General features: G+C 57.0%; 3 protein-coding genes across 7 annotated transcripts; 2 read left to right on the forward strand and 1 right to left on the reverse strand.

Annotated features, from left to right (window-relative positions):
- Positions 1-17,082: 17,082 nt before the first annotated feature.
- On the forward strand, positions 17,083-171,472 carry COL5A1 (collagen type V alpha 1 chain). Of its 5 annotated transcripts, none has more exons than XM_030838405.2 (66): positions 17,083-17,587; positions 57,081-57,248; positions 63,243-63,456; positions 64,389-64,551; positions 83,312-83,443; positions 84,635-84,772; positions 85,451-85,702; positions 86,698-86,865; positions 86,998-87,051; positions 91,880-91,921; positions 92,114-92,176; positions 96,740-96,814; positions 97,663-97,755; positions 99,258-99,314; positions 100,163-100,216; positions 100,553-100,606; positions 102,997-103,050; positions 104,446-104,499; positions 105,712-105,765; positions 107,438-107,482; positions 108,856-108,909; positions 109,476-109,520; positions 110,109-110,162; positions 110,395-110,439; positions 111,265-111,318; positions 115,409-115,453; positions 115,791-115,844; positions 119,096-119,140; positions 119,840-119,893; positions 122,063-122,170; positions 122,841-122,894; positions 125,002-125,055; positions 129,304-129,348; positions 129,483-129,536; positions 130,833-130,877; positions 131,395-131,448; positions 132,481-132,534; positions 135,139-135,192; positions 135,961-136,068; positions 137,353-137,442; positions 137,539-137,592; positions 138,864-138,971; positions 141,135-141,242; positions 142,431-142,484; positions 143,543-143,596; positions 143,678-143,785; positions 144,625-144,678; positions 144,779-144,886; positions 146,105-146,158; positions 147,079-147,186; positions 147,793-147,846; positions 148,089-148,142; positions 149,002-149,055; positions 149,600-149,653; positions 150,427-150,534; positions 150,652-150,705; positions 150,797-150,850; positions 150,982-151,089; positions 152,239-152,292; positions 153,112-153,147; positions 153,523-153,576; positions 153,975-154,230; positions 155,139-155,251; positions 158,331-158,399; positions 161,951-162,184; positions 169,124-171,472. In XM_030838405.2, exons 1-66 carry the CDS (start codon positions 17,473-17,475, stop codon positions 169,268-169,270), a joined length of 5,532 nt encoding a protein of 1,843 aa, XP_030694265.1. In that variant the 5' UTR covers positions 17,083-17,472; the 3' UTR covers positions 169,271-171,472. The 5 variants fall into 5 exon arrangements, 3 of the variants coding, with proteins under 3 accessions (XP_030694265.1, XP_030694266.1, XP_030694267.1); XM_030838406.2 differs by lacking the exon at positions 158,331-158,399 and adding an exon at positions 158,461-158,529; XM_030838407.2 differs by having other exon boundaries at positions 84,635-84,763.
- A 13,619-nt stretch (positions 171,473-185,091) lies between these two features.
- LOC115850779 (ficolin-1-like) lies at positions 185,092-191,636 on the forward strand. Its single transcript, XM_060299913.1, has 9 exons — positions 185,092-185,185; positions 185,669-185,782; positions 187,247-187,300; positions 187,773-187,808; positions 188,584-188,616; positions 189,055-189,182; positions 189,688-189,817; positions 190,694-190,828; positions 191,389-191,636. Exons 1-9 carry the CDS (start codon positions 185,092-185,094, stop codon positions 191,634-191,636), a joined length of 972 nt encoding a protein of 323 aa, XP_060155896.1.
- Positions 191,637-205,720: 14,084 nt separating this feature from the next.
- LOC115842944 (ficolin-1) lies at positions 205,721-213,858 on the reverse strand. The gene is given in 11 exon segments (XM_070045627.1): positions 205,721-206,138; positions 207,233-207,367; positions 208,244-208,373; positions 208,879-209,006; positions 209,439-209,471; positions 209,726-209,762; positions 209,764-209,952; positions 210,248-210,282; positions 210,746-210,808; positions 212,290-212,403; positions 213,756-213,858. Coding segments are annotated over 11 exon segments (1,215 nt in total). The 3' UTR covers positions 205,721-205,890.
- Between the last annotated feature and the right edge of the window lie 66,779 nt (positions 213,859-280,637).

The raw sequence follows: 280,637 nt of genomic DNA on the forward strand, positions 1-280,637 counted from the left end.
GGCCTGGAGATGCTGTTTTCACTGCAGATGGGGGGATGCTACCGGCATTTGCGAGTTGAGGCCAGGCATCATGCTAAACCTCCTACAGCGCACAGGATGGCTACAGCAGAGAATTGTCTGGCCCCAAATGTTGACAAGGCTGAAGCTGTGAACTCTGCCGTAAAGAAGCCTGATTCCAGCCGCTGCGTGCGTCATCGGGCCAGGCCTGCATCAGTGGGGAGGGGTCAGATGGGACTGGAAGAGGCAGAAACTGAGAAAACCCAGCAGAGCAGGAGTCTGACCCCGCTCGCTGAGTCAGGAGCGCTCAGGGTGGGATGTGATGGGCTGCACCCGCCGGGCCCTCTGCTGTGGTCGGGCAGCCCTGAGCCTTCCACGGTGGCTCTCCGCACCCGTGTGCCAGCCCCGTGGTCCGCCCTGAGGAATGGGGTGCAAAAGAAAGCGGGCTTGTGCTTTTGGTTCATCTCACTGAAGGTGGGGGACAGAAACCACATCACTGATGGCAGACAAGGCCCTTTGTGGTTCACAGCCCCGCACCCTCTCCATCCTCGCCTCACGGGAGTCCCTGGAAGGCCCTCTGCGTTTCGCCTGCAACTGGAACCTTCTGGAAGCCGCCCTCCCTCCGTCTTCCTTCCCACCCAGAATCACACACACTCCGCGCTTACACACCACTTTGTACAAGCTTCTAACATGGAGCTCTTGGGGTGCGCCGTAGGGAGGTGCTGACGGAGCCCCTACAGGCAGGGCCTGTGCTCGGTCTGTCCCACTTTGTAGTCAGGGCTTCAAGCCAAACCCGCCCCAGGCCGCCGAGCCTCAGCTCTCTGATGACGGAATGAGGGCCCGGAGCCATCTGACATCACGTGGAATCAGCCAGCAGTCACATGAGAGAGGCTGGCTTTGGACGAGAGGCCTCCGGGGGCTCCAGGTAACGGAGGACAGTTCCTTGGTGACGGCTGGCAGAAGGTGGAGGGGAGGAAGGGCAGGGCTGCCCCGGCTGAAGAGGCAGCAATGGACATTCAGAACCCTCCTCTGGGTCACGCTGATGAATTTCCCAGAACGCGAATGAATCCAGAGCAGAGTTTACGAACTCTGAAGAGACAGAAATCAGCATCGGTTGTGGGGAGACCAAGGGCCGGGCTCAGGCCAGCACCGTATGAATCATTTTCAAGAAACTAGTTCTCGGCTTGCTGGCCTGTTCTCTCTCCTTTGGAAAGCTGTTTCCATTAAAACGTTCTGGAGGGTGGAGGATACTTTTTCAGTGGATTGGGTTCACACACGAGCTCTACGACAATTATAGGGTTTTTGAGCCACTGGTTTTAACGATGAGATGAGTAGCTCTATCACTGTGTGCCCGGAGCGCGGCAGACCGCAATCTGGAGAGGCCAGGGGAGCCGAGGGTGTGAGTCCCTTTCACCTGCAGACATGGAGGCCTTGGAGATGCAGATGGAGGATGGACTGAGGCTTTGGGGCCAACCGGACCACTCAGCTGATGAGGGACACACATGATAGAGCCCCTGGAGCAAAAGTCCCAAGGTTGGGTAGCCCTTTCGCTAGCTATGGGGTTTTGTCAAGATGCTGAGCCTCAGCGGCCTCGTGGGTACGAAGGGATGCTACTGGTTTAGTAGGGTGCCTAGCAGAATCACCCGACAGCTTCTTACACGTGCAAATCCTGGGCTCCTCTGAGCAGCTTCTCCAGGCGTGGAGTAGATCAGAGTTTTTAACCCATGTCCTGGCTGATGGTGGGCCTGTTGAGGTTCTGGACCAGCGCTGTCCGAAGTCCAAAAGGATTCGGTGCCCTGACGGGAACGTTCTATATCTGCAATTTGGGATCGCGAGTTACCTGTGGCCGTCGGACGCTTGCGATGTGTCTAGTGCCACTGAGGAGCTGACTCTTCCATTTTATTCGATGTTAATGGATTTTAAGTTGATATTTAAATGGTCCTGTGTGGCTAGCGGCTAGGACGATGTACAGCACGGTTCTGGAACCGTCGAGCTGGTTAGGCCCACAGCCGTGCAGCACCAGACAAAGGTCAGGTATGAATTGTACAGCCGAGACCTGCAGAGAGCATGCTCTGTGCTCGGTAGCAGCAGAGGAGCTTATCGTGTACATTATCCCTTTTCATCACCAGAACCCAGGAGGCAGAAGCTTAGTTCAGAGGGGCCCATAAATCGCTCAGCGGTGTGAGACTGGCCAGGATTTCCAGGCAGGAGTTTGTCAGTCTGTCTCTCAAACCGTTCGAAGATTTTCACTGTGACGTAGGAATAAAAGAGTCAGCTCTTTTACGTTTGGGCCTTCCAATTCTCTCAGAGAGAGCCTTCAGAACTTTGGGGAAAAAAAAGAACAAAAGAAAAAAGAAAAGGAAAGGAATCTCTAAACCCCATGGGAAAGAATGAAACCGAAGCATCATCGGGACATCTGGTCTACCTCGTGCAGCATCTACGCACAAAGGAACTGTGAACTTCCCAGAAGCCTCCATGGTATTCCAGAAGCCCTATTGCAACCACTACATGGGCTCAGAAAGGCCAATGCCAGGCTTGCTTTCTGGCCTTCTGCTCAACTTGACTCTGTATCCTGCATCCTACAGCACCCTGAACCAGGCTCTCCCAGCTCAGGGTCCACCTACCTTACGATCTGCATGACCCCGAGCTCGTTAGTCACCAGCTGGCCTGCCCGTGGGGCTGGGGCGTGAGACGTGTCTGTGGACGTCCCCATACTCTGCAGAGGATGGGTGCCGTCTCGGTGCCTCCAATACCACCTCCCCACCCACACATCCTCTCCCACCCCAGCACAACTGCTCATCACTGAGGGTGACTGACGCCTTCCTGCCAATGGACTCACTCGGCCTGTGTGCTGCGGTGGGTGGTTCAGTCTTTCTGGAGCCGTGAGGCTCATTCCGGAGAAGAGGATGAAGAGCAGGCCAGCTCTTTAGATCAGGCAGTGGGTCAACCCCACACACCCTCCTGCCTTTAAAGCCAACACTTTCTCAGACAGACCCAGCAGCCTCTCACACACTGCCGTGGGCATTGGCACAGAAGCCTACATCTTCCTTCTGATCAAACAGCACGGTTTCCCCTGGCCCCGGCTCAGGCCAACAAGTCATCTCAGCAGAGGAGGGAACTAGTGGGGTCCTAAGCGATGAGGGCATTGGGGTGTGAGGACGGAGCCTCGAAGCACAGCTGTGGCGCTGGAGAGACTCGGCCCAAATTCCAGCCCGGATGTTCCTTTCCCTTCTCTAAGCCTCAGGTTTTATCTACGAAGCAAAGGTACAGCATCCGTGTTCTGGGATTTGCTGCAAGGATAAAATATGGTTTTGTGTCTCAAGTACCCCCAGAGTGCCTGTCAGGCACCAGGCACTCAGTTCTTGGGACCTATTCTTTGGACAACGCTGTCATTTTTGTATCTTGGATGTAGCCATTCCACATGGGAACAAAGGCTGAACCGGTGGCCAGGGGCCCAGAGCTCTCACCTGGGCTTTGCCACACACAGTGCTATGATTTGAGGCAAGACTTGGCTTCCACAGTTTCCTTATACTTCTCGTGAGCTTCTCGTGAGCTTCTCGTGGGGGACAAAAGAAAGGATGTGTTTGAAAGCATGGCCTAAAGTGTAAACGACAAGCAAATGGAAGGAAATACTTATCATTCATTGGATAATACCCATCCTTTTCCCGTGACACTAACTTAAGATTGATGTGAGGAAAATGCAATCACTCCCTTCCCGGCCCCCCAAAGACCATTAGTCAACCCAATTTTAAATCTACTGTGGGGACTTCCATGGTGGTCCCACGGTTAAGACTCCGCACTTCCACTGCGGGGGGCACAGGTTCGATCTCTGGTCGGGGAACGAAGATCCTGCATATGCCGCATGGCATGGCCAAAAAAAAAAAAAAAAGAAGGAATAAATATAAAAAAAAACATAAAAATCTATTGTGATCAATTATATTTGTTTAAAAAGGAAACAAAACAAGACAGCATACTTTGTATCTGGGGTGTCCAGCTGATGGTCTGAAAGAAAGCCAGCCATTCAGCTGCTGGGAGATGCAGCCCCAGCCCCCACCAGGGCGGGGGACCGGGAACTCATTGTTCCAGGGCACCTGCTTCAGGGTCTATGATGGAGACATTGTCCTCCTTGGGTGTTTGCGGAGTGACAGTGTTGGCACTTAGCCCACCTCCGAGAGCCCACCCAGCTTTGACGTTCCGTGATTTGATGCAAATAAGGGGCCTCTTGGTCACCATGCAGTGAATTCTTGCTACAGGCCAGGCCTGTGCAAAAAGCTGTGTGTGTGTCACCATTTCCTGGGAAGACATCCAGGTCATACCAACGGGAGGAGTTAGGTACACCTACTAAGTGGGCATGGGAGGGATTCATTTACAATGAAAGCATCTCCTCGCTCTGGAAATGAGCTGAGTTTTGAGGGGCCCTCAGACAAGATAAACCCTGGGAAGGCTCCCTGTGGCTCTAAGGTACATCTGGAGCGAAAGGAAAACCATTCTCCCAAGTATCTGCTCTGTGGTGTTTCTGCTGTCCTCAGGGCCCATATGGAATGACTCCTTTTCCACATGACAGCCCTTCAAATATCTGAGGACAGCTGTTTAGAAAAGACAGCTTCTTAGGAAAGCAGGTGGCTACCCCACAGGAAATCTGAGTTTTACAAATGGAATAGGGGAAGATCCGCCTTCCCATTCTCCCCTGAAGCCCTGAGACACCACCGAAAGTGTTCAGGGGAAGATGCTGGCCCCCACCTGGGACTCCAGGAAATAGATCAGGGTCAGAGGGCCACTTAGGGTGAAACCAGTGGAGTGCTGGTAAACGTTTAATGACCGAGTCTTTAAGGAAAAGGCCTAGCTTTGTAGCGTTTGCCAATTTCTGCGGTGTAAATACTCCCACCATGGCTGATTTTAAGAAGTACACGACTGGAAGTACACGACCATGGCTGATTTTAAGAAGTACACGACTGGCTGTTGTGAGCTGGTACCAGCCAGCTCCAGGCCCACCTCTGGACCTCTGCTAACATCTGACAAGTGGACAGGCCTCAGGGGAAACAGTCAGGGTGAAGATGAGATCTTCCAGGGTCTGCAGAGGTAAAGGAGAGGGGCAGTCTGTGCGGCCTGGTCCCCGGGACGGTGGGGCAGAGGCTCCTACCATCCCGGGAATTATTCTAATGTCTACACCTTGGAGTGTCTGAAGTTTGCACGCTGGCCAGTTTAGAAACATGTGTACCACCAAGGTCTCGCCAGTTTGACTCTCCCCAATCCAGACCAAAGTCTGATTGACATTAGTAGACGTGGACCAAGCACTTCTGCCGCCTGGCCAGGAGGGCGTGTTTCATCCCGCTGAATCCTCATGAAAGCCTGTGAGGTTCCCATTGTACAGATGAGGAAACTGAAGCACAGAGAGGCTGGGTATCTTGACCAAGACGTGCGGTCCGCTCGCTCGGAGCACGTCTGTTCCTGGTGCCTCCCTGTCACGAGCCGGGGACAAAAGTCAGCATCTGTCCCTGTGGTCAGTGCAGTGAGGGGGCAGCAGCCTGGGGGTGGCATTGGGAGCCCGCCGCAGGGAGCGAGGGACAGAGTGGAGCTGAGGTCCCTTCTCTCCAGGATGCCGTCCTCCCCCTCCCCCTCTGCCCACAGAATTCGCAGCTGTCCTGCCTGGGGTGGGAAGCCAGGCCACTGCTGTTCAGACCTGCAGGAGTGGAAAATCTGCAGCTTCGGTGCTCCTGGATCCCATTAAAACAAATCTCCTTGTTGACAAAAATAAAAAGAACTCAGTCGACGCCAGTATTTGCCGTCGGCGTGCCGCGTTTGCTCTCCCACAAGAAGCTGGATCCCGAGTTCCCAACTGGCACAGGCCCACGGGCTTCAAAGGGGAAATTCCAAAGCGGGCAGGGGCCTTGGCGGGGTGCGCTGGAGAATGGAAGTGCCCCACGGGGGGGCGCGGCCCGGAGATGTCCAAGCCCAGGGTCTCATTAGCGCCTAACACATTCTGTCTCATTTTCCTTGGCACCATGTCTGCATTTTCCTGGGCTGCGAGGTGGGACGTGAGTGCGGAGCGGATGCTGCTGGCAAGCTCAGCTGCAGAGCCAGCGTTTTCCGAGCTCGGGCAGCTTGGTGAGACTGAGGTACCACCGATGGGCCGCGCACCCGGGCGGGGGGGGGCCCCACGGCCCCCGGGTCGGGTGGGAACCAGCTGGTCTCCCACATCTTTGAGCGTTGGGTCTCTGACGAGGACATATGGGGAGCCTGGCTTGCCCAGTTTATTCGCTTCTTGCAGCTGCTATAACAAGGCACCAGAGGCGGGGGACGTGGAGGGGAGCTTCGAAATACAGAGCTTTATCATCTCCCGGTTCTGGAGGTCAGAAGTCTGAAACCAAGGTGTGGCAGGGGCAGGAGTCTCTAGGGGAGGGGGCTTCCTGCCTCTTCCAGCTGCTGGTGGCTCCAGGCGGCCCCGGGCTGGTGGCCACATCGCCCTTGTCTCTGCGTCTGGGGTCACGTGGCCTCTCCTCTTCTCCTCGTATCTCCCCTCCTTGCATCTCTTATAAGGACGCTTGTCACTGGAGTTAGGCCCACCCCCGCCTCTTGGAACCCAGCCCGGAGCGGCAGCCCCCTCAGCCCATCTAGGGCTGCCCCAGGCCCGACGCCTTTTCCCAGACCCACCCCATTGGCCCAGCGAGGGGACAGGTGCCACTGGGCCATGTCAGCTAAGGGGTCTGGGCTCAAGACGGACCTGTCTCCTGATATGTCTCACCTCCCTCCGGGTCCCCCTCCAGGTGCCCCACCCTCTGGAGGTCTCAGAAGAACAGCGTATTAGTGTTCGGTGGCTCTTATAGCAAACGACCACAAGCCAGGCGGCTAACACACAGAGCTTCACCCTCTCCCTGTTCTGGAGCCCAGAAGTCCAGGACCAAGGGGTCTGCAGGGCCACTCCTTCTGGAGGTTCCAGGGCAGGGACCTCCCTTGTCTCTTCCAGCTCTGGTGGGTCACTCCAGACCCAGCCTCGTCTTCCCATCTCTCCTCTTCTGTGCGTCTGTTTTTAACCTCCCTCTGTCTTCCTCTTCTAAGGACAGTTTCGATGGGCTTTGGGGTAAACCAAGATGATCTCCTTATCTCAAGGTCCTTAACTTAAGCACATCTGCACGGATTCTTTTGCCAAATAAGGTCACAGTTGCAGGTTCTGGTGATCAGAGTATGGGCGTGTCTTTGGGAGCCGTTGTCAGTATCCCACAGCCAGACCTGTCCGGGGTCCCCAGTGTCAGCTCTGCACACCCTCCTTCTCGGTGCCCTGGTCCCCGCATCGGGCCCTGAGAGTCAGGGTGGGTCTGCTTGGCACTGTTTCTGCTGGAGGGCAGCAGGGAAAGGGCGTGTGCCCTGGGGTGGATGGGTGGGATCCTGGCTTCTCCACCTGGAGACTTGACAGCGCTGGCCCCCATTTCTAAATGCTCTGAGTCTGAATCCTTACCTGCGAATCGCAGATGCTCTTTGTGTCACGGCAGGAGTGAGGGTTAAAGGTCACGCAGCTGCCATGTCCCTTCCAGCCAACATTGCCACCCTCGTCCTCCTCCCCCTCTGCAGGAACCCGGAGTCACTTGCAGCTCCACAGCTGCTCAGCTCAGGGACTGAGCTCAAAGATCCGGAGGAATGAATGAACTCGGTGTCTGGATTGAACTCCACTTTGGGACACTCATTTTAAATTCTATATTCTCTTCTATTTCCTCTTATGGAAGAAAATCTAATCTGGGAGCTATTTCCATTCAAAATATTGGTTTCATACTAAAAATGAAAACAAATAAAACTAACCCCTACTGGAAAAAACAACAACCCCAGGCGGTGTTTGGCACCCCTGGGCACCGTGCCACCGCAGGCACGGCTCCACTGAGATGCATGTCCTCTCACCAGCTGCCTTGTCCCTGGCCTTGTCCCCTGCCGTTGGGGACCTTACCCTCGGGACGCAGGGAATGTAGTGGGTTCTCTGCTCTTGCACCACTGGCCCGGCATTCCAACCCATGCTGGCTGCAGTGTCTTCTCAGTCTCCGAGCTGGGGAGTACCTGAAACTCCAGGCACGGAGGCCTCTTTTATTGTGTTCGGGACGGCGGAGGGTGGAATGGTGGCCCCTGTGAATGTGACCTTACTTGCAAAAAAAGTCTTTGCAGATGTAATGAAGTTAAGAATCTTGAGAGCAGGAGAGCATTCTGGATTACCCAGGTGGGACCTAAACGCCATCACGAGGATCCTTATAAGAGAGGGAGGCTGAGGGAGATTAAAGAACAGACACACAGGAGGAGCCACGTGAAGATGACGGCCAAAACTGGAGTGATGTGGCCACAAGCCAAGGAATGCTGGAAGCCCCGAGATGCTGGAAGAGGCCAGCAGGAGACCCTTCCCTGGAGCCTCCAGAGGGAGGGCAGCTCTGGCACCTGGCTTTCAGAGAATACACTTCTGTTGTTTTAATCACCCGGTTTGTGGTCATTTGTTACAGCAGCCCTGGGACACTAATATGAGGACCAGGGTGAAGATGATGACCACAGGGCAGGAGCTTCTTAAAAATTAAGCACGGTTGGGCTTCCCTGGTGGCGCAGTGGTTGAGAGTCCGCCTGCCGATGCAGGGGACGCGGGTTCGTGCCCCGGTCCGGGAAGACCCCACATGCCGCGGAGCGGCTGGGCCCGTGAGCCATGGCCGCTGAGCCTGCGCGTCCGGAGCCTGTGCTCCGCAACGGGAGAGGCCACAACAGTGAGAGGCCCGCGTACCGCAAAAAATAAATGAATAAAAATTAAGCATGACTGTTTCAAGGAACGGGCGTGGTGTATTTGCCCTGCTTGGATGCTGTCTCACCCAGACCCACGCCACTGCTCTGAGAGGTGAAGAAAACAGATCTGAAGGTTTCTGCCCTAAAATAACATCTGGTTTACTTTTCAGGAATACTAATAAGCATAAAAATAGGCATCCCGCCACGAAGCCTGTGCGAATTTAGGGCCCACCTTCTCCTTCCACTGCTGTTAAGTTCCTCTCATTTATTTATTTTTTAGTTTTATTTTTTAAGAGGTTAATTCATGTATTTATTCACAAGGCTAAGACACATTCCCTATAATTAGTGACAGATTTTTGTTTTCACTTCGTGAATTCTTCTGTGACTTCCTTCTTATAAATTGAGGTATAGTTGATTTATCTTCTTGTTTATTTGTTAAGCGGCAGATTTTTGTGGTCCTCCACGTGCAGCTGTCCTCGGGGCCAGGCGGAGAGGGGTTTAGGACCACCCAGGTTCCAGTCCCCACGCACCACATCCTCCTGGTGTCGCCCTCAGTTTCTGTATGTGGCGTGGGTGAGAGGATGGGGCCCTGTGGACGTGTCCCGTGGCCAGGACTTTTGAAAGAGCAGCAGCCCTACTTCTCGGGGGCAGAGTGTGTTCGCATCTGATCCCTTAGTGGTGGTGGGTGCCGTGCGGGGAGGACCAGTCGGGAGAGACTCTGTAGGGAGATGCAGGGGTCTGCGCCCCCCTCTCAGGGCCTTGGTGCTCTCACCTGTGAAACGGGGGCACTGGCCTTTGACTCCTCACAGGACACAGCTGATGAAATGCCAAGGGCCAGGCAAATGGGGACCGGGAGGTGGCTGTGTAGGAGGATGTGAGAAGGGGGTGCTTGTGTGGAGAACAGAATATAGACCCACCCTGGGTGGGTCGAGGACCCCCGCGGTGGGGAACCTCGCTCTCCCATCTGTGGACAGGAGGGGAGACAGCACTTCCCCCCCTGGCTGCTGGGGGCCCCGCGAGGTGCCGGGCCCCAGACTCACATCGTGCAGTGGACAGCGTCCGTGACGAGGGTGCATAACGGGCGGGTCGGCTTCCTGGCTGGGCCCTGGGCTCCTGGCAAGTCCAGGCTGACCCCAGCCCCTGCCTCCCCATTCCCACCTCCATCCCCATTCTGGTCTCTTCGTTCCCCACACCTGCTCTTGCTCTCTGAGCAATTCTCCACCCTGCAGTCAGAGAACTTTCCAGAACACAACTCTGATGTAGCCTTTTCCTCTTAAAACCCTCTACGCGGCCCCGTTCTCCTTGGCAAGAGTCCACACTCCCTGCCTGGGCCAGCAGAGGCCCCCAGGCTCCCGGCCTCCTCCACTCTCTGCTCCATCACGGCCCGAGGTGCAGCCCCAAGAGTCTTCCGCTGGGCCTGGGTGCGTGTGTTCCCTCTGCTGGTGGGGACCATCCAGGGAGGACATCCCTGAGAGGTGGCACCAGGCCCTGAGCGACTCCTCTGCGACTTTGGGGTCTGAGTTTCAGGGTCACCTCCTTGGGGAGCCCCCAGCCCCCCAGAGGTCGGAGCCCTCGGATGCTAGCACACAGCCGTCTCTGCTTTCCCCACCAGGGCACCTGCCCTGCCCTGAGCCCCCAGCCCCAGGCTCTGAGCTCCTGCTGCCAGCGGGGAGAACTGCCTCGGAGATGGTGTCTGACCAGGCTCCTGGCTCTGAGCCCGGGGCCCACACACAGGGCCTTACAGGGAGGGCGAGGGCGGCAGGCCCAGGCAGGGGTCCACGCAGCTATGGCAAAGGCCCTTCTGAGCGGCTTTGAATCCACGCAAGGCAAAAGGGCCGGGAGCCCACCCACCAACCAGGTGCGGGAGTGAGCTTACCCCGCAGGGAGGGGCTCGGGGGACTCAGCTAGGGCCTCGGCAGGCGTCACTCCCTGCAGGGCCACAGGAGGGCGGATCTCTGAGGGCACCTCGGCCCCTGCGGCAGCTGAAAGCGGGAACCTCTCACGGTGTGCAAAGCACCTCTGCCTGAGCCCACAGACCCGAGAGGCAAACAGAGCACTGCGGCCAGGGAGTGGCCAGAGCTCGGACGTGGGGCTGGGCCCCCCTTGCCTCCACTCACCGGTCAGTGCCTTAACCCCTCTGAGGTTCTGTTCCCTGATCGTGAGCACGTGCTCTGTGCCTGGAACAGTCCCTGCCTCATCCCCCCAAAGCAATCACACAGCCTGCAAAGGGGTCTCTCCTGGCCCATTTTGCAGACCAGGAAGCTGGGGTCCGAGTCAGCTCCGTGCACACAGAGGGCCGTTTGCTCCAGGCTCTGCGGACACCTGTGCCTTCCCCGCCCAAGATGGGGTCCCGTGTGGGCCGGCGGGGAAGATGGGATGAGATCCCCATGTTCAGCAGACGCTGTCCTGGGCAGTCTAGAAACGCCCTTTACGTCTGGGGAACGGAGCCCTTTACCTCTGGGCAGCTCTCACTTACACAGACTGCTCTTACCGAGAGTCCACAGGGATTTTTCCAACTGACGTTTTTCTGGGCTGCAAACTCAACATTTGTCTAGGAAACATCTCCAGGAGAGTAACCTGCCCAGTGAGTCTGAGGCCGGGAGAGGTAGGTCCACATCCTGTTGTCTGAACGATCGTAAACTCGCTCTATGCGTCCAAAGTCCGACTGGTGCCCATCACGGGCCGTTTTGTCTGGAAATGCCATTATTTTGTGAAGTTTACTTGGCCCCCGATAGAAACATCGAGGGCATGACATGGAAAGAGCCGTGCCGCATGGAGCAGGGAGAGGGCCGTGCAGTGAGGGGCTGACAGGCCTGATTCACCCATCACGTCTCAGCCGGTCCTGGGCGCACCTGTTGTGGGCGGCTCCAGCAGTTATGCTGTCCTGTCCCTGCCCTCGATGGGGGGCGGCTCCCTGGCCGTTGAGAACCATGCTGCCTGGCCTTGGGCCGGCGCTGTGCAGCCACGAAGAACTCCAGCCTCAGGTGGACCTGAGTGTCGGGTCTGCGTGATGCCAGCTGAGCGTTGAGTGGTTTGCTTGTACAGGGCTGCTGGTCCTGGACGTGAGCTCTGGGAGGGAAATAGCTCCTTTGCTGGACTCTGGGTTGGCTGGGTGAAGAGGCCTTCACTTCTTGGAGCTGTGTGGAAATTTTGACACAGTGGAGGGGGGCTTCATGGGTAAACCATTAGAGAAAACCCATAGAATTTTAGGTGCAATCACGGGGCCTTGGAGTGCAGTGTGACAGCCAGGACCAGAGCACAGGCTCCTGATTCCCTGTGCCAACTCTTCCCAGCTCAGCCCCACTCACTCTCTGGTTCACCCAGCAAATGCAGCACAGGCTGGGGGCCGGCCCGGGATGCTGACCGAGATCAGGTCCCTGGAGGGAGGGACCACGTGGCATGACCACGTGGCCTTCTGAGGCCCGGCTCCACCCACGGTACTGGGCTGCATCTGCCCACACTTGTCACGGGGACTGTGGTGCATTTCCCTGCAGCCCTGGGTCTCTCCCCGGGAAGGGCAAGGCGCTGTGGTTAGGGATGGACAGAGGAGACCCCGGCACGGAGCCTCTGCAGGAGGTGGCTCTGTCTTAGCCGCATTCTGCCTCCTCACGCCGCCCGCCGCCGCACTCCCTTGCCCGGTGTGGACAGCATCACAGATAAGACACTTAGCTCCACGTGCAGAAGGGGCGAGATTGTCGGCAGGTCAGGGTGAGCCGCCATCCAGGTCCCTCCCGCTGGGCAAGGTCCTGCCCCCACCCTCACGGGCATCAGAATGTCCCTGTTGTTCTGGAGAACAGAGAGCCCCATCCCTGGGTGTCTCCAAAAGGCCCACAGACTAGGATTGCCAAGGTGTCGTGGGCTGAATTATGTGCCCCCCTTCCAGATTCACCTATTGAACCCGGACCCCCAGCACCTCAGGATGCGACTGTCTTTGGTGAAAGGGCCTTTAAAGAAGAGACAGAGGTAATATGAAGCCATCTTCATTTTAAGGTGAGCTCGTCCAATGTGACTGGTTGTCCTTATAGAAGAGATGAGGACAAGTCTGCAGAGGGAAGGTGCGGGGAGAAGAGGGTCGTCTTCAAGCCCAGGGGCTGCCTCAGGAGAACCAGCCCTGTCCACACCCTGAGCTCCACCTCCAGCCTCCGGGATGACACGGTACATTTCTGTTGTTCAAGCCACAACACAATAGTGGCCCTGGGAAACTGATCCCCTGAGAAGCCTGGCATCTTGGGAGCTGCCCTTGGCCGTTGGCCGGCCTGGCTAGGCTCTCTCCCCGGCTCCTCCACTGTGTCAAAGTGGAGGCCTTAAAGCGGTGGGTTTCCCCTAGTAGCTGTGGAGCGTCCCCTGGGATAAACAGCCACCCCACCCCAGCATGGAGGGAGAGCCCTGCTGACTGGGTGGGCGGGGCAGCAGCCCCTGGTGTGCTGAAGCCCCAGCACTGCAGGGCGCAGTGGGCAGGGCCCAGGGCTGGTAGGTGAGTCAGGGGCAGCGCAGGCAGAGGAGGGGGACCCTGGAGCCAGCCTGGCGGCCCTCTGACCGACAGCCCCCCTCGTCCTGGAGAGCAGGCTCACACAGGGTTGGGGGCCCTGGCAGGAGCTCTGGGCTCAGGCTTGGCCACCCCCCCCCCACTTTTGCATCTGGAGCAGGTCTCCACGTCCTCCTGCGCCCAAGGGAGCGATTTTACTCTATTGAGCCAGTGGTGCAGGTGAATGGAGCGAAGGCCTGAAGGCTCCAGCAGGAGGCTCAGAGGGGTCGCAGGAAGACCACCCAGCTGCAGGATGCAGGGGGAAGGAGGGGGCACCGGGACCTCCCAATGCCCAGCAGGGCTTTTTAGGCCTTCCTGCCTGGCTTCTCCTCCAAGCTCCACAGGGATCCCCGGAGGCCGGCTTCTCACCCCACTTCCCAGGAAGCAGCACTGGGGAGCAGAGGTGAGGACTCACTGGCCCAAGGTCCCCCGGCCGGCGGTTCCTGATGCTGGAGTTGCAGCTGAGTCGGGAACTCTGGAGTTGGCCTGGCCCCAGACACCCCCCTGCAGGATGCAGCTGCGGCCACGGGTGCGGGGTGCAGGTTTGGAGCATCCTCCTCGGGCAGCCTGGGGGAACCTCGAGGCCACTTCCACTGCTGTGAGTAACTGGGGGCAGCTCTAGCCCCTCAGTCCACCAGGCAGCAGCTCCCCAGTCCCTCCTGGGCCCAGCGGGCCATGACCTCTTGTAGGGCAAGCAGGTCACTGGGTTCCTCCACCTGCTCTGTGGGTCTGTGAGCACCCGCCTGTGAGAGGGGGAAGGAGAGAAGGAGCCCAGTTGTCCCGGAGGGCTTCCCCAGGCTTTCCCCAGCCAGGCGATGACCCTGGGAGGCTGGGTGGCCCCTTAAGGTGGGAGGGTGGGAAATGAAACAACCCGCAAGAGGGTAACACTTGGGGCTTGTCATGGACGCTGAGAGCCACGACTCTGCCGCTTGAGAAAAATCAATGAGAGGGGACTTCTCTGGCGGTCCAGTGGTTAAGAATCTCCTTCCGGTGCAGGGGACTCGGGTTCGATCCCTGGTCTGGGAACTAAGATCCCAAACGCCGCAGGGCAACTAAGCCTGCGCGCCACAGCTACAGAGCCCATGTGCTCTGGAGCCCATGAGCCACAACTAGAGAGAAGCCCATGCGCCCCAACAAAGAGCCCCCACGCCGCAATGAAAAGATCCCGCGTGCCACAACTAAGACCCGACACAGCCAAGAAAAAAAGAAAAGAAAAGAAAAAAAATCATTGAGAAGAACTTGCAGCAGGGGAAGGAGAAGGTGGGCAGCAGGTCCCAGGTGCAAAGCTGGGGGCACACCCGGCCTGCCAGGCACTGTGGGAGATACACAGCCATGGGCGACCAGGGGTGTGCAGAGCCCTGGATGGCGGTGCGTCCCTCCCATGCTGGAGTACCATGAGTAGAAGTCCACGCACAGGGAGGGACCGGGTGGGAACGTGGCAGTAGTTTCAGGAGGGGAGGGAGGCACACAGGCAAGCGGGTTCTGCTCACCGTACAGGAGTTGAGGGGAAGAGACTGGGTTGGCGGCTGGCCGGGGGCTGGGTGCCTTTGCTCACTGCAGACATCCTAGAGCCCAGAGTGAAAGAAACAGTTTTCAAAGGACTCCCCAATTTAATCAGTTATGGGAGGGCCAAGGGATGCTCCTTGGGTTCAACCACCACCGGGCATTGTTGCAAGGATTTGGGCGAGGCGATCTGCATCTTTCCCGCCCGAAGGTAAATCTGGTTTCAAATTCAGGCTCGGCCACGGATGGATGGGCTGGTACTTTGGGTAAGTCCTTTACCTTCTCTGATCCCCAATTCCCTTGTCTGTAGAGGGGAGAAATGACAGTATTCCCTACTGCTGTGTGTGACCTGATGCAAGAGTAGCTTTAAAGTGGGAACACATGTGGCTGGCTGGTACTTCTGCTGTTCCCACTGGAATAACAATTGTGACCAGGCGTCACGGTTACTCTCCTACAGTCCTGGGCAGACAGGCCAGGCTGCTCAGTTTGGGGATTTTTTTTGAGTTTTCCAGTGGGATAGAAACTTACTTCCTCACCCAAGTCTAGGTGTGGATGAGCCCACCTTTGTCTCAAGCTTTCTCTTTACTGTGAGCTCAGCTCTCTGGGGGACCCTGGGTGTCCCTTGACTATCAGCTCTTGAGGGACCAGATGACCGCCCTGAGTTCCAGGTGTTGGGAGGGCTGGCTGGCCAACACAGAGGCACCCGTAACTGTCACAGAAGGAGCACCCTGTGTCCTTGGGGGAAACTGGAGCCCTGAGTCTGCACTATCTTCTGATAACTAGACCACTGACCTATGGTAGCATCCCAAGTCTTTGGGAGAAGCTGGCCTTCCCCTGGTGGGGGGGTCGTTCCAGGGGCCAGGTGGAGCTGGGGGCTCAGGGAGTGTCTGATGGAATTTCTCTCTCATTAAGGCACACAAAGGACCAGCTCCAACGGAACCAACATACACAACTTACACACACAGACACACACGCACACACACGTTTCCCCGATCATATATGTGATTTATACAGGTTGTAAAACAACAACAAAGGACTGTAAAAAGCCAGAAAGACCGTTTAGCTTTACTTTGTGAGTCTCATCCTTTTCCCGAGCAACATTTAGTGCCGCCGCGAAGGGTACGTGGGGCAGATGTGGACCATCAGGGTAGCACCAGTGAACCACCACCTGGCTCAAGAGGCAGTATGTGGCCATCCCAGCAAACCTAACCTCTACCCACCTCCCCTCCCTTCCTGTTTCCAGAATGATGGGAATGAAAGGGCATCTGGGGAGTTTCACGCCCAGTCTGGAGATGTAACTGGAGCATCACTGCTGAACTGTTTGTTCAAAGGGGATGCGGATGGCTTAGGGTTTGAAAAGCCCCGACTCACCTTCCCTCCTCTTTAAAAACCAGCTCTGTTGCTCTTCGAGGAAGGGGTGTGAGCGGGGTTTCAGCAGGTTATGTGGGGAGCCAGGTGGGAGGGGCTGCTACCGGCCACCGGAGCCTGGCAGGCGTCCTGCTCCAGGGAGACCTCACCAAGGCTTAAAGAAGCGGAGGGAGAGAGGCAGTGCCCAGTGTCAGTGCCAGGGCAGCAGCGCCCCAACCCCTCACCCCTCTGCCTGCTGTCACCTCCCCAAGGGGTGTCTTCTTTGCTTTCCTTTTTGTGGCAGAGGGGTCTCCACGCAGTAGGAGGGAGTGAGTGGGGAGCGGGTGCTGGCCAAGTTCGCCTGATTAATATCCAGGATGTGTGGCATCCGAGCTCCCTCGGAGAACTCTTGGGAGCCTCGATCCCAGCCTGGGCACGGATGCCCAATCTGCAGTGGGGGAAGGTGGAGGGCGGGTCGTCTCTCTCGGGGTGGACATGTCTGCCACAGTCTTGGGCGCCCCGATCTGGCTGGATTGGAAGTTCAGTCTCCACCCAGAAGAGGAGCTCTGAACTCCAAGTAAACGAAAAAGGCGGGGTGAGCTGCAACGTCCTTTTTAAACCCCAAATGATCGAACTCGGGGCCCCTCCACACTGGTTCTGGGGCTCGGCCAGGTGCGGGCACCTGCGGGGGGGGAAAGCGGGGTGCAGCGTGGGCCGCCGGGCCCCGTCCGCCCGCGCTCGCCGGCAGAGCTGGGGGCGCCGGGCCCTCGCCGAGTCCCCGCCCGCCCCGGGCCAGCCCCTTCCTCGCTGCCGCTCGCCCGCTGGCCCCACCCTCTCGCCCGCTGCGCCCAGTGGGAGGCGGGGGCCGGCCCGGCCGAGCCGAGCGCCGGCTCTGATTTGCTGCGGGCGCGGGGGAGCCACGGCCTCCTCGGTGCCGTCCCCGAGAGAGGGAGGGAGGGAAAGGGGGAAAAGTGCTCGGCGCCCGAGGCGAGGTCCGCACTCCTCGTTCGTCCCCGCGGCCGGCGCAGGACCTCACTCGAGCGCAGCGCCCACGGGGAGCGAGTCGTGGGGCGGCGGCGGCGGCGGCGGCGGCGGCGAGGAGGAGGCCAGAAGGAGTCGGAGGAGGCGGGGGAGGTCAGGGCGAGCGAGCCGAGCGCGGGTCCCGGCCGCCCCGCGGGCCAAGGTCGAGCCCTCCCGCCCGTGGGCGAGCGCGCCAGCCGACCCTCCAGAGAGCCACCGCCACAAAGAGAACGGGTCGGCGGCTGCTCCCATGATTCCCTAAAGTTGTGCCGGCCCCGCTGAGTTGTGCCCCGCGCCCCGTGCGTCCCCGCGCGCCCAACCCGCGCCCGCGCCCCGCCGGCATGGACGTCCACACCCGCTGGAAAGCGCGCAGCCCGCTCCTCCCGGGCGCCCCGCTGCTGTCCCCGCCGTTGCTGCTGCTGCTGCTGCTGTGGGCGCCGCCTCCGAGCCGCGCAGGTAAGGGCTGGGCGCTCGGGCGCGGGGGGCCGGGGGCCAGGGGGCCGGGGCCGGCGCGGCTGTCATCCCCGGACGCCCGGCCTCTTCCGCGCGTGCACGACCTTCCCCCACTGGGCTGTGGAATGCACGGGCCGGGACTCCGAATGCCATTCGTCGGGGGCCCCGGAGAGGGAAACGCGCCGGCACAATACTCCCCACGTCAAACGGGCCGGCGGGTGGGGCTGTCGGGGAGCCGAGGAAGGGCTCTGCGTTGGATCAGCCGGAGGGCTTGTCCACCAGGCAGGCAAACTTTTGTCCCGAAACTTTGCGTTCTCTGTCCCACATCACAAGCGCGCAGCTCTGGCCCACACAGCCCCGCTGCAGAACTTCCTTTCCTGAAACCCGGGAAGGGTCGCCCCCTAGAGTCGCAGCGGACCAGTTCCGGCCGGGCCTCCTGGGATGGGGGGCTGCTGGGGAGAATCCCAGCAGCTGAGCCCCCCAGCCCAGGACTTCTCCAAGCACCCTCTTCCTCTGCCTCCGGACCTGGCTGCCTCTCCCTTTCCCAGGGAACAGAGCTTCCTGTGGTCCCCACCATCTAAGTACTCAGTGAGTGCTACTGGGGAGCCCCGGGGAGGGGTGGTGGAGAAGCCCTGCTCTAATCCCACCTCTCGACCTCCTGGAAGGCAGTTTTTCTTGGGTTAGCTGCCCAGAGACGGGATTCTTGGAGCAAAGGCGGGAGATGCTCTCGGAGTCTTGGCTGTGAGGGGTTCAGATGACACACAGATGTGGGACTCCTTCTGCCAGAGGTCTGCCCTTAGAAGGAGCTGTCTCCAGTGGATGGCGTCCGCCAGGCCAGCACTGACGATGTGCCTGCCTAGATGCCTGCAGCTCCAGCTCTCTCCCACACAGCTTCCTGACAGGACAGTGGTTTTTCTAAGCATCACCTTTTGTGGTTACCTGTGGGATGGGACCTCACAAGCCTCGGTCGTCGGAGCCCGAGGCCCCGAAAGTCCTCTGGGGCCCCATTAACAAACGCGGAGACGAGGTTCAGAGGCGCTATTGCAGGGTCAAGGGAAGTGCGGGCAGAGGGATGGGACGGTGGCTCAGTGGACAGCAGGACCAGCCGGGGTCCCCTGTGAGAAGACACCGCTTTACTGCCTTCGCTCTTCTCTCCGCTTTGTCATTTGAAGACATGTGGGAAGAATCACTTCCGTGTTCCACTTGCCAGTTAAGACATTCTGTCCCTCTTTCCTGGTACAGTGAGTGCTTGGTGGGCCAGAGGGGGTGAGCAGGAATCAGGGTGTCCAGCCAGTCAGGGGCTGGGGGAGCGGAGGGGAGCCTGGCCTGGCTCTGGGGACCTGGGGTCTTAGCCCTGGGCTACCACCTACATGCCCTGGATCCCAGGCTAACTGGCTTTGTGTTTCCCCCGGGGTCACTGGAGATGGGAGACAGTGGCGGCCTCCAGAAAAGTGGCACGGAGCAGGGTGGGGATGTGGTCATGGGACCCCTGTAGGCCCAGGGCCATAGCCCTGTCCCAGCTCCTCTGCCGGGCTTTCCTCTAGGAAGTCAGGTGGGAATCCTTCAGGGGAGTCGCCACCCCCAAAAGCCGGGGCTGGGCACTGGCTGGGGAGCACACAGAGCATGCGTTCGCCTGGGTTTGGGGTCGGCTGTCTGTACCACTCCCCATCTCTGCCCCCCGCCCGTCTCCGGTTTCCCTTCCTGAGTGTGGCGTGAGGTGGATGCCTGGACCGTGGCCGTAGAGCTGGACATTTTGCTCTTGTCGAAAAGACGCTGAGAGCCTGTGAAGAAGCCACCTCTCTGGGTGGGTTTCACAGACCTCCCCTCACCGCCACGAGGGTGGGACCCTTTTGGAAGTCATCGTCAGTGCGTGGCCAGCGGGAACGGCTGTCCACTGACATGCGGGGGCGGGCGGGGGGGCAGGAGAGGCCATCCGCAGGCAGCTCTTCTCTTCTCCATTTTGAGATCCACCAGATGTTTTTTGAGTTCCCTCTGAACATGGCTCTTTTTCCTACCTTCTTCTTGGCCAAGCGTGTGAAGGAATGAAAAGTCAGATTGCATTTGGGGCCGTTTAACATTGTAACGGGCAAAGGAGAGTAAGTGAAATGAAACATGACCCCAATATTTGGAAATTGAGGTCATCTCCTCGGCACATCATTGGTTGACGCCAGTCACGTGATCGCTGTTGGCAATAATTTGGTGGGAAGAGTTGTCCAAATTTTGTGGGACTTGACAGACATCGAATGGTTAAATTTCCTCTGACTCAATCAAGTTGGCTGAAAAGACAGCCTTTTCCATCTTCCCCTCCCCTTCCCCCTCCTCCCCATAAAAGAGCAGTCAGTGGGAGGAGTTCAGAAGCCAAGCTGATTCCCCGAAGCCCTCTATCTCCTCTGGTCCAGATTTTAGTGGCTGCAGGGCTTGGAGCTCGGGTCGCTGCCCAGCGCTGTGACCACCCGGCAGTGGCCACGGGCAGGAGTTTCTTCCTTGGGAGGAAGCACAAAGTTCCCTTGTCCCGTGATGTCGCTCCCTGGCTGTTCCTGGGGTGCTGGCCAGAGCCTGCCCCGTTACCCCACCCTTCAGATATCTCTGGACTCTCCCGCAGCCACGCCCTTAGCCGAGCACAGCTGATGCCCGTCTGCCCCGCCCCTGCCCTCTGGCTGTCTGGCCCCCGTCTCCCACTCCTGCCTGTTCCCTGGGCCACGGACATTGTTGGGTGGAGCAGAGGGGTGTGGGGAACCGACACCCACTGCCCCCTGCCCCGCACTGAATAACGGTGACAGTGAGCACAGACTCGCTCTGAGCCCCCGAGGGTCGAGGATGAGTCACGCGCACCCCGAGGCCCCGTTGCTGTGCCCACGGTGGAGCCTGGGATTTGCAGCGCGGAGCCGGGCAGGGTCGCTGGCCCCTGGGACGCCCGCGCCCGTGGTACCGATTGGAATGAATTTGCTGGCATTTGCCTGGTCTGCTCTTAGCCCTGTGCCCACATCATCTCCTTGGACCCTCATCCCGGCCTGCAAGGTGAGGGGGGGTGCTGGCACTCTGAGAGGCCCAGGGAACAGGGGGCTGGGACTGCACGCTCTGGGTCAGTCTGGTCTCTGCACCTGGGCACTGAGTGAGCTTCTCCATGGGGGGGGCCCAGTGCCTGGAGCTGCTGTCAGCCTGGGGCTCAGCCCAGACACGGCCCTGGGACCAGGGAGGGGTTCCATTGGGCCCCAGCAGACTGTTTCGGTTCCTTCCTGCCCCCTACACCCCTGCTTTTTATCCGAATGCTATCAAGGGGCACCTGGGGCCTGCAGTCTCCACTCCGCTTTCACCAGGCCCTTCACTCACTGGCGTGACCCGATGACCCCTGGAGGCTTTGCCTGCGCCGGGCCTGCTTGTGGGAAGGCTGAGGTGACAGAGCGCCCAGCTCCAGGGCCCACAGGCTGCCGCGAGGCACGCATGTGGACACCGTTGGTTGTACTGTTCGTTCTCCTGCCGAGCGTGTCTGGAGGGTTGGCCCCTTGGGGAGATCTGGGGCAGCTTCCTGGAGGAGGTGATGCTAAACTTGGCCTTTCCTTTCTTCCCCTTCCTTTTGTTCCGAAGGGCCTGCTTCGCAGGTGCCCTCCTCCACCTCTGGCTTTTGTCTCCTCCGTGCCTCTTCCCCGCAGACATCCCACCCCGCCGCTTCACTGTTCTCCCGGAGCTGCTTCCCTTGGCTGGAAAGCCCCTCATTAACTTGGTTGGCAGGGCGCCTCCAGCACCGCCTGCCCCGGCAGTGCTGTGCCAGCAGAAGTGGCCGCTGTGAGATAGAGGGGGCCTCTGAGGGGACAGGAGGGAGGCCGGGGCCTTCCTTAACCCTCTCTGGGTTAAGAGGTGATCTGAGGGATGCCGCCTGCCCTGGCCTGGGCGGGTCCTGCGCACTTTGGGTCCCCTGTTTGGGGAGGCAGGGGCGTGGGGGGACAGTCCTTGGCAGTCAGATTGTTGAACCCAGGGCAGCGTGGACGGTTCCTCTGCCTCTAAGGGGTTGGCTGGGCGGGGGCCAGCCACCGTGCCTCAGCTTTCCTCTCTGGGAAACGGGGAGAAACGGCTTTCTCGCTTTGAGGGTGGTTACGGAGACTGAGGCGATCTACAGAGACCGCGTGTGGAATGTCGAGGCACAGGAAGCCCCTGATGAGCGGAGGGTCTTATTATAGCTACTGTTTTGGGTGGTGTTTCTGCAGAAGGAAAAAGCGCAGGGTTGCCACGATCCTCTCTAAATGCGAGTGTTCCAGCGGGAGCCCAGCTGAGGGAGGCATGTCTGTCCAAGGAGGCTCTGGGAGCTGGTGAGACCCCCAGTCCTCTGCCATCCACAAGTGACTCAGCCCGGGCCCCCCCTCGCTCTCCTCAGCACCCCCATATGCTCCGTGGGTCCATTTCCCACGACACCTCGTGGGGTCGCGGTAAAGGTCACCCCAGGCAGCATATGTGAAAATGCTTTACTAGCCCATTGGAGGGTTGTACGCCCGTGTGTGCGTTTGTGTGTATGTGTCCAAGCGTGTGTGTGCATGTGATGTGAGCGTTCCTTTGGATGCATGTGTGTGACGTGTCCGTGTGTGTCTGTGGGTGTCCACGTGTCCACGAGTATGCACGCCCACCTCCACGCACAGGTCCATGTGTTTTCAGGGTCTGCTCAGGCGGGGCCTGGTGTGTTTGAGGTGCTCACGGCAAGGCCGCGTCTCTCTCCTTATCGTGCCCCAGCCCTGCGGGATTGGAGACGAGGAGATGACCCGTGGCCACGGAGCCCCCTGGGCAGCCACGAGGCGTTGGGTCCAGCCCCGGCACAGACTCAGTCCAGCTGGGTCTGATAATCTGAGTCTCCTTTTGCTCACAGGAGGGCGATGTTATATTATAGCTTCTGCTTCTCCCTCTGTTTATTTCTCCCTTGTAATCGACTCATCTGGTGTCAGCCCTTGGCCAAATGTTAGTTTTAAGCTTTCTGGCCTGGCTCGTGGAGACATTGAGGTCCTGAAGGTGGAGCCTGCGTTGGCCCTTCTCCCAGGCAGAGCCGCCCCTGCCACAGGACACGGCATGGAGACCCGGTGTGGGGGACGGCTCGGGGCCGGCGGCCTGGGCCCACGTCCCGCCCCACCCCCGCCAGCGGTGCACTTTGCCTCAGTTTCCCTATCTGCAGGAAGCGGTGATGGCTGTGACTCCTGCAGGATTTTCGAGAGGGTTCAGCGCATCGCGTGTCCAAAGCGCAGAGCAAGCCCCTGTCACCATTGTCACTATTACGTCCTCCCTGGGCCCCCAGGCAGCAGCAGGTCTGGGGTCCAGGGTGAGTTCTTGGCTCTGCTCACTGGCTGGCTGTATGAGTCACCCCCTCTGTCCTGGGAACCGTCACCCTGGTGCCCCCTCGCGAGTGAGCATGAAAAGGGGTTACACAGCCCCTGGTGAGCTTACTGGAGCCCTCGCTGCCACTTTTGCGGTCTGTGCCCCAGCATGGAGGCGCCTGCATCCCGGAGCAGTCGTGGGGCGGGTCACGTGCAGCACGCCCCTCCCCTTCTTCCTCAGGCCACCCCCACTGTACAAGGAGGAATGGGGGCCTCAGGGATGGGAATGGACCTGCCCATGTCCCGCCTCAAAGACTCTGGTCTTCTGCCCCAGAGACATGACGGTGGGTGATGGCTGGTGATCTGGAAGGACATCTGGGGCGGGTGCGTTGGGGGTTTTGCTAACTCAGACGTTGTTCCTGCACCCGCGCGGCCCCAGCGTCTGGGGCAAAGCCCGTAGAATGAATGAGTGAATGCTCCGTTGGATGCGTGGGGATTCGTGGTGGGGTGATGGGGGGGTCGCTCTGTGTTACATGTCATGCTGTCTGAGCCGTCATCCCATCAGCTTAGACTCACCCGCTAGTTTTTCTGGCAGGTTCCCAACCTATGTCATAACCCACAGTAGGAGTAAATGTCGCCACTCTTTGGTGACTCAGACCTAAGAAATGGTACCACAGTCTGACCCACTTTTCTCCACGTCTCATTACACAGAGCTCCAGGGGCCCGTTTCCTGCGATGTCTCTGTGCATGAAATGGGGGATTCCTTTATTTCCTGTCTCCTAGACCTGTGTTCTTTTGGGGGAAATTCACTCTTCTGTCCTGTTCTTTTCTGCCAGCACCTTGGCAATAGGGATTTTATTGGTCTCTTTATTAATTTTTTAATAAATGCTATAAAATGACATCAAAATGTGCGTGTGTGACGGGAGTGATTTAACTAAAAACTCTGACTCTTGCATTGGAAGACTAGTGACCTAACAATGAAAAAGAGTGAGCATTTTAATCTGAATGGAAGGTGGGAAGCCATAGTCTTCCACTCTGCTGGCAGGGTAACCCAGAGCGCCGTGGGTGAGGCTTTAGTGGAATCCTTTCCTGTGTGGGTGCAGAGGAAATGCAGGAGAGGCTGGTCCTTTGTGGAGAAACTCCGGAGTGACAGTGGCTGTGCTTGAAGCATTTGCAGACCTCTAATGGGAGGCAGACCTGTGCCGGGCACCAGGCAGCAGGTGCACAGGTGAGCGGTAGGTAGGTGAGCATCCCAGCCCTGCAGGAGTTTCCGGTGCAGTGAAGGAATCAGACCTGTGAAGAGGCGATTGTATCCAGTGAAGTGCAAAGTGGGAGGTAGTGAAACATTCATCAGCTAGTAGAGTGGTGCCACCGGACAATCGGGGGAGGCACCCGCCAGCCCTTAGGCCACTGGCCAATCAGAGGGAGGTACCTGCCAGTCCCAGTGGGGCTCTGGCCAATCAAAGGGAGGCACTTGCCAGCCCCTGGGCCACTGGCCAGTCAAAGGGAGGCACCCGCCAGCCCCTGGGCCACTGGCCAATCAGAGGGAGGCACCTGCCAGCCCCTGGGTCACTGGCCAATCAGAGGGAGGTAGCTGCCAGCCCCAGTGGGGCTCTGGCCACTCAGAGAGAGGTACCTGCCAGCCTCAGTGGGCCACTGGCCAATCAGAGGGAGGTACCTGCCAGCCCCAGTGGGGCGCTGGCCAATCAGAGACCAGCCCGTTTTGCCAGGGCCTGCGGCTTTTGGTGTCCCACCCGATGAGTTTGAAGGGAGGAGTCCCTCGGTGGAGGCAAGTGCCACTTTCCCATGTGTGTCTGTCCTCTGACTCCGGTTCATATTTAACCAAACCCTGCTCTGGGGTGTTACCTGGACCAGGTGGGGTTGGCCCCATCCTGCAGATGTGCAAGGGGAGGCCCTGTGGGCCCAGCTGGCACAAAGGAGTGATGGTTGCCCTCTGTATCCCAGTGAAAATCACACCCCGCCTTGGTGTAGGTCATTACCGGCATATAAACTGATACTAGGTGCCAGGTGAGGGGGGCTCCAGCAGCTTCCAGCTCTTCTTTGCCGTGGGACGGTCCCTTGGTGGCCGGGTCCTTGTGCTTCCGGAAGAGGTCCACGGCCTCCACCAACTGTGAGTAGCCTCTGCACCTCGGCCTCAATTCCTCCTTCATTTCTGATGCATAAAACTGGGTGTGCGTACAGTCCTGTCTTGCTAAATGTCAAGGTCTTCTTCTTTGGGGGGATAGTGGGCAGCTGTGCACCAGTGGGACCTGGGGCCCTGGCTCACGGGGGTCCGTTAGGGGACCCTGTTGGGTGGCAGGTGAGGGGAGAGCTGGCCGGGGCCCAGAGCCCTGCACAGGGGAGGGTGCAGCTGAGAAGGAAAGATGGGCCATTTCTGGCCCTGGGCCCCCAGGTTTAGTTTGCAAGGGCCCTGCCTGGGGAGATAGTGTCCTCATGTCCGCTGGGGTGAAGTCTCTGGGACCCGCCTTACCGTTACTTCTCTTCTTTTGTGCTTTTTTTCTTTGGGGAGAATCTGAAATGCTGACGGGCAGCTCTGGCTTCCTCCTTCGAGGCAGTTCTGTGTTCCCCTGGGATGCAGGTGGAGTAGACAGCCTCTGGCGTCAGTGTCCTGTGTAGACCTTGCTCTTCTAGGGAGAGGCGGTCCCGGCTGGTTTTGAGCAGTGGGGGAGGAAGGGGCGCTGCACCTTCCGTGCATTTTAGACCAGAAAATGCTCACATCGAGAAGGCAGGGCAAATAGCTCATTCTTGGATAGAAGTGCAGCGAACAGGGCTTCTGAATGTAATTCTTTTCCAGGGAATTATTACTAATGTTATTTAGGTGCATAGTTTCAATTGTGGCCGTTTAGCTCAGAAAGCACTGCTTGGGCGATGGCTACGTGTCACTTAACTCTGGTATCCCGGGGAGCACCCTGGGGTCCTCGGTGTGATGACTCTGGCGCTCGGGAGGGCCTGGGGTGGGGATGCAGGGCTCACACCCGGGCAGGGCGATGGGGCGGCTCTGCCCAGCGATGCCAGGATCTCCGGGGGAGGAGTTGGAGCCGACCGAGAGGAGGGGGCATGGGTGGGCGGCCAGTGGTCTCTCAGGACCTCCTCCCTCACCTGAAACAGGGGGACTGCAGGTGTCAGCATACATGATGGGGGTGGGCACCTCCGAGGGGAGGCGTGCCAGGAAGGAAGAGAGGAGGAGGCAGATGCTCCCCACCCCCCGTGTCCTCCCCGCTTTCTTCACGGTGGCCCCACTTTCTGGAAGGAGCAGTGATGCTTTGCTCTCCTTCCCTGCCTGGGGGCAAGCTTGCTCTTCTCCTAAGGAAAGACTCTTATTCTGCAAGAGCGCAGTACGGAGCCTCAAGTGGGAAGGTTTACTCGGGCTCAGCTCTGAGAGTGTTGTCATTATTATTGCCGTCGTTGTTGTTCGGGGAGGTTTCAAACACAGCACAGCAGATCGAGATCCTCCTGGGCTCGATGATCAGCCCCAGGACACTCTCGTGGTCCAGCCGCCACCCACTCCCGTCTACCCAGTTACTTTGAAGCCAATCCCTGACGTCAGGTCTCGCGCAACTATTCCTCTGTGTTCACCGCACATCAAGAGTGAGTACTTCTGTCTCAGTGGGTGAGGGACGGTGGGCATCCCCACCCGAGGGACACAGAGAAGGAGCTCAGCCAGGTGCAGTGCCCTAAGTGGGAGGGTGGGAGCCGCCGACCCCCGGGCTCTCAGCTCCCTGGTGAGCTGAGCGGGCAGGCCCCTTGCTTCCTGCCTGTCCCGGTGTGCCTGGGCTCAGCACAGGAGCTGCGGCACCTGGGAAAGCCTCTCTGAGCCTCAGTACCCCATCTGTGAAATGGGCATAAACTAGTACCTGTCTCAGAGGCCTGCTGGGAGGGCTAAAGGCTCTTGTCATTATGTTGCCACGTGTTAAAGCCACGACGTCAGCATTCGGAACCCCCAGGAATGTTCCAGCCGGAGGCCTGGGCCCCAGACAGCAGCTTCGCTGGTATTTTGCAGAGGGTGGAGTCCTCTGGGCGTGGGGCGCCGGCTTGGGGTTGCCTGGGAGCACAGGAGGCTGGTGAGGAGGTCCAGTTTCCTGCGAGGTGGGCTTTGACGGGCTTCAGCAAGGGGTCCGGTGAGACCAGAGCTTCCGCAGCCATGGGGCCCCGCCTCACAGCTCCGGGCTCCAAGGGTCTGGGGTGGAGCCTGGGGCCTGCCGCTCGAGTTCTGATGCCAGTGACCAGTCGAGGGCACTTTGGGAAATGTGGAGTGTGCCAGATGGGAAGGTCTGAGCCTCCTCCTGGCCCTCCCTCTCCCTGTGTGGGTCCAGCCCCTGTGGCCAGCTGACAGTCAGCCTCTCCTCTGACTTTCGAAAGGAAAGTTCAGGAGATGAGGCTGGGAAGCAGAGATGCATCAGTGCACGGAGAATAGGACCCCCGGCTGTGTGACCTCGAATGCTTAACCTCTCTGATCCAAGTTAGCTCATCTCCAAACCAGAGGTACTGGCACCACCTGGAAGGAGGTGACCTGCGTGTGGACATAGGGCCCTTCCTGGGGTGTCCTGCATCCCGTTTTCAATGCAGGACAGCAAATGCTAGATCATACTGATAACAGTAACTGCCTTTGTTAATTATTCTATATCGTTGTTATTTTGTATTGTTATTATGACTAGTGGAGCTCACAGAGGCAGTAATTGTATAAAGTTTCTATAAAGTGCTTCAAAGTAGGAATAAAGCTGCCACTCACAGGTTTGGGGCTACAGCTGGGCCTCAGAGGAGGCTGAACTGTCAGTGCAAAGGGCCCAGTTAGGGCCCCGGGCGGGGAGTGAGTCCAGGTGGGGCAGGGGGTGCAGTTTGCAGTTAATACTTGGGGTGGGGGCTCTGTGGAACCTTCCGCTGCGTTTATTTATTTACTTATTTTTGTAAATTTATTTACTTATTTATTTATTTATTTTTGGCTGCGTTGGGTCTTCGTTGCTGCGCGCGGGCTTTCTTTAGTTGCGGTGAGCGGGGGCTACTCTTGGTTGTGGTGCGTGGGCTTCTCATTGCGGTGGCTTCTCTTGTTGCAGAGCACGGGCTGTAGACGCCCAGGCTTCAGTAGTTGTGGCACGTGCGCTCAGTAGTTGTGGCTCGCGGGCTCAGTTGCTCCGTGGCATATGGGATCTTCCCGGACCAGGGCTCGAACCTGTGTCCCCTGCATTGGCAGGGGGATTCTTAACCACTACACCACCAGGGAAGTCCCTTCCACTGCATTTAATGTGGGAGCTACCTCCGGCTCGTTTCCTTTGCCAGGAGTGTGGGGCTCTGATGGTGCACAGGCCCAGCCCCCCTGGGAAGGAGTTGGCTGTTTTACCGGGAGGGCTCACAGAGTCAGTGATCCGGCCTCTGGCCTTGGGGTCGTTTTGCAGACGAATAAACTCAGACCTAGAGGACTTGGGGGTCTCCAGGGTCACAGGCTGCTGAAAGCAGGGCGGCAGGGGGAGCAGGCCCCAGCGTCTGGCTCCGTCACCCACTGGGGGGCTGTGCTCAGCTCCCGAGGCTGGGGGAACCCGGTGGTCTCGGAGCTCTGCCATCAGGGAACGGTGTCTGAGCCTCGAAGACTTGTTCTGAGATTCCGAGGCTGCAAGGGAACTCAGGCGTCCAGTCCCAGGGTCCCTTCTGTCTAGGGCAGACCTGATGACGGTTGTTTGCCAGGCATCCCCGTCGGGGAGCTCACCCCGTGCAGGCAGATGGTACCCAGACGGAATGTGCCTGAGCCTGGCCTCCAGAGCCCATGGTTTCAACCTTTATGTCACCAGACCTGGGGCTTGTGAGCCTCTTGAAGCTTCCTTGCTCGCAGAACTAAAACAAAAGCTGCTCCCAAGTGCAGACGCTCACTCTTCTTTCATTTCACGCCTTCCCCGCTGTGGTATTCCCGCCAGGAGGCAGCCTGTCCTCACACACCCTGCAGCGCCTTGGGCCCCTCGGTGTGGACAGGCTCCCACCTCCCCTTCCTGGCCAGGGCCTGTCCGATTACAAACAGCTGCCTGGCCCGCAAGCAGGACTTACGAACCCGGGGCAGGGCTGTTGTCGAGGGCTGGGAGGCACGGGAGGGGGTCCGCTCCTTAGAGAGCTGCCTCCCACCCCTCTGTGAGCCAGTGGGGATCAGCTGAGGGCTGGTCAGCCTCTGGGACTGGAGGATGAGGAACAGCTGGTCCCATCTGGCCCTGGAGTCACCGCCCCTTCAGGGCCTTTCCTTAACCCAGCAACTGAAATGTGAATTATGTTCAAAGAGCATATGATACAAGAAAGAGGAGTGTCTGCTTGAGAATTTTCTCGGAAGGTGAAGAGTCAGAGAGATCTCTCCCTCCCTCCCTCCTTCTCTCTCCCTCCCTCCTTCTCTCTCCCTCCCTCCTTCTCTCTCCCTCCGTCCCTCCCTTCCTTTCTTATCCTAAGTGCTTTCACACGTTGTTTCCTGTCATCAGGAAAGATGTCCTGGTGACATGTTTCCTAGGTAAGAGGTATCCCCATTTTACAGGCAAGAAAACTGAGGCTCACAGGAGCTCCACAGCCAGTAAGTGGCAGATTTGGAGCCTTTTTTTTTTTTTTTTTTGGAACCTTTAAAATAGCCTTTGAGTTGTGGAAATTGGGTTTCGTCCAGCCTCCTGGGAACAGGGCCTTCCGAGAGCAGATATCACTGTGAGGTGGGGTTTCAGCCCCATCTTTTTCTCTGGGGTCTTCATCCCGGCAGAGAGGGGGAGGTGGGTGAAACCTGGTGGCTGCCCTCCCCCTGTCTCCGGGGCCCAGGCTGGGGGTGGGCGCCTGCCTGGTGTCAGGAGGAAGCAGTGCTGTATGCAGCACCCACTTTCCAAAGCCCCCTTGAGTCCTGGGCTGCTCTGGGTCCTCCTCATGCTTCTTGGTTCAGATCTGCAGGATTAGATCTTGAGCCCAGCGTTCAGCTGTGTTTGTATACAGGGGTGAGCTGCCCTGGATGAGTCATTTTTTCCATTTTAGTGGGGAGGAAGGAGTGATAGGAGAGGATTATAGCCAGGGAGGTCCTGCCTGTTTAATATCGGTTCACACACGCTGAGAGAGACACGTGGGGCTCGGTGCCCACAAGCCACATGGTGCACAGGATGAGGGTAGGGCACGCTTCAAGCCGCTGCCCCTCTGAAGGCGAGGTGGGGACTGAGCCACCCATGAGATGTTCCAGGAGTGAAGCTGGTGCAGCTAAGCCGTCACCGCTGCTGGGTCAGGGCAGACTCTACATCTTTAAACCATCAGCATTTCAGAAAAGAAAAGTAAAAAACCCTGAGAGAAGCAATGCCCAGAGGTCTGATTTCTGAGCCCGCCCTTTATCTTAGGAGAGTCAACAGGCTTGCCAAGGACTGGGCTCAAGAATTCTGCTCTTGGGGCTTCCCTGGTGGCGCAGTGGTTGAGAGTCCGCCTGCCGATGCAGGGGACGCGGGTTCGTGCCCCGGTCCGGGAAGATCCCACAGGCTGCGGAGTGGCTGGGCCCGTGAGCCATGGCCGCTGAGCCTGTGCTCTGCAACGGAAAAGGCCACAACAGTGAGAGGCCCGCGTACCACAAAAAAAAAAAAAAAAGAAATCTGCTCTTGGTTTTCCCTGAGGATGGATCATGAGTCCTAGAGAATTGTCAGAGCCCTCCGAAATTTTGCTCCTTGGGTGGCCCACCTACCCCACTGACTGGGCCAGGCAGGTTCTACTGGGAAAAGTTAGGGAGTTGCAGCTTATTTGAAACCACGGGAATACACTTATCCTGCACTTGTGGCCCCAGGCGTTTCTAGATGAAGGTCATGTCATTGGGCAGAAGTCACGGTAGACAGTGGGGGAAGCGAGTCCCCAGTTCACCGTCATGACATCCAAGCCTCAAGACCAGGTGTGGGCGTGGTCACCTAGAGGCCAAGGGAGGTACTGCAGCCCAGCTCTACCTGCCGTGGAAACCCGGGCGAGGCTGGGGGGCTGGGGCTGCCTCGCTCTTGAGCTGTGACCTCAGAAACGTCATGTCTCCTCCATGTCTCTTGTTCCTTCACGTGCAAAATAGAGCTGGGGATGTCTTCCTCGTAGAGAGTTTAAGGAGGCGCAGTTTGGATCTCCACACACACAGGGTCTCTGGGTGTGTCACATCCCACCGTGTCTGCAGGAGCTGTGGGGTGGAGCTGAAGATGCTTGGGGAGCCTGGAGGGTGTCGGCCGACGTGCTTTGAGCAGGCTCTCCAAAGCGGGGTGGGCGGACGTGAGGGGGCCTGGGCTGTTCCGGGCGGAGGGTGGAGGCCCCTCACCGTCTGGCAGAGGCGGGTACTCTGGGCCTGATGCCCCTGGAGAGGCCAGAGGAGAGAGGAAGCAGGAGGTCTGCCAGGGTCCCTCTGGAGTTCAGTCAGGCGACTGTGGGAGAACAGCCCAGGGAGTGTGCAGGATGGAATCTGTGGGCTCAGGGCTGTGCTGGATTGTCACACACTGACAGTGCCCAGCACGCTTCACAGAGCCATCTGAGCCACCCCAGGTCTTTCACGGGATCCCCAAGCAAATGGCCCGTTTGCAGCAGGGTGTGTGTGTGTGAGTGTGTGTGGTGTGTGTGTGTGCCTGCGCTCGTGCACGTCATGTGCACCTAAGCAGGCGTGAGCACCGTCCTCCCGGTGTCCCCTGCCCCGTGAGCACGGATGCGCTGTGTCCTGGTGCCTTACTAAACTCACGATTTCTTACTCCACCCAGCAAACCCGTGAGGTCAGTCGTGTGAGGATTTGTCCGGGCGGGTCAGCCAACAGGGAAGAGACCGGGGATTAGAACGCGGTTCCTGCGGGACCCCAGGCTACCTCCTCTGCGAAGACCCACTCCTCCGTCTTCTGGCTCATTTCCCCAGCTGTCGCCCTGCTTCTTGTCTTTAATCCGTCCAGGCCCTTCCGCCTCAGGCCCCTTTCGTTCCAGAATCAATGATCTTACCCTATAAATAATGTCCAGAAACCCTTTCGGCTGTGATTTGGAATTCTTTAAATACGGTCAGCTTCTGCCTGCCCTTCTTCGCTTCCGAGCCCTGACCCTGACCTGCTTCTGTCCTCCAGGACTTCTGGGCAGGTGGCGGGGTCGCTCACGTTGTCCCAGGACGCCGCCTCCTGCGCCCCGCCCCCCCAGCATGGATTCCGAGCATGACGTGCTCAAAGCTGCCCTCCCCGGGACGGCTGCTCTTGCCAAGCCTGGGCTGCCTCTGGGTTTCCATGATCTGCCCTCCTGTGCTGAATTTAAGCCCCAATAAAAGCGCTGGGCTCCAGGCATGTGCCTTTCCCCATAAACTTTGATGCCTGGTCAATATCTTGGACAAAAAAAAAAACAAAAAACTCCTCTGAAGAGGGGTAGTCTGGTCTCTTTCTAGTCACTTATTAAAGTGTTTTCTGGTCTGATGTCTGTCGTAGTGGAAGCAGCCATGAAAATCTGCCCCCAGGAGAAGCCCTGACATCTGTGCTGTTCTGAGCACCCACCCATCTCTGGGGTTCGTCAGCTGCACGCTTGGCGCATTTTTCTCTGACGACTCACTGCTTTCTCTCCTCTCGCAGCCCAGATTCTTCCTTCCACTTTGACTTCCCAGTGCCCTGGGAAGCTCCGTGCTGGTGTTGTCACCCAGCCGGTGCCAAGGGGCCAGATCCGGCCTGATGCTGGCCAGGTGTGCAGCGCTTTCTGTCGCGGCTGTCCCAGCCTCCCTGACGGAGCGTGGGGCAGGGCGGCCTGGCTGGGGCGCTCTCTTGGCCTGGGAAACGGTGCCCTGGGTCTGGTGTTCATCGTGTCTGGGCCCAAGCCTGTAACCCGAAACTCCGGAGCTGTTGGCAATGGGAGGAATCGTTGTCTGGGGAACCTGTGTCTGCACATCTCCCTGTGCCCTGCTGCCAGTTAGGCGCATGGTGGGAAGCTCTCTAGAAACACTGCTTCTGGATTAAACCTGCCCAGTGTCTTTGTGGGCGCCCACAGCGTGGGAGGCGTGCGTGGCTGTGCCAAGGGGCTGGTTGAAGAGACCGCTTTCCTGAAATGCAGTTCAGCATTTAAGGGGCACCTACAGTCTGCACACTGCTGTGCCAGGGCAGCCGGATGCAGCCCTGTGTGAGGGGCTCACAGCCGGGCCCTGGGGGGTGCAGGGGGAAGCCCCTGCCCGACATGGGCTGACCCTGAGGCCTTGGAAACTGGGGCTCCCCGTCCTGGAATCAGGGCCCCTGGCTTTTCCCGGTCCAAGCAAGTGTCACTTTCCTTGTGCTGCCCCGTTCTTACAACAGTACCCCGAAGGAGGAAGAGCATTTCTGGACCCTGGGGGTCAGAGGTCAGTTGAAGACACGTGCTGATGGCGTGGGTGGAGCCAGGGCAAGGCCGGCCCCTGACTGTCCAGCTGTGTCCCTCTCCTGGAGTGTTTTCCCCCTACTTCTCTTCCCTCTTTAGTTATATATGTTTTTTTAAAATTAAAAACGATACATGTTCATTATAGGCATTTTGGAAAATAAGAAAAAGCATAAAGAAGAAAATAAAAATCACCCATAACCCCCAGGCTCAAACTCCACTGGGTCTGAGTACAAACAGTAAGGAACGGAAGGAAATACCTCATGGTGGCTGGTCTGGAAATTCTTGGCGCGGGTGGGGGGCGGCCCTACTCAGGGGCCTTGTCCCCCACGGGGCATCCCCCCCGAAGGGGAAGGCCTCCGACCCCAGCACAGTTGGCTTGGACGTTCTCATTTCACTTGGAAAGGAAGGCGTTCTGTTCACATCCATGACGGCCTGTAAAAAGCCTAATTTACTTGAAGAGTCTCCTTGTGTTGGGTGTTGGGCTGTTTCCCACTTTTTGGACATTGTCAGTATCTGTGTGTCAGTGAAGCATGCTGACTTGGATTTGCCCTGAGCCGCATCCGCTGTGGAGGCTCACGCTTACCCTCTTGGGCAGCACTTGGGGGAGGAGAGCATCCTTGGGGGGGGGGGTCTGGCTGAGGAGCAGAACCTCCCCTCCATGTGGGGCATGAAGGGGGTGCGTAGGCATCGCTCTGTGGCTTTTAAGGCCTGGCACCCGCAGGAATTTAGGGTTTGATAAAGGCAGCCTTTCAAGTTGGCTGGGAAAGGAAGGATTGATTAGTCATTGAAATGGGCTGGGTTAGGGAAGAAGCCATCTGGGAAAAAGAACTTGGATCCTGCCTCAGTCCTGCCCCAAAATGCATTCCAGATGGACCAGTGATGTGAACTTGAAAAACGAAACCATAAAACTACTAGAAGAAAATACGGGAGACTGGGTTTTATGATCTTGGGATGAGAAGGCCTTTCTCTGTATGACAGAGAAATCCTAGAAGTTATGAAAGAAAAAAAATTGACCCCATAAAAGTCAAGATTTTCTCGCTGGCCAAAACAAACCCCCCAGACAGCCCATCACTATAGAAAAAGAATATGAAAATACGTGTATCACAGAAAAGGGATTGACCTTTATAATGTGTTGTTGGATTCGGTTTGCTAGTATTTTGTTGAGGATTTTTGTGTCTATGTTCATCAGTGATATTGGCCTGTAATTTTCTTCTTTTGTGATATCTTTGCCTGGTTTTGGTATCAGGGTGACGGTGGCCTCGTAGAATGAGTTTGGGAGTGTTCCTCCCTCTGCAATTTTTTGGGAAGAGTTTGAGAAGGATGGGTGTTAGCTCTTCTCTAAATGTTTGATAGAATTTGCCTGTGAAGCCATCTGGTCCTGGACTTTTGTTTGTTGGAAGATTTTTTTTTTGTTTTCTTCTGGACTGGGGCACGAACCCGTGTCCCCTGCATCGGCAGGAGGACTCTCAACCACTGCGCCGCCAGGGAAGCCCTGTTGGAAGATTTTTAATCACAGTTTCGATTTCATCACTTGTGATTGGTCTGTTCATATTTTCTGTTTCTTCCTGGTTCAGTCTTGGAAGGTTGTACTTTTCTAAGAATTTGTCCATTTCTTCCAGGTTGTCCATTTTATTGGCATAGAGTTGTTTGTAGTAGTCTCTTATGATCCTTTGTGTTTCTGTGGTGTCAGTTGTAACTTCTTTTTCATTTCTAATTTTATTGATTTGAGTCCTCTTCCTTTAATAAAAACAAAAATAAACAAATGGGACCTAATTAAACTTAAAAGCATTTGCACAGCTTAGGAAACCATAAACAAGACGAAAAGACAACCCTCAGAGTGGGAGAAAATATTTGCAAATGAAGCAACTGACAAAGGATTGATCTCCAAAATATACAAACAGCTCACGCAGCTCGATATCAAAAAAACAAACAACCCAGTCAAAAAACGGGTGGAAGACCTAAGTAGACATTTCTCCAAAGAAAGCATACAGATTCCCAACAAACACATGAAAAGACGCTCAGCATCACTAATCATTAGAGAAATGCAAGTCAAAACTACAGTGAGGTGTCACCTCACATGGGTCAGAATGGCCATCATCAACAATATCTACAAACAGTAAATGCTGGAGGGGGTGTGGAGAAAAGGGAACCCTCTTGCACTGTTGGTGGGAATGTAAATTGATACAGCCACTGTGGAGAACAGTATGGAGGTTCCTTAAAAACTAAAAATAGAACTACCATAGGACCCAGCAATCCCACTACTGGGCATATACGCAGAGAAAACCCTCATTCAAAAAGACACATACACCCCAATGTTCACTGCAGCACTATTTACAGTAGCCAGGACGTGGAAGCAACCTAAGTGTCCATCAACAGAGGAATGGATAAAGAAGATGTGGTACATACATACAGTGGAATATTAGCCATAAAAAGGAACAAAATTGGGTCATTTGTAGAGACATGGATGGACCTAGAGACTGTCACACAGAGTGAAGTAAGTCAGAAAGAGAAAAACAAATATCGCATATTAACGCATAGATGTGGAATCTGAAGAAACTGGTCCAGACGATCTTATTTACAAAGCAGAAATAGAGACACAGACGTAGAGAACAAATGTATGGATACCAAGGGGGGAAGGGGGGTGGGATGAATGGGGAGATTGGGACTGACATATATACACTATTGTACATGAAATAGGTAACTAATAGATGTTGTGTATAAAATAGATAACTAATGAGAACCTGCTGTGTAGCACAGGGAACTCTACTCAGTGTTCTGTGGTGACCTAAATGGGAAGGAAATCCAAAAAAGAGGGGATACGTGTCTGCGTATTGCTGATTCATTTTGCTGTACAGCAGAAACTAACACAATATTGTAAAGCAACTATAGTCTAATAAAAAGGGATTGATATGCTGTAATATTCAAAGAACTCCTACTAATCAATAAGAAAGGGCCAAGAATCAAACCAAAAAAAATGGACAAAAGACATGAATAATTCTTAGAAAAGAAAACACCGGTAGCTTTTACACGGGTGGGAAGATGTTTGACCTTACAAGAAGGGAATGCAGGTGAACCCCAGGGAGACACAGCTTCTCACCTGGCCAGGTAGACAAAGAACCCTGAGAACAGGCACTGTTGGCTCCGGCGAGGGAAGTGGGTGTGCTCACAGATCGTTCTCCCAGGAAAGGCTTTTGTGACATCTGTCGAAGTATTAAAATGCACATACTCTTGGAGCTGATGACTCTGCTTCTTGGAATGTCTCCTGTGGATACGTGCGCACGTGTGTATAGACGCCTGTGATGACAACAGGCATGAAGCGCTATCTGCAAGAGCAGAGGGTCGAAACAACCAGTTCAGATAAGTCACTGAGCAGTTGTGGGGGAGTCAGTGAAGCAGCTGCGGGAGTGGGGTCTACATGCTTCTACATTTCCTGAAGTGGATCAGTCTCCAAGGTATGTAAGTAAAGAAAAGCGAGGTAAAGAATGCTCCTCTTGGTATGAATCCGTCTCTAGTAAAAATCCCCACAGATATCTAGGCTTGCATATGCGTAGATGTCAAGGAAGGACACACAAAAATTGGGACCCATGGTTTTCTCTAGAGGGGACATCTGGGTGCATAGGGGTGCAGTTCTCTCGGCGTCTTTGTTTTTTTAACATCTTTATTGGCGTATAATCGCTTTACAATGGTGTGTTAGTTTCTGCTTTATAACAAAGTGAATCAGTTATCCATATACATATGTTCCCATATCTCTTCCCTCTTGCGTCTCCCTGCCTCCCACCCTCCCTATCCCACCCCTCCAGGCGGTCACAAAGTCTCGGTGTCTTTTGAATTGGGTGAATGTGTTGTTAAAAACGGGTGGGCTGGTTGGAAGGTGGGCAGGTGTGTAGGTAACAGAGACACGAGACAGGGGAGTGTGGGCTGGCTGCCTTGGGAGCTGCGTGCCTTTCCTGCTGACAGGCAGATGCGCTTGGCTGGAATGACTTGGTCAGTTAAAAAAGTTTATGGTCAAAAAACAAGTAAAGAAAAGAAATAAGACCAATAGACCAATTCAGGAAGGGACGGACTGGACTGATTGAGCACGCGTCATGCAGTGATCCTTTGAAAATAGGAACGTGCACCTGTCAATTTGCAGAACTGAATTGGTCCTTGTCACCCCCCGTCCACGCCTTCTATAGGTGGGAGACTGAGGCTGGTACGCACATCACCTGGTGTCGCGTAGCAGACAGGGGGCAGAGGCCTGCAGACTTCGTCTGTTTTAACCCTCAGAAGTAGGTTCTGATAATGTGTTCACTTTATAAAAAGGGACATGAAGGATGTCGCCCAGAACCGCAGGGCAGGGAGTGGGTCTCAGGTTCAGCCCAGGCTGCATGATTTCCCCAGCACTGCACACTCTGAGGGCGGCACCCTGCCCGGTACCTGGCGTCCACCTGTGGACTGAACACTCACGCACTGTACCTTCTGCTCAGGTAACAGCCTCTCAGGTACCAGGCACTCCCAGGACCAGGGGCCACAGAAACGTTTGCAGCCGGGGCCCTCGGGGTGTCAGTGGCAAAGCCTGAGAGGGTCGTAGACATGACAGCTTTTCGTGGGACAGGTTCTGTGCCGGGAGGCTGGGGCTCAGCTCAGCATGTGGTAGCGGGTGGTGGGTGTGGCCCTGTGACCTCTGACCCTGTGAGCACCACCCTGGCTCTGTGGTCACTCATGACCCTGCATCATGGCCCTGCACTCCCTCACCAGCTGTCATGAGGCTTGTCCCTTTCCACGGTTGCGAGGCACAGGATCCTTCCAGCCTCTCTTGCCAGCTGAGAGGTGCCCTGCCTCCTGGAAAGCCAGCACAGACGAGAGGCCTTGGGGGTCCCGCACCTGGAGGACCTTAGGTGTTGACCCTCAGGGGAGGGGGCTTTGTGGGGTCATGGGACGATGGAGACTGAAGTCCCCACTTGTTTCCCAGGGCCCTCCATGTCGTCTTTCCCTGAGCTCTCCCCCAGTTTCAGTCACTATTATTCCCACCAGGGTGCTGCTCTGTCCTGTTGGAACACAGAGCTGTGGGGGTGGGGGAGGGGCTGAGAGCCCTTGGTTCACCCGTTCATCTGATGGGGCCATGGGTGTGCCAGGTGCGTTGGGTTGATCATGACACCCGTGCTGGTAACTAAAGGATGGACAGGCTCCCTGCCCTCGACTCTCACGTTCTGGTGGGATGGACAGCCTTAGCCTGGTGATGGGTGTGTCTGGTTGAATCACGTGGAGTTGCCATTTTAAGGGCTGAAATAGTCAAGTGGTCACCTTACATGGTTCAATCTCATTCCATGAGGGCGGGCACTGAGGACGACCACTGATCCAGCAGGGGGGCTCGGGGAAGTCCTTCCCGGAGGCAGTAATGCCTGAGCTGAGGCCTTCAAGGTGAAAGGATTCACCAGGCGTAGAGGGCAGGGGAACAGGATTCCAAGTGCTGGGAGTGAAATGTGCAAGGGCCTTGACACTCTGTGATCCTGGTCTTTGAATGCAGGCTTTCGCTTGACTAGAGCATAGCGTGAGTAGGATGGTGGCGGAGGGTGGGGCTTTATAAGAGATGAGGCTTTGGGTCCCTAAATTCAGTTTAAACTGGTGAAGGTGTATTGCTGTCTTCGTACATCCATCCAACCATCCATCCATCCATCTGTCCATCCATCCGTCCATCCATCCATCCGTCCATCCATCCATCCACCCATCCATCCACCCACCCATCCATCCATCCACCCATCCATCCATCTACCCACCCATCCATCCACCCATCCATCCATCCACCCATCCATCCACCCATCCATCCATCCACCCATCCACCCATCCATCCATCCACCCATCCATCCACCCATCCATCTATCCATCCACCCATCCATCCACCCATCCATCCATCCATCCATCCAACCAAGCATCCGTTCACTGATCCATCCATCCATTCACCCACCCACCCATGACCCAGACCTTAAACCCACCCACTGATCCAGATCAAATCTGCCCACCCACTGATCCGTCCATTCTTCCATCACACTTCTGGGTTGCCCCCTCCACCAAACCACTTTTCCTTTTTGCATCAGGGTGTATATGCCCACCCCAGACTCCCACCCTCCACCTAGGGCTCCTTGAGGGCCAGGAATGGCTGACTCCCTTCAGCTTCTGCAGTGCCGAGCGTAGTACCAGGCACCACGAGATTCTCCTCACGTTTGTTGGCCTGAACTCAGAGACAGGATAAGTACAGTTGCAGCAGCAGAGGGCAGTGCAGTCAGGCTAGCAGTGAGGTGCTGGCAGCTTTTTAGGAGTTTAGGAGAGAAGGGAAGCCTGTGGCTCTGGAGCAGCTGGGGATGTGGGAGGTGACCTGGAGCTCTCAGCAGAGGTGGGGCGTGGACAGGTGGAGAGCAGCACGGGAAGCCTTCCAGTTGGCAGTAACGTAAGATAAACTCCGTCCTGGGAACCCGGAGGTGGAGTGTTCACGTTTCAGGATATTTGGTTGTCCATTCAGAGATTCTACTAATTCTCCAAAACACCTCTGTTAACTTTTCTTGACTATAAAAATAAAGCACACTTATTAGCAAATTTGGGAAATAGGAAACTATAAAAATGCCTTTTTCTTTCCTTTCTTAGTCTGTTTGGGCTGCTATAATAAAGTACCGCCACCTGGGTGGCTTATGAACAACAGAAATTGATTTCTCATAGCCCTGGAGGGTGGGAAGTCCAAGATCAAGATGCCAGCATGGTCGGGGGGAGGACCCTCTTCCTGGTTCATAGCTGGTGCCTCCTCGCTGTGTCCTCCCATGGTGGAAGGGGCAAGGGAGTTCTCTGGAGCCGTCGTCTTTGGGGGTCAGGATTTCACTCTCTGGATTTTGGGGGGGACACAGACTTTCCTCACATTTTCCCCTTTTCATGGCTGAGCTCATGTACGGAAACAGTGTTGCGTGTGCCTTCCTCGTGGACGCTTCCCGTGTCATTCATTACAGACTCTTTGTAAGTATCTTCGTGGCTTCTGACATTCCATCAGAGGCTTGCCTTGGAGTTCACTTAACTGTGCCTCTCATGTTGGATTTGGGTCGTTTGTTGTTTGTGTTATAAATAACACTTGGATGAACATCTTCTGGTGAATCCTCTCTGATTATTTCCTTAGGGGGGATTCCTAGACATTGACTCACTGCATCTGAGCACAAGAATGTTGTAAAGCCCTTTTATTGCAGAATTACATTCCAGCCAAGGGTGGGCAGTTACTGCCCCAGCTACTGTGCCCTGAGCACTGTCAATCCTCAGGTGCTGAACCCAGGTGGACCCCATGTGATAGAACTGGGGTTACCCACCCCCACGTAAGCCAGTCAGTCCCCCGTTTCTCCTCCTGGGAAGCAGCAGGAAGCTGTCGTTTAATGCCTGGGGCCTGGTGTGACCGTTGCTGGGCCTGTGGCTCATCCAGGTCGCTTGGGCCTCCAGGCACTACGGTTTCCTCGTCTGGAGAATGGAGTAGCACTTCCTACTCTACGGGGTCGTTGGTAGAAGTTGGACGATTAATAACAGTTATAATTCATGTACGTGCCTAGCTTTAGGCACCTCCTCTCATGTAGTCAGAAAACCTAAGGGCATCTTCTAGAACCTACTAGATAGTCAATAGATGCTAATTGTCTCCCCTCCCCTTCTCTCCCTCTCTTGGGCCCTCTGTGCATCTGCTGAGTGCCTGCTGTGGCTGGTTGAGTGAACAGTGATATCGGGGTCCAGCTTGGTAGGATCTTCTCCCCACCAAGGAGGTCACATCGAATGAGTGTGCTTGGCGTCTACACTGGAGGACGAGGGAAGAGTGGGCTAGGGTGGGGCTCGCATCTGGGGGTGCTACAGAGATGGGTGCAAGATTGGGCTGGCCTGGGCTGGGGTGGGGCAGGTGTGGAGGAAAGGGCAGCGTCTCCTCACCTGGTCTGGGGCAGAGGATGTGTTCCTGTCCGTGGATCTTCCAGGAGTGGAAATGGGCTCCGTGTAGCTCAGCACTCGTGCCCTTCACCCACTTCCGGAAGGTGGATGGAGCTCTCTGAGACGGTGACCGTGACTCCTGGAGAGCCTGCAGCTGTCCACCCGGTGGAGGGGAGGGGGGGACCCTGAAATCTGGCTTCGTCACCCCACTGAGTGTGGGGCCCAGGAAATTCAGCCGGGACTGGTGGTACGGACTCGTGGGTAGTGACTGTGGAAGTCAGGGCTCGGTCCCGCTCCCTGTATGTGGTGCCTCCCAGGGGAGTTGATGGAGTCCATGCGCAGTTCATTTTGTGTCCACGTGGCTGGTTTTGAGGCCTAGTTAGAGTGTTTTGAAGGCTTTCGTAGCTCTAGTGATTGAAAGATGCCTTCTGGTCCCGGGGGAAGCACTGTGACATATTTCTCTAAAGGTCAGAGTGACCCAGTGCAATGTTCTTTTCCTTGAATCGCGTAATTGAATAAAGTCATTTCAGCGCTGAATACATAGAACCGCCTAGACACCAGGATGGTTCTGCAGCGTGTGCTCTGAAAGCAGCTCTGTCTGGGGCTGTGTGAGGAACCGCACATTTGGATGAGTGTGTGAAGGCATTGATGGTCCAGACAGTGCCTTCAATCTGGAGCAGGAAATATTGCTACATTTAATAGCTGTTAGACCATCTTCTATTTCCAAAGCTGGCTTTTCCAATGAGAATTTCAAGGCAAAGCCCAGCTGATGCCAGTGAAGGAGAGTGAAGGAGCCCAACAGACGCGCTTGCCTCTTGTCCACACGTCAGTGCAAGAGGGCAGGGGCGAGCTGGCCAGGCCTGACGAAGGGGGCCCTGTGAGGACTCCTGGTGTGGGGTGGCCCACTTCAAATGTCAGACTCTGGGAAGCATAGACAGTCCAGAGAAGTGCAAACGCGGTTCTGTCTTATAAAGACCAGACGTTGTCCATTATCAAGGCAAAGAACAAGAGATCTGTGACTGTCTTGCATTTTTAGGTAGACATGGAGAGAGGACAGTTATTTAATCATCTAATGCCATTTCCTGCTGGACGTCGACTGGCATTTAGGATGCCATTAATTTGTTATACCAATACACGTCCATCATAGAATTAAGATAAAAATCCATCCTCATCATCCCTTACTTGTTTAAACCGTGGTGCTCATGATGCTGACGCCATGGTGGTTTCTGTTAAGTGCAGCCAAATAAATTACTAATTGAACATTTTGATGTATTTATTTTCCAGTATTTTTTCTACACCCGCTTTTACAAAACTGGGAGTACATACTCCTTTGTAATAGTTTTAAATGAAAAATATGATGAGTAGGTCTGTGTGAATGGGGAGTAAAAGGGAGCTTCTTCCATCTGATAAAGGATATTCATGTAAAATCCACATACTGAATGCTTTCCCCACTAAGATCAGGAAAGAAGCAAGGATGTCTGCTCTCAGCACACCTATTCAATATTATATGGCAATCCTAGCCAGTGCAATAAGGCAAGAAAAGGAAATAAAAGGCATGTAGATTGTAAAGGAAGAACTAAAACTGTCTTTATTTGAAGACCACATGATTGTCTGTGTTAAAAATTCTACGGAATTTACTCAAAAGCCTCTACGGTTAATGAGTAAGTTTAGCATGGTCACAGGAATCAAAATCAGTATACCCAAAGCAGTCCTGTGTCTAGATAGTAGAAACGGACACTTAGAAATAGAAACTTAAACAGTGGCATCAAAAATATGAAATACTTAGAGATATATATGATAAAATACCTGAAAATTATAAAACATCACTTAGAGATACTAAACGAGATCTGAAGCATTGGGTAGATATACCATTCTTATGGACAAAAACACTTAATATTGTCAAGGTATCATTTTCCCCTGCAATTGATCCACAGAGTCAGTGTAATGCCAATTAAAATCCCAGCAAGCATTTTTAAAATGGATATTGACAAGATGATTCTGAAATTTATATGGAAATGCAAAGGACCTAAAATAACCAAAACAGTTTTGAAAAAGACGAATACTGGGGACTCATGCTATGTGATTTTAGAAACTTTCATACATTATTGGTGGGAATACAAACTGGTACAGCCCCTTTGGGAAACAGTCTGGCAGGTTTTTTTTTTTTTTTTTTTTTGCAGTACGCGGGCCTCTCACTGTTGTGGCCTCTCCCGTTGCGGAGCACAGGCTCCGGACACGCAGGCTCAGTGGCCGTGGCTCACGGGCCCAGCCGCTCCGCAGCATGTGGGATCTACCCGGCCCTGGGCACAAACCCATGTCCCCTGCATCGGCAGGCGGACTCCCAACCACTGCGCCACCAGGGAAGCCCTCTAGCAGGTTTTTATAAAGTTAGTGGTACACCTGCCAGAGGGACCCAGCAATTCCACTCCTAGGTATTTACCCAAGAGAAGTGAAAACATATGTCCATACAAAGACATGTATGTGAATGTTCATATGCCATTTATCACCCCAAACTGGGGATTACCCATGTGTCCGTCCACTGGTAGATGGATAAACAAATTGTGACACATCCATACAATGGAATACTACTGGGCTGTAAGAAAAATGAATGCATGAAACAATACGGATACAGAAGCATTATGTCAAGTCAAAGAAGCAGGCACAGAAGACTGTATAGGACATGATACTATTTATATGACACTGGAGAAAGGCAAAACTATAGAAACAGAAAAAAATTGGTGGTTGCCAGTGGCCAGCGGGTGAAAAGAAGGACGTAAGTTTTGACAAATGTATAGTCCGGTAGCCACCAGCGTAGTCGGGACGCAGAACATTTCCCTTACCTCGAAAAGTCTCCCATGTTCCGCTCCCCACCCCCTGGCTAGTTGGATGGGAGACAGAGGAGTCTTGATTGATTTAGATTTATTTAACTTCTAGTGACATTGAATATTATTTATTTGTTTGCCCCGTCTTTCTTTTAGCCACAGGAGTTTCATACATACATAAATTGTATTTCTGTTACAAGTATCTCCTCTTCTTTGTTGCTTGCCGTTGTTGTGGTTGCCTGTTCCTGCATAACAGCCACCCCAAAATGTAGTGTCTAAAGTCGACAGCAATCTTAGTTTGCTTGTGAGTCTGCACCTGGGGCAGAACCTGGCAGAGACGGTTTGTCTGCTCCCATGACGTCAGGTAGAGGGGCTGGGCTGGGGCCGGATGGTCCATTTCTAAGATGATTTTCCCACACGGCTGGCGAGTCGGCCCTGGTTGTTGGCTGGGAGCTTGGCTGGGGCTGTTGTCTGGGGGCCTGGGTTTCTCTTCCTATGGGAGCCTCCAAGGGGCTGCTTGGGCTTCCTCACAGCATGGTGTCTGGTTCTAAAGAAGAGTATTCCAGACACAGGAAGTAGAGAGTGTCAGTTTCTTAAAGCCTCGGTCCATACGCTAGCAAGCACGCATCACTTCCACCACATCCTGTGGGTCCCATAGTCACGGAGCCCACCTTCGTTAAAGGGGGGCGGCACAGATACCACCTCTTCACGGGCACTTGTGCTGAAGACGTTGTGGCCATTTTTAAACTGCCACACTTAAAACATATGCTTTAGCGGTTTTTTTTGTTGTTGTTAATAGAATGGTGCACATTTTAGGTGGATGTAGACTTACAACATTTTTCGGGAGGAGAGGCACACAGAGAGGACCCTCCCATTCCCCGTTCTACCCGTTCTCAGCCCCTTCCCAGGTGTACGCCCTTCACTGTTTGGCTGGTACCGTTCTGGGCATTTTCGTGTGTGCGTTTACCTGGTGTGTTTTCAGGTTACAACAGACGCCTCTTATTTTAACATCCGAGGGATGTGGTGCTCTGGGAGGGTCCGGTGACGCGCTCTTTTCCCGTAATGACACGTCTCGGCTGTCTCTCTGTGTCGGGCCATCTAGATCACCCCCCTCCTGCGGCCTCGGCAGAGTATTTCACAGATGAACCTCCTGACTGATGGGCAGTTACCTTGTTTCCAGTTCTATGACAGACGACACCGCCTTGGATGTCCTTGCATGTATACAGGCCTTTGTGCAGGATTTCCCCTCAAAGCGGGGGATACCAGGTCCATCTATGTGTACAGCCTAATTGGAATGCTGCATAATTGCCACCCCGCCCAAAAGGTTTCTCTCTCACTGGCGTTTATCTTGGGTCCCCAGAAGGCACCTTTGGACGTTGGTTGGTTTCATAATGGCGGGTTGGTTGGGCGTTCCTTCATTCAGTATGCTGAGTGTCTGCCCCAGGCTAAGTTCTCTCCTCCGCTGTGATGAAGGATACTACTGTCGCTTCTCTCAGGGAGCTCACAGGTGGGGAAGTGGCAGGGCTGCAGGAACACCTACTGCCGTCCAGGGCAGACTGTGGTGGGGAGCTGGGGTGACACGGAGGAGGCAGAGGCCCGCCCCGGTGTACGGTGGCCTCTTGTTCTCCTGGGTCTTCATGAAGCAAAGGGGTCTCCTGTGGCCACCACTTTGACTTGTCATTGTAACTCTCGAGGGAGGGAAGGAGTCTGGAGGTCCAGCGTTTCCGGTGCTGTTAATTCCAGCGGCCTTTCACGGCTTCCCAAGAGAGGCAGGAGGCCCGGGGGGGTGATGGAGCCGCTGTTGGTTGGGGTGTGCTCGCACTTGTTCCATCGTGGGTGTCACTGCCTCTAGTCCCGGGTCCTGAGGACTCCACTAACACGTGCAGGAAGCCCAGTCTCCTCCTGGGGACCCACTGGCAGCAAATGCACAGGTCAGCACAGCCAGGGCCCGGCCTGGCCTCTGCAGTGATGGGAGGGTGAGTCCAGAAACGGCCTGGACCTTCCCTACATGCCAAAGCGCAGATGCTCATAGAGCATCGCTGAGTGAACGAAGCCCGCGTGGCAGCTCAGGCCAGCCTCAGGGACAGGTCCTGCTGGTCCCTTTCAAGATGCTGTCTGGGGTGGGGTGGTCTGGTCCACAGCTGGTGCGGTTCTGTAATTGGCCCGTACCCGTGTCCCTCCTTAGCACGGCTCCCCGGGTGCCCCGCCTGGGCGAGGCCCTGGATGCAGAGGGGCCTCTGCCAGTGTGACCCCAGCTGGCCCGATGGCAGCCAGCCCTCCCTCTGGGCCTCCTGGAAGCGGGTGGGGCTGTGCAGAGCCTGCCCGAGCAAACCCGGCCAACCCCAGCGTGTGGAATCTGGCGCTGGGCGCCATCTGCACCCCTTTCCTCCAGAACAAGGAGATAAATTACCTCTGAGGAAACGGAGATTAATCGTCTGCTTCTGCATCACGCCTGTGGGCTCCGCTCCTGGACCAGCCCCTGCTGGCAGCGCCGGCCCTCGCTGCCTTGCACCATCGTTGGCAATCAGATGCAGGATTGATGTCCGTGGCCGTGTCTGTTCTGTTCATAGCCTTTGAGGGTTGACAGGGGAGAGGGACGTATATGCTCACACGTTTTTAAAAAGGCAGGTGAAAAGCAGGGATGACCGATGAGAGGAAGAGGTGCGGAGTAAACGCAGGGAGAAGCTGCACATGCCCGTACTTCTCAGGGCTCCTGCCCCTCGGCTGTGACGTTTCCTCCCAGTTCGCAGTGGGGTCTAAGTCTGGTTGCAGCACCCGCAGCCGTCAGGATGGTGGGAACGAGCCTGCTCTGTGTGGCCCGGCTCCATCCTGCCTGGATGTCCCCATGCTGCCCTGCTGGGTGAGGGAGCATCTGAGCCTGGAACATTCCTTGCGTGGCCCCAGACTAGCCGAGAGGCCCCTGCCGGCTCCCGGCAGCCCGGTCTTCCTCTCTCCTCCTGCTGCAGGACTCCTTCCCGAGGGCTCTGCAGGTCACCTGGCGCTCGAGTGAGTCCTCGTGGGCAACATGACTGACTTCTGAGTAGCCGCGTGTATGCTGAGGGGTGGCCAGGCTGGACTGTGGGTGCCCTCAGGCTGGGTGGTGGCACCTGCATCCTTTAGAAACCTGCAGAGGCACCGCCAGCATCTGGGCTTAGTGTGGGATGATGTGGAGGTGCCAGGTGTCCAGACACTCGGGTCAGCCTCCACGAGAAGTGGAGGGCGGCCATCACACCCCGGGGGAAGCAAGGTTCAGACGCGCCCCGTCTCTGAACGCGGGGATGGGGGGTTGCCTCCCCACCGTGGCCGCCCCCTGGTGACATTGTGTTTATAAGCAGGGCGATGCCCTCGCCAGCTGACATTTCACCATAAAGTCTCCCAACCACCTGTCAAAAGCTTCTCAGAGCTCTTGAGTTTCTGGCCAGGAGAGGAGAGCCGTGGAGCTGGGAGAGGGCCAGGAGCTGGGTGATCAACAACGTGCTCCAATTGCCAGGTCTGGCACCTTACGCCAGGCCCTGCTGGTGATGGGGGCTGGGCGGCAAGTCCCCTCTGTGGTCCGTTCTGCACTGCCTCACTCCCTGGAGGACCTAGAGCCCTGAGCACATACCACACGTTACCCCCAGGCAGGCCCTTCTCAAGGGTGCTGAGCCAGGGTGCAGCCTTTGCCTCTGCTCGGGGAGGAGGTTGCCACGGAATAAGATACCCACATAACACGGGACTTCACCTCCGGCCCAGAGGGAGAGTGAGGCCACTAGGGCAGGGAGTGGCCAGGTGAATGGCTGGTAGCTAAAATCTTTGAGAAGTGAAAGTTTATCAGCTGAATCTTCAAGATGACGGCATTCCTTCCTTCATTCACTCACTCATCCATCCATTTATCCATGCATCCATCCGTCTGCTCAGTCATCTGTGAAGTCATGCTTCATCCATCCTTCCTTTTTGTCATCTTTCCATTAATCATCTGTCCTTCTATCCTTTCTTCCATCTGTCCGTCCATCCATCCATCATCCATCCATCCATCCCTCCATCCTTCCATCCATCCTTCCTTCCATCCATCATCCATCCATCCTTCCATCCATCATCCATCCTCCATCCTTCCATCCATTCTTCCATCCATCCTTCCATCCATCCATCCTTCCATCCATCCATCCATCCATCCATCCATCCTTCCATCCTTCCATCCATCCATCCTTCCATCCTTCCATCCATCCTTCCATCCATCCTTCCATCCATCCATCCTTCCATCCATCCATCCTTCCATCCATCCATCCTCCATCCTTCCATTCACTTCATCCCTGTGCCCATGTGTCCATCCTTCCATCCATCCATCATCCATCCTTCCATCCATCCTTCCATCCTTCCATCCATCATCCATCCTTCCATCCTTCCATCCATCCATCATCCTTCCATCCATCCTTCCATCCTTCCATGCATCCATCCTCCATCCTTCCATTCACTTCATCCCTGTGCCCATGTGTCCATCCTTCAGTGAGGGTTTACTGAGCATCCCATGTGGCACTTTGAAGAGACAAAGGAGAGGACCGTGTCTCTGAGATGCTTTCTCAGTTGATGTTCCGACCAGTATTTTGATGAGGTAGAAAGTAAAACAGGAGAGGCATCCTCTGACCTGTCATTCTTCTCTTAGCCCGGGGTTTTGAGCTTCTCCGCCATCCCTTGATGGGGGAGGTTGAGGATCTTCTCTCCATCCCAGGCTTTCCCAGGGTCCTGAACCTCTAGAAGGAGCAGGTTCTCGCTGCCTTGGAGCGACCTTGCTCCACCCCGTCACTGCTGCCGTGCTGTCTGCTGTTCCCTCCCTGGAAGGAGAGTGAGCTCGGCAGTGGTTTCTCTGGAGGTGTCACGGGAGCACCTGCCCTCTCTCCTCCCCGAAGTGTCGGGGGAGACGGGAGACTTTGCCGCCAGACAGCTGTTTGCATCCCAGTAGGACCTGGGATGACTCACCTGACGTCTCCCAGCCTGAGATTCCTCATCTGCAGAGGCAGGTGCCTACTTGGTGAGCTGTCTTGATGACTAAGGGAGCGGAGAGCTCAGGGCCCAGCTGCCCCTCCCCCAGGCTGGGTGCCACCGCCCATCAGCCCTGCCCCAGACCCCTGCAGCCATTGTCCTGGTGCTGCCTCCTTGCCAAGTGACCCCTCCCTGTCACCAGGGCCACGTGGCCCACAAGGGGGTTGGGTCAGCGTCACGTCCACTGCACCCTAACCCGGGTGTTCTGTGTCACCCCTGGGGGTGCGGGGGAGGCCAAGTCAGGCGGATCTGCAGGGATGATGACACACAATGGCGCTGTCTCCTTCGGTAAAAATCCTCCCAGAAGCCCTGCTGGTGGGTCCTCAAAATGGACCAGAGGCAAGGGGCAAGCGCACTGTCACCGGCCCCCGTGGGCCCGAGCTGGGCTCATTGGCGGCCGTTCCTTGTCCCCAGGAAGTGACAGAGATGGACAGGAGGTCAGAGCTGGTGTGAGGCAGGCGGGGTTTAAGCAGGGGATGGAGGGGCTCCCCTGCCCGGCGGGCAGGCCCCTGACGTCCATTCCCGCTGGGCACCCTGGCACAGGGCGGGCAGAGCTGGGCTCGAGCCTGGCCCTTCCGTCCTCCAATCCGCCACTCTCTGCTCTGCCGAGCCTCAGAGGCCCTCAGGCGGCCCCCCCGCCTGAGCAGGGCGGGCGCTGGGCACTGCACCCCCCGGGATGCCGCTCATGGGCACCGTGTAACGTGTGGCCTGGGTGAGGAGTGTGGGCCCCTGGGAAGGGCTGGGGTCAGAGGGCTGAGCGCCCTCGAGGCCGGGTGGAGGAGAGGGAGGTTCTAGGGGACCCGCCGAGGAGAGCTGAGGGCGGTGGTCTTTGTCAGCGCAGGAGCCTGTCAACCTGTGGCCACGGCCCGAGTTCCCCTGCGCTGGGCTCAGGTCTCTGCCCCTGTGACATCCCTGGGTGAGTGGCAGCTGGGGAAGGTCCAGCAGGGGATGGCCACCCAGTGTCCTGCCTCACCTGCCCCCGGCCCTCCCCTTCGCTTCGTTCCCGCAGTGGGGTCATTGAAGAAGAATTTCGTTCGGAGCCTCCAAGGCAGCCTGTTTGTTTTCCAACCTGCCGGGCTGACCTTCCCGACAGGGCCACGTGCTTTGTGCCGGGGCCCGCGGGGAGGGCTGGTGGGGAGGGGCCCTGGCCCGGGGTGAGGGGGCCCTTGGCTCTCCCCACCCCACTCACTGGCCGTCCCTCGGTCCTGTAAGAGCCATGACTCTTTCTTGCTTCCGGGAAGCGTAAGATGGGATCTAGCAGGGACAGCGGGAAGGGCAGGTGTGTTCGCGGGTGAGCCTGCTGGGCGCCCCGCAAATGCAGAACAGATGCTGCCTTCGGTGGCAGGTACCGTGAGAGCCGGCCGGGTGACAGGGCTTCAGCAGGGACACGCCAGGCCGGGCCCCCGCCCTCCTGAGGCTCGCAGCCCAGGAAGGCAGACCCACCTCACGCAGGGAGTTAGGTGTATTTATACTTAGGGAACGAGAGACACACCGGGGCGGCGAGGGCAGTGAGGGCAGTGGGGCTGCGGTTTCGGGGCCCGTCACCAGCTCCGTCTTTCATCTGCTGGTGCCGTGTGGAAGGGAGTTCAGGACTAGGGTGGATCAGAAGCTGCGGGCGGCTCTGTACCTGCCTGCTGTGTGAACTCGAGATGGCCACACCCCTTCTCCACATAGCTCCTCTTTCAGAAGAAAGGTCATCAGCCTGGGTGTTATTTATGACCCCTTCTAGCTCTGAAATTAGACAGTTCAGAGAATTTTGAAGACGGGATGGCGTTGACCTTGGAGTGAGCAAAAGCCCCTTCACCCCCACCCCTCTGCCGGCACCCCCGTCATGCACGTCCGGCTTGCTCTTCTCCAGCGGCCCCCAGACGCTGGCAGGACCGGGCCTCAGGCTCGGGGTCGAGGGCTCGGCGTGGCAGGTGTCGGGCTGTGTGCTTGGGAGGACAGGCCACGGAGCTCCAGGGCCGGAGAGGCTGGAACAGCATCACGCCCCCTGGGGTGCCGGGGACTCAAGCTGGCTTCACTTTACCCAGCAGCCCTGCCTGGGAGCCGGGGTCTGGAGTGTCCTGTGCATGCGTCACCAGGGCCGTGGCCTTCCCAGACCAGCGAAGGCAGGTATGGGATGGGGGCTGTGCAGACGGTGAGCGGGACACGGGGGGCTGAGGACGAGGTTGCCTCCGCATGGGACTCGGTCATGGGTTACCTGGTGGAATCTCAAGGCGCACCGCAAGCAGTTCTGATGCGTCACAGGCTCCTGCCTGAGCCTCTAGGATGGAGGGGGATGGTGACCGAACACACTGTCTGGCATGGGCTTCAAAGGCAGTCTTTACCGACAGCATGTGCTGAAGAATATTCATAGCTTATTGGGGGAAAAGCAGAAACAGGAGTGGAGTTCGAGCCAGTGCAGACCCTGGCAAGCCTCGTTCAGGAGGCCTGACTCTCAGGACCTCGGCCCAGCTCCTTCCCAGCACGTGGAACGGTAGTGTGTCCCCTGCTTGCAGCTCAGTGTCACTCCGAGAGTTAAGTCCAACGTGATACGGTGACAGCGCGGCACGGTGAGGTAGCGGCAGTGTTCAAGTTGTCACGTCCCCCCTCTCTGCCTGTCATATGTAAGAGCTGTGGGTTTGCTCACTTAGTCATTCAACAAACGTGGCTGAGTGCCCGGTGTGTGCAGCAGCTTCTGCATGGCTGGTGACTAAGCTCCATCCGCACTGGTGTCCCCGCTGACACCTGGGGACATTAAATTGGGTGAATCATTAAACCGTGGAAATGGCTCCCTCTCCCTGGGCCTCTGGGCTCAGGTGGGTCTTTCTGGCTGAGTCACTTTTGTTCTGAACCCCACCTCCCACATCAAGCTCTGAGGGCTGAGGAAGGCTTGGGGGGATGAGGTGCTGATGTCAGCACTTGGTGAGGAGCCCCCAACCCCGGTGTTCTTGTGCCCTGGGGCTGGCAGAAGACAGGTGGCACTGGTCGGCAGCGCCCGGCTGGAACATTCTGATACCACTCTGAGGGCGCGTCCTTTGTAGCTCAGGGTGGTGACCCTAAGTCCTCTCCCTACTTTCCCTCCTCCGCCCGTTCCTGAAAGCGGGCTGTGACTTGGCATTGTTGGCAGAGAAACATTCTTCCATGAGGGGCTCCCCTCGCAAAAGAGGAGCTGCTGAGCCTGAGATGGACCCTCAAGCCTGGGCAGGCTGGCGCCCTGGCCTCAGTGGCCCCTTCCTTGCTCTGAGCACAGTGGAGGGGTGTCCAGAAGCCAGCTGACTGCCAGAAACCAATTTAAATTCCTGCTAAAAGCAGTCACCTGATTCCGTCTGCTCTCCTAGGTGCTGGATGCCCTCGCCAACCCCCCGGCAGCTCCGCTAGTTCTGGGCAGGGGAGCGGAGCGTTGGGCAGGCGCAGTGATGCGTGCCCGGCTGTGTCACCAGCCAGCTGGCCACTGGAGCTTGACTCTTCTTGGCGGGGGTGTGTGCCGTGTCCTCCAGCCTCACCAGTGTGGTTTTGGTCCTGCCATCGCTGGTTCCACATGCCCGGCCGGAGTGACCCACTGGTGGTCCAGGTCATGGGTGTCCTGGGCGTGCAGCGTGCTGCAGTCATTCTGCACGGCTGCTTTGGCATCTTGTGTCCTGCAGCTGTGAACTGAGGGCCGGCAGGACCCTGGGTGACATGGAGCTCCCTTATTCCGTTATGCTGTGTCCAGAGGAGCACAGGGCAGCTGACTTGTAGGGATGATTGTGGAAGTGCCTTTTGGGGGAGGCAGAGAGGTCATCTTTGTGTGGTTGGTGGAGACGCTGCCATTGGCAGTTGAAATGTTTGACTGCTTAGCAGGCCAGTTGTAAAATTTGTCTCTGGGACATCTACCTCCTGATCTGCACCATTCATATGTGTATTGCTTGTTCATCCGTCCTTCCATCCATCTGCCCATCCATCCATCCATCCATCCATCCATCCATCCATCCATCTATCTATCCATCCGTCCATCCATCTGTCCATCCGTCCGTCTTTCCATCTGTCTGTCCATCTGTCCATCCATCTTTCCATCCATCCATCTATCCATCCATCCACCTGTCCATCTGTCCGTCTTTCCATCTATCTGTCCATCTATCCATCCATCTTTCCATCCATCCATCTATCCATCCTTCCTTCCGTCCGTCCATCTGTCTATCCATCTGTCTGTCCATCCATCCGTCCATCTCTCCTTTCATCCATCCATCCGTCTATCCATCTGTCCATTCACCCTTCCATCCATCCATCGATCCACCCGTCCATTCACCCGTCCATCCATCCATCCATCTGTCCATCCATTTTTCCATCCATCCATCCATCCGTCCGTCTCTCCATCTGTTTGTCTATCCATCCATCTGTCCGTCCATCCATCAATCCTGCACTTCTATATATATATCTTTATTGAAGTCTAGTTGTTTTACAATGCTGTGTTAGTTTCAGGTGTACAGCGTACACTTCTATATTTGAGCCCCTCCTTTGTGCCATTGCTTTTCAGGGCCTTCATGCTGCCCTTCTGGCATAGGGCAACTGGAACTCAACTCTGCGTTTCCAAATCCCGTCTCAGCTGCCCCCTTTCTGCCTCTGACCTCTCCGGCGTCCATCCCTCTATGGGTCTGGGGGTGTAATGCCCGGTTACATCCACGCGGCCTCAGGCAGGCTCAGTGCACAAGCAGGAAGGGAGCAGCAGGCTACTGTAGGGGAAGGAGACAGCGCAGGGATCGGGGGCGTACACAGCCACTGGCAGAGCAGGAGTGGTGGGGTCACCAGACCCCCCCCACTCATGGTCACACCACCAGAGTGGGAGGGCACCCAGACTTCGAGAAGTCTGCAAATGTCAATGGACCCCGTGACCTGGTCCCAGACCCTGCAAGGAGAGGGTTTCTTTCTCTCCCGTTCCAGCTCCCCTCTGAGTGTGGAACATAATTTTCATCCCGAGCCCTCCCCGCAGAGGAGTCTGGGAAATGTAGTTTTCATCCGCCCAGGCTCCGCGGAACAGGAAGACACTGGAAGAGCCTGAGTGAGCCCAGGCCTGGCGCCCGCCGCTCCTGGGGGCTCCCAGCGCGGGGGCGATCCCCGTCACGACCAGGGTTACGTGGAAGCCACCAGGCTGTTTCCACGAAGCCCTTGGAGCTGCCTTGCTCACGTCACCTGTGGTTCTCAGGTGGGGAGGGGCCCCGGTAGGGTGCACGGGCTGCACGGTCAGTTCCTTTTCTGTCTTCCCTGAACCAGTGGACCACGGTGATTCCCAGGGAGCCCCGGGACGTTCTCTGCTCGGAGGGAGGAGCCAGGAGAAGGCTCTGGTGTCCCAGGAACTGTGCTGGGCTGTTTCCCAGAGGAAGTGGCCCTGAGATGTTCTCCCTGGGGGGGTGATGCTGGGCTCAAGCCCCCGCCCACTTGTCCCCAAAGCTGGTGCTGTCTCCCAGCGGAATTCTTGCGCTGATAGAGGAACCAAGGCTCCTCTGGCGTCCCCAGGGAGGAGAGACCATGGAAGCCGTTACCACACTTTTTATAAAATAAAAAAAATACTGTTTTAGCTCCGGCACAAGCAGGAGGGGTGGCATTGGGCCTGGAAATGTCGGCGGCCTTTTCAGCTTGTTGCAACAGAGGTCCATAAACATGGCCTGGAGAGCTTCTGGGAAACAGCTCTCTCTGCTGGCCATGGAAGAAGCAGGTCCGCAAGCCTGCGCATCTGGGAAGAGCATCACGTCTGTTGGGATGTGAGTCCCAGACGCCCAGCCCGGATCTTTGATGCCTCTCCTGGCCACAGCCGACCTTGGAGCCGACCATCTCAGAGATGAGCCAGAGCTTGGCTGTGTCACGGGGCAGGTGAGCCAGCGGCTGGCATGGCCATCTCTCCCCATAGGCCAAGTCGAGACCCTGGGCTGTGCCAGGCACCTGCGTCTGGCTCTGCTTCTGATGTCAAGTGGACAAGCTTCTGGTGGGGGGGTGGGGGCGCGGGGTGGGAGGGGTCACTGGTGCCAAGCGCTTCGGAGGTGCCACCCACGCGCAAGGGGCTGACCCCCCTGTGTGGGGGGAGGGCTCTGGGCAGGAGCTTGAAGCCCCCCAGGAGAATCAGAGAGGCTCTGAGAAGCAGCAACTCTATTCGTGGTGGACGCCAGCCTGGACCAAGGGTGATGGAGAGCAGCTTCAATTCGCTTCCACCCTGGTCCCCCTCAGAGCCTGACCCAACCTGCCGTCCTCCCCTCATGCCCAGCTCCTCATGGTGGGAATGGCCTACAGGGCACCGTCCCCCCCTTCCTCTGGCACCGTCCACCATGCCTGCCCTAAATGCCCCGCCCGGCACCTGCTCCCCTTCCAGGCTTCCATCTGGGTGATTCTCTTGCTAAGGACTTACCTGGACACGCAGCGGGGCTGCATGGCCACCCACCCCCGACGGCTGTGCTGGGTTCCACGTGCAGCAGCTTGGCTGCAGGATTGCTCAGAACCCGGCCAGGGGGAAGCGGCCCTGGTGGTCCTTTCTCACCTCCAAAGCTATCACCCTTGTTAAGAAGGTGGAACTTTCCTCTTGAGCGAGTCCCAGGCACGTAACGGCCCTCTGGGGAGGAAGGCCAGTGGGCCGGGGAACTGAATGGTTACGGAGCCCGGAGACCCCGGGGCGAGCTTGCGTCAGCCCGCTGTTGCATCCAGCAGTGCATGTGGACTTGTAGTAGCAAGTATCAGCGTCTAACCCGAATTGGCAGACGCATGATGACAACCTGTTGGTTTGTGTAGATGAGTTTTCTTCAGGCATGGCTTGATCCAGGAGCCCAAGCTGTGTGGCGGGAGTCTGTCTGTCCACATCCTCAGACAGGCGCTCCCCCAACCCCCAGAAGACAGCCACCTGCAGCTGCAGGGTCATCATCCGTGAGTGAAGGCAGCAGAGCAGAGAGGAAAGAGCCCCAGGATGGAGCTTCCTGGGCCTGGTCCAGTCACATGCCCAGCCCTGGACCAAGCCCCAGGGACAGGGTGGTGCTGTGCTCTGGTTGGCCAGAGAGGCCCACATGCTCCAGTGGAGGGGGTGTGGCAGCCTCACCCACACCCACATGGATAGGCGGGTGCTGGCCACTGGGTTCCCCAAAAGCCCAGCTGCACAGATGTCCTGTCACGCTGACTCCAAGTTCAAGTTTACTTTCTCTGCCTGGACTCCCAGGACTCTTGTTTGTAGTAGTGTGAGCTGAACTTTGCATACGAAACTGGCTTTGTTTAGGGCAGGGGGGCGTGTGGATCGCAAGCTTGCGGTCCTCACAGCCTGGAGGTCTGGGGTCTTTCTGACGTGGTTGGGGCATGTGCAGGCACATGGAGGCTATGTTTTGCATTTGTGGGGGCCGGTTGAGCTCACCAGAATGCCAGCTTCTCCCTTGCCATCAGGGGCTGCTCCGTTCTCTGCGGGGCCCTGGAGGGAGGTCAGGAACTTTCCAGAAGCGATGCAGGGACCCGCCCCTCTCTTGCTCTTGGTTCTGCACTGTCTTGCCCTGTATGCGCCGGTCTTCTGGGGGCAGATAGAGTCTGACTATTTGTGTAAACTGTTATGGGGAAATTACGTTTTAATTGGATGAGGATGGGGGATAAAATGTGCCGGGGGCATGCCCGCTGTTCTCAGTGGCACCCAGGAGGGGCACGCGCTCCAGCAGTTACATAACAGATTTCGTGAGCTGTCAGTCACTCCCGTTGCGTGGGACCAGCCTTTATAGAGCTGCTTCCATCAGCTGTGGGATCTAACACCGCCTTTCAGCTTGTGTTTGGGGTGGGTCTTCTGTGGCATGAATGAGGAGAGGTGTCCGGGAGCCCGGGGCTTGTTCGGCACTTGGGGAAACAGAGCAACGTGAGTGCAAAATCAGGGAGGCGTTGCTCCTGGGGGGTGGCTGCTTGCAGGGACCAGGTCGGGAAAATTTCTGGCCGTGGGCATTTCTACAAAGTGGGGTGTCCTGCCCCCAGGAGCACCTGGTTTCTGAGCTGATCCCTTGGTATCCATCTCCTGAGCGTCAGAGATTGAGGTGTGGGTGACGGGAGGTGGTGAAGGTTGGTTTCCAGCTCATCTAAACCCTCCGGGGGCTCACCCGAGGGTGGGCCTGCCCCGTAGGCACTCCCTGCCTGCCCGTGGCTAACCTACACCTCCTCTTTGTCCTTTCAGCTCAGCCAGCAGATCTCCTGAAGGTTCTAGATTTTCACAACCTGCCTGACGGAATAACCAAGACCACGGGCTTTTGTGCAGCGCGGCGATCTTCCAAAGGCCCGGATGTCGCTTACAGGGTCACAAAAGATGCCCAACTCAGCGCGCCCACCAAGCAGCTGTACCCTGGTAAGAGGCGGCGTGTGTGCCTGGTGGGGTGCGGCTCCATCTCCCGCCCCCAGCCAGGGAGCAGAGCCGGGAGCCGGTGGGGTGGAGAAACGTGCCTGGTTTTCCGCAAATGAGCCTGGTTTGATGTCAGGATAGTGAAAACACCGCCCGGCACCCCTCACCGTCCACCACCAAAGGGACAGCGGGGCCACATCTGTTGACACTGCTTCTCCAAGCAGGTGTCTCTCCAGCTGTGGACAGGCTGTCAGGACTCCAAAGGCAAAAAGGAGATGGATGGTTCCCGGGTGACGGGGTTAAGAGAAACCCTGGGGTCACGGGGAAGGAAACGCTTCCAGACAGAAGCTTAACTGGGGGCGAGGACGTTAAGAGACACGTGAATCAGACGTCACGGCTCCCAGCAAGAGAGTGCAGGCTCTTAATGAGAATCCATTGCCCCGTGTCACGTCGCTGCTCTTAGTTACGTACCCAGAGCGGGAAGTGACGTTTGCTGGTCGGATGCAGCATCCAGGTGGTCCCTGACTGCCCCCCTCACACCCTCGGGGCCTGGACCGGCTGACTAGGCCCAGGTTTGATTACCTCTCCCTCCACCTCAAAGGACTTCTTCTTCCTGACTCACATCAGAAAGGGCCCAGGGGACCTTGGGCAGATGGACTCACCTCAGGAGGTGTCTTGCAGTCATTAGAAGACATACGACATCGTTTTGGTGACTGCGTTATGCACCCTGGACGTTGAGCCCTGTATCGGGCAACCTTTTGACAAGTAATGGCGTCTCTGTTTCGTCACGTCCCCCCCGGGGCCCGGAAGGACACACTCCCTCAGGGGCTGCATTGGGCTCCCTCTAACCCTTTCACTCATAACTCTGCTTCACCCCAGCTGTTTTCTCAGCTTTCCTTTAAATCCAGTGGCGACTTTTAAGGGTTTGTCTCTGCGAGAGGGGCTGGGTCTGCTCTTTCCAGGAATGTCATTTGGGGTCGGTGAGATCTGTCCGGGGCCCTGAGCCCCATCACTATCTTAAAGAGCGCCCCCGCTTTACCGCCTTCGGGAGCCAGACACCCCCCTTCCAGAGCATTCGACCATCCTTGAAGACAGGGGTCACTGCCAGGGCTCCTGGGTCACTCGCCACAAAGAACCGCGGGGATTTCACTTTCCCTCACGGCCAGAGGAGTGTTTCGTATCCTTGCTTGGGGCCAGCGTATCTTTTGGAATCACCCAGAAGTTGTCTGCTCGCCTGCCCCGAGTCCCCAGTTTAGAATTCCCGTCCTAGGGGGACCGAGGGGCAGGGGAGGCTTGTGAGAGCTGACGGCCCCAGACAGTGGTGACTGCACTTTGGGACAGACACCCACTGCCTGACGTGTGTGTGACGTGGTCACCTTCCAAGGCCGTCCTGTGGAATTAGGTGTCCTGCCTCGAGGTCATCTGTAGTTGCTTTGCTGAAAATTAGTTAAATCTGATCCCTGCCACCCAGTTCAGGGTCACAACCAATTCATCGGAGTTAGTATCCCTGCCCACCCCCCGGACCCCGGTTATCTTGGGGCGAGAAATGTCAGAGGGTCTCAGAATACAGGCCAGTTTTTGGAGATCTGGTATGAATTCCTCAACAGCAGACAGGGATCTATTTTTTTTTTTTTTTTTTGCGGTACGCAGGCCTCTCACCGTTGTGGCCTCTCCCGCTGCGGAGCACAGGCTCTGGACGCGCAGGCTCAGCGGCCATGGCTCACGGGCCCAGCCGCTCCGCGGCATGTGGGATCCTCCCAGACCGGGGCACGAACCCGCGTCCCCTGCATCGGCAGGCGGACTCTCAACCGCTGCGCCACCAGGGAAGCCCAGGGATCTTTTTTTTTAAGCCCACATTTTTCCTAACCTGTCAAATTAGGATATTGATTAGATCCTCAAAGAGTTTAAAAGGCTGTTACAGGGCCTTCTAGCCATCATTAGCTTATGGGGTACAATGGGTCCATATATAATGATTGTCTCATTAATGCCAAATAGAACTGGAGGTCTTTGGGGATGATTTAAGTGGGAACTTCTGGGGGGTCTTTTCTGCAGGCCCCAGGGTTGATGAAACCACACAGTGTCTCTGGCCTTTCCTCTCTTGGAAACCTCGGAAGGGGCACCCACCTGTCTTGCTTTTTGCTTGGCCTCCTGGGAGCCGTGGCGTTTGGCTGCGTTTTAGATGCTGTGTCTGCTGGACAGCTGCAGAGGGAAGGGGTGGTGTGGTCAGGTGGCCCCAGCCGGGCCGAGGCCGTGGTGGCCTGAGTTGAGCATAGACGTTTTAAACGTCTCAGTGCAAAGGAGGTCCGGGTCCGCGTGACCTCTCCGTAACGAGAAAACCCCCATCGTTCTCCCGAGAGGCCACCTGGATTCTCTGGGGATGCAGGCGCCCCTGTGCAGGCCGGGTGGGTCTGGGTCGTGGATGCGGGCTTGGGGGCCAAAACTGAGCAGGGATCTGGGAGCCTTTGCAGGACCTGTCCCCCTTCCCCAGCCCAGACGCCGGCCTCACCCAGTCATTGATTCTCCCACTTTGTACAGATCGCCTGCGATCCAGGCTGTTTCTTTCGGGGAAATCAAGGTTCCTTGGGCTGGGGTTCTTCAGAGGACTCGCCCCATTCCCAGCAGGTGAAGAGAAGCAGTCTGGTGTTCTCTGCACTTGCCGGCAAGACGGGGCCTACTGTTCCTGCCCGATCCTAAGGGGATTTTCTAGTCTTGCTTAGAGGCTGTAATCCGGGTTCTGAATCACCAGGGCCAGGAGTGCAACTCCAGGTTACAGACCTTGACGGTTGGCGCTGGGTGGTCTTGACACTGGGTAGACCAGGCCGTAAGGGCTAAAGCGGAACCCGGGACGGTGACAAACAAACCAGAGAGGGTTGCACAGCTTGCCTGGAGCGGGGCGTTTCCTGGGCCTCTGCCTGCGGGCGTGGGGGGCAGCACGTCAGCGTAAGGCTGGCCTGAGACCCTAGAAGAAGCCGTCCTGGGCCCTCCCTGAATGCAGGAGGCAGGCGTGTCCCATGAGGCTGCCCTGGCACCACGGGCCTGCGGCCATCACCGAGGTCCAGCCATCCCCTCCGAAGACATCCAGGCAAGCCAGCCTCCCCGTGGTCACGCGGCCCCCTCCTCTGCTCCCGTGCCTAGGATTGGGGTCCTCTCCCCATTTCGCACTCCCTCTGGTCACTTCGGGGCCGCTGAGACTCCCTTCCTGCTCAGGATCTGAGACGGGGCCTGGGCATAGCTATGCCCCCCGCTCACTCTTCCGCCTTCGCTCCAGGCCTGCCCTGCACCGTGGGGCGGGACCTCCGGAATCAGCCTCCGTCCAGCAGAACCTGTAACTGTTGGCTTAGTAGGGTTCAGTTTAGTAGCAGATGCACTTATTAAACGCCCACTGTACACCTAAACTGCTCCGTGTCTTTGGGCTTCAGCCGGGTGGAAAGGAAACGGTCTAAGGAAGTAACTGGGCCTCTTGCTCAGCTTACCCCTCAGTTTTGACGTCTCTCTGAGAAACAAAACACGAAGCGTTGGATAGCAGACGAGTTTCTCCCAGACAGTGTAGATTATAAAGCGTGTCAGCGTCCGGCTCATGTCCAGACGAGAATGAACGGTCTCTACAGTGACAGCAAATCCTTTGTTATTTTGCCAGGAGGGAGATGAATATTACACGTAATTTCTCCTTTCAGCTTCTCTGAGCTGAGAGCGTGTGTTACTGTAGCGATTTAAAAATTGGGAGGCAGCGTCTGAATGAGTCGGGAGCAGGGGCGTTCGTGGGCCTGGGTGGCGCGTCACGCTGCAGGGAGGGGGAGGGGCACTCCCATGTCCGCTCTTCTTGTTATCTGAGGCAGGGGGGTGACTGTAAGAGGCGTGGAGTCATCACGGGGTGGGGACGGGAGGCAGGCGACCCTTTGAGATGAGAGTGAGGGGCTCACGGACTCACATGGTGATTGAAGTCTATCCTGGACGTGAGCAGGGACCTCTGAGATGCTTGGAGTCAGACACCACCCTGGGCCCCTTAGTGCCCGCTCACCCCCAGGGACCAAAGGGCCACCACCGAGGTCCTGCCACTGGCCTGGCTGGGGTCTCCCCCTGGGGCCTGCACGCAAACCCCCTCCCCTACCACGGCCGTTCACTCAGGCCGGGATCTCTGATTCCCTCTCACATCCCACGATTAGAGGGCGGCGTGGAGGGACAGCTGTGACGGTAGTGGCCTCCACGGGCCTCTTTCCAAATGGCTTCCTGTCCGTGGAAGGGCAGCCTGAGTTGGTCCCTCAATGAAGCCAGCCTTTCCTCAGACAGATGACCACACTGACCTCCTCACCCTCCACCTTGACCTGGCAAACTTTGCTGGATATGGTGGCGCTCAGACATTTGCTGCACATCTGCCCCTTGATCAGACTGTTCCTGCAGCCTTTCCCTAACAGCACATGGCCAAACCTACCCCCTCTCCGGGAGCGGAGGCATCCAGCTGGTTCCTGCCCCGGGGGATGGGCTGGGCCACGGTGCTGAGCACAGCAAACAGACCCCAACTTCTAGCTCCTTAACATGGGACCAGATTCTTCCCGGGCTGTGAGCCTTGGACCTTTCCAGATCCGCACCTTAGCTAGAGCTTTGGGGGCCGTGGGATGGATTTCTCCACCTGCTCTCCCTCATGGCCTTGAAAACTCACACAACTCTGTTGGCTTTTGGGGTTTGGGTTCTCTGCCTGAAGCTGCCGTGGCCCCTCTTGTCCTCACGCTAGAGAGACCGTGTGTCTACCCTGGGTCCTCCAGGGGCTGCAGGGGCAGTTCTTTTCGTGGCATCCCCCCTCCCCTCAGCAGGGCATCAGCAGCGCTCACAGGGACCAGAAGCAGAGCCCAGCTGCCCCGCCGTGCAGCAGTTCCGCCAGCAGAGGGCGCCCAAGGACAGCATCCTCACTGAAAGCTGCCCTGACACCCGCTCTGCCACGCGGGCCATCTGGTTGACCTTGTTACAGTTCTAAAGAAGGGGTGGGTCTGATGATGGGCTCTGTCCTTGACAAGGACCGTGGACTGGGCTTCAGCGCTCTGCAGCGAGGCAGCCTCAGCCGCAGGGCCTCGTCCTTCCTCTGTCGGGTGTCCCCGTTGACACCCCTCGGGCTCGCTTCTTCGGCCTGGTTCTGAGAAGCACACTGACTTGGGTTGAGCCTTCCTGGCTGTGCATCGATAGCCCAGCTCCCTTGTCAGCCCCGGGCCCTCGCTCTCGGGGGAATTGCAAATTGCACACAGAGAGAACCAGGATGGATGGAAGGAGGGGGCTGCGATTTCCTCTCCCATCCGTGAGGCAGGGCGTGGAGGGCGTGCGTGTGGAGGATTCTGGAGCAGCCTTGTGCCCTCGGCAGGGCCAGCGCGGGTCTGGCTTTTAATGGCCTCAAATTGTTTCCGGCCTGTGTCGTAAGGAACCCTCCCTCCCGCCAACATACCACGGTTTGGGTTTCCCTTTTAAATTTGAAGTCTTCTGATTTATTTTACTTTTTCTCTGATTTGCATGTCAACCAGGAAATGTCAAGAAGTGCAATTCTCGTCATGATTCCCTGCCTCTTGCCTTCCTTCCCCTCTTCTCTCTCTCCTCCCTCCCTCCAGAGGGCGCAAAATGAGACACACTCTGCCAGGCACAGCTCTAGGCACTGCAGAGGGTAAAAGACGCGTCTGAAACAGCGCCTGCCCAGAGGAAGCTCACATTCTAGAAAGTACTAAGAAGGATTTATACATAGATATATTGAGGTGTGGGAACTGAAAAAGATAGCAGTGAAGGCTCACAGTTGGAAGGACCAATGAGGTTTGCATTTGGACTGAGCCTCGGAGGGGCTAGGTTTGACCATGTGGTGTTAGGGAAAGGCTGCAGGAACAGTTTGATCAAGGGGCAGATGTGCAGCAAATGCACCACCATATCCAGCAAATGTTGCCAGGTCCCTGAGCTGGTCTGTTTGCAGAGAGCTGTGGCTGGGCACGGTTGGGGGCTTCCCGACTGCCTTGTCTCTGTCCTCTGTTCCAGCATCTGCATTTCCCGAGGACTTCTCCATTCTAACCACTGTGAAAGCCAAGAAGGGCAGCCAGGCCTTCCTGGTCTCCATCTACAATGAGCAGGGCATCCAGCAGATCGGCCTGGAGATGGGCCGCTCTCCGGTCTTCCTCTATGAGGACCACACAGGGAAACCGGGGCCGGAGGACTACCCCCTCTTCAGAGGCATCAACCTGTCAGATGGCAAGTAAGTGGCACCACTCAGCAACCCACTCCTTCTCCTGCTGGAGGATCGGGGCCCCCGGCCGAACCGGGGACCTTATAGCAGAATGTGCTTTATATAGCAGGATGGTGCCGGCACGCCCGCAGGTCGAAGGGAGCACCGGGCTTGGAGTCCTGGGAGCTGGGTCTTGGTCTGGGCGCATCCTCTGTGGCTCTGGGGAGGCCTTCTTCTCCCTGGGCCTCCGCGTCCCCTTTGTAAAATGCACTGAGCTGTATCAAATGCTAGCCTCTTAGTGTCCGAAGGGACGCGGGAGACTGTGTAGTTATACCCAGCTTCTTCCAGAAAGGATTTAAGGCATCCTCAAGGATACAGACACAGATGTGAGAGTGAATGATTTTTAAAAAAAAAAGAAAAAGGAGTCAGGTCTTTCCAGAATTCTCTGTTGGATGCATCCCTAAACCCCGGTCGTTTGAAATTAATTGACTGACACGTCTGAGGCCACGCGCTGTGATCCTTGAAGACCTCAGGCCATGATTTCTGCATTTCTAATTGAGAGTTTCACATAGATCCATCAGTCCCACCATTTCCTGTCAGACTCGGTTTCTCCAGCAGCCTGCATGTGCTGTTGGGGGTTGAGATGGTACACAGGGAAGTACTGTCAGGTCTCCCCGCCCTTGACCCACTGACCAGCCCACTCCAGGGTTCAGGGCTGTGCTCCGGGCTGCACAGCTGCTCTCATCCCAGAGATGAGACACCTGATCTTTGAGTCCAGTGGGTCTCACGTGGCACGCAGTGTGGACCTGTGCCCACGCCTGTCTGCCCACAGAGGCTCGGCTCTGAACTGCTCAGCCCCGTGACACTGCAGGAGAGAGATGCTCTCCTGGGTCCCCAGGGACTTGCGGTTACTTCGTGACACCGGCCCCCCTTCACCTGCCTGGCTGTCTGTTTCTTTGCAGGTGGCACAGAATTGCTCTTAGCATCCACAGGAAGAATGTCACCTTGATCCTGGACTGTAAGAAGAAGGTGACGACATCCCTGGACCGCAGCAATCACCCCGTGATAGACGTTAACGGCATCATCGTGTTTGGCACCCGAATTCTGGATGAGGAGGTGTTTGAGGTAAGCAGGGGGCCGGGGGCCTGGGGCCAGCCAAGCCGACGCCGTGTTGCCTGGATCCTGGCGCTCTGCTGGGGGCGTGGGTGGGGGGGAGGGAACACCTACTGATTGTCCTGCTTCTGTTAACGGCAGGAGTGATGTCTGCCGGTGGAGACGAGCGGGCGTTCGAACGGGCCCTTGGGCTTTGCGCCGGTGGGGAGGATGAGGTTTGGGTCTCACCTCTCTCGGGGGTCCTACTGGGGCCACGTGCGTAACTATGAGAGATTCGGGGGCGGGGGAGCTGGCCTCGGTGCAGGCCCGCGGGGCCGGACTCTCCACTGTCTCGTTTGCTGATTCCGGGCCTTGGGCAGGTTGCGCTGACGTTTCTGAGCCTCAGTCTCTCCATCTGTAAAATGGGATCACGCATGCAGCTCCTTCACAGAACGTGGCAAGAATTACGTGGGGCTGAATGCGTAAAGCACCACGGCCTCCTCATAGCAAGCGCTTGACGTGTGTCAGCCTTGATAGCAACCCCGCGTCGGGGCAGGTGGAAAGGTGGACAGAGCCCAGTTGGTCAGATGTGGCTGAGCAAGGAAACATCGGAACAGCCACGTCTCCGTGGAGGCGGGGGTTGGGGGGTGGGCGAACCAGCGTGTGAAGGTGGGTCCGTGGATCCTACCGAAGTCGGCAGCCCCTCAGCCCAGCAGGAGTCCAGGACGGCCGCAGCCTGTGGGCAGCAGGGTGGGCTGGGCGCCTGGATTCTGCAGGCACTGCCGAATTTTGCGAGTTATGGCGACACCCCCTCCGAGCACGACTCCGGCCACAGTTGCCCAGAGACCCGGAATGAGCTGCAGGCGGCCTGAGCGGCTTCGGGGTCCTCCCGGGGAGCTACTGTCAAAGGCTTGGGGGTCGCCCCGACTGGGATTAAGTTTTTGCCGGCGTAGACCTCTTGCTGGTGGGAGGGTCCAGGTGAAGCAGGTGGCTTTGGTGAGCTTCAGGACTTACTTGTAAAACGTGGGTACTGGTAGCGTTGCCTCGAGAGGTGCCGGGGGCTCACCTGGGCTCATCCGAGAAGCGCCCGGGAGCCTGGGTCGCCGCCGCCACCCTTGCTCGAGGTCTGAATGCGGAGGTGGGTCCGTGTGCCGAGGCTGGGGTTTGAATTCATGTACCGCGTGGTAGCTTTTCCGCGCTGTTGCCACATCTTCCCGATTTCTAGTGCCTTTTGTGCGCCGATGGTGTGTCTTTTATCGTAACGACTCAGGAAGAAGCTTTATCTGTCTTTTAAAAAGATAAGGATCCTAAACTGAATCCTGCTTCCTTGATTTTCTGAACCAGTTTTCCCATGAGCACACGTCTGCTAAGACTCCGGTGCTGTAGGGAAAGCACTAGGGACGTCAGGGCTGGGTTCAAGCCCCAGCTGCACTGTCTACATGCTGTGAGATCCTGGGTGACTGCCTCGCCTCTCTGAAATGCTTGTGTGGGTGAGGTGTGTTTAAGGACCACCGAGCCATACGCGTGGCCCACGGCCAGCGTTCCGTAGCTGTTACCCACGTTTATGATTAGAGAAAGAAAACAATTTATAATTCTCGAAAAGAAATAGAAGAGAAGAACAAATATCGTATATTAACCATATACGTGGAATCTAGAAAAACGGTACAGATGAACCGGTTTGCAGGGCAGAAATAGAGACACAGATGTAGAGAACAGACGTATGGACACCGGGGGGGGGAACGTGGGGTGGGGGGTGGCGGGATGAATTGGGAGATTGGGATTGACGTGTATACGCTAATGTGTATAAAATAGATAAGTAATAAGAACCTGCTGTATAAAAATAATAAATAAAATAAAATCCAAATCAAAAATTAAAAAGAAGAAACGGATCTCAAATCGGATAACTGGTTTCCGCCTCTGTTTAGCCTCGCAGCAAGCTGGGTAGGTCTTGCTGTGCGGCTGAGAGCATGCAGGCTCTCATTCCATTTTGATGGAATCCATAGCTCAAAAATATGTACAGCGTTCTGGGGAGCCCTTCTTCCTGGTCGTGGCTTTCGATTTGAGGGAGCGTGTCCGCCAGGCACCAGAGATTCCTGTTGACCACAAGCCGTTCGCGTTCTGAAGGAGGTGATTCCGTAGCCTTGGACTTCCCCGGCTGTTGGATGTGTCCACGTCGGAAAATGCGACCTGTCTTTCCTAATGAAGAGCAGCGAGCTAGAGGTGGTGATGCCCTCGGGGGCCCCAGAGCATCATTTTTTGCTGTTTTATTCAGAGAGCAAGGATAAAGTTGGGTGGGTTGGCCCCGTATCCCCAGCCCCGCTTTGTCTCGTGGCGAGTGAAACAGAATTTTTATAAATAAAAGTGATTTAACTCGTGGCTTTCCAGAAGACTCCAGATAACGACACTTGGCATTTGTCACCGCTTTGGTTTCTGGAGAAGTGTCTTTAAAAGGAGGGGCCAGCACCATTGAAACCGATTCCCCGGCAGCCACGTTCTTCCCCGGGAAGGATGACTTCCCCTCATTAAAAGCCAATTTGCGCCGAAGCTCTTGGAGGCTCTGGGGGAGCCGGAAGGATTCTGGGTACTTTGGTGGAGGGCCAAGTCGTTGCTGGCACACGCTGGGTTTTGTGATGTGTGCTGTTTCCAAACAGGGGTTTGCTGAACTCTAGAGAGTCTGTTGGGACCACTGGGGTTTTTCCTGGGGTGTGCGCGGGCCAGGGAGGAAGTGGAGTGCATAGCAAGGGCCCCCAGGCTCTCATGCTCTTCCTCTCCGGCTGATGGCCTGGAGCCCACACTGAACCTGTCCGAACCCAACGTCCTCATCTGTAAAATGGGTGCGACGGGGCCAGTGCTAGGGGTCGTGGGGTGGCCCGAGGGAATCTCTGTAAGATGCCTGCACCTGTGAGGACCATCGCGAACCACACCGACCAGACCCCTGGCAGTCAGAGCGGGCGGCCCACCGTCAGCATCCCCCTGCATTTACCTGTCAACCGTGGCGGCGGCTGTGACCAAGGTCCGCTCCCTCTGTGGTGGCACAGGGTCACGAGCTGTCCCTTATCTCACCATGCGAGTTAGGTGCTGGACCTCCGCCTTAGAGATGAGGGCCCTGAGCCGTGCACGGGGTGGAGCCGCCTGGGCTCACGGGGGCCCCCCATTCCTGTGCCCAGAAACCCAAAGGGGAAGGGACTGGCTGTGGGTCGTGCTGCCCTGGCCAGGGTGCATGCTCCCGGCCAGGGCCCCCAGGCGGGGACTGTCCCTCAGGGCGCCGTGGTGTGCTGTGGAAGGGGCTCGAGCTGGCTCCCTGGTCACGGCTTTGCCGCCCACCTCGCTGACCGGGCCAAGCCCCCGTCCTTGCCCGCCTGCTTCCAGGTGGAGCGTGTGCACTACAGGGCTGCCTGAGGACCTGCCTGCGGGGGGCGTCCGCAGTGATGTTCCTGGGGAGCTGTGTGTCCTGTGTCCTGTCCCTTCTCCTGGGGTGTACCCGTGCCCTGGGACCAGTGAGCAGCTGGGGGTCCCGGGGCTTCGTCCCACCCCCCAAGGGCCCGCCGTCGGGGGAAGTGGAGGGTATTCTTCGGACCCCTGTGAAGTGGGGTCCTGCGGGCCTCCCTGTTCAGGAGAAAGTGTTGTTTTCACCCCGGGCTTAGGACAAGCTTTGTGTTTTCGGAAACAGACAAGACTGCCAGGAGAGCGAGTGTGTCTGGCAGGAGGGGGAAGTGGCTATATTTCTTCAGTGGCAAACCTGGGTGGGAAGCCAGGCAGGGCCACCAACAGGGCCCTGTGACAACACGCCGCCTGTGTGCTCTGCCCTCCCCGCACCAGAGACGTTGAGTAACCTACCGAAGGTCACCCAGCAAAACTGCAGCGCAGCGGGGTTGGTCTGTTGTTGCTGAGAGCCGATGGCCTGTCCTGATGTCGTGGCGGGTGTGACAGTCACGGCAGCCCCTGCATCTCTCTATCCACCTGACCAAGGAAACCAGGCGCATCCCTGGTGGTCCCGACGTACCGGTGGGTGCCTGGCCTTGCTCCAGGCTGCTCGGTTCCCATCGTCCTGCACAGGCCCCGGGGACACCGGAGTCCCCTGGCCTGTGGGGTCTGAAGCCCTGGACCCTTCCAGGAAGAGCCAGCACGAGCTGCTAGCAGGGGCGGTGGCTGCCAGAGCTATATCCTCCCCTGCGTGACTGGTGCACGGCACCCTCCCCCGGGCCAGGCTCTCAAACGTGGGACTGAACTGGTGGGCCCCGCACCCGCCCTGGGCTCACCTGCGGTCCTGGAGCCGGCCGGTGTTCCAGATGGAGGGGTCCGGAGGGTGGGACTGGGGGGCAAGCCAGAGCATCTGCTCTGGGTTCTGCAGGGGAAGGGCCCTCCTCTTGGGTCCTCGAATGGAGGGGATCATGGAAGAGGAGACCTGCCCTGGGGGACGGGGAGCCGGCGAGTTCTGGGCCAGGAGCCAAGTCTGCTTTTAAGCTGTTGAATGTTTCAAGGAGCAGCAAGACCAAGCAAACTGCAAACTGCAGCTTTTCTCCGCGGGATCCCCGGCGCTGGCAGGGAGAGAACGGCACTGCGTTCAAGTCACGGTCCTGCCGTCTGTCTGCTCTCCTCGGCCGTTTGGAGAGACCCAGTGGTTTACTTAATCCCTGATTCCCTTTTTCCAGGGGCCTGTCTTTTCCACTGACATGGTCTTCCTTGGAATTTAGCTTTCCCGGGGCGGGAACGGGGCCACGGCGGGGGAGGCGCTTTCCCAGCGATCCACGGAGCCGGCCCGGGATGCCTGTCGAGCACAGACTCACCCTCCTTGATGTGAGGGGTGCTGGCGTCAGGGTCTCGAAGGAGAGGGAGCAGTGAGTTGGTGTCAGAGGCCAAGGCTGTGACCTGTGACCCTTGACTCTGGGAACATCCCGTCACTGATCACTTGCCCAGAGCCCCCTGGGGTGCAGGACACTGGTTGGTCTAGAGGCCACAGAGCAGACAGGCGTGCACCTGGGCGACGGGGGTGGTGACGGGCGAGCTGCAGGACTGGGTAGCACGAGGCGTCCTGTGTCCTGTCCCACCCGGGGACGCGGCTGGAGGAAGCGCTCGTCCTGCCGGTGGCGATGAGCCTGGAGCTGGCTGTGTCGGAGCGTGACCCTCATTTGCACTTTGCTCCCTTTCTGTCTGCCTTCCCGCGGCTTTGTCAGTTTGACCCCAGCGTCTCTCTGGAGAGGGGCTGCAGACACTTCCAGAGTGCGCTTTTCCCTTCCTTGGAAGGTGGTGCATTTGCAGGGCCAGTGGGGCCACTCTGGGTTCACTTTCGTGTCCATTCAGACACAGGTGGGTACGATGGGGATATGGCCAGAGGGCATCTGCGGGCAGTGAGCAGCTCTGCGGGCTTGTCTGGGGGTGTCTCTGCGCTTCCATCCCCACTGGTTGACAGTTCACAGGCCAGGTGCCCCTCCCTGGGTCCACGGGTGTTTTCCCAGTTGGCGTTGCTGGGTAGACCGGTGCTGGGCATAGGAGGAGCTGGGCTCTGGAGCCAGACCGGGTGGGAAGCGCGGCTCCATCTGGAAAACGGGCCAGTGCGTTCGAGATTGATGCTGAGGTCGGCCTGCTGCGCACACAGCCCCCCATGTTCTCAGAGATCAAGATTCAGAGCGAACCATCAAAGACCCCTAATGAATGCTCTGCCCTGGCATGCAGAGCCACCGTGGAGGGCCCAGTGTCTGCACGGCAGCTCTCACAGTCGAGGCCGTGCACTCGGACCTTAGTCGGTGGTGTGGAAGCTCCCAGGGCTAAGTCTTGGGTCCAAGTCCCTGAGGGGGCAGCTCAGACCCAGCCTTTCCTACCGCAGACCGCACGTCCTGGGCAGGGCCTGGCTGAGGACCGTGTCCACCCCGGTCCCGGCCCTCTCCTTCGCGTCCATCTGTGCATCGCCCGGGAGCCCTGTCCTGCTGCGTCAGGCCACGTGAGGCGGCAGCCCTGCGCCCAGCGAGGCAGATCCCAGGGAAGCAGAGGGGCGTGAGTGAGTCAAGGTCAGAGGCCCCTCTGCTTCAGCTCTGCCCACTTCACAGGGACCTTCCCCGACTCCTGGCAAGAACAGAGGTGTTGCAGTCTCCATGTGTTTCCTGGGACCCCAGAAACACACGTCTCCACTTCGGTCTCTTGAAAAGACGGGAGTTTATTACTTCCTGGTTCTGGAAGCTGGAACTCTGCAGCCTGAAATGGGTGGGGCAGAGCTCCCAGCAGGGGCTCCAGGGGAGGGTCCTTCCCCCCTCTTCCGGCTTGGAGGGCAGTGGGCGTGGCCAGGCCCAGCAGCAGGTGGAGTGATCTGGAGCGGTGCTGCCTCGGGTGGCCTGGCAGGGCAGGGAGGTGCTCCTGGGGAAGCACAAGCCCAGGTGTCCCTGGCTGTGGCCGCATCACTCCCGTCCCTGCTCTGTGCTCACCTGGCCTCTCCTCTCCTCCCTGCGTCTCTGTTCTGTCTGCCTCTTGCAAGGACACAAGTCATTGGGTTCGGGGTCTGTCTTAATCCAGGCTGATTCTCTTCTTGAGACCCGTCACTTACCTACACCTGTGAAGACCCTGTTTCCGAGTAAGGCCACATTCCCAGGTTCCAGGGGTGAGGATTTGGCCCTGGGGTGGGGGTCCGTACCCAGCCACTGCCCAGGCCAGCGTGGGGAGGGACTGCTCCCCAGTAATGCCTGCGGGGCACGTGTGGGGAATTAAAAGCGGGCCTCTGGGCATGCATATTTGCTTGTTTTCAAATCGAGGTTTGTCTCGGGCTGCTGAGTTGTGTCTGCGCAAGGAGGCTGGGGGGTAAGCTCTTGCCGGCTGGAGGGGCTAGGGGGCCAGCCCTGTGCACGGCTCCCGGCTTGAATGGGCAGCTGACTGACCAGTGAAGGCAGTGGGCAGGGAGTTTGAAGTGCGTTTTTGTCTCCAGTTCGGGTGCAGGAGAGGCTGAGCTGTGGGCAAGCCGGGGCCAGGACTCCTCCTGGGGCAGGTGGCTGGCAGCCTGTGGGCTGGGGAGGGTGTGACCCCTTAGCAGAGGCTGGTGGGAGCAGGGTGACAGTGAAGGAATAGCATGATCTCACGTTCAGGTCTCCGCCAAGGGCTTTCGCCTGGAATTGCTCCTCGGGTGGGCAGTGATTTTCAGGGGCTGGGGTGCTCTCCTGGGTCGTGCCGGGTGTTCGTGATCTGCGTTGAGCCCAGCAGTGGGTGGGGGACCTCTCTACCTGGGCCCGGCAAGGAGGGTTCCAGAGAGACCCCAGAGCATCAGGCAGGCCCTGCTTGGCCCACGTGCTTCGGGACCTGGCTCCTTCTGCTGCCTGGCCCGAGAGGGCTGCAGGTTTGTTCCATGGAAACTGTGAGCAACAGGCCCACGTCCCAACCCGACAGGCTGACGCGGTGCTGGAGGCCGGCCCTGTGGCGTCACGCAGCTTACAGTGGACTCTCTGATCTGTGGGTCCCCAGGGAGGGTGGTGCCCGGTGAGCCGCAGGCCGCAGCGGCTCTAGAGGAGGACGCTGGGGACGGACCGGGTCGTGCCGGACGAGGGTCAGGCGTTGCTGCCGAAGCTTGTGGGTGCTGAGTCCCGCGGTCTCGCCGGCAGTGGCAGTGGGTGGGATGGGGAGGTGAGGGGAGTGGCCGAGGGGAGCCCACCCACTCGAGCCAGGGAGCTGCCGTTGTGGACGGCTGCAGGGTGAGGGGGTCCTGCCGGTGCGTGGCCTCCTTCTTTACCGCAGCCAGCCGCTGAGGGCAGCCCCGGCCTCACTTACCGTCCGCAGGGCCTTGGGCAATCCCGGGACTCAGCCCGCTCACCCTGAAGGTGGGACTGCCGTGCTTGCGGTGACGATGGACGGCCACAGTGCCTGACCAAGTCCTCAGCCCGCCAGCCAGCACTGGGCGTCCCGCTGCTGTCGGTGATGCTGGTGGAGGGCCCCTGGCGGGCGGGGGGGACACAGGCGTCGCGTGAATTCTCGGGGAGGGAGTTTTCTTCTCAAGATGGTTCTCGTGATAACATGGGTTGTCATTGCTGTTGTTAGCGCGCTGTGCTATAGGCGGGCGGATTCCGAGACGGGAGGGGGGCCTGACGGTCTGCAGGCTCAGCTGCTGGGAGAGCAGGGGGGATTCGATCCTCACCTGCAAACCTTGGGCGTGGGCCATAGCTGGGCGGCTCTGGGGGTGCAGTGAGACCCTCCTGAGGGGCAGAGGGGAAGGCGCGGAGGGGCTGGCCCCCAGCGCCGTGCCTCCAGGCCTGGAACCCTTGTGACCCCTTCCACCGCCTCCAGGAAAAGAGCCTCCGAGATGGGGGTCAGCGCACGAGGTTGCTGGGTGCCCCCTTCTCGAGGGTGCTCTGGGGTTGGAGGCGGCCGGTGGCGGGGGGACCCGATAACAGTTGTGCAGAGCATTCGTCAGAGGTCTTTGATGGTCTCGATCTCCGAGGACACGGAAAATCCATCTCAGCTCGTTTCTGACTCTGCCGCCGTGGATTTTCCCGGAAGCTCTCAGCTCCGGGAAGCTCAGGTGTGTGTGCGGGCTGTGCTCTTTGGTCTCCTTCACCTGATGAGTCTTCTCAGAGCCCAGGGGTCGTGCATTCTGTTGGCTCCGTAGCACCCGTGGGGAACCTGGAGCCCAGAGACGTAAAGCCACCTGCTCCAGGTCACACAGCAGGGAAGTGCAGGGCTGGATTTGGGGCCCAGGTCTGGAGCATTCCCTGGGTCAGATGGGGGCTGCTGGGTCCCCAGTGTCAGACTTCTGTCCCTGTCCCTTCGGGGGTCTCACCCTCGAGCCTGATGGAGCCCCTGTTTGCTCACTCCCCTCTCGGGGGTGACCCTCCAGCCGGCCCCTGGTTCTCAGTCCTTCCTGAGCTCCAAGGACTATGCGTGTCTCCACTCAAAGTGAGCCCCCTCCCCCCCAGGCCTGGCCCTGCTCACTTTCAACCGGTAATCGCCGTTTTCTCTAGTCTGAGCTGCATTTTCCAGGCCCCTCCAGGCGATGTCTATCCAGCTGCGGCCGGTCCAGAGTCTGTCCACAAGCAGGTCTTTCCAAAAGGTCCAGGGAGTGACCAGGTGGCAGCCGGTACTTGAGGGCACTGCAGTGACTCTTGACCCTCGTGGAGGCCTGGAATTCTACAGATCGATTAATATAAATAATTCTACAAGTTAATTTTCCTGAGCACACACCACCTTCTCCAGAGCCCAGCCCCACTGCTTGCAGTTAATGCTCCCGGGAGGCTGTGTTTGAGGCTACTTCTCAGGGGTTGGGTCGTGAGATTGTCCCCATGAGTCAGCCACACTGTGTCACCCCATCCTTCCCACGTCCAGCAGTGTGTGTTTGCAGTCGAGGTTGCCGGGTCTGGGGCAGAGCCTGGGACCTTGGCCGGCGTTGTGCCGCATGGCCTCAGTGCTTGAAGTGAGGCTGGATTACGGCACAGAGTCTGCTCAGAGCGGGGGTGCTGGCCTGGAGCGTGTGGGGCAGCCTGGGCCTCTAAAATCAACTCCTCCCCACCACTCCCCTGCCTGGCCCCCTGCAGGGAAGTGCGTGTTCTGCATGCAGTGTGAGTCCTTCTCACGGCTGTGGACCTGCAGAAACACCTGCGTGGGGTCTGTCACAAACAATGCCAAGTTTCTCTCGTTGGTTGACAGAATAAGATGCCGCAGAAAGGTCTTTCAGGTTGGGACCGTGTTCTAGAACCAAGGAAGTGAAATTCAGTGAAGGTGACTGTGAATTTCTGCACTTGGGTTCAAAACAAGCAGCTGACAGGTGCGGGATGGGGAGATGCGGGTGTAGGACACTCCCGTGGAGGAGGCGCAGGGGTCTGTGCGTGGCAAGCCCATTAGCGACCATGGGTGTGATGCGTTCGGAACGGAGGGTGGGATGATCGAGGGGCTGGACGTGCGCAGCGGAGGCTGAATAAGACCTGAGGTCTGCGCCTAGAGCGGGGCGGCAGGATGGAGACGGCGCTGGTGCCTGAGGTAGAGCGTCTCGTCCAGGGGTGTGGGGTGAGGCAGTGGCCAAGTGAGGACCACGGAACAGGGCGTTCACACGTATGAACCTGCAGCATCCACCTCCTCCACCAGGGCCCAGCTCTGAGGCCACTGCCTCAGGATGCCTTCCTTGACCTTGCCAGGCAGAGGAGGTCACCTGGGCGCCTCCTGAGGAATCAGTGAGAGCTTGAGACTTGCAGTCAAGGGCACTGATTTATTTGTCTTGGTGTCAATAAGCTTATCATAGGGGTGCTAAAAATGCTGGTTGAAAGGGTGAAAGGATGAATAATCAGAGCTGACTGCCTTCAGAGGGAGAGGGTAGTGAGCCTTTGTCAGGGATCCAGGACTGATGGTGATGGTGGTGATGGCGGTCATGGTGGTCGTGGTGGAGGTGGTGGTGTTGGTGGTGATGGTAATGATGATGGTGATGTTGTTGGTGATGATGACAGCAATGGTAGTGGTGCTGAAGGTAGTGATGTTAACGATGGGGATGGGAGTGGGAATGGTAATGGTGGTTATGGTGGTGGTGGTGATGATAATGTTGGTGATGTTAGTGTTGGTGATGGTGATGGTGGTCAGTGGTGGTCCTCGTGGTGATGGTGATGATAATAGTAATGATGGTGATGATGGTGATGGTGGTGGTGATGGTGATGATGGTGTTGGTGATGGTGGTGGTGGTGATGGTGGTGGTGGTGGTGGTGATGATGGTGATGATGATGGTGATGGTGGTGATTATGATGATGTTGGTGGTGAAGGTGGTGGTGGTGGTGATTATGATGATGTTGATGGTGAAGGTGGTGAAGGTGGTGATGGTGATTATGATGATGGTGATGGTGGTGGTGATGGTGGTGGTGATGGCAGGGATGGCAGTTTCCACTTTGTCTGGGCCTCACCGGGTGCCAGGCCCACCGGGCATGCTGTGTGTACCGTCACGCTTAGTCCTTAGTGAGGTAGATCTCGTTCTCCTTTGCAAATGCACACTCAGAGGCCTGGGAAGCTTCAGTGATGTGCTTAAGGCCCCACAGCCTGCAAGGGGCGGAATCCTGCACCCAGGCCACCTGTGTCACTGCCTCACCCCTCCCTGCGCTGGTGCCCAGAGTCGTGCTCCTTCCTCTGTGGAGCTTATCACGACAGATGTGTCCCTGTGCTGCGTGGTCAGTCCAGTGCCTACAGGCTTGCTGCTCTGAAAGTCTGGGGTGGGGGAAGGACGGGACAGCTTCACTCACGTGCTGCCTAGGCTGGGCTGCTCACCTAAATGTCTGGAGTGAAATATCTAGGGCCGCGTAGCCAGTGGGGAAAGGATGTGAGACCCATGCCCTTTATGGAGTCCGGTGGGCCCGTGAGCCAGCCTGGTCCCTGCCGCTGGCTCTGCTGCCCTATCCCTTGGTCTGGGGATGAGGTGTCCACTCTCTGAGTTCACTAAGGTGACCCTTTCGTCACTGTGGCTAGTTTCAGGTCTGATGAGGCTGGGACTTGACCATCCCCCCACCATCCCTGCCCCTGGCCCCTTGGTGGAGACTCAGGTGTGGTGCACACCGCCTGCACCAGTGCAGGTGTGAGGAGACACCAGGGGTGGGTGGCGCAGGTGAGAATTGGGCTGGGACCAGTGGTGGCCACATAGTGGGGGGAAGGCCACAGACATGGACCATGGAGGCGGGACCTGGGGGGCAGCAGGAAGTGGCTTCCAGCCGCGTGGAGATCTTTCTTTAACGCTCGCTCACTCACTCACTCACTCACCTGAATGGTGCTTGACTCTTTCTCACGCTGTGGGTGCTGCGAAAATCATAGAAAAAGTGACTTAGACCCCCCTGGCTTGGGTCCTTCCCTTTCCATTGTGTGACTTTTTTTTTTTTTTTTTTTTTTTTTTTTTTTTTTGCGGTACGCAGGCCTCTCACTGTTGTGGCCTCTCCCGTTGCGGAGCACAGGCTCCGGATGCGCAGGCTCAGCGGCCATGGCTCACGGGCCCAGCCGCTCCGCGGCACGTGGGATCTTCCCAGACCGGGGCACGAACCTGCATCCCCTGCATCGGCAGGCGGACTCTCAACCCCTGCGCCACCAGGGAAGCCCCATTGTGTGACTTTTGATGAAAAATGTCACAAGACGTAAAGTGTGACCTGTTTGGGCCGTGAGAGCTTGAACAGGAAGGGGGACTCGGGAGGGCTTTCATGTGCGAAGTCTCCTGGGACATCAGGAAGGTGCCTCATGGAAGCCCCCTGCCCTGTGTCCGCCAGGCTGGTCCCAGTGTCAGACCCACCAGGCTCCCCCGGGGAAGGGAAGCTTTGCAGGGTGGACAAGTGACCATGTGTGCCTGCGTGTCCCTGGTGCTCTGTGCACACGTGTGCCTGCTCTGTGTCACTTGCTGGCAAGTGGACTCAGACTGGGCTGTCCTCACCGGGGGCAGATTTGTGACCAGACCCCTGGCAGCTGAAGGTCGATGCTTCCTTCTTGTTTTTGCTCCGTAGACTGCGCGCTCCTACCCCAGCCTGGGACAAGAAGTATCCGTCCGTCCCTCCTCTCAAAAGACCGTGTGTCTCCATTTATGAGGGTGAAGCGCTCTGGCTAAAACCACGGGAAGAGCCAAGTGCGCAGTGGGAGCCCCTCGGGGCCGGTTCGGGTTGGACAGGGAGGGGCCCGTGGTGCGGGGCAGTCCCTGCAGGGCTGGCTTCCCCGGGGGACCCATGGCTGTTTGTTGGAAGGAGGGATGCAAGATTAAATAGCACTGGAGAGAGGAAATGAAAAGCCGGGCGCGTCACTGGAGAGAGCAGCGGCACAGACGCTCCAGGCCGGGAAGCAGGGGCGAGGGCCTCCCTCATCTGGGCAAAGGTGTTTTCTGAGTCCACAGCCCTTAGGGTTGCAAAGCTCTCCAACGAACACTTTGCAGTTTCCTCAGCAGGAGCGCAGCTTGGGTAAAATCTCATTATGGGAAAAGGCAGGACTGGTTCCCTCAGCAGAAGGCCCGGCTCAGCCAGGGACACCTGTGTCCTGTGTGTCCCGATGGCTGGCGCCTCGCGGGCCGCCCGGCCTGTCCTCTGCAGGAAGAGGGACAGCCGCTGGCCACCCGGGCGTCGGGGCTGTGTGGGGAGTGGGATGGCCGTGGTGACCCCGGGCTGGTGCAGAAGCTTCTAGGGGGTCTGTAGAGCTTTACTGACCTGGTGGAGGCAGAGATAAGGCACGTCAATCGAGAACGCCCTGGGCATCGTGGGAGCGAGGGTTGCAGTGAAAGCAGTGCGCCTGCTTCTGGGCAGGTGACGTGGGCCACCGCGGGGCAGGCTGCGCGGGGCGCCGAGTCTGGGGCTCGGCTTTTAGAGGTAACCTGAGCGATTGCAGGGCGTGGCCTGCGTTGGAGATGTGGAGTCTGGTGTCAGGAGCACCCACGGGGCGGGGGGGGCGGGTGGGGCGGGGACGTGCCCCACAGAGGGCTGCCTGGACGAGGTGACGGTGTCGTTTATGGGAGCTGGAAGCTCTGGTAGATGTGTGTGCGGGACATAGAAGTCGGCTCCAGGGAGCCCCCATTCCGTGCCCTCGCGAGAGTGACCCCCCCCGCCGAGCCTAATGGGTGCATCTGTGACATGGGGATGAGAGGGAGGAAACGAGGTCCAGCTTCCTCTTGGAGGGGCCGGGGGGTGGTGGGCTGGAATGGGGAAAGGCAGAGGCTTGCGGCGGGCAGTGGGTGCCCGGAAAGCCATCCCGTCGGGTGGCAGGTGGGGCGGGGTGGGCGCGTGCAGCCCCGGGCCCTGGGCTGCTGCTGAAGGAGGAGACGGAGCCCCAGCCGCCTGGTGCCCCCCCCGGCACCCTCCGTAGTTCTGCTGCCCGCTCTGGGCTGGGCCGTATGTGACTCGTGGGTCCTGTCGCCCGTGGGAGCCAGGAGGCCCGCCGTCAGGGGCTGGAGCGGGGTACGTGCCCCTGCAGGTCGCAGCGAGAAATGCTGCTGTCGGGGGGCTTGTAGGCTGTGGGAGGGGCAGGGTGGGTGGCAGTCAGTCAGCAGCTCCCCATGCAGGGTGCACACCCACTGCTCCAGGCTCTGCGGGGCTCAGAGGGCAAGGCTCCGGGCAGGGTGGGGCGAAAGCGGTGGGGAGAAGTGCGCCTGGGCCGGCGACCATGCAGGGGGGTCACGGCCTCACCCGTATCACGGTGGGGATTTCGGGGAGCAGAGATAGCACAGTGGGGACCCTCGGTGAGCACTCGCTGCATCATGGATGAGGGGACCAAGGCCCTGGTCAAGTGTAAGACAGCACGGATGCTGTGGGGTAAGGAGATACACAGTGGGACCTTCCTGGTTCTGGAAAGTTCTTCCACCCCACGGCCTCCGTTTCCCCATCTGTAAAGTGGCGGTTGCAGTGAGGCTCAGGAGGGATTTGTGGGGGGCACCCAGCAGTGGCCAGGCAGACTTTGGACCCCCGTCACGGCGTCACAGTTCCCCGGACTCGGAGCCCTTGGGGCTGAGCTGCTGTTGAGGCTGGCAGGACCCACCCCTGCTGAGCTCAGGTTCCATCTGTAAAATGAGACGGTTTTACTATATGAAGGATTTTGACTTTCTGAGGAAGCCCGTAAACCCTTTCCTAACTAACATCCCTCTGGGGCGGCCTGATGTGTACAACCTGCTAGGACCCAGGCCCCTCCACGGAACCCTTTTTGAGAAGCCCTGGCCAGGCCAAGCTCCAGGTCCCCACGTCCCGAGGGACCTGCGAGGGGCCGGAGGCGGGAGGCAGGACGTCCCGGGAGGTCAGCGAGGGCGGGGCGGCTCGGCGAGTGGGGACCTTCCCGCTGGTGCTCCCTGGGCTCCGAGGGGCTGCAGCTGGGCTCCGGCATCTCCCACCAGCAGCCGCTGTGAAGGCCGCACCAGGGCAGGGGCTCCGTGACGGGCCTCCGGGTCTGGAGTTTGGAGCTTGGTTTCCCATCCCCCGAGGCATCGTGAAAATGCTCTCAAGACGCAGTCATAAAGCTGTGATCACTCATTGCACGTCTGAAGGGCGACATGCACCCCTTAGGGCAGCCGGGGGGCACGACGTCTCCAAGTCGCCGGGTGGCGCTGCCGGAAGCCCTGTGTTGAGAAGGATTCTGAGACAAAGCACAGCGGGAGACGGGGTCTCTGGGAGGGGCACGCGAGGTGTTCCATGTCCCCAGCCTGAAGCGCAGACTCGAATAATTCCAGTTCTGGCTCCCAGCCTCCCTCGACGGCAGAGGCTCTATTTTGATTTTCCAAACTTCTGGCAGAGCCCTTCTCCTGGACCACCCGAGGGTGGAGGAGAGCAGGGGAGCCCCAGGTTTCCTTTGGCTAAATGGGGAGCCCAGGGGCTGCGTCCTGTCTGGGGTCGCCGGCCACCAGGACAGTCGCCCACATGCCCCCTTGCTGCAGAGAGAAATTGGTTGGCTCTGATCGGATGCCGCAGAAGGGGCAGAGGAGTTCCTGAGGCCTCACGGGGGACGGAAGGAGGGGTACTCTCGGGGTGCAGAGCAGCGGCTGCCTTTGACCCAAATGTAAGATCAGAGCTTGTCTGAAGACGTAAGGGGCCGCTCTAGGACCTGGCTGCCCCCACCATGACCAGAGCCTTAGGGATCCCCGATCCCAGGCCCTGCCCCCGAGCCCTTTAGGGCAGTGTCTGAGGGGCCCGGGTTCCTCGGGAGCCCCCGCTGGTGTGGGGCGGGGGGAGACAGGACTTCCCTCTGCCCTGGAGGCCTCAGGGTATTCATGAGGTGTCAAGGTCATGGCTTTCAGGGCCCCAGGACACCTCATCCAGGGCCGCCCAGCGTCCCCCTGTGCCCCCAGTACCCCATCAGTGCTTTGGGGTCCAGGAACCATCCTGCCTCTGGTCAGAACTCCCGAGGGAGGCCGAGGTCCTCCCTCGCTTCACGCAGCCCTGGTGTTTCCCGTGAGGCCGGGGAGGTGTCTCCTTGGCTCGTGCAAGGTGGGTTTGACCGCTGTTCCCTGAGCCGCAGCTTTGCCTCCCAGCCCTCAGTGGGGTCTGCTGCTGGGGGCTGGGGGCAGCGTCCTGAAGCCCCCTCCCCACCCTGCCCTGCCCTCGGGAGGTGACGCCCCTGGGTGGTTTGGGAGCAGGGGAGCCACCTGCTCCGTCTGGGAGCCTAGAGGCAGAGCCAGTGCCACATCTGTCACCCCAGGGTCCTGCCCCAAAGCTCCTGGCCCCGATGGGGTGCCCGGGGATGTGAGCCCCTCCCTGTGTGCGGGAAGAGGTCGGGGGAGGGAGCTCTGGGTGAGGATCCGGGTGCAGAGCTTCTGGGGGGCTTCGCAGCCATGCCTCAGTTTCCCCTTCTCCATAGTGGGTGGGGGACGGTAGACCCCTGCCCTCTGAGGGACACGCCCACAGAACAAACAGGCATGTTTTTTTGGTGTGAAAACCCACTTGAGGATTTGGCGGGAAGAATGATTTTCAACACGTGTGGGCACTTGCAGGGGAGGGTGGGTGCTGGAGACGAAGGGGGCCTTCTGCCGGCAGGGCCCTCGACGGACCACGTGGTCACTGCTGCAGCCTGGGGCACGGGTGGGCAGGCGGGGAAGCAGGCCTGGCTGAGGGCCGGGTCGGCAGGCACATTCCGGAGCCTGGGCTGAGTGCTGGGAAGCACCTCCGCTCCGGCTGGGCCTGTTTGTGGGAGTGGATGCCGCGCCCTTGGCTTTGCTCGTCGCCCCGTGCGGGGCCTGCGAGGCCTGGCACTGGGCCGGACACCTTGTGATACAGGGACACAGAGATGCACCGGCCGCGGCCGCCACCCGGGGACCTGGGCTTTCCAGGGAGGCAGGCCCTCCGCCGGGCCACTGTGATGAGTGTGCTGGCGGCTCCTTCGAGGGCCGCACCCCCTGCCCGGGGTCACAGCTGCCCCCCAAATGCCCCGAGCCTGTTCTTTTTTCCAGTAACCGCATTTGGAGAGCGTATATTCAGATGTCAAGCTGCCAGTCCGTAGGGAGAAATACTTTATTTGAATTGGATGAAATTTGAACTAGAAGTCATGTTGTTCAATAAAAACGTGTGGTTTCGATTCACTGGGCCTGTCGTATGGTTCCTGTGTGCTGGAGAGTTTAAAACGTGGGCCGGGAGCCTCTGACATCCAAAGGGAGAGAGAAGGGGTGGCTGAGCGAGGGGGTGGGCGCCGGGCGGGGGGCGCCCCTCTCCTGCTCTGCCCCCGTGACAGCCCCACAGGGTGCTCACCCTGCATGCCCACTCCTCCCACTGGCAGGAAGGCAGAGGGGCTGCAGACGGAGCCCCGGCGGCCTGCGGCCAGGCTGTGGTCGGTGACACTGACGGTGAGGGTCCGTCTGTGTTCCGGAGACAGTGCTGGACGTCGGGGTAGGGGGGCCACGCTCCACCCCTCCGAGCCCCCTGCGTGGAGACGGGCTGCTGGGGGTAGTTCTGAGTCCTCGCTCGTCAGGGGGCGGTTTCAAACCCGGGTTGGGGGGCCGCGTATTTGGAACTGTGCCTCAGGGATCGGGTAGGAATGGGCCTTTGCTGGACTCCAGGACTGTCACCCCGTCTCTAGGTCGGGTTACCCATAGAGCCTTTGGGAAGCCACGGAGGGCGAGGGTCCTGTCCCCAGACCTGTGCACACGGCCGGCACCTTGCTTCACAGATCCCAGAGGCCATCCGTGGACCCACGCTTAGTGACTTTGGGTGACACATCACCCCCGCCCTGCCATGGTCCAGCGATGAGAGGCCACATCTGGCCCCTGCCTGGGGGCCCGCCTCTCTCTCCTCCTGGAGTCTGGCACAGAGAAGGACCTCGCGCACCTTCTCCAAATGACCGGCAGGGAGGGTGCGGCTTCCTTGCCTGGGCCTGTGGTTCTGACATGTGCGGATGGGCACCGCGTTCTTGCTCCGCCCGTGGCCCCGCCCTTCAGGAGTGCTGCGAGCCTTTGGCTGGATCCTGGCAGAGCAGAGGCTCAGCAGCAGGGGCAGCCTCAGGCTTCTGGTCAGAAGGGGGCAGTGGGACTGTGCAGGAATCGATGGAAATCTGATGAATACGCGGTCCGGGTGTGATGGGGTCTTACCCGTGGGGCACAGGGCAAGCCCAAGGTGTTAGGCAGGGTGTGGGCACCCCTAGGCAGTGGTTCTGGGCCGTGCGTGCATCCGCCACGTGTGGTGCAGTAGCTCGCACTTAGTAGGTGCTCAGTAATGACTATTGAATGAGTGGATGGATGGACGGAGAGGATGGATGGTCCGTGCACGGATGGGTGGGTGGGTAGATGGGCGGGTGGATGGATGAGTGGTGGATGGTGGATGGATGGATGTGTGGATGGATGGATGGATGGGTGGGGGATGGGTGGATGAATGTGTGGGTCGGTGGATAGGTGCATGGATAGGTGCATGGATAGGTGGATGGATGGATGGATGGATGGGTGGGTGGGCGGGTGGGTGGATGGGTGCATGGATGGGTAGATGGATGGGTGGGTGGATGGATGGATGGGTGGATGGATGGGTGGATGGATGGGTGGGTGGGTAGGTGGATGGATGGGTAGGTAGATGACTGGATGGATGGGTGGCTGGGTGGATGGATGGGTGGGTGGATGGATGGATGGGTGGGTGGATGGATGGATTCATGGGCAGATGGATGGGTAGATAGGTGTATGGATGGGTGGATAGGTGGATGGGTGGGTAGGTGGATGGATGGGTGGGTAGATGACTGGATGGATGGGTGCCTGGGTGGATGGGTGGGTGGGTGGATGGATCAGTAATGCCTGGATGGCCGGGTCGGTTGGATGGCTCTTGGAGGTAGCAGCTCCCCCAGAGGAGGCCTGGCCCCGAGGACAAGCTCTCAGGCATCAGGCAGTTCTCCTGGGTCCCCACGTGGGTGCCCTCTGTGCTGCCTGTTCAGGCTTTTCGTCCTCTTCCAGGGAGACATCCAGCAGCTGCTCTTCGTCTCGGACCACCGGGCAGCTTACGACTACTGCGAGCACTACAGCCCTGACTGTGACACTGCGGTCCCCGACAAGCCCCAGTCTCAGGACCCCAATCCCGATGAATATGTGAGTCTTGGTGGGAGCCGTGGGCAGACCGTCTCGGGGTGCTGGGCGTGGAGGGACACAGAAGCTGTGGGACTCCCGTTTGAAGCAAACGCACTGGGTGAGACTATAATTGATCCCCGGGGCAAGGTGGACTCCTGACTCACTTTACGAAGGGTTCTGTGCTCCCAAAGCAATGGAGTCAAAAAGGACGTTGGTAAAGAATCTTTCACCCAAGTTTCTAGGGGAAGAGAGCCATGCGCCCCCTGGACCAACACCTGGGTGGGGTGCCGTGAGCGGAAACGCCACAGGTGCCCCCGGTGGGCCGTCTGGAGCTGGCCAGGCAGGAGGGGCTCAGGGCTGTCGGAGCGGATGATGGTCCCCTCTGACCCCTAGGGCGGCAGCTACTCTGAGGGGCAGCCTCGGCCCGAGAGTTTCAGGAGCGTGTCCAACACCACTGTCCTCTGGCCGTGACCCGCGTGTCAGTGGGTCAGCCTTTCCCATCCACCCGCCCTCACGCCCCAGCAGCACCTCCGTTAGTTGGATTTGCAGTTCTTTGTACCGTTTCCAAATGAGAATCCTCTCCCATCCCCTGCGCAGGGTGGACTCCTGTTTCTTTTAAGTAAAATTCAGTCCTGCTCTCTATTTTTTCTGTGAGCTTCCCTTCTTTCACGAGCAGTCGGAAGAGAAGGAGGGGGGGACCCCATGAAGCTGTGGAGTCCTGGGCTAGGCATGTCTTTCCCACCCCGAGAACAGGGTTGGCAGTGCCCCCAGCTGGCTTGCTGCAGCCGAGGCCTCCTGGCCACGCCTCACCCTCCCCATGCCCGACACAGAAATGGGTCTGAGGGTGAGACCGTCTCTGTCGCTGTGAAGTCCCTCCCGTGAGGCCTGGGCCTTCGGTGAAGGTCGGGGGGGCCCTCGGTTCGGGTGGGTGCCAAAGGGTCAGAACGTTTGGACCTTTTAGGGCTCATCTCTCTTTGAGGGCCACCGGGGGTCCCCGTTTCCTTCCCTGGACTCCTCGTGGGGCTGGCTCTGCTCCCCCAGGGGATGGAGGGGGAAGACTCCTTTCAGGGCCCACGGGGTTGGTGCCTGGAGCTGGGCACGACTTTTGGGGGTCCGATCTTCCCAGTTGAGCCCACGAGGGAGGGAGATGGCGGGCTGGTATCTCGGGGTGGGGGGCCCGCACCCTCCTCACGTGGCCCTATTTGCTCTCAGTACCCGGAAGGAGAGGGTGAAGGAGACACCTATTACTACGAGTACCCCTACTATGAGGACACGGACGACGTGGGCAAGGAGCCCACCCCCACCAAGACACCAGTGGAAGCAGCTCGAGAGACCACAGAGGTGGCCGAGGTCTGGCCGGGCGGCTGCTGGTCCCTGGAGGCCGTGGTTGGCGGGGGGGCCGGGGGCGCCGTGGCGAACATGGGGGCCGTTTGGAGATGCGTGGAGAGCAGGGGCAGTGGGCGGGAGCTTGGCAGGGAAACGGGGGACCAGGGACCGTATGTGCTTTCTCCTCACGGGGAGTGTAGGGCAGAGGGCCTTCCGTGGTGCGGGGGACACCAGGGGACATGGATGTGATGGAATCCAGTCCCCTCCCCAACGGGTGGCCGGGACACTGGCCCATAAGGCTCTAAGAGTCTGGAATGTTCTCTTACTTTTTTTTTCTTTGGTCACCGTGTGGCTTGCGGGATCTTAGTTCCCCAACCAGGGATTGAACCCAGGCCCTCGGCAGTGAGAACGCAGAGTCCTAACCACTGGACCACCAGGGAATTCTCTGTTCTCTTACTTCTTAAAAAAAATTTGAGATATAGTTCACCCTGTCCAAGTGCATGACCGCGGGGTTTAGCCGTGCACAGCACTTCCGCGGGCTGGTCTGTCTCCCCTGGCCTGAGGGGACCTCTGCGCCCCGATCCATAGGGGCCGGTTGGTTGATGGGCCAGCCTCCCTCTCAAGCCGCAGAGGAAAGCTCCGACCCGGTCCTCGCTGCGCCGGCCGCACCCCTAACGCTGCGTGTCTCTGCCCGGCTCCCAGGAGCTGACCCAGCCCCCCACGGAAGCCCCTCCGGTGCCCGACACCAGCGAGGGGGCCGGGAAGGAGGAGGACCCCGGCATCGGGGACTACGAGTACGTGCCCAGCGAGGACTACTACACCCCACCCCCTTACGAGGACTTCAGCTACGGCGAAGGCATCGAGAGCCCCGACGAGAGCCCCGACCGGTCCCCCGACCAGGGCGCCCGGGCCGAAGTTCCCACCAGCACGGTCCTCACCTCCAATGCCTCTAACGTAATTGCCTTCCCAGCGAGTGGGCTTGGTTCAGGGGAGGGGGCTGGACCCCGGGCTCTTCCTTCTCTACTCCTCACTTCGCTGTCCTGGGGCAGCTGCCCTCCCCCTGCCCACCACAACTGGCCCTGCAGCCCTTTGCAGCCAGGCCGTTCTAAGTGATGGCCGAGGATGCCCGGTGAGTTTGCCGTCACTGCCTTGCTGGTGCATCTCAGTGTTGTCAGTTTTTCATCAGCAAAATGGGTGGAATGAGCCCCGCCCTCCGGGTCTCTTGGGGTTCGGCGGTGACGGATGAGGACATGCGTGTTCACAGACAGTGTTCCTGTCTGGGGCCCGGGTGAGGGCAGGCCAGACAGGTACATGAGCTGGGGGTCTGGACAAGCAGACCAGACATGAGGCCCGGTAGGACCATGGGCTTTCCCATCAGGCCGACCTGACTTGAAGTCTCTGCCAGTGGCCTTGGAAAGTGATATCCCCTCTCTCAAAATCAGTGATCTCATTTACAACCTGGCATCAGTGTTCCCTGCCTCTTGGGGCTGTTGCCACGTCTTCAGACTGGAGAGGAGTTGAGCTCAGCCCATGGTCCATAGGGAGTGCTTAAACACAACCATCATGTGATGCTGAATTCTTGATGGCCACAGAGCAGACACACGGGGTTCTGATGGGTCCAGACCCCTCTGGCAGCGGGCATGGGATTAGGAGCTTGTTACCCCGAGACCCTGGGCCTTGGGTGGAGCCCCTGGAGGCCCCAGGTTCCCCAAGTACACGGTGCAGCCTGGGGCCACGTGCCCGTCCTTCTGCAGCCCTGATTTGCCACGGGGTCTCGGGGGCTTTGGGGTGAGTCTCCCCGTCGTGAGAGGGAGACGATGACTCCCAACAAGTGAAACCCCAGGCTACCTGTGTTCTGTGACCTCGGAATGCCACGGTGCTTGGAGTCCGGGGGCTGGGGGCCTGTGCGTGTCCGTTCCTCTGGGTGACCCTGCCGCCTTCCCTCTCAGCCGGATCCGCCTCCGGAGGAGGGGATGGACGACTTGGAGGGAGAGTTCACAGAAGAAACCATCAGGAACCTGGACGAGAACTACTACGACCCTTACTACGACCCCACCATCTCCCCGTCGGAGATCGGGCCGGGCATGCCCGCCAACCAGGACACCATCTACGAAGGGGTGAGTGGCTAGGGAGGGTGCCTCCCCGGGCCCTTGCGGGGGACCCCCTGCTTCACCAGCCGTATGGATTTGGTGTAATCTGTACCTTCTTTCTGTTCTCCCTCTCCTCTCTCTGCATCTTACAAACCTCAGATCGGACCACGGGGCGAGAAAGGTCAAAAGGGAGAACCTGCCATCGTCGAGCCAGTAAGACACTTTCTTATTGTCGCCCCGAAACGGCGGGGTGGTGGGTCGAAGCTGGGGGCACGTGGTGGGTTAAGTAGGATGTGGCTGGACCTGTGGGACCCCTGCGCCTCTATGCCTGGGGCTACCACGAGGAGCTGCGTGACCTCGTGGATGCCACACGCTGCTTGGAAAAGCGCCTGGGCGGGGGTAAGGTTCTGGACCTCAAATGAGGTGGCGGCTGCCTGGGATTCGAATGGGTCAGGACCCTTGGTGCCGCACGCTTGGGATCCGGGCACACCACTGTGTGTCAATTTCTCCTTGTTAAAAGACTCGGCTTCTGGGAAGGAGGGAGCTCCCCTGGAGGGCAGAGGGGGTTAGCAGGCTGAGTGTGGCCGCCGGTCTGGAGCAGGGAGAGTTAGCCACGGACCCAGCTCTCCACGCGGGCTGTGCAGCCATGTGGCTGCAGCTGGTGGAACAGGGAAGCCTGGCTGTCAGCCACGCCGAGGGGATTTAATAAAACAGCTCTGCCCTGAAACTCCCACTGAGTGAAACTTCACTGTGCTGGGCTGGGGGCGAGTTAAACAAAATGACTGTTGAGAACGTCTTAACCTTGGGATCAGAGGGAAGAGGGTCCCACGTGCACCTCGTGGGGCGGTGGGTGTCGGCAGGGGCCCCACTCTGCGTTGGCATGTCCTCTGCCCTCAGGGAGCCGTGCCTGGCCGGGGAGCACCAGGGTCCACCCTGTGGCCTTTGGGCTGCCGAGGTCCAGGCGCTGAGTCGGGGCGGGCGAGGTGCCAGGTGATCAGCCGGGTGGGGGAGGGGTGCCCTGCAGCTGCACGTGGTGGGTGTGGCATCATGGGCTGGGAAGCAGCTCTAAGAGTGGGGAGGGGCTGGCTGCCAAGGTCCACCCCTGCCACGTCCTCCAAGAGCCAGAGGGAGGAGGCCAGCGTCCTGCACTCGACGGCTCACGAGGCTGGGGCCAGGCTCCAGCTTCCTCTACTGCCAGGACTCGGTTGCCCCACGTGGAGGCTCCAGGACGCTTCCGATCTTGGGACTTCCGGGACGGAGGACTGAGGGACCCCCATCCTCCCGTGGGACTTCCGGGACGGAGGACTGAGGGACCCCCATCCTCCCGTGGGACTTCCGGGACGGAGGACTGAGGGACCCCTATCCTCCCGTGGGACTTCCAGGACGGAGGACTGAGGTGACCCCCATCCTCCTGTGGGGACGGAGGACTGAGGGACCCCCATCCTCCCGTGGGACTTCCGGGACGGAGGACTGAGGTGACCCCCATCCTCCCGTGGGACTGGGAAGGTTCTTTTGGAACCTCATCCCCCTTAGAGGCACCTGAAGCCCGTGGCTGGGGCATCAGGACGGGGGGACTAGATGACTGTCCTGCTCTGTGCCTCCTGCCCCGCCCCCCAGGGCATGTCCCAGGGATGGGCGCCTCCGCTCCCACTGGGCTGTGGCCGCTGGGCACACACACCTGTTCTCGGGCTGAGAACATTCCTTTCCCGGTGCTCCCCAAGGGTCCAAGGGAGTCAGGGCTTGTCTGGGGCCGGAAGATGGGGATGCAGAGGAAGTGGGCAGAGGGGCCGAAGGGGGACACCAGCACCAGGCGGCTCCTTGCTCGGCGACATGTAAACCCCTCACACCAAGTCCAGACTCGGAGGAAGGCGACCCTCAGGGAAGAGCAGTGCGGCCAGTGGTGCCGCCTCAAGACACGGGCTGCCGGGGACCCGCGCCAGCCCTTGAGGGGCTGTGCCAGAAGGTGGACCACACCCAGTGTGACTTCCCTGTGGTCCAGCTGTGTGCAGACCACGGTCCAGATGGCTTTGGTCCCCGGTGGACTTGCCGCCGACTCGGGTGCCTTCCGTGGTGTCCCCATCGCTTTGGTGAAAGGGGCATCTTGCCTGGGAAGAGGAGAACCCTCGGGCAGGCGGGGGCCAGGCTCTGTGGAGTCCTGGGTTTGGTCCTGGCTCTGGGAAGGCCTGGCCGGCACCTCGGTCAGGACAAGCTTCCTTTTCACATGTCCCTCAGACCGGGCTGCCCCTGTGTGAGAGCCATAGCGTCCCAGGTCCAGGTGGAGGCGGGTGAGAGTGGATGAGGCGTCCAGTGGCCAGGCTCTACCAGGCTCCACCGGCGAGGGTGGGCCGGGGCGTCCAGTGGCCAGGATCCACCAGGCTCCACCGGCGAGGGTGGGCCGGGGGAACAGGCTGAGCAAATAGAAGCGGCCCAACACAGATAGCATGTCTCCAGCAAATGCATTTCATCTTTGTTCGGGGAGAAATGAGTCATCTGGATAAAGTTAGGGAAGGATGCCCTCCCCTCTGGCTCCAGCGTTTGCTCCCGCCCAGCCCCCAGCCTGTTCGGAGTGTCCGAGGGACCGAGGCCGGTCTCCCTGGAGACATCATGGAAACTGTTGGAATTTCTCAACCCAGAGCATCACCAGATGTCCTCAAAGTCTTAGCTCCCTATAAACAGATGGCCGAGTCCTGGACCACGGCCGACGTGGTCTTGCCTCGGCCGCGCAGGCGTCACGGCCCGTGAAGGTTGGGTGGCCGTTTCCTCTCCCCAGCCTGCCCCAGCGACCTCCTTCTGGGGAGCGTGGCTGACTGTCCATGGGGCTCTGGGAACCAGCTCCTTCTCTTTGCATCCATCCATCCCGGGTACACAGGGGCAGACCTGGTACCCTGTGTCGTGGGTCAGCGACACCAGCGGCTCCTCGACAGGACAGGAGTCCCTCAGCTGAGCGGATTCAGGCCAGTCAGATCTGGTGCTCCTGGCTGCCCTGGGACCTCAGGGAGCCAAGCATCTCCAGATTCAACGTCCTGTATCATCTGGCGAAGGCCCGTAACAGGCATGTCTGCCTTCCACTGGGGCTTAAGGGAGGTTTCCTCGGTCTGTGCTGTGTAGCAGATGAATGGACCCCCGCTAAGGATGGTTTCGAGTTCTCAGCTGAGGCTGAGACCTTCCACTCCGGTGGGGTGTGGAGCGGGGCCATTGAAGGAAGGCCATGGCCTCCCGTGTCTTGGGAGCACTTCTCTTCGGGCCGGTGGTCAGGGGTCCATCCCTTCACTGTACCTGGGAGAGCGCCGGCACCCCTCTTCTGGGCTCGTCCATCCAGCGGCCTCCGGCCCTTGCCGGGCCGACCTGCGATGATCCTCCCGTGAGAGCCCACCCACGTGGCCCCCACTCCCTGAGAACAGCGGGTGTGTGTCCGGGAGGACAGCTGCGGTCCTGCAGGGTCCGTGGCAGCCAAGGATTTCTCTCTTAAGCCTAGCTCAGTTCTGAGCTTCCTCAGCTGCCTTTGTCAGAGGAGGAGACAGGAGAGTGGGACTGATGAGGCCGTTTGGATGAACTCTCTGTGTACATCTCGTGTACAAACGTTTCTCTGAGTGCACATCTGTGTAAACACCGGGTGCATCCTCCCAGCGACTGGGGAGCCCTAGTCGGGAGGATGAGGGGCTTGGAGGGGACCTGCAGCCCCTGGCCTGGGTGCCCCCCGCTGGGGGGTGTCTGACACCTTTGCTGACCTGGTGCCTGTCCTGGGCACACCCTCTTACTCCTAGGAGGCAATTCTAGGTGTCACAAGAGAACTGTTCACTTTCAAAGAAAAGCCCAGGGCACAATAGCATTGATCAGCCCCAGAGAGAAGCGACCCGAGCCTGCTTTGTTCCTGGGAAACAGGAGGCAGGTCTGCCACGGAGGGCCAAGTATGTCCAGCCCTCTCACCGCTGTCTCAGCCATCACAGGAATTCATTGGGAGGAGGGGTCCACGGCAGCCAGGCGCCCCGCGTGAGTCTGAAGCCTGCCCAGCCGGGCCGGACGGAACCCACCGGGCCCCAGGACCCCCAGAAACGATCCACCACGGTGTTCTCAGCATGCAGACCCTCGCAGGGGCCAGAGGTCCTTCCCTCCCTGGAAGGCCATGCGTTGCCTCTGACTCCTGAAGTGGGCATGGAACACAGAGGACGCTGGGGCGGTGGGCATGGAACACAGAGGACGCTCACCTTGGTGTTGACCGGACAGGGGTAGAGAGGAGGCCCGTGCTGGGAAGGTAGCTGAAGCCGAGGCCCGGGAGCAGGAGACCCCGGGCCGGAAGCTGTGTCCGCAGAGACCTGAAGCCTGCTCTCCCCTCCGCTGCCCGTGCCGACTCTAGGGCCCAGGCTGACAGGGGGCAGGAGGCCTTGTCCCTATTTGGGGGGAAAGACAGTGAGGCCCGGGGGCCTGAGGCAGCATGAACCTCGGCTCAGCCGGGTGAGGGGCTAGAGGAGGAGGGCAGCTGAGTGCCCAGGTGGAGGGAGGAGGGGGCTGGAGACCCCAGCATGGCCGCTCTAGCGGTTGGGCCTAACGGTTCTCTAGGCGGGGACCTCAGCTGTGGTGCCCTATCCTCCTGTCCTCCCGGAAGCCACCGGCTGGTCGTCTCTCCACCCTCCCTGGGCCCTGGCCCTGGGGTCCACTGCTCCCTCAGGCCGCCGTCACCGGGGCCTGCCTGGGCGCTGCCCCCTGGGCACAGGAAGGCAGAGGTGTGGCCGGGGCGTCCGGGTTCCTCCTCTCTCCTCTGGAAGCGGTTCTTGAGGGAAACCTGTTGGTTGCTGTCTGGCTTGTGGCTGCCTTGGAAACGCTCAGAGGACGGTCGCCGTGGCCCCCCTTCCAGAGGCTGCTGCTTGGGACCCCTCCCAGGACGGAGGGTGCAGACCCAGAGGCCCGAGACGGTGGCCCTCTGGCCCACCCAGCGTGGAGGCCTTCCTCAGGACCGGGGTCTGCTAGGGGCCGGGCGCACTCGGGGTCTGGGGATGGAGGGAAGGGGTCCTGGGGTCTCAGACGCTCCCCCTGTCTCTTCCAGGGCATGCTCCTGGAGGGGCCACCCGGCCCCGAAGGCCCCGCGGTGAGTGTCCCACTTTATTTCCCGTGACTTGTGGGAGGCGCTCAGGGGTGGAGGGAGACCCCTTAAAGCTCCCAGATGGAAAAGAGGGGTAAACGCCGTGGGACCGGCACTTTCTCAAACCCTCTCCTGGCAAGGCGGGAACCGCCCTGTGGCTGCATCTTTAACTCTGCCTGATTTTACTTTTAATTCTAGGGTCTCCCAGGACCTCCAGGAACGATGGGTCCCACTGGCCAAGTGGGTGACCCTGGAGAAAGGGTAAGGGCGGCTCAGTCCCCTCGGATCACGGGCTCTGTGGCCTCGTCCAGGCGTCCTCCCTGCTCGGGGAGCAGCCTTGCCCTCACCTGTGTGGGTGACCGCCGTACACTGACGTCCTTCCCCAGATTGCCCCGTCCCCTCGCATCTCACGCCACCGCTTAGTGCGTCCACTCTCTTCAGATGTTTAGGGGGCCGACTGTTGCCTGGCCCTGAGCTGGAGGCAGGAGACCCCTGCAAGAGTGAGCCTCAGCTGGGCTGTGGGTCCCCCGGCGGGTTCCAGGGGCCGCTCACAGTGGCGGCCCTGCATTAGGGTAGCAGTAACAACAGCTGCAGTGGCCAAAGAGCTCTGGTGCTGCCTGGGTATCCCACAGGGTCCGAATCATCCTCTCTCAGTACGTGGACTTCATTGGCCTTAAGACCCCCTCGCTCCAGCTTCCTTGTTGGAAATCTAGCAACAGACACAGAAAACTTGCTCTGGGTCAGAGAGACCATCTTGGGGTCACCCTAGCCAAAGGGACCATCCTGGGGTCACCCTGACCAAAGGGACACATCCTGTGGTCTCCCTGGTCAAAGGTACCATCCCCGGGTCGCCCTGGGTGGCTGCCGGAGAGATGCAGGCTGAGCCCAGTTCGCGGCAATTTCGTTCCGCCTCCTAGTGGGCATTTGGGGGTACTGCTGCCCTGTGGGTTCTCGACCAGCTTGATGTTTTTTTCTTTTTGTTTTTCCTGCTGGTCTAATGAATATCGATGTGAGCACAGTCAGACTGAGAGCTATAATTGGGTGTAGTTGTAGATGAGAGACACTGGGGGCGTGTGTGCATCCTAACAGACCTTTATCCCCAGCGCCTGGCACACTGCCCAGAGCAAAGACCTCACGGTTTTGGGGTGGACGGTGCCTGGGTCTGGTCCTGAGGAAAGGCGGCTGGGGTCTGCTTCCGAGGGGGCGTTTGGCTGTCAGGTGCTGGGGGCTTTGGGGTGATGCTCAGGGTGACGTGAGGAAATGCCCACAGACAAAGCAGGTGGCTGCATGACCTCTGAGGGCAGCCGGGTCAGACTGGGCAACAAACAGGATTCTCCGCCATGTTGCCTCCCTGTGGCCAGTGGCTTTGGGGGCGGAGTAGGTGGGCCTTGCTCCGTGGCTGGCCTGTGACCTGCTTGGCCTTCCCATACTTCCCATGCCGCTCCTGCCTCTGCCACAGTTGAAATTCCAGACAAGCAGGTGAGGGGCCTGTCCTCTCCCCACCCCTGAACCCACGCCAGTCAAGTTCTGCCCCAGGGGCTGCAGTCTCTAACCCAGCTCACTCCAAAGGTCTGGGAGTGGATGGAGGGGTGACAGCCATGTCCCCCCACAGAGCCATCCTCAGATGGACCCAGGGGTGCGACTGAGTCCAGACGTCAGTGAGAGAGGCGGCCTGCCGTAACAGACGTCTTCTCTCTTAGACGTAGGGAAGGTCGCCGTCCACAGGGGCCACAGATACTGACTGACATCTCCCGTCAGCCTCAGTGTTGCTCCAACTGTCTGTCCGTCTGTCCGTCCAGCACAGATATTCACTGAGTGTCCACAGTGCTGGGCACTGGTCTAGCACTGAGGGTCTAAATGCTCACGAACCAGAGGGACACTCCTCCCCGCTTGGTCCCTGCCTCTGGACTGAACCTGGGTCAGGGCCAGAGGCAGCGACCCTGCCGGTGCTTTGAGTGCTGAGACCTGAGAGTTGGAAGAGCCACGGCACCTGACGGTGGAATCCCGGTGCTTTTGGAGCTGGTCTCTCTTAAGTTCAAGTTAGGGTCCAGGAGAAAGGGACTGGGGTTAGGGAGGCAGAGGAATCACCTGCTCTAGAGCCCGCTGTCCCTGGAATTGGAGGGAAACCTGCGGCCCATTGACCTTACCAGGGCTCTTCCCAGGGAGAGGGGCTGATGCCAGGAGCTGAGCACTGCTCGCCCGCCGGGCCCCGCCTAACCAGCTTGTCCAGGAACTGTCCCTGCTCACGGCCCAGCGTCCTCGCAATGCCCAGATCTCCTGCTTGTCTGCTGATTAGCTGTGAAAGAACATTGGATGCAGAGTCAGGATCCTGCAGTGCCACTTGCTGGCAGCATGACCTCGGAATTCCCGTGTAGGAGAGGAAAGAACTTTACCCTCTTAGGTTTTGTCAGTGGAACCTACAAATTAAGCTGACCAAAGACATCAACAGGAGAAGAGGCAAATGAGTTTATTCATATTTTTAATTTTACATGAGGCTTCATGAAAAAGAAGAAGAAACCCAGAGAAGTGGTTAGACTTGGGAACTTATGTACCATTTTAACAGAAAGCAATAAACTACGGAGAAGTGACTGCGAAATACATGTGGGAAACTAATGGAAGATAAGGCTTGTTTCAGTAAGGTCTGTTTATGCAGACTCGTCTGAGTGGCCCTTTCCTGCGGGGGGTGCCTCCCTCCCTGCAGAATCGGGATGCACTTGATAGCCTCGGGGCCAGGGAGCAGCAGGGTCAATGACTCTATATCATGTCCACACAGCCCGTTAATGACGCTTCCATGGGCACGGCTTCTCCAGCCCCTTCTCCCGGTTGTTGAGACCTCAACCCCTCCCTCCCACCTCTTTAGGTTTCAAGGGTTGGACATCCTTTCGGGATTTTGCTTGAGGGTCTTTTCTGTCCTTTAAAAGGCTTGTAAGAACCCCCATTATTACACCCACGGAAAGCGTGATTCACAGGTGCCTGCATTAATCCCCAGGGCCCGCTGGGACGATGCCCAGCCGTGTCACCGCCTCCCCCTGCGGCTGGCTGGATGTACCCTCAGGGCCAGGGGGATGGTCACAGGCTGGGTCCCTGCAACTTAGCTGAGAGGCAGAGTCCACTGAGGCCCATAGGAAGCTTCTGGCTTCGCAAAGGCCGTGGTGAGTGACCAATGATGCCCACAAGGCAAGGTTGTCCGACCATCTCCTGCCTTCTGGGGGCAGGACAGGCGGCTCCGCCTTCCAGTGCCCCTGTGTGCCCAGGACATCTTTTGTGGCGCCATCCAACCTGGGACACCTGGTTACTCACCTGTTCCACACAGCCAGGTATCTCTGTGATGTCCTGGCCGCAAGCCACAGTAACACGGGCCTCCCCGGGTGTGTTGGGGCCACGTCCTCTCTGTGGCCTGGTCGTCCCCCCTCCGGTGCTGTCAATGAGGCATCACTAGGATTGAGCCAGGGCCGCCTGAGTCGTCTTGTTAACCTCTTGAACCCCCTAGAAGCCAGAAAGACCCTTTTTCATATTAGGGAGCATGTTGGGTGGGGGTACCTTTTGAGCTGGGACAAGGCTGAAAGTATCGATAGGAACACCTCAGCGCCTCCCTCCAGGCCTGTCGGGCTTCCCGGGCTCAGAAGACCTCAGTGAGCTCCGCTGGGACTTCCCGGCCCCCTCCTGCTGCAGGGCCAGCTGAGGCTCCTGGTGGGGTGGGAGCGTGCATGGTGCCCCCTTCCCCCAGGGCTCTGGCCCCGGCCGCAGGTGTAGCTGGGTTTCAGATCCAGAGCAGGCGCTGACCCCCGAGAACTTCTCTGGCCTCTCCCAAGCTGTAATTGCACAGGAGCCGACCTGAAAAAAAAGCAAACCGCTGATACTGAGGACCTGAGGATTGGTGCGTGTTCCTCTCCTTTTCTGGGTCTTTCTAAGAGCAAAAGCAAAAATATCTCAGCATAAAGACTCCCCTGGTCTTTGCAGCTCCTCCCCGACCCTGCTGCTTTTATTATGGGAAGCAGCTCGGCTTTGCAGCTGGTCCTGAGCCCCGGGCTCCTGGGTTCAGCCTGGGGCCTGGGCCTACAGCCACTTCCAGAGGGTCTGAGCTCTCTGTCCCCTCCTCTCCGTGCCAGAGTGACGCCAGGACGGCCTCAGGAAAACCCTCTGTTAACCGTGGAAGGGGAGCCTTGTTTCTTTACCTGGTCTACGTGTGACCGGCCCTGCGGTGGCCAGTGCTTTAAAACATTTCCGTTTGACCAACTTAGGCCACTGATCAGAGAACACACAAAGGCCAGGAGACTTTTCTTACTTCGCCTTGGGCCTGGTGGCTGGAGCATGTCCCGTGTCTCACAGGCCGTGGACAGAGTGGGCCCCGTCATTGCCTGCATTCAGTGTCCTGAAGGGTGGGAAGGCGGCTGTGATGCAGCCCCATCTTTTGGCTCAGGGGACAAAGTCTTTGAGTTACAGACCTCAGTGCTTGGCAAAGCTCGGCTGACGATTGTTTCAAGCTGCCCTCTGAGCAGCCAGCGCAGGTGTCCTTGGGCTGCCCCCCCAGGTGGGACACCTGGCAGGGACGTTCCTGGCGTTACTCCTGTGGTCGTGGAAGGCCCAGCACCTCCCGCGGTGTGGCCTCTGCCCTCCACGCCCCGCCCCCACGGCAGGCTCCAGCCTTTGTGTCTCTCATTCCTCTGGATCCTGTCCTCAGTCCACGGCGAAGCCCCCTCCTCTGGGCTTGGGGTGTGCACATCCCTTTCCCGGGGTCCTGCGTTTCTGACTCCGCCCGTCACCTCGTCCCAGCCCAGCTCCACCCTGTGTGCTGACCCACTCTCCTGGCCCTTCTGTCCACAGGGTCCCCCTGGACGCCCAGGCCTTCCTGGGGCTGACGGGCTGCCCGGCCCTCCTGGAACCATGCTCATGCTGCCTGTGAGTGTCCTTGTGAGGGCTGGGGGGTGGCGGCTGTGTGGGTGGGCTCGGGGCCCCAGGTGCGGCGGGGGCGTGGGGCCCTGGGCTGTTTCCGAGGGGGGTCGGTCACCGGGCCGAAGACTAGCTCCAACCTGGGCCGACTGTCTTGTAGATACAGACCCCTTGGGGCTGTTCTGCTGACACGGCACGGTGGACACCAGGGTCAAGGGCTCCACCTCTGCCGGCGTCCAGGGCTGGCCCCTCCTAAGGGAACGGAGTCCAGCTCTGCGGGAAGCTGTGTGGTGTCTGCTTCTGTCACCACACACCTGCCCTCTCCACTCGGACCCCCGTGCCAGCCGGCCCCTCCTTGAACTTGGCCTGCTCGTGACTTTGCGGGTCCTCACGGGGAGCCCAGGCCGGGAGGGCGAGCATGATGGAGCCCATGTCAGTTTCTCCGTGAGCCCGTGTGCCCGGGAGACTGGGTGCAGCTCGAGAGACCCTGCGTGGACCTGTCGCCTCCCTGCTGGGCCCCAGTGCGGGGTTTGCACTGGGCCCTGGGCTCTTCCTTTAAATAAATCGGGGCCGTGGGGTCTCAGGTGAGATGCCGCAGGTGCCAGAAGGGGCTTCCCGCTGCAGGGAGGCTCTCCGGGCGGCCCCAGGGCTGAAATTGGCCGGCGGGGCTGGAGCAGCTCTGTGCCGGCAGAGTCGGGTGGCGTGACCGAGACGGGGACTGGGGCTGGAAGCTGCCCATCTGGACTCTCCAAGGCTCTGCTGTTGCCAGGGAGGCCGACGGGCACCGCCTCAGCCCTGGGGTCCAGAGTGGGCACCACGTCGGTGTGCCCTTGGTGACCCCAGTCTTACACCTACAGTTCCGGTTCGGAGGGGGCGGCGATGCGGGCTCCAAAGGACCCATGGTGTCGGCCCAGGAGTCCCAAGCTCAAGCCATCCTCCAGCAGGCCCGGGTGAGTGGCGCCTGGGGCCGGGGGGCTGGGGGGCAGAGCCCGGCCCCACGGGGCTCGGGGCCCAGCTTGGAGGGGAAGCGCCTCTGGCCAGCTTGGGTGTGCTTGTCCGAGTCAGGAGCCTGCGGGGATCGTCATCCCTGTGCATTTGGGGGACCCGGGTGAGCACAAGGAAAGGTGGGGGAGGTTTCTTAGGGTCCCTCGCCCACACCGAGGGTCCAGGTTCCTGGATGAGGACGGCTGCTGAGCCCCTCTGGCACCTCCTGACCCCGTGCGCCCAGCTTCAGCCGTCCGCTGCCCTCCCCTGGGCTCTGGGGATGGAGGGACCCCCGCCATGTACTCCTGGCAGGGGCTCCCTGTGATGGGCTGGGCCGAGCCCGACGCCCCGGGGAGAGAGCCCGTGGGCCCCAGAGCCCCTGGCCCAGTCTGGGGGTCCCGAGGAGCACTTGCCCCATTACTGCTCTGCTCTTGGTAGGTGAGCTGATTAGCGAATCGTGTTTTTCACTGACGAGGCTCCAGGTTGCTGACTGCCTGTGATAAGAGCAGATGCCCCCGGCGGGGTGGGTGACAGTGGAGTGCCCGTAATGGGGCATTGCAGCAAGCTGCTAAGTAGTCCCTTGTTTGGTAACATTTACGGAGCTCTGGCGCAGCAGATAGATGCTAACGATCAGAACGTGTGGATGATGAATTACAGGGCGGCGGGTACTGAGTCATTGCTACGGAACACATTGTCGTGTGATACAATCAGCGGGTAGCAAACCCCATCACCTGCCACCGGATTTACTGACGGGCCGGCCTGGCTGGCCTTCGAATATGTGTGTGTTTTGACTGAAGTCAAGTGGGCGATGGGCTCCCAAGAAGATTTTATAACACAAAATCTTCCAAAATTAAAATGGCATCATGCAGGGGAAACAGTCTCCGAGTGGCGTGGAGGAAGCGCTCTAAGAAAGCAGGCTGGGCTGTGTGGTGCAGCTGGGAGGCGTGGAGCCACCTGGGCAGGTGTCTAGGTGGGGCCCTGGGTGGCTGAGGCTCCCTGGCTGCCTCTCCTGGGCATGACTTAGTTCACCCTACGAGGGCTCCCCGATACCTCCCCGGTCGCTGGAAGTGCCTCTCGTGGAACCCTAATCCAGCCCGGAAGCGGGGCTCCTTCTCACGCTTACTCTGCGGGGTGCAGGGCTGAGGGCAGGCCCTGCCCGTGCGAGGCCAGCTGGGGAGACGGAGGCAGTCAGCAAGAGGCTCTGAGCAGCCAGGTGGGTGGAGCGCCCATCCCCAAAGCGGGGAGTGGGCACCCACCTGGCTCCCACCCCACCTCTGCCGCTCCGTTTGTGGTTGTTGCCGGGAGCCCAGAGGATCGGAGAAAGTGGGTCTGGGGGTCCATGTGACCTCCGCCCCCAGAGGCTCCTGTCCTTGGCCTCTGATATCGGCCCCCCTTCCCACCTGGCACGTCTCACCTGTCGGTACAGGTAAAGCAGCCATTTCTCAGCGTGTCCCGTTTTCCCTTTCAGCTGGCGTTGAGGGGGCCGGCTGGCCCGATGGGTCTTACTGGGAGACCCGGCCCCATGGTAAGTAGTCATGGGGGAGCCTGGGGGAGCCTGGGGGATGGGGTGCCTTCCCTTCCCGCTGCACCCCCAGCCCATCAGGCTCCCAGCTTATCCAGGTCAGAGCACACTTTACGTCACTGGGACCTTGGGGCAGGAGGGGCCTGGGCGGCCGGGGCCTGTGGTGCCCTGGGGGCTGGGAAGCCCTCACACTTGCACTGGCTACGACTTTACCTCGTGACCCCGGGGGCTCCAAGCCTCTTTCTTTTGAGGCTGCCATCCCTCTTTATAGTCGAGACCACCTCAGTGTGGGGCAGACCCCGATTCTAGCCCCCTGCCCGGCCCCTGCTGCACGAGCCTCGGGCAGCCAGACACACTCGGGGCAGTGAAGGGGGCCGCTGGGGGTGTGCATGGCCCTTGAAGCTTGCAAGGAGCCGGAGGATTGAAGCGCACGGTGCCCCCATCCCCATTCCCCGTGTGGGGTGGGCTTGGCCCCTGGCCCCAGGTCTGTGTCGGTGCCCTCCCAGCATCTGGGGGTCTTGCCCTGCAGTGGGCGAGGATGTCCACACACGGCCCTGGGCTACGGGCTGTGACAGACCGTGGTCAGATCCATCCTGGAGAGAAGCGAGCGTGTTCTGAGCTCGTGGCCCTCGTGCGCGCCACTCTCCAGGATTTCCCTCAAACCTGGGAAGAGATGCACACGAGGAAAAGTGACTGCTTGTCCCTCGGGTTCTGTCCAAGGCAGCCGGCCGGGCTCTGTGGGAGCCCTGCCCACAGGCCAGTCCTGTGTCCCTTCTGCTTCCCGACCCTTCCCCAGTCACCCCTACAGCCTGTACCTGCCGGGCATCCCCTAACCAGACGTGTCTCCCCAGGGCCCTCCCGGGAGCGGAGGTCTGAAGGGCGAGCCGGGAGACATGGGGCCTCAGGTACGTACCCCCCTCACCTTCCTCTGTCTGAAGCGGCGCCCCCCGGAAGGCGGTGCCCCCGATGCCGCATTTCGTCAAGGAAGTAGCGGGAGTTGCCATCACCTGATGCAAAGCTGGATGCAGGACAGCAGTGGTGTCAGCAGCAGGGGACCGAGCTGGCTGTTTTCGGTCCCCGCCCTCAGGGCAGTGGGTCCCGCACCCTGTCCTGCTGTTGCCCACGTGCTGGCAGCTGGGACAGTAGCCACGGGCCAGGTGGACGAGCACGGGGACCAGGCTTTGCTTTTTCCCTCTGAGAAACAGACACGCTACTGACCTTTGTCCTCTGATTCGCGACAGGGTCCCCGGGGTCTGCAGGGCCCACCTGGCCCGTCGGGAAAGCCTGGAAGAAGGGTGAGTAGTTCTCAGTGACAGCGGCCGGGCCATGGATGGGGCGGGAGCCTGCGGTGCGTTTGCCCCGGTCACGCTGCATCTTGCCGGCTAGGCTTGGCCCAGCTGCTCCCCTCCCTTCAGAGGGCGTGTCTGTGTCCAAGGCTGGGTGGGTCCCGTTCCGCGGGGGCAGCGAGCTGCCCCGCCCCTGCCCCCAGCCTCTGTCCCGAGCATGTGAACGTAGTTTAACAAACGTGTTTAATTAAAGCAATTTCCCAGGCTCTTGGGGAGCAAGTATGGAAAAGACAAAATGATCAGTGGTCCTTTCTTCAGGGGCAGCCTCGTTTCTCCAGAAATGGCTTTGGTTTGGGGGAAATGGCCGGCCGGCTGCTCGGGCCCCCGCACCTTACCTGTGCTCCTAGACTCCTGGATTCTCTGTTTGGGTTGTAATTTTAGTGGACGAAACTGCTTTGCTTCCACGAGACCGTGGCTACTGACAGAGAGCGCGCGCTTATAACCTAATATAAATTGATGAACACCATCCAGTTGAGCTCGGGAAATCCTCATTTACCCACGTCAGGCTCTAACTAGTGGATCTTTTCATCAAGTGAACTTTTCTACCGAATGAAAAAATTACACGTTCTTGTGTTGTATTTATACCTAGATGAACCCCTGCAAGGAATGGTGGGTCGCCACTGAGCCGCCAGCTCTTGCTTTAGCTGCAGAGTATACAAGGCAAAAATGCATAATTCCTTAGCGGTTACAGGGCCTCTGTCCTGGGAGTTAATTGTAGTTACAAGGCAGGGGATGGAGTGAGCAGCATTCAGGCACGGCTGTCTCATGCCGGCCCCTCAAGGCTGCAGCTTCACGGATCGTGGAGGGGACCCAGGCACGAGGCAGAGGGGTGCACGGATGATTCTAGAAGGACCGCTGATGCCGGAATTCTGGGGTTCTTGGTAGACAGTGCGGTGGCTTATCTTGGACCTGGTTCTGAAAGGCATTTTATTTCTTTGAGGGTCTTTTGTATCTCTGTAAACACTTATTGTCAAGTTTCAGTGGAAACGGTTTCTCGGTCAGGGAGAGGTGAAAACTGAAGAGGGGAGGATGCCAGCGATGGTCTGTAGGGTGACTCGTGGCAGAGACCACCGGCATCAGGGCCGTGGTTACGCATGTGCTGGAAGAATGAGGCTGGAGAGGAGGGGACGGCGGGAGGGGCTCAAGGCCGCACGGCGGGCTGTCCCTTTAGTTCTTTGTGCAGTGCGGAGCCCGTCAGCGTGAGAGAAGCGTCCGGCCGTTTGCCCGCAATGTCCTGCAGTGAAATCCTGTCAGCTCTTCTGACAGATTTCTCTTGATTTCTGAAAGCGTTTGGAAATTTGAGGAGAGGCTCCCGGTCAGGCCCTCTGTTCACGGGGTCATGTCCGCGTTCCGCCTGGAGCTGCGTTGCTCGGGTGCACGTTCCGAGATGACTTTTCATCCCTGGCGGTTCCTTGTAACCTTTCACCTGGGGTGCGCAGGCCGCCTCCTGGTGGTCCCCCCAGACCCTCGCCGCTTTCGTGCTGCCCCCCCCGTCCTGGTCGTGCCGTGAGGCCTTTCTGCCCGTCAGCGCAGCCCCGGTGGCCCTGGCGAGGCCTCATGGGTCAGGCACGTGTGGCCTGGAGAGGACGTGGTGTTGATCGAGGCCAGGGATGTACGCTCAGCTGCCTGACGTTCCTTATCGGCGAGTGGACGTCTGCCGTGGTCCCCGCCCCCATCTAGGTGGCCTCACGCCTGGCAGGCTCTCCTGGGGGACTGCGGCCTTTATCGGGGACCTGGTAGGTCGGGGCCCTGTCCTCCAGCCCCAGGTGGGCACCGTGGGCCTGCTGCCCCGGCTGGAAGGAATGGCCATGGGAGTGGCCCCCGGGTACGGAGGGTCGAGCTCACCGTCCAGACCCTGCCTGGGGGCGGCTGCATGGCCTTCGAGAGCCAGCCCACCCCTCTGGGCCTCACTTTCCTCCCCCTCCATCGCACTAACCAGGTGCTTTCTCTCGCCCTGTGGCTCTCTGGGCTTTCCCTTGATGTCAGCTGGTGGACAGGACATGTGCCGATGTCAGGGGCGGGCTCTCTCCTGGGTTGTGAAGCGGGTCCCACGGACCCACACGGCCCCTGGGTCGCCCCCCGTCACACCGTCTCGTGCATACCACGTCCTCACCAACACGGGGGCAAGCACGTTAGCCCCGCTCCAAGGTTCAGGATGGCGAGGCTCGGGAAGGCCAGAACCTGCGTACGGCAGCCGGGACTCCGGACGGGGTCCCCTGGGCCAGCCGGCCCCCCGGGGCTGTGGAAACCTCCGCTTGGTGTCACGGGGAGCCTCCGCCCAGAGGTCTCGGTAAGCCGGCCACTCCTGCGTACTGACAGTTTGCCCCGCTCCGTTCCAGGGCCGAGCTGGCAGCGACGGAGCAAGAGGCATGCCTGGACAGACTGGCCCCAAGGTAGGTGCCGCCCGCCGCCTCCTGGTGCCCGTTCCTCGGTCAGCGTCACCACGGCGTCAGCACGTGCTATGTGACGGATGTGGTTGTGATGACACGTGATGACTCGGACATTTGCTCTCATCCGGGGGTAGGACCTCGGGGGTTGGAAGGTTCAGTTTGGGTCAGCTCCTCTGGCACGTTGGCACGAAGACAGGGGCTGGTGGGGAGAATTTCATGGGTCTCTCACAAGTCCACGGGGCAGGACGTCCTCTTGCCGAGATTTGGGGTGTCTGCAGTAGACTGCGCGTGGGTGACCGTGGAGCTGAGGCGTGTGCGTGTGCCCCGGGGGCAGCCGCGGGAGCCCAGGGAAGCCCCACCCCTCCCGGCTGCAGGGAGTGAGCAGACCGCGCGTGGGTGACCGTGGAGTTGAGGCGTGTGCGTGTGCCCCGGGGGCAGCTGCGGGAGCCCGGGGAAGCCCCACCCCTCCCGGGTTCGGAGGTTCGGTGTGCCCATCCCTCTGTCCCCGAATCTGGGATGAAACTCCCGCTGTTCCTGGTCGACCCTTCCTTCTCGGCCCTGGAAGCGTTCGTCTAAAGCCCGTACAAGGTGCTGGAGGAAGTGCTGACTTTCTCCAGCGAGGAGCCCGCAGTGGGGACAGCAGCTGTTCTCAGGGGTCCCCAAACCCCCCACGGGGCACTGCACCTGCTCCCCCGGTAACTGGCGTGGATTGGCCCTCGGGTGCTCCTGTGAGCGCCGAGCGAACGAGCGGCCCTGGTTTTCAGGGACGTGCGGTGACGGAGGAGGAGAAGGTTCCTGAATCTGTCCCAGTAGCTTACGGCCTTCTTTCACCAACAAAAGTATTCAAGCCTGAACTAGTCTTCTCCTGACTTCAATCCCACATGGCTTGCAACACCCATGAGGCGGGGAGCTGGACTCCAGGAGGCCACCTGGGTGGCAGAAGGAGGGCTGGCCGGGGAGCTGGGGTGCCCGAGGGTGGGCGGAGCTGGGCCATCCGCCAGATGGGTAGGCGCACCTGCTGTGTGCGGGCGGCACTCTGAGCCCCGAGGGTGTCGAGATAAGAGGCACAGGCAGACAGCAGGTGCGCGTGTGCACACACACACACACACCCCGACTTCGCAGCCATCACCCCAAACGCTGAGGTCTCAGGACCCTCTGGGCCGCTGTCTGTGGCTCTGGGACAGAGGTCATCTCTCTGTTTGCAGCCTTTGTTGGTGTTTTGGGGAAAAGCATTGGGATGATGGACCCAAGGCTGTGGAATGTGTGATGGGGCGGCAGCCAGGGGCCCCTCCGCGGGGTCCTGGGGCCCCGGGTGCACAGGTGCTGCATAGACCGTGGCCCGAGGCAGGTGGAGCGGCCGTGTGGCACGGGCTGAGCTGCCCTCTGTCCTCCTCGCAGGGTGACCGCGGCTTCGATGGCCTGGCTGGGCTGCCGGGAGAGAAGGGCCACCGGGTGAGTGTTTCCTCTCTGGGAGCTGCTGGGGGAGGTGCTGTCGGGAGGCTCTTCTGGGCAGCCTTAGGCTTCCTGGGGGGTTGGGCACTCGATTCCAAAGTGGTCGTTGGTGAGCCTCATGAGGCTGGGGCAGTGGACTTAGACGCGGGCATGACATCCTTGGGGATGGAAGGTCAGCCCAAGGAGAGCCGATTTCGCAGCCGCAGCTGATGGCGGAAGAGCCAGTGGCCCCCTCGAGTGGGTGAGGCAGGGAATGTGGAGCTCCCGTGGGAAACCCACTCTGTTAAGGGGCCCTCCACACCTTCAGGAAGCCCAGGGGCTGCCCTTTTGGGACCCGAGGACCCTTCTCACCGTTAAGGGGCGGCTCCAGGAGGTGGGCTGGTCCCACGTGGCCGCCCCGTGGAGGGGGGTCGGGGCGCACGCTGCAGCCGGGGGCCCGCCTGTTACCTTGCCCGGTCCCACGTGTCCCCATGAGATGCTCTTTGCAGCCCTTAACCTGTTTTCTTTGATGTAGATGATGCCTCTTTCATGTTTTGGCATGTCCTGGGCATGCAGGCACACGCACGTGTGCACGTGAACACACATGCACACACACACACACACACACACACACGCACGCACGCTGTTGATTCTGTCATAAGGGTCACCCGTCACGTCTGCCGCCCTGAGAAGTGGCTCGTGTGCCTTAGCCAGAGCTTCTTCGCCCACGTTCTCCGACACTCATGGGGAGACCGGGGGGAAGGGCCAGTCCGTGGGACTGACAGAGGAGCACGTACTGAGCACCGATGGTGTGCAAGGCCTGAAGCTGCAGGGGTGTCAGGTGGACCAGCGCTGACCTTCACAGTGCAGAGTGGTGGCCCTTTCAGGGGGCGTGCGGGGCTGGGGTGTGCCCCTGCTTCACACGGAGAGGTCAGTAGGGTGCAGCTCAGACCCAGGTGTCCTGGGGTGCCCGCCGGTCCCTGGGTGCCGGTCCAGCCGACCCTCCTCCAGGACACCGAGTCCCGGGTTGAGAGTCCTGCCAGCCAGCTTTGCAGCCCGTCACGCCAGGAGGCCCTGTCTCCAAAGGGGTCCTCTGTGACTCTGGGAAAGTCTTGGGAGGCGGTGCCTTCTGAGACTTTCAGTCTCAGAAGCAGAGAAAGACGACATGGGGGGCTTGAGACAGCCGTGCGTGTCTGCCCGCGGGCCTAACGCTGACCCTGCTTGGCTTCCCAGGGCGACCCTGGTCCTTCTGGCCCTCCGGGACCTCCAGGGGAAGACGGAGAAAGGGTACGTATCCTGCTGTGTGGGGGCCACACCTGCTGCCCGTCTCCTCGGTGAAAACTGCACAAGATGCTGGCAGCAGTGATCGGCACCTGCATCGGGGGGAGGGGAGTTGATGGGAGTGGACAGACGGCCACACGGGACTTCCTTCCTGTAGAAGCAGATCTCAGACCTTGATGTTGGGGGAGCCGATAAGCTCCGTGTCTGAGTGAGGGGCGGACAGAGGCAGCGAGTGGCAGAGCTTGGGATTTGGGGTGAGGAGTGACGTGCAGAGAGTCCAGAAAATGACCTTCCTTGGCCCTGGAGGTGGGGGCAAGGTGAGGGAAGCGTGTGGACAGAGCGAGGGGTGGTGATGCCATCCAAGGTCAGGGCCTGGGCTAGGTCGGGCACTCAGGTGGGCTCTGCCCTGAGTCCTGGTTCTGTCAGGTGCGTCTTGGTGGGGCTGCAGACCAAGCGATGTCCTTAGACGGAAGCACAGCCCTCCTGTGGCAGAGAAGCCTGCGGCCCCTCTCCCTCCATGCGCCCCAGTCACTTAGACAGTTTCTTCGGGCGTTAGGGGTATTTGGGGGACAGGTTTAGAAGCCCCAGTACCTGGGAAAGAGGGGCATGCGTGTCCTGACAGCTCCTGGGCTGTGGCATCATCAGGGCACTGTCTCCTGTTGGGGCCTCAGCCTGCACGGTCCACTGTAAGATGAGAGAGGGGAGAGGGGTCCCCAGATGTCTGTGCTTCTGGAATGAGGAGGTGCATGCAGGTGCACGCGCGTGCACGCGTGTGTGTGTGTGCATGCGTGTGCAGGGCTGTGTGTGTGCATGTGCACTGTGAGTGGGTATGTGTCCGTGCATTTGCAGTGTGTCTGTGTGCATGTGGGTGTGTGTGTGCGTGCACGTGCCTGCACAGGGTGTGTGCATGTGTGCGCTGAAGGAAGGAGGAGGGGGCAGTGCCTTGATGGAGAGAAGCGGGGTGTGAACAAGCATCTCCTGGTCGTGAACCAGGCAAGCTAAGGCAGCTTTCCTTGTAGAGCCAGAAGGAAAGACTCATCCTGGTTTGCTCCCCGTCTGTGTTTAAGACGTTAGGGCCCCTTGGGGTTGGCCCAGGGCATCTGATGATTCTCTCAGGATCCTGCCCTACACCAGTTTCTATCATTCATGTCTCTACCTTTCACCTGTCTATCTATCATCTATCTGTATCTGTTTATCTCCATCATCTATCTATCATCTATCTATATCTATTTATCTCTATCATCTATCTACCTGTGATCTATCTATTATCTGTTCATCAAGCTACCGACCTACTATTTATCGATCCTCTACCTATTTATCTATTATCTATACATCATCTCTCTCTATCTTGCTGTCTTTCTACCTGTCTGCCATCTATCTCTGCCTAGTTTCTGCCATTCTAGTTTTCATCCGTGTCTTTACCTGTCAGGTAACCATTGATTTTTCCTGCCCAGCTTTCCCCTCACCGGGGCTGTGAGCCCCAAACCCCGCCTTTTACCGGCAGCCTTTGGGAGTGGGGACACTCGGCGCTTTGCCTGCTGGCGCAGGGACTAGTAACTGGCGTATGCTGAAGCAGCCCCAGGCCAAAGAATCCTGCACGGATGAAGGAAAAATTGTCTCTCTCGTGTCCAGGTTTTATGGCTTATCCCTAAAATCCTGCCTCTTTTCTCCCCCATAGGGTGACGATGGAGAAGTCGGGCCTAGAGGGCTGCCCGGGGAGCCTGTAAGTCCACTGACTGGGTGGGCTTCTGTGTCTCCTCCTTGATGCTCTGGCCAGAATCAGGGATCGACTCAGAGCATAGATTCGAGAGGGGCTCAGCCTTGAGACACACAAATCTGGGGATCTCCCGGGAAAGGAACGGGTGAGGTGGGCGGACAGTGTTAAGGAGTCAGCCTGAGCCTTTGCCAGGGAGGAAGCCCCGGCCCCCGAGGGTCGTGGTTGGGACTCCAGGTACAGACGTGGTGGGTATCCTGGGTCCATGATCGTGGGTGTCCAGGACCCATGATGGTGGGTGTCCAGTGTCTATGATGGTGGGTGCCCAGGGTCCACCATGTTGGGTGTCCAGGGTCCATGATGGTGGGTGTCCAGTGTCTATGATGGTGGGTGCCCAGGGTCCACCATGTTGGGTGTCCAGGGTCCATCAGGGTAGGTGTCCAGGGGCAGTCGCTTGACCTGCCACACTTTCTGATGGCTACATTTTCCAAATAAAGAGTCCTCCAGGAGGGCGCCCCTACCCGGGCCTCCAGAAGCTCTTTACCTAAGCTGACTTCTGTTTAAGACCAGAGCGATTTCCTCAGTGACAAAAGGACATTAATTCCTTTTCACTTACTGTTACTTTTCAAACATCTCATTTTTGTTACCCACGTCAACGTGGCCATACACATCCGGGGACGTTAACTGAGGAGAAATATTGCAGGCGCTGCGTGGAGAGCTCGCCCGGGGTCGGCGTTTGCACCTCCGCTTGGGACTAAATTACACCCTAGGTGTCTGGTTAGCCACAATGGGCGTTCATCAACACAGCTCCCCCCTTAACACGGGTCTAGGCGATGCCTTCTGGGTTATCAACTTCTGAAAAACATTTACGTGACTAGGTATTAAAAGAAGGAAGGGAACATTTAAGTGGCAATGAACGTGGGAAGCGTTTCTCTTCTAGTGCATCTGAGAAGGTCCTATCAAAATTAAAGGCACTCGAAATCGCGGTGCCTTGAAAGGCTCTAGCTCTCCAGCTGACAGGGAGGGAGGGAGCCGTCCGGATGTGGGTCCTTCCCTGGCAGGTAGTGGCCGCTCTGTGGCCCCTGCCCCTGTGCGTGGGGCGGTTCCCACACACATGCCCCTCCCGGCCAGGGAGCGGGTACTGAGCCCCTATCAGTTCTAGCCAGCCCTGCCTCTGGTTCCGAGAGCCCGGGTGGAGAGCTGGGGTGCGGTGAGGAGTTGAAGCAGAGGAGAAGGGGGAGTTGAGTTGGCCACACTCCCTGGGAGACCCACCTCCGCAGCAGAGGCTCTGGGAAGAGGGGTCGCTGAGGGAGGCTGGGGACGGGGCAGGGGGCTGGGATTCCTGGCCGAGTCTGAACCTTCCTTACTCTTTCCTCTCGCAGGGGCCTCGTGGTCTGCTGGGGCCGAAGGGGCCCCCAGGCCCTCCTGGACCTCCTGTAAGTCCTTCGCGTGTCTGTCCCATCCCTGCCCTCGAGATCCCGCCCCCAGCTTGTGGTCCACTCGGGCCTGCCGGCAGCTGCCCGCACTGACGGCTGTGCACGCTGCCCAGTGTTCGCGTTGGGTGTCCGTGGGGCCCTGATGCTCACCCGTGGGGGGCAGCCCCGGCAGGTGTGGGCTTGCAGGTGGAGGTGCAGGGTTCGCTCTGTCACCGGGACGCCCATTTCCCGCCCTTGAAAACACTTCCAGTAGCATCTTGGCAGCTCCTGGAGGGAGACAGAAGCCCGTGGTTCTGGCGGGGCTCATCCAGGGGGTGGCTTCCCCAGGGCTGGCCCCCCTGCCCAGCTGTCCGAGAACTCAGGGCTGCCCCACGTGATGCTGGGGCCTGGCAGCCCCGCTAAACCCTAGCCAAGCTCGGGGTTTATTCGGGATCAAGCCTTTCCCCTCCCTCAGAGGGTGTGGCGTCCTCTGACATTGCGGGCGGGGACCAAGCTGTGTTGAGTGGACTTTTCCTGGGGAGCCTTGTTAATTTTCAGTCTCTTTTGTTTCAATGTCATTCATCCAGGGTGTGACGGGAATGGATGGCCAACCGGGCCCGAAAGGCAATGTGGTAAGTCTGGGGGTCCCGTGCCCCGGTCTCATGGAGGTGACCCCTGGGCTCACTCCCAACTGCTCGGGGCAGGGGAGGGGGATCCGTGCCACCAAAACCAGATGAGGATGTGACGGGGAGGGCGCAGACTCTGAGCCCCGGCCCCGTGAGGTGCAGGCCTCCAGCAGGAGAGCACGTTGTGAGATCCCGGAGTCGGTGCTTTGCTCCATCCAGAGCCCGACCGCGTCAGCACAGGTGTGGAGGGAAGCCTCTTTCTCGCTGTGCATGGCAAGCTGGTGGTGGCCAGGTGCTGTGACAGCGCCCACTGAGAGAGAGAGGGGTCTCATGCGTCTCTTTTAAGGGCCCGGGAGAATTTAGCTGGCGTGAGGATTTGGGAATTTTCAGCCGGGTGGGATATTTTCTGGTAGGTCCTGTCTCTTGCCCCTCCTGGCCAGCCGTCTGCCGTGCCTGCACAGACACAGGCATGTGCTTCCGGCCCGGGGGGGCCTGGATCTGGCCCCCTGCCTTCCCGTCTGGGCACGACAGCAGATTGCACCCCCTGCTCGCCCTCCAGAGCCCCCTTCAGCGCCTCACTTGTGTTTCCTGTAGGGTCCCCAGGGAGAGCCCGGCCCCCCGGGACAGCAGGGTAATCCAGGCGCCCAGGTGAGTGAGCCGGGTGGGCTTGTGGGCAGCGGGAGGTGCAGGTCTGCAGTGCCCGGGGCGTGAGCGGCCGCTGAGTGCAGCCCCAAGGGCCCCGCAGCCTGGAGGTGACCCAGGATGGGGTCGGCACCCAGATGAGGGAGCGCGTCGGGGGAAGATGGACAGATGGCAGGGAGGGGTTCTGAGTCAGTCGAAAAGTTCCCTGACCTTTCCTGCTCACCCTTTCCCCTCCCAGGGTCTTCCAGGCCCCCAGGGTGCAATTGGACCTCCAGGAGAAAAGGTAGGTGGGCTGAGCTGGGCATAGGGGTGCTTGCCTGTGGGGTGCATTAGGAGCACTGGTCACCAGCTTGTGGTGTGGACCTTTGTCCTTCCGTCCTTCCTTCCCTCCCTCCCTCTCTCCCCCCTCCCCCTCCCTTCTTTCCTTCCTTCCTTCCTTCCTCCCTCCCTTCCCTCCTTCCTCCCTCCCTTCCCTCCTTCCTTCCCTCCCTCCCTCCCTCCCTCCTTTCTCTAGCTATGTATAAGGTTGCTAGATTTGAGAAGAAAAACAGATACGGGACACTCAGTTAAATTTGAACTGTGTTGTCTGAAATTCCAGATTTAACTGGGCATCTCGTTTTGTTGTTTGTTTTGTTTTGTTTCTTCTTGCTAAATTTGGCAACCCTAAATATATCCTCGGCACCCCGAGTCCACATGCTGGGGACAGAACCGGAGCCGGAGTCCTTGCACATCTTGTGGCTCAGCCCCAGGTGCCCAGTGAACTCAGCACCTGGGGCGGCACCGGCAGAGTGACCTCCAAGGGGCGGTTCTCAGTGCCTCATAGCCCCCGGCCGCCCCTGTTGGGGAACTCCTGACTTCACTTGGCGGGTGATTTTTTTCCGGTAGCAAAACTGAAGGCTCTGGAAACAGCAAAGGGTCCACTACTTTTGGGTGCTGCCCGCGGCTGGAAGCTTTGTAGCCAGTGGGAGCGGGTGCCTGTGAGCAACCTTTTTAAACAAATGCTCTTTGAGCAGAAATGTTGAAAAGTAACTTTGGGGGCTTGTAGAGAGGCTGGGCAGCTGAGGGGATCCCTGGGGCATCTGCTCATGGAGTCTGTGGTTTGTTCCAGGGCCCCCTGGGTAAACCAGGCCTCCCAGGAATGCCCGGCGCTGATGGACCCCCGGTGAGTACCACTGCCCACCTCACCCTTTACGCCCCACCTGCCCATGTCCACCCAGGGGTGGGCACTGGGAATCTGGGCAAACGGCCCCTCCCCTCGCTCTCGAGACGGCCATGCACACGTGGCCCCCGTCTCCTCTTCCAGCTCCTTCGACGAAGACCTCTCCGCTGGCGAGCTTGACTGCTCAGGAATTACTTACTGGGTTTTGGACACACTTTCCATAATGTGGTTCCATCAGAGGGTGGTGATTGCATGCGTAGGAACGTCCGTTATTGATTGGGGTTTGACGCTTGTGATCAGAGCCCAGCCTCGTACTTTTAAATCTACGGAGGGCTGGGCTGGGCTCCGAGCAGTCGCGTGTGTCGCCAGGGCCGGGTGTATTTTTAGCCATCACGCACGGAGAAGAGGGGTGTGAACACGCAGCTGTGGAGCTAAGTAGATGCTGCCTAGAAATAGGGAGCGAGGGACAAACCCATCTGTGGCCAAGCTGTGAGGGGGAGGGGCGGGGAAGTGACAAACGCTGGCTGTGGGCCCATCTGCGTGAGCTTATCTGCACCCACCCCCCTTGTGTGAGTTGCCGGTGGGTTTTTTGTTTTTCGGTTATTTTTAGCATATCCAGTTGACGCTGAATAGAGAGGCTATTTCAGAAAATGAGATGAGCGCAATTATTTATTTCGGACACGGTTATTTTGTTGTGTTAATAATAACGCCGTTAAAAGCGAAGCAAGGAAGTTCAGTCTGTCAGCCGTTCATTGGTGATGGGTGACTGGCATAGGACGACGGTGTCTTTCCATTTTCACGGCTGAGAATCCTTTGGTCCCGTGAATCACACGTCACCCATTGTCCCGCCTTTGAACCAGCAGGTTACAATCCCGTTCCTGCTGGGACTGCTCTGGGGGACTCAGTCTCCTGGACTGAGTTTGGATATGAAGAGATGAATATTTTGCAATATGTCTTTTATGTGTTTTCACTTACATTGACACCTAATTGCATTTTCTAATGATAAGATATTTTCTTCTGGAAAATTAGGAAAATAAATAAAATCACAAAATGGAAACTACCTCTGGTTCCATTCCTATGGGCTAAACCCTGATAGCAGGTGAATGTACATCCTTCCAGTCATTTTTTCTATTCATCTTCTGCAGTATTGGGTGTCAATGGGGCATTTCCCTCAGTGCATCATGTCAGGAAGGGGGCGGTGCCTACACGGCCCCTGCCTCCCTGACCTTCCTGGTCACACCCTGGAATCCTTCTCTCTGAATTGAAACTCCAGTCACTAGGGTCCCTAAAGGGTCACCCGTTTCCTTTCAGATTCTGTGGGGAAAGAGGGACCTTTAAGAGGGTTAGGGAGCCAGGAGGCTGCGTCTCCATCTCTCTTCCCCAAACAACCATCACACTTTAAAATATGAGTGTGTGAAGGACCCGAGGGAGTGTGGTTGTGCTGGGTCAACGCTGAAGATGCTCAAAGCAAAAGATAAAAAGGGAAAACGTCAGCACTGCAGGCTGAGGGGAGCGGAGTCCTTGTCTTGGGTGAATTGGGAGGCGGGAAGAGATTTGAAAATACTCTCCTTAACAGAGGCATCTCATGGTTGATCAAGCTGAAAGAGAGGGTTCGTTCCTTTTCCCCTTTATGTTGCTTTGCTGTGGCTTGGGCTGAAGAAAGAAAGGAAGAGAGATTTCAGGGCCTTTGAGAAGCGTGAGGGCTTTCGGGGCAGACCCGATGCTCTGGAATACATCGTGAGGTTGTTCTGGGCAGCACACAGAAAGGATGTGGGCTCATGGGAATATTACGGAGCCAGGAAAAAATTGAATTCCAATGACTATCAGTGACATGAGGAAATGCTCACGATGTAACAGGAAGTGAAAAATACGTCTTCTGATGCCAATTTTGCATGCGAATGTGCAGAGAAAATAGATTAGCCGTGCGTGATGAGGCTATGAAGGGTTTTAATTTTCTTTTCCACTTGCCTAATTGTCCACAATGAACGTATATTACGTTAGTCATCAGAAATATATCAAATACAAATAATTTAAGTTTTATTATTTTTCCATTTGTCTACAATGAACATATATTGCTTTTTTAATCAGAAAAATACCAAATACACATAATTTAAGTTTTATTACTTTTCCATTACAGAGTCTTGCTGGCTATAGAATACTGGGGCAAGGCCAGCAAAGGAGGCCAGAAAGGAGGGTGGAAACGGCCTGGCCTTTCACGGCGGGAAAGCGGCTGCTCTGACTTTGATGTATTTCCTCTCCATCTTTTTCTGTTCAAACATTTAAAATAAATGAGCCTTGTGCTTCCCCCAAGAAAGTTACTCTCATGCCCAGAAAGTTACAACTTAGAATGCATTTAAGAAGCTTGGCCTTGATTCAAACAACAGTAATCATGGCAGGGACTCCCCTGGCGGTCCAGTGGTTAAGACTCCACGCTTCCACTGCAGGGGGCACAGGTTCAATCCCTGGTTAGGAAACCAAGATCCCGCAGGCCGCCGGGTACGGCCGAAAACAAACAAACAAACAGCAATCGTGGTGACGATCAGTCCCTCTCTTTGATCTCTCCCAAAACGCTGTGATCAGGTCTGTTCTTACCGCCACCATGTAAGTGAGGTCATTGCCACGTGAAGGGGTCAGCCCTCTTCCCCACGTGAGTGAGATGTGAGGTCTGCCCCCGTGTGTGTCTCGGGCCTGGCTTTCACCACAGCTGTCCATCACCTCAGCTCCTTCACAGAAAAATTCTGGGTTTGATGGAACCTGTAAAAAAGGCCCATGAAGAGCCCACATGGCAAAGGGAGCAGGAACCTCCTCCCTCCCAGCCCTCCCAGGGCAGGATCTTCTCCTGGGCACCGTTTGGGTGCAGCCCTGCCAGCCTGGGTTGCTGGTGCCGTGAGCCTCGTCTTGGGAAGGGGGATGGCGGGCAGCGTGTCCCTTCCAGGCCTGGGCAGCTGGCGTGGTCCGACCGGTGCCTAACTGTCCTCAAGGGCTCCCTGGGGTACCCCACCCTGCAAAGGAACTTCTGCATCCTTCCCGTCGCGTTGCCACCATGATAGGCTATTCGCTATGGCATCAGATCCAGTTCATGACTAATACAAATTGAAAAGAACACACACATATCATTTGCTTGAGTTGACGAGCTCTGGGTCTCTGCAGTGCTGCTGTGTTCTACAAGTAGCGTCCTAGAACTTGAGAACAATCAAGCTGGATGAGCAGCCAACCCACCCTCTCATTTTACACACACGAAAGTGGAGGCCCAGAGAGGGCAAGTGACCTACCTAAGGTCACACAGCGGGTTGGGTGTTACCAGGAGTAGAACCAGACCGCCCTACCCTGCCCTGCCAGCATTCTCACCATACCACATGGCCTCTCTTTACTGGAATCCTTGGGGGTGGAACTGTATTTCCAGATAATGAATACTTCTGTTTCTGTTTTTATCATCTGTGTTTGGCTCGTGGACTCAGAGGCATTGAACCTCGTCACCAGCTTGGGTCAGAAAGTCAGAGAAGGTCAAGTTCCTGAGAATAGAATTGATGGGCGCCAGGGTGGAGGGGGCAGTGACCCAGGAGCCATGAGCAGTTCCGCGGGGCCTCAGCTCCGCATCTGTGGGGTAGGATGTATATTCTTCCCTGCGCTCAGCTTCTGTGTCACCTGGGGGGTGGCTTTGAAGACCTAGGGTGCGTTGGGACCCGGGAGGTCTGGTCCCACTTCACTGTCCTTGTTTGGCCACCGATTAGGTTTTGCTGGGTGGCCTTGAACAAACGCCCTTGTGTCACTGTCCCCTCCCACTGCACTTGGGGGCAGGCCGGGCTCTGGCTCAGTCAGGGGACACTGGTGCACAGTGGGGCCTGGAGCCCACCTGTGGGTTTTGAAGCACATTCCCCTCTGCTGTTGCCGGGGCCCCGCATTATTCCCATTTCACAGATGAAGCAGCCGAGGTTGGGGCTAAAGGACTGGGGGTGACCAAGCCGCTGTGGGGAGGGGCGGGGAGGAAATGGGAGGGACCTGGGCTCTGACCCTCAGTTTGAGAAGCTGGAGCATGGCCAGGCCTGCTTTCCCAGAGGCCACTGACTAACGCCAGCCTTCTCTTTCCTGACAGGGGCACCCTGGCAAAGAAGGCCCTCCGGGAGAGAAGGGAGGCCAGGTGGGTACCGGCTGTGCCCTCGGCCCCTCCAGCATCTCCTGTGGGATGGGCAGGGCTGCCCCCCCGCCCAGTCCAGAAGGGGCTTCCAGCCCTGTCCTCACCCATCCTGACACACCCCTGCGGACGCGCCTTCCCCGTGGGGCTGGGCAGTGCCCGCATGCCTACCCCCGCGGGTCCGACCTGGCACGTCCATCCGTTCTGCCCGGAGTGAGAGGGCAGTGTGCTAGGGGCAGGCAAGCTCTCTGGCTTGTTCTGGAAGGATGCAGGGGGTGGCCCAGAGTGAGCCCTGCGCGCTCCACCTGAGATAGGCCTAACGCGCTTTCCCCTCTGGTTCCAGGGTCCGCCTGGCCCCCAGGGCCCCATCGGCTACCCAGGCCCTCGTGGAGTCAAGGTGAGGGTCTCACAGCCTCAGGTCTTCCTGGAGGTCAAGGTCGGGACTGCGGGGCACGGCTGGGCCGGTTTTAGAGATTCCCCTGTGCTTTAACCTCCCTCCTGCCCCAAAACTGGGGTGGCCCTGGTCTGGGAGGTTGGGTCCCAGAATGTGGGCCGGAGCAGGTGAGGGAGGGGCCCGCGGGGCCAGGAGGGGCTGCAGGGGAACAGGGCACGCTCCCCGGGGCATCTGGGACAGCACGAGCAACGCGGTGGTGGCCGTCTGCCGGGACGGGGAGGCACCCTTCTGCCCCATGATCCTTTTACTGTCACCACCTGCCAAGTGACCTGCTGCTCTGGAGCCCCTCAGAGGCAGTGGATCTCAGCCCAGGTGACGAGCTGGGCGCCCTTTCCTGGGATGCTTGGAGCTGTTTCTTCCAGGCCGATCACATCTGGGCAGACCTTGTTGTTGGGAGACGCGTTCGTGGGAGACGTCCATTTATTCACAGTGTGTTGAAAGGCTCCTGGCACCGTGTCAAATGGGCGCAGAGGTCCAGAGCAGTACTCCAAACACAGGGCCCTGTCTGTTTGCCCTGAGCTAACTGGGTTTGCTTTGAGCTGTGCAATTCAGTCTCAGTGATGCTGCTTCTGGATGTATACACGCAGGGGGATGTGCCCCCAGGGGTGTGTGTGGGGAGAACCCTTCTTTCTCGGGGTGGAGATGCTGCCGTGTCTTCAATCTCAGGCTTCCCACCCACAGGAAAGCTAAGGGTGGGTCTTTCTTTCATAATGACCGTAATTTGATGCGAAGTATCATACATACGAACGTGTATAAAACATCTAGTTTATCTTGGGGGATCTGCAGGAACACACCCGTAAGCTCCGGAGTCCCCTCCCCGTGTCGTTCACGGTCCTTTATACTTTCAAGCATTTTTCCACATCAGGGTTCTGTGTGGAGGACACAGGACCCGAGACTTCAGTTTTTAGTTAACTTACCCCAAATTACCCGTAAATCCATGCAGAAGCCAGAACTCAACCCTGGACTTGCTTATTCCTAACCAGGTACCCCATCCTGACCCCAAGGGGCTCCAACTTCCATTTCCCAGAATTGGGATGTTCCAAGGCCAAGGGCAGAGAGATGCCCCAGGTCAGGACCCTTAGATGGGCAGCTTCTCTCTGAAGCAGGCTTTCGCCCCACATGCTGCCTAGTGAGTTTATAAGGGCGGTGACTTAGCAACTGTGCTGGTTGTGTGAGCTCTGTGCGCGTTTGTTTTACAAATTCCCATTGCACAAGGAGCCTGTGCCACATGCTGATTCCGTGAGCCGGGAAGGTGTCTACCCTGAGATGTTTGTGGAGAATGCTCTTATCTTGTCGGTCTGATTAAATTCATCCGTGATATGAGCAATCCCACTAGACGGGCAAGCGGAGGGTGGAAGGAGAAGCAGGACTGAACGCTCTTCTCATCGGAGAAATAGATTGCAGAGCCCGTGGCGTGATGAGCCCTGGAGGGCGCTGATAGCGGAGGTGGGGTGGGAAGTCCGGGTGTCACCGTCAGAGACCAAGGTCCTTAGGTTTCCTCCACTGCAGCCCTGCCCTCCTCCTGGGAAAGGGGCCCCTCCAAGCTCTTTGATCTCACTGACCTTTAAGCATCCCCCGAGCCGCCCTCTGACTTGCCCCTTCCTCAGGGCTCTGTTTGGGCTTGACTGTCGGCAAATCAAATCAGTTGCCCCCTGAGCCTACGGGAGCTGGGTGGGCTGGCGGAAGTCCCCCCACACGCACTCACTGGAGGCCTTGGGAAGGCCCTGTCCCCCGCTGTGCCCTCACAGCCGTTGGCCCAGCAACTCCTTCCACTGGGCTGTTCTGTGACCTCTGACCTCGCTCCCTGAGCTCTGGACCACCAGGGCCATGATGGGTGCTCTAGCCCCAGGGCAGAGTCTTCCCCCAGGGACGCCTGGAGACATTTCTGACCGTCTCAGCTTGGAGGGGCAGGGCAGAGGTCAGGGAGGCCATCCAACCCCCTCCACTGCCCGGGGCAGCCTCGCGACAACAAACTATCCAGACCCTGAAGGCGATGGCGCGAGGCTGGGAAACCCTGGTCTGCTCGTCTCCTTGGCCCCGTTGCCCTGGCCTCGGGCGGGTCACGAGACAGTAGAACTTTAGGTCTGGGAGGGATCTGAGCAGTGCCGTCTTACCCTCTTCTTTCTGGAAGTGCGTGGGCAGGGGAAGCCCAGCTGGCCTGCCCGGCAAGGGGGAGGGGACCTGGTGCCAGAGACCACCTCCCCCCGCCCCCGACATCAGGGTTTCGGGGTGACCGGCCTCCCCTCTGTCCTGAAGCCGATGTAGCCATGGGCACAGGCCAAGCCCAGGTCTCTGCGTCTGTCCGGCCCCGTCCCTCTGTCCCTCCACAGCTTCTCTCAGCTCTCCTGGGCCTCAGAGAAAAGATTCTGTGCAAGGTTCTTGCTACAAGAGCGCAGCTGGCAGCCCGAGGGACCCGGCTGCAGCCTCAGCTGGACCCGAACGGGAGGCCCGGCGTCTCTGGGGCCCCGCGGGCTGGTGGCCTGAGGAAGCTTCTGGCAGTCGGTCGGGGGCAGGCTCTGCACCCTGCTGGCAGGTGGGGGGCACGGCTGTCAAGTCCATTCCGGGGATGGAGTGGTTTTACCTGGGAGACAGGGAGGGGGCTGGTCCTGCCCCGACAGTGGTATTCGTCACGGGGATGAGAGCGTCCTGAGCCGATGTGATGAGGGCAGTGGGAGTGGCTGGTGTCGTTAAGTGGTAATTATCATTGCTACCGTCGTAACCACGATTCTACGTTAATAATCACGGAGAACGAAAATCGCCGGGTGGCACACAGCTCTCCTCACTGAGCACCTGCCGTTTGCCGGGCCCCGTCCCAGGGCTTCCTGCGCCCTCCCCTCCCCCCAGCAGCGATGGGGCGAGGGTTGTCATCACCCCCTCTTCCCAAGCGAGCAGAAGTCTGGGGCCTCGTCAGAGGCCACACGTTGGGGGGCCTGACCCCGTCTGCCTGATTCCAGAGCCCGAGCTCAGGCCTCACGCCCCCTCTGCTCCCCAAGCAGAGACCGAGAGAGAGACCGAGATGTTTCTAGAAGACGCCCCGCACACCCACAGAGCTCTCTCTCCCTAGACTGTGGGCAGTGGGAGGGGACTGGTCTATCGGGACGCTCAGCTCCCCTGGTGTTGGGGGTCAGGCCCGTTTTTGGGGTCCGTAGAGGCTCGGGCTTGTGGCTGCTGACTTTTCTTCTCTGTTTGCGCAGGGGGCAGACGGCATCCGAGGTCTGAAGGGCACCAAGGGCGAGAAGGTGAGTGTCCCCTCCTTTCCTCAGGGGCTTGGCCAAGAGCCAGGAAGGTCCACCCTGGGAACTCGAGTGACCGTAGGCCACTGGCATTTTGAATCCCCCAGTTCACGAATAGCACGGATGTGTACAGCTCCCCCGTGGAATGCGGGACTAGGTAACTGAGAGACGCCGGCCACCTGCTCGTCCTTGGCCCAGCCTGCAGGCAGGACAGCGCACGCCCCCAGACCCTTCCAGGCGCTGCCTGTCCCTTCCAGAGAGCTCTTCCCGCCCCCACCCATAAGGCCATCAACAGTAGTCCCATTCCCTTTGGGGGCTCTTCCGGCTGGCTCCCCGTACTCAAACGTCTGCCCGTCCGCCGCTACTGGGCCTATAGTGATGCTTGGACGAGACAAAGGTGCTCCGAGAAACGGGTGCTGACAGATTGGGTGCTGGGCTGCCCACCACCCGGCCGTGCAGAGCTTTTAAACTCAAACAGGGTGACCAGGGCTGCAGCGCTCCCACTGCAGGCTGCAAAGCCAGCCAGAACCGCAGAATGCAAAGGGTTGACAGGAACGCATCTCGCGAGGGACAGGAGGCCGGGCACTGACAGTCCTCTGCCCAGCATGTCTGGCACTGGTGTTGGGGCCCAGAGGGTCTGGGTGGGGGGACCTGGGCGGTGGGGTTTCTCATACAGACCGAGGCTCTCTCCGGTCCCCCGTGCAGGGTGAAGACGGCTTTCCGGGCTTCAAAGGAGACATGGGCATCAAGGGAGATCGGGTGAGTGTTCGGGGGCGGGGAAAGGTGGGCTGGGCGGGAGGCCCCGCTGGGGCCACAGGGCAGCTTCTCAGGACAGAGGTGATGCCTCCGTGGAGGCTCTTGGGCCGCCGGCAGTTCCAGCTCCTCCCCAGCTTCCAGATCGGAGCCATGGCAGTTGGCACCTGGTCCTAAACCCCTGCTTACAGGGTCACCTGGCCCCTCTGCCCTGTGTCCTTGCCCTGCATTAGTGGGTCAGGGGGAACTTGTTTTTTTTCTGGCTGATACCCTGGTTTGCAGAGCAATTCTTTTGGGTCAAGAAGGGTGACAGGCGTCTGGGAGAGAAGAAGGAGTCGCAGAAACGACCCAGCTCACCAGGGAGGGTAGCAGCCTGACCAAGGCCACCGGCCGGTCACTGGCAGGGCCACACCCTGACCAGCGCTCTGAGTGACTTGGCCCCCAAACACCTCTTCAGCTGCTCTTCGGATCCCCAGACGACCCCTGTGTTCCGGGACCTCCTGCTGGGCTGTCAGACGTTGCAACAACCTAGTTGGTTCTTAATGATTAGCCTCGGCTCCAGGGAAGCTGGTGGGTGCTGGGGCGGGATGGCGCGTGCCACGCGGCTGGCGCCCCACAGGAAGCCACTGGCGGTGTTTTCGTGCAGATGAGCAGGTGATGCAGGTGGTGCTTCAGGAAGTGGGGTTAGGAGGCCAGCTGCCTGCTTCCGTGGGGACACTTGGAAGTTTCCCCGACAAGTTCGGAATGCACGGAGGCCAGGCAGAAGGGAGGGGATGCCCACACCCGCCGGTGGGCCCGCTGTGGCAGCAGCGGCACACGTGCCTGGACGGACGCTGTCGTGGAAACAGGGCTGTCATACAGGCCGCCCTCCTTGTGCTCCACAAAACAGATGCCTTACCAGCACCTGCCAGGACCAGAGAGCCCACACACTGGGCGCTTTGTCCCACGCTGAAAAGGCAGACGTGATCCGGGGCTCTGTCAGAAGGGAGGGGAATAAAAGAGAGGGGTTCATTTCATAGTCCTGTCCCAGTTATATTGCTGCTGAAGACAGCTTTTCTAGAACTTTCTCTGCGGTGACGACTCCCCACTTCTGATGGCCTCTCTCTGTCTGGCTGGTGAAAGTCCCTTTTATCTTCCTTCCCAATGACTTGATGCACACATTTGGGTCCATGCGAGGAGAGTGCATTTTCAGAAGACGTTCCGCAGTTGCACGCCGTACCCTGAGTGGACCTCTGGCTGGAATTGGATGAGGATGGACGGGGGTGGGGTGGGCGGGGACACTTCCTCAGCTGGGCAGTGAGGCTCCTCAGTCTTGATTTCTCCCAGAGAGGAATTTCTGCCCAGTGCTCGGCATTTGCTAATATTCTGAGTGCTCAGAAAACGTGGCAAGGATTCTTTCGTTGAACGAGAAAAGCATCTCTTAGGGACAGAGAGTCCTCGACCTGTAGACACACTGGGGCTGGGGAATAAGGGAGTCATTAGCTTTCTTTATGCGTGCAGGGCACATTTCTGTTGGGGGTTTGCACAGCTGTCCTGCAGCTGCTCCCGGAAACCAGTGATCGGAGGGGAACACATCGATAGAGAGGGCCCGGGTGGGCACTCCGAGGCCGGGCCACGCCCCTGCTGCTGCACTTGGCCACGCCCCAAAGCCCTCTTCCTTGTGTGGGCTCAGGCCTCCCCACCTGTTACTTGGGGAAGTTGGATGAGGTGACGTTTCGTTTTTTCCATCTCTGGATACACCCTGTGGGTCTCCCGTGTGCCGTGACGCCCAGGCGTGGCCCAGCCAGGCCTGTGGTCCATTTTGATACCTCCTGGGGCTTCAGGAGAAGAAGGCGGCTGCCCCAGTGCAAGGCACTTCTGCTCTTTGGGGAAGTAGCAGTTCAGGGCTGCCGTGGCCACCGAAGTGATTTTAGCCGAGAGGTGCTTGATTTGGAGAAGGTCATTGGGAACAGGGGAGCGAGGGCTTAAGTGCGGGTCCCGAGGGGCGTCAGTCGCTCAGTAGAGCCCCGGTCTCCTCGGTGCGAGGACGAGGGTCCATCTGCTTGAGGGGGCCCAGCGGCTCTTACCGCCCTGGCCTGGGATCCGGCCCCTCACTCCCAGACGGTGGGCGGGGGGGGGACTTTGGGGGGCTAGAGACTCTGGGGGTCTCCTTCACCTTCTCTTTCTGAATTGCAGGGGGAGATCGGCCCACCTGGTCCCAGAGGGGAGGACGGTCCCGAAGGTCCCAAGGGTCGTGGAGGTCCGAATGGCGACCCGGGTCCTCTGGGACCCCCTGGGGAGAAGGTACGTGACACAGGAGGTTGACCGCTTCCCAGGGACAGTCTCTTCCCGATGGCCTTGGGCGTCCAGGCAGTGGCTTGGTCGGGCTGAGCCCCAGGTGGGAGCTGGCGCGAGTCCTGACGTGGTTCCTGTCCCCTTGACTCCACCCAGCACCCTTGTCCCCAAATCCACTCCTGGAAGAGTTCCTTCCTCCCGCTGGTCACAAAGCTTGGGGTCTGAGCTTGGCACCCACGTGCACCATCTTCTGTGGCGGGGTTAGGGCTCCCGACAGCTGCTCCTACACCTGCAGGAGGCCGCCCACCCCTGTCCTGCTCCCCTACCCCCTACCTTCACCCCCGAACAGGAACCGGCTCTGCTTGGCCCAGTCATCCCGCCCTGTCCTGCCCCAAGGCTGGAACTCTTTTACAAAAAGATTGACCAAAATATCGTAGATAAAGACCTTTTTCCCTTTATTTGGAGCGACTGCCTCCACCCACTGTGGCTTCAGCGGTGGCGTCCATCCCTGCTCGAGGGCCCTTTGCTTTAAACCAGGCAGGGCGCGTTCCGTGATGACCGTGTCCTCGGCCTTTGGAGACTCCAGCCTGCTCCAGTCCCCTGCCAAGCCACGCTGGCTTTCTCTCTGCTCAGAGAAGTACAGAGCTGGCCGTGGAATTCACCTCCTTTATTTCCCCAGGGAAAACTCGGAGTCCCAGGATTGCCCGGCTACCCAGGAAGACAAGGGCCAAAGGTAACGTGCTAACTCCCTTGTTAGATTCGACAACTGGCGTCTCCCTGCCCCGCACACTATCACCCATTCGCCCTCCCTGGCGTAGCTGCTGCGACAAAGCAGAAGGTCACGGTAGCTGCGTCTCGGTTTTGCCCCGTTCACCACCGTCTGTGGTAATGCGGCTAAGTCAGAAGGCAGGGGCCTGGGACAGTTAGGTGAGCCTTTTCACAGAAGGGGACCCCCCAGCTGAGCGTGGGCTGCACCTCGGGACCCTCAGTGCCCCTGGCCTCGTGGGGACCGCCGTGCACTGGTTTCTCCACACCCAGAACTCGTGTTCCTCTCTCAGGTTTAACTCACCCTGGAGATCCAAAAGTTATTTGCTCATAACTGAGTATAAAAGAAAGATGAAACCTTTCTTATAGGAAATCATGCTTTATTTTACGTGTAACAGCTCCTTGAGGCTTTGCAAATCATTTAAAACATTATTTTGTTTTAATCTCACCTTTTATTATTCATGGTTCTTCCTTAAAAAATAACCAGCTGCCTTCACTAGAGACATAATTAACAGCAAAAGAGAACTCGTGGGTCTCTGGGGTTTGCGTCCGTGCATCCTGCCCTCCTTGGGCTTCAGACCTCTGGACACCCCGCTTGCTAGCAGAGGAAGGGCCCCGTGGGCTGGGCTGCAGCTCTAGGTATTTCCTTGTTGCTGATGGCAATGCTTACGTCAGTCCTTCCCGTGGAACGCGAAGGCCCCCGCTCAGCAGCCGACAGCCACCACGCAGGGGAGATCGTTTGCTGTGAACCAGGAGTTTTGTGTGGTGTCTGCCGCGACGTCGTTGCTGACTGCAGTGCTGTCCACTGTATTTGGAGGAAGAGAGGCTGATGGACCCATTTGCTCTCCTGAAACGCGTGTCCTTTTGGGAGAGGAGAGGAGAGAGAGGAGGAGTTTGGGAGAGACGGGAGTCGGGGGAGAATATAGATCAAGTTCAGGCAGCTTTTTGGGAAGATGAGGGCAGGACCTTGAAGCTGCTCAGGCGGTTTGGACAGTCCTTGGGCGGTGACCCAGCTCCTGCGCCGAGCTCTGTGAAGCCTGCGTCCCAGGTGTTCCCGCCCTGAAGCTCGGTACAGTCTCCTGTTCGGAGCAGGGAGGCGGGCACATGGGTGGCTTGGCAAAGCTCAGCGCCCTGGGAGAAGTTCAGGGTTTGAACGTCGGTCAGCTTTTCCTGGTCTAAGCACACGTTCGGGTCAGGATTTTAAGTCACGCAGAGAGTAGAGACGTGCTGAAGAAATGCTTTCGACAGTGTCGCTGGGAGCTCACGTGGGAAGTGTTTGGATATTCGGCCAATCAAAGCCCTTAAGTGCATCCCTGCCCGTGTGCACCTTGTGAAGTTCTAGAATTAAAGAGCTGTGCGAGGCCACATCGGCGCGTACATTTGCGTTCTCTTCTGACTTTATAAGCTGCCGTACTTTATTTAGAGGTGTTCTGGGAAGATAACGAAACACGGCAACAAGGTGCAGAAAACAAATGTCATAAATGTGACATTCACACATCGTCTCCAGTTCATCTGAGTGGCACGTGTTCCATTTTCTCCCAAAACACCAGTGTTTTGCAGAGATGGGTGTGTGAGAGGAGAGTGTGGAGAGAGGGGGAAAGGGGAAGCCTGGTTAGGATTCAGTCCTGGATTTTAAATTTGGAGTCTGTGAGATGCTCAGGAAATACTGAGTAGGCGGGTGGGTGGATGAGTGGTTTGGTGGATGGATAGACGGATGGTGGGTGGATGTTGGGTGGTGGGTGGGTAGATGGGTGGATGGTGGGTGGATGGGTAGACGGATGGTGGATGGATGGATGGATGGATGGATGGGTGGGTGGGTATATAGTTGGATAGTGGGTGGGTGGGTGGGTATATAGTTGGATAGTGGGTGGGGAGACAGGTGGATGGATGGTGGGTAGATAGGTGGGTGGTGGGTGGGTAGACAGGTGGATGGATGGTGGGTGGATGGGTGGTGGGTAGTGGGTGAGTTTGGTCCGAGACCATGAACTCTAACGGACTCTTCCTGCTGCACAGGCAGCATCGCTCGTCCTCCTGACCAGGCTCTCAAGCCTCTTCCCTGATTAACTCTCTTTCAGGGTTCTATCGGATTTCCCGGATTTCCTGGTGCCAACGGAGAGAAGGGTGGCCGGGTAAGGACGGTCTGGCCTCTGCTCAGGTGGCTTCTTCTGCTGCCTTGGTATTTCGCGGGTATATTCTCCAATACATCCTGTTGATTCTCGGGTATATTCTCGGGTATATATATATTTTTATATATATATATATTATTATATACATGTATTATATATATGTTATAATATATATTATATATATATATATAAAACATATATATTTTATATATACATATTATTCTCGGGTATATATATATTTCGCGGGTATATTCTCCAATACATCTCACCCACTTTGCTGCCAAAACTGCTTTCTGGAACAGCTGACCTTAAGCCTGTCCACTGAGCGCTGGTGACTCTTGGCCCCCCGGGCGGGGCAGTGCCGCAGTAGAAAGGGCAGCAGGCCTGAGGGGAAGGCACGCTGAGAAAACAGTGCTTTCTCATGCACAGCCGCCATCCTGCCATCTCTTTTGGGTCACTGGCGAAACCCAGATTCTCCTCTTTCAGCCCAAGTGACTTTCCCTCCAGGCTAAGTTTAAAAGGAAGGAAAGGAGTTCTGCCTTGTATCTCACGGACTCTGCTCTCCCAGGGTCAAGTCGCCTCCTTCCTCTTCTTCCCACGCTGCCGCTGTCACGGGACCCCGCCAGGTGCCACGTGCTTTGCTTCCCTCTGTTGTCCCCCTGAGGGAAGGTGATCCGAGGGCTCAGGCTGGGGGAGCCGCCCTCCCGGCGCCCTGCCGGCCCAGGCCATCCTGCAGGAGCTGCCCTGAACACTGCTTAGGGAAATCATGGGAGGCTGCCTGAGTGCTGCCGCTCAACCGAACAGGACAGGAAGGGTCCGCCTGGGCCTTTGGACTCGGAGCGGCCTTGTCCACAGGCGTGTGGGGTGTGTGCAGAGCAGGCCTGGAGAAGACGCTGGGCCCAGCCCGGTCCCCTCCACCCCGGGCTGGTCCTCCCCACGCAGACGGATGGGCTGCCTCTCCTCAGCGTGCTCGCTACAAACTAATGTTACTGTGTTTGAGCGGAGACAGTGAGATCTCTTGAAAGCAGGGAGGAAGACTTCAGCCATCCAAAATCCGCGTGCACGAACGTGTCTGCCAGGCTCACAAAAGAGAAAGACGGGGACTTTTCTGAGTGCAAGTCAACGGCATAACCACAGGGAGACCTTTATCTGTTTGTCCGTATCGGTGTCTAGATGTATCTGTACCTGTGTCTGTATCTGCAATGTTTAGATGTATGTCATGTCTACATCATGTCTGTGTCTGTGTCTGTAACTGTGTGTCCATCATCCACCTGCCTACCCGTCTGTCTAGTTCTTCCTGGTAGGGACAGTCTGACTAGTGTCTTCAGGGAAAGACTGTCATTTGAGAAAAGTGGTCCAGGGTCTGGTAAAAGCGTGGGAAGCGCGGGGTGACGGGGTGGGCAGCCCCTGAGCTTGTGGAGGGCACAGGGCTTTCCGCGCCACGTTGCCGTGAGAGTCCCCAAGAGGGGTCATGACGGTTAACGGGGTCATGTGATGTGACACAGGCCCTTCCGTGGAGGAGCTGCACTGCAGGTCCAGGCCCCGTGGGGTCACGTCGAGCAGCAGAGGCCTGGCCGTGGCTCTGGGGGCCGTGGCGCTCTGGTCCAAGCTCTGCTGCCCTCTTCTGCCCCTCGTGCTTCTCGGCCTCCCCAGTCCCGAGCCGAGAAGTTTGGGCAGATGCCTGGATGCCCCCCGGCCCTCACGGGCCATTGTTCCAGTGCGTCAGCACGTGATCACCAGGGTCACCGCTGAAAACGGGTTGTTGGAAAGCAGGGGGTCTGGGACCGGGACACTTCCTCCTGTTCTGAGGTTCGGACGTGGTTCCTGGGGTCTGAAACCTGGACACCCCGAGGAAACGATCTACTTCGGGATTGACAGGGATTGTCGGGTTGCATGTGGCTGTATCGTGGCCACATGGGTGGGTGTGGCCGCCAGCATTTAGAGAGAGCTGGGATGGCAAAGATGCCAGCTTTTCCCGAAGGGAGAGGTTGGGCCGTGGTCAGGCATGACTGGAGCACACATCTGTTCATTGTGGGAGAGATGTGTCCAGGCACATTTTCCAGGGGAAAATGGCCACGTCTGTCCCCAGGAACCGTCTGAGATCAGCCGGCTCGCGGTGAACAAGTTAGCGCCGCCGTTTTAGTGCACGTCCTGGCAGACGGACAAGCCCCCGGGTCTGAGACCCCGAGCGTTCATTGTTTAGCCGTGGGCTCCGCGTGTCCCTGCACCCGGGAGAGGACCCTGGAGTCGCGAGACTCAGCACTTACGGCACGTCTGCCCGTCCTCCCCTCCGGAGAGACAGACGCCTTTATTCTGGAACCTTCCCACGGAAGGAAGGAGGAATCCACCCAGGCTTTCATCGGGGGAGCAACGTGGGAGGTTTTTAGCGTAGCTCTGGTCCCCGCTCTGGTGTGGAGAGCGGATGGGAAGGGAGCCGGCGGGCTGTGCTTCTGTGGAGACGTCGTTTTACTCTCCTTTTGGACATTCTGGTCCGGTGGTTGCTTCTAAGTGCTAGGATGCTCAGCGTGACGGGTGGCGTGTGTGCTGATACGCGTGTGCCTCCCGTCTGACAGCTGCTTGTGAGCCGGCAGGTGCCCTTCTGTCCGCCTCATCCTGGCCTCTGCGGAGGGGCTGGCTGGGTTGGGGGACTGCTGGCTGTGGATTCCACGTACAGCCGGCTGTCATGTGAGCAGTCGACAGTCTGTCCCTGTCACTGGCCCACACCCTGGGCCGAGGCGGGGTCCCAGCCGGCCCTGCCTGGGAAGAGCCAACCCCTTAGGAACACCACCAGCGACCAGAGGCTTCTGCCGCCTGCGTCGGGCATCTTGGCTCGAGCAAGGCTAGTTCTGGGAAGGCCCGTGCCTCCCCCGCAAGGGCACAAGGACAGGCGCTCACGGGAGATTCTGTTAAGGAAGCCGTGGACGGGGCACCTTCTGTTCAGTGACGTAAGTCACCGGGATGCCAAGCCCTGGGTTCGTTTACAAGGAAACCTGGAGAGCGTTGGCACCACCTGGGAGGCCTGACAGAATCCGTGGCTGAGACTCTGTTTTGCTCCCAGTGCCCGGGGCACAGTTAGTTTAGGTCAGAACCCAGAGCCTTTCAGGTGACGAGATCAGAACTGCCACCTGGGTCGTGGTGTTGGGTGGAGGCTGGGCGTGAGATGACGTGCCAGCTGGACTCACCCGCAAATGCCAGGGAGGCACCCGGGTGGGTCACGGTGTCTCTGCTGGTGGAAGTCCATCATTTGAAGAAAGCAGATGTTTCATTCGTTTTCGTAGGCAAATGTTTATTTGAAGCCGAAAGATCTCGTCATCTAATGAAAGCAGCGAGAGCAGAGTGCATCGTTAAAAAGCATCATAATCACCTCATTATCATAAAAGGTTTTATTAAACTCACTTCAAAACGGGAGGCTCTAGAAAGCAGTTTTGATGCTGGCAGTGAATGAAAGATGGTGAGAGGAAATGTATCAGGTGGCTTTTCGCAATACAGATCCATCTTGGGCTTTAGAAACCAGAAAAAAAAAAAAAATTCCCGGAAAATGCATGGAGAAGTGGTGGAGATATAGGAGCCGTGATCCATCCATTACTTCCATGTGCTGTAGGTAAACTGCACTTACTGGCTGTTATATATTTGCTTTAGAAAAAAACAAACGCAGTGCATTTGTTTTCCTTGGTTTGGAAAATGCAAAACCACAGAGAGAGAAGGAGTCTCAGTTCTATTAGATGAGAAGCAAATGACTCTTGGATACATGATTTATGTATTAAATTGCAAGTTTGTTCGTTTGCAGCGCCCGTTGAAAATTTAATGGCTAATATCCTTAACTGTAGCAAAAGTAAATTATGTAGGAAAGGGGTTGGCTTCCTTCTCTTTTCTTGTAATAATGATTCCCCCCACCCCTGCTGAGAGAGAGAGAGAGAGTGGAGAGAGAGATGAAGGGGGAGGAGGGGGGAGGAGGGAGGGCTAGATGCTTTGAGGGAAGGAAACCAGATAAGCGTGGTTAACATCCATCAGGCAGCAGGGAGAAAATTGGATTTCAGCAGGCCTTGTACAGAAATATAAAGCTGTGTGTATTGGATGTGCAGTGGATCCTGTCACCCTGAAAAGTCTTCCTTTAAAACAAAGAGAAGGAGGAAGGTCTTTTCTAGCTTCTGACTTCGCGGGGTCTCTCCATCACCCAGGAGGGGGGCCCACCGCCCAGACAGTGACAGGTGTGTCAAGTGACTGACCGACGCCCTTTTTCTCTGATTCCAGGGCACACCTGGGAAGCCGGGACCACGGGGGCAGCGAGGCCCAACGGTAACCCTGGGCGTGAGGGCCATCTTCCAGATTGGGAGCGGGTTGTGGGAGCATGCCCGGTGGGGGGTGGGGGGAAGGAGGCATCAAGGGTGCCGAGGATTGGTGCTGACCTGTCTTGTGTCCTGTTTGTCCAGGGTCCACGGGGTGAAAGAGGCCCCCGAGGCATCACTGGGAAGCCTGGCCCCAAGGTATGTGTTCAGCATCCTCTGTGGCCCCGGGATGGACCAAAGTTTCGTTTTGTTTTGTTGAGGTACACGGGCCTCTCACTGTTGTGGCCTCTCCCGTTGCGGAGCACAGGCTCCGGACGCGCAGGCTCAGCGGCCATGGCTCACGGGCCCAGCCGCTCCGCGGCATGTGGGATCTTCCCGGACCGGGGCATGAACCCGTGTCCCCTGCATCGGCAGGCGGACTCCCAACCACTGCGCCACCAGGGGAGCCCTGGACCAAAGTGTTTGATGCACCAAAATGTCAAGCACCTGAGGGTGCCCCATGGCCTTTCTCACTTGAGAAAATAAAAGAAAGAAAGACGTTTTCTTGGGGGTATTTCAGACGGAGCTGGTCTCCTCCACCAGCCCTTGGTTGAGTTAGGTCAGGTTGAGTCACGTGGCAGAGGCTGCCTGGGGCCATCCCCCCGTGGAACTTTGCAGCCAGAAGCCCCGCAGCTCCAGGAGGTGAGGCCCAGCCAGGCTTTGGACAGATTCCCCCTCTCCCCGCCGCCCTAGTTCTGATGGGGAGGTCTCATTTCTTTTCTTGAGAAGGGGCTTGGAAGCTGCAGAGACATCTTTGCTGGGATTCTAAAGCAAGTTCTTCCTGCCCTGGTGAAAGATCCTCCGGATCCCCTCCTCCTGCCCTGGGGCCTTGAAGCCAATTTCGCCCCGTCCCCCACCCCCCCACCCGCCACCGTCAGTGTGGAAACAAACCTCGGCCAGGCGGGCTGGTCCTGTCCTGTCCTGTCCAGGATGTGATTTGCAAAGTGCATTCCTGCGAAGGAGATGGGCCCGCTGCTGGCCGAGGTGCAGAGCCGGGCAGATGTGACGGCCTGGGGGCTACACACATCCTTCCCTGACGAGCTCTGAGCCACGATCACGCTCCCCGGAGGCTGACTTAACGCTCAGCTGTTGCCCGGTGCCGGGTGGGCCCTGGGACGGGGCCTGTGTCCCGTCTTCTCATGAGTTTGGGCTGCACCCCCTGGTGGAAGCGTCGTGGCCTTTGTCCCACAGCGGGAGAGTGTTCTCCTGGAATGTCACAGCCGCGGGGATGCCGGCTCAGTGTCAGGTGTGCCTGTAGAGGCAAGGGGACAGGCGGCCTTTGGGAGCCACGGCCTGGCTCTTTACTGAGAATCCGGTGGGGTGAGCCTCCAGGAGGGCACGCGTGCAGTATGTGACCCTGAACTTTTGATGATGTTACGGGCCAGAGTCTTTGCTCAAAAATAGTAAGAGTAGAAATAATAATAAGCTTTTCTTGACCTTTTCCTCCCTTCCCAGGGCAACTCTGGAGGTGATGGCCCGGCCGGCCCTCCGGGTGAACGGGTGAGCATCTGGACACATCCCGGAAACATCTCTAGGAACATGTGCAGGAAAGCAGCCTGCCTTAAATAGGCCCCCTGCATTTCTTCCCCAGTGGGCGGGGGAGAGGGAGGCTAGCCTTTGACTCTGCCGAAGGAGAGGGTTTTCCTAAAATGGAAAGGGGGTCAGAGTAGCCTTCCCTGGGAGTAAAGTCTTCTGTCGGTTGGAGATGGAGAGCCCATCCACTTGGCCCTTGCCTTGGGGTTTGGGGGGACAGTGGCTGAGATGTCAGGAAACTGGGTCCTGGGCCCGTGCTGCCCCGAGGGACCTTGCTCTGTGACCTGGCCTCCTCGGCCCCTGACTGGACTTCTTTTCACATCGGTGAGGGCAAGGGCCAGAAAAAATAGAGAAAAGGTCATGGGGAGCAGTGATAAATCGATCCTGGTGCCTGTGCTCAGAGCGCCGACGGTGAGGGCTGCTGGGCCCCCCAGGTGCTGGGGAGAAGATGTCTGTCCTCATACTGGCCATTCTCTGTCCTCAGGGACCCAACGGACCCCAAGGACCCACAGGGTTCCCTGGACCAAAGGGTCCCCCGGTGAGTACTGCGTTTTCCCTGTGGGGCTGGCCCAGGATTTCCCAGAGATGTTGGATCTTCCCCGAGGCTCCAGTGGCCTCCTGGCAGCTGGCGGGTGGGGAGGGAGACCTGCCCGGAAGCTCTGGCTGGAGAGAGCTGCTTTTGGGGAGCACGGACCCCTCTTTCATTTAGACCATCACGATTCTCTAGTTGGTACTGTCTTAGGGCGCTAGGGCTGCCATAACAAACGACCACACAGCCGGTCACTTAAAACCACAGAAATGTGTTCTCTCACAGTCTGGAGGCCAAAGTCCAAGATTCAGGTGTGGGCAGGCCTGGCTCCTCCTCTGAGGGCTCTCGGGGAGAATCCGTCCCAGGCCTCTCCCAGCTTCCGGCGCCTGCCGGCCGCCCTTGGGTTGCAAGTGCTCACCCGGATCTCTGCCTGTGTCTTCGCCTGGCCTCTCTGTTGCTCTGTGTCTTCAAATTCTCTATCTCTATCCACTGGTCGCTGGATCAGGCCCCACCCTAACCCATTCAGACCTCACTTTGACCTAATCCCATCTGCAAAGACCCTATTTCCAAATGAGGCCACGGTCACAGCTTCCAGGGGTTAGGACCTCAGCCTATTTTGGGGGAGACACAGTTCAACTCACAACAGACACAGTATGTTTCCTCTGAGAAAGAAAAACCCCTCGTGGTTGGAGTTCGTGCCTAACGGCGCTTGCTTGGGGGCAGGGGTTAGGGAGGAGTTTGGCCTCTGAACCAGACACACTTGATCCTCCTTCACCTCCCACTGGCTGGACCTCAGGGAGCTGCTGACCTCTCGCTGCCTTGGTTTCTCCCCGTGGGAGACGACGGTGACCCTCAGGGTGGTTGTGAGCGTTCAAGGGGACGGTGCCCAGACCCTGGGTCCCACGTGGTACTTGTCACCGTAACTTTGCCGTCGTTGCGTTGGGAATGAAGTAGCAGCTTTTGTTGCCTGGTGTAGCACGAAACCCCGAAGGTGTGCGCGTCTCAGAACAAAATGCAACTTCCTTCCTTTGCTTTCTTCAGGGGCCCCCGGGCAAGGATGGGCTCCCGGGACACCCTGGACAGAGAGGAGAGACGGTGAGTATGGGCAGGGCTGGGGGACCTGGCCTTCGCTGCCCATCAGCTTATGGGAGGCGGTCAGCCTCGGGAAAGCCCCTGAGGGCCGGGCCATCTTCTGTGGCCTCGGGGAGAGCCCAGCGCAGGCAGCAACCCTGTGACACTCTGTGTGCAAAGGCAGGCGCTGGCTGCAAAGTCATCCTGGCCAGTTTGGTCCAAGGTCACACGTGAAACCATCATGACACAAACAAAAACCTAGCGCAGCCGCCTTTCCTTCCTCCCGCAGCAGTCTGAGTGTGGCCGGTTTGTTCTGTGTGCATCTGACCTGGAAAAGTAGTTGGGAAGATTCTCCGTTTGTCGTTTGGTTATTTTATGCCGCCCCCATCCCTGTCTGTCCAGGCCCTTCCGGCCTCGGGGTTGACGGCAGGGGGCCTGGAGGGCTCCTTCCGAGTCCCCTTTTATAGGAAGGAGGACAGGTGACTGGTCAGGGTGGAGTTTGGGCCCTTGGCTGTGCTCAGGGCCAGCATCTCTGCCGTCACAGGCTCTCCTTGACCTGGCCCTGACTTGTAGCAATGCCCGTTCCAGCCTTTGTCAGCTGGACTTAAAGGACACCCGCATTTCTTAGTTCTAGGAAAAGCATTTATTGGAAATGTGATGACGTTCTGGTCCCGGGAGCCACTGGGGATTCGTCCCAGCTTCACGTTGTGTCCCCTCCAGGCCTGTGCCCCAGAAGGGCGTAGGCAAACCTGTGACCTTGGGGCTCCAGGCTTTGGACAGTTGGGGACTCACAGCGCCTGGTGACGTCCTTGTCACCAGATTGGTGGAGAGTGGCTGAGAGGCCCCCTTGTCTCTGCACCCGGTGTCCTTGTGGCCAGAGGTCTCTGGCGGGCGCTCCCAGGAAGAGCAGTCCCCGCGTGAAAGGGCGTTTTGCGGGCGCGTTTAATATGTTTAATATGTTCTTGGTGACTCTGCTTAAAAAAATCCCTTTGTCCCTCTTCGGCTCGTTCCGATGGAACGTCTTCCAATTGTACCATCCCGGGTTCCGCACGGCGCTCCGTGGCTGATAAATGGAGGTTACTTTGCTCTTTTGTTGATAGAGAAAAATGAAAACGTTCCTAGCTTTGCATCTTTTTCTCTAATGCTTCTCTGAGGAGACAAGATGGAAGGTTTCACGTCGTGTGTGCTTTTCCCCGTCCGCCTTGTTCTGGGAAGAGGCTGGCAAAGTGATGAAGTTGCTTATTTTTGCCGGGAAAGTAGGACAGGTTCTTCCCGGCTCCACCTGCCACGCCCAGCTGCCCCCGTAGACTCAGGGGCACCCCCATCCAGACCCTCCTGGGGTGGCATGTCCTCCACGGGCCAGTCCAGACGCCTCCAGAAAGGTCTTCCCTGGGGTGTTGCCTTGTACTTTCTGTAGAGGCTGGAAACACGAGAGGTCATGGCATCTCCTAAGTGCAACCGCAAAGCCCGTTTCTCGGGAGGGGCTAGAGACGGATCCCGGCCTCAGCAGCCGTGGACGGTCCCCGCAGTGGACCATGCGCGGGGCCTTGCTTGCCTTACACCCAGGCTCCTGCCTCCACTTGGGCACTGCTGCCCGGCCCGCCGAGCGGGAGGTGCTCTCGACCTGTCCACCGTTCCTTGTTTCTGACCCTGTAAAGGCTGCCTACGGGGAACGCTGCATCGACCATGGCCATATTAGTCCATTGCGTGCAGCTCAGCTGGGCCTAAAGAAGGGAGCCCTCCTGGGATCTGCCGAGGGGCCGAGTCCGCTGTGGGTTTGTGTGGTCCAGCGGCTGAGTGTGAAGCCTCCGTCGCCGGCACGCTGGCCGTCGTGCAGTGAATTAGAGGCGCTCGCTCGTCAGCCCCCCGGCAGCTCACCCTGCAGCTCTCGCTGTGGCTTTCAACGAGGCACCTCCCTCTGCAGACTCTAAAGAGTTTCCGCTAAGATCCTCCCGGGCGTAGCATCTGCCGTCTTCCCCAGCATCGCGTGACACCTGCAGATGGCATCTTGTCGGCACGCGCCATGCTCTGTAGACGTGCCGGAAATTAAAGTCACGTTGCTTGGCCGTCAGCCCTCTCCTCTGGAGGAGAGAGTGTGCAGTGCAGCCAGATGGGTGTCTCCGTGCCGCTGTGAAGAGCAGAAGCAAGAGATTCCTGTGCAACCGAGCTAAGGATATCTCCCAGCCGCTGCGCTGCAAGTCCCCACCGCGTCCCGGTTTCAGCCGGTGCAGAGGGACGCGGCAGTGAAACCACCTGCCCTGCCCCGGGAGCCTTGGTGACAGCAGCAGGGCAGTCTCCACAAAGTCACTGACGAGATACAGCCCAGAGGTGGCTCCTGACAGGGGACACCAAGTCTGCTCAGAAAATGAACGCTTAGTGACATCAGAAAGATGAACGGGTTTAAAACGTATTTCTCGGCACGAACCAGGGCAACGGGAAGCAGCTGGTGAAACTGATCTGTCTGGCTGCACGACCTTCCTGAAATGCACGCAAAGTGAAACAAGAGAAATGGCCCTTTGAAATGAGGGCTGGGACGCCCACTGTTTGGGGGTGGGGTGAGGGCTGGCGGGGGCGAGCCTTCTGTTGGGTCGCTCTGGACATCTCAGTGTGCCAACTCTCTCTTCGCAGGGTTTCCAAGGCAAGACCGGCCCTCCAGGCCCCCCGGGTGTGGTGGGCCCTCAGGTGAGATACAGCATCCCCTGGTGTCACTGGTCGCCCTGGGTCCCCACCCACACAGGAAAGAGAGTCACGCTCGGGACGGAAGTTCCCCACCGTTCTCAAGGTCTGGGTGCCGCCAAGAGGGCATCACAAGGCCCGTAGTGCTTGTTTAGAGACGTGCTCCGTGCAGGGGACCAGGTGTAGAGAGCAGGGCAGTGATCTGTTGACATGGATGTAAACGGAGCAGGCAGAACCATGGGGGCTGCCAGGCCCGTGGGCAGCCACCCCTTGGTGTCCACGCAGCCTGATTCCCCGCCCTGGATCCAGTACCCAGGGCTGCTGTTCTAACCGCCCGTGGATAAGTGTGAGGACGGGCTTGCAGGCTCAGAGCCACACAACAGGGTGCAGTCACCTTGCTTCTCAGAAAGTTCCCACCTAACGTGGCAGTGGATAAGGTACTGCCCCAGGAAATGCGGGTGCGCTCCCCGCTCCCTCTCTCTGCTGGTTTCCCTGTGACACCCTGGGAAACGCAGGCCCTGCCCCGCTTCACTGGGGAGGAGACACAGAACCACAGGGCCAGGCAGTGGCTGTTGAAAACCACCCACCTGGTTCGCTTTGACCTTTCTGGATCTTTACCGGAGGGAGATGACTTTCAAAGGAATGTGGAGGTCGAGTGGGCTTGCAATGGCCCTTTGCCTCTGTGGCCAGGCTGTCCTTAGATGTAGGAAGAGAAGGTTACTCCCTTGCGTGTCCCTCGAACACGGTTTATGGCTGACACACTTTTCCAAACAGGGTCCCACGGGAGAAACTGGTCCCATGGGTGAGCGTGGCCACCCTGGGCCCCCAGGCCCCCCTGGTGAACAAGGGCTCCCGGGCCTGGCCGGAAAAGAAGGGACGAAGGTGAGTGTCCGGGACGTCCGTGCCAGGTAGACTTTCCCAAGGAACCATTTCGGCCTTTGGTCTGCTTTTTTCTAAAGAGTGGGTAATTCCCAAGCAGATGCTCCTCGTGCCAATCGATCCCCCAAACCAGGCACTTAGTTCAGCTTCTGCTCGCTTTGAAGGGGAGCTGAGCACACCTGCCGCCCGGATGCATGTGACGGGGGCTGGGGACCACCTTTTCCCCGGGCTGCCCACGCCCATTCCCAGAAATGGATACAACCCTGACAATTCATGTGTCTAAGAGGGATTTAGCAGAAAGCGACCCTTTAAAACACTGCCCACTGTAAGAGGTGAAAAAATAAATATTAAAAATACCTATCCCCACCCTGGGTACCCCAAGCTGGTGGTTATAACTTTCTGTGTTTTAGCATAAAAATGAACAGCCTGCCCGTTTTCAGCTTTTCAGTGAGGGACACAGGAAGGATAAGCTCTCCAGCCCCTCGTGTGAACACATACAAGAAATTAAACTTGAGAAGTAATCAGATAGTGAAAAAATTACACACACGTATGTAGGCACGCATGCATATATGCTTGAGTACATGTGTACGTGCTTGAAAAACGACACGCGTATGTGTGTGTATAATACAGAGCCGGGTGTCTGGCCACAGAGGGAGCTCTCTGAGTTTGGAAAGGGAGCCAAGGGCATGCTGGTTTGAAGACCGATATGCTGCCATGTTGGACCCCAGAGAAAATTCTGGAAGATGTCAAAGCTTTAGTGAACTTCAGGGAAGGTACATGCCCAGGTGGAGAATCTTCAGAATATGTGGTTTCGGGCTCGAGACAAGTGTCTCGAGCGGCAAGTCCTCTTCAAGGCAACGCTTCCCGTGCTTCGGCCACGGACTCCTTCCCCTGAGCCCAGTCTTCGAGGATCCCCAGATACATGAGAAGGGCAGACGTAGGGCCCTCAGCCCCGGCTCAGCCGTCGTGGCCCCGAAGGACAGGGTGGGGGCCTGGGCCTCCGTGGAGACGACTGGAGTCCCGGTCGGAATCCGTCCCCAAGCCACACGCAGAGCCAGCCCGCCGCACAGGCCCCCGGCTGTGAGCTTGGGCTGCGCTCCAGCGCGTGGACCTGCCAACCAATGAGTCAAGTCAAGACGCGGAGGTTCCTTTTAAAGCCAAGTGCCCGGGGAAGCCCCACCTCCAACCCAGGTCCCGGGCGGATCTGGAAGACCAGGCCCCGCCCAGCTCCCTGTCCACCCTGGTCTGGGGCATCGCTCGGAAACTCACCTATGGCTCTGATTTCAGGGTGACCCAGGCCCCACCGGCCTTCCTGGAAAAGATGGGCCCCCAGGGCTACGTGGCTTCCCCGGGGACCGAGGGCTTCCTGGTCCAGTGGTGAGTGAGGGGCCAGCCGGGGGGATGGAGCTGGAGGCTGCCCAGCCCGGGGGGCGTCTCCCCTCGGTGCCCTGCCCACATGTTGTTGCTTTGCAGGGGGCGCTTGGACTGAAAGGCAGTGAAGGCCCCCCAGGCCCGCCAGGCCCCGCGGTGAGTGTGCTGGCTCCGCACAGAGCCTCTTTCCCACCCTCTGCTCTGCAGGCAAGACGGGCGTCCCGAGGCCCGGGGAGCACGCACACCTGCCCTGGCCCCGCGTGGGTCCTGGGGAAGCTGTGGTGATGGAGCTGGGCTTGGGAGGGGCGTGGACGGTGTGCCCGAGCTGGCAGCCGGTGACGAAGGGCCAGGGGCGGGGGCGTGTTGTATGAGGACAGCTGGAGAGCCAGGAGGGCTGCATGGGCCCCCCAGCCTGTGGAGGAGGCTTCGCGTGGGTCTGGTCCCGGAGCAGCCGGGACGGGCACGGACACACAGCTCCACGGCCTCGAGAGCGGGGCTGTCCGCACGCCTGGGGCTGCCCAAGGCAGAGGTGACCCAGCACAGGCGGGAGGCCTGTCCCCCAGAGCTGTGCTGTCTGTTAACCTAGGTGGTCCCCCCCAACTTTGAGTCTAGCTACAAGAGGCTTGGAGATCCAGAGTTTCCAGACCCTGGGCTGTGGTCTGGGGGAATTGGGGGCCGCGAGAGGCTGTGCCCACACTCCAGAGACACGCCCACGGGCCCCCTGCTCTTGCCTTTTTATGGAAATGTGACATCTGCGTTACTTCCCCCTGCCCTTCAAATGAGCCCATCTGACAGCCCCCTCACTCACCTACAGAGTGGGGCTTCAGGAGCTGCCCCTGGCCCCTGGCTGGGTTTGCGGGTGGACCATGAAATGACCCCCCCCCCTTCCCCTGAGTTATGGGCCATTTGAGAGAGACAGTGACGGGGAAGTCAAATACTGCCTTTCCTTGTGATAGCGGCCAGGAACAGGATGACACCCCAGGCAACGGTGGTCTCGCGATGCTGAACCCCTAGAATTAGTCCAGGTGTCCACCTGTCAGCCCCGCTCCTGGGCCAGAGCCTCGCCTTAAAACGTACAGCGTGGAGGAGCAGGGCAGCAGGTGGACGCTCTGTGGCAGGCAGACCCCAAAGGGCAGAGTGGCTGCCAGCGTCCCAGAGGAGGTCATTCAAAGCCAGGACTCACGGAGGGAGGATGTGTTCTCAGACACTGCAGAGCGACTTGGAATTATGGGTTGGGGAGCGAAGAGGGCGTCAGAAACACAGCCCCCAATGCTAGACCAGATAGTTTGTGTTTGCAAAGGGCCCTGGGGAGCTACTGTGGGCTCTAGAGTGAGAGAGTGAGTGGTATGACCAGGCGGTGCTCTAGGAAGTTGTACCCATGCATTTGGAGAGCCTTTGAAATAAACCACTTTCTTGCCTCGCCGCAGGGATCTCCGGGGGAGAGAGGTCCGGCCGGTGCTGCTGGGCCCATCGGAATTCCAGGGAGACCTGGGCCCCAGGGACCTCCCGGGCCGGCTGGGGAGAAAGGAGCTCCTGTAAGTACTGCCTCGAAGGAGCTCTGTCCCTGCCCCCGTGTTGTCCCCTCCCCAGGCATTTCCCCGGGGGTTCGCGGGATCGGGGACATGGGGGCAGTGTGTGGTGTGTGCCCAGCTGTCTTGATTGAGGTCCAAGGGCCGATCACGGTGGCGGCCAGGTTCTTTCCCGGAGTTGCCTGAGCCGGAGGGGTGTTCGGGGAGCGTCCGGGCCAGGCTCGGCCGGCCACACCCACGCATCTGGGCCCCAGCACGTGCAGGCACGGGGAGGGGTGGAGACAGTGTGTCCAAACGTGGCGTTGGCACCGGTCCGGGCTCTGGGTGCCCTGTGTGCACAGCCCCCTGCCCCCTGGCCCGGGCCCACAGCTGGTCAGTGTATGGGAAAGGTGGGTATTTGGGGTGGTGCTTGCGTTGTTGGTCTGGGGGTAGGCGTGGAGAAAGGAAGGGACGGGAGACGTGACCGGCAGATAAGCAGCTTCCTCCCAGACCCCTGACAGCCGACCTCCCAGTGAACCCCAAGTGTGATCGCCTCAACCTGGAGGCTTTGTGAAAGCTCAGGGGCAGGGGGTCTGGAGTCTTGCTTTCCATGAAGGGGGTTAGAGAGACCCTTCCTGTCTAGACACCTCCTGGGAAGCCAACCGCCAGCCCCTTCCCCAAACGACTCCCCAGAGCGCCCCCTTCCTGCCTGGACGTACCCTCACCCCGGCCACGTTTCACGTCTGCCACGTGATTTTGGAAACGCTCGCCTGCCCCTGCATTCAATCAGCCGTGGAGACAAATTCCAGCTCAAACCTCCCTTTTGAATTCTGAATGTCATAGGAGCCCGAGTTCCGGGGTGACGGGCTACGAGGATGGTGTCCCGTTGAGTTAAGACACCTGCGTGGATTGATTTCTGTTAGAAGGGGTGGTTTTCCTTATGTGTTTCCCTGTCCATGGCGCATGGGTAGAAAGAGGGCCCTGGTTGCCTTCCCGGCCGAGGACTCCCCATGGGAACCACGCTGGACACGTGGGCACCAGGAGGATCCGATCAGTGTGTCATCGGCAGTTCTGATGGCATCTGCTCCTTCCTGTGAGGCTCCCAGGACACGGAGCCCGCTGAATTCTGCCCCAGAACCCTGACTCTCGTCGGGCGCTGGATGCATGTAGAGCACACACACATGCGGTTGGAAACGGTTGAGTTCATTGTTTCAAGAGAGTAAATACCTGAGCAGAAACCTCTCAGGGTTGTATCATCCTGTGAAAAGCTTGTCATGCTTCCAGAGTAGCTGCAGGAGAAGAAAAGGTCAAACAAAGGTCAGGTGTCATGTCGGGCAGGAAGGTTCCCTATGAGCCACAGTCAGCCTGGGCATTTTCTGGCTTCACTGGGGAAGAACTTTTATCAGGACGAACTAAATCGAGGAGCAGGAAGCGAACTGTGCAGCAGGAGAGGGGAAGAGGGGGTAGGAGAGGATGCCGGCCCAAGTCGGTGACTGTGTGACTGTGCACTTCCCCACCCGTGTCCCCTCCCCGACGTCCACGCCTCGTTCTGTGCCTCTGCTGGGAGAAGGGAATCCCGGCTTAGGTGAGAAAGTTCCAGCCACTCACAGCGTGGAACGTGGCTGGTAAAGTTAAGCAAGAACTCAGTGAGGATCATTTGAGATGACCAAGGGGGCAAATAGGAAAATGAACCAAAACCACGAGGAAGGGAAGATAGGAGCGTGTGTGTGTGTGTGTGCGCGCGCATGTGTGCGCACGTATGTGCAGGTCCGTGTGCTCTTGCAGGGAGGGTGTTTGCAGGGAATCGGGAGAGTAATAAGCAAGTTGGCCGAGGCCGGAGCTCAGGCCCTCCTGGCCACTGGCTTGGACGGACCCAGGAATCTGGTTGGCGAGGTTTGAATCCCGGCTCTACTGCTTATGAACGAGCCTCAGTTTCCCCATCTGTAAAAGAGTAGCCCTTCCTAGGATGGGCGAGGATTAAGTGCAGAGATGCAGGGGAAGGGGTGATACAAGGCCGGACTCGGAGCCACCCTTGGTGTATCCGAGGGAAATCCATTAGGACCGTGGTGATGGTCCCTGCCCAGGACCTGCCCACTTCCTGCCTGTGGGCCTCTCTGTGGGGGATGAGCTGGTGGCAGGATGTTCCCACGATGGAGCTGCCTTTGAACAAGGATCTCCTCTCCTCTTTAGGGCGAGAAAGGTCCACAAGGCCCAGCTGGCCGAGACGGTCTACAGGGTCCCGTGGGGCTCCCTGGTCCAGCTGGCCCTGTGGGTCCCCCTGGAGAAGATGGAGATAAGGTAAGAAGAATTCGGTGAGGTTCCCCAACCTGGACCACGCACAGCCAAGCTTGGCCAGTGCCGGCAGATCAGAGCTGGCGGGGGGGTTCCTCCTTTTTTTCTTTTTTTTTTTGCGGTACGCGGGCCTCACACTGCTGTGGCCTCTCCCGCCACGGAGCACAGGCTCCGGACGTGCAGGCTCAGCGGCCATGGCTCATGGGCCCAGCCGCTCCGTGGCACGTGGGATCTTCCCGGACCGGGGCACGAACCCATGTCCCCTGCATCGGCAGGTGGACCCTCAACCACTGCGCCACCAGGGAAGCCCGGGGGGGGGTTCCTTTTCAACCAAGGGATGCAGGCGACGTAGGGGCTCTGGCGACAGAGGGACCCCATACTGCCATCCGACATTCTTGGCGTTAGTGGATGATTTCGGAATAGCTCACAAATAATGGTAATAAATGAGATCTCTGACATGCTTGAGGGGACTTAGACGCTGCTTTTCTCTTGGGTAGTTTTGGTGTTGCCGGAGACGTTTGCTGAAGCAGCCAGAGCACGGGAGAACGCTCTCAGTCATTTCAAATTCTAAATCTGTGGAGCCTGATTTAATGAGGTTTTACTCAACGTCTATTTTCAAATGTCTCCACTTCAGTGATCAAGGCCCCCTTCCATTAAGAACGTGCTTTATAATCCTGACGCTGTTACTGCCATAGCTTGTATTTTATCCTCCGTCTAATGAAGACAGTGACATTTATCTCTTCGGTTTAACTTTCTGTTTATGAGAACTTTCCGGTGACATTTCCGACTTTGTCACCTCTGCAGCGATGATGCCTTGCCTCTCAGGGTGGGAGACAGCCCTGCACGGCAGAAACACGGGAGAGATTTTAATAACTTTGGAAGCGTAGTAATTGAGTTGTCTTTATCATACTGTCATGTCATCCAACTTGACAAAGTAAACATTTCCATTGTGATTTTTTATCACACTTTCAAATCTGGTGCAGTCCTGCAAAGCGTAAGATCAAGGCCTCATCCCTTTTAGTTCTCTTATTAAAAAAGAAATCAAATTAATATATGGAAATGTTTCTTCTTAGGACAGTTATAGGGCCCCCTGGAGAGATTATTCTCGCTCTCCAAGAAACATTAATTAAGGGGAGCAGATAACGTGCAAATGATCATTGGACCGTCTGATGGGCCGTTCACATGTTCCCACAGGGGGAGATTGGGGAACCGGGACAGAAGGGGAGCAAGGGAGACAAAGGCGAACAGGTAAGAGGCCACACGAGCCACGTGCAGGGCCACCAGTGGAGCCACGGCACAGGGCTGTGTGCTCGGTGTGGCCCACACGCATCACTGACGTGAACAACCATTACAATATAACAGCATTCACACCGGTAACTGATGGGACAGAGCTGGGCTTTGGGCTGTCCTTCCCTGTTGAAATCTTGTATGTGTGCGTGTGCCTGCATGCGTGTGTGCACGCACAGGTGTGTGCTAGGTGCACACGTATGCGTGTAACACGTATCTGTAAGAGAATCCCTTGTTGACAGATGGGCAGAAAGCACTCACAGGTGCTGAAGTGAAGCAGATTCAGCGTCTTTGTCCTTGAGGTTTTCGGTCCCACAGACGTAATCACCGCCCTCCGATGCTGAGGGCTGCAGGGTGCTCCAGCAGAGGCAGCGCCCTGGCCAAAGGCCTCTTAATTTCCCCTTAAAAAAAATCCTGCTTTAGAAATACTGGTGCGTTCTTGCAAACGGCCTGTCACTTGGCTGGCAGCTCCGCCCGGTGGCCGTGGAAGGAGGCCTGCACGGCGGACCTTTTCGCCAGGCGTGTCTGTTCCCAGGCAGACAGTGACCACGTCCCTGTTGACCTGGGGCCAGTCAGGCTTCCCAGGACAGCGACAGCATGCTGGCCTCTCTCGTGCTCTCCCTGTGCCAACGGTGAAATGTGCTTGGGGGCAGGCATTGTGCTGCCAGGTGTGGACTTTGGAATCAGTCCCTCGCGCGGCCACGGATGAGCCGCGTGATCCCGGTCCTCGTTTTAAAATGGGGCCTCCGGGGCCTGTGTCATGGGTGTGGTGGGGGCCGAGAGGATGCACGGTGGCCTCCGGCGGGACGTCGGTGTGGCTGTCCCCCCGCCCCTGACAGCACATGCTCAGGGTTGAACAGAGAGCATCACGCGTTCCAGAGCCGGCAGCCGGGCCCAGGACGGCCAAGCGTGGGTGCAGCCCCGATGACCTTGGCTACAGAGCCGCTCCGCGCGCTGGCCTTTCTCCCTCGGCCTGAGCTGTGACTCAGGAAACAACTCTCTCTGTCTCTTCCCCACAGGGTCCACCTGGGCCCACAGGACCTCAAGGCCCCATTGGACAGCCAGGCCCCTCTGTGAGTATCAGAGAGTCCCCATCCCTCGAGTTGATGTGGCCCCGTACCTGGCCCTCACCATGCTCAACGATCTCCCTGTAGGGAGCTGACGGCGAGCCAGGTCCTCGTGGCCAGCAGGGCCTTTTTGGGCAGAAAGGTGATGAAGGTCCAAGAGGTTTTCCCGGTCCCCCGGGACCCGTGGGGCTGCAGGTAACAACAGAGTTTGCACTTCAGCTGATTCCTGCATCTTTGTGACGCCTTCCCCTCCCCTGCCCTGCCCGGCCCTCCTGTCCCCTCCCTCCTGTCTTCTGAAAGCTAAGGCAAGGCTTCAGGGGCGTCTCCATACATGACGTGCTGTGAATTCTCAGAATTCCAGACACACCCACATTCACTTCTCTTAACCGGTGACATTTGTGAATTCGCTCATTGTAGAAATGTTGGGAACTACAGATAAACTGTTAGAGACGGAAACAAAAATGCTTCTCAGCACATGGTGGTGCCTTTCCACACCTCCTAAACGCCTGTGCTCACACACACGCGCGCGCGCGCGCACATGCATAATTCTGTTTGGTTTTTGCAAACTGCGACTCGTGCTGCATGTATAGGGAGTTTGGATCCAGCTTTTCCCACTTCCTTTTATATGACACGTCGCGTCAAATGTCATTAAACATTCTTGGAACACATCACTTTTTATTTATGTTTGAAAACGTGACTCTCAGTCGCTGCCTTGTGTCCCAGCATATGGTGGTGACGTAACTGATTCAAACATTTCCCTGCTGGCGGCTCATTAGGGTTCATTGTTTTATGGGACGCCTTCAATAAGCACCTTATCAGGAAATCGTTGCATACTTCTCTAATTCTTTCCTTGCGCTAATTCTGAACTTTGGGATTTGGGGGACATGCTCATATGTGGCTGTACGTTGAAAAGCACATTCCTGGGGCTTTTGAATGCCTGGCTTGGGGCCTTGCTGGGGAGGTAGCGCACGTTGTGTGTTGGGGGGATAGGGCCACGCCCACGTGCCGAGTTTCTGATGAATTCCTGTTCTCAGGGTCTGCCGGGACCTCCAGGAGAGAAGGGCGAGACGGGAGATGTGGGTCAGATGGTGAGTGGCACTGGCTCGTGGAGACCCGGCCATGGTGGCTGGTTGCTGTTTTGGTAGATGTTTGTGTTTTCTCTGGGCTCAATGGCTCTTCTTCTCCCAGGGTCCCCCAGGTCCCCCCGGCCCCCGAGGACCCTCCGGAGCTCCGGGTGCTGACGGGCCGCAAGGCCCCCCAGGTGGAATAGGCAATCCTGGTGCAGTGGGAGAGAAGGTGATTCACGCCCCGTCACTGTCCCGGTGTATGACGTGCGAGCATGTGTGTGTGTGTGTGTGTGCGCGTGTGTGTGTGTACACGTGCATGTACCCATGTGTATGTGTCCACCGCATACACGGAGATGTCCAGGTGCACTGCTGGGCCATTCCTGTCAGATGCATTTTGAAACTTAGAAGATGTGTGCAATGGACCTGGGAGCCCTGCCCTTACCCAGGAGATTTTCCAAACGATAACAGCCACCAGTAAAGGCCCCGCCACCTCCTCCTCTGAGATTTGGCTCTGATAGACATAGTTATCTATTCCTTGAAGTGTGTCGTTGCTACCTTTTCAGCTCCCGTTTCTGTCAAATCCTGTTTTCTCATAGCCCCGGGTCCTCTTCCTCTGATCTGGTTAGTGTTAGGGCTTGGGCCCTGGAGATGACGCGAGCACATTGGACACATGCACGTGCACACGTGTGTACGTGCCTTACTCGCGTGCACGTGTGCAGCGGGCGAGACGGTGCCAGAGTCTGACTCCACCTGGGCCCAGGAGTTTGCACTACTTTTAAAGCACTTACCCCAGTTCCTTGGGGGTGAAAGGAAGGCGATGGGTGTGCTCCCCTGTGTTTGCACTCCTTTCACGCCGTTCCAGAGCTTGTTTTCTGACATCAGGCCATTCAGCTGAAAGTCTCCCGTCGCTGCTCATTTTTTACGATAGGAAAGTCACAGAGAAACATACCTGCTGAGACCACCAGTGAATGGCGTGCGACCTCTGCTCAGAGCAGCACGCTCTCCCCGTGCCCTCCCCACCCGCCACAGGGCACGTCCCAGCTTCGGCCGCCACCACTCTCGCCCTTCCTGCTCTGTCTCACCTGCCGGCAAACGGATCTGCCTAGCTGTCCCCCTCCTCCTTTCACCTGGCTTCTCTCACTCGTCCTCCAAAACTCACCCGCAGCATCGCTTCCTGGGGAAAGCCATCTTTAATGCCCCCACGTACCCTCCGTGCCCGCTCTGTGTGTGTCACATGCCTGTGTATGTCACTGTCACCGCTTTATCCCTGGGTCCCTCACCTGTCTCTCCTCCAGTCCTGAGAACCGTCAGAGGACAGTGACCGCGTCTCACCCCCGGCCCCCTAACCTCCCCCACCCAGCCCAATGTCAGGGACGACTCGCTAAATGCCGGACGCTGGAACCGCTGTTCTCATCGCTGCTGTAATCACATCACGTTTCCTCCTTAGGGTGAGCCCGGCGAAGCTGGAGAGCCTGGCCTTCCCGGCGAAGGGGGCCCCCCGGTGAGTGGGTGGGCTTTGGGGGAGGAGGGGATGCGGTGTGGTTGGGTCCTGGGTGGGAGGCTCCTGCTCTGCCTCAGTTTCTCCATCCTGAAATGGGAGTCACGTCTCCTCTTGTGCCTACCTCGCCGTCTTGCTGGAAAAGAGCGGGAGTGCCGTGGCGAGTGAGCGTGTGTGTGTGCACGTGTGTGTCCGCGTGTGTGCGTAGACGGTAGTGATGGACGCCCAGGACAGCCGTCCGGAGCGTGTGTGCGTGCATGTGTGTGTCCGTGTGTGTGCGTAGACGGTAGTGATGGACGCCCAGGACAGCCGTCTGGAGCGTGTGTGCGTGCACATATGTGTCTGTGTGTGTGCGTAGACGTTAGTGATGGACGCCCAGGACAGCCGTCCGTGCTCCAGGACGCTCTCACTGGCTTCCGTAAACGTGGGGCCCATCGCTGTCACCTGGTCAGCCCAGACCCGGAACATGCAGACCTTCGCAGGTCGGATGAGCCGTGTCTTGAGGCCCCCCTGAAGGCAGCCCTCCGGCCCAGGAGACGGCTGTTGGACAGAGGTCTCCTGGGCTCCCTCCACCTGAGGACCACTGAGTGGGTGGGCGGCCTGGGTCCCTGCAGCCCCTCGGGGTCCACGCTGCCTGCTGTCTCGTCAGGAGTCAACCCTGCCCACCTAGAAGTCGGGTGTCGGCCTCAGAGGCCCCGGGAAGCCAGTGGGCTTCTCGGACCCCCTCACGGCCCCAGGGGAGCCAGACTCCCGCAGGGAGCTGCTGAGGGTTGGCGGAGCTCGGGAAGCCGCTGGCACCCACAGGGGCCAAGGCCCGGCCACAGGCATGTGCTCCCTTCCCACCCGGTGCCCGTGAGGAGCTTCTTGCTCGAGGCAACCGCAAGGCTGGCTCTGGGAACACGGTGCCTGCCTTTCCCCCGCAGGGACCCAAAGGCGAAAGGGGAGAGAAGGGTGAGTCGGGCCCTTCTGGTGCTGCTGGACCCCCTGGACCCAAGGGCCCTCCTGGAGACGACGGTCCCAAAGGCAGCCCCGTGAGTACCTGGGAGATGCCAAGGGGCCCCTAGATCATCCTCGCTCAACGGGCAGTGCGCTGAGGCTGCCTGACCATCGCTGGTCTTGGGGTGATTTCCTGAGGTGTAGAGGCTTCCACACCAGCTACTGAGCCAAAACAGTGGAGGTGGGCGAGGGGAGACGTGGGGCGAGGGGGACACCTCGGAGGCCACGTCTGTGGCCCAGGCAGCTTTCTGGACGGAGCAGGCTCTGTGTGGCCCTCTCCCCTCCCGTAGCCTGCCCCAGCTTTGCATCAGGAGGGTCTGCAGAGCAGCGCCTTCTAGGGGTTAAAGGTCCAGCTTCCAGTGTCAGCCGGGGGCTCCAGGAACAAGTGTGGGCAAGAGCCTGCCCTTTGAGGGCCTCCAGAGGTCGAGGGGGCTGGCCCGTGCCGCTCGCTTTCAGGCGTGCGTGGCTCACGTGAGAGGATGTTCTGGAAAGGCCTTGCTGTGAAGGGCACCGAGGTGTCAGAGCTAGTGGGATGCTCGGGGCTGGACGGCACAGGGCGGCAGTCTGGACGCAGCCACGCGGGGCAGCGCGCTCCCGGCCGGCTTGCTGAGGGCCCCAATGCCGCTCTTCCTCTGTTTCAGGGCCCGGTCGGTTTTCCCGGAGATCCCGGTCCCCCCGGAGAGCCTGGCCCCGCGGTAGGTGCTCGAGGTGGCAGAGCCCCTGGGTCCCCACAGCCCATGACCCGCCTCGCTGGCCCGTTTTCTCCTTTCCGGTTCTGTCTGTTAGGACTCTCCTTTCCCACCTCTGAGCGCCCTAGGCGCCGGCACCTCTGGGATGGAATTTGACTTTGGGGTGAGGACCGGGGACGCGTTGTATGTTGGTGCCTGAACTCGGGTGCCGTCCAGGAGGCAGAATGAACTTGCTTTTGGCCCCACAGGGTCAAGACGGTCCCCCTGGTGACAAAGGAGATGACGGTGAATCTGGACAAACGGTGAGTCCGCCCAGGACCTCTAAGGACCCTGACGCAGCTCCTCGGGGAGGTGTCAGGGCTTGGGGTTTACAACTTGCTTTGTTCATTTCTGAGAAAAACCTACACCCAGTTACCTTAGACTAGTGATTCAACCACCACAGGGGGCTGAGAGCTCCCTCTGAGGAACCTTGAAAGCTGGGGACCCTCCTGCCAGAAGGGGAAACGCACACACAGTCCCGACAGTGGTTCTGCACACAGAGCCCAGCGTCCTCGACCGCCCCCCCCAGAAGCGCCCCCCCCGCCCCCGGAACGTCAGGATGACCTGTTTCTGCCGGATGGGAGTCAGATGCTCTCCTCAGAAGGCTCTTTCCACGTCAGCCCCTGGAGCTGAGCTCACGTTAGACGTTGCCTCTCACCTGATGTCAAGTGTTCTGAAACGTTGCTTCAAGTTTTGAAGGCTTCGGGACACCGGCTCTGGGGCCAGTTCCCCCGGAGAGATGTCTGCTGTTCTGCCACTCCCTAGCCGCTGACCCAGGACAACACCTGCCCTCCCTGTGCCTCGGGGTCCACTTCTGCAGAAGGGGTGCTGGCAGGCGTGGTGGGAACGTTCCCCAAATGTAGCAGAACTGCAGGTGGCAGGCGGGTCCCCTACGCCGCTGCAGCCCACGGGCTGAGTGTAGAGGTCAGAGCAGAGGATTCCAGGACCACCTCCACGTAGGGCTAATTCTGCAAAAGAAGAGGCAGGCAGTTTCAGGGCTGGCCGAGGACAAATCAGACTGAAAACTCTGCGTTTTTCTTAGCCTCAGACCCACCCAGCCCTGCCACGTCTTAGCTTAACTGTCCCTGATTCCTAAATGCTCTGTTCTCTCTCTGACACCAGGGATCCCCGGGCCCTACTGGTGAACCAGGTCCGTCTGGGCCTCCGGGAAAAAGGGTAAGTGATGCTGCAAGGTGCCCTTGCCCGTCAACCTCCTGAATGAAGTGTGCCCTTCCCCCGCCCCGGCTTGGACCCTGGGGCCCTAGGCGGCTCGAGGAGGAAAGCGCTTCTGTTTGAAGTGCATTCCCTGCTCAGCTTCCTGCCTCATCATCAAATCTCAGACCCACTAGGTCGATGCTCCGCTCCGTTTCGGATGAGCCCACTGCTGACGCCATCAGTAACGGCCTTCGTGGGAGAAAAACACCCATGGAGCTGAAAAAACCCCTTTTCCCCCTGGGTCAGACCTTTGGAAAAATCAGAACAAGCTACTTGAATGATTCAGTCTCTCTCTGGGGCTGCAGTAAACTTGGCCCCTGGTGTGCAGCCAGGAAGGGAGGCTGCTGGAGTGCCCTCTCCGCAGCCCGACCGGGGGCCTTTTCTGGACGCGGAGGCCCTGGGCCTCGTGCTAAGGGCCTGGGAGTGACCTCCACGGCCCCTCCTCAGCTCCTCACTGAGCTTCTGCGGACCCACTTGTCACGTGTCGCTCTCTTGCTCCTTCCAGGGTCCCCCCGGCCCCATAGGTCCCGAAGGCAGGCAGGGAGAGAAAGGAGCTAAGGTAAGTGCTTTTCAGCCCGGCCGTGGTCACGACCGCGACCACGCATAGACCTTACGGAGCGCGCCTCGGCACAGTGGCCGCAGGGGTGGGGACTGGACACATACGTGAACGTGCGGAGAGGGGCAGGTCGGGCTCAGAGGGAGGGGGGCTGGCTGCGCCTCTGGGTCCGGGGTCCCCGACTCTGCTGTCACATTCTGTCTGCCCCGCCAGCCTGAGCGGGGGAGGCCAGTGCTGGGTGCCCTCGGGCCTGGCGTTGACCCGGCCAGGCCTCAGCTGCCTTGCCTGTGAAGCAGAGATGGTGACGGTGCCCACGTCAGGGCTGAGGAGACGGTGGGGTGCCCGTGCGGTGAGGTTAGGGTGCAGCCCTGTGCCCAGAGCCCTCGAGGCCGCCCCCCCGCCGGGAGGTGCTGGGCGGGACCTCTTCTTGGAGGTGCTCCGGCATTGCCTGAGACAGTGATGGAACTCGTCCAGCCCCACGTCTGCCCAGGACGTGGCGGCCGTGCCCACCAGGGCTTCCGCGCCAGCCATAACTGCCGCTTTGGCCATGACAGCTGGGAGGCTGGAGCACAGTTGACTGTGGACACTGGTGGGTGGAGGATTGGGCAGGGCGGCCTCGATAAGGAATGTGGAGAATCGGGGGCAGCCCCTGGATATCTGGGAGCATCTGGGGTTCTCTCCAAGGCTCCTGGGGGTTTCTGAGCAGCAATTCTGGGCTGGGGTGACCGGAGCCTCAAGCATTGGGGTCCCACCGTGTCCTCCTTGGTGCCCTGCAGGGAGAAGCCGGCTTGGAAGGCCCTCCTGGGAAGACTGGCCCCATCGGCCCCCAGGGGGCCCCTGGGAAGCCCGGGCCCGATGGCCTGCGAGGAATCCCTGGCCCTGTGGTGAGTGGCCCCCGGGGAGGCCTGGGGGGCGCGGCTACAGAGGGAGGGGAGCAGGGGTGAGGACGGGAACGGGGATGGCCAGGGCGGGACTCACACGGAGGGTCAACTGTCTTTCAGGGTGAGCAAGGTCTCCCAGGAGCCCCAGGCCCCGACGGCCCCCCCGGCCCCATGGTGAGTCCCGGATATGCTCCCGAGGAGCCCCCGGTGGTGGCGGAGGGCGGGATTGGGAATGAGAATTCTGATCCCGCTGCCTCCCCCGCAGGGTCCCCCAGGACTCCCTGGCCTCAAAGGAGACTCTGGACCCAAAGGGGAAAAGGTGAGATGGGGCTCCAGGTGACTCTGTGGTTGAAACTCAGGTTGAAACTCAGCTGTGCTGCCACGTCTAGCTGGCCCGCGTGGCTGGACGGGAGGTGTCGCCACCGCCAACGCCCCTTCATTTTCCCACAGGGACATCCGGGCTTGATCGGGCTCATCGGACCTCCGGGCGAACAGGGAGAAAAGGGGGACCGCGGCCTCCCCGGCCCGCAGGGCTCCTCTGGCCCTAAGGGAGAACAGGTGCGTGGGCTGCTGGCTCTGTGTTCGTTAGAGCCGGAAGGACGTCCCCACGTCCATCAAATCAAGATGGGAACAGCTGAGGGCACGGGCTCGCCCAGGTGACAGCAACCTGGGGCAGAACTGGAGCCCAGCCCGGGCCCTCATTAGCCCTCGTGGTCCTGGTGACCTCAGGAGTGAAGGTCATTTCCCCCCACTCTGTGCAAGACCCTCCGACCCAGCTAATTGTCCAGGAGGTCACTGGCGACGCTCAGCCACATCCTTGCTCCCACCTTGACCCCGTGTATGCACACCTGACCCTAGACTTGCCTGGGAACCCCTGTCGCTAATTGGAGTTTGAAGCCCCCAGGAAACCACAGCCAGGGAACCCTTAGCCTGCAGGTTTCGCCCGTCCTGCGCCTGGGAGCTGCTTGCAGTGGATTCCATGGCCAGGAGAGGCGGGGAGCGAGTGGAGGCAGGGGGCGGGGGGACCTGGCAGGCCGGTCTTTCCCGTCCCCATGTCAGGGCCACAGGGCCGCACTCCAGCCTGTGAATGACCGCTTCCCAAGCCAGGTGTGACAGGCTCACATGTGCCCCTGTGCTTTGCCCACCTTGGCCTGCACCTGACCTGGAAGAGGACAGGACGCCCGAGACAGAGCTGGAGGCGGCAGAGCCGTGAGGCGGGGAGGAAGCTTGTGGGGTGACGGTCCCCCAGCCCGGCCTCGTCCATGGTGTCTCCCTGTGGCACTGAGACCTGGAGAGAGGGTCGCCTCAGAGGCTGCAAACTCCGAGCGTGGGAGAAGCCACTGGGAGGCTGGATGGACAGACAGAGCAGACAGGACCCCAGGACACTTGCGGCCCCCGGCCCGCGGCCCCTGCTTCGGGAGCGGAAAGCGGCCAGAGGGGACCGGGCAGGGACGGTTCACATTAGAACATTAGAAGGCAGCGTTCACACTCAGCCGCCCCCCCCCACTGCCCTGCGGGCAGCAGCGCCGGGTGCCCCGCCTCACAGCAGGTGTTCAGGCCCTGCCGGGCCTAGCAGGGAGCGAGGGCTCCCCTCGCACGTGGCCAGCCCGTGTTGGGGGAAGAGGCCAACGAGAACCGAGGGGCGTGGCTGCAGGACAGGCTCCCTCCTGATCCGAACACTGACGACTGCGTTTCTGCTCCTTTCAGGGTATCACTGGTCCTTCGGGCCCCATCGGCCCCCCGGGCCCCCCTGGCTTGCCGGTGCGTATCTGGGAGGGGCGCGCGGCTCCCCGGGTTGTCCTGGGAGAGTGGGGGGATGGGCCTCAGAGTTACAGGGAAGTCATGGGACCCCCTGGGGTTGGGCCACCGCCCAGGTGGACCTGGTGCCCCGCGCCACGGGTTGATCTGCTCGTTAATTCACATGCGCGTTCCAAGCAGTGGAAGCAAGGAAGTGCGGTCACTGGGCTCTGGTTTCAGGCTGGGGAGGAGAAGTGGGGAGCCTCTGTCTCCGGGCATTGTAGGGCATGTGGACAGCCCACGGTAGGCACCTTGGGGGCTGGCCCCCCATCCTCCCCGTCAGCATGAGCAGAGCCAGCCCGGCCCGGATGTGAGGAGTTGGTGTCCGTCTTCTAGTCACCAGCCTGGGGCCCCCCCATGCAGCTGGGAGACCCAGGACTGCAAAGACATCCTCCGGCCTTGAGTCTCTTCTCACCCGAAACTAGTCAGCCTCTGAGCCCCACCTGGGCCCGGGTGCACGTGGCCCAAGGTAGCCCCGGCTGGTCTGATGCTGGCCCCTGCTGTGGGCTGCTGCGAGGGCTGGAGCGGCTCCGTGTCAGGGCCTCTGGCTGCCTGAGCTGTGATTTCCCTGCTGGGGCGGGTGGGAGGCTGACCCGGGGCACTCGGGACCCTCCTGGCCTCCGTGTGGGTGAGTGCCTGCCCCCGCCCACCTCCCCTGTCAAGCAAGTACAAGCATAGACTCTTGGAGGGGGGACACAGGTGCAAGGAGGGCGTGAAGAGCAGGCTGGTGCCGGGAGGGGAAGGGACCGCCCACCAGCTGACGCTCTGCCCCTCTCTCCGCAGGGCCCTCCTGGTCCAAAAGGTGCTAAGGGATCCTCAGTAAGTGGTGTTGCCCCTGAGCGGCCCATGCCCCCCGGGGGGGGGACGTGCATCACCCTTGGATGAGAACCGCCCTGGGGTCCCCTTTCCCCCTTGACTCCTGGGGCCGGTCATTCACACCCCTCCTCTGTGGCTGGGCTGCCCTGAGTCATCTCAGACTGAGGCTCCCTGCCTTGCAGAAAGGGCTCTGTCCCCCTAAGTCCCCTCCTTGAGGTGTCCAGTTCTCACACCTGGGACTGGGAAGGGGCCCCAGCATGTTAGGTTTGTCCCTCCACCTTCTCCACGTGTTTCCGGGGATCATTCTAGACCTCAAGGGGGACTCAAGTCACATCAGGCCTCAGTGACCAAGGTTGGTTCTCTTTCCTTTTTCCCCAGGGTCCAACTGGCCCGAAGGGTGAAGCAGGCCAGCCAGGACCCCCCGGCCTGCCGGTGAGTAGCCCTTGAGGACTTGGGAGCCAGATGGGGGTTCTCCTAACACCGAGGGAATCGTGGAAGCAACTGTGTGGTTCAATCCCAAAACGTGTGTGTGTGCGTGAGTGTGTATGCCCAGGTGCCTCTGTGTGTGCACATGTGCGTGCATGCGTGTGTGTGCGTGTGTGTGCATGCATGCGTGTGTGTGGCAGGAGCAGGCAGCCCTAGACAGGGCCCCGAGGGATGGGTGTGGAATGTTCCAGAGACAGAGAAGAGGGAAAAGGACTGTACTACCAGGAGGGGCCGGCGTCTGCGGCCCAGGACCCTGCAGGTGCGGCCCTGGCGGTCCCGGCCCGGCCACCACCCGGGGCTGCCTCGTCCTCTCCCATCCTTCACTGTCCCTCTTCCACACCCAGGGCCCCCCAGGCGAAGTCATCCAGCCCCTGCCGATCCAGGCGTCCAGGACCCGGCGGAACATCGACGCCAGCCAGCTGATGGACGAAGGGGAGGGTGAGAACTACATGGACTACGCGGACGGCATGGAGGAGATCTTCGGCTCCCTCAACTCGCTGAAGCTGGAGATCGAGCAGATGAAGCGACCCCTGGGCACGCAGCAGAACCCCGCGCGCACCTGCAAAGACCTTCAGCTCTGCCACCCTGACTTCCCCGACGGTAAGGCGACCGTGGACCCGGGGACAAACGGAGGGGTCGGGGCTGAGCAGCCGGTGTGGCGGGAGGGACCCAGGCCTGGACGGGCACGCACCTCGCTCGGCCTCAGGTCCCCGTTGGTGCAGTGGGGATGCAGGTCCCCCTTGTCACCTGACGAGGCATCATAGTAGGAGGGGAAGCCGTCCTGGGAGGCCGGGGAAAGAGGTCAAGTCTGTGAGGTCACGCAGAGCCAGGGTCTAGTCTAATCTTAGCCACTGTCTGGCAGGTAACCTGCTCTACCCGGAGTCCCATGATCCCTACCTACAAAATGGGAATTAAAACACGTGCCTATCAGAGGACGCGTATACAGTGTATGAAATGCTTTGGGCCTGACGTGGTGTTGGCCGCAGCTGCTGTCAGTGTTAGCAGGAGTCCTCGTGCTGGTATTTGAAGTTGTACTTGGGAGAGTACTATTTAGACTCCAGAACTTCAGTCCCATTCTCACCATTAATAGCCAAGCACTACCTACCTGCTAGAAAATAAGATCCCACTGGCTTGCTCTGGGAAGGATGAACTCTTCTGCAAGATTTAAGGGGTGCCTGTGGTTCCAGTTGACTCTGATCCTAAGTACGTGAACTTCTAGTTTCCCTGGAGCACCTCTGGGTTCCCATCCACCCGCCAGCAGGCAGAGCTTGGGCCCCGTGGGCCTCACGCTCCAGCTGTGCTCTTGGTGATGCGTCTGTCCCTGTCACTCCATGGGCCCAGCAGGATGCCATTGGGCAAAGCCCAGAAAGGGCTGTGCTGCGGCACATGCCCGGGCTGTGTGCTGGCCCTGCTGGACTGAGATGTGGCAGCTGCTTCTGGAACTGTCCAAGGAGCAGCTCTCCCGACCCGCCTCCCTCCCTAACCCCACCCCTAACCCTGCGATCCAGGTGAATACTGGGTGGATCCGAACCAAGGCTGCTCCAGGGACTCCTTCAAAGTCTACTGCAACTTCACAGCCGGGGGCTCGACGTGCGTCTTCCCCGACAAGAAGTCCGAGGGGGTGAGTGCCCGCCTCCGTGGCCTCCTCTCCCGGTGGGGCCGGGCCAGGGCTCCTGGCATTTCACGTGCGGGCAGCTTTAAGAATGAAAGCCAGAAACGGGCCAGATCTAAACTCACGGCTGTCCCTCCGCAAGTACACTTGAATCTGCCCTAGGAAGAAATTTCCAGCAATGGGACGGGCTTAGTGCAGCCTCATTTGTGGAAGTTGAAGGGGTGGTTGGCTCGTGGCTGTCTTCCCCCTACCACGCCTGGGGCTGGGATTTCCGCCACTGGTTGGTCAAATCTTTTCTAAAATGACCCTACAGTTCTGACCTCAGAGCAACCTGAAACCCATGGAAGGACTTTTGGGAGCGAAAGGGACCCAAATACGTCTTTTAGAAGCTGGCGTTTGCTGAAATTCTTAGCGTCAGCTTCCTGGGTAGTCGCTCCTGAGCGCCATGCGTCCCTCACAGTCTGTTCAGCGAGGTTCTGATCCGTGGAGATTTTGTGGGGTGTCGATCTGAGTCTCCTCTGTGGTCTTTCAGCGTCCTCGCCTCTGTGGTGGGGTCTCTGTGTGTGCGGAAGGGTGTGAACCAGTGTGTGTGGATGGGTGTGCAGGTGGTGTGCGGTGGCATGTGGGTGGCTGGTGGATGGCATGCAGATGGCATGTGGATGGCGTGCAGATGGTGTGTGGATGGCGGGTGGATGGTGTGCGGATGGTGTGTGGGTTGCGTGTGGGTGGCACGTGGACGGCTGGTGGATGGCACGTGGATGGCTGGTGGATGGCGTGTGGATGGCTGGTGGATGGCACGTGGGTGGCGTGTGGATGGCACGTGGATGGCGGGTGGATGGCGTGTGGGTGGCGTGTGGATGGCACGTGGATGGCGTATGGGTGGCGTGTGGATGGCACGTGGGTGGCGGGTGGATGGCATGTGGGTGGCGTGTGGATGGCACGTGGGTGGCGGGTGGGTGGCGTGTGGATGGCGTGTGGGTGGCTTGTGGATGGTGTGTGGGTGGTGTGTGGATGGCGTGTGGATGGCGTGTGGGTGGCTTGTGGATGGTGTGTGGGTGGCATGTGGATGGCGTGTGGATGGCGTGTGGGTGGCTTGTGGATGGCGTGTGGGTGGCGTGTGGATGGCACGTGGATGGCTGGTGGGTGGCGTGTGGATGGCTGTTGGATGGCACGTGGGTGGCGTGTGGATGGCACGTGGGTGGCGGGTGGGTGGCGTGTGGATGGCGTGCAGGGACAGGCGTGTGTGGCAGGCGTGTGCTGCTTTCTCTCAAGCACGCGTTGGAGGCCAGGCCCACTGTGGCCCAGGACAGGTGAGGAAGGGGGGCGAGGTCTCTACCTGGGAAGATGGTGGAGACTTTGGCCGCAGTGCCCTTTGCATCTGCCTGGACAGACCCTCCTCCGTAATGTCCCTCCCAGAGGGCTCCCCATCCCGTGCCGCACGCCGAGGGCAGTGGGTTCCTGGAGCCGCAGCCATGGTACCTGTGCAGGTTCAGGGTGGGGCACGGCAGGAGCCGGGCAACCTGTGGTCCTCGGCTTCCCGGCTGCCTCAGCGCCCAGAGCCACTTCCTCTGGAGGGAGAGGTGCCCTCTCCCTAAATCTCACTGTCACCGAGGGGAGCTCCGGCACTCCTGTGGGCCGGCAGGAACAGGGGCTCTGCGCTGACGTGGATGTCTTGGGGACCCCTGTTTCATGTTCACGCTCTCCCTACCTGGAATTTTAAATCCTTGGGAACCCACACTCCTGGCAACAAGACCCCTGTGGTTCACAAGGAAATTCAAACCTCAGGACCGTTGCATCTGGCAGAGGCCCAGGAGGAAAATCAAGTGGAAAAATGCTGGCTCATTCTTTTGTTGCTGTCTGTCCTCTGCAAACGGCCTCGCTGCTGGAGAGGCAGTAGGACGCCCCCCAGGAGCCCTTGCTGGTGGTGGAGCCAGGCGGACGGTGGGCTTGGGGCGCTGAGTGACGCCCGCTGCTCCTTGCCTGTCCTCTGCACCAGTGCTGACCGCCAGGGCCCCACGGGCTGGGAGCCTCGGGCGGGTTGAGGCATTCTGCCCAGTCTCCCGGGTTGCAGGGCCCCCTTGGTGGCGGAAGGGCTGGGGATGGAGGGCAGAAGTCTGGACGAGGCGCCAACCTGCCCACGCCTCTGGTCCTGCTCTGGGAGGAGGCGGCCTTCGTGCTTTTCAGGCGCAGTGCTGACAGCAGCAGGTTTGGAACCAGAGGGGAGAGTCCCGAGGGGCGGGGGGCAGGCTGGGCTTGCTCTTCCTCCAGTGGGGCCGCTTCTCAGGATCCCCTGCACGAGGCCAGCTCAGAGGAGAAGCCAGGGAATGGGGAATGGGACCTGGCGCCCAGGCAGAGCACCGGAGGGACAGCTGGGAACAGGCTGGACCTGTGGTCACTCTCCCCAGAGAGAAAACCCCACCACACACCCGGCACACACGCTGCACACGCACCATTTTACACCACGCTCACACACACCATGTACGCCCACATCCTATGCAGAAACACACACGCACGCCTCACACCCAGCCGGACCTCAGTAGGGTCTCCTGCCCACTCTGTCCGCAGGTAGAGGCCTTGGAGATGGAGCCACGCCCCCAGATCAGGGGATCGAATCAGGGAACGCCCACCTGTCTGCTCTCAGCCTATCAGTAGTAGATGATAGTCTCTGGGCGAGACGAGTGAGGATCCGCCCGTTCACCCCTTCCTTAGTTCACTCCACGAGTTTTCTGCAGTCACGAGGTGCCAGGCTCTGTCCTAGGTGCTGGATACCCAGATCGGGTCAGATGCAGGCTCTCGTGACCCTGCACGTGAAGCAGGTGCTCGCGCCTGGAAGGCACCAGGGCTCCCCCGTCCCCATCGCGGTCAGGGGTCCATGCTGGAGCGAGTGCCCAGCTCTGGGGGAGTTAGGTGCACCTAAGGGATCTTCTCCCAGGAGGCCATCTTGCATCTCCGTGAGGGCAGGACGCAGGCCCGCTTGGGCGGGGAGAAGGCGTGTGTGCAGGACGTGGGAGCATTTCTCGTGAAGGCAGAAGTAACACTGTCGTTCTCTCTGTTTCTCTCCCTCCCCACCTCCCGCCTCGATGTTTAGGCCAGAATCACTTCTTGGCCCAAAGAAAACCCGGGTTCCTGGTTCAGTGAATTCAAGCGTGGCAAACTGGTAAGACGGCCTTCGACTCGTGTGCAGTGTCCGTTAAACCCACCCGTTTCGTATCTTGCAGAGTAAAATGGCCCGCTGGCCCAAAGAGCAGCCCTCCACCTGGTACAGTCAGTACAAGCGAGGGTCCCTGGTAAGTGGCCACGGGGCTGTCTGCTTGCGGCACGGCCTGGCTCGGCTCTGCATGGGACTAATCGCCCCCAGCGCCGCACCTGCTCTCGCCCTCTGGCCAAACTGCTCCACGGCCACGACCGCCAGACTCGGGCCGGCCCCTCCTGCCACGCTGACGAGGGTTCACTGTAGCCGGGAGCAGCTGAATGGTTGTCTCTTCGGGTGGAGGACACGAAGCTGGCATTCAGAGCCCCCGCTGGGTGCCGCCAGGAATTGAGACCAGAGACACCAGGAGTGGAGGGTCTATTTTGCTAAGTCCTAGCGGGCAGCTTGGAGGAAGTGGGTCCTGGACCATTAAACCATCCAGTTCTTTCCAGGATCTGTCCTACTTGTGCCCTGCCCCTGCTGTGGCTGGGGGCCGAGGGGCCATTCCGGTTGCCGACGGGACCCTGGGCTTCTCCGCTGCACCGCCCGCGACCGTGCTGGTCCCTGTGTTAACTTCTGGGGAGCCAGTCTTGAATAGGCCATCCCGGAGGTGAAAGGCAACGGGCATCCCTCTAAAGTTCTGGATGTGATGCTTTTCTAGCCGGTATAGAGGCCGAGGCCATTTGGACCCGATCCTATGGGGCCGGCGACGGCTGCCACGCGGCAGGGTGTTTTCCCCGAGCATCTCGGGAGTTTTGATTTGGGCCCGTTTCCGGAATCAAGTGCAGAGTTCTATGCTCCCTTCCCGGCAAGTTCAAGGACTAGGTTCCAGATGTGGCCGCGTTGCAGGTGCCACGAGAGCCCCCTTTGCTTCCTGCGTTCACTCTTCGGCTAGTGTCCCACCTGGGCCATCCTTGAAGGACGTCCTTCTCACTCAGAAGCCAGCTCTCGGGTCCACGACTTGCGGGCCCGACCCTCTGCCCTCAGTTGGCTCCCCGGAGGGTCCCAGGGCCACGTTCCCCCAGGACTCAGAGTAGGGCCTTCCAGCGGCCTCTGCCCGCTGCACTTGGGGACCCCCCGTTCCTAGGCCCGGGGGCACTCGTGCTCAATTAATATCTCGCGGCCCGTAGCCCTGATTCCCAGCCACTGCGGCTCTTCCCAGGTACTGAAGGTTTGCGCTCACCTTGCCACGTCTGGGGACTTCCTCTCGTCTCTGTGTGGGGACCTCCGGCACCCTCACCCCCTTTTTCTCCTGCTGTTTCTTCTCTCCTTCACCTCCTCGGTGCTATCCTCGGGAAGGAGCCACTGGCAGGCAGAAGGACCTGAAGTGGACGCCCACTCGGGGAGGCAGTGCCCGGGGCCCTTGAGCCGGGTGGATAGAGGTGGGGGGGTGGGGGGCGCGGGAGTCAGGAGGAGCCGGGGCCGTGGTCCTTTCTGCAGCCGTGCTGGTGGCCTTCTCCAGACAGGGCCCCACACACCCACCCCGTTGCTCTGTGGAAGCAGGTAGAGAACACCCACTTTCAGCCACCAGCCCAGAGCCTGTCTGCTGCTTGGGTCCTGTTTCGCAGACAGTTGACCAAGGATGGAGGTGAAGGGACAGTCTAGGGGAAACATCACCGCATCTTTGGCATTTTCCTGCTGCATCATTTCTAGCAGCCTGTGACCATCAGAGTGGACAGGGCATAAATACAGGTCCCTCCCTGAAGAAAGAGGTGCTTTTCTGGGCCGGCTGCCCTGGGCGCCCCACGTGAAGGTGATACTGCAGAGCTGCTTCCCGCCGGGAGGGCGGGGCCTCATGACGGGGCTCTGGGACTCCATCGTGGGGCGGGGCTTGGCCGTGCCTGTCGTCCTCCACCTGCCCGGCACTGGGGGCTTCAGGTCCTTCTGCGTCCAGCACTGCCCGCCTCTCTCTGCGCATGCGTCCTTCCTACAGTCAGTCGCCTTCCGTCCAGGAGGAACAGCCAATGGCCCAGACTGCGGTTGGTATTCACTCTCCCTCCTCAAGGTCCGGCTGGAAGTCGGTGTCTGGTGGCTGTGTGGGGAGCTGGCCAGCAGCTCTGCGCTCCCCCCGCTCCGGCGGCAAGGGCAGGATCCCAGGCCTGGCTCACCGCCTTCAGCTCTAACTGTATAGACATCTCTATACATACGTGCACAATATCGGCTTAAATTCTCGCTCGTGTGTTCAGGACGGCTCTCTTAGGGTAGGCTGGGGGCTAGGGTCCGAGACAGAGCAGGGAGGAGAAACGCGGGTCTCAGATGCTGACGTCCGTCTGTGCGTCGTCTGACGGGGAGACGTGATGGGCCACCCTGCTCTGCTGGGTGTGTGAGGAGAGCCTGGCCTCTCACGCTGAGGGCCTTCAGGGAGAGGAGAGAGCCGCCTCGTCCCAGGGGCTAAGGACCGCCCCCGCCCCTGCTGTGTCCAGCAGCTCAGAAAGCTGCAGTTTAGAAGACGCGGAAACCGATCCGTCTCTCGGGACGCCTGGCACTGGCCCGCGCCCGGCTGAGCTCTCAGCCCCGCGTGCATCCGACCTGCGATGCTGCGAAGGCACTGGAGGACCAACACTGTCTCCCGGTGCTGCCCTGGGTTTGCTGGCAGAGAGCGGGGCTTTCAGCGAGGCTCCTGCCGCCAGAGCGCCCCGGGCTGCCCGCTCAGTGTGGGCTGACCACCCCAGGCCCCGGCACGGCCCACTCTGCTTTCCACTGGATTCCATGCCCGGGCAGGGGCAAGAAGGGCCTCTCCCCTGTGCCTCCACGATGCTGCCTGGTCCCTCCAGGCTTCTGGGTCTTGGCCGTATGTCCTGTGACCCTCTCACAGGCCAGCCTTCCTGTCTGCTGGCCAAGACCCCACGCCTCAGGCCCCTTCCTCCCCGAAGCCACCTGCCCTTCCTGTCTCCAATTCTCATGGCCCCAGCCAGGTCCTTGTACGTCACAGAGATTAACCAGTGGTTTTCATGTATTAGCATAATCTAACAAGCACCGTTTTTTCTCTGGCATCGGGGCACAGTGACAGGGATGTACATGCCAAGCTCATGCCCTCAGGGTACTCATGGTCCAGGGAGGGCTGCAGACCAGGCCCCAGGTGCCTCTGACACAGGAGTCCAGTGCTGGTGTGGAGGGCCTGACAGCCAGTAGGAAAGATGGACACTGAACCGGGCCAAGGTGGGTGAGGGCACCTAACCTTGGCAGGCTTCCTGGAGGCAGAGGCACATGAGCTGAACCCTGGAGGCTGAGTAGGGACCAACCAGGTAAAGTAGAGTGGGCGGGTTATCTAGGTCCCTGAAAGGAATGAGGCGTGGTTCACAGTGTTCCAGGGAACCCCCCAGAGAGCCCAGTGCATGCTGGCCTGGGGCCCGGGGCCCGGGCGTGCAGCAGGTTTCCAGGTGGGGCTCTTGGCGTGGCCCACGCTCCAGAGGAGACAGCGAGTGGCTGAAGCTCTGGAAGCCCCGGCCGTGTGGACGAGGGGCTCTGCGCAGCCTGTGTGCCCTCCCTGCTGAGCGCCCCTTCTTGTGCCCCTGCAGCTCTCCTACGTGGACACGGAAGGCAACCCCGTGGGCGTGGTCCAGATGACCTTCCTACGGCTGCTCAGCGCCTCCGCCCACCAGAACATCACCTACAACTGCTACCAGTCGGTCGCCTGGCAGGACGCCGCCACGGGCAGCTACGACAAGGCCATGCGCTTCCTGGGCTCCAACGATGAGGAGATGTCCTACGATAACAGCCCCTACATTCGCGCCCTGGTGGACGGCTGCGCTGTGAGTGTCGCCCGCAGCCCTGCCTGGGGGGAGGGATGGGCGACGGCGTCCGTCGGTGCCTCACGCAGTTCATTCGCTCACCACGAACTTCCCGGGCACCTACCGTGTGCCAGGCCCTGTGCGCAGCGAGGGCCCAGGCACAGTGCCGCTGACCGTGGCTGGCGGACGTGGAATCCCCAGGCCAGCGGTGGGGACCTTCCCGCGGAGCTGGGGTCGGGAAGGCCACGCTGACACCTGATGGCAAAGGCCGACCGGGGTCCCTGATCCCGTGCCTGCTGTGACGTGGAGCGTTCTTGGTCCGATGCGGAAGTTGAGACGCCTCCACTTTTGGGGAATGTCCGGAGCTGAGTCTGAGTTTGCTCCTGGGAGTGTGGCCGTGCTGGGAGGTGTCCTGCAGACTCAGAGGGCGTTGACAGTGTCAGCCCTTGTGACACCCCCGGCCCTCACTGGGTCACCTCCCTGGACCCTGTGCCGCCCTCTGGGAAGGACGTTCTGCTCAGGCCCGAGAAGCCAGTCAGGCCTGGGGTTGCTTCGCTCTTTGGCCCCCGGCCCCTGCGCTTGCCAGGGTCAGCCCCTCGACTGTGCCTCCCGGGGCTGCGTCTGCCCTGGGCAGCCCGGGTCCGAGCTGCATCCTCCTGTCCTGGGCCGTGCACGGGGCCCAGTCCTGGTGAAACCTTCGGTCGTGTCCCTCCTGTGGCCTTTCCAGGACTGGAGATGGGGGTGTCAGCAGGAAGCACCGCCTCTGCGGGTCTTAGTGTCACATCTGACATCAGACCCCCGGCCTCTCACCACCTGCTCCCCAGAGACCCTGCCCGAGGCCCCCCACCCAGCCTGGCTCCCTTGGGGGACACTTAGTGTCCAGGGCCAGTTTCGCGGTGCCGGCGCCTGTGGACACCCTCCTCTGGAAGGCACTGTGCCTCTGGTCTCGAGGTCGGGAAAGCTCTTCGCTAATTCCCAGGCCCCAGTTCCGGTCAGGGCCCTTCCCGTGGATTTCCACATTGAGGGAACCACGTGCAGTCCCTTCTGGTTCTTCCTGGTTCCAGAAGGTTTCACCACTTGGCTCCAACACCCTTGTTGTACAGAGTGGCCAGGACACGTATCAGAGCTGGTCACAGGTGTCCCGGGCACTGAGCTGCCTCTGCGTGCTGGTGAGCAGCCAGTGCTCCTGCCTGTGCGTCCATCTTCCCCGCTGGGCGTTCCTGTCCTGTGCTTTCGGGGCGTGTGTGTGGGATCTGAGGGTTCTCCCTAACGCCTGCTGAGGTGGTCTGGCTACTTGGCCAAGACAGAGTGTCTGGATGGCCCTGCAAGGCAGGAAAGTGGGAGGGCAGCGCTGACCCACTGGGTCGCTAGTAGCCGCTGAGGGCAGGACTCGGGTGGATCCAAGTTCACGTCCCGCCTGCTCCCTGGCTGCCCCGCTGCGACTGGGATGGACCCTTCAGCTGTGGGAAGCTCCAGTCCTTCTCTCTACAAAAGGATCCAGTTATAATCCCCAAGGGATTCCTTGGGGCTAGAGGTGAGTGCAGGGCAGGCATGGGGCCAGGGTGCCCGGAAGGGCGGCCTCCCCTCCACGCTGCCCTGGCCCCTGGGACTGGTGACGGTCAGTCCTTCAGACCTGCCCATGGAGTGCGCAGAACTGGTCCCTGTTTAAGGTCAGATAGGGATGCAGTTCCCTGTGGAAAGAGATCCAGAAGCATCCGGAAGCCTCAGCCTTCCAGCACGTGTTCACGTTCCTGACGCAGACGCCAAGCTGCTCCCAGAAGGCCGTGAGGCACCGGGTAAAGTCATCCCTCACGTCTGTCTTCTACAAACATAAGTTATAACAGCACCGCGTCACAGGGCTGTTCCAGGGGGAACGTGCCTAAAACGACCTCAGAGCCGTGCTCAGCTGCCGTGAGCCCCAGAAGAATCCCTGTTCCTGTGATTGTTTTAGGCAACACGGGCTCACAGGCACAAGGCAGTCACGGTGGAGGTGTGAGGAGAAACAGGGACTCTCGTAGAGCAGAGGCAGAGCCTGGGACGGGGCTTGGAGCTCCTTGGCTTCCACGGCAGAAAGGGAAACACTCTGGGTGGCCCCATACGTGTCATCTGGTAAAGCGTGCAGACTGGTTTTCTGGAAGAGAGACCGTTCCCTGGAAGGGATGCTGGGAGAATGTATCTTGTGAAGAACCGACTGGGGTGAAAAGGCAGAGGCCCCTGGCCCCCTAATGCAGCTCAGAAGCCTCCTGCACTCTTGAGAGCTTCCTGGGAAGATTCCAGTGCCCCATGCCTCTTCCTCTCGAAGCTCCCTGCCCAGAATTTTCCAGTACTGCTGTCGAACTCAGAACCTGACCTCCCGGCTCTGCAGGCTCCCAGTACAGGGCAGGCTCGGACCTTCCTTAATCCTACAATCCAAAGTCCTCTCCCTCTGGCCCAACGTCTCCTGATGACGTGGGTGTGCTGTCAGCATCTGGGGCAGCTGCCCATTGCTTGGGCCTTTCAGGACATCACCAGCATCCATGCACCCAGGGCACGAGGAGCACTCCCCACTCCTGGGTGAGAACCACTCATCAGGGTCTTCGCTTTATTTTGTGAGTGACCTGCCAAGACCCTCAGGGTGTGGCAGAGCTGAGTCTCCTAATTCCCACCCCAGCATTCTTCCCACCACAGTCCCTTCCTGGCATAGCTGCACCTTGAATGCCTCCATCAACGGGGAGCTCACTACCTCCTGAGTCAGCCCAGGCCACGGTTCTGAAGTCTCAGTGTTAGGAAGCTCTTCTGAGAAATGAGCTGGAACCCGTTTGCCCATTGTTTCCACCTGTCATTCCTGTTCTGTTCCCTTAAGGCATGCAGAGAAAAGCTGGTTCTAGACCAGAGTTTCTCAGCCTTTGGGGCCGGATGATTCTTTGCTGTGTGTGGGTGTGGCAGGGGAGTAGAAGGGTCCTGTGCACTGTAGGACGTTGAGCAGAATTCCTGGACTTGACCAGCTAGATCCTCTACCCACTCAGCTGTGACAACCAGAAGTTCCTCCAGACATGGCCACATGCGCCCCGGGGAACAAAACTGCCATTCTACAGGAAGGACAGTCAAAGATTTGGGGATCGCTCAGAAGGCTGGAAGGACCAGGCTCCTTCGCCTCCACCCAAAGAAGTCAGCCCTGCTGCCCAGGAGCTCCGCAGCTGAGATCCACGGGACTCCCGACCGTGAGCTTCTCCTTGAGAAAATCAACAGCACCGATCCAATTTTCTGCCCCGACGCCAGGAATCCTGGCAGTCATTTCTGAGCTCTGTAGTGGTCCTCTGGGCATCGCCAATGCAGAGGCAAGACTTAGCATCATGGGAATATCTGGATTTGGCGCTTGACATTTTTACTTCTGGAAAAGATGTTGCCTTTGAGGAGGTGGAGAGATCATGACTCTAGACAGAATAATCCTGTTGATGGAGGACATGGGCCCACGTTCCTTCAGGCAGGGGAGGGGATTCCGGGGAGGGTTGGGCCCAGCAGAGCATGGAGGTGGGGCATAGGGGCACTTCTGAAGAACGGCCTGGAACGGGCAGCGCTCTGCTCACCCCACCCAACTCCGCTGCCCACCGGAAGTTCAGCCACAGTTTGAAAAGTCACATCCCTCCCAGGTAATCCTGCAGGAGGCCTGAAGGAATGCGTGCTAGCTGCCTCCCCCGGGGCGGGGGGGGGGGCTGCTTGATTCACATGGTGATAAGGGCCAGGGCTTCCCTGGTGGCGCAGTGGTTAAGAATCCACCTGCCAATACAGAGGACACGGGTTTGAGCCCTGGTCCGGGAAGATCCCACATGCCGCGGAGCAACTAAGCCTGTGTGCCACAACTACTGAGCCTACGCTCTAGAGCCTGCATGCCACAACTACTGAGCCCACGTGCCACAACTACTGAAGCCTGCGCGCCTAGAGCCCGTGCTCCACAAGAGAAGTCACCGCAATTAGAAGCCTGCGCACCGCGACGAAAAGTAGCCCCTGCTCGCCGCAACTAGAGAAAAGCCCGTGCGCAGCAACAAAGACCCAACGCAGCCAAAAATAAATAAATAAAACAAATCTATTTAAAAAAATAAGGGCCAAAGACACTGGGATTCGGACGCTGGCACGATGCGGCCCTGTAGCCTGATGGGTGGGCCACTGAGCAGGGCCGGCCCTGTGGAGGAGCACAGATGACCGGGCAGGAGGCCCAAGGAGCCACGCCACATAAATCCCCTTGTCTGTGCAGCTCTGCGCACCCCCGGGGGCCATTGCCAGCCCGTAATGGTTATTAATGCCTCAGGAACGACGGAGTAATGGAGCGGTGTGCGCACGGCGGCTTACAGCTTACAGATGCCCCCGCTAAGCGCTCTGATCATCGGAGCTCTGGGGCCCATCAATCCGAGAGAAGTCACCCTGCCAGCTGAGCACGTGCCGCCGTCCCTTGTGGGCGGAAGAGACGGACGCCGGCCCTGCCAAGGGCTGTTTGCCCCACTCCCTGGGGGGAAGGAGAAGGCTGGGCTGCCCAGCTCACGGGTGCACGAGGCTCAGGCCGCCTGTGGCCGAGGCCGCACAGCTCCCCGGGACAGCAGCAGCCCAGGGGAGGCCAGCCCAGACGTCTCACTTGAGTCCCTGCTGGGTGGTTGTCGGACCAGTGAGGGGTAGAGCTGGGGCAGGCAGGGTGGACTCTGGCCCCTCCTCGCTGGACTGGCCGAGGGAGGGCGAGGGCTCAGCTTCCTCCCACGGCTCCATCCTGCAGGGGCGTGGCTGGGCATCCTCTCTGGGGACCCCGTGTTGGAAGCTCGTAGCATCTGTGCCCTTGAGCTCCTGGCCGCCGGAGCAGGTCCTTCAGACAGTGTCGCTCAGGGGATGGCCGTGACCCACGTGTGTCCGAATTGCCCGAGCTGCGTCTAAACCAGGCAGACGCTGCATCCACCCTAGGCCTCCTGAATCCCATCTCTGGGAGGGACCAGAGCCGGTAGTGCTAACGAGCTCCCGAGGGGACGCACGTCGGCTCGTAAGTGCGAGTCCTGGCTTTAAAGCATTTCCAGCCTGGCCTGCTGCGGGTAGGAGTGAGCGCTCTCCTTAAGGCAGGGCTGTGGGGAGGACAGGTTCGCGGGGTCAGGGAGGCCCTTCAGGAGGCGACGTCTAGAAGCTCACAGAGCAGGTCTCTCCCAGGCTCGGCACCTTCGTGGAGGCCTGGCCAGGAGCCCTGCCCCCATGAGGCTTCCTTCCATCCTCGCCACCTCCTGGAGTTCCAGTGGAGAAAAATGAGCCGCAGAGAGCATGTTACTTATCCATGGCTTGTAACAAATTACCTCCCAAAGGTAGCACCTAAAAAAACAAATATCTGTCATTTGACTCAGTTTCCGAGGACCAGGACTCTGGGGGCAGCTTAGCTGCATGGCTGTGGCCCAGCATCTCTCCCGGCCTGCATGAGCTGCCGTCACAAATCACTGCAGAGCAGGGACTTGTCGAGAACAAGCAGTTGTTCCTCACGGTTCTGGAGGCTGTATGTCTGAGCTGGGCGCCGGCTGACGGGCTCTGGTGAGGGCCCTCCCCCGGGTTACAGACAGCCGCCTTCATGTGGGGTTAAGAGCTTTCTGGCTGTTTCTTAAAGGGGCACGAGTCCCATTCATGAGGCTCCACTCTGACCTAATTGGCTCCCAACGGCTCTGCCTCCCAACTCCGTCACAGTAAGGCTCGCCCACCTGGATCTGGGGGCCACACACAGTCTGTCCCTAATGGTGCCGTGAGGTTGCTGAGCTGCTGTCACATGAAGGTGCCCTCGTGAGGGGCTGTTCCTCACCAAGTGGGCTCCCCCGGGGAGGGATCCGTGGGGGATATGGGGCTGGGGCCGTCGTGGAAGCTGCCGCCCGGAGAGTGAAGGCCGCCTCATAGCAGCTGGACTTACTGAGCGCCTCCCCAGGGTCATGCAGGGCTCCAGGGGCTTTATGTGGTCACACAGGTGATGGTCACGGCCTCCCCCAGAGGGAGGGACCCACGCTGTCCCACGGGAGGGGAACAAGGCCCCGGGAGGCACTGCCTTCTCCCTCAGCTGGACATGCCTCGCTGGGGAAAAGACGGGAGGGAGGGCCTCCCCGGGGCCAGATCCAGCTGAGGATGTGCCTGGTCCAGTGCGAGGTGGAGAAGGCTGCTGGTCCCAGACAGGTGGGCAGACCGTGTCTACGAGGATCCGGGACCCTCGTCTTGGGGGAATTGATGGGGGACGGGGTCAGTGCCTCCCTGACAAGTGTCCTAATGCTCAGGGTTGGCTGTAGGTGCTGTCTGACCAGGGTGGACCTGCACCTTCACCCCCTGTATTCTGGGAGATGTGGAGGGCGGCAGAGGGGTGACACCACTCCTGGAGCAGTTCTGTCCCTTTCCTGGGGCTCACTCTCCTAATCGGAAACGTGGGGCTCACGTCCCCCAGGGTGGTGCTGAGCGTGAACTCAGATGCTCACAGGGATGGAACAGGTGGTCGGAGCAAGGGAGAGCCTGATTCATCCCAGTAGATGCTCCTCCCCCAAGCTCGCCCGGTCCCTCCATACCTCAGTTTACCCAGTACTCCTCTGAGGGCGGGTAAGGCCCCTGTCCTCGAACTTGTGAACGCGGATCCCTCTCACTTCCGAGCGCGGTCCAGCCCGCTGATGGCCCCAGGGAGGGCCTGCGATCCGCTGTCGCGGTCTTGGGATTCTCAGACTTCCTCATCTTCGAACAAGGAGTCCCTGGTGTGGATGTGCCACCTGGCGGGGAGGGGACACGGGTCCAAATGGGCTGCGGACCCTTGCACGGCCTCCTTACGCGCGCTCCTGTGCCCCTCCCGGACGGGGGGTGAGGCGGACGTCTTGGGGTGCGCCGCCTGCTCCCCACGGCTCGCCCTGCTGAGGGTGGGTTTTCGGAGCCGTGGCGGGCGTGGATGGCTGGTTCATCTCGGAGCCCCCGCTGACCTGCATCCCCCTCCCTCCCCTTCCCCAGACAAAGAAAGGGTATCAGAAGACCGTTCTGGAAATCAACACCCCCAAGGTGGAGCAAGTGCCCATCGTGGACATCATGTTCAACGACTTTGGTGACGCGTCACAGAAATTCGGCTTTGAAGTGGGGCCGGCTTGCTTCGTGGGCTAGGAGCCGCGCGAGCCTGGCCCCAAGAGCAACCTCGTGACCTCAGCGCACCGCCCGCGGGTGTCCTGGACGGTGAAGGCCCCTCGTCCCTCCCCACCGCGCCGGGCCCACTCCACACCCAGAGAGAGCAAAGGGAAAGAGCCGTAGTCCCGGCCCCGGAGACGAATCACATGACCTAGATGCCCCGCAGCCGCTGCTTTGCTCCAGTTCCGTTCCGTCTACACCACACTCCCCAGGGAAGGGAACGGGGCCCACGCGTCTCGCCCCCGAGCCCGTGGATCTCGTTCACTGAGAGTCCACAGGGGCCCGGGTGTGGCTGCAGTATTTGGAGATCATGTTTTGTTTTTTTGGAAAAAATTCAACTTGAAGATGTGTACTTCCCCCGACCTTCAAAAATTGTTCCGAGGCAAGCCTTGTAAAGGTCGCCTCACCCTCCGGAGCCTCTGTTTTTAACAAGATCCATTCACAGGCCCAATGTCATCCTGCATGTGCCTTTCCGATGGATTAAAGGTGCTTTTGTTTTTGTGAGTTTTAAGTAAATATTTGTATTGTATGGTCACAAATGTACAGTGTCCCTGACTTCCAATCGTGCCTGTAAACCCCGCTTTGGTCCCACCGGGAGAATTGAGAAAACAGGTGGGGTGTCCATCGTGGGATGCGGTCCACACCCCCGCCCGCTCAAGGACGCGTGAGAAATTAGAAGTTTGCCAAGGGCAGCAAGAATTCACCCCACCATTTACAAAGCAGGCGCCGGTGCCCCTTTCAGACAAGTCTTTCATTAGCTCTGGGTTTTACTTTTTAACAGGGAGAAAAAGAAAAAAAGGATTTTATACTTTGCCTTCTCCACATGCACTTAGATGGAAACGCAGGCTTAAGTTAATTTTAATTGCTTCCTTTTTCCGTGTTTCTTCCTGCAGAGCCTGATGGGAGGATGTCCAGGGCAGGGAAACCACATTTTCTGTAGATGATAATTAAATGAAAATTGGTGCTTATTTTTACACTTCTCTTTCGTGGTGCTATCTGTTAAGATCTCCTTGAAGGTGACACTGGGGGTAGCTGCCATGCCTCGTTCTCCCATCTTTCTCCATCCTGGCTATTGCCTCCACCATCCGGGTTTTTGCCAAGCACATTAAGGTAAATGCGGGTCACCTTCCCTCCCATGGCCCCGTTCTCCTCGCAGACTGCAGTGAAGCCGCCCCAGGCCAGGTACCAAACTTAGGCTGTGCATCTGTGATCTGAAAACACACACACACACACACACACACACCACATGGTCGCTTACCGCGTGGTCCACGGTGTAACGATGGCGGATTGTATTCTGTTGCCGAACGTTTGTGGTGCTAATTTCTGCGTTTGTTGCAAGAACTGAATTGAAGCGGCAGCACGTGGCCTCAGCTGGGCCGCCTTTGCTGCAGCCTCAGCAGACAGACACATGTGCAATGAACTCTGGGAGTCCCTCCGGGGTTGCCAGCGGTGCCTTTTCCCCACGAAAGCGATGTGGATTTTTCCATCCGCAAACGCGCTGGATGCGGGTCTCAGCCGCGCGGGCGCTCGGGGCCAGCCGGGCTTCATCTGATACTGGTCCTCCCTGAGCGAGGGTGAGGGCTGGCAGGGCCAGCGAGGAAGGGCGATCCCTTTACTGTGAAAAGCTGCCCGTGTGCAATGCCCTTTCCTTCCACAATGGGAGAAGCAAGACAGGCCCCAGGGCCCCTTGCAGCCTCCTCGGGAGGAGCTGTGACAGGTCCCAGCTCTGGTGCTGTTCTCCGCCCACCCCGCCTCATTGGACCGTGGTTCCGGCTGAGGAAACCACTGCGGAGCAACCCAAGAATAACAACACACCGCCCACGAGGACTTCCTGGATCCCTCTGGAAACTGAGTCTTGCTGTTGCCAAAGAAAAGCCTGGCTTCGAGATTCTTCCGAACCCAGGATGCCAGCGTCTGCCAGCGACCCTCTCCTTCATCTCGTCAAAAGAAAAGCCATGTCGGAGCATCGCCCTAGGGCGCCCTGTGGGTTTTGTCTAGGTCATGTGATTCCACTTTGATTTCTCATCCTGCCCGAGTTCTCCTTTTATTCTGTCGATCTTTTCCTCCATTGGACCCTTCAGAGCTGTTGTAATTTGTACTGAAGTCAAGATGTGTCCCGTTTTCCCCAGACCACTTAGCTATGGTATATTGCAATAAAATTACTTCTTATATTTGCAGAAATTCTTCTGGCGTAATTTTATTTTTTCCCCCTCATCTACATAATTGGACACATGTTGGCGAAAAGCAAAAGAAAACGGTTCAAAGGAAACCTGTGGTAAAGATTCTAGGACATTAGGCCCTTTAAAACTAGAATGTTGAGTGACACATTGTACATTTCCTAAAAATCCAGTAGACGTGTTCATACGTTTTAACTGTAATGCCCAGGAAAGGGTGTTTTAAAGTATTTTAAACCTGTGTAACAGAGGAATAATTGTAATCCTTTTTCAATAAATCAAGATTAATGTTTCCACCGTAAACAGATGTGATCGGCTGTCTTCTTAAGTGTGACCAGGGCCTTCCCCTGCATTAAACCAGTGTTTGACCCCAGTCTCAGGACAGGAGAAACTCTCAAAATCCTGGCCAAGGTCACAGAAAGTGGAAGGAAGCCACTGCCCAAGCCACGCGCCAAGGGAGCTCTTCCTCGGAGGAAGTGGCAGCGGGCGTCCGGAGACAGAGCTGTGCCTTGGGGTGCCCTTGGGTTGTGGTCAGGCACCAGCCCTCCAGGCTTCCTGGGGGAGTTTCCACAATCCTGGGGCATCCCGACCTCGACAGTGTGCGGGCCTCACTCTCGCCCTGCGGAGGTGGCAAGTCCCCAGGCTCCCCCTCTGCTGTCCAGCTACAGAGCGGGATGATAGTACCCGGCCCCCTGGCTCGTCCTGGCCCATGACCCTGAGCAGAAGTGGCAAGTGGCTCTTCCAGTCTGACATACTGGTTCCCTCTTGCGTGTCACCAGCCACGTTCCCAGAGTGGCTGCGTCCCCAGTGAGTGGGTCCCGGAGGGAGTCCCTGACCAACCCTCCGTGAGCTTACAGCATGAGCGAGAAACACGTTGCTTTCAGCCAACGCTGATGTCAGGGATTGTTGTTACTGCAGCAAAACCTAGACCCAGTGGCTCTCAGAGTGTGGTCCACGGACCATCGGCACCTCGTTAGGAATGCAGATTCCTGGGCCCTGCGGCAGACCTGCTGACTCAGACACGTTGGGGGCGGCCCCGTCACCTGTGTTTTGACAAGGCCCGCAGGTGATTCTAGGGTTGGCTCGGGTTTGAGATCCACCAGCCTGGACAAAACGGAGCCGATGGGAAAGTGAGACCAGGAGTGGGCAATTGCTTTGACAAACACCAATGCGAATCGGCGGGTCCCCCTGCCAGACAGTGGAGGCGGAGCTATTGTCAGAAGATGGAAGGCTCCCTGTCTCCAGGGGCAGAAAGTGAGGTCAGATCGCTCTTTGCTACCTGGGCGAGCTCACAGGCCGATCACGAGCAGTAGCGCGTGACCTGGGAAGAGGTCGGAACGAGGATGGTGACGCAGGCCACTTGCTCTCGACTGCACTTGGCACGAGAGGAAACAGAGTCCGCAGACTCGAGGGTTTTCGGGGCTGGAAGAGGCAACCGTTTCTCAGCATCGACGGTTGAAGATGAAACTGAGAAACACTCTGTGGGACAAACGCCAGTGAAAGCTCGTTCCTCACAGGTCTGAGCAACACACTTGTTTGAAACCTCGGCCTGGGTTGCAGCGGCGCCTAATGAGTGACTCAGGAAACGGTGTGGCGCTCCCATCAGAGCCGGGCAGGTCGGAAGCTGCTGCACCGACGTCAACACAGGGAGTGGGGCAGGCGGGGGTTGTGGGAGCTGTGGGCCTGGGTGCTGGTCCTTGGAGGCCAGTGAAATCCAACGGGCCGGAAGCTGATGACCTGGTTGAGAGGTGTCCTGCAGGGAGAGCCGCCAGCCTGGCCTGAGGAGTCCATGACCGAGACTTAGAGTGACCCGCAGGCCTCCAGGGGTCGCGCTGGCCCACAGGTGCCCCGCGGGGCTGGGTGACGGGGCCTGGGAAGACCAGGGGCGGCCTCCCCTCACTGGAGGCGGGTGCTCACAGGTGAGCAGGCTGAGCCTCGGGGAGGTGGGGGAGGAGGCTTAGCGTTTAAGATCGTAGCGTCCTGAGTGAGACGCATCTGGGGCAAGGCCCTGCAGAGCCCCCATTTCTCTGCACCTCCTTCCTCATCCTGGAGACTTTGCAGGTGAAGGCACCTGCCCGTAGGCTGGGCCAGAGGAGGAGAGCCTGCAGGTGCTGGGATGGCTGGAGCCTAGAAACCAGCGAGCAATCCCACCTTGCGCATCCCCGGGGATGGGAGCAGTGAAGCTAGACTCACTTGGGTACCGCTCTCCCAGCCCCAGGGCCCGCCCCCCGCCCCTGCACCGTCCATCACGCCCCAGCAACTGGTCCGCAGGAGCTCATCAAGCCCCTGCAGCCACCCGCAGCTGGGCTGGGTCTTCTGGAGACGTGAATGGAGCCCTCACACCGGGACTCTGCTCCCCGTCTTGGGAGAGGTGAGCTCGGTGGAAACGAGGCTGCCAACCTGGGTCTTGGCTTCAGGGCGGCTGAGTATCTGCAGCTCACAGCATCTGTCTCAGGCGCCCTGGAGAGAGAGTGCCTCGAACCCCCGCAGGAGCTAGGTAACGGCTGGCCATTGGCCTTTAGCGTTCCCACGGGGCTGCGTTAGTTCTTGCTGGATGAGGGGAAACACCTGTCCCCACGAAGGAGCAAGCAGGCCATCGTTCACCGTTTGGAGCTGGAATTAATCCAGGCTTCCCATGCTGGAAAAGATGCCCTCAGTGCCCCTTATCTTAGCACTGCTGCCCCATGCCCTAGGGTGCCCTTGGAGTGGCAGGAAGGGATGGAGGGAGGGAGGAGAGTGTGTGCACCCCCATCTGGCGTGGGGGCGGGCGCTTTGCTAAGAGGCTTCTGCTGCTGCAGAGCTGGGGCTCCTGGGTTCCAGATCTTGGGGCACAAGTCCTTTCGTATCTGCCCAGGCTCTTGGCCTCCGAGAGCTGAGCCTGCCTCGGGCAGCGCCTCCATTTGGATGGTAGCTGGGTGTGGAGATGTCTGTCTCAGCCAACCTGCCTGGCTGGGGCCTAGGAGGGCTGGGATCCTGCTGACTTCTGGGTCCTGGATAGGCTGATGGCTGATCAGTCTGGGAGAGCCGGCTCCTTACCCCTTGCCTAGAGTGCCTACATCTTCTTAGAGGAAAGGAGGGAGGGAGGAGGGGCAGCCTCAGCTCTCGGTGCTTTCCCTCGGGGAAGGACTCCTGCAGAAAGCGTGCAGCCCACCTGCCTTCCTTGCCCCGACCTACCCCTCCCACCCCCAAAATTTCTGCTACCAGACATTCATTCATTCATTCAATGCCGCTTTATTGAGTGCCTGCTCTGTGCCAGGTACTGGTACCCAAAAGAGGGGTGACAAGGACCTCAGATGGATACAGTGTGGACATACTGACTTGAAAACACAGTAACCTGGAAACACAGAACAAGGGGAAACAGAGCCTGACGATGCTGTGTCAGGACTCAGGGTGCAAGGCCTACCCAGCACCTGGGGACGATGCAGGAGGAAGGCGTGCCCACGTGGAAGTGGTGCACGTCCGCCTGGATTTCCTCTGAGAAGTGGTCCAGGGAGAAGGGAAGGCAGGACTCAGCTGGTGCCTCAGCCAGGAAGATAACCACTTCCCAGTAATCCCCCAGGAGTCAAGACGTCAACAAAAGCTACATGCACAAAACATCCTGCTTTCTTTTTTTATTTTTATTTTTCCAAATTGACAAATGGAGATCACGTAGATTTGGGAGAAGTCCAATTCCCAGGCTTCTGTTGGGAGCTGACGTGTTTGATGGTGCAAGAATTTTGCTTCACTTGGGACTTTCTCCAGTTCATTTTAAAACTAGAAACCTCAATGGTTAGGACGATCTAAAAGACTCTAATTGTGGGAGACGGACTAGGGACACCACTTTCAGCATTTGTATCGTTTATTGCCACATAACAAATTACCCCCAAACGTAGCTGAAAATAAAACACAGGCATCGTCTGACATTTCTGTGGGCCAGGGACCTGGACATAGCTGTCTGGTCCTCACGTCAGGGTTTCTAACAAATCTACAAGCAAGGTACCATATGACTAAGGTCTCATCTGGAGACCCAACCGGGGAAAGATCCCATGAGATGTGTGTGCACGTCCTGGGCGTGCTCCTCATCGACGTTGAGGCCTCAGGCATCTTTCAAACCGTGATGCACAGGGACAGGTCAGAAGTGAGGTGTCCAGCTGCCTGGTTCCCTCACCTGTGAAATGCTGCGCCAGGCTGTGGAGTCAAATGTGACCATGCACGAGAAGCGCTTTGTCCCGGGGCCTCAGCGTCCCTGCCGTGTGATAGCTCTGTATCCCCAGCACCCACCCCACCTGTGCGCTCCCTGTGCGTAAGCCCGGTGATCTCAGGTTACAGGGTATCACGCCTCTGACGTTTACCACTGACCAATCTCTAAGTGCCCAGCGCCTGCGGGGCCTGCAGCCCTGGGCTGGCAAGGGAGCAGATAGAGGGAAGAGAAGGACATCCTGCTTCCCATGAGCTTAAGTGCATCTGAAGACACCAGACTCCCGGCCGCCACTCTGGAGAAACATCCAGCGGTGATCAGATCCACAGGCTGAGGGGTGGGTCTGCTGAGAGCGGGCTGGCGTGAGCAGGAGGTGTGACCGAGCCTCGGACAGTGGGTAGAATTTGGAGATGGGCAGAAGATTCCTTTGGGATTCCTTGTGTGTACCTCTGGGATGTCTGTCTGTCTGTCTGTCTGCCAAAAGACTGTTGGAATGCTTGTCGATAGAGAGGGCCCTTTGCACTTGAAGGCTGGATGCTGGAGCTGATCCTCTGCAACTGACATTCCGGAAGATGAGGGAGAAAAGTGAAGAGAGGCAGGGTCCATGGCTTGGCAGAAGGAACCCCATTTCCACCACTGGAGCCAAAGCAGCCTGTGGGGGGGACTTGGGGCGCATACCGCCAGTCCACCTTGATCCAGCCGCCACCTTGGCCCACAGCAAAGGCCACAGGGCTGTGACTGCGGAGGAGATGCAGGCCCTGACCTCAGGTGCCCCCATGCAGGCAGAGGTCCACGTGCACATGGAAACGGGGCTCTCAGGTGCTCACTGCTTGTCTCCTGAGCTGCGCTGCCTGAAAGGCACCAGCAAGCTGAGGAAAGAGGGCCAGGCCTGGAGAAGGGTGGGGTCCCCACCAAACACCCATCCTCAGGAGACTTCATGGTGAAGAGGATTCGGGCCAGGTCGGGACGATGGGTTGGATCTGACTCCCGTGATCCTGCCTGTCCCAGCTCGGTTCAGGGGAAGCCCCCGCCTGGGCTGGGACCCTCCCTCCGAGGGGCTTCCTGGGCCTGGAGGAGTGTACACGGAGCCAGCTGGGGCGGCTGGCAAACATCCCAGCTCACCCCCACCACATCCACTCCACCCCTGGAGCCCTGGGGCTCAGGCTTCTCTGAATCCTGCCGCTTCATCTCTGCATGGGCAACACGTGAATCGCACCACGTGCTCCCCCAGGCGGGTCTCCCCCCACCCAGCCTGGGGCTCTGGGTCAGGTCCTGCAGTCTTACTCACCGGCCCCCACGATGGGCTTGGAATCGCTCAGTGTGGGGGCTGGCGCGTCACAAAGGCTGTACAGTGAGTGAGCTGGGATCACCCCGGGCTGCACACTCTTTAGAGGCAGAGGCTGGTAATATTATCAGCGAGAGTTCAGCTTGGCCCAGGCTTTGCTTCTGGTGACAGTTGGCTGGGAGTGGAGTGGACTGTCCGTCCGGGCTCCATAGCCAGGCTCCCGGTGGCACAGACCGTGTCAATCTAGGGCTCCATGCCTGGGGCTTCTGGGACCAGGCAATACGAGAGCTTCAGAATGAAGAGAGGTTTGTCATGGGAGGGAGGTGGTGCTTCCTCGTCACGTGCACAGAAAGCCTGTGTACTCAGAGCTCAGGGCCTGGAAGGTGCTGGAAAGTGCTGGCAGAAGCCCGCATCTAGGTCACCTGGAAGGTTTGTTAAAACCTAGGTTCCTGGGCCGTCCCTCCCCTGGTGATTCAGCAGCTCTGGTTGGTGCTTAGAACTTGTAGTTCCAAAAATTTCCCAGGTATCCTGCTGCTGCTTGGAAACACACAAGCACTAGTATCATCGGCAGCTCTTCCGGTCTTGACCCCAAGCCAGTCTGGCCACAGAAAAGGCAGGTACCTCCTGAATACTGGATTTTGCAAAGGCTCGAGCACATACCCAGATCCCCTCCAGCCCCGGCTCCCCTGATTCTAAAATTCCACTGTAGGGCTGCCCTGGTGGCGCAGTGGTTGAGAGTCCGCCTGCCGATGCAGGGGACGCGGGTTCGTGCCCCGGTCCGGGAAGATCCCACATGCCGCGGAGCGGCTGGGCCCGTGAGCCATGGCCACTGAGCCTGCGCATCCGGAGCCTGTGCTCCGCCACGGGAGGGGCCACAACGGTGAGAGGCCCGCGTACCCCCCCCAAAAAAAAAAAAAAAAAAACCACTGTAAAGAAATTTGTTCGTTTTGTATAAAGTGCATCTCTTTAAAATGCAAGTCTCTCAAAGACTTGAGCGGTGATTCTTCTTATCAGTGATCCTTCGATAGAAATCAGTTTGACAGCCTGATTCAGAGTGGAATTTGGTGCAGAAAGACAGAGTTTAAGGAGGAAAGGAAAGGATGCAGGATGCTTCTGACAGGCGGAGGTGATAAGTGTGGGGTCGATTTCACCTCTTTAACCGCTTGTCAGAGGACGAGGGTGTATTTCTCTCCTGCCTGAGACCCCAGTGGACATGACCACGGATGGGGAGCATCAGGGCCACACATGGTGTTTGTTCCACCCTGGTTGACCTCACGTTCCCTCTGGGATGACATGAATGGGGCTCAGGCGGAAGAGAATGAAATGACCCAGTGAGAAGAGGTTTACAGGTGAGGGAGGGAGGAAGGGGCACTGCAGCTGAGCAGTCACTGTGAAGAGTCATGGGACAAGGACACATGTGCCATGTGTCGTGAAGAGAGCATCCCCAGGCTGGCCAGGGGACAAAAGGATAATGAAGATGACAAGGATACGGGCCTGGCCCAGATGTGATGGGGGCTCTGAACCCTTTCTGGGGCAGACAGTCTGTCCTGGAGTCAAGGACGGACGTCCAGGGAAAGGTTTGGGGAGCAGGAAATGGACGTGATCAGGGCTGAGTGGAAGAGATGTGGACCTGATATTTCAGTGTGGAGGGAGGCCTGATTGAAGGTCCTTCAGCAGTGCAGTGGGGAGGAAAGAACGTGACTGAAGGAGGGGATGCCCGTGCCCTGCACCAATGTCCTGCTTGCGGCAGGGGTGATGTCGGTCTTACTGCGCCATCTCCTACCAGTCATCTCGTCTTTACTGTCTCGGACACCCCAGCCTTCTTGCTTTTTCTCAAATCCACCAAGATCTCTTCCTCTTGCTGTAAGACTCTCACCTGAAACATTGCATATCCGACCCATGCGTCTCAGTTCCCTGCTCAAATGCCACCTCTTCCGAGAGGCTTTGTGGAACTCAGAGCTTAAAACAACTTACCCTCCAGACTTCTAGGGTCTAATCACTGGAAGATGGCATACATTGAATTAACCCTCCTGCCGATTAAACAATAAAGTCTAGAGTATCTATGAAAATACAACTAGTAGAGGGCAATGGAGAGGGACTAAAAGCAGACAGAAACTGGATGTGGGGTAAGATCGACAGTTACTCTGACCTTCTGCTGAGGGCCCTCCCGGTCCATGGGATGCAGGGGTAGCATCATTCAAGCAGAGGAGGCTGTCTCACTGGGCGGGGGACTTGGGTAAGAGATCCAGGCTACCGGGTGAGGAGTGGGGTGGAAATCCTAAGAAAGAGGAAGCCACGTCAGGAAAGCCCCAAATCTGCTACAGACCCTCTCCTGTCCTTGGCTGATGGCTGATCTGAACACGTGTGAGGTGAGATGCCCATGGTGCACTGGGGGAACTGGCCGGGAGGCCAACACAGCTGAGTGGAGATTTCAGCACTGTCCAGTGTCGGGGTATAGTTTGAGCTCAAGTCCCATCATTTTGGATGGATTTGATAAACACCTCAGGCTTTCCCCCAGGGAGCCCAACCCTTAAGTAGAAGGACAGTATCCCAGGGCTGAAGTTTCATCCCTGGGATTAAGGACAAAATAGAGCCATTATAACAAGCCTAGAGCCAAGACCCCCAGGCTCAAAGTGATCCCACCCACCTGCCTGCCAGCACCAAGTTCATCTCTCTTCTGAGAGAGGAGCTCAGAATTCAGAGTCTCTGTAACACAGTATCCACAATGTCTGGCACAGAATCAAGATTCACTAGACACACAAAAGAAGGAAAACATGACCCATAATCAAGAGGGGAAAAGTCAATAGAAACAAATGAATGGGTGCCTCAAATGTTGGAATTTACAGAAAAGGACTTCAAAACAAGTAGGATAAATATATTCAATAATATATGGGAAAAGATGGATATAATGAGTAAAGAAATGGGGGTTTCAAGAGAGAGAAGAAAGCTAAAAAATGAACCAATTGTAAATATTAGAACTAAAAATTGCAATATATGAAATAAAAAATTCACTGGATCAAGAAGACATACAGATGGCCAATAGGCACATGAAAGGATGCTCAACATCACTAATCATTAGAGAAATGCAAATCAAAACTACAATGAGGTATCACCTCACACTGGTCAGAATGGCCATCATCAAAAACTCTACAAACAATAAATGCTGGAGAGGGTGTGGAGTGAAGGGAACCCTCCTGCACTGTTGGTGGGGATGTAAATTAGTGCAGCCACTATGGAAAACACTATGGAGGTTCCTCAAAAAACTAAAAATAGAGTTACCATATGATCCAACAATCCCACTCTTGGGCATATATCTATAGAAAACTCTAATTTGAAAAGATACATGCACCCCAATGTTCATAGCAGCACTATTTACAATAGCCAAGACATGGAAGCAACCTAACTGCCCATCGATAGATGAATGGATAAAGAAGATGTGGTACATATATACAACGGAATACTACTCAGCCATAAAAAAGAATGAAATAATGCCATTTGCAGCAATGTGGAGGGACCTAGAGATTATCATACTAAGTGAAGTAAGTCAGACAGAGAAAAACAAATACCATGATATCACTTATATGTGGAAGCTAAAAAAATGATACAAATGAACTTATTTACAAAAGAGAAACAGACTCACAGACACAGAAAACAAACTTATGGTTACCAAAGGGGAAGCGGGGAGAGGGATAAATTAGGAGTTTGGGATTAGCAGATACAAACTATTATATATAAAATAGATGAACAACAGGGTCCCACTGTATAGCACAGGGAACTATATTCAATGTCTTATAATAACCTATAATGGAAAAGAATAAGAAAAAAAATATTTACGCATAACTGAATCACTTTGCTGTACACCAGAAACTAATACAACATTGTAAATCAACTATACTTCAAAAAAATATTTTTTAAAAAATAAAGGTTATTTGTTGCGAGCAGATTTACGTAACCAGGAACGAGGAAGCAAGCTCTTCAGGCTGATGGGAGAGGATCCCAGTTGAAAAAGCAAATTCTTAGGAAGAGGCAAAGGGTGACAGAAAGTCAGTACGAGGATAGGTGCAAAGTACTCTCTTTTTCAGTTAAAAATGTTGTTAAAAGACTATTGAATTTTTAAGACCAAAATAATGAAAACGCACTGTGTGGTTAAACTATAGGTAGAAACAAATTCTACAACAACAGTAGTAAAAAGGATTGTGGAAGCGTTGGTACGTGATGGGTGAAGCCCCTTGAGGGGGACGGCATTCGTTTATAATGTATTTCCTGGGCAACCGCTCAGTGTAACACAGAGGAAGAACCCCGAATTCAAGGCAGATATGGAATGAAATACTAAAAATGCTCGACCAACACAAAGGAAGCAAAGCACAAGGGAAAAACGACGGGATGTAAATGGAAGAGGACATGGGTACACCCAACACAGGGACGTCAGCGATCACGCTAAGTGTCAATCACGTGAGCGCAGATGAGACTCCAATCCGCGATGCACTGCTGGCGGGAAACGCACCGCACAGGGACGGCAGGGCGGAAGCTGATGAATGAAAAACACACACTAAGCAAACAGTGACCTTGAAAAATGCACCCTCCGGAGTCTCAGTCCATTGTCCTGTGTGCTTGGCAGCACCCGCCGGAAGAGACCCCCTGGTCACACGACCAGGCTGCTTCCCCAGGACGCTGGTGGCCAGATGGGGCCGTGGTCCAGAGCCAGCGGAAGGAAGGAAGGTGGGAGGGAGGTGCCCCCCCAGGCCCGATGTTGCCCCCGTGGGGCGCTCCATGTTCTTTCCCACCCTGCTGGCTGGGATGAAGATGGCCCTCAGGACAGCAGCCGTCTTTGGAAGGTGGCAGACATGTGCCGGAGGAACGTGGGTCTTGAAGTCACCCCCGACTCGTTGGGCTGTTACCACTGTATGCGAGGTCACAGAGATTTCAGGTTTTATGCTTCAGTCTGATTAACCCCTAACGAGATGCCCTGCATGTATTTCCTTGGAACGCACGTTGCTTTCAAATTACATCACAGTTCATACTGTATTCGTATGATGTAATTGTTTGTCTCTTTGATTCTTTTCTGTCTCCCCTCAGTAGCACACAGTCCCCTCCAAGCGTGCAGGGGCCGTCTGCTCTGTTTCCCCCTGTGTCACGGGGCCCAGAGGAGCACGGGGCACATAGCAGGTGTTCACTAAACATCCCTTTCTCTCTTGCTGGTGAGGCCAGTTGAACGGGAAACCGAATCCCTGTGCGCTGGCCCAGGGGATGCTCATGGGGCACCAGCGGCATCCGAGTTCGGAAATTCTGGAGCAGGAATAGCCCAAGTGCAAGGCAGCCAATGACCAGACTTTCATTTCGGATCGTCCTGGATTAATCCTTCACTTGCCGTGTGAGCAGCCTTTCAGCTCCAGCAGGGAGCCTTGCACGGATGCTGGGAATGTCTAATTCCTGTGCGGGGGCCATTAAAGATGAGGGTTGAGCAGGAAAAGGTGCCCTGGACCAGTAACCTGAGCACAGGTTCCTAAACCCTTCACTGTGGGGGGCGGAGACGTGCACTGGCAGGCAGGTGCTGGGGAGTCAGGACGGGGAAGGAGGATGGGAGGGGGTGGGGGCAGGACATAGCATCCCAGGACCTCTGGGGAGAGAGTTCTAATCCTGTCTCACCACTGGCAGGCTGTGTTGTCCCCAGACAGCATCCTTCCTTCTCTGCGTCTCAGTGTCCCGTCTCTAACAGGAGATGCCCTCAGAGGCACCGCAGCTGAGCAGTGCCTGAGCTTGCCGTGTGGGGCTCTCTCTCCTCCGTGGGGCTTCATCGCTAACTTTTGTTTCCTTTCTGGCACAGAGAAGATTACTCGGTGTGCTTCTGTCTTTTTAAATTAAATCAAATGCAATTTGTTCAATTAACATTAACATATTAACATTATGTTATGTTAACATTATAATATGTTAACATTAATTAACATATTAACATTATCAATTCAAAAGTCCCGTGATACCTGAAGCTTTTAAGTTGGACTTATAAACTTTATTCTCTATATAACAGGCCCATCTGAATCACTTCCTTTAAGGGGCCTATGATTAATGCACTAAGTTAACAGCTTTCAACGTTTTAATTGCATTTTCAAAATGAATGTATTCACGTTTGTGCTTTCAGGTTTCAGTTGTCTGCCTTTAACAAAACCTTCTGAGTAGAAGTTCATTTTTAGAAATCTGCTACCGTAAACATATGAACGTGATGAATTTAGGGGTCTCGACTATCAACTATAAGCACAGCAAGATTTCCGCATAAAATCACTAACTCGTTCCATCGTTCAAGGTCGCACTTGCAACTGGATTATCAGGCTGTTACTGTAACAGGCCAAGTTCTCTTAAATGAAGCCAACACCCCAAATGCCAAATGGACATCAGTTTACTGACGCTACAGTATGAACACTGTGAATGTCAGCCTCTCGCCCCGTCTACACTCAGTGAGAAGCGCAGCCCCGGCCAGGAGGGCAACCCTCACCCACATAGCACAGGTGCTAAGGGGCTTTGTTCCAGCCCCAGCTCGGGGGGGTCTCTCTCGCATTCTGTCTGCACATCCCCAGGGAGCCCACCTCTGCCGGCCGAGTCTGTCCCCACGATGGATGGGGTCTGGCAACCCCTGCTCTTGCGAAGTTTACATCCCAGCAGCAGCACACACCCCCGTCAATCCGCTGCATGACACACTTCACTGTATTGATTATTTTGAGCTGTGGGTGCTTGAAAACCAGCAAATACAGGGGGAGCTTTCTGTGCACTCCCTCTTTCTGCCTAAAGACAGAGCCTCCACAAGAAACTCCGCTGTCAGCCCCTCCCGGGGGCGTCATCAACCAGGAAGATGGACCCTTGATTCGTTACAGGAGAGGACACCAGAGGTGGACACCACACTCAAACTGTCACAAACTAGCCGACCTCCGCCTGCCCTGCAAGGCCCAGGCCCCTTTCCTAAAACCATTTCCTCTTGTCTAAGACGCCTTCCCCACCCCCCCTTCCCCTACTGAGACAGTACTGTGTCCTGAATTCTAAGCCACCTCGGGGAATTACTCATTCCCCGGGGTGTCTCCCATATGGACAGAGTACCTGTGCTAAGAACCTTCTCTGTGCTTTTCTCTTGTTACTCTGTCTTGCATTACAGGGGTCTCAGCTGAGAACACAGAGGGTGGGGAGAACGTTACTTTTTCTCCCCTGCAGAGTGGAGGTCTTTGAGCAGCGGTCATAGACTCAGGCCACACACCCCATGGACGTTGAAATTGTCTCCGATGGACCCTTGATACTCACATGAGTCTGTCTGACTTGGGGTCAGGATCCCAACACCCCACCTGGGCAGGGGCTGTTGGGACGGGGTTGGGGGAACAGACTTGCCACCTCCATCTCTAACGGGAGTCCCGGTGACAGCTAGCCTCAGCGTGTGGCCCTTCCCTGGGAGGTGTGGGAAAAGCACGCGGCCTGGTCCCTCCTGGGGTGGGTGCTGAATGCCCCCCCCAAGCAATTTCATGCCCTCCCCCACCCCACCCCACCCCTGGCCCCGCTTCCACGCCCCCCAGGCTGGAACTGCTGCAGTCGGGTTCACGTCCAGCCTCTGTCATGGTCCCAGGGCCACACTTTGCGATGCTCCTGGCCTGGCCGCCCCTGCTTCTCTCCTGCCGCATGTGCACTGCGGTCGGAAGCCCACGGCACACCGGCCTGGGGAAACCCCTGCCGCACACATCCTGCTCCCCTCGCCCCTCCCCTCTGATCACCCTAGACCCCAGGAGAACTTTCTAAATTTCTGTAGACTTGAAGCCCATAAAATGCAAATGAATTCCTCAAACCCTGCCCCCCGAGAAGGCCTCAGGTGTGGCCTGGGCTGAGCTGGGTGATGGGGGGGGCGGGGCTGGCCCTTCCCTATGCAGGGCCTAGGGCGCCTGGTGGCTGGAGGGAAATGTCCCTGCCGAGGGGAAGTGGGGCTGGTCCGCAGGGAGCACGGAAGTCAGATGCTCAGAAAGGAGGATCTGGGCCCTGGAAGAGAACCAGCTGAGGCTGCTTCCACCTCCAGCTGGCGCCACAAGCCGGGGGAGGAACTGGCTGTCCCCACCGGGAGGAGAAACAGGGCCAGAGGTGACAGTGCGTGGCCACAGCCCTATAAGAGCACGGGGCTCCTCGGGCGGCCAACAGCAGAGCAATGGAGCAGCGTGGAGTGGCCATGGCCATAGGGCCCGCAGTGCTGGCCACCACCTTCCTGTGCACCATGACCTCCGCCCCTGACACCTGTCCAGGTGAGTCAGACACCAGGTGAGTAGGACCTGACAGCGGTCGGGTCTGAAAGCCGCAGGCCCCGTGCGCTAACAGCCAACTGGGCTGGGCCCCGAGCTAAGCCCTTCTGGACAATATCCTTATTCCTCGTGACAGTGAGTTGCAATCATCACTTCTCAAAAGCGGAGACTAAACGTTTTTGAACACCTCACTGCCAGGCACCATTCAGCACTGAGGCTGTGGGGAGAGTGGCTCAGGCAGGGTGGACCACAAGGCCAGGGCTCTGCCCTGCATCACCTCCACACCTGACCGGTGCCCACCAGAGGCGGGAAACTCACCGCCAGGCTGACCCTTCATCTGAGAAGGGTGACTCGGGCCACAGCCAAGGGCCCAGGCCGAGGTCGCCACGTGGCAGATCCCCGTGGCTCGGGTGGCCTGTCGCCGGCTCTGCAGGGCTCTCAGGCCCAGGACGAGCTCCCTGACTGGCGCTCTGTGTCTCTCTGCAGAGGTGAAGCTGGTGGGTCTGGAGGGCTCCGACAAGCTCTCCATCCTCCGAGGCTGCCCGGGGCTGCCTGGACCCGCAGGGCCCAAAGGAGAGGCAGGCGCCAATGGACAGAAGGGTACGTGCTTGCGCTCGGGCATGGGGGTGCCTGAGCACCAGCTCTTCTCAAATTAGAGCCCGGGTGGGCACTGCCCCCTGCGGGTCTCAGGTCAGGAGCTTGGGTCACGACCCTGCTCAGAGCTGGCGTCAGGAGCGACCCCTGAGGCCCAGCGGGATCTGTCATTCCCTGAGGAGGGGGCTGGTCGCAGCTAGTCTATGAGCTCACATCGGGGTCCACTTCCATAGAACACCCGCTTCCCGGTCCTCGATCCTGGCTTTACGTGGCCGTGGGCCAGATTCCAAGCCACGCGTACCTCAGTATTCTCACCTGAAAACTGCGGCCCCAGCGTTTTCTGTCTGTACCGCAGATGAGAAAACTGGGGCTCAGAGCAGTCAGCCATCAGCAGGGAGGGTGGGGCTGGACCTCAACGCAGTAGGAAGGCCCCCGAGCGCTCCACAGCCCTCCCGTCGACGTGGCGGCCCCCTTGTGGGGTTTCGGGCCCCGAGCCTGGTATGAAGGGCAGGTGTGCATGCAGCTGAGGGGTGAGTGCCCCGGACCTGTGTGTGAGTGGGTGCTCCAAGGGCTGCGGACACAGGGCCAGCTCGGAGGTCCCCAGCCTCTCACGTCCTGGGAGGCATCCAGCTCAGCGGCCGTGGGCACCCAGGGCAGCTCCTGGGGATGGGAGGGCTGTGTGTGCCCACCACGATGGGCTCCAGGCTGGGGGTCCTGCCGGGGGGACACTGGGAGGAGGGGCCGGGCTGGGGCAGCTGCCCACCAGTGGGTGTGGTTGGCCCGCCCCAAGCCGAGCCGCCGCCCCCTCGGCCCCACCCCACACACCCACACTCCCCGGGGAGGGCAGCCTGCCGGCAGACGCTCCTGCTGCCTTGACTGAGCCTGGGGCCGCCTCTCCTGACCCTCCCCTCAGGGCTCAGGAGGAGGGGCAGGGCCCTGGGTGGTCCTACCCCCTGCTCACATCAGTAACGCAGACCTGGGAGGCCTCGTGGCTCCCGACCCCTCCTCTCTGGAGGTGGAGAGAGAACCACCCCAGAGGGAGGCATAATTGCGCCCGGCCGCCCCTGCGTCCAGGGCTGAGCACAGGGCAGGGCCCCGCCTCCCTCCCAGAGCCAAGGGGCCGGAGGGGCCTGTGTGACAGGGTCTCTGTGGACGTGCTCTTGGTCCCAGGCCCCCGGGGGGCTCCGTGACGGTGGCCTGGACCTGGGCTGCTACACTGAGGTGGTCGGGGGCCAGATCGCTGCTGGTTCCCTGGAGCCCGAGCTGGGCGCGCCGGCCGGTCGGCACCGGGGGGCTGTGAGCGCTTTGTCCTCGCCGCCTGCTGTCCCCTCGTGCTGAGTCCCAGGGCGGTGATCCTGAGGATACCGCAGCTGGGACGGGAGGGTCGGAACTGTATCCTTAGGGCAGAGACGCTCAAGTAGAATTCTTCAGGTTGCCTTTTCCTCAATGATGTATCTTTGGAATTTACAGGAGAGCGAGGTTCTCCCGGAGTCCCTGGGAAGGCAGGGCCGGCCGGGCCCAAAGGTACCAAAGGTGATGAAGAGCTAGGACCCCTGAGCAGGACCCCGGGGCCTGTCTACAGAGACATGAGAGATGGAGACAGACAGAGAGCGAGAGGGAGGAGGTGGAGAGAGAGATGGGAGAGAGACAGAGAGAGGGAGGGGGGCCAAGTGAGAGACGCACCTGTCCTATTTCCTGTTTCCAAAGAGCTTCGAGACAGTGTGTGAACTGGGTCCCGAGTCCGGGGCCCCAGGTCCAGAGCAGCCTCTCATAACCCAGGGCAGAATCCAGGCCTCTGAGCCCCCCTGCAACTCGCCCAGCTGAGACCCAGGCATTGGAAAAGCGTGGGCCGCGGAGCATGCACGTGTGGTGCCCAGAGCCTCAGCCCCGCCCCCCAGGCCCCAGCTCCCGAAGAAGTGAGCACTTGGGTGGTTTCCAGAGCGGAGGGTCGACGTCCACTGACCAGACGTGCTGTGCATCTCCTGTCTCTCCCCAGGAGACCGAGGGGAAAAGGGCGCAAGCGGAGAGAAAGGTGAGCCCCTCCGCCTCCCTGGGGTCACTGGGCAGGCTCTGCAGGGGACTGGGGCATCCAGAGAGCTCGGTCACGGCTACCACCATCTGGGGGAGGAACTCAGACCACAGCCCTGGCCCTGGCCCTGCAGCGGATGGGTGCGGGAGGAGGAGCCTCTGAGCCTGGCCTGCTTTGTCAGCGGCCGGTGAGCGCTCAAAGCCCAGAGGCTCCGGAGTTGGACCCAGGTGACTGGCGATACCGCTTTGCTACATGATTTTGGACATTTTGCTTATAATGCTCTGATTTATGCTCATTTATTTAAAAATTTGTAAAAGCAAGAAAAGGCAAAACGCCAAGACACAGTCACATGCTCTGGCTACAAATACAAAGTGCGAGGTTGGGGCCCAGACCCACATCCCAAATGCTCCCCAGTACTTTCCACAAGCAGAGGCTGTGCTGGAGACATGGGCTGTGGAAAGCGATAGGCCTGGGGCCGCTGCACCTCCACCGCCGTGAGCCGTGAAGCCCAGGCGAGGTGGCCGGCACGGCGGTCCAGCCACTGCCCCGCGGGACGGTGCTGGCCGCCAGCCCCCAGGCAGGCCGGATGCAGTGGGGGCCGAGCAAGCCCAGGGATGCTGAGTCTAGGAGCTGATCCGCAGGGCTGGAGGCTGAGAGTCCTGCAAAGAGCTGGATGATGGTTTCCTTTCTCCACGCTGTGTTCACGGAGCAACGGGGCTCAGGGGTGGGGGCGCTGTTTCCAGACGTGTGACGTGCATGTCCTCGCTCCCCACAACAGGAGAGCCGGGGCAGCTTCATTCCTGTGCCACAGGTGACTGCGCACACGCCGACCCCCACACCTCCGCCTGGACCTGCTCCTGCTGGGGGTGGGGGAGGGGTGGGTCGACCAGAAGGCCAGCTGCACAGACTCAGGTTCCACCTTCCAAGGACAAAACCCTCTCTGCGCATATCTTACTCCCCACTTACCCGAGTGATAGGCAGCCATTGCCTGGATAACTCGAGTATATTCCTGGAGGAGGCCAGGTACCCAGGAGACTAGGCGGGGGCAGCCCTGGGAGGTGGGGATGGCCAGGTCGTCGGGGCCTGGCCGTCACAGCCGGGTGGCCTTGGGGGCCGCGTCTCTGTCCCAGGACTCAGAGCCCACCTCCCCCAGGCAGGTGTCCCTGCCTCTCCCTCCTCCCCCTCCCCCTCCCCCCTGCCCCGCCCAGAGCTCCTGTCCTGGCGTCCATTCCCCGGCTTCCCTTCCCAGGACCTCGGACCTGTAAGGAGCTGCTCACCAGGGGACACTTTCTGAGCGGCTGGTACACCATCTACCTGCCCGACTGCCGGCCCCTGACCGTGCTGTGTGACATGGACGTGGACGGCGGGGGGTGGACCGTGAGTGGGGGGGACCCAGCGATGGCCGTGGGGTTCACCCAGCGATGGCCGTGGGGTTCCTGGGCAGGGGTGGGCGTGCCTGGGAGCCTCACCTGGTGGCAGAGCACTGTTTAGTGGCCTTTGTGACCGTCCACTCCTTCCAGGCAGAGGCTGACCCCGTCCTTTCACTGAGGTCGGGAGAATCAGAAATGTCGGGGGAGGGGGCTGTGGACCCACACGGGAAGGAGTCCCGTGGCTCAGGGCTGTGGGCTCAGGCCCGGAGGTGCCCACCCCTCTCCAGCCGTGTGGCGTTGGGCTTGTCGCCTGCCCTCTCTGAGCCTCCGTTTCCTCCTTGGTCCCATGTGGGTGTCCCTGACTGCCCCTGGGCTCTTGGATGAGACCCACGTTCTGGTCCTCAGCCTGTGATGCCGGTGAACTACCAGCGCTGCTCCCGCGTGTGGCCGGGGTGCTCTGTGGGGGGACGGCAGTGGTACCCCGTCTCCCCAGCCCTCCCCATCGTGTGCAGGTTTTCCAGCGAAGGAGCGACGGCTCTGTGGACTTCTACCGGGACTGGGCCGCGTACAAGCAGGGCTTCGGCAGTCAGCTGGGAGAGTTCTGGCTGGGGAATGAAAACATCCACGCCCTGACCGCCCAGGGTAGGGCCGCGGCCGGGGGCTCTGTGGTGGGGTGCCTGAAATGCACATGCCCCTGACCTCAGCCCTGGGCCATGTGCGCCAGAGGACCCCGCTCCCCCTGGCCCCCGGGGTGGTCACGTGTGACAGCAGGAGGGGTTATTACTCTGAGAACCTAGGACGTGTATCCTCTTACACTCTCTGAGTGTTCAAATCGGAGGAGGTGGATTGTTGGAGTGAAGACGACTTCTGGTCTCGGGACCGATCGTGTCTAGAACCCGAGAGTCGGAAGTGAGGGGGAGGCCATCTGGATCGGGGTGGCCCTTCTCCCACTTCCAACGGTTGGTCCTTCCTTGAAACTGGGATCTTAGGCCCACGGAGCCCCTCCCTTGCCTCTCCCGCTCAGTGCATGTGGCGGTCCCCACGCAGGCCCCTTCACCCCACTTCTCCGTTCCACAGAATCAGCTTCACAGCTGGTCCTGAGTTCAACGGCAAACCTGTAAATCCTTTCTTAATCCTTCCGCTCCCTCATGGCAACCTTGACGGTATCCACTCATGTGCCTGAAATCCTTGCAGAAGAAACTACACGTACAAAGGTTTCCTGCCATGGCATTCACAGCTATTTGCAGGAGAATTTAGGGTTTCCCACTAGAGCGAGGCTTCATTCCGTCCAGGTCCACTGATGGTGGAATTTCAGGCATGGCTGATGGAGCAGCAGGGGAGCTATTTGAAAACAGGGAGGCATCCCTGAGGTCCTCCCACCAGCCCAACCTCTCACACCTTCCCGGTGAATTGTCCCCGATGCCAAGTTCAGACGTCCCCTAAAGCCCACATTCCCACCCCCCGTGCCTGTAGGCAGAGGGTCCCTTCTGCTGGGGCCTGAGCACCCACCTCCAACAGGAAGCAGCGAGCTGCGGGTAGACCTCGTGGACTTTGAGGGCAACCACCAATTTGCCAAGTACCAGTCATTCAAGATGGCGGGTGAGACAGAGAAGTACAAGCTGGTCCTGGGAGCCTTTGTCGGGGGCAGTGCAGGTGAGAGTCCGCGCGGGGCACAGCAGTGGCCTGGGCTTCAGCGCGCGGTTTGGGGAAGCAGAGAGGACCTGCTTAGCGTCCTGGCTCTGCCTCTTCTGTGTGTGATGTTCTTGGGGACTTAACCTCACCAGTTTCTTATCCACACGGTAAGGTAATACTACGCACACCTAAGTGTACCCACAAGGCTGATGTGACCCATGACAAAGTCCAAAAAGCTGTGGCATTATTATTAACTACCATTTCTGATGAAAAACGGGGAAGGATGATAATTGAGCCCATTTCCCTGAAGGCTCCATTCCCACTCTTGTGACTGGAATTCTCCCCTGAGGAGTGAAAGAGTTCTCCCCCTAAGTGAGAGGATGCCTGTTAGCTGGCAGGAGCAGACCAGATGAGGGGATACCGAGGCCTCTCCATCAGCAGAGGGATGCTCCCTGGGGTCATGTGAGGGGCACCCCTTGGAGTTGCACAGTGCACAATCGGACACAGCAGCTTTGACCTGGACCAGCGTCGGGGACCTCTTAGCCCTGTGTGCCAATTAGGCGACCTTTCCTTCTGAGCAGGTGATTCCCTGACGTCCCACAACGACAACGCCTTCTCCACCAAAGATCAAGACAGCGACAAAAATACTGCCAATTGTGCCGTGCAGTACCAGGGGGCCTGGTGGTACAAGGATTGTCATGTGTCAAACCTGAACGGTCGCTACCTTGGGGGGCCCCACGAGAGCTTTGCAAACGGCATCAACTGGAGGTCAGGGAAGGGGTACAACTACAGCTACAAGGTATCGGAGATGAAGGTGCGGGCCACCTAGGGCAGGGCTGGCCGGCTAGAGCCTCTGGGAGCAGCTCCCTCTGCACACTGCCCGGCGGGGCAGCCGGTCCAGAGCCCTCCCCAGGAAGGTGACGCGGACCTCCGTGTCACTGTCGTCACGGGAGCAGCAGAGCCACATCCTGTCCCCTGGGCAGGAGGCCCTCTCTCTGTGCCTCCACTGACTTGCAACCCTTCTGTCCCACTCACGAGGATAAGAGAAAATGCTAATCCAGATCTTGCCAGACGTACATGTTCTCAATAAAGACACTTGCTTACCCGACAGCAGGCGCGGGACTCCTTCGTCACTTCCACGCTCTGACCTGTGCCCCTGTCTGTCCGTCTGTCCCCGTGACCTGGCTCTGCAGGTGCCCTTTGGCCTGAAGGTGTTTCCGACGGTCTGAGGCCAGAGTCACAGAACAGGGCCCGCACGTGGGGCTGCGTACCAGTCAAGTGTCACTCTCCCTGCCGGGCCGGGCCGCTGTCTGCCTCCAGGCAGTTTTCGAGCTCAGGCTGAGTAGAGGGCCAGAGGCCGAGCCACGTGACCACACATCCTAAAGTCTTTACTCTCAGCCCTTCAAGAAAGTGTCCTCTGACCCCAGGCTCAGAGGTGAAGTGGCCTGCGCAGTCCCAGCCTCCCGGCCCCAGCTAGTCCACACCGCCCAGGCTCCTGGGCCCCCACTATCCACAAAGGGTGATGGCGGCCTGGGAATCCCTCGCCACCAACAAAGAAGGAAGTGGAAGAGGAGCGGCTGGGGCTGCTCGGAGCGCTGCAGGAGAGGGGAGGGTGATCTCAGTGCACAGCGCCCTGCAGCTGCGCCAGCACAGACCTGCAGGCGGGGAGACTCCAGCTCTCCAGGCAGCCGTCTCTGAGAGACACGCCAGTGCCCTCCGCACCTGTACTTGTGTCTGCTGAGGAGGGTCCCGCTCTCTCCTCCCACTGTCTCCACCGCCAGATGCCAAGAAGCCCCCCATCCTCAGGTGGCCAGGCTGTCCCGGCGCTGGCCTCTCCCTAACCCTTGCCTGACTATTTGGGTCCTCATAAGCCCGCTTGTGTCTGTTCTAGCAGCATCATCGACTCGGAGAGAATCTAGGAAGGTGCAAGGTGGTTACTACCATCCTTGCCCCCAAGGGTCTAAGAACCGTGCAAAGCCACATAGAACGTGGCATGTCCGGGACTTTTCTGGGAGAGGACCCATGGTGGTCTCGCCTTGCCGGAAGGTGCCGTGTCCTGAGGGTCAGGGGCCACTGCTCCTGGAATGCACCCCCACTCTTGCTTCTCACGCTGGCCCAGAGGCCTGAGACGAGCCAGTGCAGGACAGCCTGGGGAGTGGGCTCAGGAGAGGGGGGCGGCCCTTCCTTCCCCCGAGCCCGAGGACGGGGCCACAGCCGCTCAGCCAGGGGCCCCGATCGGTCCCCAGGACAGAAGCTGTCAAACCGTAAAACACAATGGTTAGTGTTAGATGCAGGATTCCACTGCTATAAAATGATACCCAATCATCTCTTTCTTTTCTTGAAGACCTGGTTCCTTGAGGTCTTGGCGGGATGACAGTTCCTGGAGGGGTGCGGTCTCTTTGCCAGGGAACACATAATGCAACTCTTCATACGTCAGCCCCAGGCTTTGCTGCCCAATCTTCGAGAGCAGCAAAGACCTCACCTGCATGCCCCAGGAGCCACGGTCAGGATTGTGAGCTGGTGCTGGGGTCTCTCCTAGGCACCCTCCACCTTGACCTGCCCCTACTAACTGCGTTTCACAGGGACTAAGCCTTCAACAGTGGAGAGGTGCCCACTGCCTCCGCTGGAAAAGGCAGGACAGGAATTTGATCTTGTGTCTCAGCCTTTCGGTCCTAGAACCAAGATTTTCCTGGAAAGGACCCTCCCTTCCAGAAGTCCTAACTTTGAAGTTATAATTCATGTTGTGAAATTAAATCTTGAGAAATGCCTCTTGAGAAAAAGCTTAATTTCTTAAGTGCCCCGTCATTATTGCGAAAGGTAAAAATAAAACTATTAAATACAGAAACAGGCTTCGCTTGGCAAACCAGAAATTTTTTTAAAGTGTTATGTATAAAATCTGCTTAATTGAGAGATGGGCTAAGAGTTAAAAAAGACAATTTTTAGAAACATTTAATGGGACTGTTGCTGTAATTTATTTGCAAACACTCTTGCTTTGGGGACTTGCTAAGACTTTTTTTTTAAGTACTTATGAAAATGAGGTCCGAGGGATCTGGGGAGCGAGGGGGCTTAGGGAACTGACCTCATGTAATAATTCACTTGCATTTTATGTGCATCCACCTGTATACAGTGCGTGCTTGGACATGTGGGGCCATGGGAAGGTGTAACCGGCTGGTGGGCACCTGAGGAACTAGGCTGCGTAGGTCACTGTAGGACAGCCGGCTCTGGGTGGCCCTGGGGAGAGAAGCTTCTGGTCCTGCTTCCTCTGGCCCCCTGTGAGAGCTGGCTCCTGCAGGCCAACCAGAGCTGTCTCAGGGCCGCAGGCTGCCCCCCGGAAGCAGGGGTTTGGGGCAAGATTGGAGCCTGGGCCCGGGCCAGGCGTGTCCCCTGGTCTGGGCTCTCCCCATCCGTCTACTGGCCCTGCCCTGCCCTCCTGCTTCTCCAAGGGTTTGGTGTCTGTGCTGGCAGAAAGGGAGGCATAGGACTGGGGGTGTCCTGAGCAAAGGCCTCAGATTCTTCACTGTGGCCACGACCTCTGTGGTCTGGGAGGGCACAGGCCCAGCCTGGGGGGGCCTTGCTCTGGTGGCAGGGACCCCTGATGATTGGTAGAGAAATGCACTTCACCGAGACACCATTTATCTGGAAGGTCCTGACAGCCCACCCAGAAATCCCGGCTGCAGCAGGGAGGTGGTCGTCCAGATGCAGGTGAGCAAGGCTGGCCTCCATCTCCAAGAGACGCCCCCCTCCTTTGAAGTGATAATGCCTCCGGGACAGGGCGCACCCCCTCCCCTGGATTTCCATTCCCCAGAGCATCACACACCCCTGTCCCCTCCCCTTTCTACTCTGTCCCTTGACAATTCCTCCCAGACTCCAGTCTGATTTCCGGTTCTGTCTACCTTACACTCTCCCCATGGGAAGAAGGCCCCTTCTCCCGTCCAGCGGGGGTGGCCCTATGGATGCAACCCTTAGGAACCCCCATCCCCGCACCCAGTGGCTTTGGGGCTCTTGACACAATTGTTGCTCTTGTCTGGCCCCCACCCAGTTTCCCCTGAGTCCAGGCCAGGCTGGGGGGCCGAGCCCGGGGCTCTGCGGGCTCCCTGGCCTTGGCACTGGTGACCACCCAGCACCTTGGGCTCCCTGCCCTGGCCAGCTGTCAACACAGGTTTATAGGGCCTGTGTTGGCCACCCAGTACTGTCTGTGGGCTCTGGGGCTCGGGACTCCCAAGGTGAGGGGTCCCAGAATGGACCTGGCCAATCCCAAGAACTGGTAAGTTTCTGTTTCAGCTGGTGAAGGGCAAGGCCTTTGTGTCCACACAGACCTGGACTCCCTGGGCTCTGCCAGGTCCAGGCGGTGTGACCTTGGGCCAGTCACTTGACCTCTCTGAGTCTTCTTTGTCACGTGACTCGGGATAACAGGGTGGGTTTGAGGACCTCGTGGAGTGAGGATAATAAGTGAGCAGCGTGGGGTCTGGGACGGACCGAGGGGTCAGTGACCGGGGGCGTGGGCATCGCCTGCATTTCCCCACGCAGCTGGCCGTGACTCCCTCCCAGCCGCGTCTCTGCCTGCTCCAGGGCTGCCCTCCAGGGCCTCCCCCCGCCCCCCACTGCCTGTGCCAGGCCTCAGTTTGCGGTGGGTGTTTCACAACCTGGGAGGTGGAGCCCGCTGGCTGGTGGCTGTTGGAACCTCCAACCCCCCACCCACAGTTTCCCTCCCTGCCCCTCTGGCAGCTGGGCTGGCAGCTGCTCCGTCGAGGGTGTCGGGAGCTGTGTCCCCGGGGCCCCCGCTCTGCTATGCGCACAGACCCAGGACAGGAGGGCGGCGCCCGTCGGTGGGCGGGGTTCTGGCAAAGGCTCTGTCCTTCTATCGCCTCTGCGCACACCCGCGCGGGGTGTGCTCTGCGGGGTCAGAGCTGAAGCCTTGCTGTCTACCTTCTTTGCCCTCAGAATCCTCCCCCTCTCTGCTGGAACGTCACCCCTCCCTCCAGCAGAGCTGAACTTTGGGAGCTGGGACTGGCCCCAAACCCCGAAACCAGCCTGACACTCTTGCCCTGGCCACCGGAATCCACTGGTCTCGGGCCCCTTCGCCTTTCCTTCACCCTGAGGTTACAAGCTTTCCCAACAATCCCACGCCTTAAGAGCTATTTACCAGAAAAGGACCTGGGAGGGGCCATCTGGTCAGTTTCAGGCTCCGCTGGGTCCAGATGGAGCACGATACTGCTCACCACAGATGGGATGTTGTTTGGGGCTGCATTAATGAAGGCATAGAGCCTAGAACCAGGGAGGAGAGAGCCGTGCTTCTCTCTGCACAGGTTGGTCCACACCTGTGCCCTGGGGTCTGAGTTTTGCACTTTAAAGCAACCAAGGAGGGGGTATCACCTAGGATGGGATCAAAGAGCTGGGAACGACATTCTTAGAAACGGTTGAAAGTGGCAGAGAAGAGGACAGCCTGCCACCAAGCGAGAGCTGTCCATTGTGGGAGCGTGACCCCATCCCCAGAGGAATATCACTGCCCTGGACCCCTGGGGCTCACAGGCCCCTCTCCCATCCCTTCCTCCCCCTGCACCCAAAGTGCCCTTTGCCCTATGGCTTCTGTCCTCTCCCTGTAGCCTCCGATCAGGAAGAGTGAGGTGACCACCTTGTCCTGGTCACCCTGGGTCTTCCCGGTGACCGAACTTCCCACATCCTGGGAAACCCCTCAGAGCTGGACAAACCAGGAGGGTTGGTCACCCTGAGAGGAGGCTCAGTGGCCATTAAAACTGCAGCCCAGCCACTAGCAACAGAGCAAAAACCCCAAACCTGGACCCCCTTCCCTCAAGGCCAGGGAAGGCCTTCTCTCTGCTCCACTAGAGCAGTTCTAATTGCTTAATGAGGAAAGACAGAATCCAGCCACCACCTCGCCATCCCTCAGGAGGCGTCTGCGACCGCAAAGCCCTCTTTGGCGGGCAGGTGAGGCCATCCGCCCGCTGCAGGAGCTCCTGGTCTAGAGGGGGCGTCCTACAAACGTCATAAATTAAAGACTCAGGCAGTGGGTGACACGCGAGGGACGTCTGTGTTTCTTTCTTCCAGGCCCAGCCTGAAGCTGTGAGTCCTTACAGGAGTCAGACTTCTGTCACCTCCTCACTGCCTGCCCAGCCCGGCTGGACGTCCACATTCATAACAGCTACAGATGGAATGCTGACAGACGTCATGCAGCCTCTTGCTGGACCAGCCCTAGAGACCACCGGGCCGCCTCCCAGTCGAGAAGCCCGAGGCCCTCAGCCCACACGCATGTGCCCTGCACTGCAGTGTGAGGGCTGCTTGTTGCAGCAGCTGTCATCCCGGAAGTCTTGAACAGAAATTGCATCCGGAGAGCAGTGCGACTGCAACCAAGTCTCAGTGGGCGGCATTAGCCTGGCAGGCAGCGCATGGCGTCGAGGGCGAAAAATTTTGTTTGATTCAAGTGCTGCTTCTGAAAACTTGGAAAGCAGTCCCATGGCGTGTCCTCTGGGGCTCCGAGGACAGATCCTGCAAATCCAGGATTTCAGCGGCGTGTGTTTCTGTGTTGGCTGTCTGAGGAGGCGTTACAAGAAAAAGAAGAGCTTAGGGAAGACCCGAGCCATTTGCAAGCAGCAAAAAATAAAGTGTCCAGGAATTTGGGGTATTACTGAGCTGGAAAATCCCCGAACAGCTCTAGACCCCAAACAATAAGAGATGGACTTTTTGCAAGTCCTTGAGTTCCAACGAGCAGTGAAGTATATATAGATATATTTTTTGGAATAGAGCTACTCAGCCTCGGGAGTGAGAGCCTTTCTGCCCAAGCCTGGAAGCTCTGAGCAAGCGTCCCTAAGATGAGAGATACAGGGAGGCGTGGAGGTGAAGTAGCAAGAAATGCAACCTGAGACGTGCCTCAGGAAGGAGCAGCTGGAGTCCAGGGCTGGGGGTGGGTGTCTGGATCGCTGCAGGGCTGACCCGCCCCCCCCACGCCCTGTGCGACCAAGACAAGTTTGTATTGCATTACAGCCCTGAGATATGAAGTTGTGTATTAAATAGTCAGCTGTCACTTACCTTTACGAAGAGGTGGCCTAGGTGAGGGATGGGGTGCAGGGAGGGGAGGGGGGAACCCACAATCTCATCCTCGTCCTGAATCCCACTCTGGACTTTGAGCCGACTTTGCCTCCCGTCAATTTCCTATCCGTTTCTTCCGCCACCCTTGAGCTACTCAACTTGGTTGTCATTGTCACAGTGACTCATGAGCCATATGGGTGGGGGGCGGCCAGTTATCTGATTCCTGGAGCTTCCCAGGAGGCTGCAAGTTCCACCCGCCCACCCCACTCTGTGGCACAAGTCCCAGTCAGGAAGCTGGGAGAACCAGGCACCATCTGGGAACGTCCATCTGTCCCAAGGGAGCGAACACGGCCCTCCCAGAGTCCTGCGCCTGCAAGAGGGGTGTCCTAAATTCGAATTGGGGTGGGAATAGAAATCACCAAATCTTGGCACTGGAAGCGAGGCGCAGCTGCTCCGGTCCACGCTTTCACATGGAGCGAGAACCAGCTCCTCTGCAGCCCTGATGGGTGCCCGTTCCATCTTGCCCTAAAGACCTGCGGGTGTGGGAAGCTTGCCGTCGCCTTGGACGACTCGTGCAGTGAGGCCAGGGGCAGCTGTCGCGACGTCGGGAGCACCTCCTCCTGTGGATTTGGCCCTGCTTTTCCGTAGAGCCCTTCCTTGGAGGGGGCTGGGTGCCCTGGACAGCAGGACGTCCAAGTTGTTTCCCCACCACCTCAGAATGGCCTTATCAGCTGGTGGCCGAGGCGTGGGAACCAAGGGCAGAGCGCATCTTCAGAAAACAAAACAAAAACCACGACTGTCCGGCAGGCTGGGAGGCTCTCGGTGCAGCGGCCAAGTAACTAAGCAGGATTTTCTGGGTCTGACAAGCTTGAGCGCTGCGAGCGGCCTGGGCGTCTCCCGGTCGCTCAGCTGATAACCTGTCTGGCTCCACCACTCCTGTGTCCCTGGGATTCTAACCCAAATGTCTTCCTGTTAACTAGCTCAGCTCCGATGCCCTGTAGCACCACTGTCTCCTTTCACACAAGCTCTGCTCTGATGGGCCAGACAGCCCAGGGCTTTCATTTGCTTGCCCTGAAATCATCCAACAGGACACTTAGCCCTGAAACTAGCATATCAGTGGGTCCTAAGCCCAGCTGTCCCTCAGAGCTACCTGGGGAGGCACTTAAAATACAGATTCACACGTGGAAACAACCTAAATGCCCATCAACAGGTGAACAGATAAAGAACGTGTGGTATATTTATACAATGGAATATTACTCAGCCATCAGAAAATGAAATAGTGCCATTTGCAGCAACATGGATGGACCTAGAGATTGTCATACCAAGTGAAGTTAAGTCAGACAAAGGCGAATATATCGCTTATATGTGGAATCTAAAATATGACACAGGGCTTCCCTAGTGGCGCAGTGGTTGAGAGTCTGCCTGCCGATGCAGGGGACACGGGTTCGTGCCCCGGTCCGGGAAGATCCCATGTGCCGCGGAGCGGCTGGGCCCGTGAGCCATGGCCGCTGAGCCTGCGCGTCCGGAGCCTGTGCTCCGCAACGGGAGAGGCCACAACGGTGAGAGGCCTGTGTACCGCAAAAAAAAATAATAATAAAAAAATAAAATAAAATAAAATATGACACAAATGAACTGATCTACGAAACAGAAACAGACTCAGAACATAGAGAATAGACTTGTGGTGGCCAAGGGTTGGGGGAGGGATGGAGTGGGAGTTTGGGGTTAGCAGATGTAAACTATTATATACAGAATGGATAAACAACAGGGTCCCACTGTGCAGCATAAGGAACTATATTCAATATCCTGTGATAAACCATATTGGAAAAGACCATAAAAAGAATGTATGTGTGTGTGTGTGTGTGTGTGTGTGAATCACTTTGCTGTACAGCAGAAATTAATACAACATCGTAAATCAACTATACTTCAATAAAATAAATTTTAAAAAATACAGATTCAGGAGGCCCATCTCTGGCCTGCAAAACCAAAATCTCAGTGGTGATGCCTGGAGCCTGTATTTTTTGAAGTTTCCTGTTGATTCTGAAGATAAGCCATGGTAGGAATTGCGTGGCGGCATGTCAAGTGGACAGAGGTGACGACCAAGCGTGTCCCCAAACCATGTCCAGGCTCCCTGGAGCCACATGTCCCCAGTTTCTCAGTCAATCCTCAGAGCACGGGCAGGAGTGACCCAGATGAAAAGGGAAGTCAAGTGTCCAAAAAAAATGCTGAATTAAGATCGAGTTATTACAGTGACTTTTTACACGGCATAAACAGATAATTTTATGGTGAAGTGGTTGATGATTTTAGTCTTTCACATACAGTGTCACGTCCTAAGGAAAAGTGCACACACTTTGAATCCGTATGCTCACCAGGAACTTACTTCTAGAAAACCCCACAGATGAGAGAAAACTGTGTACATAGATGTGTTCATTCGACATTGTGGCCACGAAACACCAGCTGGAATAGAAGTATTCAACCATAGGACTGATGACCATTTCCTCAAATGAATGTTCAGTGACGATTTAAAAAATGCTAAACAAGCAAACTCTAGGGCCAGGAGAAAATAACTCACATCAGGAGATAAAACTGTACATTCAGCTCTCACTTCCAGTAATGATGGATTAGATAATGAGCACCACGCTTCCTCTGAAAATAAATTAAAAGCTGGACAAAGTTCAGAGGTACTCTTCCTAAGCGTTAAAGATGGCTAATTGCGAGGGATTCCCAGAATAAAGTCTAGCGGAAATAGAAATCGGGTGGCTGTATTTGCGGGTATCTTCGCCTGGGGTCATTTGCCAATCCTGGGAGGCTGGGCAGGTGTTTTGACAGCTTAGCAGAGGAAAGGGTTTTATTATTGAACTGGAATAGAGGTCAACAGAAAACATCCGGACTGAATGTGGAGGGGAAAAAAAAGAATAAAAATACAGAAAATAGCATGAGAGACATGGAACACGGGGGAAAAAAAGGCTCATGTGTGTAACTGAAGTCTTTGAAAGAGTGGAGAGAATGGACACATTCAAAGAAAATCCCACGCAGGCACATCGTGGCAAAAAAGGGAAAACCTTGTAAAGGGCCAGAGGGAAAAAGTCACGTTCCCTTCAGAGGAGCAACAGACTTTCAGCAGAAAGAATGGAATCTGGAAATACATGTTTAAAGCGCTGGAAGAAAATACCTGCCAACTTAGGGTTTTACACCCAGTGAAAATACTTTTTGAATGTGAGGCAAAGTAAAGATGTTTTCAGAAAACAAAAAAGGACAGAATTCATCACCAGCAGACCTATGTCAAAAAATATATATATATATGAAATGAAAGGGGGTTTGTTGGACAGCAAGAAAGACTGAAAATGAGTTGGAAGATGGGGTAAGAGCTACATAATGGGTGACTATGGAGAAGAGCATGGAGGTTCCTTAAAAAAACTAAAAATAGAGCTACCATATGATCCAGCAATCCCATTCCTGAGCATATATCCAGACAAAACTCTAATTCGAAAAGATCCATGCGCCCCAATGTTTATAGCAGCACTATTTACAATAGCCTAGACGTGGAAACCACCCAAATGTACATCAACAGATGAATGGATAAAGAAGATGTGGTACATATATCAATGGAATATTACTCGGCCATAAAAAGGAATGAAATAATGCCATTTGCAGCAACATGGACGGACCTAGAGATTATCATACTAAGTGAAGTAAGTCAGACAGAGAAAAACAAATATCATATGAAATTGCTTATATGAGGCACCTAAAAAAATGATACAAACGAACTTATTTACAAAACAGAAACAGACTCACAGACATAGAAAACAAACTTATGGCTACCAAAGGGGAAAGGGGGCGGGGGAGGGATAATTTAGGAGTTTGGGATTAACAGATACACACTATTATATATAGACTAGATAACCAACAGGGCCCACTGTATAGCACAGGGAACTCTAAGCATCTTGTAATAACCTATAAGGGAAAAGAATCTGAAAAAGAATATATATATATGAATCACGTTGCTGTACACCTGAAACTAGCACAACATTGTAAATCAACTATACTTCAGTTAAAAAATAAATATTAAAAATTTATATATAATCAAAAAAAAAAGCGAGAATGCAGATAGATCAAGAGGAATGTGGGCTGTGCAACCCTGTAAGAGTAACGTCTGGTGGGGTGTTAAATAAAGAGATAAAGTGTGTGCCAGGCACAGTGACACAGGAGGCAGGAGGGGCAATGAGCTGGCCGGGGCTGAAAGGTCCTCCAGGTCAGTGGTAGAGGGACTCGTTTGTCTTGGTCCGTAAGAGGGCAGGGGTGGACAGGGCGCCTCAAACACGGACTCCACGAGAGTAAGGGAAGAGCCTCCACAGCGTAAGCTGGGAGAGGGGAAGTCTGGGTAATAAAAATACTCACCAATAAGAGAAAAGGTGATGAGAACAAGGCTGGGGGAATGACCCCACATGCGCTGAAACCTTGCGGGTGGGGCCCCACCTCCCCCCCTGCTCAGGAGAGGGTGCTGGAACCAGACTTGGGGGATTTCGCTTATTTGATCCTCCCCCAGGTACCAGCATGGAGCTGTTTGAAACATCACTGAGTTTTGATGATTTGAGTTTGAGAGGCATTTGTGTTTAGGAAAGACTCTGCTTTTTAAAATTAAGGTTTGGTTTCCGAAAGTTACAGATTCAAAAACTTAGCCTAATAGTTTACAGATCTTGTTTTTCTATTCATAAGGCCTGCAAATCTTTTTTTTTTTTTTTTTTTTTTTTTGTGGTACGCGGGCCTCTCACTGTTGTGGCCTCTCCCGTTGCGGAGCGAAAGCTCTGGACGCGCAGGCTCAGTGGCCATGGCTCACGGGCCCAGCCGCTCCGCGGCATGTGGGATCTTCCCGGACCGGGGCACGAACCCACGTCCCCTGCATCGGCAGGCGGACTCTCAACCACTGCGCCACCAGGGAAGCCCAAGACCTGCAAATCTTAACCATCGCTTTTAAGGGTCTTTGAATACGACAAATCTAATTCATTAAACCTTCAAAACTTTGAATGGTGATAATAAGTGTAATATATTCAATTCCTTCTTGGGCATTTCAAAAGCCTAGTGGACAACACCTTCTTAGTACTAATTAATTTTTAGAAATCTAATGATTTCACTTAGAAATGCAACGAGCCCGGAGTTTCTTACATATTCCAGTACTGTGAATAAATGCACCAGGCTTTCCAGATAACATTACAAGACTAAGTCAATGAGTTAATGACATATTTAACTTTGGGTTTATGAGACTTTCTTTACAACAGGCCAACTTCTTTAAACATCATGAGACTATGAGATACCAAACCTATCCAGATTTCTTTGTATGAAAGTCATAATTCTATGGCTTTTAGTATATGAATCATTTCTAGACTTACAATCTTCCTGGGTTTATAAGATGCTTACCTACTGAGGAAGAAAAGTGCAGTTTCAACTAGCGGACTTTACTTCTGTTGAGAGACTGTGGCCAGGACCTGGTGGGGTCTGGTCAATCCCAGGTGGGCTGCAGGGACCTCTCCTCAGTTACTGAGTCAATGACCGTGGACGTCAGGAAAAGATGGGCATGTTGCCCGCATCCCTGGATCACGGGCGTGCCCTCTCTTTAAAAGTAGTTATAAAATTGTGAACGGAACATGTACACAAAAGTCTATAAAATGAAACGTGTAGTCTAGGTATTTTTATTATCGTGTGGCCCACATGCTTGTCATCACCACCCAGAACCCCAAAGGCCATCTGTGTCCCTTCCCAGTGACCACCCCATTCCACTCCAAGGGCAACCACTTTCTTGTTTTCCTGGTATACGTTTACCACCTAAGTAGGCATCCGAAACACGGCAGGTCATTTTTGCTTAGAAAACAGTTTTGTACAAGGTGGAGCCAACAGTACATACTCTCGTGAATCCAGCTTTCTCCGCCAGCTGCTGCGTCGTGCTCTGTCCGTCCTGCGTGTGGCCGTAGCTGTCCAGTTAGCACTGCTGCGTGGCTTTCTAGTGCGTGACTATCTTTGCATTGCTATCTGCCTTCTTCCTGACGGGCCTTTGGGTGGATGACAGGTTTTGGCTGCTGTGAAGAGCTTGGCTATAGATATTCTTGGCACGGCCCCTGGGGCACCCAACAGTTATTTCCACGTCAGGCAGTAGAATTGCCGGGTTATGGGAATGCGTGTCTTCTCCTCTAACAGTTGATGTCAAACACTTTTCCAAGTTAGTGGCATCAATTCGCATTGCTACCAGCAGCATATGAAACCCCCCTTACCCTGCAGCATCCCTGACATTTAGTGTTGTCAGTTTTTCACATTTTAGCCATCCCGATGGGTGTGTCATAGCATCTCGTTTTTGTTATAATTTGCATTTTGCTGAGAACCAACAAAATACAGAAGCTTTTTATAAATGTATTGGTCCTATGGATATCATTTTTTGTGGAGTGTCTGTTCAAATCTCTTAACCACTTCTTACTGAGCTATTAAAATTTTTTACTGATTGGTAGGAGTTCTTTAAATATTCTCGGTATGAGACCATGGTATTTTTTAATAGGCTGTGGTAGGCAGAATAATGTTTCCCCTGCTGAAGATTTCCTGCCCTAATCCCCAGAACTGGTGAGCATGTCACCTTACGTGGCAAAAGGGACTTGGCGGGTGTGGTTAAATGAAGGATCTTGTGATGGGGAGATAGTCCTGGGATACCCAGGTGGGCCAAGTCGCATCACGTGAGTCCTTCAGAGAACCTGTTCTGGCTATACCCAGAGGGAGATGGGACCATGAAAGCAGGGTTGGAGTGATGTGCTGTCGCTACTTTGAAGATGGAGAAGGGGCCGTGAACCAAGGAATGTGCCAGGGACCTCCAGAAGCTGGAAAAGGTCAGAAAACAGACCCTCCCCTGGAGCCTCCAGGAGGAACCAGCACTGCTGACAGCTTGCTTCCAGCCCAGTCATACCCACGTCGGACTTCTAACCGGCAGAACTTTGTGATAACACGTTTCCTTTGTTCTTAAGCCACTAAATTGTTGTTAATGAGTAGAGACAGCAGTAGAAAACTAATAACCTACGTGTGACCAAGGCATTCTATCCCTCTGTGACTCTCCTTTTATTTCCTACAGTGTCCTTTGATAAACAGAAGCTTTTGATTGAATGGGGTTGAATCCATCAATCTTTTCCTTTATGCCTGGTGTTTCTGAAGTCCCAGTTAGGAAACCTCTCCCCGGCCCGAGAGCCTGAGAAAACTCTCCTTTACCATCTCTCGTCAGGCTGTTCGCTTTGCACCCTGAGGTCTACAATCGCCCTGAGGCCGAGGGTTGTGCGGCGTGAGGCCGGGCCCCTCAGGATTTTGTATGGTATGTGGACAGCCAGCTGCCCTTGCTCCGCTGGGTGGATGCAGCCCACCCTGTGGATCTGTGTTTGGTGTTTCAGTTGCTTTCCAGGGAAGCTGGCCCAGAGCACTGATTGAAAGCGGAAAGGTCCCTATTTAACTCCTCCCCCCCCCCTTTTTAATGAGAGTTTTCTAGTCTCAGAGTGACCTGTTTAAAGATGAATGAAGATGCTGGGACCAATATCAGGAAGAAGCAGGTGACTTTGGGTGAGGGAGGGGACATCCCCCCCAACCCGTCGATGAAATTAAGTGGGAGCTTAAGGCTGGGGGCTGATGCTTTGTGGAACAGCCACTTGCCCTCTAGGGACATCAGTGGTTGCATCTGCTAAATGGGCTCCCTAACTCTCCCTGACTCGACCACAGCTCCTGCTGTGGATGGGCTCTGGGAAAAATACTCAAAACAGCTGATGTTCGAAGACGCAAATGAAAACTGGGAAGATGTCTGCCAGAAAGCAAACAGTTTTAACACGTGATCCTTCTTCTGATGAGGCTGTGGGGCACGAGGGTTCGGACCCTTTGATGAGAGAGAAGGGGCTGGGCAAGCAGGTCTTCTTCAGCAAAGGGGCGGCGGGGGAGCATGTGTGCTGGCCTTCGCTGGGGACTGAGTGGGGTTTTGGGAGGCCGCAGGCAGGGGGCCCGGGGAGGCGTGGGGTTGGGCTGCGGGCCCCGCCCACCTAGGTGAGCCGCACCTTCATCGTGGTTGCCTTGTAGCTGTAGTTGTACCCTCTCCACGACCTCCAGTTGACACCATTGGCATAGCTCGAGTGCGGCCCCCCGAGGTAGCGGCCGTTCAGGTTGGAGGAGTGACAACTGGTGTACCACCAGGCCCCCTGGAACTGCACTGCACAGTTAGAGGAACTCTTGTCGTTGTCTTGGTCTTTGGTGGAGAAGAACTGGTCCTTGTGGGGCGTCAGGGAATCACCTGCTCAGGAGGGAGTGGGGGTATTGCTCGGGCTAGAGGGAGCCTGCCCTGCCGCCTGCCCAGCGCCACCTCCCTCTAGAGACGTGTGAGCTGACGCCCAGGGCGTCAAGATCCTGCCTCACCCTGGGGCAGATGGAGCCACCTGGCCCAGGAGCTCGGCCCCAGGGCGCATGCCTCCCTCCTCCAGCCTCACCTGTTTCCTCCCGGCTCCCCCAAGACCACCAGGACCCGCGCCGTCCTCTCCCCTGAGGTGCCCTCCCTTCCCCGAGCTTGCATCGCTTTTCTGGGCTTCATACTCACTCCCTGGGTTGCGCGGTCATCCCAGAGGGACAGCACGGCCTCATCCCGGGGCCCCCTTCTCCATATTCAGCCCGGGGTGTGCAACTCACCCCAGTTCCTGTAGCACCCCACTGCCCTTCTCACCCCTGCCAGACCCTCAGCTGTACCACCTGCAGCATGGAGAGGAGGGTCCCTGCCCTTCTCCTTCCCTGGTGGCTCAGAGGAGGCACATGTGGCAAAGGGGTGCTTGAAGGCTCCCATTAGCAATACTCCCCCCCCACGCCCCGGGAGGACCTTGCTCTCTGCAGCTCTGGCTCAACACAAGCAGACAGGCTCCTAACACCTTTCCTGAAAGAGTGCACACTGGGAATTCTCAAGAGGGTGCGCCATAAGAGATGCCTCCCCACATCCTGTGACCAGGGTGTCTTTTTGGCAAAGAACATCTCACAGGGTTTGTGTTCCGTGGAGCCCAGTTTGGGAATATGGCTCTAAGGGCTGACGTGAAATGACCGTCCTCTTCCAGGTGTTAGCAGGGAAAGGGGTCAGTGACCTCAAGCCCCACTCAGAACAGCTCACTGCTCTGCAGACACAGCCTTGGGAGCGGTGACTGATGGCGTCACTGGTCCCCATGCTACAAAGAGACTCAGGTACCTTCGTGTCTGCATCCAAAGACGGAGAACCTGGACCCAGGGAGTGGAGCCCCAGCCCAGGGTCACTCACGGGAGACAGAGCCAGGACGCTAAGCAGGTCCTCTCTGCTTCCCCAAACCGCGCGCTGAAGCCCAGGCCACTGCTGTGCCCCGCGCGGACTCTCACCTGCACTGCCCCCGACAAAGGCTCCCAGGACCAGCTTGTACTTCTCTGCCTCACCCGCCATCTTGAATGACTGGTACTTGGCAAATTGGTGGTTGCCCTCAAAGTCCACGAGGTCTACCCGCAGCTCGCTGCTTCCTGTTGGAGGTGGGTGCTCAGGGCCCAGCAGAAGGGACCCTCTGCCTACAGGCACGGGGGGTGGGAATGTGGGCTTTAGGGGACGTCTGAACTTGGCATCGGGGACAATTCACCGGGAAGGTGTGAGAGGCTGGGCTGGTGGGAGGACCTCAGGGATGCCTCCCTGTTTTCAAATAGCTCCCCTGCTGCTCCATCAGCCATGCCTGAAATTCCACAGTCAGTGGACCTGGACGGAATGAAGCCTCGCTCTAGTGGGAAACCCTAAATTCTCCTGCAAATAGCTGTGAATGCCACGGCAGGAAACCTTTGTACGTGTAGTTTCTTCTGCAAGGATTTCAGGCACATGAGTGGATACCGTCAAGGTTGCCATGAGGGAGCGGAAGGATTAAGAAAGGATTTACAGGTTTGCCGTTGAACTCAGGACCAGCTGTGAAGCTGATTCTGTGGAACGGAGAAGTGGGGTGAGGGGGCCTGCGTGGGGACCGCCACATGCACTGAGCGGGAGAGGCAAGGGAGGGGCTCCGTGGGCCTAAGATCCCAGTTTCAAGGAAGGACCAACCGTTGGAAGTGGGAGAAGGGCCACCCCGATCCAGATGGCCTCCCCCTCACTTCCGACTCTCGGGTTCTAGACACGATCGGTCCCGAGACCAGAAGTCGTCTTCACTCCAACAATCCACCTCCTCCGATTTGAACACTCAGAGAGTGTAAGAGGATACACGTCCTAGGTTCTCAGAGTAATAACCCCTCCTGCTGTCACACGTGACCACCCCGGGGGCCAGGGGGAGCGGGGTCCTCTGGCGCACATGGCCCAGGGCTGAGGTCAGGGGCATGTGCATTTCAGGCACCCCACCACAGAGCCCCCGGCCGCGGCCCTACCCTGGGCGGTCAGGGCGTGGATGTTTTCATTCCCCAGCCAGAACTCTCCCAGCTGACTGCCGAAGCCCTGCTTGTACGCGGCCCAGTCCCGGTAGAAGTCCACAGAGCCGTCGCTCCTTCGCTGGAAAACCTGCACACGATGGGGAGGGCTGGGGAGACGGGGTACCACTGCCGTCCCCCCACAGAGCACCCCGGCCACACGCGGGAGCAGCGCTGGTAGTTCACCAGCATCACAGGCTGAGGACCAGAACGTGGGTCTCATCCAAGAGCCCAGGGGCAGTCAGGGACACCCACATGGGACCAAGGAGGAAACGGAGGCTCAGAGAGGGCAGGCGACAAGCCCAACGCCACACGGCTGGAGAGGAGTGGGCACCTCCGGGCCTGAGCCCACAGCCCGGAGCCACGGGACTCCTTCCCATGTGGGTACACACACCCCCCCCGACATTTCTGATTCTCCCGACCTTGGTGAAAGGACAGGGGCAGCCTCCGCCCGGAAGGAGTGGACGGTCTCACAAAAGCCACTAAACAGTGCTCTGCCACCAGGTGAGGCTCCCAGGCACGCCCACCCCTGCCCAGGAACCCCACGGCCATCACTGGGTGAACCCCACGGCCATCGCTGGGTCCCCCACACTCACGGTCCACCCCCCGCCGTCCACGTCCATGTCACACAGCACGGTCAGGGGCCGGCAGTCGGGCAGGTAGATGGTGTACCAGCCGCTCAGAAAGTGTCCCCTGGTGAGCAGCTCCTTACAGGTCCGAGGTCCTGGGAAGGGAAGCCGGGGAATGGACGCCAGGACAGGAGCTCTGGGCGGGGCAGGGGGGAGGGGGCAGGAGGGAGAGGCAGGGACACCTGCCTGGGGGAGGTGGGCTCTGAGTCCTGGGACAGAGACGCGGCCCCCAAGGCCACCCAACTGTGACGGCCAGGCCCCGTCGACCTGGCCATCCCCACCTCCCAGGGCTGCCCCCGCCTAGTCTCCTGGGCACCTGGCCTCCTCCAGGAATATACTCGAGTTATCCAGGCAATGGCTGCCTATCACTCGGGTAAGTGGGGAGTAAGATATGCGCAGAGAGGGTTTTGTCCTTGGAAGGTGGAACCTGAGTCTGTGCAGCTGGCCTTCTGGTCGACCCCCCCTCCCCCACCCCCAGCAGGAGCAGGTCCAGGCGGAGGTCCGGGGGTTGGGGTGTGTGCAGTCACCTGTGGCACAGGAATGAAGCTGCCCCGGCTCTCCTGTTGTGGGGAGCGAGGACATGCACGTCACACGTCTGGAAACAGCGCCCCCACCCCTCAGCCCCGTTGCTCCGTGAACACAGCGTGGAGAAAGGAAACCATTATCCAGCTCTTTGCAGGACCCTCAGCCTCCAGCCCTGCGGATCAGCTCCTAGACTCAGCATCCCTGGGCTTGCTCGGCGCCCCCTGCATCCGGCCTGCCTGGGGGCTGGCGGCCAGCACCGTCCCGCGGGGCAGTGGCTGGACCGCCGTGCCGGCCACCTCGCCTGGGCTTCACGGCTCACGGCGGTGGAGGTGCAGCGCCCCCAGGCCTATCGCTTTCCACAGCCCATGTCTCCAGCACAGCCTCTGCTTGTGGAAAGTACTGGGGAGCATTTGGGATGTGGGTCTGGGCCCCAACCTCGCACTTTGTATTTGTAACCAGAGCATGTGACTGTGTCTTGGCGTTTTGCCTTTTCTTGCTTTTACAAATTTTTAAATAAATGAGCATAAATCAGAGCATTATAAGCAAAATGTCCAAAATCATGTAGCAAAGCGGTATCGCCAGTCACCTGGGTCCAACTCCGGAGCCTCTGGGCTTTGAGCGCTCACCGGCCGCTGACAAAGCAGGCCGGGCTCAGAGGCTCCTCCTCCCGCACCCATCCGCTGCAGGGCCAGGGCCAGGGCTGTGGTCTGAGTTCCTCCCCCAGATGGTGGTAGCCGTGACCGAGCTCTCTGGATGCCCCAGTCCCCTGCAGAGCCTGCCCAGTGACCCCAGGGAGGCGGAGGGGCTCACCTTTCTCTCCGCTTGCGCCCTTTTCCCCTCGGTCTCCTGGGGAGAGACAGGAGATGCACAGCACGTCTGGTCAGTGGACGTCGACCCTCCGCTCTGGAAACCACCCAAGTGCTCACTTCTTCGGGAGCTGGGGCATGGGGGGCGGGGCTGAGGCTCTGGGCACCACACACGCATGCTCCGCGGCCCACGCTTTTCCAATGCCTGGGTCTCAACCGGGGGAGTTGTGGGGGGGCTCAGAGGCCTGGATTCTGCCCTGGGTTATGAGAGGCTGCTCTGGACCTGGGGCCCCGGACTCGGGACCCAGTTCACACACTGTCTCGAAGCTCTTTGGAAACAGGAAATAGGACAGGTGCATCTCTCACTTGACCCCCCTCCCTCTCTCTGTCTCTCTCCCATCTCTCTCTCCACCTCCTCCCTCTCGCTCTCTGTCTGTCTCCATCTCTCATGTCTCTGTAGACAGGCCCCGGGGTCCTGCTCAGGGGTCCTAGCTCTTCATCACCTTTGGTACCTTTGGGCCCGGCCGGCCCTGCCTTCCCAGGGACTCCGGGAGAACCTCGCTCTCCTGTAAATTCCAAAGATACATCATTGAGGAAAAGGCAACCTGAAGAATTCTACTTGAGCGTCTCTGCCCTAAGGATACAGTTCCGACCCTCCCGTCCCAGCTGCGGTATCCTCAGGATCACCGCCCTGGGACTCAGCACGAGGGGACAGCAGGCGGCGAGGACAAAGCGCTCACAGCCCCCCGGTGCCGACCGGCCGGCGCGCCCAGCTCGGGCTCCAGGGAACCAGCAGCGATCTGGCCCCCGACCACCTCAGTGTAGCAGCCCAGGTCCAGGCCACCGTCACGGAGCCCCCCCGGGGGCCTGGGGCCAAGAGCACGTCCTCAGAGACCCTGTCACACAGGCCCCTCCGGCCCCTTGGCTCTGGGAGGGAGGCGGGGCCCTGCCCTGTGCTCAGCCCTGGACGCAGGGGCGGCCGGGCGCAATTATGCCTCCCTCTGGGGTGGTTCTCTCTCCACCTCCAGAGAGGAGGGGTCGGGAGCCACGAGGCCTCCCAGGTCTGTGTTACTGATGTGAGCAGGGGGTAGGACCACCCAGGGCCCTGCCCCTCCTCCTGAGCCCTGAGGGGAGGGTCAGGGGAGGGTCAGGAGAGGCGGCCCCAGGCTCAGTCAAGGCAGCAGGAGCGTCTGCTGGCAGGCTGCCCTCCCCGGGGAGTGTGGGTGTGTGGGGTGGGGCTGAGGGGGCGCCGGCTCGGCTTGGGGCGGGCCAACCACACCCACTGGTGGGCAGCCGCCCCAGCCCGGCCCCTCCTCCCAGTGTCCCCCCGGCAGGACCCCCAGCCTGGAGCCCATCGTGGTGAGCACACGCAGCCCTCCCATCCCCAGGAGCTGCCCTGGGTGCCCACGGCCGCTGAGCTGGATGCCTCCCAGGACGTGAGAGGCTGGGGACCTCCGAGCTGGCCCTGTGTCCGCAGCCCTTGGAGCACCCACTCACACACAGGTCCGGGGCACTCACCCCTCAGCTGCGTGCACACCTGCCCTTCATACCAGGCTCGGGGCCCGAAACCCCACAAGGGGGCCGCCACGTCGACGGGAGGGCTGTGGAGCGCTCGGGGGCCTTCCTACTGCGTTGAGGTCCAGCCCCACCCTCCCTGCTGATGGCTGACTGCTCTGAGCCCCAGTTTTCTCATCTGCGGTACAGACAGAAAACGCTGGGGCCGCAGTTTTCAGGTGAGAATACCGAGGTACGCGTGGCTTGGAATCTGGCCCACGGCCACGTAAAGCCAGGGCTGGATCGAGGACCGGGAAGCGGGTGTTCTATGGAAGTGGACCGCGATGTGAGCTCATAGACTAGCTGCGACAAGCCCCCTCCTCAGGGAATGACAGATCCCGCTGGGCCTCGGGGGTTGCTCCTGACGCCAGCTCTGAGCAGGGTCGTGACCCAAGCTCCCGACCTGAGACCCGCAGGGGGCAGTGCCCACCCGGGCTCTAATTTGAGAAGAGCTGGTGCTCAGTGACCCCCATGCCCGAGCGCAAGCACGTACCCTTCTGTCCATTGGCGCCTGCCTCTCCTTTGGGCCCTGCGGGTCCAGGCAGCCCCGGGCAGCCTCGGAGGATGGAGAGCTTGTCGGAGCCCTCCAGACCCACCAGCTTCACCTCTGCAGAGAGACACAGAGCGCCAGTCAGGGAGCTCGTCCTGGGCCTGAGAGCCCTGCAGAGCCCGCAACAGGCCACCCGAGCCACGGGGATCTGCCCCGCGGCGACCTCGACCTGGGCCCTTGGCTGTGGCCCGAGTCACCCTTCTCAGATGAAGGGTCAGCCTGGCGGTGAGTTTCCCGCCTCTGGTGGGCACTGGTCAGGTGTGGAGGTGATGCAGGGCAGAGCCCTGGCCTTGTGGCCCACCCTGCCTGAGCCAGCCTCCCCAGAGCCTCAGTGCTGTGTGTCCTTGGCCAAGTCACTCAACCCCTCTGAGCTCTGTCCCTTCGGTGCCCAAGTGAAAACAGGAATAGGGCTGTGGGGAGGATTAGATTAGATAATGCAGAATTTAAACTTCTTAGTATAATTCATGGCATTTTAAAAGAACCTCATAAACAGTGAGTGCTTTCACTAAATAACAACAATAAATATTTAAATGACTTGGGGAATCTGGGTCAAAGTAACATTTTCACCCCCAGACCTTGGACTTTTGACCATAGAATTCCTGAACTGGAAGGGGTCTGTGTAGGTCCCCTGGAGAGGGGACACATTTGATCCAAGGACACAGAGCAAACTCCAGTAGAACTGGAACCAGAGATTCATTTCCTTCTCAGAAAAAGATCGTTAATTTTGTTGATTTCAGAACTGAAATATCGTCACGAGAGACAACTTAGAGGATGTGGGAATCAGCTGTGCTCTCACCGGAGACACAGGCAACTGTCGTTTCGGGGTCTGTCTCCAGCTGCGACTCTCTCACAGGGGCAACCTTATGCTTCCCCCATAAATACGTCCTCCACTCAGGGGGAGGCTGGTCTGTCCTCAGGGGCATCCTCTTGCCAGGTGTGGGCCCCATCCACCTGCGTGGGATCGGGAGGGAGACCACAACCCCCTCTTAGACCCAAATCTGCCGAATCGCACTCTCTGGGGTAAAAGCCAGAAATCTGCACTAGCAAACCCCAAGTAAACGTGGGAGCCCTTGGATTAGAACATCTTCCAACATCTTTCTGAAAAGTCCAGGAGAAGACAGAGAAAGTGATGGGCATGGTCCTCCTAGGTGGCAGCGTCGAGACCTGGCCGGGAAGCTCGTGGGGAGAATCACGGCCTTGAGAGCTGGACAGACCTGGGATTAAATTCCTGCTCTCCCCCCTCTGACCTGTGTGACCTTGGGCCTGTGGTGTCCTAGTCTGCAGATGAAGTTGAGCTGTTGAGTCTTCAGAAGAAGATGCCTACGGAGGGTTTAACCCTAGATACTATTTGTGGTCAATGAGTGGGTAGTTACCAGCTCTGAGGGGCTGGAAATTCAGGTCCATCTCACCTGGACAGGTGTCTGCAGTCTGGGCGGCCAGGGTCCTGAAGCACAGGAGTAAAAGGAGCTGGCCGGCGGGCCCCAGGGCCACGGCCACTCCACTCAGCTCCATGTCCTCTGGTCTCTGACCTTGCTCTTGTGAGCAGGGGAAGCCAGCCCTTGCCTGAGCCTGTGGGGGACACCCACTTCCTGCAGCCTCTTTGGTTACACCAACAGGAGGTACCAGTGATGGCAAAGGGTGTTTCCTTCCTGCTGGGCCCCACCATGCTGCCCGCTGAATCAGGCTCACTTCCCCTGGCAGGATACTCTGTTCCCAGTCGAGAGAGCTCCCAGGACCCCTCTGTTGGAAAGGGTCTGCCTTCTTTGTGGCTTAAGGAAAGCCCAGTCCCCCAGACTCCCTCCTCATTACCCAACTACACCCAAACAACACTCTGAGACCTTGACTGGGGTATAAGGAGGCGTTGGCTAGAGATGCTCCTTCCCTCGCCTGACTTCCAGAATATTCTAATGACTGAGGCAGTCCTTGAGCACTTAACACAGTGGAAGAGAAAAAATTCCGAGCACTTCTTGTGTGCCAAATACTACTTATGTCAGCCCCATTCGGAAGACACTATTATCTAAATGTCACAGGTGGAGAAACTGAAGTCACACAATAAGAGCTTGACGTTACCTCGAGTCTGTCTAGTGCTCCAAGGGCCACTGGGTCTGGTCATTACACCAGAAGGCGAGGCTATGTCTTATCTCCCCCCAGATCCCAGAGGCCATCCTCCACATCTTGTACTATGATCGCCCTTGACCGGGACATGTGGTGGGCATTCCGTAAAGGGCTTCTGCAGATGTGTAGAATGTCCCTAAGGAGAGTAGGAAGAGGACAAGAGGGGAGGAGCTGAGCGTGAAACTCTTCTGTGGTTTGATATTTTTCCGGGCCAGTGTTCGTGGGCTGGTGTCCCAACCACACCCACTGTCCAACTAGGAAAGAAGCCGGGGATGGCCTGACCAGAGGTTTAGCAACCACCTCTATGGGCACTGGAATGACACTAGACTTTGCAAATTTTTGTGAGGTGGCTCCAGCCCACGGAGACTGAGGGAACCAAGAGGTCGTGTTGCCTCAGGCGTTGCATTGCCTCAGGCACCGCTCAGCCTCCCTGAGCTCCTGGACAGGGCAGCCTGTCCCCAGCATGGGCCTGGATTTCATCTGTTGGAGAGGGGCCCGTTCAGGGCTGTTCACCTGGCCTTAGTCAGGACAGGGAGAGAGGCAGCTGGTCTTTGTCCTTCAGCCCCATCTGCCAGTGACAACCCCCCACCCCGATCCTAGGGTGCTTCCTCTTCTTCACTTTGCCAATAGAACGGATGCAGGTGAGACGTTGACAGCACAATCAGGTGTCACTTTAATGTTCCTAAGAGTATCTGGGCCTAAGAATGCAAAAGAATGCAGGACTCTGCCAAGTTCAGATATCTTAAAGCAGGATCAGTCAAGGTCATTTGACTTCTGACAACGGCAGGTGAGGTATTTGGGGCCATCTATCCTCATAAAGACAAACAGACAAAACATTAAAAAAGAGATTTGCCTGAAGGCATAGTCAAGTGAACCACGTAGGAATGGGTTCCTTTGCTATGTTCTTGAGAGCAACAGAGATCTGGAGAGGGGAAACCAGCATGTGGGGTCTCTTTTTGCCAATCCCCCAAAGGTAGCTGAGAAGCTGGTCAGTTACCTCGACAATTTTGCAGCATTGAAGGTCAAAGTTTGGGGTCTGTGTTCTGTCAAAGGAGTGGATTTGGGGTGGGATCCAGAGGCATTTCTTCCTAGAAATAAGGATGAATCATCAATAGGTAGACCTAATGTGGACTGCAAACTGGTTTTGAGACATCTAGGTGTCCCAGGAAAAAAAAATCTCAACTCCTGAAATTCTAATAAGGTCTTCCTTAGATCACTAGTATCCACTTGCTCCGAGCTGAAACCAACACAAATCTTGTCAGAAGGAGAACAGTATGACCCCAGGATTTAAATGATTTCTGCAAATATATGTATTTTCCAAATTAAACATTAGAACACAATAAAAGATAACCAGGTTCATAAGGATAAAAGACAACATGTACAAGAACAAATAGAAACAACAGAGTATAGAAACAGATCCCCAGAAGCTACAGATACTGAAACAACAACATAGTTAATGGTGAAAATTGAAAAGCGTCCTCAGAGATTGACCACTTCTGGTCAACATTGTGTCACTGGCAGTGCAGTAAGGCAGAAAAAACAAATATGATGTAAAAGAATTGGAAAGGCAGGTACAAGGCCGTTATTATTTTCAGAAGATATGATTTAGGTAGAAAATTCAGGAGAATCTAAAATTAAAATTTTTAGAATGAATAAGCTTAGTAAAAACCAATTATGTTCCTAAAAGCTAGCCAGAAAGAATTACAAAATGAAATTTTAAACATTTGCAATAGTGACACCAAAATCAAGTAACTGTGAATAATTCCAGCAAAATACACGTTAGTCCTCCATCTGGCAGTAGAAAACCGTCAGATGGGAATGAGTGATGTTTAAAAAGATTAGGACAATTGGAAGAATATTCTCCGTTCATGGATTCAAATGCTCAATATTGTAAAAATCTTAGTTTCTCTCTCTTTGATACGCAGATTCCCTGCATTAGCAATTAAATGCCCATTTTATTGGGAAACTTGACAGGGTGAATTTGAAATTTGTTTAAAAGTTGAAAGGCCAATAATTAGGATGTTTTGAACTATAACAAGGAAGGATGACTTGCTCTGCTTGAGGTCAATAATTGTCGCGAAGATATAGTCACTGAGATGGTGCGGTACCGGCTCTAGGACCCAGACTAAACCAGCAGAACTGAATAAAGGGTCTAGAAACAAGTTCAGGCGTAAACGGACCCTTGGTGCGTGACAGTGGTGGCTCTGCAGAGCGATGGGGAAACAATAAAATTTTTTAAATTGAAATATAGTTGATTTACAATGTTGTGTTAATTTCTGCTGTACAGCAAAGTGATATGGTTTTATATATATATATACTTTTAGAAATTCTTTTCCATGAGGGTTATCATAGGATATTGAATATGGTTCTCTGTGCCATACGGTAGAACCTTGTTGTTTATCCATTCTATATATAATAGCTTACATCTGCTAACACCAACCTCCCACTCTATCCCTCCTCCAACCCTCTGCTTCTTGAATAAACTTTCAATAAACACTGTGAGCTACTGGGTATTCACGTGGGAAAACCAGAAATGAAACCTGACCCTAATCATAAAAAAAAATCAATGTTGGCAGAATTATAGACCCAAATGGGAATAGTTTTAGACCACATTGTAAGATATCAAATAACCTTGGTGAATGTAGGAATGAAAAGCACTAAACATAATGGAAAAGTCTGAAAATTGACGTTGAAATTAAGAACTTTGGGCTCTCAAATGATACCCCCAAGAGAGTGAAAAGACATGCCGGGGGGCGGGGGGAGGAGGTATTTGCAACACGCAGAAGTGACAAAGTGTCGTATCCAGGATAAATAAGGAATTGCTGTAAATCAATACTCCTGCAGAAAGCGGCAAAGTGCCTTATACAGACACTTCCAAAAGAGAATATTTCAATGGCTGATAGAAAAGTGAAAAGGTGCTCAACTTTATTAGAAATCAGAGACATGCCTGCGTGTACCTGCTCAACGTCCCACAGCCTGGAGCTCAGTCCTCCTCCACAGCAGTGCATGTCCAGGCACAGGAGACACGTAGAACGGCGTCCCACTCCAAACTACAACAACCGAAATGTCCACCCAGAGCAGGATGGACCCCTGGCCTGAGGGGTGTTCAAGCCAGAGAAACCTGCACAGGGTACCGGGACAAATCTCTGCTTCCTTCGAACCATCATGGAAACTCACGAACACGGCACTGAGCAGAGGAAGCCACACGAGGGAAGAAACATTGTTTGATTGCGTTTGTAAGTAAATTTCAAAAGCGGGCAACTCTGCACAGCCGTAGTGGGGGTGCCTGCTGAGTGGAATGTGGAGAGAAGGGCAAGTATGCCCCCAGTCAGGATGGCAGCCCCCTCGGGAGGGGGGCCTTGGCATTGGGAAGGGGCTCGGAGGCTGGCGCTGGGCTCCGGCTTCATCTGGGTCGTTTCATGCACTCTGATGAGGAGGTGTTATCTTCTACTTCAGAAAGGAAGTTTAAATAAAATGAAATGGAGCGTGCAGAGGCCTCAATCATTCTGTATTGCTTCCTGCAGCAGTGCAGCCGTCCCCAGGAAGCACAGAGATTTGCAAGGGCCCCCTGTCCTGCCCAGCTCCTGGGGTGCCGGCTGTCACCGCACAGGTGTGGCTCGTTACACTGCATTTAAGGGGAGGTGGTCCCAGGGGGCCGGGGACTCCCGCACACCTGCCCTCCATCCCGGTACCAGGGGCTGCACAGTGGAGCTCTCCTGAGGGCTTTGCACGTGACTCCACAGATGCAGGAAGGATGTCAGAGCCCACCCGGTGATACTCTCTCTCCACCCAGGTCCTGGCTCGGGGGTAAAGGACCACACCAGCCGCCAGAGCTTCAGGAGCTCCAGAGCGGGAAGGGTGGGTCTGATTTAGGGTGGGTCTTCCAGTGGGGCCTGGGACACGGGGTGCCACCTCATTGTTTAGGACTGGTGGATGCAGCAGAGAAAGGACTTTGAGCCAACGGGGGTCCAATCAAACTGCTGATTTCTGTTGATGAGTTGTTGGGTCTTTGGGGGAAATGCAATGAGTAACGACAGCATTTGCAGGTTCCATCTTTCTGTGCAAGAGTCTCCAGGAATAGCAGGGCACCTGGGAGAACAGGTGTAAACTGGCCCCCGCCCCTGCAGAGAACTGGCTACTCCAGGCCACCAGAGCCAGCCTCGGGGTGTGCCCCTCCCTCCCAGGAGTAGGGCGTGTTCCCCGAGCTGGGCTGTCCCCTGTCTCTCAGCTAGTCCTCCTTCCTTTCTGCTCCTGGAAGGACTCGTGTCTGGAGGGCTGCAGGAAAGGGGGCCACATGCCGGCCGGACCTGGTGGGGTCCTGCACACAGTACACCTGAGATCCCCCTGAGGCACCTTTGTTTGGCTGTGAGGGCCATCTACACCTGGACCTTCAGCTGGGGGAGAGGCTGCTTGCCGACCCCAGTCCAGCCCAGAGCCCAGGAAAGGGACCCTCCCGACCTGCCTGGGGATTTTCTATTTGGGGGGAAGAGAACGCAGGGCTTGCCTTGAACTGTGCCCCAGGCAGTACCACACAGGCCTGGGTTCTCCTGACCCAAGTGGTGTGACCTTGGGCCAGTCACTTGACCTCTCTGAGTCTTCTTTGTCACGTGACTCAGGATAGCAGGGTGGGTTTGAGGACCTTGTGGAGTGAGGATAATAAGTGAGCAGCGTGGGGTCTGGGACGGACCGAGGGGTCAGTGACCGGGGACGTGGGCATCGCCTGCATTTCCCCACGCAGCTGGCCGTGACTCCCTCCCAGCCGCGTCTCTGCCTGCTCCAGGGCTGCCCTCCAGGGCCTCCCCCCGCCCCCCACTGCCTGTGCCAGGCCTCAGTTTGTGGTGGGTGTTTCACAACCTGGGAGGTGGAGCCCGCTGGCTGGTGGCTGTTGGAACCTCCAACCCCCCACCCACAGTTTCCCTCCCTGCCCCTCTGGCAGCTGGGCTGGCAGCTGCTCCGTCGAGGGTGTCGGGAGCTGTGTCCCCGGGGCCCCCGCTCTGCTGTGCGCACAGACCCAGGACCGGAGGGCGGCGCCCCTCAGGTGGGCAGGGCTATGTGGACACGCGGCCCCCACTGGTCCGTGAGGGCGTTTGCGCACAGCGCCTACAGCCCATTGACAGTTTTAGGTGCTCACGAAAATGATTCTGAATTCCTTTAAAATCAGAAGAAAAAAAAATGAATAAAATTCGGCCCAGATTATCTTCATCTTTGAACCTCCATCGTTGTAAAATATAATTTTTAATATTTTCTATGGAGGAAGGGGCCTGGTAAGGCAGAGGTGCCCAGGGTCCCCAGAGGGGGGATCCTCCCAAGAACACTCCTGGAGCATCCTTGAAAAGCTGGGGCTGGGGGAGGAGTTGGCACTGCAGGCAGGCTGTCAGCTGTCAGAGGGAAGTTTTTCTCTTTCCCACCCCTCACGGGCCGGAAACAGCCCCTCCCCCACCATGAACAAGGCCCCTAGAGCAGGCAGACTCAGTCTCAGCATTAGTGACATTTTGGCTCAGACCGGTTTTGCCGTGGGGACCATCCTTGCATGGCATCCTGGCCTCTTACCTGCTAGATGCCCAGAGCATCCCCTTCCTGAGTCATAGAGATGTCAGCGGACATTTCTGCCAAACATACCTTCAGGGGCAGGAGGGAGAATCACCCCAGACCCCATAATTTTGGAATCACCACCTCTTCAGTGTCACCAATCCTAAAGATGACCTGATTTCTTGGCCAACCCCCGAGGAGCGTACCTTCGCACGCCCCTTCCCCCTTCTCCTCCTCAGGTACCAGCAGGGGTATCTTTTGGTTTTAACGATGCTCTTGGAAAGTGTATTTGTGTGTGTGTGTATTTTTTAACATTGGTAAATGGCATTCACTGGGGCTCATTCCGAATTCTACTTTCTCCCGTCAGCTGCGTGGGCATCGCGTGTGCGTGCGTGTGTGTGTTTGTGCGAGTTTCAGGAACATGCATCTTGATATATGTATCTGCATTTAGTCCACGGCTTTCAACTGCCAAGTGTTCATCATCAGGACCTGCCTGATCGTTCCCAAGGCGATCACCCAGGTGACCTCTAAGCCCACCCTCCACCACTGCCACCAAGGCCACTGTGCAATCTCCCAGGGTCCTGTGCTCACAGCAAGAGTGGGATTTTCAGGCCCTGTGGTCTGTGGAGCCTTAATTCGACTGCATTGCACGGGACCGTTCTTCAGAAGGGACGTGCCCCCGGCGGGGGCCACACTGGCCACTCCACTCCCCACACCTGTGCACTCCCCAGCGCTCTGACGGTTGCCTGCGGTCCTGACGCTTTACCTTCAAGGCTTTCCTCTTACATAACCTGCTCTTCCATAGCCTTGAGGTTACTGCCTTCTCATTGTACTTTCCAGACATGAATCACGTGTTGGTTTAAGACGCTGCAAATATCTGCTCCCTTTCCGTCAGCTCCCCTTAGCGAAGCTCATCAAAGTAGCTTTGTCCTTGTTAAGTTTTCCGAGCTTATCGTTTTTGCTTTTAAAGTTTGGTTTACGAAGTCTTTCCCGCCCCAAAAGTCCCAAAGATAATCTCCTGCATTTCATTTTCTAACTTTATTCTCCTGTTTCTCCCATCTGGCTCTTAATTCCCTGTGGTTCTCCTAATCTCTAGGTAACCTCCCCCCACCCCACCCCCCACAGGGATTCATTATTATCCTCCATCTCATGGGCCAGTTTCTGGAACCTTCTACCAAACCACCGTCCTTTCCTATGGGATTTGCGGGGCCACCTTTGTGGTGAAGTAAGATCGCACATACGGCTGGCGGGCTGTGTCCCTGAACTCTGGGTTCCAGTCCACAGCTCTGTGCCAAGACCACGTGGCATTTATTCCTGCATCTTGGCAGGATGCCTTACTATCTCACAGGACAGTCCATACTCTACCCTTCTTTTATGAAGTTGGAGTAGCTATCTGTGGGCCTTAATACCTCCACATAAATCTTAAATCACATTTGAGTTCTGCAAAAAAAAAAAATTTGATTGGGATTGCATTGGATTTACAGGTTAATTCGGAGAGAGCTGGCATCTTTATAACATTAGGTCTTCCCATCAGAGGGCACGGTGTCTCTCTATTTATTAGGGTCCTATCAGAGTTTCACGTTTGGGTTAGGTTAATTCCTAGATTCTTTATGGTTTCTGTTCCTATTGTATGAATGGCACCTTTGGAAAAATTATATTTTCTAATTGATCATTACTGGTGAAAATAGACGTTATTGACTTTTGTCGGTTCAGTATGTCCAGCAGACATATCCAATACGACTGCTGGTTCTATTGGCTTTTTTCTAGAGAGATGATTTAACGAGGAAGAACTGCAATGACTCACTAAAAATGGAGCTGAGAAGAACCAGTTCCCTTTGTTTCTAGAATGAGAACTCATTCTCTCTCACACACACACATACTTCCACGCACACAAGCATGCAGGCACACACACTTGCTCATATACACTCATGCACACACACCATGCACATGTATACCCATGCACACACGTGCACATAGATGCAGGCACGCGTGCAAACATAGCCAATCCCTCTTCTCTCCTGCAGAGTCCTCTGGGTCCTGCTTGGCACCGGGGCACGTGCTCTGTCAGCGGCACGTGCTGGCACACAGGTGGTGGCTCCTGACCTGCAGCTCAGCTCTGGCTGGGGAAATGCAGCACATGTTCAAAGAGTCAGGGTAGCAAAGGAATAAACTCTGCCTTACTTTTTTCCAGCCTCAGCGGCCATCACCTCGTTTCTCCTCCTGGGGAGGCGAGGGTGGGGACCTACCAAGTATGAAAGGCAAGACCCTGACAGCAAACGCCTCTGGAGGACAGGTCTCCCTCTGCCAGATGAACGCTCCCACCCCAGGTCCTGCTGGCCGTGGCGTCCGACGCAGCCTGGTCCGGGAAAGGACGAGGAGACTTCAGGCTGGGCTGTAGCCTCAGGGACACCCCCACCCTCTCAGAACCTCAGTTTCCCTGTTTGCCAGGGGGTGTTTGGACTGGACGTGCTTTCTGACACTTCTGTGCTGAAGCTGGAACCCGCCCCCCACCCCAGCCCACCCCGGCTGCTGCAGGCTGACGCCAGCATCCCTGGACTGCCTCCAGCTGGGTCCAGCCCTTCTCCCAGTTATACTTTCACTGCTCGAGCCTCACGGAACAGGCAGGAGTCTCCCAGCTCCTGTATGTGGACTCTGCTTGGGGTAAAAACCCTAAATTCTGCAGGAATTGGGGCCAGCCTACGGGTGGCTCGTCCCCATGAGGGTGGGAGACAAAGTGGGACGACAAAGCTCTGGAGGCCGGGATGGGAAGCGGGGCAGCCGCCGGGGACACCGCCCGCAGCTCCCAGAGCTCAGGGCCACCACACGACCCGGCGATTCCACTCCCAGGTGCGTCCCAGGGGAAATGACAACGGACGTCCACACAAAAACGTGACCCTGCTGTCCACAGCAGCCCTCCTCACAATGGCCAAAGGGTGGAGAGAGCCCAAACGTCCATCAGTTGGTAAGTGAGTAAACAAATTGTGGTCTAGCCATGCAACGGGACGTTATTTGAGCAGAGAGAGGGATGAGGTGCTGACTCGATACAGCACGGATGAGCCTTCGAAACACACTGAGGGGAGAAGCGAGTCACAAAACCGCAAATTACCCGACTCCACTGATACAAAGTGTCTGGAAGAGGCGAGTCCGTGGAAACTGGCCAGGGGTTGCCAGGGGTGGGGGCGGGGGGCACAGAGGGGAGACAGCGAAGGGGTACAGGCTTTCTTTGCAGGTGATGAAAATATTCTAGAATATTCTAGACTATAGAATATTCACCACATTCTAAAACTGGAACGTGGTGAAGTTTGCACAACTCTGCGAATACACAGAAAGCGTTGAATTGTGCACTTAAAATGGGTGAATGGGGACTTCCCTGGTGGCGCAGTGGTTAAGAATCCGCCTGCCAGTGCAGGGGACACGGGTTCGAGCCCTGGTCCGGGAAGATCCCACATGCCGCAGAGCAACTAAGCCCGGGCGCCACAACTACTGAGCCTGCTCTCTAGAGCCCACGAGCCACAATTCCTGAAGCCCACGTGCCTAGACCCCATGCTTCGCAACAAGAGAAGCCACCGCGATGAGAAGCCCACGCATCGCAACAAAGAGTAGCCCCCACTCGCCACAATTAGAAAAAGCCCGCACACAGCGGCAAAGACCCCAGGCAGCCAAAAATAAATACATTAATTTATTTTTTAAAAAAAGGGTGAATGTTTTGGGATGTGAATTAGATCTCAATAAAGCTGTTGAAACATAAAAAGGGTTCGTTCTGGGAGGAAGGTGAGGGATGGACCGGGGACACTGGCACATAGGTCCTGAGCATGGGGGATGGGCCCTAAAGACCTAGACGGGGGTGGGGGGACCCTTGCGCCCAGTGGGGCTGGCTGGGGAGAGACCCTGGCCTTCTGCTCTGCACAGGGGCCTCTTCACCCATCCCCCGCTGCCCTTCTCTCTACTTGTCACCCTTCTCTCTACTTGTCTCCCTTCCAGCTCCATCAGCCTCTTCTCTGCCTGCCCCCCAGCCTGACAGCCACACTGGGCTTTCCACGGGCCCCGCCTCCAGTGACCCAGGATCCCGAGGAGCTCAGCTGCCCACTCCCAGCGCCTGGAGGTTGGACGGGAGAGACAGGATGCCCAGGCTCTGGCAGGAAGTAATCCTCACCCTCGGGCGTTTTAATTTCCCAGAGATAATAACACCAGCCAGACTCCGCCGGAGCCTGAAGATGGATGACCAGAGTTTGCAGGGTGATCACTTATGTCAGAGTAAATTGGAATTTGTATCTCAGAAGGCAGAGCATCCCCTGAGAACCCTCAGCGTCCCGGGATTGGAGGAGTGTGCACCGCGCTGCTGGCTGAGGATGCCAGCAGAGGCAGCTCCACAGGAGACCCCCGCTCGCCCATGTCCGGTTTAATATCTTAACTGAGTCTACAAGCCCAAGGACACTGTGGGGAAGGCAAACCTCGCAGTATCCTCCTCCTGATCTGCAAGGGATAGAGGTCAATTTCACCTTCCAGACGCTCAGAGGAAACAAATCCGGAAGCAGGAGTTGTTTTGTCTTGTTTGTTTGTGGCTGTTGTTTACTTCTTGCGGATATTTTTAAAGCTTGTGAAAAGACAAGAAAATTCTGGGAACCGGTTCTCACCTAAGTGAAACTCATTCTTAAAATCCCAAATCCTTTCATGGCTCCCTGTTTCCAGGAACCAGAACGCAATCTGCTTTGCTCTTGATTTGAAGGCTGGTGAGATGGATGGGGATGGTCATCTATAATGCATGAAAAGAGCAGCCTGAAGCCGTGTTGAGCGCATGCGTTACCTGCTCTGGAGCTCTGTTCCCGGAGCCGTTGTGCAAACGTATTTACTCTGCATAAAAGAATGTGATGAGGCTGTCCAAGACATTTGTCCATCGCAGTGGATTTAATGTTTAAACTTGCATTAGGACAGGATTAACCTTGCTGAAGGGTACTGAGATGTGGGTGAAATGGATGAAATTAATCCTGGATGCACGTTGCCATGGAAAAAGCACTGGGTGCAATTCAACATTTATTGCACGTAAACACCGTCTCCTCAGCTTCCCTCTTCCCATGCAGTCACCTCGGGTAGCAAGTTCTCTGCCCACTGGAGTGGAACACACGGCCCCAGGCTTAGGCCTGGACAAGCCACTCTGCCTTACATCCTCCCAGTATCCCTGATCCTAGTCATGTCAGTGATGGCTGTGGGCAGGTGGGTGGGTTTGCAGACTCAAACGAGCACAACTACCCCCACGTAGTCTCTGCCTGGGCTCTTTCTCTCCTCCTCCAGAGGCAGAGAGAACATGGCCACAGTCACAAATAAGTCACCACCATCCTAGCCTGTGACCAGGGAGGCAAGAGAAAGCATGACCCAGCAACTCCAAGCGAAGAATCCCAGGGAAGCCTCTGATTGGCTGGCCATTGACCAATCATCACGATGGAGCTTCTGGGCACAGACAGCTGTGGCCACCATAGGGAACCTTGACTAACCCGTCCCATCTGCCTAGGACTATCCCAGTTTCAGCAGTGAAAGTTCCAGGTCCCAGAAACACTTTGGTCCTGGGCAAGCCAGACGACAGGTCACTCTAAGCTCAGGAATCCACCTAGAAATTTCCAAACCCAATTAGCAAGTTCTGTGAGCGTGTTGTAACCTGTTTTGCAAGCATTCTATTTGAGCAATTTCCCCACAAATTGTTTCAAAAGGGACAACAAGTGAGAACTGAAACCAGGTCAGTGTGGGTCTCACGATTTTTAGTTTGGCAGAATGTCAGTCCCTGTGCCATCTCGTGGTTAAACCAAAACCACAGTTTGGGATCCTCTGCTGATCCCCAGCCTCTCAGGGAGGCAGATTCCTCTCTCAAAAGTTGCCAACCTGGAGCTGCTCAGGTAACATTCGGGGTCAGTCACACCTGGGTATCGGACACAACAGTTTCCTCCATCCCTACCTAGAAACGTCACTGACATGGTCATAACAACTCCCATTCCTGATGGAGAAGGTCCTGGATCCCAGGACAGCCTAGACATCTAGATATTTTAAGTTTCCTTCAAGCGAGAGGACCAAGGCCTGAGTGGCCCCCTGATCACTGCATGACCTGCACAGACAGCAAGGAGAGGACATTTGGGCCACCCTGGTCCCCGTGAGCTCGCTGATGGCAGGAGTGGTCCTGGGACCTCGGGTCACCTGGGCACACTGAGGACACAGAGGGGCCCTGCAGGGTGGATGGCACACAGCTGGTAGCACTATCCATGGGCACGTTTCAACCATCTTTGATGTGAAGAAAAGCCACGATGACATCACCATGGTAGGTGACATTCGTTGTGTGCTGGCTGGGAGGGCTCCAATGACCCTATGGTGGTTCTTTATCTTTGTAGCCTGGCAGGGGGTGGGGAGTTCATTCTGCATTCAACATGTGAGGAGCCAGAGGCAACCTGGTGGAGGTCACAGAGGTAGCCGAGGTGGAGAGGATGGGCGCTGCATGGCGTTGAACTGTGGCTTTGCGCGGAGGAAGAGTCTTACCCTCTCCAGGACGCAGCTGCTGTTCCCTGCTGCCCTGCCGTCACTCGCATCTTTGAGGCTCAGATTTCAGGTTAGTTCTGCTTCCAATCAAATCTCTCTGGTTTAGCTTAGTTGGAAGGACCCCAAAGATTACCCGATTAAAATCATCTCCACGCTGTCCACGATAAGCGGAACATTCCAGGGAGGTGTTGCCCCCCCCCCTTTGAGCATACATCTACCACTAACTAAACAGTCAAATTGGGGAGGTAACTGATTAAATCAGGGCAGCTCCCCGACCCTAGGCCAATACTCGCTCCCCTTCTACCTTCCCCGACCCCACAGGTTGGAGGAGAGCAGTGTGCAGGGTACATTTGGGGTTCTGGAATGTTGTCGGGCCCCCTCCGCTAAAGAGAGCCGGTTTGGGGTGCGTGTGGTCCCTCTGAGGTCTCACGCTCTCGCTAGGGCGGGCTGCTGTCAGTGGGAGTGTGGGCTGCACCGTGCTACCCTGGAGTTGACAGTGACAGATGTGGTGGGATCGGGAACCAGACAGGAACGAGCTGAGGTTCCTATGCCGGTCAGTTCAGCATCTCCCTGCGCTGCTCCCTGGCTGCAAATCCAGCCCTTGGGCTTCTCCAGCTGTCAGACGTCTGTCTGCACGGGTCCATTGAGGCCCCAGCGGCTTCTCAGGGCTTTGGGACCTCGTCCTGCTCACAGAGGGCGGGACTGGGCCCTGGGCCTTGTCACAGGCACGTGAGGAGGAAGAAGGGGCGCTTCGGGAGCTCCCTGCAGAGGGCATCGCTCACCTGTCAGGAGGACCCTGTGATTATTCCCACTTTCCAGGTGGCAAAAGTGAGGCTCTGTCGGGGGAGGTTGCTTGCCCATCACCATCAGAAATGGAGACTCCGCCAGGCTCCTGGACCCCGAGCTGGAGCCCGTTATGTAACCTGCCCTTCACGGGGCCCTCTTGCTTCCCTTGGTCTCAAGTCCTCAAGTCCCATCTGATCTTAAGACGAGTTCAAATGCCTCTTTTCAATAAACTAGAGGACAGGGCACTTTGGAGAGGGAAAGAGGTCCCTGGAAGTGTTAGCAGGTGTTAAGGATATCCACGAAGGATGGACCCTTCTAGCTGGAGGGATTTAACTAGGACTCGACGCGGGGAACAAATCTGGAGGCGTCCACGCTGACACCCCCGCCGTCCGATCTGGGACGGGCTCTCTGAGGGGCCAAGGATACTCTGCAGCCGGCTCTGGAGGACGCAGGATCAATCCTGTTTTCATCACCTACGAAGAGCCATTCCTGCCTCTTCCCCGTCTGCCCTCTCGGAGCCTTCGAGGCCCGAAGGCTCCGAGGCTGCATCGTATAAAAAGGCTCCTGGAGCTTTTCTGCGGCTGCAGAGAGAGCTTTGATTCTCTGCCGAGAACCTGTACCGCAGGCTCCACGGTGGGAGGCTTCCCTCCGGAGAGGAGAACACAAGGAAAATCATTTCGTCAGCTGCGGGTAATTAAGTCGCCACACAGTTACGGAACACGCATTATGTGATGATTAATCCCCAGGAAGGTGAAGGTATTTTTCATCTTCAAAGCACCCCTCTGCTGTTCATTAATCATCTCAGCCCCGGGGAGAGAAAGGCTGGTTCTCTTCCCGAGAGCAGGGGAACTGAGTCAGCCGTGCCCACCCCGCCCCCTGGGTACCCAGTGGAAATAGCCCCAAGGGGCCACGCTCTGGGGGCAGGGCAGGACTGTGGGAATCAATTCAGACACGGCTTTACATAAAAAGAAAGCCACCCAGCTCCCAGCTCTGCTCGCATGGCTGTCATCGAGGGTTCTTCGCATGTGCCTCTGTTCTTATTTTCCTCTGGTACCTGCATTTCCAGCTCGCAGCCTCCCTTGGAACACTGACAGCCTTACCATTTTCGTAGGAAGCAGTGTAAAGGAAAGCACTGTTTTGCTCTCGAGTGCCTTCCTTTCCAATTGGGACAAACTGCTGTAAATAGAGCACATCCGGCTTTGCATTCAAACTGTTGTGAAAGTCTGAGGCTGTAAATACTATTCTCTCAGTGCTCAAGGCAGAATTATTCGTATATTTTTTTCCCCAGTTCTTGGAAGGAGGGAGAAATTAAACATTTCTTACACTCCCCACCCCTGCCCACAGCTGGCGTAGAGCATGAAGCCGTGGTCCTGCACCTGCCGTGAATGAAAGGGGCCCGTGAGGAGGCCGGGACAGGAACCAGACCAGAGCCAGTGCTGGGCTGAGTGGGGGGCGCTCTGAGTGTGCAGGTGGGGGGAAGTCCTCTCTGAATCAGGGCTTCTCGTTGATGTTTTCTCTGGGCAACTTCCAAGAGGAAAGAGTTCATCCTCAGAGCTCAGAAGTTGTTGGCCCAAGCTGGTCCTTTTACACGGGGGAGACTGAAGTGGAGAGCAGATTTCTGGAGTTTCTTTTCCAAATACGTTGTTTCCGACCACAATCTGCTCAGGATCCGACCCGACAAGCCCACAGGCGGCCTCGCCCAGATCCTGGGAAGCAGTGTTTCTCCCGGGGGTGCTGGGCACGGCTCAGGGAGGTGGGAGCACCGCAGTCCTGGGTCCTTCCTGGAGGAAATGGAGGCCATGGGCATCCTGGGTAGACAGACCCCGCTGGCCCGGCTCACATCCCTGCGTGGGAACTGGCCTGGAAATGAGGATGACAGCAGCCGGATCTCACCAGGCCCGCGGCGCAGGGGTAGGTAAGCGAGGTACTCGGCGTGTGCCGCGTCAGAGGGGGAGAAGCTCTGCCTGATGGCCACCCGTGCTCCCGCGGCAGCTGACCCGGTGGACAACTACCTGTTGAAGGCAGCTAAGACACGGACGGCGTCGAGGGCCCAGCCCCACCTCAGGCCTGGGGGGACATTTCTTGTGTCATGGTCCCAAATCGTCCCCGTGGGGCCATCGAGAAGCTGGGGCCCAGGGAGGAGTGACCTTGGCCTTCGAGTGGGCAGTGCTGGCAGAGGACTCACGCCCAGGTCTGTCCTGCCTCTGTCTTCTGACCTGGCCTTGCCCAGGGGAGCGATGGCCAGATGGGTGGAGGACCTGTCCTGTCCTCACTTCCCCCTGCCACCCAGAAGGAATGAGACCCCTGCTGGGATCTTACCTGGGCCTGGGCTCCCAGACGACCCTTCCCAATGAGAAAAGAGCTGGGACTGGTGAGGCTCTGTGGTTCACTGAGGCTGGGGCGGGAGCCAGGGAAGCGGAGCTCTCATCACCTGAGGCTCTGGGGCTCCAGGGGCCGGGCCTGGGGCTGTGACTCTCCCCACTCCCCTCCCAGCCCACAGCCCCTCCCGAGGGAGGTGGGAATAAGGTGTCCCATGGAGACCCTGTTTCTGTGGCAGCGCTGGGGAGGGATGCGGAGAGACGGGACTCTGACAAAAGGAATAAACCGAGGGTGTGGCAGGACTTCTGCCTTTGGAGCCGTCCTCTCTCTGCGAGCTCAGCCTGGCCTCCCGCCGACACGGCCCCCGCCGCTGCCTCTCCCAGCCCCAGCCTGACCCCAGCATTGCTTCCCCTGCTAGCGGGACTGAATGGGAAAAGAGGGGAGGAGAGCTGCAAGCAGGCTGGCGTGGGACCGGGCCGCCCGCCGCCCCCAGGCACACACGCTGCCTTTGCCAAGAGGCCCACGAGCCGTCCAGCTCTTTGATTTCGGAAGTGAGTCCCCAGGACTGCTGGCTCAGCCTCTCTCTGGGACTGATGCACGGATTCATTTCAGAGTTTCCCCACACCCTCTGCCCGGCTCTCTGGAGGAATGTGCTGGATGCCAGGTCCCCAGCCCCAGGCCCCGTGCGCAGGTAGGGATGGGACAGAGACACGAACACATATGTGGGCCTGTTCACCTCACCCAACGCAACAGCCCTGTGGGCCGAGATGAGGAAATTGAGGCCCAGAGTCTTGAGAGATGTTCGGTGGACAGAGGCAGCTCCGCCTGGCCTGAGGCCGAGCTCGCCTGCTTCTGTTCGCTGCCCTGCCCTGCCCGCCGTCTGTGGACACACAGCACGCCCCTGCGGGGCCCAGGCCCCAGCCCTGATCCAGCACTGCCCTTCCAGCCCCCCTTGTAGGAGGCAGACCCCACCTGAGTGTGAGTGTCGCGGGCCCCCTGCCCGGCAGGTGGCGCTGGGGTGCCTGGGAGCCTGCTGTGCAGGAGGTGGGTGGGCACGGGCAGCGGTGGGAGGTGGGGCTTGGGAAGGGGGAGGGGAACCTGAAAGCCAGGCAGGTCAAGGAGGCCACACCTGGCCCAGCTTCTGGTGCTGGTGGCCTGGCCCTGCCCTCGTACTTGTAAGATCTGATCCTGGACCTCAGGGAGCACGGAAACCCTCATTCCACAAAGTGGGGAACCGAGGCACAGGGGAGAAAGGGATCGACTCAGCCCAGCTGGCTGGACGCAGGGGCTCCTGATTTCCGCCAGGAGTCCCTCCATTCACCCCGCCTGGGGGCGGGGCTGAGCCTGCTCCTGGGAAAGCTGTCGAGGGCCAAGGGAGCACGACGCAGGTCGGGGGAGCTCCTCTCCTCCTCTCTGCCCCAGCGCCCCTCCATGGTCTGCAAGAGGCCCAGCTGGCCTGGGGCCCGGGTCACAGACGCCCCAGAAGCAGCCAGGTTCAGGAGATGTGGACTCGTGGCTGGAAGGTGGGCGCCTGGTGGGATGGGAGGGGGCGTGGCTCTGTTGAGGGTTCCGGCGCACGTGCAGGCTCCCCTCTGCTTGCCTCTCTCCACTCAGAGTCCCCCGCTCCCCAAATAGGCCACTGCAGGAGGCATGACCTCCAGGCCTGCCTCAGGCCCCAGCGCAAAACTTCACGCCCACCCCGGCCTGGACCGCTGTCTGGGGAGAGGCAGAGCCGCTGACGCGTGCTGGGGGCCTGAGGGGAGGTACTGGGGGGCACTTCTGGGGTCCCACTGCTTAGTCATCCCAAACATCATGGTCTGGGGTCCGTGAAGCGTGGCTGGACCACTTCTGGGGACAGGAGCCACTGTTTGGTGGCCATGGCTGGGCAGGTGGGAGGTGACTTGTGGTGTCTGACTTCTGCCGTGGCTTGGGAACCAGCACTGGGTCGGGCTGGGGTCACCATCGCGTCCCACCCCAGGGTCTCCCGGGGGCCCCCGAATGGCAGCCGGTCCTCGGGACCCTCCTCCAGGTCTGCAGCAGGATGGGCCCTTCCTGACCTGATCTAAGACAGCCCTTTGTTCTAACGCCTCGTTTTTGGCATTCGTCCTTGGTGATCGAAAGGACCGTCTGGAACTCCTGCCTCTAACTCTTGGGTTTGGTTTTGCCAGTTCAACAACAGTGCAAGTGCTGGGTGCTGATGGGTGAGAAAGGGAAATGAACTTGGCTCCAGCCCTGAACTGAGAGGCCCTTCGGAGAGCTCACCCTGGTAAGGCTGGTAAGGCTGCACCAGCACCCCGAGGGCTGGAGCAGGGATGGGGGGGCCCTCACACCTGGCTGTGCACGTCTGCCAACCCTGCCACCCTCCTTGGAGGGACATCTTGCACGCACACACTCACAGGCACAGACACACGTGCTCACACACACCCACACGCCCGGGCCCCATGCACTAGCAGCAGCCTCCTGTCCAGGCCGGGCAGACCCAGGCTCCTTCCCGCAGCACTGCCACGTGCCCAGGAGCGGCCTGTGCCTGGTGGGGACACAGGCTCAGCGGCCCCCGGAGGCCGGGCTCCAGGCGGGATGGAGAGCCTCCCGCCTCACTCAGCACAGGCTCCGCCATCTGTCTCCCAGGACGCTGGGGGCGGGTGGACTGCGCGGCCCGTGGTGATAACCACCCACCTGCCTGCAGCTTTCAGAAAGATCCGCCACGTGCGGCACCCCCGCCCCCGCCAACAGCCCTGTGGGGAAGCAGGCTGGAGGTCGCAGACCGAGAGCCAGCGCTTGGAGTGCTGGTCAGCTGCCTGCATGGGTCAGAATCCCCCACAGATTTCTTCAATTCAGATGCCAGAGACCCGCCCGGAACCTGGAGTCTCTGGGCACACTCAGCAGGGCAGGGGGCTTTGACTTCTTGGAATGTGCTGGAAGACTCTTCCTGCCACACTGACACCTGCAGCTGACCTGCATTCTCGGGCAGCTGTTGGAAAACTAGCATGGCACTCGCAAAGGCCATGGACAGGGGCCACGGAGTCACAGCGTGGCCTCTGGTCAGTCGGCTGCCCTCTCTGCCACGTCTGGCCTGAGCCCTCCCCAGGAAGGTGGTCGTGAGGGTCACATGTTAGCCCCGAGTGCCCCCTGAGGGCTTCCTCGCCTCCATCACCTGCTTTGGTGTCCCCAGTGTGAGCCCTGGGACCTCAAGGGGCCCATCACCAACCGCAGACAGGCCCCCTGGAGGGTATCTCCCAGGGCAGCATCCGCCTGCCGGGTCCCGCTCATCCCCTGAATCTACTCGGGCCCACGCACAGGGTCGGTCCTGGCCGAGGGGTCCTGTAAGCAGCCAGGTGCAGTTCACCAAGGTCACATTAAAAGTTAATGGTGGGCTTCCCCGGTGGCGCAGTGGTTAAGAATCCGCCTGCCAATGCAGGGGACACAGGTTCGTAGCCCTGGTCCAGGAAGATCCCACATGCCACAGAGCAACTAAGCCCGTGCGCCACAACTACTGAGCCCGTGCGCCACAACTACTGAGCCTGTGCTCTGGAGCCTGTGAGCCACAACTACTTAAGCCCGCGCGCCTAGAGCCCGTGCTCCGCAACAAGAGAAGCCACCGCAGTGAGAAGACGGCTCACCGCGACGAAGAGCAGCCCCTGCTCATTGCAACTAGAGAAACCCGCGCGCAGCAACGAAGACCTAACGCGGCCAAAAATAAATAAATTTATAAATAAAAAAAAAAGTTAATAGTGACCAGCTGCGTGATGGGACAGCATTCCTGACCTGGGGAGGAAGCTTCTTCCTCGAGTCCAGGAGCGGCTGCTCAGGTGGGGCGAGTGAGACCAGGGTCTGACTTTGGCTGTGGTTGCCCAGGGGCGTCCCCGCACCACTCCACACGGCCACGTGAAGCTGCCACTGGCCTTGCCCTTGAGTGAGGACGACGTGTTCAGAGAGTCTGTAAATAAGGGAAGCAGATGATATCACCAGAGGCCACCCTACCTCCCCCCTCCACTACCACTGGGGCTGAGACCGTGTTCTGCGGTGACAGGATTCCCTAGAAATCCACCCAGTGTGTGGCGTGCCTTTTGGAGGCCCTGCACCAAACTGTATGGGAAGATGGCTGAAGCAACAACGAAAATCATTTCTGCAGACAGCCCTGGAGCCAAAGGCCCTGCTGAGGAGGGGCGCAGCCCCACGGGAGGCTCGGTGGTAGAGAGGCTGCAGCTGGGGGAGTGCGGCTGGAGAGGCTCCCGCGGGCGGCCGGGCACGAGGGCTGGGGTCTGGGCCTCCCACGCCGACCCCATCCGTGGTCCCCGGGTGGGAGGAGATGCTCAGACATCTGGGCGAGCGGGTGCACGGCTTTCTGAGGCTGCTTTCCTGTGTGCCCAGAGCTGATGGGGGCTGTCCTCTTTCTCCCTCCTCACCTTCCAGGACTGAGGGCTGAAACGATGGCCGAGGACAAGGAGAGACAGGAAACGGTCACCTGAGGGGCTTTGGGAGCCCTGGGCCAGCTGCCAGTTCCCCACTTGAAGGGGTTTTGCTTCTTCTGCCGCCGATAGCTCTCCGGGTAGGCGGCTGTTCCTTTTTCTCACCGATCGACGTCTGGGCTGGACACAGGGCTCCCTTTCTTTCTCTCACGCTCTGTGACATCCCCAAATTCCCATTGGGTGGGCCTGATGATGGATGCTGGGGTCACAGGGCTGCAACCCATAGATGCACAGACCGCCCTCCAGGCACCGGGGTGCAGCCTCCAATACCGTTTCCTCAGCCCCGAGTCAGCACAGGGGGCAGTTCACCAAGCAGGGACACGGTAGTGCCGACCCTGGGGTCCCGGACCGGGTGTGGGGACAGGTGGGCCCGCCTCCCTGGGACTTACCGTGGGACGATCCCCACTCTACCCGCAGCTTCCCTTTGCCCCAATCCCTGTGCATTTTCCCCACAGACTCGTGTTTATTGCGTGTTTGTTTCTTCCTTGTTCATTGCGTTCCCAACCCCCTGAGACTGAGTGCAGGGTCTGGTCCACCCAGTTCCTGGTCCTTGGAAAGCATCACGCAGAAGTTCATGGGATGAAGAAATGCACAAGCAGGCTCTGGAGATACAGATCCAGAGAGGGCCCACCCTTGAGGCACTCACTGTGGGGGGGGGCACTCGGACGTCCACCCAGGAGGTGAGAACGAGGGCGGTGGGAAGACACAGGCAGGAATAGTCACAGCGACTCTGTTCGTGATCACCCCAAATGGGAGAAACCCGAGTGTCCATCCACAAAGAGCAGATAAGCAAATTGGGATACGGTCCTACTGTGGGATATTCCTCAACAAACAAAAGGAACACCCAGCAACAGAGATGAACTCCCAAACTGTATGAAGAGTAACACGTGCCCGATGTGAATTCCCGTGTGATGCCCCCGCAAGAACAGGAGCAACGGATGATAATGACAGCCGACGATGAATGAGGGTATCCCTGGGGCGGGGGGCAGGGGGGGAGACCGGAAAGACGCTCCAGGGAACTTTCTGGGGGGATGGGAATATTCCATAATTTGGGGTGGTGTTCACATGGGTGCCCATAATTGTCAAAATGTAGTCAATCAACATCTGTGCTGCTTTTGGTACGTAAACTTTTCCTCAATTTTTACAAAATGTGTATCTCAGAAATAACTAAATTTCCTTACAATTGCATTATTATGAACTTCCGTCAAATCTTTAACTGTGGTCATTTTTAAGTCTTCTGTCATTTACAGACAGTTCTGGGTGTACTCTGATGCTTTTGCAAAAATGTTCCTATAAAAGCATTTCATCTTCAAGGAATTCATGGAAGAGACTGACAAGTACAGGTTTCTGGTAACTGACTCTACTGCTGAACTGAATGAATAAGCATTTTCAGAACTCTAATGGAAAACGGATGAACTCATAAAAGTGCTAACAAAAGATCAAGATGAAAAAAAAATTAATTACATGGAACTGAGTGAACTGTTAAAGATGATTATAATTTTTGTGACTTTCTGTTTGAATAAAAAAAAAAAGAAAGAAAGAAATCAGGGACAGTGGCTACCTTTGAGGGAGTGGTGACTGGAAAAGAAACATGAGAGGAACTTCTGTGTTCCTGGCAATGTTTTGTTTCTTGATCTAGATGTGAAATACACTGTTCATTTTATGAATTTGCAGGGAGTTGTACACCTATGCTAACTTCTCTGTTCTATATTATTTGTCATTAAAAAGCTAAAGAAATGGCCAAAAAAAGTCTGTTTATGCCTAAAAAAAAAAAAAGGGAAAACAGAGCACACTTAATGTAAATATCATCCTTGTTCACCCACCAGCAGGATCTTGCTTATGGAGAGAGCTTGCTTTGACCGGCACGTTCACTTTTATATTCCACTGGTCATTTGAGATTCTGGCCCTGGGTAAGTGTCGAGTCTTTTTTGGTCATTGTCATTTAAAAACTGCTTTATTAAGATATAATTCACATACCATAAAATTCACCCATTGAAAGGGTACAATTCCATGGTTTTTCTATATTCACAGAGCGGTGCGGCCATCAGCACAATCTAGTTTTAGAACATTTTCATCACCCCTGAAAGAAACCCTGTACCCTTGGCCATCATTCCCGAGCCCCAGGCAATGGCCCATCTGCTTGCTGTCTCCACAGATTTGCCTGTTCTGGACACACCACATACACAGAGTCACACAACGTGTGCGTTTGTGATTGGCTTCTTCTACTCAGCATAAAGGTTTCAAGGTCCGTCGTTGCAGTGTGTGTCGGTTCTTTGTTCCTTTTCTTGCAGGATGATATTCCTTTGTACGCATTTACACATTTGTTTATCCGTCTGTTGATGGAATTTGAGTTGTTTCCACGTTTCGGCAATTGTGGACGCTGCTGCTGTACTGAGGACCTCAGCTCCTGCTTTAAAGCCTCCTGTGTGTGATTCTTGGAGCCCAAGCGTGGCTGATTACAGAGGCTCTGCCTGGGGGTCCCACAGGGGAGCCACCCCCCGTCCCACAGTTCGTGACGGCCATGAACCGCAGTCTCTGGGGAGCTGCCATCAGGGGCTCAGACCCCCAGTCACCCTGCTCACTCGTACCTGCGCCCCTAGCCTGACACCCTAGTCTTTAGTCCTGTCATCTGAGGCCTTGGGCAGGTGTCCTCTTCAGGCCTCTCTGCCCAGACTTCCCCATCCGGGAAGGGGAGCCTGAACACATCCCCCTGCCCCACTCTGACCCTGAACCAAAACCCCTCCCTCCACTCCTAGCCCCCCAACCGTGACCCCAGAGTCCATGACCTGGGGCCTTTGGTTGGGGCCCCTCACATCTGTGCTGACCCAGCAGACACATGTTTTTACATCTCTCGGGTGGGATTGTGGGATCACATGATACCACTCTGGTGTTGACTTGCATTTTCCTGACGGCTGACGATCCTGAGTGTCTTTTCATGTGCTTATTGGCCATTTGTATATATTCCTTAGAGAAATGTCCTTTGCCCTTTAAAAGAAATGGATTTTTTATTTCTTTTTTTTACTATTATTGGGTAGTAAGAGTTATTTATATATTCTAGATACAAGCCTCTTTTCAGATATATGATTTGCCAATATTTTCTCCCATTCTGTCAGTTGTCTTTTCACTTTCTTGGGTCCTTTGACGTATAATAGTTATTAATTTGAAGTCCAAATTATGTATTTTTCCTTTTGTTCCTTGTGTTTTTGGTGTCCTGTCAAAGGAACTATTGCCTGGTCTGAGCTGACAAAGATGTATGCCTATGCTTCCCTCCAAGAGTTTCATAGACATTTAGGTCTCAGTACATTTTGAGATAATTTTTAACGTGTGGATAATTTTTGTGCACAGATGTGGATACCCAGGCCGTTTGTTGAAAAGACTATTCTTTCCCACTGAATTTCCTTGGTACCCTTGATAGAAAATCAACTGACCACAAACGTGAGGGTTTGTCTCCAGACTCTCCATTCTATTCCATTGACCTATATGTCTATCCTTCTGCCTGAACCACACTCTCTTTATTGTAGCTTTATGGGAGGTTTTCAAACCAGGATGTGTGAGTCCTGAAACTTGGTTCTTTTTAAAGATTGTTTTGGCTATTCCGGATCTCTTGCATTTCCACGTGAATTTTAGGATCAGGTTGTCTGTTTCCACACACACAACCAAAGCCAGCTAAGATTTCGATAGGGATTACCTTGCCTCTGCGGGTAAACTTGAGGAGTGCTGTCATCTGAACCACAGTAAGTCTTTCATGTCAAGAACATGGAATGTCTTTCCATTTATTTAATTTTAACTTCCGTCAACAAGGTTTTCAAGGTACAAGTCTTGCACTTCTTTTCCTAAATTTATCCCTAGGTATTTTACCCCTTTTACTGCTATTATAAATGGAATTATTTTCACCTGTGGATTGCTCATTACAAGTGTATGGAAGTATCATTGATATATATTGATCTGGCGTCCTGCCACATTGCTGAGCTCCTTATTAGTTCTACCAGTCTTTGTAGTAGTGGGTTCCTTGGGATTTTCTACGTGCAGGATCATGTCATCTGCAAATAGAGATCGTTTACTTTTCCCTTTCCTTTCTGGATGCCTTTTATTTCTTTTTCTTACCTAATCGCTTTGGCTAGAACCTTCAGTGCAACACTGGATAGAAGTGGTGAGAGCGGACATCCTTGTCTTGTTCTTTATTTTAGGCAAAAAGCATCCAGTCTTTCTGCTTTAAGGATAATCTTCTCGGTGGGCACTGTGGTTTTTTTTTTTTTTTTTTTTTTTGCGGTACGCGGGCCTCTCACTGCTGTGGCCTCTCCCGTTGTGGAGCACAGGCTCCGGACGCGCAGGCTCAGCGGCCGTGGCTCACGGGCCCAGCCGCTCTGTGGCATGTGGGATCTTCCCGGACCGGGGCACGAACCCGTGTCCCCTGCATCAGCAGGCGGACTCTCAACCACTGCGCCACCAGGGAAGCCCCTGTGGTTATTTTTAAATGGTGCCAAAACAAAGTCTTCCTTCACTCTGTCAACAAATCTTTCAGCAACCACGAGTCTCCAGAGCCCCTCGTTCTTCCTGGGCTTCCCCATGCTCCCCCACTACCCTCCTCTGTCCTTGCCTCCTCAAGATTTCAAACGAAACCCACCAGTTACTTCCTACACTGCTCTCAATCCTTCAGCTAAAGTTACGACCTCAGGACCAACCTGAGTGCTTAGTGCCTAAGTCCTCAAGGCAGAAGAACCTCCAGTCCACTAATTGGGGTTCTCCTTGGGGGATCGAAAGAGCAGCACACAAAAACCGACCACAGGCATTCAGATGGCCCCTCCTTTTGGACTTGTGGCTGTATAAATCCTTTAGGAGTGCGTTGCTAGACGGACGGATGAAAAAAGGTGGAGCGTGTGTTCTGACTGAACCACCATCAAGTGTCAGGAGGAGAAACGGAATCTGGGAGCAACACTGACTCTGGCAGAGTTTTTATTAAAATTCATGCAAGTTCATTTGTTCAATGAATATCTATTACATACCACTCCCATGCCAGGCACTGGGGAAACAGGAGTGAAGGAGACGGACAGAAGACCTGCCTCTGGCACATAAGCCTCGTGGGTTGGGAGATTTGCATCCATCGGCCCCGTCAGGGCCTGTTATCTGAGGACGCAGCACCTTCTCTACTAGTCATCTGGGCTGGGCAGGGCTGGCTTCCCCCGGCTGAGTCAGGTTTGCCAGAGGACTTGCTTTACTAGGGACCTGCTATGTGTCTGTGCCCTAGTGTGCCCAGGACACTGACCTTGGGAAGGGTAGCTGGCAGAGTAAGAAAGGCAGGAGGAGCCATGCTCTGTCTCATCTACACTCTGACGTGACCCTGGGCCTGGGGCTGGAGTGGGGTCTTTGCTGGAACAAAGGCTGGTGGACACCAGAGCTGAGGGCCGAGAGCCATGGGTCCAAGCTCCGGCCTCTGTCACCTGGAAGAGATGGTGTCAGAAGAAGGTGAAGATTAAACATGGTTCCTTAACTGTAAACACGTATTTTGCTCTGTCCATCTGGCTTTAAACAAGCCTGCAGATTCATACTGTACTAACTGCAGGGTTTCACGTGGAGCGTGATAATGGAGGTGCATGCACGCTGATAAATTATGAGTGAAATTGATTCTGGATGCGGCGATAAGTGAGGTTTCTGGGTGCCCAGGGCCCACGTGGGAAGCAGGGCTGACTGACAGGTGTGGCACCTGCAGAATGACCCCTGGCGACCCCGGGACATCCTGGATCCCGGCTCTGTGCTCTCTCCATGGCCACGGCCACAGTGCTGTGTTGCAACCTCCCCATCCCCCTGGGCCAGCCGGCCGCTGAAATGTGACAGCCGTGCCCAGACAGACGGGGCCACCATATGCTTCTGGGCCAGCCTCCCTTGTCTCCATGTGGGCTGTGGAAGGAGCTGCTGGGATGGAGCGATGGCCCAGGCCGGGGACATCTGTACCATTGTGGTTTAGAGCATCCATCCATGTCCTGGGCAGGAAGCTGGGGGGCAGAGAAGGCAACCCAGACGGGCCCCCGGAGGTGTGGGCCCGCACTGTGGGCCCCAGGAGGAAAGAGCGTGCCCATAAAACCCCACACTCCAGCACGTGGCACACACCACCCAACTAAGACCTCCCCCATTCTGGTCTCACCTTCACTGTCTGTCAATGGCAGCAAGAAATAATATTTTCTGAGATCCTTTTCTCCTCCTGAAGTCTCAGAAAACCAACAAGAAAGACAGGAGTCCACCGGGATCCCCTCGAGGTGCGATTTTCCTGGCATTGGGTTAAAATGGGGTTGCAGTTAGCTTTTTTATCTTTATGTACGTGTGTGTCTTGGTGTGTCTCTGTATGTGTGCGTCTGTGTGTGTTCGTGCATGTGTGTGTGCGTGCCTGCACACATGTCTGCTCTAGTCACCAAGCCCAGCCCTTGCCGTCTTGATTTGATGAGCAGAGCGACCACAGAGCATCTTCTCCCCTGGTTCAGGGACCTTAGGCTGTGCATTCTAAAGGTCAGAGCCAATTTCTATTAATTTCATGGGGTGTCCTTGTGCGATTCTTTTAGCGGAAAGTCTGGCTGACCTCAGACATTGTCACCATTGTGCTGGTGGTGGCTGCACACCACGGAGAGCACCTTTCTTCTCCTTTGGGACGAGAAGAATAGGGCTTCACTGTATAGGGATGAGGGCTGTGTGAGGCTTTGATCAAAGAGGCAGGGCCACCGGGAGATGTATGTAAAGGATTTATTATAAGAATTTGCCCTGATGCAGTCGTGGGAGCTGGTGACACAGTCTACGGGGGGCTCTGGCTTCCGTGTCTACTGGTGGCGCCTGAGGTCAGCAGGCAGCCTGTCGGGAAGGAGCGATGGACGTTGGGTGGAGAAGCAGGACACCTGGAAAACTGCTGGGAACCTCCAGGGTGATCTCACAGCCATGGCCTCCAGCTTCAACGCCAGGTGCCCTGCGGGAGATGCTGGAGGCCTTCCTCAGGAGCTGAACACACACCTGGCCCAGGAGTCGGGGCCTGGGGAGGAGTTGGCAGGTGCTGAATTGACCACCCACGCCCTCGAGGTGCGCCAGCAGATCAGACAGCCTGTGCCTGGGGCCGACCTTCCACTGAAGCCTTCCGATCCTGGCCATGACTGCTCTTAGGGATCAAACCAACCCACGGCTGTGCAGAAAAGGGCAGTAATGCAGCTCAGGCAGGGGACACAGCAGAAATCCACTGCCATCCACCCTGTCAACCTGGCATCTGTACCAAGTTCATCAAAACAGACTTAGTGCCTGAATAGACAGCAAGGTCCATCCCGACGATCTCTTGTGATGCCACTGACCTCTGTAAAATTGAAAACTCACTAAGCTTCGCCCTAGAGTGGGTACAGGGGTGCATTCGTCCCCTCTGGGGCTGCTCATTCCTCCTACCGCTGAGTCACATGCCCCTTTTGTCTCCTGTGACTTAAACACTGAGTGTATTACTTGCCTATGTCTGCGTGACACATTCCCTGAAACTTGGAGGCGTCATCGATACCCCTGAGGACAGGAGTCTGGGGTGGCTTGGCTGTGGGCCTCCGCCCAAGGTCCCACGGAGCTGCAGTCAGCGGCCAGCAGGTGCTGTCTGCTCTGGAGGCTGGACTGGGGGAGGGCCTTCTGTTACCGAACCAAACTCGGCTCTACTCGCCTGCATATGCAGTAAAGCCAATCTACTGACACTGGGTTGTGGTAAAGGAAAGTGCAGCATTTATCGTCAAGGCGCCAGACAAGGAGAGCGGGTGGCTTGTGCTCAAAAGCCCTGAGTTCCCAGAAGTGTTTCAGCAAAGCATTTTTAAAGGACAGGTAAGGGAGGGGGGGCCCCAGGGTGTCTGAAGGAGCTCATGCACAAGTCTCGATTAGTTGATGGTGAGGTCACAGGGTGGTGTCAAAGGGGTTCACATCATCAGTCCTTAGGCCCCAGGAAGTGTAGGGGCTATGTGCTCATGGTCATCTGGTCGTTAATTTCTTCCATCTGGTGTGGATTTAGCATCTGTAAAACAACTCAGGAAATGTGCCTCAGATACTATTGGCTGGGTGCTTCAGAGGAGATGCAACAGAGGATAGAGGGGAGGGGGCGTGTTCCAGGAAGTGCCCAGAGGGTCCTGCTCAGTTACGCTCCCACGCACACCTGCATGGCTGTTGCCTTGAGTGGTCAGGTCCTTGCCACATGAGCTTCTCCGAAGGGCAATTTGCATCCCTCGGAGCGAGGGCTCCAAGAGAGTGAGGGGCCAGAAAGGTGGAGGCCACATCTTCTTGTAAGTGGAATCTCAAAAGTGACAACCCACCTCTTTTGCCAGATTCTATCCATTCGTTGGAAGTGAGTCACTCGTGAGCCCTCGCTCGAGGAGAGGGTGTTACGTAAGGCCGTGAATATGGAGAAAAGGGGATCAGCTTTGAGGCTGCCCACCCCCATCTGAGACAGACAATTCACTGCTGTTAACACAACTTAGGTTAGAAGTGGGGACATGGGAGCCGGGAGGTGGGAGAACATTTGGTTAATATGTATACAACACGTGCATATCTAGATATGCAATAAATACTGTGACAATTACACCTCCTTACCTGCAATGGTTATGTGGCCAGAGTGCGTATTCATAACAGCCTCGCCCACACCATCCCTCATCCCTCTGCCCTTCCCTTAGCTGGTAGGGTTCCTTGCCTGACGCATGGCCCAAATCTTCTTTCCCGAAGTGTCTGAACCATTAAAATTGCCCCTGTGTTAGCCTGTTGTTGTTTTCTGTTTTAGTTGTGGTGCTTTGAGCATCTCAAGAAGGTAGATGCCTCGGGACTGGGTAATTGAGTTTCTAGAGCCCTGGGGCCTCCCAGATGGATGGAGCCCCAGCCCCAGGCTGCCCCGGGGGATCTGCAGCTGGGTCTGCAGAAGGGATCTGACCCACCTTCCTTCCAGCTCCTCTTGGCCGGGGTCATCTCGGGAAGTTTCCCCTCCTGGGGAGAAGCTCCGGCTCCAGGCAGAGGGTGTGGCTGCTTGCCCCGGCCCTGTGAGGCACCAGCCACCCCGTCCGGCTTCCGCACCGCTGGCAGGGATCCGTCCAGGTGTTCCCTCCATCCTTCATCCATTCCTGGAGCCATTATGGATCCGGTGCTGGGTTCTCGAATGCCAAGTGAGAACAAGACAGGCTGGGTGGCTGCATGATGGAGCCCAGTCCATGGGGAAGTCGATGCACCCTAAATGATTTAGGGCATAAGTCTGCTTCGTGGGCAGCAAAGGCGTGGACGCAGTCCAGGGCGCAAGGCCTCACGGGAGGGAGGGCCCTTCTGATGGGTGTCAGGGAGATGGTCTCCGAGGCAGGGCCCAGGGTAGGGCCTGAAAGTGGGGATGAGCTGCCCCAAGCCTGCGTTCTAGCAGCTGGGATGGACCATGGGGAGGTGGGGAGGGCCAGGAATGACCGGGTTCCTGTAGGTCTGGACCCATCCAGACAGTGGGGACATCAGCGGGCGGGGCACACCACTTTCTCTCTTGGCCATCCCGGGAGGGAGGGTGTCCACTTCACTGCTCACACCAGAGCCTGCGAAACGCCCTTTTCTGACCCTCTGAGATGCTCATTCACCAGGACCGACTGCGTGGAGCCTGGGGACCCGCAGTGTGACCAGCGAGGGCGAATCTGAGGCAGACGGCCCAAAGCTGCTGGTGGGGACACCCGGGCAAAGACTGTGGGACCCCTGAGAGGGAATGTGTACCCTCCCAGCCAGGCCGGAGCCGGGCTCTTCGGCCAAAGCCGCTTCCTTGGGAAGAAGTGAAGAGCAGATCTGAGGGAAGAGGCCCTGACACTTGGACAGCCCCGTTTCTGGACGTGACCCCGTGCAGAGAGCAGGAAGAGCCCCCCGTGTTTTACAGTGACTTTGAGAGGCCGAGGAGAGGGGCCGCTCTGGGCTGCACCTGTGAAGCCGATTCAGAACCAGCAGTGGTCCCCTCCCAGGCCCTGCTCATCGGGCTGCGCGGGGAGAAGCATAATTAAGGCCTGTGCAGCTGCAGGATTAGTGATCCAACCCGGGAGGCCTGGGTTTTCATTAGTAATTAGGCCCCTTCTGCAGAGCCGTGCTAAACAGACAAGGGCGCCACGACCTTAGTCCCCAGAGGGATGGTGACACAGCCTGTCTGTTTTGTGGAAACACCGACGGCTTCTGTCACAGCTGTTTGGATGAAGGGACACTGGTGAGAAGTTCGGCCAGAAGGAGGGTGCAGGTCTCTGCTCCTGGGCACCGGGCACTGAACACTCAGCTCCCGAATCCACCCAGAGCCTGCAGTGGCAGATGTAGTGGCTTTTCTGGGGCACGTGCACAACGAATACAGTGACGAGCTGCCTGGAAGGTGCGTGGAGCACTGCAGAGACCTCCCTGGCTCCACAAGACGCCAGAGTTGGGGAAAGAGCAGCCCGTAGGCACCCACACCAGACGCCAGGGAAGTGGGCCATCAGCCCCTATGCTGGGCGTCGAGGACCCCACGGCCGAGCTGCCGTGTTCTGTGTAAATCACCCTGTGTCGTCAAATCACAGAACTTTCCAGCTGGCCCACCCTGGAGACCAACTCCCCCAACCTCCTGCTTCCCAAAAAGGGCAGCTGAGGCCAAGGGCAGCTGTGCCCAGAAGCTGGTGGCCAAGCCGGGACCAGGGCCCGGGATTCCTGGTTCTCTGAGCTCTTCCTGAAGCTCACATAAGACGCTGACAGTCACGAGCCCTTACTGACAAGGACATGGAGTGAGTTTCTCCAAGAGGACTTCTTTTGTGGTTTTGAAAAAGCTCAAAGTCACGACACCCTGGAACCCCATCTAGACGATGCTGGCTCTGGTCTCCTGAGGGTGCAGCTCTCACCTCGGCCATGGCCCCCAAGTCTCCACCCCAGAGGCTCACCTCTCAGCTCCTGCTGGGCCCGCAGACCCCCAGTGCCCCCTCCCCGGCGGGCTGCCCAGGCCTCGGCTCTCCCACCTCCTCCCTCCACCCCAGCACCGGTAAGTGGGACATGCAATTCATGGGTAGTTAAGGCCATGCACGGGGCACTAACCTTCCTAGCCGGGCTGCGAACACCCGAGGGCGGGTCGTGGGTTGTTGTTTTTCTCCATTTCCCAGACGTTCAGCCCATAGGAGGGACCCTGTTAGCTCTTGTCCATTTTTTAGGAGCTGCAGGTACTGGTCTGTACCAGAGGAAGTAGAGGTCCACTGGGACAAGCTTTCTGTATGTGAGGTGAGTTCTAGAACTTTGCTGTACGATATAGTACCCACTTCACTCTAGGGTATCACGCACTTTAAAATACGTGAAAAGGACAGATCTCAGGTTGTGTTCTTACAAAACGAACAGATCACAGGGAAGTCTGGGGAGGTAATGGGTATGTTTAGTACTTCGGTTGTGATGGTATCACGGGTGTCTGCATACGTCCAAACTCATCAAGATGTAATTCACACACACACACTCCTGTGTATAACCAGCGATGACCTCCTCTGGGCACATTGCCCCATACTCTGTAATAACCTGCATGGGAAAAGTACCTGAAAAAGGAATGAATATGTGTCTCTGTATAACTGAATCACTCTGCTGTACACCTGAACCTAACACCACATTGTAAACAGCCATACTCCAATAAAACTGAAAGCTCAAAAGATTTTAAAAACTACATAGGGAAGAAAACAGTTGTCTACATTTAATGTGCACGTGTTTGGATATTAGTTACACCTCACTAAAGCTAAAATTGTTCAAGAAAGCAGATGCAGGCCTGTGATGCCTCTGGCACCGTTGGCGGACACACTCTCAGGACAGAGAGGTGAGTGGAACTCTTGCCAGACGTCGTCCCAAGAACATGGGGGCCTGATGCCTGATGCCTGGGTCCCATTCACCTCTGCACCCTGAGGACCTTCTGCCCCCTGCCTGCCCTGAGGGAAGCGGGTCTGAAACCAGAAGATTGCATTTGAGTGCCAGCTCAGCACAGCCCTCGATGTTTCTGAACCTCACTTCTCTCCTCTGCGTAATGCGTCCGTTAGCTAGACATCTCCCATTGACCTCATGGGCTTATCGAGAGGAAGAAGCCAGCCGGGGCTGATCATGGCAACGTTGCTGGCCACTGTCACCTGGGCCCTGTACACATCACTTTCTACATCTGAGATGTGGTCACCATTGTTCCCATACACGGATGGGGAAAGCGAGGCTCAGAGAAGTGAAGGCACTTACCCGTGGTCCTGCAGAGGTGGCTGGGCTAAGATGCAGCCCACAGTCTGGTCTATTTAGCTCCGAAGTGTGACAGTAACTATGACAGTGAACAGGAGAGGGTGCCCTGAGAACAGAGGACACACACACACACACACACACACACACGCACTCACATCTGCTTGCCCCTCTTCCCGATAACTCATCATGGGGCATAACTGCTCTCTGAGTTGCCTGAAATAAGATGAAGAACTTTCCATGTGAGGTTCTTTGTGCTGAAGAGAATGATTCCAAATGGGGAGTAACCGGCGGTCCAGGGCTCAGTTCTTACGGTTGAAATGAAACGTGCTGACGTGTCAGAGGAGCAGAAGTAAAACTACCGAATGTGAGACCCGGAGCAGGTAATGAGGACAAATCAGCAGGTTTTAGAAACGAAATACAATTGTGTGTCTGTAGCTGCAGCCCAGGGGTGGCCCACACAGCACGAAGGGGGGCTCGAGCATGGGGTGTAGGGTCAGCCCCAGGGGGCGGGTTTACCAGAACTTGTAGGAGGGGCCTCCTCGGACCCTCGGAGGCATCTGGCCTCGTCCCGCTTTGAGGCGTTAGACCCGCCTTAGCCAGGCTCCCAGCCAGCACTTTGCACAAAGCCCTCTGTGTTGGTTTGCTCGGCTGCTGTAACAGAGCACCATAGACCGGGCGGCTTAAACAACAGACAGTTACTATCTCACATCCTGGACGCTGGACGTCCAGGATCAAGGTGTTGGCAGGGCTGGCTCCCTCTGAGGCCGTGCTCTCCCTGTGTCCTCACATGGACTTCCTTCTGTGTCCACATCTCCCCTTTTTCTGAGGACACAGGTCGTACTGGATCAGGGCCGCTCTAATGGCCTCATTTTAACTTGATGACCTCTGTAAAGACCCTGTTTCCTAATACAGCCACACTCTGAGGTCCTGGGGGTCAGGGCTGCAGCACATAAACTTTGGCAGCCACAGTTCAGCCCCTAACACTTCCCTCACCCTGCCTTTCTTCACTCCTATGGTTTTCGCTCATTCACCTGTGCCTTCTTTGTGCTTGGCTGGACCAAGACAGAAAGCTCTCAGGAGCCCAGCAACCGGTGGACATCAGGACGGAGCGTGGTGGTACCACAGGCAGGGTCAGAGCCAGCCCGGGCCCGTCGGCAGTGCAGCCCCCGGGACGCCCACCCCCTGCTCTGCTTGCACAGAGCAGGCTCTTGAATATTCATTTCTTCAAAACCACATCCCTTCGTGGCTGCTGAGCTGAGCCACTCTGTCCACTTAGGCAGTTCACCATCCAGGATGGAGGGGTGGTACCAAGGCCTGAGAAAAAGGTAGGTCCTGAGCCCTAGTGAGCACTTCTGGTGGCCACCCCACCTCGCAGTGGAGCTGGCGGGGGCTGGAACCTGGGCCACAGAGAGCCCTCGGGAGGACGGGTGCCACACGTGGAGGGCAGCTATGGCGTGTACCGACATTTAAAACGCACGTGCCCTTTGACCTAGAACCCAGCCCGTTGGAGGACGTCTCTGGAGGTCACTGGAAAAGGGCCCAGGAGTGGGATGGGCTCCACCAGACGGCCACCAAATTCCAGGGGCTTCTCCCAATGGGAAATCCACGCAGTCACTCAGGGATCCAGGCTCCCCTCCCTCAGGACTCCAGCTTCCTCGTTTCAGCCAGCAGAGGAAGGGAGAGTGAGGGCTGCACTCGGGAAGGCCTATGGCCCACCGGGCAGTGGAGTGCATCGCTTCCCTGCCCCCACCCCGTGTTCAACTGGCCGGACTCCTGCACGTGGTGGCCCCCAACCCAAGAATGCCTGGGATGCACGGCTGCGTGTGCCCTGGAAGAAGAGGACACAGGGAGAGCACTAGCTGTCTCCGACACAATATTTGCCCACCGTCTGTCTAAAATAATTAAACATTAACGCCAGCTTGAGTGACCTGTGAACAGAGTTAAATACATTTAATGGTGGTACCAGGCGTTCATCCAACATCCATTATTCCATAAACACTTCCCAGGACATCACGCTGTGTGAAGTACATATTATGCAGCCCAGAAAAATAATGGCACGTATCGATGTTCATGGATATTGGTTGAACGACAAGATCAGGATTCAATACAGATTATATAGTGTAATCCAGATTTTGACAATTCAAATATTTATATTTATATAAATATATTTATATTTATATAAATATTTATATATAATATAAATATAATATATAATATAAATATTTATATAAATATATTTATATAAATATATTTATATTTATATAAATATTTATATAATATTCAAATATTTATATCCATCCATAAACATAGAGAATTATGGAAAGATTTTCACAAAAATTGAAAAAGATATCTACAGCTTTGTCGGCAAGTGTCCCTTCAAGAGACGGAGCTGGTTTCGCCTCCCTGGGAATGTGGGCTGGGCTCGTTTCTAATGAGCAGAGTGTGGAAGATGAGATGGGGAGCGACTCCAGGTACTTGGTTGTAAGTGGATTTTCACCCTCCTCCCTGCTTCCTCCCCTGGACCGTCTGTGCCTGGGGAAGCCAGCAGCCTTGTCGCAAGTTCACCTAAACAGCCCTAGGGGAGGCCCATGCTGTGTGGCAGGCCATCTTGGAGGTGGCTTCTGCAGCATCTGGAGAGGGTGGGGGCAGAAGCTCTCCTCTGAGCTGCTCTTGAATTTCTGACCCTCCAAAACCGTGAGATGAGAGATGTCTGCCAATGAAGCCTCTACCTTTGGGGGTAATTTATTACGCAGCAGTAGCTGACTAACACACCGTCTTTGCAAAGTGAAGGGCCAAGGCTCTGGCCCTGCCTTCCCCTCTCTCCCCTCTGTGTCCACTCAGAAGAATTCTGAGAGCCCCCTGGCTGGACTCAGGAAGTCAGCTGCGGCCAGGTGGCCTGACTGTAGTAACTGACCACCTGGGTGTAAACCCCCAACCATGGTCTCTCAGGGAAGAACTGTGGCCCCAGGCCTGCCTCGCTGTCCTCCCGCAGGGTCCCCCCAATTCTCCAGTCGTCCCACTCCAAGGCCCTCAGTCTGGACACAGGCCTAGGTGAGTCATCATAACCATTGCTTCGCGGAACCCCGTACCACGTCTACACCAAGCACAGTGAGAGCCCTCAACACGTCCTTGCGGGACGGACAGAGAAATGCAGAGAAAACCTTCTAAGATTAACGTGTATGATCTTTGAAAGTGGGGAGAATAAACTCGCTAAAAGCAAGTGGGTTGATGCAAGGATTCCACTGGAGCAGAAAGAGAATTAGTGACGTGACAGCTCCACACGCTGGCTCCCGGGAAGCCGTCCTGGGTGCTGGGCGGCGCCCCTGTGCCTGGGCTCTGCCCACGTCACCCTCTCCCCCCTCCCCTGCTAACTCCCAGGATGCAGAGGGGCTGTTTTCCCGGAGCCGTTAGTGGGCAGAAATGGGCTTGCTGCTTGGTAAGAAGAGCTAGTCCAAATTGACTGGGAACCGCAAAAACGCAGTTAACAGAGCTGGACAGGGCGTCTGTCCTGTCCCTGGACGGTCCCCGCCTGCTAATGGGCCTTCCTGGAAAGGCCACTCAGGGCTGGTCTCCATGCTCTGTGATGGGCTGAGGAGGCGCTGAACAGTTTGAGGGCACAGCGTATGTAAGAACCACTTTCCCAAACTCATTTCCCTTGCAGGCCTAGCGTGTGCAAGGGTGGCCCGTGCCTCACCTGGTCCAGGGGTCGGAGGGGGAAGGAGGTGACGGAGGCACCAGCGGACTCCTAGTGGCCTGGAGCCTGGTCCGCCTGCCCTGCACTTACCGGCCACTCACCTGCCCAAGGGCTTAGGGCTAGGTGGGCAGTGGCACCAGAGGTCTGGGCTGGTCACTGCCTGGGGGACCCCGGGCCCTCCTTTCACATCCTGACCCATTTTATCCTCTGTGATGTGAGGCTGTGGGCGGCCCCGTGAGCTCTGGAGATGCCCTGTGAGGGATGGTCCAGGGGATGGGTTGGGAGCGAGGTACCCCAATGGGAAAGCAAAAAAAACGCCCCTGGGTTCCTCCCAGCCCTGGATGGTGTGGAAAGGGGTCCCAGGGAAGGAACGCTCAGCCCCGGGAGAACAGTGACTTTGAGAGGGACGTGCAGCCACGCAGCCCCCATGATCGAGCCTCCTCGGGGTCGGGGAGAGTAGGGCACCTGGTGGGTGTCCTGAGTCTCGGGTCCCTCCACTAGAAGACTGGGGGCAACACAACCTCCCTCAGAGCTGCCTGAGGGCGGGAGGAGGGGAAACGTAACACAGCAGAGCACTCCAGCTCGGAGACGGAGGGAGGGCAGGCTTCCAGCCGCCCCCCAACGCAGCTCCACACGCCCTCTATACAGTAAGCCTTGTTACGTTATCAATTTTGTTTGTTTGTTTTGCGGTACGCGGGCCTCTCACTGTTGTGGCCTCTCCCGTTGCGGAGCACAGTCTCCGGACGCGCAGGCTCAGCGGCCATGGCTCACGGGCCCAGCCGCTCCGCGGTATGTGGGATCTTCCCGGACCGGGACACGAACCCACATCCCCTGCATCGGCAGGCGGACTCTCAACCACTGCGCCACCAGGGAAGCCCTCGTCATCAATTTTGAAAGAGGCTGAAGCGTTCCTCAGCCATGCCAACTCTGCCCCGTGACCTCTAATGAGCGACTCGGCCCCGTGCTCATCCCTACGAGCTCATCTCTGCTGGAGAAATATGATTCCATCCAGGTGTCCGCCTTCTCGTCTCAGGATTTCTCCCCCACGACGAGAAAGAGAGCATCTCCTTCTGTTCATAAAAAGCGTGCCTGTGAGCAGGAGGCGGCCTGGCGTGGGCAGCTGCTGACGGCTTGGAGGACGAGGGCCAGGAGGCTGTGCAGCCCGCCTGCTGGACACGCATCCGTGCCACCCCCGATTCGCAGCCTCAGCCCGGCCAGGCTGCTCAGATCTTCCTGTCATTTGATTAATCAAGGGAGGAAGGGCTTCTGGGAAGGCAAAATTATTTTTTCTATAATTCTTCTATAATAATTTTCTAAAATTATTTTGCTGCTTTCTCAATATCTGAATTTTTCACAGTGCTAAATTCTTCTTCCTTTTCCTTAAATCAAAAACAAGGAAATACATTGGGACAATTCTCTGTTTATATACATTCCCTCTTATTCGACCTCAAAGGTGTACTTCCAAAAAAGCAAGATGTTTTTGGACCAGACCTCGATGATTAGAAAGGGGAAAATAAGGCCTGGATTTCAGCAAAACATCGGCGGCCTGACTTGTCTCCCCCTTCTCCCGTGTCCTCACAGTAGAGGGACGATGCAGGTCCTAACTTCAGAGCAGCGCCCTGCCCTGTGTGGGGCCTGGCCCGGCCTCCCGCCCCAGCTCAAATGCAACGCAAGGCCGCCCTGGAGTTGACTGCCGCGTTTGCCGACGCTACACAAAACCAGCTAGAATCTTGCCGGCCTAACTGGCAGAAAGTGGGTCCTGCTACTGGCTTCCACTCGTCAATTGTAACAAATTGGACACTCGCCTTCTGTACTGAAGGGAAATGAAGACCTCGTGGACGGGAGCTGCAGGAAGCAAGACCTCCAGGAAGGCTGGAGGGAAGATCAGGGAGCCTCCTGGGCCTGGAGCATGCCTGGCGCGGACAGTGGGTTTCTTCCCAACCCCGTCCAGGAAGGTGGTGGGAAACAAGCATTTCAGGGCCCCTCTGGGCCAGGCCGGGTCTGAACATTCAATATCTGGGACTCACTTTCTCACTGACATCTCCCAGTGCAGCCCAGAGAAGTAATGCAAGCTGTTTAAGGTCACACAGCAGCTGAGCAGCAGAGGCGGAAGCCCACCCTGTTGCTAGACCCCCACCCCGATCTCCCCAGAATTTCTCAGTGTCTCCCAGTCAGTCCCCAAAAGGCCCTCTGGGTTGGATGCAGAGATTAAAGGCACCCCTGGGATCTAGGACAGTCCCCAGAGGCCTCCAAGTCCTGTCTTGTCTGCAGGACCCGTGAAAAGTCAGGTCTCGGCACCTCTGTTGATGGCTGTGAGCTTCACTTACTTCCCGGAGCCCTGCTTCTGCATCTATAAGAGGGGAGCCTGGTGGTTGGGAGCGTGGCATGAAATGTGGAAATGATTAGTAAGCCAGCACGGCCGACAAATACTAAACTCTCACGATTCTGAGCGTGGCGAAGCCCCAGCACGGCTCTCCCGGATGTAAACGTGGCCTCTGCCACCCACAGCTCTGATCTCAGGCCAGGATAGAGGGGCGCAGGCTTGCAGCACCCCCGTCTCTTCACCCCCGTGGAGGCACAGCCGTGTCAGCCCTGGGAAGGGCCCAAAGCAAAACCGTGCAGAGCAGGAAGGCCAGGAGGGCCGGGGGGGGCTCGGGCAGCGCCCCTGGGTTTCACGGCGGAGACGGCCACTGGGACCTGGGAGGCCATGTGACTGTGCTGAAACCTCCCATGGGAATAGGCAGCGGTGAGTGGGAAGACAGTCTGGCCTAAGACTAAACTTGAGAAGAGATTCGGGGGGGGGGCATCCCTCGTGAGTGTGGGAGAGGGCGGAGCAGACGTGTGCCCCTCAAAACATGCTAACTGCCTGGCCTGCCTGCCCGAGGGCCACCTCCTCCAGGAAGCCTGTCGGGACTCCTGCATCCCAGGCCGTGACCCCACCTTCAGAGAAGCATCTCAACGGGAGTCCCAATCTTTGCCTTCCTCCTTCCAACATTTTAGGCAGGTGGGTCCATGGTCCTCGACAGCCCTGGCTGGAATTCCCCACTCTCTCCAACAGCTCAAGGTCTGGAGCTCTGGGAGCCTGAGCGCTCCCCTCCCACCTCCCAAGGGCCTCCCCCACCCCTGGGAGTTGCCATCCGGGACTGCAGACCTTGTCTCCTGCCTGCTTCCTGCCGAGCTCCATCTGAAGACTCTTGGCCTCAAGGAGGTAGGGGGTAGAGAGGGGAGATCAGCTTGGGGGTCAAGGTGCCAGGCCAGACGTTTCAGCCTAGTCCAGCGTCCACGGGCACTCCACGGGACGATGCACTGCCTTCCTTAGTAAATGCTTTTCCTGCTGGTACCCGGATCCCAGAGCAGCGGCTGGGCCTCCCACAGCTCATGGCAGCTGGGCTCTCCGAGGGGGCCCAGGTCTCCCCACACGGCACTTCTCGGTTCATTTGTCCCCTTTTCCTACTCAGCTGAGAACCAGGGAGGGTGCAGGCTGTGTCTGCTTCCACATTCATCCACTGACCGCATGTGAATGAAGGAATGAATGAATGAATGAGTGAACGGAGGCCTTGACGGATGCCTCCCCCGGGCTCCGACAGGCTGGGGTGTTCATTGAATTCTAGCAGGATGACACCGGTATCACCATAGCCAGTAGGGCTGTCTCATGCCTTCAGCCTCCATCAATCTGCTTTTAATAATAAAGTGACAGTAAACCCCACATGGTATCTGTCTTATTAAATTGAAATGGAGACAGTTAAGGTCGACTGAGTTCTTGACAGCTGTGGGTGTGCCCACGGACGCTGGACTAGGCGGAAATGTCTGGCCTGGTGCCTTTGACCCCCAAGCTGAGCTTACGTGTAGCCTGAGCACTGTCTGCCCTTCCCTGACTCTCTCCTGACCTTCAGGTCGGGGAGTAGGTCCCGCGGTGTTTCTCGGAGCAGCTCTGGTATTGACCCAGAGGAGCAAGGGTGGAATCGTTTATCATCCAATTAATGGTGTCAGCAGAGTCATTAAGTGACCAGACACATGTGTAATGGTGTCAGCAGAGTCATTATTTAAATGACCAGACACGTGTATAATCCATCTTTTTATTTTTTTTGCGGTACGCGGGCCTCTCACCGTTGTGGCCTCTCCCGTTGCGGAGCACAGGCTCCGGACGCGCAGGCTCAGCGGCCGTGGCTCACGGGCCCAGCCACTCCGCGGCACGTGGGATCCTCCCGGACCAGGGCACGAACCCGTGTCCCCTGCATCGGCAAGGGGACTCCCAACCACTGCGCCACCAGGGAAGCCCACGTTTCAGTCTTAGAGTCCCCGAAATCTCAGTTTTCTCTGCTCTGTTCATCCTGCTGAGACGGAAGTGTGGGGAGGTGTGGGGAGGTCAAAGCAGCAGCAGCAGTAGGTTTCTGCTGAGCAGGCAAAGTCCCGCGTCTGCGTCTTGCTCCTGTTCACAGTGGGGCGTCGCTCGTCCCCGCCCCCCAGCCCCCAAGCCTCTCGCTGTCCTTGTCAGCACCTTCCCCAGCACGTCGGGAGGTGTACCCTCTGGCCTCTTCCTCCGGCTGCGAGCTTCCTGGGATGGGGCAGGTGACGCCCAGTGCTGGAAGGGGTGGGAGCTCTGTGGATGCTCCAGGGAAGACCCTCTGCAGAAGCCTCCTGGCCAGGGGATCTCCACGCAGCCCCCTGAAACGGTTCCTCCAGCTGTGCTCCAGTTTTGAGAGTTGACCTAGAAAAAATGAGGGGGTTTCATCCCCTTAATCCGTTTCATCGGATCCACCCCTTGCCCCAAGCCAGCATTCCATTCAGCCAGGACACCCACATGGTTCCTCTTAGACGTGACTGTTCAGTGGGTATTTGTCTGAGTTCCATGTGAAGGCAGACTCAGGGCATCGTGGCTGCCCGAGCCCAGCTCTCAGCCCCTCCCCAGCACGTGCTGCCCTCCCCTGGGCCCACCTTCCTGCCCCATGCTGGTCAGAGCGCTGCCTCCACCCTCTGTCTCTCCCCCTCCCCTGTAACCATCTCCACCATCACCCACCCACACAGTTTGATGTGACCTGTTGAGCCCATCACATCCTCCACCCATCTCCTAAACTCCCATCACCTTGTATTTTCCTCATTAGCACTTTCATACTTTTCCTCTCCCATGAGCGAATTTTGTTGGTCCCTTTGTTTTTTAGCCCTCAGCCCCCAGCACCAGGCTGGGCACGTGTGAGGTGAGTGAATCCTGCTGCTGTCTGACTGTGGAAATGCAGTGGCTGTAGCTACAAGTTACAGGAAAACAGTGTCTCCCTGGGGCATCTGTGCAGGTGGGGCAGGTGTTCTAGAGGCACCTCCTCCTTCCCCCGCCCCACACCCTTTAGCCAAGACTCCCTTTCTTCCCACCTGGTAAACCCAGTGGCCATCTGGACCCAATTCTATTCTCTCTGCCTGGTTCTGCAAGGGAACTCATCACAACTCATTATCTAAAAATACATTTCATGAATGATCACACTGACTTGATCGCATCTACTTGGGCACTGTCAGCTTTCATAACCCTCGGGGATCACACTATAATTAAATAGCTTTAAATTGTGAGATTCATTTAATGTCTCTCTCACAGCTGAGGGCAGCCATCCTGCCTGTCTATTCACTGCTTCATCTCCCCTTGTCTAATACTCTGCCTGGCATATTTACATTCAGCGAATAAATACTTATTGAATGAATGTGTTGAGGAAAACCTCTTGGAAGGAGCAATTAAAAAAATAAACATAGCTTCCAGCCAAGGTGGAATAACAAAAATCAAACTATTCTCCCTCTTGAAACAACAACACACACGAAAAAACAAAACTGAAAACAAAAATGAAAACATTGGACGAAATATCTCAAACGATGGTTCTAAAGAATTTGGACATCAGACGAAACAAAGCAAAAAAATATATACCCTGAAAGATATGAAACAAAGGAAGTAAGCGCTGTGATTTTTCCAGCTTGCTACCCATGGAGAATGTCCAGGATGTAGGCAGGAAGGGAGCTCAGGAGACCCCAAGGTCTCTCAAAGTGGAGGAGCTGGAGCTAGGAATTCAGGGAGGCCAAGGCAGCTGGAAGTCTGCAGGGGAGAGAGCTGCAGAGAACCCCAGGCATCAGCAAAGGGGCCCACGAGTTTTCAGCAAATCGACACATATATGTGAGGAAAAGACCTGAGGACAGGGGGGAAAACCACCCAAAAGGACTGCAGGGAACAGTCCTGGGAACTCATGCAGGACTAGGATCGATGCCTGTTTCTACAACCAGGGTATAAGACGCCATAAGTCACAGGCCATCAAGTGGTGTACTCAAAAGAGTATTGAGATAAAATAGCCTTAGACTAAATGCTGCTCTGTTTTCATCTGAAAAAGCTCACCAAAAGGAAAAAATGTTTGCAAGGAACTTAATGTCCCAGAGTGAGCTCGAAACTCTGTATACGATTATATATAACCTTACCATTAACAAGGTAAAATTCATGATATCTAGTGTCTAACCAAAACTTCCTAGATATGCAAAAAGCAAGAAAATACAACCCACACTGAGGAGGAAAATAAGTCAATTGAAAGTGACCCAGAAATGACACACATAATAGAATTAGTGAACAAGGAGTAAATAGTCTAATTGAATTCCACACATTCAAGATGTTACAGGGGCTGCCCTGGGGGCATAGTGCTTAGGAATCCACCTGCCAATGCAGGGGACATGGGTTTGAGCCCTGGTCCGGGAAGATCCCACATGCCGTGGAGCAACTAAGCCCGTGCGCCACAACTGCTGAGCCTGTGCTCTAGAGCCCATGAGCCACAACGACTGAACCCAATTCTCTTGTTATAGAGCCCATGCTCCACAACAAGAGAAGCCAACGCAATGAGAACCCCACACACCGCAACAAAGAGTAGCCCCCGCTCACTGCAACTAGAGAAAGCCTGCGCACAGCAACAAAGACCCAGTGCAGCCAAAGATTAATTAATGAATTAATTTTAAGAAAGATGTTACAGGAAAAAACAAACATATTAAATAGAGACATGGAAGATACAAAAAGAACCAAATCAAACTTGTAGCCATGAAAATTATAATATCTAAGATGAACTATACATTAGATAGAATGAATAGCAGTATTGACCTTGAAGAATAAAAGATTAGTGAAATTTAAGACACAGCAATATAAACGTCATGAAATAAAACACAGAGAAAGAAAAAGACTGAAAAAATAAATAAAAGTGTCAGTGAATTGTGGGACCCCTTCAAGCATCCTGATAAATATGGAATTGAAGTCCCTAATGGAGAGAAAAGAGAAAGTGGTCAGGAAAAAAATACTGAAAGAAATGAAATACAAACATTTTCTAAATTTTGTGAAAACTATAAACCCACATACCTAAGAATCTCAATGAATTTCAAGCACAAGAAACCCCAAGCACAGCTATACCAAGGCATAAAATAACCAGAGTTATTTAAACCTGCAATAAAGAGAAAATCTTAAAGGCAGTCAGAGCAAAAAGAACACATTACATACCAGATAACGAAGCACAGCAACAGATCTTTTGCCTGAAACAATTCAAAGTATCGGAGAGCGGAGTGACATCTTTAAAGTCTGAAAGAAAAGCAGAACTGTCAAGCAGGAACTCTTTTACCAGGAAAAATATCTTTAAAAAATAAAGGTGAAATAAAGAATTTTTCAGACGTGCAACAGCAGAAATAATTCACCACCAATAGACCTGCACTACAATATGTGTTAAAGGGAGCCCTTCAAGCATAAGGAGAATGAGACCATGCAGAAATCTATTAAAGCAAAAAAAAAAAAAAAAATGTGGTTTATAACATACGTAGGAGTAAAATGTATGACAGCAGTAGCACAAAGGCTGTGGAGGGAGAAACTGAAGGACCCTTGTAAGGTGCTTCTGCTACAGATGAAGTGATGTTTCTAGGAGGTAGACATTGATAAGCTAAATATGTGTACTATAAATACCAAAGCAACCAATAAAATACTACAACAAGGGTTTATAGCTAATTAGCCAACAAAGGGGTTTAATAAAATTTTCATTAAAATCACCACTGATTCTTTAAAAAGCTTAAAAAGAGGACAAAGAAAACAAAAATATAGAGAATAAATAGGAAAAATATCAAGATGGTAGATCAAAAACCAGTCTTATCAATAATCACATTAAATGTAAATGTCCTAAAAACCACCAATTAAAAGGCAGAGATTGACAGATTAAGTAAATAAGCAAGACCCAGGGATATCTGACTTATAAGAAACCCATATTAATATAAAGGCAGAAACAGGCTAAAAGAAAACAGATCAGAAAAGATACATTATGCCAATGTTAATTGAAACAAAGATGGTTTGGCTATACTAATATAAGACAAAGAATATTTCAGAGCAAAGATACCACCAGGGATAAAGAAAATCTTTTCATAATGATAACAAAATTAATTCATAAGGGGGCATAATAATCTTAAACTATTATGCACCTAATAACAGAACTTCAAAAACACACAAAGCAAAGGCTGATAGAACTGTAAGGGAGCTGATGGCTGGAGGTTGTGTGCTGACCTCTCCCCAAAGTTGGGCAGCCAGGCCATCCTGAAGGGGGTCTAGCTGGTGCATCTCTGTGTCCACCACTGGGTCCTGGAGTCCTTTGAGTCCACCTAGATTGGGGACAGAAGGGCCTCTGGCCATTTGTCCTGGGCTTGAGCAAGGACTAGATGGGGTGAGGGAGCAGAGTAAGGCTGGGCTTCCCTGTTACATGTCTTTGCTTTGCTTCAAGCTTTAAATGTGCTGGTTTTTTAAACATGTGCCCACCCAGATCTACTGGAGTCCTAGATCCCCGAAGGCTGTCTCCTCAGAGGGTGAGGAGTGTGCAGGAAGGGGTTATCTGTTGCGACATCACAGGTTGGAGAAGCAGCTCCTGACCGGGCGTTCGACAAGAAGATAATAATAACTGCATTGAAGGATGTTGTGACGATGCAACAAAATCATATACATAAAATGCCCCATAAGTGGTGGGTTTACTTGTGTGAGGGCCAAAAAGACCTTGCCTCATTTCTTTCTCTTGTTCATTTACTCTAAATATCATGCTGGGGACAGTTAGGTGTGAGGTCCCTTCCACTCTGAGTCAGACCCTGGACAGCTCTTCAAGTTATCTCTGGGGATCACACATGCCCTTTGGTACCAACTAACAACACACTAGATGAGATTCCCGCTGCTGTCTGCTTTCCACTCAAACTGGTGCCCAAGTGCTCTCCCGGGACTACCATGTGTCGACCAGGAATTTTACTTTCTGAGCCCTGCTGACCTGTGGCTTCTCATCCTATAGCACAGGTGCCATACATCTTCCTGTAGATATTCGCTCCATCCCCTGACAGCACGATCCGGTCAGAGTCTCAGGAGGGTCCATCTGACACTAGTGGTTTGTAACACTGAGGTTTTCCCAAGGATATTAAATTGTTTGCGCAGTGGGACACAATTCCTCCCATCCCTGAGCACAGGCCCCTTTCCAACGTGACTCAGCAGTTCCTTTGTGGAACTTTTTCCCACTCTTATGTCTTTCTGCCCCTCGCATCTGGGCTGACCCCTAGGCCTGCTGTGACAAGGAGACGGCGGTAGACAAGGCTGTGGGGTCTGGGTGGAGGGGTGCGGGCGGTGTCTCACACTCAGCTAGCTGCCCTGAGACAGCACACGAAGGAACCCGGACTTGGAGGGGAGAGAGGCCCAGCTGACAGTCGGTCCCAGCCAGCCGGCACGTGGGTGAGGCTGTCTGGGACCATCCGGCACCACCAACTGCTAGATGTCTGCAGCTGCAGGAGTCACCCAGGTGAGGCTGGTCCAGACTGCTGCCCTACAGAATCCGGGGCAAGTAAAACGGTGGCCGATTCAAAGCCGGGCGTAAAACTGCCCCTCCCAGGAAAATCCCTTGACTCTCCCCCCGCAACACACTCCCTCTCTCTAAGCTTCTCTGCTTCCTAATAAGAACCACACCGTTTACCAGTTAATTTCTTCTCATCTGTGTTGTCTTTGGTGTTGTTTAACGGGCATACATCTGATCTCCACAACCAGACTGTGAGTAATCCAGGATTGAGAATTTATGTACAGCTGGAACTCAATCAACAGCTGTTTGCTCTCACTCACCTTTCTTATGAGTAATACAGAGACCTCAGCTGTGGAGGGAAAAGGCTGGACACGTTTTTGTTATAGGAATTCAGGGGTCACCATGCTCAGTGGTGAAGTGCTGCTAAGCACGGTGCCTTTGCACGTGAGGTCAGGGTGGAGGGAACCCAACCATGCGGTAGGAGGAAGGGGGCGTCCTTGTCTATAGCTTCAAGCCTCCTGGGTGTGAGGGGCCCCAGCTCATGATTCCACCAGCTGTCAACATGGATTATTCCAAGACTTTGCTTCTACAATGGGGTTTCAACATCTTAATCAAATTATGCCTGAAGATCTTCAGTGAATACAGCCCTTGCTGGCAGAGCAATTGCAAAATGTTAGAAAAGAAATGACAGAGTGAGGCTCCCAGAAACAGAATGAGATGATTGCAGGCAGAGAGCCCCCGACTTAGAACAGGGGGAGTCCCTGGAGGGTCCCAGCTCTCTCTGCCAGAGGAGGGGGTCACCCCCAGGTGCAGTGTCGAAGGAGTGGGGTGATGCCCACACTAGAAGTGGTCTGTGAAGGTTGCAGGAGGGCAGAAGCACGGGAGGCCATGGGTGGGGGGGGACAGGTGCACAGCAGGCCATGCCGGGAGGGAGCCTGGAATGTACTAGCTTCTTCCTCCATTGCAGCCAGGGGAGGCGCTGAGAAGCCTGGGCAGCATTAACCTTGCCCTTCACGGCACGTGTCCATTAGCTGCCGCGGATGCCGCCCTCAGCTTTCCCCTCCCTCCTCCACGCCAAAGCCCAGAATATTGACTGTTAGTGTTGACTGACAATGGATCTCCCTGTGGGCCTCACAGGGTCCGGGCCAACTGCACGCAGAATAAAGCCACAATTTTTCAGCCTGGAAATGTGGGTTTTCCGTGATTTGGCTCCAGTCTCTGGTTTCAGGTATGTGGATGGAGTCATGAGCTGGCTGAGATGGGGCCGAGCCCTCACCCCACTGAGCGGCTCTGCACTCAAACCTGACTTCCCCCAGAACTGGTGGCCCCCAACTCCCCAGCAGGAGGGGCTGCACTCCCAGGACCCCAGCCTCCAGGAGCTGGCTTTCCCAGACTCCACTGTAGAACACCTGGGACCCACGCAGGTCTCCTTCCGTCTGCTTCAGAAATCGGGGTGCAACGGGGCTGCCTACTTCCCCTGGAGTTTGGGTACTGGTTTTCTTGGGGGCCAGGGACTCGGCACGCTCTGCCCTTCTGCTCACGGGTTCCAGCCTGCACAGGGGTGCCGCTGGCTAATCTGCAACACGTACTACTGCAGCTGCTGCCTTTTTCAGCCACCAACAGGGTGGTGCTTTTAGAACTGGGACGAGAGGTTGGATACGGAGCAGAATTAGGGAAAAACGATCGCTCCTCATTTCCAGCCGTGTTTTGATCCGGTAAAGCAGACTTGGTCATTGAGGCCGGAGCAGTCTTGTCTTTCCCGACCACGTTAGAGAAACAGAGATGCCTCGCTGCAACTGTGGGAAGAAGACTGAGGCGTCGCCCGGGCCTGGACTGGGTCTGGGACACAGGGCTGCAGGGTTATTTCACTGCCCTGAGCCTTGGGTTTCTCATGTGCTCGGGGCGGGGGGCGCGGGGAGGGGGAGGGAGGGTGTAAGATGACCTGCCCCACAAGGTGGTGGGCTGTGAGCTCTGGGGGCGTGGCCAGTGCCCCCCTCACCGATTTCCTTGCTTTTCAGCTTCCACTGCAGAAATGTGGGCTTTTCTGACTGTGGTCCCCAGTCTCGGGCAGCGCCGTGGGCTGACGGCACCATGCCTACCACTTAGAGGAGTCTGGGGAGACGGAGGGGTGCCTTGGACAGTGTAAATGAGGACTTCAGCCGCCATCTCGTTTACCTTGGTACAAAGGGATTTATGGATTTCATCGTCATAATTTTAAGACTTACTGCTAAATGAAGTAGACTTATTAAGCCCTGGCAGTGTATTTTTGTGTCCAGCATAGAAACAGCCTTGACTGTCACGAAGGATTTTCGCCCACCGAGCTCGGTGACGGGACAACCGAGCAGAGCAGTGGCAGCCCCACGGCTGGCCGAGAGCGTCGGGATGTTTTTTCCTTCTTTTCTTAACACTGGTGCCTGGACTTTGTAACACCTGCCTGAGGGCGGAACACAAAGGACCTGGCCCTTCAAGGGGACTCACGTGTGTCTTTGGAAGGGGAACCAGTGGAACAGAGGAGAGAGAGCCAGCCTCCTCCCGAGGGGCCAGCACTGATGGAGGTGGAACAGTGGGCAGGGCCCAGGCCAGATCAGCTTCCCCGTCTGCACTCTTCTCCTCCTGGGGCCGCCAGTGGGATGCGGAGCTGAGGGCGTGACTGGGGATGGGGTGGGCAGAGGGTTTCCCCACGGGTGGGCTTTGTGTGCTGAATGTGGGTGTCTGCGTGGTGAGCGTCTTCAGTGACTTCTAGCAAAATGCTGCACACATTCTCCCAGCCTGCTGAGCCTGGGCTGTGGGTCTGCCCTGGGGAGGAGTGTCGGTGGGGAGGACGTCTCCAGCGTCGGCCTCAGGGCACCGCTCTCATTCCAGGGAGACTCACGCAGGGGTGACACTCCGGCCCTTCACTGTGGACCACGCGGGGGTGGAGGGGATTGAGAGGCGGGAGAAGATGTGACCCACTCCAGAGCTCAGCCCTTAAAGACCACCTGTCAGGGCTTGGAGTGTGGCTTCGGAGGAGAAGCCAGCTGGCATCACGCGGTGTCTTAGCTGGACCTCAGGAACCAGGCGCGGCCCAAGCTTTGCAGCACAGGTGTACCTGGTGGGGCTAAGTGGACGTGGTGTGATGCAACCCTGGTGAATGTGTCACGGCATCTGAAAAGAACCTCCCCTCCCTCCCTCGCTCCCTCCCTCCTTCCTTCCTCTACAACAGACACTTACTGAGTATCTGTCAAGCACCAAGCAGATGGATGCCAGGCTGTAGAAGCCTGGACTTGAGACAGGCTGGGACCTGGGACCTGGGACCCTTTGCTACAGTGTTTGCCCCTGGACACGTGTCTCCTTGAGTGACAAAATGCAAAGAAACGGTACGGGACTGAAAATAACTGCGTGCATGCGCAGTTGGGGCAAATTATGGACGACAAGATACAAAGAGACCAGAAAACCCAGCTGCCACCTCTGAAGAGCCGGAAGCAAAAGCAGGGCACTGAGCATGCCCCCTGCACGCACCACCACCAAGGGGGTGGGCAGACCTCCTAAGCCACGCCTCCGGCCCGACCCCTGGACACACCCCTACCCTCACCCCGTATAAGGAACCAGATGCCCCCGCCCTCAGGGAGTGAGCAAGGGAAGCTGTTGTTTGTTCTCACTCCCCGCTGCTGCAGCAGGGGCCCCACTACAGCCTTCCCTGAATTTCTTGTCTGGCCTCTGATCAATTTCTATTGATTGGGGACCAAGAACCCTGGTCGGTATCAGACTCAATCCTTAGTATTGCCCCATGAATTAATCCTCTTGCTCATTTATTTTACGGATGCCCCCTGAGGCCCAGGCAGTGTGCCAAGGGAGTAGGGGTCCTGTTCTCATGGGCACGAGGCCGAGAGTAAGGACACAAATATCTACAAGAACAAATCTAACCAAGGCCGTGTTTGGGTGTCTGAGTCAGAGTGGGGCTCACGTCAGGATGAGCAGAGGGTCCAGTCAGAACAAAATCCAGCCAGAGACGGCTGATGTCTGGTCCCACGGTGCTTCGGAGCCAGCCCTGCAGGAGGGGTGGTGTGCACTAGACCTTCACCCCCCTCCCCAACTCACAGGTGGGAGGGGACGCTGCAAGGGTCCCAGGGCTGCTGCGTGTGCTGATTGAAATCCAGGCTGAGAGGACCCAGTGTCGGGCGCGTCGAAGCTGTACTGGCCAAGCCAGGTGTCCTGAGCAGCCAGCAATACGGTGTCTTCCTGGCAGCCTGACGCGAGGCCGGCCACACCCCAGGACAATTCCTCAAGGCAGCGTCCCTCCTTCCTCTGAGCACAGCCGGGGTCTGTGTAACTCTCCAAGGGCACGCGGCGGACCGGGCTCTCCATGGGGTCACTCCAGGGTTCTGGCTGGGCTGCTTCTGCTTCTTCATTGCAGTGACTTTGGAGAGAGAAAAAAAAAGACTGGAGCTGCTAACATTTGCAGAATTCGTTTCAAACCGTATTAGACTTTGCTAATTAAAATGACTTACGCTGCTACAAACCGAGTCAAATCGATCGATTTTTAGCAAATCAAAGCCCGTCCCTTTCCTCGGCAGCTCTGGGGAGCAGATGAGCAGGGGAGCTTGCCCAGGTGTCCTTTCTGCAGGGCTGAGGGGGGGACACGGCCGGGGTGCATCCACCTCCCGGAAAGATCAACGAGCACATCCCGGGCATGGGTTCAGAGGGTCCCCCAGTGGCCTTTTCCTGGGACATTCAGCACATTGCATTCTCAGTTGTGTCCTTCCTTTCCTAACTAACTCCGAAGCATAATGAGTATTTACTGGATCCCTGCTTTGTGCCTGGCGGGAGAGACTATGGTGGTGTTTTGGGGGGATGGCAGAGGAAAGGGTGGGGGATGGGAGGGATGGAGATGGGAGGGGTGGGCAGGAAGGAATGGCGGGAGGGGAAAGAGACAACGACAATGGGTAAAGAAAGTCATCTCCCAGGGTATTAAGGGTCTAGAGGACAATGTGTCAGGTTGACATGGAAATGGCTAGCTGGGTGGGGGGTGTCTTTGGATGGTGGAGTCCCTAAAGAGGCAGCAGGAGTGGGGAGCTTTGCGCTAGTCAGGGAAGGGTGTGGGCAGAGCCAGCCAGGGAGCAGGCTTGGAGTGACCATCTGGGCTCTGCTTTCACAGCTCTCTCTGCCGTTCTGTGGGGCTGGGCTTTGGCAGCTGGGATGTATCTCGGAGGTGGGCTGACGGTGGGGAGAGAGGGTGACTTAGGGTCCCGACTGGGTGGGGCAGGGTGGTGGTGCCGTCTCAAGGTGGAGGCTGCTCGGGGAACGGGCTGCAGTGGACAGTGGGAGCTCCTTGGCGAGGTCAGGAGTAGACACACGTGGAGCCACCGGTCTACAGATGGCGTCTAGAAGCTTGAGGCTGTGCACGGTCACCTGGGGCCAGAGGGCGGAGAGGGGAGGGGGTGGGGAAGCCCAGGCCCTGGGTGTCACCACATAGAGGCGATGAAGGGGAGTCTTGAGGTAAGAGGGAAGCCAAGAGCCTGCTTCAGGAAGGAGGTGATCCAGAAAAGCTGGGGCAGAGACCTGGCGACGGGGCGGTCACGGACAGCTTGTCAAGGTCAGTGTGGACGGTGGAGGAAACAGAAACCCAGCTGTAGCCACTGGTGAATCTGAATGACACGCTTCAGACAGGAGCGAGCCCTGCAGCCGGTGAGAGCCCCACCTTGCTGTGCTGTGTGCTGTGCGCTGCCTGTTCCACTCTGGGCCAGTGTCAGAGCCCTGGTGTCAGATTCCCAGGTGCCCAGAGGGAGGAGCTGTGAGGTGCAGATGGGGGAGGGACAAACTCCATCTGCTAGAGACTGGGAGGGCTTCCCAGAGGAGGTGGCATCAGTGGAGGCTTGGAGTCTGTGGGCATTTCCTAGGTCAAGAACCGGGGAGGGCAGGAGGCAGAGCAAAGCAGGGAAGGCTCTGGAGAGGCGGGAGGGATGAGAGCTCCTGGAGATGAAGTGGGAGAGTGAGCTGGACGATGGGGGACTTTGGACGCCTTGCCAAGGACTTTTAACTGTAAATAAAATACACAAGCCCAACACTTCTAGGGACCACTTGGTCTGCTATACAAAATGCATTACATATCTTTGTGCACTATAGGATAATATGTATTCATTATGGAAAAATTGGAAAAGACTCTGGTGGGCTGAATACTGATCCCCCAAAGATGGCCATGTCCTAACCCCCAAAACCTGTGGATCCCCCTTCATGGTAAAAGCTGGAAAAAGAAAGGAAACAGCTTCTCTTCTGGAGCCTCCAGAAGGAACCAGCCCTGCCAATGCCTTGATTTTAGACTTCTGACCTCCAGACAGTGAGAGAATAAATCCGTGTTGGTTTAAGCCGCTGCACTTACAACGATTTCTTACGGCAGCAGTAGGAAGCTATCACAAAAGCAAAATAGAGAAAGAAAAGGGGGGAGAGTATCATGGCCACTGTTTACCTTCCACCTGGTCTTTTGTCCTCACAGAATTCTTTTACACAGAATTCTTTTATTCTTTTAAGACTGGACAATTTGGTATCTTGCTTTTTTCTTTTTCTTTTTTTTTTTTTTTGCGGTACGCGGGCCCTTCACTGCTGTGGCCTCTCCTGTTACGGAGCACAGGCTCTGGACGCACAGGCTCAACGGCCATGGCTCACGGGCCCAGCTGCTCTGCGGCATGTGGGATCTTCCCGGACGGGGGCAAGAACCCGTGTCCCCTGCATCAGCAGGCGGACTTTCAACCACTGCGCCACCAGGGAAGCCCCTTGCATTTTTCACTAAACTTTACAGTGAGCATTTCTCCCATGTTATTAACATTTTGTAATGGCTTCTCGTCTTTAGCAGATCTTTAAAGTAAAGGAACAACATGATCTGTGAAAATTAATAGAGGGAAACCTCATCAAAATGGAGTTAGGAGTCCAGAACAGGAAGCTCTCACACACATACCACTCAGCATTGATATAGATCCCAACAGGTAGAGACATACCTTGCATCTCCAACAGGAAGAAGGTTACTACTCACTACCCAGCAGGAGGAAGGAAGATTTTCTCCCTGCCCGGCAACAGCCCAGCCAATGAGAGACCAGCACAGTGCAGCCAATGAAAAGCCACCACACTTCCAACTCCCAGTTTCTCCCAATGGGCTCTTTGTTTAGAACAGCCCCTCCCACTTCCCCTTCTCCTCTAAAAAAGAGTTTCCTCTCCTTTGCTTTGCCAAACTTGGATCTGGTTCATCATCGACTGCATGTCCCAAATTTCAATTCTCTGCCAATCCCGAATAGACTCATTTTGCTGGTAAAAATAATTGGCTTTTTATTGCGTTAGGTTAACAATCCAAACTACCTTTTGGAAGGAAAACTCTGGCACACAGCACCCAATCCCAGAAGCTTGAGCCACTCTTAATAGGAGTGATGAGGGTGTTAGTTAAAGTATGATACCCCAAACCCCACACATGTTTATTTTCCACTCACGTGAAGTTAAGAACGTGGCTTCCTGTTGGTAGGAAGTCTTCTCGGGGTGGTGACTCAGGGGCACACACACTTTCTATCCTGTGTTTCTGTCACCTTTACGCATGGCTTCCAAAATCAATGTGCTGGAAGGGGATACAGATAGCACATTGAACCAGGGGGGAAGGGGAGGTGCTGGGAAGAGATAAAGTCAGGGAGGGTCTAATTGGGAGGATTTTATGGTCCCACGTGGAAGAAGCTCATTACCACCACAAACATCCAATCCTGTGGCCACTCCCACGGGAACAGAGGCTGGGGGACTGTGCTGGACAGTGAACCAGGGAGCTGAGAAAGCATCTGGACAGCTGTGTATGTCCAAAGTTCAGTGATGCTCATTTGGGGCATGTTGGAGCACACAGGTGTAAGTAGAATGTGGGAGGAAAAGGAGCTGATTGTCCAGTAGGGGACAGGGGACAGCTCATGAGACCCTGGGAACCGAGGAAGGACAGACCACCAGCAAAGCCTGCAAGTCTGGAGCAGGGCCCTTTGTTGGAGCAGAAGGTGTCATGGATTGAATGGTGCCCTCCAAAACGTTTGTCCACCTGGGACCTGTGATTGGTGTGTGTGTGTGGGGGGGGGATTTTTATAGATGTAACTAAGTTAAGGGTCTCAAGATGAAATCTTCCGGGATTCCCCAGGTGGGCCCTAAATCCAATGGTGAGTGTCCTTATAAGAGACATAGAGGAGACATGCAGGGAGGAGAGGAGAGACCACATGAGGATGGAGCAGAGACAGGAGTGATGTGGCCACAAGCCAGGGATGCCTGGGCCACCAGGAGATGAGGGAGGTGGGAAGGACTCTCCCCACACACACAGAGCCTCCGGGGAGAGCACGGCCCTGAAACACCTTGATTTGGGATGTCTGGCCTCCGGAATTTGGAGATAATAAGTTTTTGTTATTGTAAGTCACCCAGTTTGTGGGCCTTTTTTAGGGCAGCCACAGGCCACTAACATGGGGGGTAAGGGGCAAAGTCAGCTCCCCAGGAAGCCGAGGCTGGGGGCAGTAATGGCATCTTCTAACATCTCTACAATTCCATAAGCTCCTGGGAAGAGGACCAGCTTGATTCCTCGCTTCATTCACCACTCTGCCTGGCCTGTGTGGCTCCAGGCATGGGCTCTGCTGATCGGGGGGCGGGTCTGGGGCTCACCAGCCAGGTGTGCGTGGAGACCAGGGCACAGGACCAGCACAGAGGTCGCTCCTGGCCTGAGAGCGAGGCCGAGGCTCGGAGGGAAACAGTCACCCCCTCTCTTCCCAGAGACAGAGGCCAAAGCATCCCTTCCCAGATGTGTAACAGGAGCCCGTGGGGGTGGGCCAGCCATCACGCAGAGGATTTGCTTTCAAACACTGGTACTGTTATAACTAAGGAAATGATTTCCCAAGATAAGCTTCCCATCTAGAAGTGCATTAAATAATTTGTTATTTTGAAACTGCTGCAAGATTTATTTGGTTAAAAAAAATCTACTACGGTTTTGAATCCACACATTCGAAGAACATTCTTGAAGCTTCCAGCTTATTAAGATGGAGACATGGAGTTCACAGAGCACCTCGGATGACACCCTCTCCCTTCCCCATGTTCAATTAGCCACACGGCCTCAACTCAGAATGGGCGTGCGGGACAGACCTGAGATGAATTTTTCATGGGGCATTGGGCTGTAAATGATTTTTCTATTTACTTATGTAACTCCTACATAAAAGATGATGGTATTTAATCAAATACAGACCAACTGCAAATTATGCTAGATAATCAGTGTGAAGAAATTCAATATACCATTGACTATATATACACACACATATATATTATTGATATATATTTAAGAGTAGCTATCTACTTCAACTTGTCAACCCCTCATAAGTAGTTGTACACTTGCCAGGGCTTTGCTTGTGGTTTAGAGAATTTCAGATGCCATTGCCATTGAGGGTTTGTTGTAACAGGTTTTCTTTTCATCACTCCCCCACCAACTTCTGTGCCACCACGTTTCTGGGAAGACCATAAGCCCCTTGAAAAAGACTGAACTTGTTTTACTCTTTGCCTCTCTAGCCTCTAACACGGGGGTTCTCAACTGGGGGCGACTTGGCCCCCCAGGGGACATTTGGCATTGTCTGGTGGTATTTTTGGTTGTCACCACTTCTGCTGGCATCTAGTGGGTGGAGGCCAGGGATGTAGCTAAACAAAGAATTGGCTTGTCCAAAGATGCCAAGAGTGCTGAAGGAGAAACCCAGGTCTAAGGCTGCAGAAAACTCGGTCCCTGTTTCAGGAATGGAACACAACGCTTGAGTTAGGACTTTTCACAGCTCCAGATATCTGCTGCTCTTGCTGCCTGGAGCGCTTCCCCCACTTCCCTTCTTCTTTAGCAAGTGTTCTAATCCCAGAACACTTGTTAGTTAGATTGGAGTCTGCTTCCCCAATGGCTCATGAAGCCCACTGGACATATAAACTCCATCTTGTTATTTCTGTTTTCCCAGCAGCTATACAAGACCCAGAGCCTAGTTTGCTCTGAATAAATGTTTGCTTGTTAGCTGGCTGGCTGGCTGGCTGGTTGGATTAGTGGATGGTGGATGGATGGATGGATGGATAAATGGGTGTATGGTGGATGGATGGATGGATGGGTGGGTGGACGGTGGGTGGATGGATGGATGGATGGGTGGATGGATGGATGGATGGGTGGATGGATGAGTATATGGTGGATGAAAGGATGGATGGATGGATAGATGGGTGGATGCTGGATGGATGGGTGGATGGGTGGATGGATGGATGGGTGGGTGGATGGTGGATGGATGGATGGGTGGGTGGATGAGTATATGGTGGATGAAAGGATGGATGGATGGATAGATGGGTGGATGCTGGATGGATGGATGGATGGGTGGATGGATGGATGGGTGGGTGGGCGGATGGTGGATGGATGGATGGGTGGGTGGATGCTGGATGGATGGATGGATGGGTGGATGGATGGATGGGTGGGTGGGCGGATGGTGGATGGATGGATGGGTGGATGGGTGGATGGATGGATGAGTATATGGTGGATGAATGGATGGATGGATGGGGCTGATGGTGGATGGTTGGATGGGTGGATGGTGGATGGATGAGTATATGGTGGATGAATGGATGGATGGATGGATGGATGGGGTGGATAGTGGATGGATGGATGGGTGGATGGTGTGGATGGACGGATGGGTGGATGGACAGATGAATGAATGGGGGATGGATAGATGGATGGTGGATAGATGAATGGATGGATGAGCAGTAGGTAAGTCAGGAGGCCTGGCTGTTGTCCTTTGTCTGCCACCAACTGGCTATTTGACTCTTGAAAGGTCAATTAGACTCTGCAGAAATGAATAGTTGGTCTGGAGAGGACAGGGGTTTCTTTCCAAGTGGTGCTGTGAGGTCCTGAGAGCTCTGTGGAGGTGGCCTCAGGGCTACCCTAGGGAACACGCTGGAGACCTGAGGGAAGGGTTGCCAGATAAAATACAGGACTCCTAATTAAATAAGATTTTTTTTTGGTCAGATAAATAAACTTAATTATTTAGTGTAAGTATATCTTAGATGTTACAGGACACACTTATACTAAAAAAAATTTGCTTTTTATCTGAAATTCAAATTTAACTGGGCATCCTGCATCTCTATTTGTATTTTTATTTGGGGACCCTGGCTGTGAGGGAAGGTGTATGTGTTTTTCTCTTTCACGAACTCTGTGAGGTTCTGATGCAGAGTTTGAACACTGCTGGCAGAAAAGACTTTAAGGGCCCTGTGGCATCCCCCGGGGTCTCGGGAGGCTGGCAGAGGGGCTGCTACCTCCCGTGTATCCCTCAGGCCCCAGACAGCCTGGGCAGGACACACAGCAGCAGGGAAGCTGCGCTCCCGGCCCGCCCGCCCTCCCCTGCACTGTCCTGTTTCAAGGTCCCCTTTCACTGTCAGGCTAGATCTCCAGCCCTCCCTTTGTCTGGGCCTTTTGTGGACAATTCCAATCCCCCTTCCCTGCAGTTGGTCCCAGCTTGCGTTGAGATGACAGATAAGTAATTAACTACAAGGCAAACGGCAGGAAGCCATTGCAAACTCATCCTTGTTTGTGGATTTGTACACGGCCTGGGGAACCAACAGTGAAAGGTTTGGAGAAATTGTTGGCCCTGCAAAGAGTTCCAGACAGGGGCTGTTGGGGGGTGGGCAGGCGGCATAAGAAAGTGGCCTAAGTTTAAAAAGAGACCTCTAGGCTGCCCGAGGACTCGGACCAGGCTGCCGGGGGGGACTCAGCCCGAGGCTGTCATCGGCGGGGAGCGGAGGACGGAATAACCTCGTGCCTGAGTCTTCCTGGCTGTTCACCCCACCTGAGACCCCAAACCCCAGGGCAGCCCCTGGATTTCTGGGATCAGAGTTTTACCAGATGTCGCCCATTACCTGTCTGTGCAGTAAATACTTCTGGAGGTCCCACCCCATGTCAGATGCTGGGAGACACCTGCCGCAGGCTCTAGACCCTCGCGAGCCAGAACGACACTCCAGGGTGGGCCGGAGCGGGACTCAGCCTTAGAGGGTCGGGGGGCTTCCCCCAGGAGGTGGCTTCTAAGCTGGGTCCTGAAAAGTGTCCAGGGGGCGGGAGGGGGAGGATTTCAGAGCTGCAGCGGGACCAGCCCACGGGGTACTTGGAGGAGACGGAAGCTTGCAGCGTGAAGAAGCTGGCTCTGCCCTGTGGGGCTGGCGGTGGGGGGAGACGGAGGGAGAGGTGACCCCCTGATTTCTGTCCTGGGGGAGCCATTCCCTGGATTACAGGAGTCCGAGGAGGGCAGCACTCAGGAGAAATCTTCTGGACATGGTGGCTCTGAGATACCAGTGGGGCATCCAGAGGTACCGTCCAGAGAGTGGAGGGGGTCGCCCCGCCACCCCACCCAGGCTTTCAACCTGGGGCTTTGAGAGACCCCAGTGCCAGGTCATACCTTTAGGTGACTTCCAGCTCCAGGGAATTCCAGCGTGAGGCCGGGGTGGGGAGCACTGATGCAGGTGGACAACTTAGGCTCTTCCACAAACAAACCACAACCACACAGGTGCCGGCAGACAGCCTGGCCCTTCCTCAGGCTCACAGAGAAATGATAAGTGACATGCATCTCCCCGGTCATGCCTGAATCTCCTCTCGGCTGTGGTCTGTACCAGCCAAGGTGACCCTCCCTCCAGGCTGCCCAAACCCAGGACGCAGCCCCTCACTGCTGGGATCCGGTCCCTGCGATGCCGCCAACCTGTCTTCAGTGCTCAGAATAGTGAAAGCAGCTGTTGCCCTCGGTGTGGCTTTAACTCCACCCTCCAGTTCCGGGGCTTTAATGGTCTTTCTCTGCTGAGTTGCAGGTAACGGCAAACGAAGCTGACATTGAAGATCCTCTTGCCCTGAATAGATACATCAAACCCAGGATCTCGCTGGTGTTGGAGCTTTGCGGGTGCAAATACGCATCACTTTTTAACCTGTAGTTAAAGGAGGAGGAACAGCCCCAGAAAAGTTCTCCGAAAATAGAATGAATAACAGTACAGTATGCAATTATTAGTTTTCTTTGGGATATTAAAAATTCCTTGTCACAAAGATGTTCTTTCTCTCTTAGCTGAAGATATCTTCCACTGAGTGTGGAGACAGGGCTTCACGGTCCTGACTGGCCATGTCATGTCGGGAAGGTTTATGTGACAAGGACAGGCTTCCGTGGGATGGAAATGAGGTGAAGGCTGGGAGGCTAAGGAGTCAGGATGCCTGACTGGGGAGCAGAGCAGGGCCCGCCACGGCCATGCTTCCCTCCCCCGGCCCGAAGGTGACCAAGAACCACAGAACGGAGGCATTAACAAAGAAAATTGAAATCAGCCCTTGCTGGTTGCCAAGACGGAAGGAAAAGAAAAGATGAATTATCTTTGACAGATTGCGGGGAAGTATTTCAGCAGGGAGGAGCTCAAACCCGATCCCCCCAGCGTTGTGGGGAATTGTGACCCCCTCCCCAAATTCACATGTTGATGTCCTAACCCCCAGTAGCTCAGAATATGGCCTTATTTGACCTTGGGTCTTTAGAGATGTAATTAGTTAAAACAAGGTCACTTTGCAGCAGGGTGGGCCCTGATGCAACATGACCAGTGTCCTTGTGAGAACACGGGACACAGAAGGAGGCCTTGGGATGACAACAGACTCGCAGAAGGAGGATGGCCGTGTGATGACGGAGCCATGCATTGGAGTGATGCGTCCACAGCCAGAAGAGGAACGGGGCAGACCCTCCCCTGGAGCCTCTGGAAAGAACCAGCCCTGCTGACACTTTGACTTGGGATTTCCAGCCTCCAGACTGCGAGAGGGGAGACTTCTGTCACGTTGAGCCCCCAGACTGTGTTCATTTGTCACGGCAGCCATGGAACGTGGGCATACCCTGTCTCTCTGGGCAGCCTCGACTGTGGTCCCTCCCCTAGGGTCAGTGACTAGTATCCCTCCGGCAACAAAAGACACAACTCTCTTCCTGACCAGACGCAGGTCCCCTCGCTTCTGTGTCTGCCCAACGTGGCCGGAGAGGTTTCAGCAAAGAGAGCCGTCAACATCCCGACGACCAGGCTCTGATTGGGATCCCACCTTCCAACTGTGGCCACTTTGCCGGCAGGTCCCCTCTTAGCCGCGCTTTCTCCATCTGTATGGTTGGCGGGGAGGCTGTGTGAGCACAGGGTTACTGAGAGGCCTGAAGGGAACAGTGGAGGGAAGGGGCCCATGTCCACGAGAGCTCCGAGGCAAGTGGTGCTTCTGGGCGGCGGCGTTAGGGGTGGTCCTGGCTGGGGTCCCCAAGTTCCAGACGCCCTGTTTGTAACTGGTGCATTTGAAGTCTGGCAGATGTGGACAACTGAGAGATGGGGGCGCATCAAGCTCTCCCAGAGGGACAAGGGGCAGGGCAGTTTCTCCCTGGCAGGGCTGCTGGTGGTGGTCTCTCCAGGCAGGGGACTCTGGGATCTCTCCAGGGCACGCATGCATCCAACCTGTCATCCCCCAAGGTCCTGCCCACCCCATGCAGACAGCAATGGTCCTGTAGCAGGAGGAACACGTGGGGCGGGCGGATGGAGGGAAATGGGAGAGCGATGTCCACCTAAAGCCCCGAAGCTGGATGGAAGCGTCCCCGGCAGCCTACTGGAACGGAATCCACTCGGCTGGTGCCCACAGCCTGGTGTTGGCTGGTGTGAGGATCCCTCGGGAGCTCCCTAAACATGCAGATTCCTGGGTCCCAGACTCCAGTTCAGAAGGACTGGGTGGCCTAGGAATATGCATGTTTGATGTGTGGTCTTGTGTCTTCGTTCCTTCCGACTTCTCCAGAAGCTGAGAACCTGGCCTCTCCCACCTGCCCCTGGTGACCTTTCCGTCTACAGGTCTCGGCCCCGGGGCAAACCCACGCACGGGTTGAGGCTCCGACGGCTCTCCCTAGGGCAAGTCCCTCAGCCCAGGCCTCAGTTTCATAGGGTATTAAAGAGGAACAACAGTACCTGCCTCTGGACGGTCGCTGTGAGAATCAGATGGGCCGTGGGCAGAGTGCCTGCAGCCGCACGGAGCGCACACAAGCGCACGCCTGGCCCATTAGTGGGTCCTGTACCTGCAGTTGATGAAACACCCGGAATGTGACAAGGAGCAAATCACTGTCGGAAAGTGAAGCCTGTATTTAAAAAATAGGAAAAGTTGGGGGTGATAAATAATGCTTTTAGATCCCAATTGTAGAACTAATGTCAGTGGCTTTGGGAACATTTCTCAGGCTCCTTCACCTCTGGAGGAAGATGATGAGTGACTTATACCCAGGAGTGGAATTTCTGGATCATATGATAGCTCTATTTTTAATTTTTTGAGGAAGCTTCATGATGTTTTCCACAGTGGCTGCACCAATTTACATTCCCACCAAGAGTGCACAAGGGTTCCCTTTTTTCCACATCCTCGCCAACATTTGTTGTTTGTGTTATTTTTGGTGATGGCCATTCCGACAGGTGTGAGGTGATGTCTCATTGTGGTTTTGATTTGCATTTCCCTGATGACTAGCCATGTTGAGCATCTTTTCATGTGCCTGTTGGCCATCTGCATGTCCTCTTTGGAAAAATATCTATTCAGGTCTTCTGCCCAGTTTTTAAGTGGGTTGTTTATTTTTTTGACGTTGAGTTGAATGAGCTGTTTATATGTTTTGGATATTAACCCCTTATGGGGTTATATCATTTGCAAATATTTTTTCCCATCCAGTAGGTTGTCTTTTCCTTTGTTCCTGGTTTCCTTTGCTGTGCAAAAGCTTTTAAGTTTTTTTTTTTAAGTTTAATTAGGTCCCATTTGCTTATTTTTGCTTTTATTTCCATTACTCTAGGAGATGGATCCAAAAAATATTGTTGTGATTTATGTCAAAAAGTGTTCTGCCTTTGTTTTCCTCTAGGAGTTTTATACTCTCTGATCTTACATTTAGATCATTAATCCATTTTGAGTTTATTTTTGTGTATGGTGTTAGAGAATGTTCTAATTTCATTCTTTTACATGTAGCTGTCCAGTTTTCCCAGCACCATTTATTGAAGAGACTTTCTTTTCTCCATTGTATATTCTTGCCTCCTTTGTCATAGATGAATTGACCATAAGTGTGTGGGTTTATTTCTGGGCTCTCTATTCTGTTCCATTGATCTATGTGTCTGTTTTTGTGCCAGTACCATACTGTTTTGATTACTGTAGCTTTGGAGTATATTCTGAACTCAGGAAACGTGATTCCTCCAGCTCTGTTCTTCTTTCTCAAGATTGTTTTGGCTGTTCAGGGTCTTTTGTGTTTCCATACAAATTCTAACATTATTTGTTCTAGTTCTGTGGGAAATGCCATTGGTATTTTGATTGGGATTGCACTGAATCTGTAGATTGCCTTGGGTAGTATGGTCATTTTAACAATATTAATTTTTCCAATCCAAGAACTGGGTATATCTTTCCATCTGGTTGTGTCATCTTCAATTTTTTTCATCAGTGTCTTATAGTTTTCCTAATACAGGTTTATTACCTCCTTAGGTAGGTTTATTCCTAGGTGTTTTATTCTTTTTGATGTGATGGTAAGTGGTATTGTTTCCTCAATTTCTCTTTCTGATACTGCATTGTTCAAAAAGACTCATGTACCCCAATGTTCACAGCAGCATTATTTACAAGTACCAAGATATGGAAGCAACCTAAATGTCCATCAACAGATGAATGGATAAAGAAGGTGTACATATGGAATACTGGCCAGTCATTCAACAAAGAATGAAATTTGCAACAACATGAATGGACTTGGAGGGTGTTATGTTTGGTGAAATAAGTCAGACAGAGAAAAACAAATACTGTATGATGTCACTTATGCATGGAATCTAAAAAATAAAACAAACTAGTGAATATAACAAACAAGAACTAGACTCACAGATATAGAGAAAAAATTAGTGGTTACCAGTGGGAAGAGGGAAAGAGGAGGGGCAATATAAGGGTAGCAGATTAAGTGGTACAAACTTATGTATAAAATCGACTACAAGGATATATTATACAGTACAGGAAATATAGCCAATATTGTATAATAACTACAAATGGAGTATAACCTTGAAAAATTGTGAATCACTATATGGTACGCCTGTAACTTATATTGTACATTGGCTATACTTCATTTTAGAAAGGTTTCACTAGTGTTTCGCTAATGTCCTCCTCTGTCCCAGGACCCACCATCCCCCCTGAGACCCACAGGACATTTAGTCCCCACGTCTCCGTGGGCTCCTCTGGGCTGGCTTGGTTTCTCAGACTTTCCTTGTTTTTGGTAATAACCTTGACAGGTTTTCAGGAGGGCTGGTTGGGGATCTTGTAGGATGTCCCTCAGGTGGTATTTGTCTGATCTTTTCTCATGTCAGTGGCTTTGGGAAAATGTTACTCCAGTTACTGGTCCAGATTCCTCTGTCTCCAGTTTAGACTGGGGTGGTGGTTCTGGGGAGAAAAACCACAGAAGTGAGGTTCCCCTTCATCTCGTCCTACCTGGGGCACAGGCTGTCAACACAACTCATCACCCTTGACGTTGACCTTCACCACCTGGCTGAGGTGGGGCTCATCGGGTTTCTCCAAGTTACTTTTAGTTTCCCCAAAGTGACCTATTTTATTATTAGTGTTTTCTGTAGACTGACCAGGCAAGGGGCCTTTCCCCTGGGCCCAGAGTCCCCTGAAATGCCATGTGCAGTGCGTTTGTCACCTACCATCTCTTCATGGGAATGCTGGTGTGCATGTGAGGGCCACCACTTTCAAGGGACCCAAGAAGGGCCTATGACCTCCTCACAAAAAAGAAATAACAATTCAAAACAAGGACACCAGTGTTGGAGGGTCCATGAGCCTGCTCACAGCAGCTTCTCTGCCTGGTGGCCATTCGCCTCTCCTCCCCAGGGGCTGTCGCCGGCCAGCCTGCCCCCCGGGCACTGACCTCCCTTGTATGGGGCCTCAGCCTGGCACCAGCTCTGCCGCGGGATTCTGCAGAGCGAGGGCTGCAGACAACAAAGCCTAGATGTATGTTAATGAGGCCGAGACAGGCAATTTCATAGCTTCCCTGCCCTTTTCAAGTATTTATTTCTCAGCCCTGCCGTTCTTCACTTTCAAGGGGCCTATATCCTAAAATGGTACTTGATTTAGTGCTAATGGTGGCAACTGTCTAAACCGAGCCCCGGAGCCAGGGCCGCAGCTGGGAAGCAGGCTGGCAGCTCCTTCCTCCCTGGGAAGCCTGGGGCCTGGCTGTGGGCCATGCCCAGTGATATCCTTGCCGCCACCTTCCGGTCTGTCTCCTTCCCTCCCTCCCTCCCTCCGTCTCTCTCCTCTTCTTCCTCCTGTGCCTAAATGGGTCTTTACCAGAATCCTTTCCCTTCTCAGAAGGACGGCACACTCCCAGATAGACACCCAGTGCCGCTTTCAGGTTTGGTTCAGGCTACAGGATGATTTGTGTCCCCCAGATTCCCGTACTGAAGTCCTAACCCCAGGATCTCAGTATGTGACCGGATTTGGAGGTAAAGTCTTTCAAGAGGTGGTTAAGTTAAAATGAGGTTTTTAGAGCAGGCCCTAAACCCATCTGACTGGTGTCCTTATAAGAAGAGATTTGGACACAAAGAGAGAGACCAGAAACGTGCAGAGACAGACGGAGGCCATGTGAGGACACTGCAAGGAGGGAGGAGCCGTCTGCAAGCCCCGCAGGGAGGAAAGCTGGGAGAAACCAGCCCTGCCCAAACGTTGCTGGAGACGTCCAGCCTCTGAACAGGGAGAGAATCCGCTTCTGTTGCCGAAGCCCGTCTGGGATGCTGTGCTGTGGCCGCCTGGGCAGACGTCCCACCCGCCACGAGGGCGTCTGGGAAACTTGGTCTCTGTTTCTATTCATACACTCGCCCAGCCGCCCTCGGGTGTGGGGACCCAGGGTGGATATTTGAAAGCACACTTCCTCTCCTATTTCCCGGGTTTGCCTGGGTCCTCTGGGGTCCCTGGGACACCAGGAGTGGACGGAGGTCTCATCCTCTCGCTGGCCACCTTGCCCGAAGTTGAGGGCCTGCACGCGGGCTGGCAGCCAGTGACCGAGAGCCAGGACTCACCATCCCTGGCATGTGCCTCTTTCCAGTCCTGGGGCCTTGGAACCCTAATCCTAAATTTAAGCCCACGAGGGCACAGCGGAAGGGGGCATCCCCCCACCTACCGTAAGACCTGTGTGTGGGTGGGACCTGGGGCTGCCAGATAAAATACAGGATGTTCTGTTAAATCTGAATTTCAGCCGTAAGACCCCAAAATTCCACTCCTAGGCTCCCTACTTAAGAAAAATGGAAACGTGTCCACACAGAATCCTATACATGAGTGTTCAGAACGGCAGGTGGAAAACATAGCCTGAAGGTGGAAACAGCCCAGATGTCTGCTGTTCAAGAAAAAATTTGCACCAGGCACATGTTAAAAATAGCAAGACAGACTTTATTCAGGCCACTGTAGTAGGCGAGAGAGACTCCAGTGTAGAAAGGAGCTCCGTTCCAAACAAAGCAAGTCGTCCGGGGATGACACTCAAGGACGGGGGCCGTATGGGGGGGAGGGTGTCAGTGGATGGAGGTCACTCGGAGGAACTTGGTATCAAGTGGGGGATTCTGCTATCCTGGCCCAACAGGGTTCCTGCTAAAGGCTGGCCAAGGACTTTGGCATCGAGCATGGGGGACGAGGGATGGGATCAGGTACCAGGGTTGGGGGGCGGATTCTCGATACATTGGTTTTTAGCAGAATTCTTTGCTAAACCTGGGGTTAGCATGCCAGGGGCAGGCAGCAGGCTGAGGTCGGGAAGAGGACTCAGAGTAGCCTGACTCAAGTTCAGGTGAGGAGACAGCCCTTGCCATCACCGCTGATGGCTGGAGAAGCAGATGTGGTCCATCCACACGAAGGGGTTTTATTAGCACGAGAAGGCGTGAGGCCCTGGCACACCCTACAACGTGGATGAACCTGGAAAGCACAGGAAGTGAAGAAGCCAGTCATAGAAGACCACGTATTACACGATTCCATTCATAAGAAATGCCCAGGGGCTTCCCTGGTGGCGCGGTGGTTGAGAGTCCGCCTGCCGATGCAGGGGACACGGGTTCGTGCCCCGGTCCGGGAGGATCCCACGTGCCGCGGAGCGGCTGGGCCCGTGAGCCATGGCCGCTGCGCCTGCGCGTCCGGAGCCTGTGCTCCGCAGCGGGAGAGGCCACGGCAGTGAGAGGCCCGCGCACCGCAAAAAAAACAAATGCCCAGAAGAGGGAAATCCGTAGGGACGTAAAGGCAAGTAACGGCTGCTTAGGACGGAGGAGCTGGGGCAAGAGAGTGACGGCCAGCGGGAAGAGGGTTCCTTTCTGCGCTAATAAAGTCCTAAAAAATGATTGTAGCGATGATTGTGTTTACCTGCAAACATACTAAAAACTGTTGAATTGTACACTTGAAATGGATGAATCGTGCAGTATGTGAATATATGTCAATAAAGAAGTTTTTTAAAAAAAAAACCAGGGGGGTGGATGCCCACCCAGCACACAAGAAACTCAACTGAGAGCTGCTTTCTCTGAATGGCTGTATCACCGTTATCCTGAAAGAAATGAGAATTCAGATAAGCAAAAATCTATGCATAAACATGCCTCATACAGTATTGGTTGTTCTTCTGAAATTTACGTGGAACAGGCATATTCTGTATTTTTATTTGATAAATCCAGCTACCCCACCCCCCCAGGCCTATGGCCATAGAGCTTCTTCTCCAAGTTCATCTTAGCCCCGGAGGAGTCCCAGCCCACTCTCCACATGTCAGCAGCTGGGTCCTTGTACAACAGGATGGACCAGTGGTCATCACAACAACAATAATAATAGATCACAACCTCTGAAACAGGACGTAAGACAGCTACTACTGCCTGCTGTGTATTGGGTTTTCACCTCGGGCTCTGTAT

This window comes from Globicephala melas, chromosome 6 (genome assembly GCF_963455315.2).
Source record: "Globicephala melas chromosome 6, mGloMel1.2, whole genome shotgun sequence".
Lineage (NCBI taxonomy): Eukaryota > Metazoa > Chordata > Mammalia > Artiodactyla > Delphinidae > Globicephala > Globicephala melas.

Excerpts from the sequence above, each read along its gene's own strand:
- COL5A1 (XM_030838405.2), top strand. The coding sequence starts at position 17,473 with ATGGACGTCCACACCCGCTGGAAAGCGCGCAGCCCGCTCCTCCCGGGC. Across the intron at positions 104,500-105,711 it reads CGGGAGAGAAGGGCCACCGG|GGCGACCCTGGTCCTTCTGG; the intron begins GTGAGTGTTTCC and ends TTGGCTTCCCAG. Across the intron at positions 148,143-149,001 it reads ACGGTGAATCTGGACAAACG|GGATCCCCGGGCCCTACTGG; the intron begins GTGAGTCCGCCC and ends CTCTGACACCAG.
- LOC115850779 (XM_060299913.1), top strand. The coding sequence starts at position 185,092 with ATGGAGCAGCGTGGAGTGGCCATGGCCATAGGGCCCGCAGTGCTGGCC. Across the intron at positions 185,186-185,668 it reads CGCCCCTGACACCTGTCCAG|AGGTGAAGCTGGTGGGTCTG; the intron begins GTGAGTCAGACA and ends GTCTCTCTGCAG. Across the intron at positions 190,829-191,388 it reads CTTTGTCGGGGGCAGTGCAG|GTGATTCCCTGACGTCCCAC; the intron begins GTGAGAGTCCGC and ends CCTTCTGAGCAG.